Source organism: Callithrix jacchus, chromosome 13 (assembly GCF_049354715.1).
Source record: "Callithrix jacchus isolate 240 chromosome 13, calJac240_pri, whole genome shotgun sequence".
NCBI classification, from domain to species: Eukaryota; Metazoa; Chordata; class Mammalia; order Primates; family Cebidae; genus Callithrix; species Callithrix jacchus.
In genome coordinates this window covers 74,429,380-74,717,737 of record NC_133514.1, presented here as the reverse complement: position 1 = coordinate 74,717,737, position 288,358 = coordinate 74,429,380, and the positions used below count along the sequence as shown (strand labels likewise).

Sequence of the window (288,358 nt, the reverse complement as noted above, 5' to 3'; positions counted from 1 at the left end):
TTAAACTCCTGGGTTCAAATGGTCCTTCTGCCTCAGCCTTTCAAAGTGCTGAGATTGCAGGCATGAACCACTGTGCGCCCACGTGAAAAAATATTGTGACTTTAGAAAAATTCCCAGGAAGCTTTTTTATACACAGTCTTATGGACTAACCCTACATCTTCTTCATGCCCATAGGAGGAGTGGGGTGGGACAGGTTTGGCGGGCATGAGGTAGACCCAGACTGGCAGTATCAAGGCTGGGGCATGAGGTTACCTGGTGTACTAGGATGCATGGGGCAGGAAATGGAATTCTTATTCTGAAGGAGAACAAGGGGCAAAGTTGTAGTAATACATCCAAAGCCTGATGATTAAGAGTCAGCAGAAGCCAAGGTTCAGAGCAAATCCCTGGTAAGAGAAAGTAGCAAGGCCAGGAGGTGGCAGAGTCTGGCAGGGAATATGAGAGGCAGGCTGAGCAAAGCATGGAGATGGCGTGAAGAACATGTGGGTTTCTCCGGGGCCCTAAGCAGGCTTGCTCGGGCACCCTCGTTAAGTCAAGTGGGCTGCAAAAAGCAGTGAATCCCTTGCAAAACTGGAAATGTTAAAAATGCATCAGGCTTAAGTGTCGGTGTGCATCTACCCAAGAACGCCTACCCAAGAGTGGCTTGATCCTCTGGCATAAGAGGAGTCAAGCGGTAGTTGGTTGCAGGTTGTCTCACAATGCCAGCCATGTCATGGGTCTGGGTTTTTCTTCTCTGTGATTCTCTTGACTTCTCTCACAGCTCTCAAGACGGCCCACCAGAGCTATCTTCTGCAGAAGTCTGAGGTGGGAAAATGATATTTCTTTTTATCAGGGAGAAAGCAATACCTTTTCACAACTTTCCTTCCGATCCTTTGAGCCAGAATTGGGACACAGGCAGGTCCTGGCTATGTGTGATGGTAGGACAGCCAGTGCCTGGCATTTTGGGCTTTTATCATCCAGAAGGAAGACAGTCCCAGGAAATGGCTATTGTTAAGAGTGAATGACAGTGCCTGCCACAGCATTTTAATGTTCTAGAGCCTTTAAGGTCTTGCTTAGAATATATAAGGAAATTGTAACCACACTGCAGTTTCACGTCACAACCAACCTTTTCAATTGCTCTCCATCCTTGTTGAAAGAACAGTTATTGACTCACCAGAACGATTCTTGAAACCCTGAATGTGAGGCAAACAGGAAACTGGTATTTCCTCTTCCGCTGCTGCTTGTGAATAACTGGAGGTGGCAGGTCCTGGCTGAGAACTCTCTGCTAAGAAAGAAGGAAGGTTTGGGGGAAATGTTGGTGTCAGTAGCAGAACATGCATAAGTCATGAATTATATCACTCATCAGAGAATCTGATACATGTCAGCTACTGTGTGATGAACGTTCAGTGCATGAAAAAAAATTAGACAAAATATATCGGGTCCACTTCAGATCAACTTTCCCATGGCTTTCTCTGAATTCAGCCAGTGCTGTTTGGCACTGCCATGTGTTCATGTGTCTAATAACTTCAAAGCTATAAATCCTGGAGCAGGACTGAAATGTACACAGGGTGCTGGATTGTTCCACAGTCAGCTCTGGCTGTGTTAGAACTATGTTTTGCAGAATTCCTTCCCTCTATGGATCCTAAATAGAGTTGGTCAAAAGAGACGCTTGCATGAGATTTGAGAGGCAGAAGAGATATAGTGGTCGTTTTCCTCTGGAACCCTTCGCAGGCTGATATCGTCATGGCCAGCAGACGGGCAATGCCCTGTGAGTCCCAGCCCGTCTTTGCTCTGTTCCTCTCCATGTCCAGCTCTTCTTTCTCTTGGCCCAGCACCAGGCACTTGGCCGTAGACCTGCAGTGGACAATGCTCCCTACCCATACATCCCAGCTCCTGTACTGTCATCCTATTTCAGCAGCCAGACAGCACTTGGCCTTCCTTTCCTGATCCCTAGCAAGCTCTAGTCTGTCCACTTGGCCAGGACTTCAGGAGGACTGGACAGTGAGTTTTCTCTGATACCCTCACTTCACTTTCCAGATTTCTGCTGTCCCAGCTTCTCCCACAGTTGTGTCAGGTCTAATCCCTATCCTAAGTCTCTTCTTCCATGATATCCATGGTGACTCTACTTTCCTGAATGCATGCTGATAGATATATGCTGGTATTCAAATCTGCATAGAGTTGGCCTTCATTTATTTTCTGTAACTGATGTTTAGCGCCCCATTTCTACCAATTCTGGAGGCTGGGATGGGATACTACTTAAGATTGCCAAAGCAAGAAAATTCTGTGTCTTAGGATTTTTAACCCAGTCATTTCTGGGTTAACTTAAGCTGTCTTGCCTCTCCCTCCTGTTTTCGTAAAATGCTCCTGGAAGCAGGGAGAGACCTACCCATACTCCTGGTGGGATGGGCCTCTCCCAGCATGCTGGTCTCTGCTGTGGAATAGCTAGCCTGTCCCCGAATGTTCTGCACCATTCTTTCTTGAGATGTGTCCAATTCCATATGTCCTTTGGACCAATATGCTGACACTTGCCACTGAATTTCAAGGCCTCTGATGTTTACCTCTGTTGATGAGGGGGCCACCTCTCTGCCCTCATCTCTTGACCTGGGCCACCTGTTCTCTCTGCATGTCCATGTTGCCTTCTGGGACACTCTAGGCTTCCTGAATTTCATGCCAAGGCTGTGAAGGAATCAGGGTGCTATCTCAGGACCACTTAGAGGGTGTCTGCAAATTAGGGGGGCATCTATAAGCAGGGAGGAGTTTCTAGAAGTCACTAGAGAAGAGGTGATGAGAATAGAGCCATACCCTGAGGCTTGACAAAGAGGTTTCTGAGGTGAAACAGTTTCAGGAGCTGATAGCCTCATGGATCTGGCCCAGGAGTGGGGAGTGAACTGGAGTATGTGGGAAAGTCCAATAATTAGAGTCATCAGACCTTGTCTATGTGCCTGGGAGAGTTCAAGGAAAGAAGTGGGAAAGTTTGCAGAGAAAGCAGAAGGGAGCTTAGGAGAGTAGAACAACTGTGAACTCTGCAAGCCAGCCTCCTGAGTTTCAATGCTGGCTCTATGGTCAAGAGTGGATCCTTTCTTGAGCCTCTCATTCCCCAGGTGTTAAATGGCAAAAATGATATTCCTTCTGTGGACAATTATGAAATATTCAGCATATAGCAGGGAGCAGGTGCATGGTCATCTCTACCATTAGCTGCAGTCACCACTCATCATCAGCTGCCAAGTGTTAGAGAGAAAGTAATGAGAAATGAGCATATTTCCTTCAGATGCCCCTCACTTCTCCTAGGATTTCTCAATCCAGATGATGTATATGTTTGTTGTATTTGCTTCCATTTTTGGTCTTTTTGTTCTCATGCTAAACCAAAAAAACTGCATCTTACAATTTTTGATACCTTGAATCCAGGAAATATATTTCTGTTCCTCCTCCATGTAGATACAAGATTCTGGTATAGTTTGGTGTTCTTTTTATCTTGTTTTGCCACTAGACAAGCCCATTCTGTTATTCCTGCACCCCCGCCCTGCCCCAATCCCACCAGTGGAAATGACTAATTAAATTTGGTAATAGAATTATAGCTAAAATTTTGAAATGGAAAAATAAGGTTATCTCAAATGTACAGATATCAAAATGCAAAGTTTCAAAAACAAAGACTATCATATCAGAAATGTACACTATAACATTCTGCTGCCATCATTTCTTTAAACATCTGCTTTATGCCATGAGAACATAAGCTCCTTGCAGGCAAGGACCATGTTATAAATCTTTCTTTGTTCTGGACTTAGAAAGTCCAGTCCTGCTGCCAGGCCCAGTGGATTTAAAAATTGAACCTGGAGAAGAGAAAGGTCTTTATGAATTTGTTACACACATTAAGCAAGACTAAGATAATTTCTAAGAAAGATTGATGCCTCAGCTTGAAACAATAGTGAAAGGGACTGCAGTGACACATAAGAAAGAACTGCCTGATGCATGTACTGTGAACCCTGGGAGTGGATAACCAAGAATGATAAGATATTGGCCCCATTCCCTCCTTTCACGGGTTGACAGTTATCTCCCAATGGGAGGATTGGACTAGTTGACCTCTCTCAAGCTTCTTTTAATTCTCTTTGTGATCATAAATGTGTTTTCCTCTTTTATTGCAAATTATTGCTGTTATTTTCCCCACTGGCGAAAAGCTATTGTACAGTCAGTTTTTTTGTAGAGACTTCAAAGCATTTCATGGCCTATCTTCATTAACCTGGGCTGGTGTGGATTTTCATAGAGGCAGGGACCCTCCCCACAGTCCAGGATCTGTTTTCTTACAAAGATCATATGAGTTTTATAAACCAAATAAACAAAGAAAATTTGTTTCGCTCTGAAGGGGAAAAAAAACCCATGAAACAAACAAAACCAAACCAAAACCAACAGCAACTTTGTCTGACCTTTTCCATCTCCTGTAAGCCTCAGAGATAGTGACTGTGACTTGGAGTAACTGATCTTTTGACTAAAAAAGCATGCTAATCAGCCTGGCTTCGCCAACCTTTGTTTGTTACCCAGTTGCTAAGTGATAGCTAAAGATTAGCCAGTCTTAGGTGAATGGAAATTTCTACCCTGTGCTTTTTTTTTAGAGATGAAAAATAGTTTAGGGCATTTAAAGAAATAAAACACACTTCTACATCTTTGGGTCTTGAATAGTTTTTAAACAGCCTTTCTCTGTCCCAACAAATCCAAAAATTGGAAGAGGTAACAGATGGTTTTCTGAAGCTCTGAAGTGCCCCATCCTTGACGTTTTTCTTGTTCCCATCATCCTTTCTTTAGCTCAGGTGAACTGTCCGATGACGCAAAAAACCGTGAGACAAACTACCGGCTTTATATATTGTACATCTTTTCCAACTCTTACTCACCCGTCAAATGGGGGCAAAATAATAGTACTGATCACTAGGACTGGTATGAGGACAAAATCAGACAACAGTATGAGAAATGCTCAGCATAGGGCCTGTCAGAGAAGGTACCGAGTGCAGCCTGGATTCTTTATTAGTGGTGTGATCACCGTCACCAGTGTCATGTACCAGGTTCTCTCTGTGCTCCGGAGTATTATCATTCCAAAGGGAAATGCACATTGAATTTTCTCTCTTAGACTGCTTGTAGTACAATACCTTTGACCTGGGTAAGAATCCTTGAGTAACAGAGGCCATTGTGTCTGAAAGCTTTACCTGTGTACAGGTGTGCTACAGTTGCATGAACTTCACCTTTGGCTTGCTCATCTAAAAAGTGAAGCAATAGACCTAGTAAGTGACACACAAGTTTAGAAAGTTCAGATAGTGTGGTAGGTAGATCTATTCCAGGTTCTCTTGCAATTACCAAAAGGAGTTTGGGAGGATCTCCGTCTTGTAACTTTCAAACGCCTCATTAATCCACATGTAGCACAGCACAGAGCTGATTTTGTTGTTGTTGTTGTTGAGATGGAGTCTCAGTCTGTCACCCAGGCTGGAGTGTAGTGGCGTGATCTCAGTTCACTGCAACCTCTGCCTCCCAGATCCAAGCAATTCTCCTGCCTCAGCCACGCCAGTAGCTGGAAAAAACCACAACGCCCAGATAACTTTGTATTTTTTAGTAGAGACGGAGTTTCACCATGTTGGCTAGGCTGGTCTTGAACTCCTGACCTCAGGTAATCCTACCACCTCAGTCTCTCAAAGTGCTGGGATTATGGTGTGAGTCGTTGCACTCAACCCAAAGAGCTGACTTTGATGCTCGACCCACAGAGCTGACTTTTAATAAACTCTACCAATAACCTGCTGTTTACAATTTTTATGACAAACAACATGGTAACAAACATCCTTATACATATATCTTTTCATAATTGTAAGATGATCTCATGAGGTAAGATCCTAGAGGCTGGGCTGAAGAATTTGGTTCTCTTCCCATGGATCAGGTCATTAGATGATCAGAGGATACATCTGGTAGCAGATGTTCTTCATCCCTAGTTATCAGAGCTATCTCAGGAGTAAGGGGAAAGGAACATGAAGAATTTTTTTCCTCTATCTTCCTTTTAGTTCCTTTATGGTTTGTCTTGGTTTACCCTATTTCTTTTTCTAACCCTCTGGTTTTTACATGGCCAAATATTGTCAGAGTATGTACAAGAGTAGAGGGAGATGCAGATGGGGCAGGTGCAGGGAGCATAAATATTGAGTGAATATTCCTTTTAATCATTATCGATTTTTGTTTTATTCCAGCTTCTCAATATGGATCACTTAGGTAGATTTTTCTAACTTTTAGGACTATAAATCCCTAACAAATTTCTCTAATTTTCAAGACTATACGTCTTTAGTTTTAAGATTAAACTAATCCACATTGCAACAACGTGGATTTTTCTACGCTTCCTTAGAGTGCTCTAGATTATGTGGGAATTTTATTTGTCCTTGTTTGCAAAAAAAAACTCCTGCATGATAGAGCTCATTCCTTAGAAAAGTACAAATTTCCACATGTCAATTTAACCAGCCATTTAGCTGCTCTTAAAGAAATCTGAAGAATGTGGCTTTTTCCTTCTGTGTCCACTCTTAACTAAATGTCTCTTCCCAGTGTCTCCATTTCTAATTCTCAGAGAAGTGAGTTAACTGGACTGATTATTCATCATCATCCCATTGTGGGTAGAGCTTTGAACAGTCTGTCTCTTGGGTTTCTAGACAACTTGTAGATGGCTACTTTTAGGCTCAGTACCTCTCTCTCATCCAGTCAGCTGCTGGTTGAGCATGTGGTTGGATGTGTATCATATGGAATGGAAAGATCCTCTGATGCTCTAGAATTCCGAGTGAGGTGAAGGCCATTCAGTGGACCTTGGGTACTCTTACTCAGAGATTTCTTTTAAATTGGCAAGCTATTCCCGGTGCAATGCCTCATGCCTGTAATCCCAGCACTTTGGGAGCCCAAGGTGGGAGGATCACTGGAGCCCAGGAGTTTGAGACCAGACTTGGCAACAGCAAATCCCCATCTTTACAGAAAAAAAAGAAATTAGCAGGATGTGCTGATGTGTGCCTCTGGTCTCAGCTACTCAGGAGGTGGAGGCAGGAGGATCACTTGAGCCTGGGGGATTGAGGCTGCAGTGAACTATGATTGTGCCACTGCCCTCCAGCCTGGGCAACAGAGTGAGACCTTGTCTCAAGAAAATAAACAAATAAATTGGTTAACTAGGAGAGAAACAGCGTGACAAGTATGGCCTGGCATTTGTTTAAAAAAAAAAAAAGCTTATAGAAAATGTCTACACATACATTTACCCTATGAGCCAGCAATTTCGATATTTGCCCCAGAGAAATGAAAACATATGGCCACCAAGTCCTGAACATGAATGTTCATAGTAGCTTCATTTTTGATAACACAAAACCGGAGACAGCCTGGGTGTCCACCAAAATGAGAATGGAAAAGCAACTTTGGCATAATTATACCAAAGAATGCTACTGCATTCTATTGCAAAATAATTTCTTTTCCACAAAAAGAAATGTATTACTGGTACATACAACCTAGACGAATCTCAAAAAATTATGCTGAGTGATAGAAGTCTATTCTAGAGTACACACTATATGACTCCATTTATATAAAGTTCTAGGAGAGGCAAAACTAAAAAAAATTAAATAAAAAGTCATTGCCTCTGGGGGATAGAGATGAGGGCTGAGCAGGAAGAGGCATTGGCATTTTCTGGGGTCGTGGTCTTTTTCACATCTTGGAAGGGGTTTGGGTTACATGAGTGTATGCATTCTCCAAAACTTGGTAAATGTACACTTAAAATTGGTGCACTTCAGGCTATATAATTTTGCCTCAGAAGAAAAAATGTAAATAAATCTTGAACTCTAGTTAATGATAAATATATATATATGTATATGTGTGTGTATATATATATATATATATACACACACACACACATATATATATATATACTGATGTGTTCAGTATACTGATGTATACTTATGGCTATAATTTAATTTGAAATTCACCAAGATAAATAAGATGGATTGATGAATGGACAGAGACATGGATAGATATATAATAAACTGAGAACAGTAAAATGGTAATGGTGAAATCTTGGTGGTGGAAATCCAAGTGTACAATGAAAATTCTTTCAGTTTGCTATGTGTGTGAAAAGTTTCCCAACAGAATGTTGGGGAAAATGTCTATTGATGTATGGTATGCTATTCAATTAACAACAAATAGTCATGCACCTGTCATATAGAAGGCATTATGATATGTACTAAAGACACAAGAATGCAGAAAGACAAAGCTTTTGGCTCAGAGGTTTCACAGTTTCATAAAGGAGACCAAAGTACCAAATTGTGAGGGAAACAAACATGTCAACAATTTTCCGGAATGGTCTAATTTCAAGTACTTTGTTTTATTTATTTTATATTTAAAAGAAATGCATTTTATTATTATTTAAGTTTCTGTTTTTGTTTTTGTATATTTCAGGGGTACAAGTGCAGGATTTTTAAATTTTAATTTTTTTAAAAACAGAGTCTCCAGTCATCCAGGCTGGACTCCAGTGGCACAGTCATGGCTCACAGCTGCCTTGAAATTCCTGGGCTCTAGTGATCTTCCTTCCCACATCAGCCTCCCAAGTAGCTGAGAACACAGGTGTACACCACCATAGCCAGTTAATTTCTAATTTTATTTTTTTTGTAAAGATGAGGTCTCACTATGTTGCTCAGGCTGGCCTAGAACTCCTAGGCTCAAGCAATCATCCTGCCTTGATCTTCCAAAGTGCTGGGATTACAGGCATGAACCACCAGGCCTGGCCACGGATTTTTTTACACGTGTAGATTGCATAGCAGTTACATCTATGCTTTTTAGTGTATCCATCACCAGAATACTAAACATTGTACCCAGTAGGAAGTTTTCAATCCTTACTTTCTCCCACCTTCCCACCTTTTGGAGTCCCCAGTGTCTACTATTCCACTCTGTATGCCCACGTGTACCCCCTGTTTAGCTTGCACTTATAAGTAAGAACATATGGTATTCTACTTTCTGTTTTTGAGTTATTTCATGTAGGTTAATGGCCCCCAGTTCCATCCATGTGGCTGCAGAAGACGTGATTTCATTCTTTTTTATGGCTGAATAGTATCCCATGGTATATATGGACCTCATTTTTAAAATCCAATCCTCCGCTGATGGACACTTAGGCTGATTCTATATTCAAGTACTTTACTTTTCAACATAAGAAATTCCTTAAGTAAATTACTCCATATTATTTTGATTGACTATTTTTTTTGAAAAAAAGAAAGAGAAAGAGAAAGGGGGAGAGAGAACAGGAGTCTTGCTCTATTGCCCAGGTTGGAATGCAATCTAAAAATAGGTATTAAAAACCTCTTTTATGCCAATAATTGTGCTTAACAGCAGAGACAGGAAGGAATAAGGGAAGAAAATAACAAACAAACAGTCAATCAATATTTCATTTAAGTCTGTGAAATGCTATGTAAATGCTGAAGAGTAATTTACTTCCAATTATGTGGTCACTTTCAAAATAGGTGTAATGTGATACTGAGAAAAATGTATGTTCTGTGGACCTGGGGTGAAGAATTCTATAAATATTCACTGAGTTTACTTGTTCCAAGTCGGAGTTCAAATCACTGATGTCTCTGTTAATTTTCTATCTTGTTGATCTGTCAAATATTAACAATGTGGTGTCAAAGTCTCCCGCTATTATTGTGCGGGAGTCCAAGTCTCTTTATAAGTCATTAAGAACTTGTCTTATGTATCTGGGTGCTCCTATATTGGGTGCATATATATTTATGATCATTGACTCGTGTTGTTGCATTGATCCTTTTACCATTGTGTAATGTCCTTCTTTGTTTCTTTTAGTCTTTGTTACTATTAAAGTTTATTTTGTCAGAGACAAAAGTTACAACTCCTGTTTTTTTTTTTTCTCTCCATTTGATTGGTAAGTCTTCCACCAAAGCTTTGTTTTGAGTCTTTGTGTGTCCTTGCTTATGAGATGGATCTGGATACAGCGTACCGATAGGTTTTGACTTTTTATTCCAGTTGCTTGTCTGTGTCTTTGATTGGGGCATTTAATCCATTTAAATTTAGAATTAATATTGATATTTGTGAGTTTAATATTGTCATTTAATGCTAGCTGGCTAATTTGCCCATTAGTTGATATAGATTCTTCATTATGGAGATACTCTTTACCTTTTGGTAAGTTTTTGGGATGACTGATACTGGTTGTTCCTTTCTGTGTGTAGTGCTTCTTTCAGAAGCTCTGTAAAGCAGGCCTGGTGGTGATGAAATCTGAGTGCTTGCTTGTTCACAAAAGATTTTATTTTTCCTTCATTTATGAAGCTTAATTTGGCTGGATATGAGATTCTGGGTTGAAAATTCTTTTCTTTGAGGATATTGAATATTGACCCTCACTCTCTTCTAGTTTGTAGGGTTTCAGCTGAGAGATTTGCTGTGAGTCTGATAGGCTTCCCTTTATGAGTAACCTGACCTTTCCCTCTGGCTGCCCTTAAAATTTTCTCCTTTATTTCATCCCTGGCGAATCTAACGATTACGTGTCTTGGGGTTGCTCTATTTAAAGAATATCTTTGTGGTGTTCTCTGTATTACCTGGAGTTGAGTATTGTCCTGCCTTACTAGGTTAGGAAAGTTTTCCTGAATAATATTCTGAAGAATATTTTCCAACATGGATTCACTCTCTTCATGACATTCAGGTACACCTGTCAAACATAAATTAGGTCTTTTCACATAGTGCCATATTTCTTGGAGACTTTGCTCATTCCTTTTTATTCTTTCTTCTCTAGTCTTGTCTTCTCGTTTCATTTCATTAAGTTGGTCTTCGATCTCTGATATCTTTTCTTCTGCTTGATCAATTCGACTGTTAAAACCTGTGCATACTTCACAGAGTTCTCATATTGTATTCTTCAGTTCCATTAATTCACTTATATTCCTCTCTAGATTGTCTATTCTCGTTAGGATTTCGTCAAACCTTTTTTCAAGGTTCTTAGTTTCTTTACATTGGGCTAGAACATGTTCTTTTAACTCACAGAAGTTTCTTATTATCCACCTTCTGAAGCCTAATTCTGTTGTTGTCTGTTATTGGAACTCACTCGTTCTCCATCAGGCCTTGTTCCCCTGTTGATAAGGAACTGTGATCCCCTGTAGAGGGAGAGGCATTCTGATCTTGGGTATTCTCAGCCTTTTTACGCTGGTTTCTTCCCATCATTGTAAATTTATCCACCTGTCATCTTTGTAATTACCAACTTTCAAATTAGGTCTCTGAGTGGATGTCCAATTTGTTGATTCCCAGTGCCGGAATCTGAGCAACCCACTACTGCCAGCTAAAACAGCGGCGTTAAGATTCGTGGTGCTTTTCTGCCTGGGAATCTCCGGTCTGGTTTCCTTCTTGAGTCCCTTTTTCAATCAGCTGAATGGGTGACTCTGCATTCCCGGAGCTCCAAACTTTGACCAAAAGGGGACCCAGTTCCATTTACTCTGCACCAAGAACTGCCACGCCGGGGCACCGGCAGAACCACTGCGCCGGCCACAAGAGTCATGCTGGTGACCTGTGGGGCTTCTCCACTGGGAATCTCCTGGTTCGTGAGCAACAAAAATTTGTCTGAAAGTGTGGGTTCCTCTCGTTCTCTGTGCTTTCACTGGGAGCTGCAATTCTGAGCTGCTAGTAATCAGCCATCTTGAATCTCTCCAACTGACTATTTTCGAAAGCATTTTTATGTCAACAAACTCACAGGTTAAGAAAAAAATCTTTCATCAAATGCTGTCTTCTAATTTTGTTTAGGGAAATGTTTTTGTCATCACCATATCTTGCCTGTCTGTTGCTTCTGTGACCTATTGACATAATATTTAAAATGCACTTTACAGCAAGGAAAAGGGCACTGAAAATGCATGGAAAAGTCACTGAAAGAAGAAAAAAAGGTTAATATTTAAGGTTCACATTGGTTGGAGTTATCTTCAACTTCTCCCCACCCTCTTCCTGCAGAATCTCCTTCTTCCAAATGAGGATTCTTTCTAAAACCTGGTTATAAAGTGTCCTGCTCATAACTGTCTGTGACTCTCTACTGCATGAAGAGTCTGATCCCACAGCCTTAGTTGCTGTTCCAAGTCCTTCACAGGTGCCCTGTACCTGCCTCTTCACCCACACCTTCTGCTGCCGCTAATCCCTTACCCGCTAGCCACCCTCACCTGTGTGAGGTGAGCTTCTGATCTAGGTCTTCCCTTTGCTTGTTTACTTGCTCTGGATTAGTTCGCTTCTGCATTACTATAAAGAAATACCTGAGGCTGGTAATTTATAAAGAAAAGAGGTTTAATTGGCTCATGGTTCTGCAGGTGAACCAGAGGTGTGGTGCTGGCATCTGCTTCTGGTGAGGGTGTCAGGAAGCTTCCAATTGTTGGCAGAAGGTGAAGGGGGAGCCAATGTATCACATGATCAGAGCGGGATCAAGAGAGAGGGGAGAGGTGCTACACTCTTTTAAACAACCAGATCTCACGTGAACTGCTTGAGCGAGAACTGGCTCATCAACAGGGGGATGGCACAAATCCATTCATCAGGGATCCATTCCCATCAGCCAATACCTACCACTAGGCTCCACTACCATCATTGGAGGTCACATTTCAACTGAGACTTGGAGGGGACCCATATCCAAACTATATAGACTTCCAATTTTCATCAAAAGCCCACCTCTCTAACAAGAGCTCCTAGACATTCCCTTTCCCCTTAAACTTGAAGGAATTGGAAATAACAAAGAGAATTTAATCAAAAGAAGAATTAATCTCTCCAATCAGCCTTGGTATTTTCTATCTTCGATGTGTTGTTTTATACAGAGTGTCTTGGTCTTCAGAATAAGCTATTGGTAACTACTTTCTCCACTATAATGTGAGCCTCTGGAGGGCAAGGGCTGGGTCTTACTCATATTTGAACAATTTTAAAGCCACTAAACAGGGCTCTGCACGTAGTGAGAATTCAACATATGCTTAGTTGAATCTAATTTTTTTCAGAAAAAGTCAACATCTGTTCTTAAGATAGCCCACGCCAGGCTGAGTGTGTTATCTGCAAATCAATTGGCCAGCGTCATTTACTCCAAAGTGCCCATTTTTGATAGAACCAAAGGCTCATGACTGACCTTCAGAAAGACATTTTGTATTTCACCATCAAAGAGTGGTACGGGTTTTATTAGACTTCTGTAATCCAGGTCTCGTTTCTCAGGCAGCTCTGAAGCATATCACACTTTATCCAAGAGGGTCACAGTTAGTGAAGGGAGGTACTGGCCTTTGCAAGTTTGCGTTGCTGACGAACTTAGAAAATGGTTTAATGTTTTTCCCTTCTACCTTTGATAGTGACTTTGCCCCTTTTACTGCATGCATAGTGCCATCTTGTGGCCATAAAGCATATAACACTCATAGTTATGCGACAGCTCTTCTGCTGTGCCATTTTATTTCTGTAGTCCAGAGGATCTCCAAGTATAGACACTTGCGGATCATTACTACGTGAGCGCACACGTAATTTACTGCTAAGCCAACTCAGACTGGTTCCATCTAGGTGAGTTATATCTAGAAGCATTTAAGATGCTTGTATTTTGTGTGTTTTCCTACTTCTTTCATTGAAGTACCCCAACCCAGTGTTTTTCTTTGAAAAAGAACCCATGTAAACTAGGAAAATAATAGATGGGGTCCTTGGAGAGGCTGAGAATGACAAACTTGAGGTTACTTTAGAAGGGTACAACCCAAGAGGGCTTTGCAAAACCAAACTTCCTGCTAGAAGAAGCTGAAAGCAGTTGATGAGGGGCAGGGGAACATCCAGGGTATGTCTTAAGGTATAGCCTCGGGTAAAAAGAAAGAAGAATAAAACAGATCTTTAATACAGTGAGTAGAATCTCCAACAATCTGAGTAACCAGAATATACGAACTGAAAGAAAGAGATTTTGAACCATTGCAAATGGATCATGTCCTGCACTAAAACCTCTGTAGTTTTCCTCAGAATCCCTCAAACCCACCGAGAATCCATTGATTCAGACTTAACAATGAGAACTCACTTGGGCTTGGGATGCAGCAGATTAAATATTGCCCGTTAAATGAATCATGCACAGGTTTAGAAAACCAGTCTGAAATTTTTGTTTGGATTTTTGCAATTGTCCTGCTTGAAGGTACCAAAAACCCTTCTTCTCTGAGGCAGGTAAATTCCTCCCACCTCGGTTCACCATTCTTCCTATGACTGGCCATCTATATGTTAAATCACCAACTATTTCTTTTATTGATTGATACTGGAATTAAGTATGAAATGACAAACATCAAAAAGGCACATTCCTGCCTTCTATTATCTCAATATCTACTGTCAGTATGAACTATGGGGGATGCAAATGAATTCTTCAACTGTCTCAGGACCCTAATTTCAGAGATCCGATCTATAGGAACAATAGGAATGCAAATGGTCAGTACCTGGTGCTACCTGACTTTTAGCAACAAGGAAGTGGGCCAAAGTGTAGCCTGATTAATGCTTAATTACAAATATATTTCTGTCCAGAACTCAGCATGCAATCCTTGTTAATCCTGGGGACAGTTTCAAGTCTGGTAATAATTGAGGAGGAGGCAACCACTACTAATAGGCCTAAAGGAACAAGGAGAGAGAGTGGGTCCGGGAACTCAGAGAGGGAGCTGCTCTAATAGTGAGACACATGACAGAGGGAGGCAGGGGAAGAGATGCCCTGACCTTTTTCTCTTTCTCACCTATCTCTAGCCAAGGCTGGCCAAGCCCATCTAGAAGCCAGAGGCAGCAAGCAGTGCCCATTGAAACATCCATAAAAGGTAAGCTCCTGGGTCTCAGAGCAGAGTGAAGAAGGGCAGAGAGTGAGGATGAAGAGGCAAATGGAAAATATCCGGCCCAGGGCACATCTGGATTTTTAGCAGAGACACACATTCCTCATCACATTTTTTCAATCTGGTTGGGGGTTTTTGTGATCTGTGAAGCAATGTGAGTCCATTCCCATCCAAGGATGGACTTGACACTGTATGTATCATATCATGCCAATAATGCATTATAGCCAGTGGGGCGGGGGTATGATGGAAGGTGTGGGGGACAGAGACAATGCTGATAGCTTCTTGATTAGCAGGTGGGTAGAAAGTCAGAGATTGAATGGCATAGCCAGATCCACCAAGTGAAAGCTCAAGGTTCATGTATATCATTTGTGAAGTAGTAGAACATTTGAAGGTTGACCGTGATAAATTAAAGATGCATGTTGTAATTTCCAGAATTATTGTGATCACCCAGTGGGTTTTTCCTGCCACTACACAGACAGAGCCAATTTACTGAGACCATGACATTACAATAAAGAAAGAGTTTAATTGACATGGACCAGCCATACCACATGGGAGATTGTTATCAAATCAATATCCCTGAAAATTTGTAGGCTAGAGTTTTTCAAGGAGAGTTGGGAATGGGTGCTGCTGATTGGTTGGAGACACGAACATAGGGGTGTGGAAAATGGTCCTAGTGCACCAAGTCTGGTACAGGATTGGGGCCACAGAAGCAGTTGAGCCAAGAGTCATGGGTATCCAGTTATCAAAAATGCAAAAGCCTGAAAGGACAACTCAAAAGGCCAATCTTATGTTTTATAATAATAATGTTATCTGTTGGAGTAATTGGGGAAGTTGCCAATCTTGTGACTTTTGGAATCATGGATGGGAATTGTTTATACCTATACTGTTGCATTGAACTTAGCACAGAAAGTCAACACCAGAACAAAAGTATGCCAAATTGCAGGGTTTATTGCCGGCGACCACGGAGGACTCACGTCTCTCCAACCCGTGGCCCCGTAAAAGAGGGTGACAAGACCTTTTATACCCGTAAAATCGCCTCGGGGGTGAGGGGAGAGGATGGGGTGAGGGGCTTCAGACATTCCGAGGGCCAGTGGATTCAAATCAGCTTCTGGGCGGAGATGAGGGTGAGGGGGTTCTGGACATTTCGAGGGCCAGAGGACTATTCTGATTGTCATTTAAGGAGTTCACAGATGCTAAGATTAGCATTCGTTTACACATCGTCTGGGTAGGGGTGGGATCCATAGATTTTCAGTTGCTTGGCGCCAGGATGGAATGATCTTGGGGTGCCTACTCTGGGAAACAAAGGCCAGCAATTCTGATAGATAAAAGGAGGTATGCAGCTTTACCTCTCTTTGCATCCTGCAAATGATCTAGCAATTTACAAAAGCCAAGGTTAGCAGTCATTGTGAGAATGGAAACAGCACTGTTCTTTTAAAAAAATGGCATTATACAGGTTCTAATTCTAGGCCAGCTATATCACATTCCCCCCTGTTCTTATAATCATGTATTAAATCTTTAATAGGTGTCTTCTTCTTGACACAGGGGCCCATAGTTAGATCTTAGAACCATTAATTTTACCGAATCTATTCTTTCTTGGATAAACTTGCGGAGCATGTTTAAAAGGCATGGTCCAAATGTCAACCCTAGGATCACTAACATTAAAGGACCTGCTAAGCCAGTGAGCAAGGATGTCAGCCAGGGGGACCAAGAGAACAGTTTTTGGTACCAATTTCCTGAGGCCTCTCTGAGGTGTTTTCTTGTTTCTAAGTTTTTCCTAACCATAGCAAGGCTGTCTCGGATAACTCCAGAGTTATTTGCATAGAAGCAACATTGCTCACCGAGAGCCGCACACAGTCCCCCTTCCTTCAAGAACAATAAGTCTAACCCCCTTCTATTTTGTAATACCATTTCAGCCAAGGAATCCACTTGTTCAGCTAATTTGGTGATGGAATTTTCCAGATGGGTAATATCTGCATCTATTTGGTGTGAAAGAGCTTTGAAATTTTGGTCCCCAGTGACTAAGGCAGAGATTCCTATAGCGGTGGATCCTGCTATTCCAAGTCCCACTAATAGGGGTACAATTATGGGGGCCCGTTTCCAACGTCTGTCTGTATCAGGTGCTATGAGAATTTCACCTTGGGGCCCACTGTAAACATTTACCCGGGGTAATATATACACGGGGGTACAAAGAATGGGTTTTGAGGAGTTGTTGAACTGGTAGGTGGAAATACAGCTCGTGAGGCCAAAAGTACAGGCAAACCAGACCGAGTCTGGGGCAGCGTAGTAAAAACTTGTTTGACTATAACTTAAAATGAGGGTATTTTTGCAAAAACGTCGGTAGGGGGAGCTGGTGAGATTATAATTAGGGGAGTGGTAACATCTGCCTTCTCCCTCTAGATCACCTAGTGTTATGTGGAACTGCCTTTCAGTACAAGAGGTGTTTGAGGGGGCTATGTCGGGTTGGGCTGCTAGACCTATGTAAAACGGTGGCTGTGGATTTAAGCATAGCCAGCAATCTTTTCCTAGATCTGGGTTTGTCTGGTTGAGCAGGTGGTGTGTGGAGGACAACATGTTTAGAAGGTTCAAGCCTTCTATGTCTGGGGGGGCTTCTGTGAACAGGTTTGGAATGGATATAGCAGAGCTAGGAGTGGGGGATAGATTGGGAGTAACAGGGCTAGGACTGGGGGCTATCTGGACCTTGGAGATGATTTCCGGGGGCCTTAGGACCTCGGCAATGGGTCCCACTGGGCGGTCAGTTCTGGGCAATGGTATACGCTGGATGGTAAAGATGTTTCCCTTATCCCATCCACTCATATATACCCTAAGACCCCAGGTTCGCCCTGTTGCCCATCTCCCATCTGGATACAGGACCGTTATTTTGAGTGGGTTACAAGAACCGGTGTGGCAAGGGCTCGGGGGAGAGTCTCGGGTGAACGAGATGAAAGTGTCTCTGTTTGTAGTATATCCTGTTATAGTGGAGATAGACTCACAGCCCCAATAGGGGCAGAAGAACTCATCTAAGTTTCCACAATTCCATCTCTTATCTGGTGTGGACCCTGGGCATAGATATAGCCCTATTGTCTGAAGCTGCTTTTCGGCCCCCACATTTCCACACCCGGGTTTTGTTACATCTAGGGCTGTTACTCTGCCTCCCCAAGCGAAGCCTGCCCTTTTTCTCCTGACACCTGTTTCCCCCTGGTTGAGAGTAGCTCCCAAGAGGGCACAAAGGTCCAAGGAAAAGGTTATGGGGTTTCTGGGAATGTATTCCAGGGTTACATTTATAAGGGTGGATCCCCTTTCAGTTTTAGAACTAACATATCCACCAGTGGCCCCTTCAGTAAGGATCCATCGGTAATAGGTGGGTGTCAAGGGGGGTCCTCTCCGAAGGGCTACACCATGAATCAGGGGGGCAAGGAAGGTTACTGTGAGGAGCGCGAAAGTCTTAGCTTTAGGTGGTCTGCTGAAGCTGAGGTCACTTTCCATTGTGCATCCGGCGGGGCCGTCTTGACATGTGAGTGGTGAATCCAGGCAGTTAGTCCGTTCACCTTGACAGCCGTGGGGGTGACCAGAATCACGGTGTAGGGTCCCTTCCATCGAGGAGTCAGGCCGGAGGTGGTGAATCTCTTTATCAGGACTTCGTCGCCCGGCTGGAAGGGGTGTACCGGCTGGTCAGTGAGGTCCCCTGAGGTAGGTTGAGCTCCCCTGATGAGTGTGTGCACCTGGGACTGGACAGACTGGAGTGCCTGCAAGGACTTAAGGAGTGTATGGTTATGGATTTCCGCCTGTATGGTGTCTGCAAGTTTGGGGAGTAAGGGAGGGGGCCTACCAAACATGATTTCAAAAGGAGTAAAGCCTTTCTTATAGGGAGTACATCGGGTACGGAGGAGAACAAAAGGAAGCAGGTTGACCCAGTTTTCACCGGTCTCTAGGATAAATTTTGTTAAAGTCTCTTTGATGGTCCGGTTCATCCTTTCAACCTGCCCAGAACTCTGGGGGCGATAGGCACAGTGTAGCTTCCAGGATATGCCCAGGGCCTTCGCCAGGCCCTGGGAAACTTGTGCCGTAAAGGCGGGGCCATTATCTGATCCCAGTGTCAGGGGCAAGCCGAACCGAGGAACCAGGTCCTGTAGCAATCTCTTTGTTACTACCAGTGCGGTTTCTGACCTACTAGGAAAAGCCTCGACCCATCCAGAGAAAGTGTCTACAAACACAAGGAGGTATTTATAGCCACAAGCTGGGGGCTTTATTTCTGTAAAATCTACTTCCCAGTGTTCCCCTGGGCTAGTACCCCTAAGTCTTATCCCTGTCTGACTAGACCTACTGGCCCCTGGATTTACTCTGGCACAGACGTCACAACGAGTAGAAGTTTCCTTAACAATCTCATATAAGTGTGGAATGTAGTATCTGGCCCTCAGCAGCTCAGTTAGTTTTGTTTGCCCTAAGTGGGTAGCCTGATGTATGTCCTTAGCTAGTACCCTTCCTAGGGCCTCGGGGAGCACAATCCTTGTGTCTGGTAGAATCCACCATCCTGTGGAATCTTGCCGTCCCCCCTGTTCTTTAGCAAAGTTTTCTTCCTCAGGCGAGTATATCGGGGTAGGAGGCAGGTTTGGGGCCGGCAGAGTCACAAGAAGAGTCAGAGGTTTTACCGGCCCCAAGGCAGCCTGTCTGGCTTGCAGGTCCGCTGCCCTATTTCCCCTTGCATCTGGTGAATCTCCTTTCTGGTGTCCCTTGCAGTGTATTAATGCCACTGCCTTAGGTTTCCATATAGCTTCTAGTAAGGCTAGGATTTCCTCTTTGTTTTTTATGATTTTTCCCTCTGAGGTAAGCAGCCCTCTTTCTTTATAAATGGCTCCATGTACATGGGCTGTAGCAAAGGCATATCGACTATCCGTGTAGATATTGACAGTTTTTCCCTCTGCCCAGTTCAAGGCCTTTATTAGAGCTATGAGTTCTGCCTTCTGGGCTGAGGTCCCGTGTGGGAGAGCCTGGGCCCAGATAACCCGCTCTAGGGTAACCACAGCTGCCCCGGCGTACCTGACTCCATTGACCATGAAGCTGCTTCCATCTGTATACAGTACCTCTTCCGGGTTCTGCAGGGGGACGTCAGTGAGATCCGGTCTCGCAGCGTGGAGGACGTCTATTGTCTGTTGGCAGTCATGTAAGGGCTCCTCTGGCTTGCTGTCAGGTAGCAATGTAGCAGGGTTTAAAACTGTGGTTTTTAAGAACTTTATGCGGGGCTGATCCAAGAGTAAGGCCTGATATTGAACTATGCGGGCGTTTGACATCCATTTTCCCGGGGCTCCACGGAGTAGCGACTCCACTGCATGGGGAGCTACTAAGTTTAACTCCTGCCCCAAAGTCAGCTTGTCCGCCTCCTTGACTAATAAGGCTGTGGCCGCTACTGCTCTTAGGCAAGCTGGCCATCCGGAGGCTACGGGGTCAAGTTTTTTTGAGAGGTAGGCGACTGGCCGGGACCAGGGTCCCAGAGTTTGGGTGAGCACCCCCTTAGCGACTCCCTGTTTTTCATGCACAAACAACTGGAAAGGTTTAGAGATGTCTGGCAAGGCCAGGGCAGGGGCCGCAGTCAGGGCAGTCTTGAGCTTGTCAAAAGCCCGTTGCTCTACCTCTGTCCATGTCAAGGGCTGATTTCCTCCAGTGCAGGCATACAGGGGCTTGGCTATCTCAGCAAATCCCAAAATCCATAGTCTGCAGTATCCTACTGCCCCAAGGAATTCTCGAACTTGACGTTTCGTAGTGGGGGTGGGTATTTGCAGCACTGCTTGGATTCGGCTGGGTGCCAATGCCCGGTTGCCATTCTCTATAATATAGCCCAGGTAAGTAACTCTCGGCTGGCAGAGTTGGGCCTTTTTAGCTGAGACCTGGTACCCTAAAGTCTGCAGGGTTTTTAATAATGACTGAGTGGTCTCTTTACAAGCCTCCTGGGTTTTTGTAGCCAAGAGTAAGTCATCCACGTATTGGAGCAGGGTACATTCTGGGAACTCAGCTCGGAAAGCTGCAAGGTCTTGGCTCAATGCCTCATCAAACAGCGTAGGGGAATTTTTGAAACCTTGCGGCAGTCTCGTCCAAGTGAGTTGCCCAGAAACCCCCGTGTCTGGGTCAGTCCATTCAAAAGCAAATAAGGGCTGGCTGACTGGAGCCAGCGGTATACAGAAGAATGCGTCTTTTAGGTCCAGGACCGTGTAGTGGAGGTGGTCCGGGGGCAAAAGACTCAGGAGGGTGTATGGGTTCGGAACTGTAGGATGAACAGTTTCCACTCGTTTGTTTACTTCCCTCAAGTCCTGAACAGGTCGATAATCCTTTGTGCCTGGTTTTAAGACGGGGAGTAAGGGAGTATTCCAGGGGGACTTACAGGTAGTAAGGATTCCTCCTTGTAGAAGTCTGGTTATATGTGGAGCAATTCCCCGTCTAGCTTCCTGGCTCATGGGATATTGTCGTACCTGGACTGGAGTTGCCGTTGCCAATAGCTGGACCATGACCGGGGTACGGTGACTTGCCAAGCCAGGGGGATTTGTCTCAGCCCATACTCCAGGTACCTTTTCTTGAAACTGGCGGAGGAGGTCCGATGTTGGCGGTTGGTCTGCTTCTGAGGATAAAGCTTCCTGCAAGAGATACTCGTCTGATAGAGCACAGGTGATGAGGATTTGCTGAGGTGGCCCTGATGTCAAGGGGGGAGGAATTGAGAGGCAAGCCTGACTCTCGCAAAAAGAAATACTTGCTTGAAGTTTGTGGAGTAAATCCCGTCCTAGGAGTGGATATGGACACTCTGGGATAACTAAAAAGGAGTGGGTGACAGTACCATTGCCCAGATCAACGAGTCGGTTGGTGGTCCAAGGGCTTGATGTGGTTTTTCCTGTAGCTCCCTGAATAATTGTTTTTCTGTTGGACAGAGGTCCCAACGGCTGAGTAAGGACCGAGTGGGCCGCGCCAGTATCGACCAAGAAACTGACAGGTGTGCCCCCAACTTTCAAAGTGACCCTGGGCTCCTGGGGGCTTAGTTGATAAGAGCCCGGGGTCTGTCAGTCCTGGGTTTCCAAGCTGAAAATGGCCCTTGGCTGTCTCTCCTGTATTACCCCTCGACTCCTTCTTTCTGGACATTCCTTCCTCCAGTGTCCCTCTCTTTGGCAGAATGCGCATTGGTTAGGACCCAACTGGGGCCTCTGTCTCCTAGGGCCTCTTTGCTGAATTTCTGGTCCCCTTGATATAACTCGGTTTTCCTGACCTCCAGTGGAGGTGTAGGTTTCCTGGAGAGCTGCTATTACTGCCCTAGTAACTCTCTTTTCTTGTTTGGCTTCTAAGGTGTCTCTATTGTTAAAAACTTTTTGGGCGATCTCTAACAACTGAGTTAGATTCATTCCCTGGAACCCCTCTAATTTTTGTAACTTTCTTTTGATGTCTGGGGCTGACTGGGAAACAAAAGCCAGATTGATGGCCCTTTGATTCTCCGGGGCCTCAGGGTCAATAGGGGTGTAGGTGCGGTAGGCATCCTGTAGGCGCTCAAGGAAAGCGGCAGGAGGCTCCTGTGGACCCTGGGTCACGGTCCCTACCTTGGAGAGGTTGGTGGGTTTTCGGGCTGCCCCCTTAATTCCCTCTAATAAGTACCGGTGAAAATTGTTCAAAGCCTGCATGCCCCCTGGGGTGTTTGGGTCCCACTGGGGCCTGGTGGAAGGAAAAAGTTCATTAATTTGTTCCTGGCGGTCTTGTACTGACCCTCCCCCTGTCCCAAGTATTGCTTTATGGGCTTCTTGTCTAATTCTACTTCTTTCCTCCGTGGTAAACAACACCAGGAGCAGCTGCTGACAATCATCCCAGGTTGGACGGTGGGTTTGTAAAACTGACTCCAGGAGCCCTGTGAGTGCCTGGGGTTTTTCAGAAAATGGAGGGTGTTGAGCCTTCCAGTTATACAAGTCACTAGAGGAAAAGGGGATATGAACAAAGAAAGGGCGGCCCCGGCTGCTGCCATCTGCGGGAGGTGCCTCCCGGAGGGGCAACAGCTCTGGCGGGTGTGGGGCCCCGCTTCGAGTGTGGAGAGGAGACAAGGGCTGGTCATTAGTACTGTCCGGGGAGGGGTGTCGGGACCCCACCCCTGAAGGCCGAGAATATGGTGGAGGCAACTCTTGGTCCTCTGCAGGGCCTGGAAGCACAGCCGGCGCTGAGGGGCCCTTCTTTGGGCCTGCTAGCATAACCTGAAGTCCAGCACGCTTTATACATTTTTCAAGCCAAGGAGGGGGGTGCTGGTTCAGCCTCAACCATTGATCAATGTATGGAAATTGATCAGGGTGGCCTGGGGACCCTGACACGATGTTCCAGACAGCCTGAGTTATCTTGGGGTCATATGTCCCCGTATCTGGCCAGCCTACTCCAAAGGCTGGCCACTCTAACTCACAGAGGGTTTGAAGCCTCTGTGGGGTTAGTTTAACACCATACTGGCCAGAGAATCCTAATTTAAAGTTTTCCATCATGCATCGGAGCGGGGTGCATGGTCGGGACTGAGATGAGCCCATTTCGTCCCTCTTTTTTCTCTCAGTTTTAAATTTTTTTTCTTGGGAAATTTTACTAATTAAGACTGGCTTTATTTAGGACTTAAACTAACAATTTTGTAGCTTGTGGCCCCCCCCTAATTTTAATTGCTGTGCTAACAAATAATTTGCACTGCTAAGAGTTAGAAAAAGCTTTTCTTAAAGCCGGTTCTTTAGATGCAAATGCTACACTCTGAGGCAGTGTGTCCTGCCTGAAAGCCGGGTGTGGCTGGCAGCTGGCAGAGGAGAAAAAGAAAAAAATGCTTTTTGTGTCAGTTTAAACTGAGCTCCAAGCCGCTGCTGGGCTGACTGTGAGTTCCCCGCCCGCAACCTTTTTTTTTTTTTTTTTTCTCACCTTTACGCAGGGACCCTGAAAAGCATTTAATTCCTGTCTCCCTCTCTCTCCCTATTTCCTCTCACTTGTTTTCTTTTCCTTTCCTTTGCAACTCTTGCTTACTACTCGTGTCTTTCTTTTTCTGTGGTATAGCCAATTTTGGAAAACCTCCAACTCAAATTTTGCTCTCTCTAAAGCAGGTTTTAGTAAGGCCTCCGCAGCCAGGTCCTGCAAGGACCAGACAATTGAATTGGTGGGTCTGTCTCTAGTCCTATCCAAAGGAACAGGGGATAAGGGCCAGGGTACGGTGGCGGTCTCTTTCTCCCCAAACCACAGCTGGCGAGAATAAGCTCTATGGAGGTTTACTGCTGCTTGGGCATAATTCTCCCGATTATAGGCTCTCCTATCCAAAGCCCGTGGAAAAGTGGGGATATGGCAAAAGAGATGAACTAACAGGTCAACTGGGTGTGTATTTTGTACCCACCACAATTCATACAGTGAGCAAAAGAGTTGCCAATCTGTCTTTAGTGGTTTATGGCACCCAAATTCCCAACAATTGGGATGATGCCAGTATGCCTCCCTGTGATACACCACCGGGCACTGCCCATAACAACATTGGACACTTTTCTGGCAGAATAGGCAGTTACCAGTTTTCCATCCCAATCTGACAAAGAGCTCTCGTAGACCCTGGTCTAGGACTTTGTTTCCTACAACTCCAAAGAAACTGCTTCCGAGGTGCCGAGGGCACAACTGCCTTCCTGACATGGACTCAGACCCAGCAGGGGCAAAAGTACTCCTTTCCCGGTGGAGGTGGCTGGGAGAATTTACAGGCCACAATGATCATAACAAGGAAGAGAATAAAAACAACTAAAGTTAAGACTATCTGCCACATGGCGGAGAAAGAAAGAATGAGGCCTCAGTGATAGAAGAAGAAGATGAGAAAGAAGGAGAAGAGAGTAATCTCTGCAGGGGTATAATCAATGAAAGTTCCCTGCATCCAGTGGTTCGTCAACCACTGTAATATATCTCCTACCTCAAGGGAAGATGGTCTGAACCAGTGTATGTCCGCTAGCAAAAGTCTAATAAAACTAACAAATTTACAAGCGAGACAGAACCACATGAAGGAGTGACGAACAAGGGATGGGAGCCTCCCAGAGGAGACCACTCAGTTGCCTGCCCGGCCACGCCCCCGGAGGGGTATTTCAGGAACGTCTTGACTAAGGTGTACTCGTATAATCCCCGAGCCTGGTCACCTCAGGATGGAAGTCCGAGTAGGACAGCTCTGAGGTGAATCACCGTTATGCCTTATGACGTTCCCGTGGAACCGCGGGTGGAGGCCCACTCAAATCCCGTAGCTTTTCAGCCGTGGGACTACATAGATACTCACACACTCTCTCACTCACACAGAGGCTACGGAAAACAATCTAATGTTGACACCCACTATGCCAACTACCAGAAGCTGATATCTACTATACCAGCTGCTCGACGCTGGTACCCACTGTACCAGCTACCAGAAGGCTGCCACCCACTATGACAGCCACCAAAAGGCTGGCACCCACTATGCCAGCCACCAGAAGCCTCAAGCGACGTCTCGGTGAGGCTTGCCAGGTCAGAGTTGCAGTGACTCGTCAGTCCCCCGACACAGGCCCTTTCCCTTGAACCGCTTCCCAGATTCCAAACCAACCTACCTCCGGAGGCTTTTAGGACCCTGGAGAATTTTGGGCGAATGTCGGCCGGGTGGGCGCTCCTCCGCAGTGGCCCTCCGGGGCCCTGAGACAGCTCAGGGGGCGCCTCCCCTAGAGGCTTCCGAGGTGGGAGCAGCCACCCAGGCGAGACTCTGAAATGGCTTTTGTCTGGTGATGAAAAATAATATCTCGGTGGGACCTCCAAAATGTTGCATTGAACTTAGCACAGAAAGTCAACACCAGAACAAAAGTATGCCAAATTGCAGGGTTTATTGCCGGCGACCACGGAGGACTCACGTCTCTCCAACCCGTGGCCCCGTAAAAGAGGGTGACAAGACCTTTTATACCCGTAAAATCGCCTCGGGGGTGAGGGGAGAGGATGGGGTGAGGGGCTTCAGACATTCCGAGGGCCAGTGGATTCAAATCAGCTTCTGGGCGGAGATGAGGGTGAGGGGGTTCTGGACATTTCGAGGGCCAGAGGACTATTCTGATTGTCATTTAAGGAGTTCACAGATGCTAAGATTAGCATTCGTTTACACATCGTCTGGGTAGGGGTGGGATCCATAGATTTTCAGTTGCTTGGCGCCAGGATGGAATGATCTTGGGGTGCCTACTCTGGGAAACAAAGGCCAGCAATTCTGATAGATAAAAGGAGGTATGCAGCTTTACCTCTCTTTGCATCCTGCAAATGATCTAGCAATTTACAAAAGCCAAGGTTAGCAGTCATTGTGAGAATGGAAACAGCACTGTTCTTTTAAAAAAATGGCATTATACAGGTTCTAATTCTAGGCCAGCTATATCACAATACCTTAGCAGACTACAAACCCCTTTCGTCCCTCTAACCTGGTGGCCTTTCATTAGTTTTATAAGGTGGTTTAGTTTTAGGGAAAGGCTCTTAACCTAATTTTCTCCCAGAGTTAGCTTAGCCCAAGCCCGGGAATGACCAGATGCAGTTTGGAGGCTAAAGGCAAGGTAGGGGTTCGTTAGATCAGATCTGTTTCATTCTTGTAATTTTCTAATTGTTATCATTTTTGTAAAGCTGGTTTCACTCTAAAGTCCCCCCCAAATCTTTACACAATGATAGAAATGTTCTACATTTGTGCTATCCAGTTGGCAGCTGCTTGCCACATAAAGCATAGCCCTAGAATGTAAGTACAAATCTAAACGGAAAAAATGAAATTTTCCCTGGTGCAAACAAAGGAAAACCTTCCCTCCCTGTCTCTCATCTCTTTTCTTAGAGCATCTAGTTTAAAAAACTTGTGGTTGCTAATTATTTCTCTTTCTCCTTTGCCAGCTTTATAAGCAGGGATGTCTTTCTGAAGGACCTGGGGCTATCTCTTTGAAATGTTAACATCAAAGAAGCTAGCACCCCATCTTCCCATCTCCATGGGTGCTGGCTCCAAATCCTAACTAGCTACCTGTCAGAGAGATCTAAGAATTTTTATTATTTCTTTAAATAAAGGCAATTAGCAAACACAATAGCCCCCTCAATTACCAGGTGAATTTAAGACGAGCTATGTATGACAAACCTCTCACTTGAGGGCAGGGTATAGTTTATCTTGTGAACAGGTATGTTCTAAATAGCTATATAAAAAGCAAGAACTTTTTGTCTTTGCAATTTCTTTAGGAGCTACCTATGATGTGCCTCGCCTTCCAGGTTTAATGCTTAGTCAATAATAAAACTGCTTTCTTTCTCTTTTACTTTGTGGATAGGTTCCTTAGGTTGGCAGGAAATCTTGTTATATTTCCTCAACAAGAGCAACCAATTAAAAAGTAAACACATGGGGGTGTAGGGGAAAGGTCAGTAGAGGCGCTACAGTGGAATCCTAAAACATGCGGTACACAAAAGAAGTCAGGAAACAAGAGTGGAGAAAAAAAAAAAAACCAACGAAAACCCAGATGGACAAGGAGAAAACAAATACCGAGATGGAAGCTTAAACTTATCCACATAAATAATTGCTGCAAAACCTTCCATTAAAAGTCAGAAATGTCAAAATGGGAAAAGGCAAAACCTACCTGTATATTGTTTACAAAATATACTATAAAGGCACAGACAGGTGGCCAGCAAAAGGATCAAAAAGATATACCACAGAAGCAATAACCATAGAAGACTGTATTAATGCTAGATAAAGTGGATTTCAGGACAAAGAATATGGTAAAAGAGACACTTCAGACAAATTAAATTTTACAAAGTTGGCTGGGTGTGGTGGCTCATACCTGTAATCCCAGGAGTTTGGGAGGCTGAGGCAGGTGGATCACTTGAGGCCAGGAGTTCGCGACCAGCCTGGGCAACATAAGGAAACCTTATCTCTACTAAAAAAAATAATAATAATAATACAAAAATTAGTCTGGTGTGGTGGCATGTGCCTGTAATCCTAGCTACTTGGGGGGCTGGGGCAGGAGAATCACTTGAGCCCGGGAGGCAGAGGTTGCAGTGAGCCAAGATCCCAACACTGCACTCCAGTCTGGGTGACAGAGTGAGACTTCATCTCCAAAATAAAAATAAATAAATAGATAAATAAATAAATATATTTTACAAACTTTAATCAAGCAAAAAACAATTCACAGATTGGGCAGCCCCTAAACCAGAGTGGATGCAGAACCATGCTGGTGCTGCCACGTGGCCACAGAGGATTTATGGATAGAAAAAGGAAGTGAGGTATAGAAATAGCGGGACTGGTTACAGCTCAGGGTTTGCTTTATCTGAATGCAGTTTGCACAGTTGGCCACCTGTGAGTGGTTGAAGTATTGTGGCTGTGATTGCCTGAGACAAGAGTAGGTTATAATATGTTTACACATCCCATTAGGTTACAGTTCACTAAGTACGGAGAAACCTTCAGGTCAAACAAAATTGGTAAGGAGGGCCGGGTGTGGTGGCACATGCCTGTAATTCCAGCGCTTTGGGAGGCTGAGGTGGACGATCACCTGAGGTAGCAAGTTTGAGACCAGTTTGGCCAACATAGAGAAACCCCCATCTCGACTAAGAATACAAAATTAGCCGGGCATAGTGGCACATGCCTGTAATCTCAGCTACTCGGGAGGCTGAGGCAGGAAACTTGCTTGAACCCAGGAGGTAAAGGTTGCAGCGAGCCGAGATTGTGCCATTGCACTCCAGCCTGGGCAACAAGAGCAAAATTCCGTCTCAAAAAAAAAAAAAAAAAAAAAGACTATAAGCAGGCAGCTTTAGGCTATAAGTAATTAGCAGTTATAAACAGAGATGAAGAGGCATTTCATAATGATAAAAAGATCAGTTCTTCAGGAACACAGTAATCTTAAATGTGTTTGTACCTAATAATACAGGCAAAAAGTTTCAAAACACAGGAAGCAAAAACAAAAAAAATTAAAGGGGGAAATAGGCAAAGCCACACTTGGGAATAGGCAAAGCCACACTTGGGAGACTTCAACACCGTTCTCTCAGTCATTAATAGAAAAAGTAGACAAAGTAATTGGGAACGATATAGAAGATTAAAATGAAACATATAATGAAACTAAGAAATTTTTGTCCATTAAGTAAGCCAGATTTAATGACCTGAAATGTCTCATTTTTAGGTGATGTTTGGTTAGCAACGTACTATTGTAGACTTTTTGATGTGGTGGTGATTAGAATATGGTCTGTGGAGATCAGCCGGAATTAGCTGATTGGAGCGGTAACTGAAGTCACAGGAATAAAACAGTCTTCATGCTTTAGGGTGTCCTGATGCGCCAGTGTTGTGAAATCTTCATTCATGAGACATTCCAGTTTACCAGCAGTGTAGACTAGAATATGCTACACCCCACAAAATATTTTTTTAGTGTAAGGATTATTTTGAGAAACAACAGACGTAGGAAAAGCTCTGAAGACAGAAGGTAAGTTTATTGTTTGTAAAGGAATTTACATTTATAAAGGAAATATCCATTTGTAAGGTTGTCTCCCTCTGTACCAGACACAGGGAAGACTATAAATGACAAGGATGTTGACTTAAATCTGTACAACAAATCTTACCCAAGCTTACCAGACTTTTCCTGGTCACCTTCCATTCATTTGTTTCCCCTGCCCAGAAGCCCCCAATCCCCTTTCCTTTGTTTTAGCCCAAGTTGGTATATTGTTGAATTAAACTAAATTTTGGCCTGAGGCTGCCTCCATACCTTGAGTCCCCACATGACGAACTGCAACCTAGCCTGGTACGTAAATGAACTGACAGCCTAACTTAGAAGTGCCCTTTTGTAACACATAGCTGTCAATCAATTACAGCAACTGAGTTCACCCAGTTACTGGCTGCCAACTGATCAGCCCACCTCCAAATAAGGTGAAGGCTCAGCTGTAACCAATTAAGTGGTTTCCCGACCTCACTTCCATTTTCTGTCTATAAATACTGCCTGCCCACATTGCAGAACAGAGTTCTCTGAACTGTTTCTACTTCCAGGGCAGCCCAATTTTGTGAATCATCCTTTGCCTGATTAAACTGTTAGATTTAATTTGTTTAAAGCTCTTCTTTTAACATTTTACACCCAAGTTCTAACCACCCCTTTGAGCTACTCATCCCAGTTACTCGAGATACACATGTTAATAGACTAATGTCTGTTTTTCTTTTGTTAATCTGTGTTTGTTACAGAGCCCAGCTGGGAACCTAGAAGAAAAAGATTTCTTTTCTACTCTGACAGCAGCAACTCTGATCTTTTCCCTTGTAAACTATGACAAGCAATTAAGCCTCTCAAATATTGGTAGATTGATTCTCCTTGGGTTAGATATACTAGCCTCCGGCCGAACCCAACAGATTTCTCCAGTGTTACTCTGGGCAGAATGCAATCTTTAATTCCTTAGGAACAAGGTTGCCAGAGTTGGAAAATGAAAATGCTGAGTACCCAGATAAATTTGAATTTTAGATAACCAATAACTTTATTTATTTCAAGCAGATCTAATTAAATAACAAAGTCCAAGAATACCTGCCTTTAGGGCACTCTCCCTAACAACTGAGCTTTATTCCTTGTAAAATACAATAGAGAAATAAAAACACATAGGGAAGGGTCACTCTAAAGGTAGTCTTTTTATTTAAATATTTTACGATGACACACATACAAATATAATCTCTCCCCAAAAAGCAAATGTAAAACTAATACAAATCACTTTTTCAGGAGCAAAGAAAATCATTTAGAAAATGTGATTATGCTACAAAGGGCAGGTTAGGTTTCCGAGGCTGTTCAAGGAGGAAGCTTAAGACCAACTTTTGTTTGCTTTGAGTACATAGGTGATATTTACATTGTCACATACTAGTCATATTCCTGTTGCATACTTGGCAAAATCAAACTGTTAGTAAGTCTACAATAATACTAATAAAAGAAACAACAATTATAGGTAGAGAGTAAACAATTCTAGATCATGAAAGAGTAACCTCCATTTAAGCTATAGACGCAGATCTCTAAAAATACGTGCCCTGATCTATACACAGTTAGTGGGAGCACACTGTACAAATCCTTTGCATAACACCATTCAACAATTTTATTAAAGTCTGAAAAATTTTAAAGGCACTTCCCTAGCAAAATATCTTCAGCCAAGAAATTAGACTTTGAAAATTATTGCGTTGTGGGAAATATTTATATAAATTATTACTGATAATGCACATATATCTTGAAATATTATTTCTAGGAGCAATAAAATATAACCTATTTAGGAGCTAAGTAACCCAAATAATTTGTAAAAAAATTAACTTATAGAAAAGAAAGGCAAGCATGTTGTGCAAAATCAAGTCAGTTAATTGAGGTTTTTATAATATAATATTGAGTAAGTCACACCCGGCCAGTCAACAACTGAGAGATCAAAATAAAATCATAATTTCAACGACAGAATTACAGAAATATAGGACCTTTTTGAGATTTTTGGCAATTGTAAACAAAAAACAATGGTCTGTACAATTCAGTGTACTTCCACAATTATTTGGCACCCACGTTAGGCACTGAGGATACACAGCAGTGAATGGCTCCTACACAACTAGAAAACAAGGCTGGTTAATGCAGCTGCACTGAATTGCAGCTGTTTAGAAGATAATCTATCCTGAGGTTGTTTTTTTAAAAGTATACGACTACTATAAAAAGTAAAATTATTTTATATTTCAAAATTTTGCTTTGGATTATTCAACTGAATTTGGAGTGTTCAACATTTTCATGGCAGTTGAGACAAGAGGTATAATGCTATTTTTAAGACTATACAGTATGTACGTGCACACACATAACACAGAGTCATGTGTACAGAAACATAACAGTGTGTATTCTTATCATCAGTGTTCTAAAATTTAATGAATCGCACACAGATGAAAAGGGTTCAAGTCTTAAGGAAAACCAAAACTGGTGCCCAGACTATGCTTATATCTTTGGATTAATGAGGTGTGGAAAATCTGCTACATGCAATAAAGTACAGAATACAGAATATCAACGTTAAATGTTAATGTGGTAGGCAAAGAGACCCAATCAGTTTCCTGGGTTGCTTTACTGGACGGAGGATGAACTGGATACTCTGTTAATTTGGTAAGTTCTCAGAAGCCAAATTGACTGTATCTTGCTTTGTCAGGATTGTGTGCATAGCTCACTAAAGGCACCTAAGAAGCAGCATCATCTCTATGTCCTCAGTAAATCATGGAGCATTTCTAAAATACACTCCTGGAAGCAGAGGCAGTGTGGTCCTTTGTATCTCAGTGGCTGAGAAAAATCTAAAGCTCAATGTGTGTGTGTCTCTGTGTCTGTAAAGCTCATGAAAAATCAGGTACACTGGAAACATGAAATTCGTGACTGCTAATTAAATTCTGGGTCAGTTTGTGGCTGAATGCTGTTTAGGAGTAAGAATGCTGTACAGTGCTATGTTTGGTGACTCTGGTGGAAGATGTGGTTATGGTAGAATTAGAATGACCAGATTCCTCTAAACCAAAATCTGGCAGGGGGCCAGGGACTCCAGCTCCAGACACCATGGTGTTCCTAGCCTTCACTGAGTTTTCAGTGGGAATCAGATAACTGGATTGCAGAGTGGAAGCAGGTGCTAGAACTCTTTCTGTCACTGTCACATTCTGTCCCACTGCTAAATTAGGCACGGCCAGAGTGGGCTGCACACCTGAGCTGGGGGCAAGGAAACTCTCTCTTTCCCTCACCATGACATAATGTGCATCTTGCAGATGCTGGGTGCCTTCCAGAGGATTTGATCCACCCCCATGAGGCTGTATTACTCTTTCAGTGACCACAACTGTACCTTCATTAGCATAAGGCTGATCTACCAAGGTAGAAGCTGGAGCATACACCCTCTCTGTCACAATAAGGCTCTGTGGCTGTCTAGAACCCAGGATCACAGTGCTTGGTGGCATAGTGGAACCTGTGGCATAGGAAGCTTCTGTGGCCATCATATTACCAGAAGTCACTGGGTCAGGAAGAGGTGTAGATACCGTTTGAGCCTGCCTAGAAGACACGGATCTTTCAGTGACTATTTCCTGAGATACTTTCTCTGCATTTGCTTCTTGCAAAGATTTTGGAACCGGGAAGCTACTGCCAGAGGAGGCATTCTCTGAATTAACCATAGTTTGCTCATAGAGTGAACGTGAAGCTGTGTTCATACTTGTTTCTGTGGCAGGTTTTTGCCTCTGCTCAATTTCCATATCTATATCTATTTTTTGATCCAGGCAAACTTCAGCTAGTGTCTTGAATTTAAGTCCCAAGTCATCTAAGAAGCGGTCATCTAGCTCTCCTTCAATAAAACTGCAACAGCCAATAGAAGCATTCAGAGATTCGGTTTCTTCCTGAGAATAAACCAGAAGGCAATCTTTGGCTATGTGATTTTCATCTTCCTCAGTGTAAGAGGCCGCTTTCTAAAATGAAAACAAAATGAAACAAACACAAAACAAATAATTAGCAATACAAATTCATTGAAAAAAAGAGATGATATTCCTGTTGAAAATGCAGTAATGTGAAGTGGATTACAAAGAGCTCTCAGGGAAACACAAATTGAGAGAGATCCTGTGACACAACTGGCCTGTATTCTTAAAAAATATTAATATCAGGGAAAACACAGAAAGGCAGAGAAGAGGACTGTTTCAGATTAAAGAAGACTAAAGTGTCAGGACAACTTAATGGAATGCAAGATCCTGAAAAAACAAAATTGCTATTAAAGTGTGATAGTTGGCCATACTGAAATGTAGCATAGGAAGCTTCTGTGTCAATGGTAAAGTTCTACATTTGTTGACTGTACTAGAGTGATGTAAGAGAAAGAGTGTGAATGTGTGTCAGTGAGAGAGAGAGAGAATGGAAAAGCAAATAGCAAATGTGGCAAAATGTTAATAATTGGGTTCAGAATTTCTACTATTCTTGCAAATTTTTGGATAACTTTGAAATTACTTGTAAATCAAAAGTTAGTACATACATCCATAACCAAAAATGACTAGAGCAGGATTCGAGTGGAGAGGGAAAACCTATCAAAATAAAACAAATAGGACCCTAGAACTGAGCTTGGCAGTGAGACAGCAAAGGCCAAGATGTGGTTTTCCTTGACACCAACCACATCCCTGTTAAGCTATGCTTGGAGGTGGGTGAAAGACGGTATGAAAGAAGGGAGGGTGGAAAGGAGCAGAAAGTGGGAAAGCACACTAATAATTTGCAAATTTAGAAGACAGGGGACAGAAGCAACTTGGTTTCCTCAGTGGAAGCCCCTCCCCTTACTACTCCCTAGGGCCCTTCAGATGCCCTTATATTCCGACTCTGCCCATTCTCATGGGAGCACAAGGTTCTCAAGAAAACCACCCAGTCCCACTTTTTAAAAAAAAATTATTATGACTATGTCTGTAGGATCTGTAGTAATGTTTTTTATTTCATTTCTGATATCCATAGTTTGTGTTTATTCTTTTAATATCCTAGTCTGGTAAAAGGTTTATCAATTTTATTGACCTCTTTAAATAATGAGATTGGTTTCAGTGTTTTTTTTCCTATTACTTTTTGCTAAGTATTTCATTGATTTCTGCTCTAAAATTCATTATTACCTTATTTCTGCTTGTTTTGAGTTTAATTTGCTCTTCTAACTTTTGAAGGTATAAGCTTAGGTCACTGATGTGAGACCCATCTTCTAATATAACCATTTTTGCTACAATTTCCCTTCAAACACCACTTTAGTAGTACCCCACAAATTTTCATAAAGTGTAATTTCATTTGCAGTCATGTGTATTTATAAATATTTGAGTATATTTTATATATTACTTTGTTACTGATCTCTGGTTTTATTTTTTTTTGTCATTGAAGTACATTGTATGACTGCAGTTCTTTCAAAGTTATTTACATTTATTTTATGTTCTAGAATATAGTCTATATCAAAAAGCATGTGTATTCTGCTTCTGTTGCATAGAGTGCTCTGTCAGTATCAACGAGATCCATTTGCTTGATAATACTAAGTTTTCTATATGCTTACTGATTCCTGTCTACTCGTTCTTTCATTTACTGATAGAACAGGTTGAACTCTCCAACTATAATTATGAATTTGTCTATTTCCCTATCAGTTCTGTTTTTGCTTTAAGTTTTAATAATTTGTTATTAGGTTCTGACATACTTAGGAGTTTCAGACGTCCTGATGAATTGGCCCATTTTTCATTTTGAACTATCCCTCATTATTCCTGGTAATAATCCTTGTTCTGAAGTATACTTATCTCTGTTATTATCATTATTTTTAGACAGAGTTTCTGTTGCCCAGGCTGGAGTGCAGTGGTATGATCACAGCTCACTGGATCCTTGGCTTCCCAGGCTCAAGTGATCCTCCTGCCTCAGCGCCTGAGTAGCTGTGACTATAGGTGTGTGCCAGGATGCCTGGCTAATATTTTGTATTTTTGGAGAGTGAGGATTTCACCATGTTGCCCAAACTGGTCTTGAACTTCTGGGCTCAAGTGATCAGCCTGCCTTGGCCTCCCATAGTGCTGGGATCAAAGGCATGAGCCACTGTGCCTGACCTCTACATCATACTTTTATTTTCAGTCCTGCTTCTAATTCCTAATTCTAGCACAAGCTTCCTTACTGCATCTGATCATCTTCCTGCAACTTTTCTCATCACTTCTTGGTAGACCCTCAGAATAGCAAAGCCAAGTACTCTCATAAATAAGGTAAAATTTAAATGGACTTAACAGATTGTATTTTTTAGGTTATATATTCTCTGTCTCTCCTGCAGGGCTCATCCCTACCAAGTCTGCTACTGCGGGGATAGAACTTTCTGACCCACTGACATCTGTCTTGGTCACGTAACTTGCTTTGGTCAATGAAATGTGAGTGGATAAAGCTGGAGGCTTTAAGAGCCATTGCCTGGTTCTGCCTTGCTCTTTTCTCTGGGCCACAAGGATGGCAGCTTCCCAGGTCTGATTTGCTCTCTCAGAGCATCTTGGAATGAAGACATCATGAAGCAGGACAGAGCTGAGCTGACTGGCAAAAACATAACTGTAAGTAAGAAATATGCCTATGTGAGAACTAAGATCGTGGGTTCACTTGTTATCGCAGCATAATTTAGCTAACACCAACTGATTTAGTGGGTCCCATTTCTCTTTCCTTATTGCCTATAAGTATTCCCTGAAAAAAGAAAAAAAACCTCAAAGTCTCATTTGGATCCAAGGCAATGATTACCCTAATAATATTACATTTACATATAAATGTCCCCCACCCCCCAATACATAAAACCAATCCTTACATCAGTGAAATAATTTCTTAAGAATTCTTCATTCAGTGCAACAGCAGCTGTCTGAGCTCCGGCCACGTCTCTGGAAGCCCCTGTGGCTCTTGTGTTCTTCATGGTTTCCTTGCTTATGATAGCCCCTGTGGCCCCTGTAACCTGGGTAGCTCTAACAGAAAGCAGGCTTCTGTGTTCTTCCCACCTTCCATCCAGCTCAGACATCTCACGCTGACCTTTGGCAAAGGAACCAGAGCTACTTTCTTTCATGGTGGCTTCCTTGGCCATACCTCCTACTCCATTTCTTCCTGCTAGACTGTCCTTTTGATCCACTGGCAGAAATGATGGTACCACCTGTGAGAGGAAACACTGAGAACTGAGTCAGGAAGATGGAGGGGACTCCTTCATCCTTGGTAGAAGGATCTAAGCCAAGTAGGCATAGGAAGGTATAAGCTATTTCCACTGAGGCCAATTAGAAAAAATCTTTTGGGTTGAATAACTTATGTAAGTCTTATGAAGATCTTCTTTCTTCTAGCTTCTTGTTTTATAGCTGGATATAACCCGCAGAGGAAACAAGGCCCAAACAGTTACATAGGGTCTCAGCTTCTTCACTCTATGTGTACCAATGGCATTCCAACCTTCCTCTGCAGTTTGATACCTTCTATAGTTATAGAATTTTCAATTTTGTTTTTACCTGGATCCATGGCCACCCAAAATAAAGACTATTTCCAAGCCTCTGATTAAGCCACCTGACTAAGGTAGTGTGGCCAATGTGAATTAAGCAGAAATGGTGTAGGCAAGTTCTGGGAAGTGTGCTTAAAGAGCATTCTTTACTTTTCTCCCATTTGCTGGTTAGAATGTAGGGATGGCAGCTACGTAGCTAGCACTGACACATGAGGACAGCATGGGAATAGAACTCAACCATGGAGGAAAAACAAGGAAGAGGGAGCCAGGGACCACACTGTGGAGGAATCATCAATATGTTGACCTTGGACTGCCCACTTTATGTTTAAGCCACTGAATTCTGAGTTCTCTGCCACTTGATGCTAAATTCTATCCTATTAGAAATGGTGCTCATAACAGACGGTGATGAGAGGTACAGGGTGAAGATGCAATAGACAAAGGGATATGGCTATGAAGTTGTTGGGAAAGTGGGCTTTGCAACATTTTACAACCGTCATGGGGGTTGTGGGTTACCTCTGCAAACCCTGTGTATTGAGGGGAATGTAAATGAAGCAGTTCCTGGTTGTGAAAACTGCCCATTTAATGCTGGGACAAAAGACTTAGATCTCTAGCACATTTGCTCTTTCTGAACCTTGCTCTGCATTCTCTATAGCATGGGAAGTGTCACAACAGAGTAAAACCATCTCAGTTCTGCCCCAGCAACAAACACAAAATACACTGTCATTTGAACCCTTTGCTTAACAAAGGCATATAAGTGAAATCCATAGTGATCACTTTACTCACTCTACCAAAAATGTAAGAAACACTTCCCTAGGCCCCTTTAAAACCCAAAAAGAAGACAAGTCTTATTGACATCTGATCCACTGACCTTGTCTTCAGGTGGCGCTCCTTCATTATTCCAAGGATGCAGCATCTCTATGGTGCCAGGTATGGGGGTAAAGCCTTTGACGCCCTTTCCACAATGGCATATCAGCAGTAAAAGTGGTACCACTGTTCAGACACAAAATTGAACACAGATAAGGTTAATCCTGACAATTTCTAAATGTATATTATGTAATTTTGGAATTTGCATGTCCCTTCCTGGAGTTGTCATCACTTATTTGCAGTCCTATTTTTCTTTTGTTAACCCTGATCCAACTGTACCAAGCTGTTTTGGGTGAGTTACTCCAAAGCCTGATGGCAGAATAAGGGAGTCGTACAGATTCAAGGCCTTGTTCATCAAAAAGAGGCTGTCTGTGGTTGTTGAGTGGAACACCAAAACTGGGTCAGATGGAATCCAAATCATCAAAACCAGCTTAAAGATTAAATTTTTTAAAACTATGGTCCAATTAAAAAGAAAATCACTGTCCCCAAAATCTATGTGCTAATAATAATAGTGATTAGAGATAATAAAGTGAAATGTGTAACAATTTCAGAGCCCTCTCCTTAGATTTTATTTTACCCCTAGGAGAAAGCAAAGACCAAGGCTGACCCCTTGATCAATGCAGCAAAGAATTAAACACATATGCACACCCATCTGCCACTCCAATTTGGCTTCCAAGGATGAACTGACTAGTGCCTAGATTTCGTTTTTATGTAAAACAGTCAACAGCACATTAACTATAGCTGCTATGATTAAGAAGAAGATTGAAACCAGCCAGTGGCAATTCAACAATTTTAACAAACATTCATCAAGTGGCTATTATGTGCCAAGTACATTAGGCTCCAGGGAATCGAAGATGAGAAAGCAGTTCAAGGAATCCATGAGCGAAAGATACAGTGCCTGCTTCAGTACCTACCTACACACTTGGTAAGCTGAGACAAGTCATTTATCATTATGTATCTGTATATGCAGCCATAACATGGAGATAATTGTATAAAAGTACACTGCAAACTGTTGAGTGCTGTGCATTCAACTGAACATCTACTAATGGCTCTAACACAGCAGTCCCAACCTTTTTTGCACCGGGGACTGGTTTCATGAAAGTTTTTCCACAGGGAGGTTGGGGGTATGGTGGGATGGTTTCGGGATGATTCAAGTGCATTACATTTATGGTACACTTTATTTCTATTATTATTACATTGTAATATATAATGAAATAATTATACAAATCATCATAAGGTAGAATTGGTGGGAGACTTGACCTTATTTTCCTACAACTAGATGGTCCCATCTTTGGGTAATGGGAGACAGTGACAGAATCAGGCATTAGATTCTCATAAGGAACACGCAACCTAGATCCCTTGCATGTGTAGTTCCCAGTAGAGTCTGGGCTCCTGTAAGAATTGAATGCTGCCAGTGATCTGACGGGGGCAGAGCTCAAGTGGTAACACAAGCAATGGGAGCGGCTGTAAATACAGACGAAGCTTCACTCACTCATCCACCGCTCACCTCCTGCTGTGTGTCCTGTTCCTAACAGGATATGATCTGGTGCTGGTCTGTGGCCTGGGGGTTGGGGACCCCTTGTCTAACAGGCCCCTCCTCTGTCACTGCACCAGCCTCAGCCGCCTTGGAGGTGGCCCTCTGCCCATGCTCAGTGGTCAGGTAGAGTGGTATTTCATGTGACCCCAGGATGCAGTCCCTTGTTCTTTTATAAAAGGAACCTTGAGGTCTTTGGAGGATGGGTAGGGCAGGCAGGACTGGCTGAGAACATCTTAGGGTCAGGAAGCACAGGATGTGCTCAGCAGGTCTGCCTACTTTTGGTGCTGGTGAAGAAACAAGTCAAGTGGGGGATTTCAGGGAGGCAGAGCTCTGAAATACAAAGCAGGATCGATTGGAATAAGCTGGGTTTGCAAAAAACGTCATATCCATAACCCCAAGTCATGCAACAAATCTTTTCTGAGCGCTTACTACATGCAAGGCTCTGTTCCAGGCACTGGGAATACAGCAGTGAAGAGAACAGACAGCATGCTGCCCTCACAGAGCACTGAAATGGGAATTCCTGCGAAGTTTATGCCAAAAAGTAGTGTCTAAGCTACTGAAATCAGAAAATGATATACATTTATAAAACAAAATTCTGAAGAGTCCTATATTGTGCTTTGGTGATCTGTCAATCATCAGTTGTTTCCCTGTTCATCCTCAAAGCATTCTAGTGTGGTTGAAGAATAACTGTGAAGAAATCAATGACTACCATAGTAACACATATCTAGTAGTGCACTCTAATTCCTAAAAGCACTATAGAGTGGCTTGTAAAGACTTACACAGCAGAAGCAGAAAGGCCAAAATCATGAGCGCAATTGCTGCGGGTCCCAGGCCCACGTAGGAGTCACGGCGCGCTCCCACGCAGCCGCTGCCATGCAGACACTCACAAACCGTGAGTGTAAGGATCTGCTTTTCAGGGCAACTGAAACCCTGATTGTCTGAAATCAGGAACTGAATTTCACTTCTCCCAAGCTTTTTCTCGCTTTGTTGCAGCAACACACTGGTACCTATAAGGTTGGGAGGCAGAAGGAAATAAAAAGGAATGATTACCAAGGATGAGACAACATTAAATTCCAGAAATGTTCTTTCATTGCTGATTATATTTAGCTCCAATTAGATACTTTCCTCTTCCTTCACTTCTCATTGAAGTGCGCTCCTTAAAATCTGTCTGAACATGCAGTTTAAATAGCAAAGGGTCAGACTTGGACACCTTACTTTCGTGATGATTAATTGTAACCAATGTATGTGGGTCTAGGAAATGCTAGGAACTGTTCTATATACTGGGAACACAGTGACAAAAAAGTGGTGAGTTAAATAACATTTTTACTAAATGATCTTTATTTTACCATTTCTTTTTGTTTGTTTGTTTGTTGGTCTTAGGCAAAGTTTCACTCTTGTTGCCCAGGCTGGAGTGCAATTGGCGTGATCTCGGATCACCGCAAACTCCGCTTCCCAGGTTCAAGTGATTCTCCTGCCTCAGCCTCCTGAGTAGCTGAGATTACAGGCATGTGCCACCACACTGGGCTAATTTTTGTATTTTTAGTAGAGGTGGGTTGTCTCCATGTTGGTCAAGCTGCTCTCGAACTCCTGACCTCAGGTGATCTGCCCACCTCGGCCTCCCAAAGCATTGGGATTACAGGTGTGAGTCACCATGCCTGGCCTATTTTACCATTTCTTAAAAAAAAATTTATTAAGGCAATTTTTCAAACATAGTAATAGAAGAGCATAACCCCCACTATCCATCCTCAGCTTTAATCATTTTCAACAATGGGCTGATTTTGTTTTCTCTAGTCCCTTCTTTTTTTGTTCTCAACACTGTATATATCCAAAATAGAAAAAATTCAAACCTACGGAAAAGTTGAAAGAATATTTTAGTGAAAATTAACAAACCCTTCACTAATTGTTCACATTTTTGCAACAATACTTTCTTACCCTCTATATACTCACTTTTTCTTTCTTTCTTTTTTTTTTTAAAGTTTTTAAACTATTTCAAGGTAAGTTAGAGATAGCATGACATTCTTCAGCATACAGCATCTAAGATCAAGGAACATTAACACTCTTAAACTTATTATTACTTTCTGAGCTGGAGTCTCATTCTGTTGCCCAGGCTGGAATGTAGTGGTGCCATCTTGGCTCACTGCAACCTCTGCCTCCTAGGTTCAAGTGATTACAGGCACCCTTCACCATGCTAGCTAATTTTAAACTTCTGTATTTTTAGTAGAGATGGGGTTTAATCATGTTGGCCAGGCTGGTCTTGAACTCCTGACCTCAAGTGATCCTCCTGCCTCGGCCTCCCAAAGTGCTAGGATTATAGACGTGGACCACCACACCTGACTTCAACTTATTATTGATAATACTCTCTAATACACAATTCAGTATATTTATAAGTTAAATTTATTAGAATTTTAGAGTATCAGGATCATAGGGATTTTGTTAATTCAGATGACTGAAATGCATAAGAAAGAAAACTAAATGTATTAAATCTGTAAATACAGTTTAAAATATTGATGGTGTTTAATTTGTTAATTGGACTAAACATTATTCAAAGCCTCTTAAAACGATTTCAAACATTTGCTAGACTTAACACAATAAAGCTGTAAATAAAAAAAAAAAACTTGATCATTGTCTTTGAAATTTTTCTGAAATGAACCCTAATTGTTTAAAACAAAATAGTTTTCTGGATAGACTTTTCTGCATTCAAAACCACCCTGAAGGACATCTGAAAACACATATCAACACATCATATGGTCCAAGTGTCTAGATGTCCCAGATATGGACATATGGACATGTCCACTGGCACGGAGAAGTCGGGGGAATCAGAAAACCCCGTTGTCATGTTGTTTCTTTCTATCCCGTTGTTTCTTTCTATCATGTTCTGGCTTTGAGCTTTACTTACCTCCAGTGAAATCAAGGTATCCTCAGCTTTAATCAGGGAATAATGTTAGAAGTAAGGATTAAATATGGTAATATATAGGATGAGCTAGCAGATTTGCCTGGCACACAGCAAGTATTCGATAAATGCTGCTTTAAATGGAATTATTGTTACTACACTTCAAGAGTTTTAGAAGACACCTACCACGACTGTGGTACTGAGAAAGGCTTGGTACTCCTCACCTCCCCAGACAAAACTACTTCAAGAGCTATTTAGAGAATACTAGTTACCTTTAAGATATTTTACATGATTTTTCTTCTCTCCATAAGCATATAAAAGATACTATATGCCTGTAGGTTCAGGACCTTATTTCAAAACTCCTTTAAAAAACTATACTGGAAACATAATTTATGAGAAGAAATACAACTTACAAATATTTTCGATATCTAGCATGCTTAATATTTGGTCAGGGTAGTCCAGTGATTTAGCTTACTTTCTTGGCGTACTATGTTCCATTTTTCTGCCATTCCAGGTGGTTTGTCAATGACAGAGAACCTGAAAGGGCCACTGTTTGGGTATCCATCCAGGTCCTCTGCAGTGACGTTCACATACTGTGCATCGTGACAGACTGTCTGCATGGGTTCTGTCAGTGTGGGACAGTTGTCGTTGGTGTCTTCAACGGCGATACGGATGGTGCCAGTGATGGTTTTTCTAAGATCATCTTAAAAATAAGAGAGAAAAATATGTACATTCTGTTCCTATTGCTGACAACAGACGTGGTTTGAATTCCCTTGCCAATTTCGAGTGGAGAAGGTACTAACCACTTAGGACATTTTCTTCCTAGATACATTTCAAACTTGGACCAAGTCCTATCTTCCAATCCACTTACCAAGTAGAAATGTCAGGTTTATCTCCTGGAGAAATTAGGTGCTTTTTTCATCTTATTAAATTTTTTTTTAAACATCTATTTTTAAATTTTACCTACCCCTCCTTTTTTTAATCAAAGATGATGTCTTGCTATGTTGCCCAGGCTGGTCTCAAACTCCTGGGCTCAAGACATCCTACCACCTCAGATGCCTGAGTAGCTGGGATTACAGACACAAGCCACTGTGCTTGCTTGGCTGAGACTAGATTTTTTCGATCCAAACACGGTCCAAACAAAGGTTTCTGATGTTGGAGAATAAAAATCTAAATATATATAACCAAGAAAAACATCTATTTAATAACTTACCTTCTGATATAGCCAAAATCTTTATAGTGTATGTGCCATTTTGGACATATCTAGATTCAAAATCAGGAATTTTTGCAAGTTTAATTTCAGATGTTACAGAATCCAGAGAAATCCAATTATCTCTATCTTCCAATTTTACATATCTGTCATAAAACAAATATAAAATTAATTTTGAATTCTGCATGAATTGGCAATCTCTAACATCTACAGCTCTTTCAGGCTTACTTTTCTTCTCATTAAATATGTTCTTATTACAGGCATTTGTTTTGAATATTTTTAATTTCATAAAACCATCCTAAAATCCCCTCTCTTTCCTGCATGCCACACTTAAATTGGACCTTCCTTATTCTTGTAATATATGCAAGACATAAAACTAAGGGTGATTCTCTTGGGCCCACTAACCCAAGTTTTTAAGTTGCTCTGCAGTCTGTCCTATGGCATTTGATTTAGTCTCCCTTATATTTGGGTTAAACTTTCGGGGAATTACTTAGTCAAACAGTAAGGACTGGTGGAGAAGAGCAGTCTTATATTCTATTGTTTATTGGGGGTGTCAGCAACATTTACAAACATCAACTTTAAAAATAAATGATCGCAGGGGCTGGGCATGGTGGCTCACACCTGTAATCCCAGCACTTTGGGAGGCTAAGGCAGGTGGATCACCTGAGGTCAGGAGTTCAAGACCAGCCTGACCAACATGGTGAAACCCCATCTCTACTAAAAATACAAAAATTACCTGGGCATGGTGGTAGGCACCTGTAATCACAGCTACTTGGGAGGCTGAAGCAGGAGAATCGCATGAACCTGGGAGGCGGAGGTTGCAGTGAGCTGAGATTGCGCCATTGCATTCCAGCCTGGGTGACAGAGCAAGACTCCGTCTCAAAAAAGCAAAGAAAACCCCCCCAAAAACGAAACTAGACATCATTCAAGTAGCATAGCTGCTTACATGCTATGTCAAATATCAAAAAACAGGTGATACACATGAATAATCAATAAAACAGTAAATTATGACAAAGAGTCTGGAGTGCAGTGGTGTGATTGCAACTCACCAGAACCTTAAACTCCTTGGCATAAGCAATTCCCCTGCCTCAGCCTCCCCAGTAGCAGGAACTACAAGCATGTGCCACCACTCCTGGTTAATTTATATATATATATATATTGTAGAGACACAAGGTCTTGTATTGTCCAGGTTGGTCTCAAACTCCTGGCCTCAAGTGATCCTTCTGCCTTGGATTCTTGAGTGCTAAGATTCCTGGCATGAGCCTACCATGCCAGCTGCTTATTAATCTTTCAAAATAACAGCCATTAATTAGTTAGGTGAACATTTGGAAAATCATTTAACTTGACTGTGCGTCTATTCCATATCTGTAAAATAATAGGTTTGAACTGGTCTTTAAGATCTTTTCTTTCTAAAATTCTGCAATTGTGTGCTAAAGAATGCAATAAAACACTAAGAAATAAAAGAGGCGTGGTTCATTATTCTAGGCAGAACACATAACCTTTTGATATATTCACGGCTCCTGGAAAAAAAACAGCAGCCAAAAGTAAATAATTTGGTGGGAAACAGAAGCTTCAATAGGTGGCCACATATTATTGGTATATAATTAGTTTGAACACATAAGCTTCTCTGTAGACAGCAGTGAGAAATGATCATATAGAAGATGCATCCTCAATTTTGGGAATTCTGTTAGGGCATATAGTCTTGTGAGATATATGGCTGAGAAAATTAAAACTAGACCACATAACTCAAGAGAAGCAGGGTGGGCCAAAGAATGTCACCAAGGCACTGCAGAAAACACAGTGGAAGCTGTTTGTTAACAGTTTTGGGGGAAAAAACATTATTTAAGGAATTGAATTAAAAGGAGATTCACTAAAAGTAAAAGGGTTGTTGAAGAGTTTCTTCCACATTTTCATTCTTGCTATACTTGGCAATGCACTTAAATACAATGTTTCATGAAGCACTGGCACACAGGGACTACTATGGTTTTAATGTTTGTAACCCTCTGAAAGTCTTATGTTGGAGCCTAATACCCAATATGATAATATTAAGAGGGATCTTTGGTAAGCGATTAAGTCATGAGGGTGTAACCCTCATGAATGGAATTAGTGCTCTTAAAAAAGACACTCCATCAAAAAGTGGGTGAAGGATATGAACAGACACTTCTCAAAAGAAGACATCTATGCAGCCAACAAACATATGAAAAAAAGCTCTTTATTACTGGTCATTAGAGAAATGCAAATCAAAACCACATTGAGATACCATCTCATGCCAGTTAGAATGGTGATCATTAAAAAGTCAGGAGACAGCAGATGCTGGAGAGGATGTGGAGAAATAGGAACCCTTTTACATTGCTGGTGGTAGTGTGAATTAGTTCAACCATTGTGGGAGATAGTGTGGCGATTCCTCAAGGATCTAGAACTAGAAATACCATTTGACCCAGGAATCCCATTACTAGGTATATACCCAAAGGATTATAAATCATTCTACTATAAAGACACATGCACACGTATGTTTATTGCAGCACTGTTTGCAATAGCGAAGACTGGGAACCAACCCAAATGCCCATCAATGATAGACTGGATAAAGAAGATGTGGTGCATATACACTGTGGAATACTATGCAGCTGTAAAAAAGGATAGTTCATGTCTTTTGCAGGGACACGGATGAAGCTGGAAACCATCATTCTCAGCAAACTAACACAGGAACAGAAAACCAAACACCACATGTTCTCACTCACAAGTGGGAACTGAACAATGAGAACACACGGATACAGGGAGGGGAACATCACACACTGGGGCCTGTAGGGGGCTGGAGGGCTAGGGAAGAGATAGCATTGGGAGAAATACCTAATGCAGATGATGGGCTGATCGGTTCAGCAAACCACTATGGCATGTATATACCTATGTAAGAAATCTGCATGTTCTTCACATGTACCCCAGAACTTAAAGTATAATTTAAAAAACCAAAAAAACAAAAAGAGACTCCAATGAGTTTTCTTGCTCCTTTGGCCATGTGAGGATGCAGCAAGATGGTACCATCTTGGAAGCAGACAGAGAGACTCAGCAGACACCAAATCTGTTGGCTGGTGCCTTAATGGACTTCCCAGCCTTCAGAACTGTATGTAACAAATCTGTTGTTTATAAATGACTCGGTCTAATGTATTTTTGCTACGGCAGCTCAAATGGACTAAGACAGGGACACAGGTGTGTAAGGACACTCAAGCAACCAGGCAGCTCTGGCACTGAGCAGGAGGTCACCAAAGTTGTGTCTGGGATATCAGGTGGGGATTCTTTAAATTCAACTGCAGTAACAGTAACTAGAGTTCCATAAATGACAGCTCTGTAGAGAACGGTTTTCCACAGCACGGCATGAAATCTAAGATATAAATTTACTTTGAAAATTTAAAAGTATCACACAATAAGGTGCCACTACAGAATGGACACAAGCAGTCTCTTCCAATACAGTGAGCATCTCATAGGTTCTCAGTAAATGTATTCTGAGTAAAGGTCACTATGATGAAGACAAATATAACCAGTGTAAAATGCTCATTAATCTCTGAAATATGTAGGTTTAAATGAAGATTCATCCTCAAGATTTATGCATAAGTAAAGCTGGCCTCCCTATATTAAAATACATTACGTAACTTGTGTAAAGTAAATCTTGTGGATGTTAGTTGCTATGTTCTTACCCTCCACTAATCATCTTTTAGGAAATAAGACAGATTTTGAAAAGTTTTTTCTTGAACTTTTCCTTTGTTGCCTTTCAGTTGTCTCTAGCCAGAACTGTTTCAGAGGTGAGTAAAACAGCTTCCTCCTCACACACAGGTAGTTGAGGAAAGTGGATTCTGGTGAAAATTCCTCCTCATCTCTCAGGTATAGACCCATCTTTGGAAAATTTAATTTATAGACCTTTGGGGGAACTATAATGCTGGATTTGAAGGAATGAATTATTCATATTTCATTATGATTTTTAAAAATAGGCACTGAAAATAATTTAAAAGAAATACACGTGTCTCTCTCTTACCTTGCACGGGCTAGTAGTCCAGTGTCCTCATCAAAAGCTTGAAATTTTCCAATTATTTGGCCTTTGCTTGACCTTTCCATGCTCTCGCTAACATAAACTGTGATGACGTTGCTTTTAAAATGAATGCCTTCTTTCACATTTTTCACTTTGACCTTGATGGGAATGGACGTAGGCTTGTATTTACTCCTAATTGACTTGTGAAAAGCTGCTTTATTAGTGACAATAATACTGAAGTCAAGGTTCTTCATTTCTTCATAATCTACTTCCTAAAAGGGAAAACCAAAGGGAATTCTCTTCAAAGAGAAAACAGAAGACACACACACACACACACACACACGTGTAGTTTTAATGTTAGATAGAATGATTTAACACATAAGAAATAGAGCAGCACTGAACAGTCCAACTCTTATCCTGACACCAAGCAAATAAAAATTCTCTGTCAATCTGGATATTCACATATGTTAAGGATGTTTAGGAAGTATTACCAATTTATTTTTCTAAATGTTGAAATCATTGTAAAAATAGATATATTTTGTTCAGGTGTGGTGATTCATGCCTGTAATCGCAGCGCTTTGGGAAGCCAAGGCAGGTGGATCATTTAAGCCCAGAAGTTTGAGACCAGCCTGGGCAACATAGGGAGTTCCCATCTCTACAAAAAATATAATCATCACTATGGTCCAGTTTTAGAACACTCCCATCACCTCCAAAAGTTCCTTTACGTGTTTGTAGTCAGTCCCCACTCCCACTCCCCACTCCAAACAATCTCAATCTGCTTTCTATCCCCGTTGTTTTGCCTTTTCTAAAAATTTCGAGTAAATGGAATCATACAATATGTAGTATTTTGTGTCTGGCTCCTTATACATAACATAATGAACAAATTTTTTTTTTTTTTTTGATGGAGTCTTGCTCTGTCTCCCAGGCTGGGACTCAGTGATGTGACTGATGTTGGCTCACAGCAACCTCTGCCTCCCAGGTTCAAGCAACTCTCCTGCTTCAGCCTCCCAAGCAGCTAGAATTACAGGCAAGTACCACCCCACCTGGCTAATTTTTATATTTTAATAGAGACAGGGTTTCACCATGTTGCCCACACTGGTCTTAAACTCCTTAGGTCAGCTGATCCACCCATGTTGGCCTCCCAAAGTGCTGGGATTACAGGTGTGAACCACCATGCCCTGCTCATAGCATAATGTTTTTGAGGTTCATCCCTTGTTGTAACTTGTATCAGTACTTCATTCATTTTTATTGCTCATTAGTATTCCATCAGGTGAATATACCACATTCTATTTATCTACTCAACCAGCTGATGGACATTTGGACTGCTATTAGTTTATTATTATTATTATTATGAATAATGCCGCTATGAACATTTGCAGACATGTCTTTTTTTTTATTTAGACATGTTTTTATTTCTCTTGGGGGGAAACCTAGGAATGAAATCACTGGATCATAGGGTAACTACTCCTGTGGAACTTTTAAAAGAAAGTGCCAAACTGTCTGTATCATTTTACAATTCCACCAGCAATCCAGTTTCTCTGTATTTTTGTCAATATATAGAAAAACAGTGGTGTTGTCAATCTTTTTGATTGCTATTGTCTGAATGTTTGTGTCCCCCTAAAATTCATATGCTGAAATCCTGACTCTCAAAGCGATGATATTAAGAGTGGGGATTTCTGGGAGACCTTGAGATCAATGCTCTTTCAAAGATGCCTGGTGGAGCTTGTTGGATGTTTCACTACATGACAATAAAAGAAGACGCTGTGCGTGTGAGCCAGAAACTGGGACCTGCCCAGATACTCAATCTGCTTTGATCTTGAGCTTTCCAGCCTCCAGAACTGTGAGAAATAAATTTCTGTTGCTAATAAGTTACCCGCATTATGGCATTTTGTTATAGCAGCCCAAACGGACTAAGACATCGATTTCTGCCGTTCTAGAAGGTATAGTGGTATCTCTTATAGTTTTAATTTGATTTTCCCTTATGACTAATGATGCTGGGCACCTTTTCATGTGGGTGTTTGCTACTTGTATATCTTTTTTGTCTAAATTCCTTTCAGTGGAATCTGATTACTGCCCTTATAATTTGGAAGCAATTCATTATGTAATTGAGACAGTGATTTTGTAATTTTTTCACTCGGTTGCTTTCATTGTAATACTCATTTTACTATTTTTTTAATCCATATCCCTCTTGATAGAAGCAACTATATCATCTTTTTTTATGCTATCATGGTACACTAAATATACAGTCATGCAGCGCTCAGCGATTTGAGAAATGAGAAATGCATTGTCAGGCAATTTTGTTGGGGTGCAAACATCACAGAGTGAACTTACACATACCTCGATGGTAGAGCCTACTACACACCTACACTATATGGTAGAGTCTGTTGCTCCTATGCTACAAACCTGTATCACATCTTACTGTACTGAAGATTGCAGGTAATTATAACACAATAGAAAGTATTTGTATATTTAAACATGCTTAAACTTAGAACAGGTATAGTAAAAATGTGAGAGTAAAGATTTAAAAAATGGTACAGCTGTATAGGCACTCACCACAAGTGGTGCTTGCAAGACTAAAGGTTACTCTGAGTGAGTGGTGAACGGATACGAAGGCCCAGCCCATTACCGTATACTACTGTAGACTTTGTAATACTGCACCTAGGCTACGCTAAATTTAAAAAAAAAATTTCTTTCCCTAATAATAAATTTGCCTTAGCTTACTGTAATTTCTTTATATTACTTTTTAATATTTTAAAACTTTTTGACTCTTTTGTAATGATTCTTAGCTTAAAACACAAACACACTGCACAGCTATACAAAAATATTTTCTTTCTTTACAACCTTACTCTCTGTATTTTTCAGCTCCATTATAATTTTACGGGGCCATCATTGTGTATGCATTCTGTCACTGACTGTTCTTATGTGGCACACGACAAGTCTATGCTAGCACCTCTGTCATTCATCAATATCTGACTGATTCTCCTTACGCGTGCAATTAACTGGCTTTCCTATCTCGGGGGTCTGGCATGGCTGTGCCTGTAACTGATGACTAAAAATTATATTTCTATACAAGCAGATAAACTGATTTTGTCTCAAATGACAAGATCCATTTCTTCAATAATCACAAGACGCCTTCCCTTTAAACATGAAGTGATGTTATTCGATTTTCCTCTGCTTTGAAAAAGGTAGCTGAAATGCATATGCTAGCTCTCAATAAATGGTGCTCATAATTATTATCATGAAACTTCAAGTTAATTCTTCTGTATTCTGTTTTACATTTATATGTACATTATTCCTCTTTCCACTGTTAGAGCTTTACCCAGTCTGCTATATATCATGTTTTTTAGGAATTTTGAAACTCCTGGAATCAATTTTTGCCTGTGTGTAATTTAATGAAATAGTATTTTGGAAGCTATAGCTTTGTATTTTATTTTAAAACCTCCTAAGGCAATTCTAACATAAGACACTTAAAATACATTGATATTATTCCTTACCAATTTTGTTACATACAAATCCATCCTGTAATTTTTGTTTAAAAAGTTCCGTGAGGGTTACGAGCTCCACATGTGTATGATATAACTGCTTAATATCCCTATTTAGTTCAATTTTTCCTTCACTGATTCAATTAAGCAAAAGAACTTAGTACATTTCTAAATGTGAACCTCATACTACTTATATTAGAATCACCAGTGGATTTTTGTTAAAAAGACAAGTTCCTGAGAACTGCCCAGTGAAACTTTCTGCTAGGAACCTGCATTTTTGGCATACAGGTTTATGAGGTGATTCTTAGGCACACTTAACTATCAAGTTATCATAGCTTTTACTTTTAGATGTTATTAGTGAGGTCTGGATTTACTGGTTTTGTTTCAGTCTTTGTTTTTTTTTTTGTTTGTTTGTTTTGAGACAGGGTCTCATTCTGTTGCCCAGGCTGGAGTGCAGGGATGTGATCATGGCTCACTGCAGCCTCCGCCTCCTGGGGTCAAGCTATCCTCCCACTTAATAAGCCTCCTGAGTAGCTGGGACTACCAGCATGTGCCACCACACTCAGCTAATTTTCGTATTTTTTTTTTGGTAGAAGTGGGGATTTTCCATGTTGCCCAGGCTGGTCTTGAACTCCTGGACTCAAGTGATCTGCCTGCCTTGGCTTCTCAAAGTATGGGCCTTTCTTTACTGTTAAGTATATAAAATAAGAGGTAGTAATTGAGGGGACACTCAACAGAGGCAAGAGGTCGTAATATGAGAGTGTGATTGCCAGGCATGAGCTCCAAGAAAGTCTGGAAATGTGCTGAGCATTAATGATGCTAGTACCATGCTGTCTGGCTAGGATTAGAGTCCCCTGATCTGAATTTGAATCATAGTGTGACCACTTCCTAACTGCAGAACTTGGGCAGATAGGGATGGCCCCTTTCTCAAACAACTGTAGTGCTAGTTAATCGAGCATATAAAGCACTTGAAAGCATTCAGGGCTCAAAATATATTTTGAGAGATTCCTCTCCAGCACCAACTTGGCCCATGCCAGTTTTGAATACTTAGTACTTACCTTAATAAGGGTCACAATTCCTTCATTAGTTTGAGCATCTGTTTCTATGTGGAAATAACCTCCTTCATTTCCTGATGCAAATGTAAAATTTGCTAACCAATTATCAGAACCTATTTCATCTGCATCAAACACTTTTATGCGTATAACTTCTACATTGGCTTGATTTTCTTCAACCATCCCTTCAAGCTGCAAAACATGAACACATGATTTTTATTTCAATGAGAAACAAATATAAGCGACATATTTTTAGTTAGGGCTAAAATATGAATAGGTTTAGTTACTGTAAGAATAATAGTTACCATTTCATTTTCCACTACAGGTATATTATCATTGACATCCAAAATACGAATCTGAACTTGAGCTTGTTTCACAGGTTTGTCTGTGACTTCTCCATTGCCATCTCTTGCTTCTACCGTCAAGGTGTAGCTGCTGTGTTCCTGCAGAGCAATGAAAACTGTCCAGCTGGGATAAAAAGAATCACTCTCAAATCTGGCTTTCTGGTTTTAGTCCAGTTTATCATGGACCACAGTATATTTTATTTACGAATCGGGTTTGCGATCTGTTATTATTTGTGTGAAGATACTATTTACTTGCAGTCAGAGCTTTTGTAGAAGAACAGAAAAGTCTCAGGAGTTGTAGATAGTCAAATTCTTAAATATGTCACTGGTGGTATTACGAGGGGATAGTCTGCACAAAGGAGCCACTGTTCAAAATGTAGTTTATTCTCTGCTGAAAGTGAGGTGGAACTGTCGGAATTGGGTCTTTCTGTCCTGCACTTCATCCTCAGCTAGGAAAACCTGCTCCTAAATAAACTTAGCTAGTGAAGGCAAAATTGAATGAACTTTGTCCAGAATTCCCCAGAGATTTGATTCTATTTATTTATTTATTGAGACAGAGTCTGGCTCTGTTGCCCAGGCTGGAGTGCAGTGGCTCAGTCTCAACTCACTGCAACCTCTGCCTACTGGATTCAAGCAATTCTCATGCCTCTGCCTCCTGAGTAGCTGGGATTACAGGTGTGCACCATCAAGCCCAGCTAATTTTTGTATTTTTTGTAGAGATGGGGTTTCCCACGTTGGTCAGGCTAGACTCAAACTCCTGACCTCGTGATCCTCCTGCCTTGGTCTCCCAAAGTGCTGGGATCACAGGTGTTAGCCACTGTGCCTGGCCAAGACTTGGTTCTTATAGTATGTGTCCTAGAGAACACCTTCTCAGATGTCGCTTCTTCTGTTTCATGAGGTCCCCTTACTATGGTTCTGTTCAGCATGGCTGGAGCTTGAGGAGGGCAGGTAATGTCAGTGCTTGGGGTATTGTGTAGGGCAGAACCACTCAGTGCACAGGACACCAGGACCCTGGAGCCAGCTGCCTGGGTTCCAATTCTGGCCTCGTCACTTACTGGCTGTGTTGGGCATGCACTTAATTCCTTTGACCTTCAGGTTCTTTCTGAGTAGGACAGGGTAACAAGTGAATCTGCCTCATAGGGTTTCTATGTGGATTAAATGGGTTAATACATAAAAGGGCTCAGAACAGCACCTGGCAGAGGGTAAATGACCAGTAAGTTAACAGCCATTATTAATGGCGAAAGTTTGCCTCCTCTAGAAACAGCAGTTTGTTAAATATCACACTACTGATGCAAAGTAGCACCTTTCCATTCTAATTCTACGTGAAAAGGCGTAGAGTAGAATTTTAGGTGTAATCATATTCTTTAATTTTATAAACATCCCATTAAGCATGTTGGGCACAATCCTTCCAATTTGGGCAGAATTAAATCATTTTTCTAAGAAATACTGAACATAGTGCACCTGGATGACTTCTATTTGATGACAGAGTATACTTTAGGATCAATACCATTTTACTCTTGTATGCTGTTGAAACCTTTATGTATATAGCACTGAAAACATCTTCTATTACCCCTTTTTATTTAAAAATTTCCCTTTGAGGCTGGGCACAGTGGCTCACGCCTGTAATCCCAGCACTTTGGGAGGCTGAGGAGGGTGGATCATGAAGTCAGGAGTTCAAGAACGGCCTGGCCATGATGGTGAAACCCCGTCTCTATGAAAAACACAAAAATTAGCTAGGCGTGGTGACATGTGTCTTGTAATCCCAGATACTTAGGAGGCTGAGGTAGAGAATCTTTTGAACCCAGGAGGTGGAGGTTGCAGTGAGCCAAGATCATGCCCCTGCATTCCAGCCTGGGCGACAGAGTGAGACTCTGTCTCAAAAAAAAAAAAAAAAAAAAATTCCCTTTGAGTTAGAAATAATAAAGTGAAATGTTCAAGAAATGCCTTCCTAGAAAACCACTCAAATTTTCCTTCAATTTGGGATTTAGAGTAATTCTCTCCATTACAAATACTTTTATTCTCTAATTAGGATTCCTGTTTTCACCCCTTCCCTCACCGCCTCTTATGTACTAGCAGTGGAGGAGGCTCCTAATGTTTCACTAGAGAACGGCAAACTGAGAAATGTTGTTTTAGGAATCTTTAGTAAACAGTATCCTGATAGGATAGGTCCTAGAATGGTGCTGTCTTTATGTAATTTTAAATCTTCTAGTGGCCACGTTTTAAAAAGAAACATGTGATAACAATTTTAAACAAGTATATTTTATTTAATCCATGATATCTAAACATTATTTTAACATGCAATGATCACAAAAAAATTAAGGTCATATTTTGCATTTTTTTTAATACTAAGTTTTTCAAATCTGGTGCATATATTCCAAACTCAATATGCATGTGGCACATTACAATTTGGGCCAGTCACATTTTAAGCGTGCAATAGTCACATAAGGCTAATGGCCCATATTGGACAGCAGATCTCTAAAAGAGAGTAATTCCAAGAGTTACTCTATGGATAAGGCATATAGAACAAAATAAGAAAATTAGAAAAGAAAAAGAGAGGAAAAACTGGAAAGGAAAGGGTGTTTAAAGATGGGTAACATAAAATATTAATTTACCTCTCTGTCCAAGGTAACACTGGTTGTATAAATCTCTCCTGTATCTTTATTTAGGTAGAACACTGGGGGATAAGCAGGCTCCAAAGAGACAATTCTATAGGAAATTTTAGAATTCAGGGTATTGGGCTCATCTGCATCTGTTGCGTTGATTTTCATCACAAGTGTGTCTGGCATTAGAAATAAAGATGTCCAAGATGAAACTCAACTTTAAGCACACTTACCTGTTGTTATTTTATTTATAATTTTATCTTGTTCCAAAAAAGATTTCAGGTGCTTATTAAAAATCATATACAGATGACCACAATATAACATTCAACTGGATAAGGACATAAGCAATATAACAGTAGGAAAAACAGGACGAAGGCAAGGCTGAGAGTGGAGTCCTGAAAAAATGCTATGTAAGATGACAGATTCATTTATAATAGTATTAGTAGCCAATACAAAGAAAGTAACATGAGCAGGTACATGATCCTGGTATTTATTAAGACACAAACAAATCAGAAGCATAACTATTCCTTTTTTTTCTTTTTTTGAGGCAGAGTCTTGCTCTGTCACCCAGGCTGGAGTGCAATGGTGCGATCTCAGCTTACGGCAACCTCTGCCTCCTGGGTCCTAGAGATTCTCCTGCCTCAGCCTCCTGAGTAGCTGGGATTACAGGCACCTGCCACCCCATCCGGCTAATTTCTGTATTTTTAGTAGAGATGGGGTTTCACCATGTTGGTCAAGATGGTCTTGAACTCACAAAGTGCTGGGATTACAGATGTGAGCCACTGCACTGGCCAACTAGTCTTGATATCATAATCAAAAAGAAATCTCTCATTCAAGTGCTCATGAAGAGCACTGTATGAACAATGTTGTGAATAAAGCTTAGAGTAAAAATAACATAAGTTACAGGTCAGCAAACTATAGCCAAAACTGTAGGGCCAAAGCTCACCAGCCACCTGCTTTTGTAAATAAAGTTTTATTGGAACACAGGTTGGCTCTTTTGTTTACATATTGTCTATGGTGCTTTCCTGCAGAGAGCAGAGTTGAGTAGTTGCTACAGAGACCGTATCTGTCACATTAATATACCATATCTGTACTGAGGGTAAAAACAATGGCATGTAAAGTCCTTTAAACTTATAAGGAAAGCAGTTCCGAACCTAGAGTGAAAGATTTCTTACAATTTGTTCCGTAGGTAATACTCAACTTTCATTAAGATATGAAATTTAGTGTTTATTTACAGTGGGAATAAAGTAATATTAGGTATTTATTCGTTTTAAAAAAAAAGCCACTTACTTGCCACACTTAACTCTTCAACAGACCCAAAGAAGACATCCTGTGTGAACACTGGTTCGTTGTCATTGATATCAAGAACCTTAATGCGCAGCTCTAAAGGTTTCTCTATACTGACTCCTCTTTCATTTAAAGCGTAACCTGTTAGCTGAAATCATGACATAAATAATAAATAAGATTAGATTCAAGCTAAGAAAACGGAATTACCATACTATGAAAAAATAAAACATATGCTACTTATTAGAAAGAAAAGCTACAAACTAATAAATGTAAAATTATTCTTCTTACCAGAAAAAATGGTGTTTCTTCTCGATCAAGAATGCTGGTAACATTCAGTTCTCCAGTGTTTTTATTAAAGACAAATATACCAAACGGTGGCTCTGTAATCCCTTTTCCGGTGTATTTGTAAGTAATTTTTAGTCCTTTTTCTTCTTCAAAATCAGAGTGTATCTAACAGAAAAATAACAGGAATGTTTCAGGTTGAACTCTCTGTAATTTACTAGATTTGATCTTAGCCAAAAGCTGGATAACTGATTCTCTATAATTTACAGGTAAATATTTTTATGGACAATTTCCTTCTGAAGTTCTTTGGTAATACGGCCAGAGATGCCATGATTTGGACTATGGGAATGGCAGTGAAGTTGAAGAGAAGTTGATGAGAAGATTTGACATACATTTCTGGAATCGCACCAATAGAATGTGCTACATTTTTGGCTTGAAAAATTGGATAGAATTATAGCATCACTCACCAAAATGGGTAGAATTTATAAAGGAAAGCTTTAGGGGTAAAAAAACCCGAAGGGTTCACATTCGTGCATGTCATTGAAATGCAGAGTAGCAACATTATCACATAATCTATCAAAAAATTGGATCCCTTGAGAGTGAAAACATAGATATTATAAGCCAGGACAACAGGCATAAAGCATGACTGTCTCAGGCAAATGAAGATGGTCACCCTACCTTGTAGAGACACCAGTTCATCTTGAAAATGACATTTTATGACATCTTTTGAGCACTGAACACTCCATGTTACCAGTGCCAGATTCCTTTACTTTTGGTTAAATCAAAACTCAAAGTTATCTATATTTTTGCCAATGCAAGATTTTGCATCTTCCGGAATGGGCAAGATAATCTTAAGTTGATTCTTTATGCTGAAAAGTAAGCTCTGCTAATTTTCGGATGTATCCTGAATATTTAAAAATTCAGTAAGCACATTATGTAATTTTCCTTAAAGCAGACATAAAAGTCCTCTCATACAGCATTTTAGTCATATGTATGTATTTTATGTTCCTCTTTAGGACGTACCTTGGCAACTGGATTCCTTTTGGACAGGTCCTCTCCCTCCCGAAGAGCCACGGGGGCAGTGATCCAGGCGCGCTTTTGTCGCACTAAATGAGGATGTTTAGGAAGCAAATTACTTCCATTTCTTGTGTTTAAGACCTACAACAATAGAATATTGCCAACAATGTATTATATGTGTCGTAAACTGAGAACAGCAGTATGGTGTCTTTTAACATATTAAACTTTTAAATAGTACAAATTTTAAGGTATGCTTCATATTTCCTATGAGGGTTCATTTTCTAAAAGGGAATATATATATATTCCAGCAAACTGCATAGGCCCCCAAGAGATTTTTCTCCAAGCGGGTAAAGTAGTAGGGTTTTTTTTATTTTTATTTTTTATTTTGAGACAGGGTCTCGCTTTGTTACCTAGGCTAGAGTCCAGTGGCACGATCTTGGCTTATGATAGCCTTGACTTCCACAGCTTAAGTTATCCTCCTGCCTCAGCCTCCCAAGTAGCTGGTATTACAGGTGTGTACCACCAGACCTGGCTAATTTTTGTATTTTTAGTAGAGACGGGGTTTCAGAATGTTGCCTAGGCTGGTCTCAAACTTAGACTCAAGCCTCAACCGATCTACCTGCCTCAGTCTCCCAAAGTGTTGGGATTACAAGTCTGAGCCACTGTTCCTAGCCAGTAGAATTTTGTTTTTAACTGTAAGAAATGATTTCCCAGAGTAAGAGTTTGAACAGTTTAAAGAATCATTTGGTAGCCTTACAAATTGGCAAAGTAAGAAATAACAGATCATGTCAAAAACGTTTTTTCTTATTAACTAAAAATAAAGTCTCAATTTTCTGTGGTGGTTTGTGGTTTAAAAATAAATTACTAAATTTTTTAAAGACTAAATCTTAGTAATCTATTGATATAAATTTGACTAAAACTAGGGAAACTGCCATTTAATAAATTGATTGTTTTCAGGATTGAGTGAAGAATTAAATTTCCCATTTCATTTTCAGAACCTTAGGCAGAAAACTGTTTTGTAAATTTTCAGTTGGGTTTTATAGGTAAATATATATTTTATTCAGGAAAAATTTCAATATAGCTGACCTGAAATCTTAAGATCATAAATAATCCTTATATTAGGTTTGTTTTGTCATTTTACTCACTTTGTTGTCTCTGTAATAGGTATTTCACTTCAAAATATTTACACTGCTTATCATGAGGTCATTGATTTTTTTTTCTTGAACAAAATTTTCTATGACAAAAAATTGAAATGACTTTTTCACTTATACTTCAAAAGGTATTCATTGTTAACAGCTTGATTCATATCTTTTATGATTTTCATAACTATACAGTTATGCATATATACATAGATGTATAAAGGTCTTTTTGCTATAAAATGGACTTATACTATATATCTTATTTTGCCCACTGATTTTCATTCAGCACCTCATCGTGAACATTCTTCCATGTGCCATAAATGGTTTTAATATTCACCTATTGGTGGATATTTACATCGTCAAAAGCTGCTGCACTAATCACCCCTGGATAAGCTCCTCTGCACTTGTTTGAGTGGAAATGGCTGGGTCTAATACAATGTGTGTTTTTAATCTAGTAAAGGCTAGCCAACCTGTTCGCCATGGAATTGAGTCTCCTGAGTCAAAAGGCAGAAAACAATCCCCTTGTTTCCTCACCTGTAAGTGAAGTCCACTTCCAACGTTAAAGCAGATCTGTAAAATAAAATTATTTAATTGATATTTAGCCAATTTACTGCTCAATTCAGTGTGAAAACATTGTTCATGAATAACCTACCACACTGAATATTATAGACATAAAAAAAAATTTAACCACTACTACTACCCTTTGTCAAGAGGAAACAAATTTAATTTTTCCCTTTGCCTTCCCTAATGACCAACGCCAGAAGATAAATGTATATTCTCCTTGATCCATACTGACTCCTCCAGAAAACAGTATCCTAAAAAACAAACAAAATAATCTGCTTTATGAAATCTTAGCCATTCTCTCACCTTTTCTCCTCATCCTATTTTTTTTTTTTTGAGATGGCGTCTTGCTCTGTTGCCCAAGCTGGAGTGCAGTGGCATGATCTTGGCTCACTGCAACCTCTGCCTCCTGGGTTCAAGCATTTCTCCTGCCTCAGCTTCGTAAGCATCTGAATTACAGGTGGCTGCCACCATGCCCTGCTCATTTTTTGTATTTTGAGTAGAGATGGGGTTTCACTACATTGGCCAGGCTGGTCTTGAACTCCTGACCTGTGATCCACCTGCTTCAGCCTCCCAAAGTGCTGCGATTACAGGCCTGAGCCACTATGCCTGGCCCATCCTATGGTTTTTATCTTGCGTTCTCCAGGACATGCTTACCTTTCCTCAAAGCCACCAGTATGTAATGTACCCCACCCCCAGCTAACTCCCTGTGGGTGTGTGAGCGTACACACACACACACACACACACACACACACACACACACGGACAGGCCACCTTCTGACTTCTTGGTTCCTCAGTATTCTCAGTCCCATCAACTCTTTTCTTTGCTTCCCCCCTGCACTGTCATACTTGGGACTTCATCATGACTTAGTACTGTTCTAAATGCAGTTATGCTTACTCTTAAATTTTCCCAATAGGGCCGGGTGCGGTGGCTCAAGCCTGTAATCCCAGCACTTTGGGAGGCCGAGGCGGGTGGATCACGAGGTCAGGAGATCGAGACCATCCCGGTCAACATGGTGAAACCCCGTCTCTACTAAAAATACAAAAAATTAGCTGGGCGTGGTGGCGCGTACCTGTAATCCCAGCTACTCGGGAGGCTGAGGCAGGAGAATTGCCTGAACCCAGGAGGCGGAGGTTGCAGTGAGCCGAGATCGCGCCATTGCACTCCAGCCTGGGTAACAAGAGTGAAACTCCGTATCAAAAAAAAAAAAAAAAAAATCTGCCCAATAAACTCCTGTCTAGCTTTTTCAATATTTTGCACTTAAAAATTATTTTAAAAACTTATGCATTAAAGAAGTGCATAATTTTGGAATACATGTGATAATACACTCATGTAATTTGTAAAGATCAAATTAGTGTACTTGGGATGTCAATCAGCTTAAATACTTGTCTTTTCATCATGCTAGAAATATTCAAATAATTCTCTTCTAGCTGCTTGGAAATGTCTAATAGGTTATTATAAACTATAGTCACCCTGCTGATGTATCAAACACTAGGTCTTATTTCTTCTATCAAACCATATATTTGTACCCATCAATCAATTTCTTTTCTTCCCCCACCTCCCCACTACCTTTCCCAGTTTCTGGCTTCTATCATTCTATTCTCTATGCCCATAAGATCAAAATTTTTAGCTCCTAGATATGACTGAGAACATGTTGTATTTGCCTTTCTGTGTCTGGCTTATTTCAGTTAACATAATGACCTCCAGTTCCAGTCATGTTGTGCTTACAGTCCGTTAATCTCCCCGCTGGCTTCACTCTGCTTGGCGCAGTCTGAACCAGCACTTTCTAATATGGTAGCTACCTGCGGCTATTCGAATTTTAACTGAAATTATTTGAAATGAGGAATTCAGTTGCTCAACAGCCACGCGTGCTAAGGGCTACCATTTGGACAGAGCAGACAGAAAACATTTCCATCCCTGCACACAATTCTATTGGAGAGTGCTAGCAGACTGCTGCCTGCCACTCCAAAGATGTCAGTGATCACCAGGGAGCCTTCATTTTCATGATTTTTATGACTCTGCTATTTCTGCCTCACTTTTCCTCTCAACTCTAGAAACCAGCATTCTCTTTAATTCTGACCATGTACTGAGAACATAGCTAGAGGAGGCCACAGTGGCTAAATGGATCCCTTACACATTGATGCTCTCAAATAGCTGCTCCTTCCCTGGGGTGGTAGTTCCTTTCTAGTGTGACCATATGTTTGCATTTGCCCAGACGTGTCCAGGTTGACACCTGCTGCGAGGCATTCCATCTGTTAGCCACCCTTTCATCCTTCAAAAGTGTGCTCACACTATAAATTATATCGCCGCCTTGCCTTACCCTTATTGCATTTCTACAATAGGCATTCCAAACTTCAGGAGATGACTAGTCACACTTCTGTACCTACTCAGTCTTATGAGATGACCCCACATATTTGACTGAGGCTGTCTTCCGTCATCCTCTCCTTCCCTTCTTTCCCCAGGGAAGAGGTGTCCTGACTCCTTTCCAAGGCGAACCACCATTTGTGTTTTTTATTTGCAATTCTATTGTTCTTTCACACTTATCGTCAAAGAACCTGATCCTTCCACTAATCTTTTATCTTCCTTCTCTATTGGCTAATCAACACATTAATTTTCTTCTGATCGGCAAACCAAATATATGTAGGTTTTCCTTATCCTGAAAAAACCAGGCCCCTCTCTTGTTTCTGTTAATAATCTATTGCTCTATATCCTTCTCTTACTTATATTTCCAAACTGAAATTATTGTCTATATGCATTGCCCCCAGGACTCCACCTTCCACTGATGCATTAGTTCACTGGACTCTGTCTTTGGTGTAGACTGTCTCAGTTGTTTGCCTTTTCCTATCTGCATGGCCACATAGATCCATGAAGCCCTAGTTGGTACATGATGGGAAACAGAGAGTTCCCTAAAATTTCAGTCTCTTTCATATCCTTTGCATTTATTTGAAAGCTTCCTGTAGGGTCCATTCTACATGTGAATCCTTCCGCCTCTTTCTTTCTTTTCCATTGTCATTTCAGGTTCTTCGCTCTCCATTCCAAAGAGAAACTCAAGGAGAGCAGATGTTCAGCTTCTAGTGTGCACTTCTCTGAGGCAGATGAACAATTACGGCCAATTCTCTATTTTATGATCAGATATCTGATCTCTTCTTTGTTCTGTTTACTATTAACTTGCCCAGCTAGCAATGACCAGAGATGTCTCTAACGAAAGTGATGCTCCCCAAATTTACATATTTTCAAAAGTGGCATGGTATGAAAAGAAAGGGAAAACCATGCTGAGATAGATCACTTTTCTCTGCATGTTGCCTGGGTGGGAATTTTTGAAGGGAAAAATCAGTGCCTGGATCGGAGAGGTCTCAATGTCCACATCATCAGGGAACAGTCTTAAAATTTAATGTAAGAATCTTGCCCATCCTTTTAACCATGAGACTCTTCTCTTTGATACAGGCCATATTAAGGAGTTGGCTGGACTGAATATTTGCTACTTTTATTCTTCCCTGTAATCTTACTGGCCTTAGCAAGAGGGTATAATGTTACATGTTATTTTAAGTCAATATTATTGTTCTGACCAAATGTCATGTGTTTTATTAGGATATGAGAAAATGGAAGTAATTTATGATCCTCTAGTCAAAAGTAAAATTATCATATGAGCATCTTACTTTATTTTTATTGGAATTTACTTTCTAGATGTGATCTGCTCAGAAATGCAGAAAATCACATGGTAACAAACAGTGCTTCTTAAACTTTAACATGTATTTTGTTCACTGGGGACCTTGTTAAAATGAAAATTCCAATTCAGTAGGTCTAGAGGTCAGCCTTACACTTTGCATTTTTAACAAGGTCTCAGATGATAGCAGTGTGGTTTCTTGCACCAAATTTTGAGTAGCAAGATTGTAGAATGAAATATCATATGTGTTTAGGTACAAACAAGTCAACAAATTCTGCCTTATTCATTATTGTTTCAGTAGTCAGCACAAGAATTTCTGTCACTCTTGACTGCTAATATCTTGAAGGCAGAAATTCATAAAATATATTTCATTAATGTATGCATTTTTAATATTAAAATAATTTTAAATTACAAACATGTATAAAAGCAGAGTAAATAATACAATGAACACCCATAGAGCTAACATCCAGTTTCAACAATTACCTAGCACACATTTTTTTAAAAACATGTTTTTACTTAGGAATAATTTTAGATTTACACAAATGTTGTAAAGATAGTACTAGGAGTTTCTGTTTCCGCTTTCCCCATATGTTAACATCTTAAATATCTACTGTATAAAATTTAGAGATTAACATTGGTGCATTGCACTGTTAACTAAATTCCACACTTTATTCTGATTTTACCATTTCCTCTACTCATGTTATTTTTCTGTCCCAGGATGCAATCTAGATTCCACATTTGGTTATCACATCTCCTTTGTATCCTCTGGTTTTTGACAGTTTCCCAGTCTTTGTTTCTCATGACCTTGATGGTTTTGAGGAATACTGGCTGAGTATCCTGCACAGTGTCCTCCAATTTGGGTTTAGGTTTATCTGTTGTTTTTCTCCTGATTAGATCAGTATTGTGCGGAAAGAACATCATAGAGCTGAAGTGCCTATTTTTTTTTTTTTTTTTTTGAGACGGAGTTTCGCTCTTTACCCAGGCTGGAGTGCAATGACGCAATCTTGGCTCACCGCAACCTCTGCCTCCTGGGTTCAGGCAATTCTCCTGCCTCAGCCTCCTGAGTAGCTGGGATTACAGGCACACGCCACCATGCCCAGCTAATTTTTTGTATCTTTAGTAGAGACGGGGTTTCACCATTTTGACAAGGATGGTCTCGATCTCTTGACCTTGTGATCCACCTGCCTTGGCCTCCCAAAGTGCTGGGATTACAGGTTTGAGCCACTGCGCCCGGTGATAAAAAAGTATGTGACCATACTGGCTGGTATGCAATATCCACATGACACCATGGACTAAGGTAGGGATTGCAGTTTCTCCACTGTAAGGTTACTATTTTTCCCTACACCATTCTTTGGAAGTGAGTCATTAAGTCTAGCCCATCCTCAGGTTAGAGGGAATTGGGGAGGAGATTCTGCCAGACAAGTTGCTTTAGTCTGAATTTCCTTATCTGTAACAGGGCGGTGGCTCATGCCTATAATCCCAGCACTTTGGGAGGCCAAGGTGGGTGGATCACGAGGTCAAGAGATCAAGACCATCCTGGTCAACAAGGTGAAACCCCGTCTCTACTAAAAATACAAAAATTAGCTGGGCATGGTGGTGCGTGCCTGTAACCCCAGCTACTCGGGAGGCTGAGGCAGGAGAATTGCTTGAACCCAGGAGGCAGAGGTTGCGGTGAGCCGAGATCATGCCATTGCACTGCAGTCTGGGTAACAACAGCGAAACTCCGTCTCAAAAAAAAAAAAACAGGAGAGTAATACATACTGTGACACGCATTTTCAATTGTCTGACTTCTTGCCATTTTCTGTCATCTTCAATGCCCGTAAGACTCTATTTTACACTCTCGGGTAGACCCTGCCCAGCTCATGGAGCTGAATGAGTGGTATGACAAAGCATGGTACATATGCCTGTTTACTTTGATAGTGGCTGGTTTAGGCATACATATGTAAGAGAATTTTGGCCAATGGGATATCAGGAGACCCTACAAAAGATTGTCCTCACTGATTAGAAGAGAAGCACATACATAACCTTCCTTTTTAAGTGCCTCCGGGGATTGCTGAGTGAGGACGTGACATTTGGAATAGTTACAGCCATGTTGTGAGCATGAGCAGAAAGCTAACAAAATGCTAGCGAAGCCAAACTGAAAGCATCAAGTCTTGAAGTTACAGAATTGTTCAAACATGGAGCCGCGCTCTGTAGCATGAGATATTAAATATTCTTTACTTTAACCTAGCTTTAGTTAGATTTTGTTACTTGCACCTGAAAGCCACCTCACTAGGATACATCCATTTTCCAGGGCTGATGGGCAAATTAGAGAAATACATAAAATGGAACTATTGCAATGACCGGCATTCAATAAATAGAATTTATGATGACATTTCCTCAGTTCTAAGTCTTGCGTGGTCCTCGTCTTAACATTTCTGCAAGTTTGAATTAATTCATCCCCTCAATTTTCTGAGCTTGTAGGATATGATAAATAACAAAGTGTTCTTACCCTGTTGGATTCTTACATATGGGGAGACAAAGACAGATCAGCTTTTGATAAGAGCTATAAAAAAAAAATTAAAGCAGGGTCAGGATAGTAAAGAGCTATTTAGAAGCATGGGAAAACTCTCAGGGGCTGCATCAGAACAGAGACCTGAATGGTATGAGGAAGCCAGTCAGGCAGAGCCCTGCAGAAAGAACACCAGGCCATGCAGTGGTGAATCATGGTGATGATGTCAGAGGGATAGGCCAGTACCCAGGCAGGGAGAGGACTTGAGTTTTATCCTGAGTGTGAGAGGAAGCCACTGGAATCTTCTATGTTTGGAAATGATACAAACCAGTTTATGTTTGAAAAAGCTCATTGATGCTACTGTATGGAGAATGGGCCATAAAGGGGCAAGAAAAAACGTACAGAGACCAGATGGTAGGCACTGCATCATTGCAGAAGTGCACACAGTAGATAACACTAGCTTGCACCCTGGGGGTTGTAGCAAAGATGAAAGAAAGTAGATACCTTTAGTATCTATTTTGAAGGCAGAGGCAACAGAGACCTGTGAATGGAATGAATGAGGGTGAGAGTAGTCAAGATGACCCTTAGAATTTTGACCTGAACACATGGGTGAGTGAAGGCACCATTTCCAGAGATGAGACAGAATGGGGAGACAGAGGGGATAAGTTGAAGGTGGGGCAGGAGAGGGGGTGGTGTTGAGGGTGGGGTGAAATGGGAGGTAAGAGCTGTTTTTATGTGTTCTGTGTGAATGGCTGGTTGGATATAAGAGTTAGTAGCTCAGAAAAGAAGTTACACTTGTAGATAAAAATTTGGGAAGTATCAGTTGGTTTTAGTTAAGGAACTGGGATGCATTATTAGGGGTTTTGTACATCTTTAATGTAATGTTTCTTTTCTTCTCTCAAAAGGTTATTATTAAATTGATGTGCATCTAAGGAGCCAGTGTAACACAGGCAAGGCTAATCTGTGCTGTGAATCGGGACAATGGCTATCTAGGGGGCCTGTATGGACAGAAGGGAGCCCAAGGGGCCTTCTGGGATGCTGGCAATCTGTTTCTTCATCTGGTTACTGGTGACATGGTGTTTTCAGTTTGTGAAGATTCAGTGAACTTGTGATGTGTGCACTTTTCTGTATGTTACACTAAACAGTTAAAAAACGTGCATCCTAAAGTCAAGGTTGTCTTGGAATTTAGGTAATAGGGTTCCACTATTTGCATTTTTATAGCACCTATTGCAGTAGGCTGTTTTTAGTAAGGTGTGATGGACTGAAATATTTGCCTCATCCGTTGCACAAAAAAAGAAAAAAGAACTGCACCAACATTTTGTCAATTGTGGAACTGTTTATTTGACTGAGCAAACAGTTAAGATCTCAGCCACTGCTTTCTAAATAATTTGGATCTGGTTCCTTCAGACCCTGTATCTCACGGAACACATCCTTAATTTAGACCAGTGGTTCTCCACTAGGGGCGGTTTTGCCCTGCCCTGCCCCTCCAGCCGCTGGGTATATTTGGTAATGCCTGGAGACATTTCTGGTTGTCAAACCAGGATTGGGGTCGAGGTGAAGGAGATGAGTGCCAGTGGCATCTAGTGGGTAGAAACCAGAGATGCTGTCCAATATCCTACGATGCACAGGATAGCCCTTTACAACTAAGCGCACTCTGGCTCCAAATGGCAAAGTGCCCAGGTTAAGAAACCATGACCATGATTCTCTGATTGGAAGCTACTGTAATAACTAGGGTCAGGACAATCATATAAGTTGCAGAGGACTGTGGAGATTCTGTACATCTCCAGTTGGTAATATAAGGCAAAGTAACATGAATGGAATAAGCAGACACTCTCTGCCTTAGTCCTCCATTCCCACTCCCTGGCACTTTTAAAAAAACCTGTCCACTTTGTAAGTTTGAGTGACCTCCTGTGGGGATGCTGTAAAGGGGTTTCGAGCATTAGATGGGTGACTGGACATGGTGGCCGACATGGCTTCCTACGAACACTAAATTTGTGACTTTTTTTCTCACCAGGAACTTGGTGACAGAAAAATGTCACCTGCAACATGCCTTTAAGACTGACGAGGAAAAGTAAGCTGCTAGTTCCTGTATCCAAAGCAATGTTTTCAGATGAAAAAAATATCCTACAAAAGCTTTTCTAATTTGCTAAACTCTAAAAAAAATTATTTTAACTAGTTTTGCTGCATTGAAAAACATTAAAATTTTTTTCTACCATTGGATCCTGCACATCTTATAAAGACTGAACTTCCTGGTAACTGGCAAAATATTATTATTATTTTTTTTTTGTAGAGGCATGAGGGAATGCCAAACATGATCAATCAATGTACTCTTTGTTTTCAAGGTCAGCACTTTTAGAAAAGACTTCCTGTTCTGAAGTCACCTGGATGAGTCTAAATAAGAATCCAGGAGGACTCATGAGTCACTGGATGACAGCTCCTCCTGGCCGATAGGTTCTCTATCAGAAGTCTTGCCTTTCAAGCAGAGGATCTTGAAGTATTCAGTGGTTTTATGGTGAGGTGATCCCTTAAGCTTTAACAGCTCAGACTAAGAGCCATCTTATTAAAAATGGATGTAGATATCCAAAGGATTATAAATCGTTCTACTGTAAGCACACACGCACACGAATGTTCATTGCAGCACTGTTTACAATAGCAAAGACCTGGAACCAACCCAAATGCCCATCGATGATAGATTGGACAGGTAAAATGTGGCATATATACACCATGGAATACTATGCAGCCATAAAAAATGATGAGTTCATGTCCTTTGCAGGGACATGGATGAATCTGGAAACCATCATTCTCAGCAAACTGAACAGAAAATCAAACACCACATGTTCTCACTCATAGGTGAATGTTGAACAATGAGAACACATGGACACAGGAAGGGGAGCATCACACACTGGGGTCTGTCGGGGGGAAATAAGGGAGGGACAGCGGAGGGTGGGGAGTTGGGGAGAGATAGCATGGGGAGAAATGCTAGATATAGGTGATGGGGTGGAAGGCAGCAAATCACATTGCCATGTGTGTACCTATGCAACAGTCTTGCATGTTCTTCACATGTACCCCAAAACCTAAAATGCAATAAAAATAATTAAAAGATACACCTATTATTTGACTCAATCATTATCCTCACACATATGTCAGAGAATAAAATCAAACGTTGATACAAAGAAAAATGGATGTAGTGAAATGCAAAGTAGTTTAAAATATTATTCCAACTTTGAGTCATTATAATGGCTTCTTATGTCCATTCAGCGAGAAATTACTACAAAGTAAGCAGTGTGCTCAATGGACCATCTTTACAACTCAAACACAGAGGACATAGCACTTGCCAGTGGTTCTTTAAACTCATGCCCATCTGAGGCCCATCATCTAACACCTGTGTTATTTTCTTCCCTTGTGTTACTCAACCTTCTAATCAGGCAGAATGTTTTATTTATTTATTTATTTATTTATTTGCATTTTAGGTTTGGGGTACATTTGAAGAACATGCATGTTCATTGTGTAACTGACGGCTATAAAAATAGTTCTGGGGAACTCAGAAAAGGCAAGATTACTTCCTTCTGAAGACAAGATTACTTCTGGGAAAACCAGGAGATGTTTAGCAGGGAGATAGCAATGGGAGTGGCCTTGGAAACGGAAGATAATCTGCTTCTTTGCCCTTAGGAGGAAGGGAAAACGCACAGATGAGCGACTGCATGTGCCAGAACATGGAGATGTGAGTACAAAAATTGAGAAGTAGTGCAGCTTGGCACCTAGAACTATGCGATGGTGGCAAGTAGAAAATAAGGACAAGGCGTTGAGTTGAGGCTCTTCACTGATCTTATAAGGAGTGGAGAGTCGTTGCCAGCTAATGATTAGGGAGACTATGTCGCTAATGCTTCCAAAAGATGTTCTGGTAGCACTGAGCAAGATGAAAGGCAGGAGACAGTGCAGTGATTAAAGTACTAAGCCAGGGAGATGGAATGAGGAACAGCATCAGGGGAATGGCAATGAGATAGACAGGTAGAGGTAGGAGTCTTTATGGCGACAAAAATCCTTAGCAAATGCCCTATGTGGGGATAATAGGGAAGGAGTCAGAGGGTGCCAACGTTTTCAGGCTGAGCAGCTAGAAAGATGCAATTCCCAGAGGACAGATTGTAGGCATGTTAAGCTTAGGTCCTGGGGAAAGTATCTGATGAGGGAGGAGAGAGGCTGGACAACAGGAAGCAGGGCAGTGCGGCTCAATGACGGGCAGGGATTGCCTGACCACTGGAGACGTTCTCAACATCCACATGCACACTGTCCTAAAGGCAGCACCCTCTTAGCCCCTGCTGTGTCTCCCACCCCTCTTTGATGTCTCTTAGTGATGTATGTACTGTATATCCTCCTCTGCCCCACTGTGCTTGGCCAAAATTAAAGGGATGAGAAGCACTGCAGGTTCCTCTAAGTGAAATGAACCCCAGAATACTGAGGAAGCAAAGGAAGGAGATATCTGAAAGGAGACATGATATGATTAATGGTGCTAAAAGAAGATGATGACTGAGCTAGGACCCTTGCCCGTTTCTCAATTAGCACTTTTAGGGTCTAAGGAGACCATGAAAACGAGGCAGTGGGTATCACACACTTAGTTGAATGTTTTTGTTTGCATTGTAGAGGTCTTGAAAGAGTGGTGGGATGGCGGTGTGTCAGAACAAGGGAAATCTGAACAGTCTCATCTCTTCTCATCTCCATCCAAAACATTCCCCAGTCAGCCAGCTGGCAACTCCTTGACTGATGAAAATAATTCCATCAGGTGATTTCGAGGTGAGACCTGGAACAGTGTTTGGCACAGAGAGTAGGTGCCCAGTATTTGTTGAGTGGACGAATGTATCAAGGCATAGTCAATCTAAGAGATATTTGCCTTTTAAAAAGAGGATCCAGACAAGTAAAATAAATCCCTACTTAGAACCTCTTACTATTTGCCTATCACTGTTTCTCAGTGTGGATGCTATAAGCATTTTGGATAGGAAAATTCCTCACACATGGCCAATTCTTGAGGGTTATGCAGAATGCAGGAATCTTAGTATCCCTGGACTTTGGGAACTAAATACCAGGGGCATCCTCAGGTACCGTGACAACAAAAATGCTTTCCCATCCCTTTGGCTCCCAAACCAGTCTCCCTATGGCAGCCAGGCTGCTTCTCCCTCCCAGGTACCCCATGGCCTGTGGGCTTCTCTGCCTGGCTTTGATCTCAGCTTACCAAGTTCTCAATACCTCTTGCCTCTCTTTTTAACTGGGCAAAACTGTACTCAATCACTCAAATCCTATTTCTTCTTTCTTGATGCTTTCCTGACCATCTCAACCAAAGCCCATGTTTTCATTTACTTAGCGATGTGAATACCTCCCTAAAAACACTTCCTTGGCAAGTAGCTTTCTTGGGCTTGAAGGCCCATCTTCCTAGACATTTTTCTGCCTCACGTTCTATGTTCAAGCAACAATGAACTTTAAAGATCCTCCGCAGAACCATGAACTGTTGTTTTCAGGCCTTTGTAGATGCTCTTCTCTCTACCTAGAATCTATTTCTTTTCATATCCTCTCACTAATGTATAATTATTCTCAGATACCAGCTGGGATACCCAGTGCTGAGACAGTTGCTCCTTCTGGAGGCTCCACGGTACTATGCTTCTTTATTATTACTCTGCTTATCATTACCCATTTGGAAGTTAGCCATTTACGTGTTGCACCATCCATTAGACTGTAAGCATCATGAAGGCAGAACATGTCTGGCTTTTTCTTAGTTCCCCATTGTTCAGCACACTGCCTAGCATCGAGCAGGGATTCACTAAATAGGGGTCATGTGTGTTTGGTTTCTTTTCTTATGGACATTTCTCATCTCACTACAGACCATGGTATGAATTCTGTTGTTCCAGCCTAATCACCAAACTTTGCATATGATGAAAACTTAATAAAAAACAAAACCGAGAAGACAGCTTTTCATCATATACAGACTACATGTTTATAAACTGTTATCAAAGCTATTGAAATCTGTGGCATAGTGAAAGACAGGGGAAAAAAGGCTGTGATTAAAAACTGCTCAACCAGGCTGACCCACATGGAGAAGCCTTGTCTCTACTAAAAATACAAAGTTAGCCAGGTGTGATGGTGCATGCCTGTAACCCCAGCTACTCGGGAGGTTGAGGCAGGAGAATCACTTGAACCCAGGAGGCAGAGGCTGCAGTGGGCCAAGATTGAGCCATTGCACTCCAGCCTGGGCAACAGAGCAAAACTCCATGTCAAAAACAAAACACACACACAAAAACAAAACAAATAAAAACTGCTCAAATAGATCTAAAAGTCCTTTATGCTTTCAATTAACCTACCCACCTTCCTTCCTTTCCCTCTTCCTCTTCCCTCTTACTTTTTTTTTTTTTTTGACAGTTTCCCTCTGTCACCCAGGCTGGAGTGCAGTAGCATGATCTCAGCTCACTCCAACCTCCGCCTCCCAGCTTCATGCAATTCTCGTGCCTCAGCCTTCTGAGTACCTGGGACTACAGGCATGAACAGGCATGCACCACGGCTAACTAATTTTTGTATTTTTAGTAGAGACTTCTAGTAGAGACCAGCCTGGCCAACTTTACCATGTTGGCCAGGCTGGTCTCAAACTCCTGACCTCAGGTGATCTGCCCACCTTGGCCTCCCAAAGTGCTGGGATTACAGGCATGAGCCACCGCACCCAGCCTAAAGTTTCTAATTTTTATTACAATTTGGCAGTTTCTAAAAATACCAATCCCTATTCAACATGTAATTTTTCCCATGTAAATTTTTCTATGTCATAAAGAAACTATTCTGCAAAATTTAGATCAGTAATTCTCATGCTTACACATCTGACAATTAGATCAACTGGGAAGTTTCTATAAATACAGATTTATATTGTAGTGAGCCCGACCCAGGGCTTACTATACCCACACACCATACAATATTAGCCTTGGAAATTCTAATTTAGCTCATCAGGGATTTCCTTTTTTTTTTTTTTGAGACGGAGTTTCGCTCTTGTTACCCAGGCTGGAGTGCAATGGCACGATCTCGGCTCACCGCAACCTCCACCTCCTGGGTTCAGGCAATTCTCCTAACTCCGCCTCCCGAGTAGCTGGGATTACAGGCACGTGCCACCGTGCCCAGTTAATTTTTTATATTTTTAGTAGAGACCGGGTTTCACCATGTTGACCAGGTTGGTCTCGATCTCTTGACCTCGTGATCCACCCACCTCGGCCTCCCAAAGTGCTGGGATTACAGGCTTGAGCAACCGCGCCCGGCCACCTCATCAGGGATTTCTAATAATCAGAGAGAGTTTAGACCAATGAATGCTCCTGTCTTTTTGTAACGTACTTGCCTTAAGTTATAATTAAAGTAACTTTCTGTTAAGAGCTGCCATTTTCCCATTACCTACTAACTTTTAGAAACAAAAACCAGTAAGAAATCCCTATGTTTCTACAATCCTTGAATAGAATTGATTATTCTTGTGGCTTCAACATTCACCTTCTAATTTATACTTAAATGTATTCTTTCATATATGTTATTCAGTTGTATATTAGAACATTAAGCATAACTCTGATATTGGTAATTTATAGATAGTTGAATCCACTTGTTATAGATCAAATTACATCCTCTACAAGATAATATATTGAAGTGCTAACCACCAGTACTTCAGAATGTGACCTTATTTGGAAATAGGGTCTTTGCAGATTTGACCAAGTTGAGGTCATTATTTTGGGCCATAATCCATACAACTGATATTCTTATAAAATGGGGAAATTTGGACAAGGGCACAGACACGCACAGAAGGAAGAGGATATGAAGAGACAAAAGAGAGAATGCCATGTGCAGATGGAGGACTGGAGTAATGAATGCACCTGCAAGAGAAGGAATGACAAAGATTGCTGACAAACCACCAAGCACTTGGGAGAGGAAAGGAGGGAAACTGGTTTCAGAGGAAGCATGGCCTGGCCCACACCTTGATTTTGGACTTCTAGCCTCCAGAACTGTGAGATCATACATTTTTGTTGTTTTAAGCCATCCAGTTTTTAGCACTTTTTTACAGCAGCCCTAGCAAACTAACACCTACTAAATATATCCACCCACAGTATGATTTGCTGTCACTGAATCCTTAAAATGTAGTTTGATTTTAAAGCACAAGCTTCATTAGTCGAACCCAAAATTGAAGCAACCATCAGGAAATCTCTCATTCATGAGTCCTCCTTGGCATTGTGGTGAGGACTATGAACTCCTTCTCAGATTAATGATTTCAAATTTATAAAATAAAATACAGGGGATTATCAAGGAACCCAATTATATTGAAATAGTTACTAGCATTTTAAAAATACCAATTTGTGATGCAGCAATATCATGTATTTTGTTATTAACATATTAAGCAAAAGATCTAGTAGAAAGTCTATTAGTGATGTTCAGAATAAATGGTATTTTGAGATCACTATAATATGATGTAAAGGGATTTACAAATTCTATTGTGATAGTCACAGGTACTGTTCACACTACTGTGGCAGTGTCTTCCCTACACTCATAATTTAAAAAAATACTAAATTTCAGTCAGAAGTCAGTTAAAATATGTATGTAATTAATTCCTTGCCATCTCTAGGAACCCCCTGAATTCTATCTGTGAACCATTTGGGAGTTGATGGATTGCAGATGAAGAACCCTTGAAGAGGAAACATTCTCTAAATTTGTTCTGAAAATTATTTCTTTTCCCCATTTTGACACAGTTGCCCTAAATGTGTGATAGCTGTGTGGGTGACCCAGGTATCTTCTGGTGTGTCTCCCTGTACTGTTGAGGAAAGCGAAAGGCCATGCGTCATAGATGCCATTGCAGGCTTCGTTCTGAATGTGGTCTGGCTTCAATCAGTATTTACCTGAAATTTGAAAGAAGGAAGTGAAGCAGAAGCTCTGTGCCTGCTGCGTTTGCTGGCGAGCAGATGTGGATGTATGGAAAGCAGCTAGCTGGTAGTGAAAGTGGTGCCCTGATCACAGCAGTTTCTAGACTGTGGGAGTGGCAGTGCAGTTCCTGGTCACAGGTGAGGCAGCAGCTCCCGAAGTGGTGTGGTTCTGCTGTGTGGCTTTGAAGTCATTATTGAGACCTCAAATGGGAGTCTTCTCAATCCTTCTTACACATAGGTAGTCAGTTTAGTGCCCTGAAATAAACCCATTCTTGCTTTAAACAGCTAGAATAAATTCTGTTATCTGCAACTGAACTCTGATCCAACAGACTACAATTAATATTCCAGTAAAAAACTTGTTTCCTTGGCAATTACTTCTGACAGATGAGTTGCTTTCCATTTTTTTTTTTTTTTAATCAAAAGACTACAACTGCAAACACACTGGGGGCAAAAGGCTTAATTGCCCACTATTCTCTGAATAAAAAATAGACATACTCAAATTTATACTGCAGAAAGTTTTATAGAAAATACATAGAACAGTCCAAGAATTTTGCTCCTGTTCCATTGGCTATAGTTGCTTTCTAAAGGAGCTGTTTATTACTGCCCAATAAGGTAAAAGTATCAAATTGCTAAAGTGAAAGATCTACCTAATGTGTTTACCTGCTACTGTGTGAGTGTACAAATTGGTCTGATTGCTATATTCTTTGAAGAGTAAAGGTCATTGCTTTTCATACATGGAAGGAATATGTAACTCTCAAGTGAGCTAGGTGCTATATTAGTAAGCTTGGAATTCTCCTTAACCAAGAAAACACCAAGGTGAGGGGATTAGTTGCTTTGCCTAAAAACGAAGCTCCAAATCATGTCTTAGAAAAGTTTTATTAACAAAATGAACTTGCACTGAAAGTTACTTCAAAGATATGGGCAAAATGAAACGGATAAGCAGAGCATAAACATGAACTGTGTGGTAGGCCTGGAGGTCCTAATTATCATGTCCTTCCACCTGAGAGTCCATGGAAATCTCTACACTGGATTTAGTCAGCCTTTTTCTGTTTTGAGACACACACACACACCACACACGCACGCGCGCGCGCGCACACACACACACACACACACACACACACGATTTTCTTCCACACCCCACAACAATTCTGGGATAGAAGGGCTCATATTTTGGAAGTTAGAACTGTGACGACAGTGAATGTATTTGCATTTCAATTTCATTTTCATCATTACATAAGAAAACTGAGTATGATTTTGCATCTAATCTCTGTGAACACATATTTGTGGACTCTCTGGAAGGTGACCCCACACTTCTATTTGCAGCACAACTGTCACTTTATTAAAACCCATTTAACAAACCCCTATAACTGAGATACGTACCTGCAACCCCTTAAACAAACAGACAACCAACAGTTTAAAATCCAGTTTGAGCATAAGAACGCTAGATGGAAGGAATGAACGTCGCCTGGGGCGGGGGGGGGGGGTTGGGGAGGGGGCTCTACACTTCGATTTTCTATAACCTTTTAAAGGAATAAGCCTTCAAACTATTACATATGTTTATGATCTTTAATACAGGAAGACTTTTCAAACATCGACTCTATAAACTTTAAGTTAAAACTATCTTTATGTGGGTGATCCACTTAAAAGTTAAGCTTTGTAAATTACAGCTTTTTTTAAAAAAGAAACTATTTTCAGCCTACTTTTTGCACTCTAAGAATACAGGTATGTTCCTGGTTTCTCCAGTTTCACTGGCATGTGTCGGCGGCTAGAGGAGCTGGGGAATCCTAGGGAAACTTAAGGAACCTGGAAGAGGCGCGAGGTGGCTCCCTACTGCCCCTATATTTCCCGTCCCAGAGACGTCAAACAAAGCCCCCGACCCCCAGCTGGTGTTCTCCGCCCCAGGGCTCACTACACCCACACACCACAGAAAAGGGCGCTGGGGCCTGGGTGTCGCGGGAAGAAAAACACAACTTCGACAGGTCCCAACCTACCCTCTTGGCCCCAGCTGGGAGGTTTTTCCGAAGCCCCAGGTCGGGTCTCGCAGCAGCCTGCCCGGCCCTTTCCCACCTCGGGGCAGCAGGAGGGAGCGCCCGGCGGGCGGGTGGGTACACAGGGACGGGCAGGTCTGGGCGCGAGCTCTAGACCTCGCCTGCCGACGCCCTCCCCGGCGGTGGCTCCCTTGCCCCGCTCGCGGCACTTACCAGGAAAAGCAGCAGGACACACCGGCCTCCCGGGCTCTGCGCCATCTCGCCCTCGCCCCCGCCTCCTGCAGCCGCCGGCCCAGAGAACGCGCTCGGCTCCTCTGGGCCTCGGCCCAGCCCGCCCCGGCGGCCCGGCTTCCACCTCTTTCCCTCCCCGCCCCGAGGGCTGTTTCTCCGCGGCGGCCGCTCGGCCCGGCCCTGCCCAACCCAAAGGCAAGGCTCCAGGTGTGGCCGCCGCGAGAAAATGGAGCCGGGGGCGGCCCGCGCCGCTTTTACAGAGGTGGGGAGCTCCGCAGAGGAAGAAGGCGCGGGGTGGACTCCCGCCCCCTCGCACTCGCACCTGGGACCGTGACGTCCTCGGGTTGGGGACTGTGGGTGGCAGGCCCCGCCCCCCGTTCTCTCCTTCCCGATCCCCTCCTCCCTGGAGAATGACCTGGAGGAGGGAGCCCCCCCGGCGGGGCTCGGCCTGGGCCGCGCGGGCAGCAGAGCCCCTGCCCAAGGACAAAAGCTCCACGGAGCAGAGTCCCTGCGGGGTCCCGCGATCGGGCCCGGTGGCTGCGGGAAGCCAGGTCGCCCCGCGCCGCCCAAAGGTCCCACGCTTTGTGATTGTGCTTTGGGCCCGGAGCTCAGGTGGCGCTGGTGACTCAGGGACCCGCGTCCTCAGGGAAGCAGCGATCGGTGTGCATTGGGCCGGCTCTCCAGGAGCCGAAGTTGTGGAGCAGGATTTCAGGTGGCTGTCTCCGCAAAGGCTGCTCTTCCCTATGACCCTTCACTGCTTCCAACAGGGTTGCGGCTTATCTGGCTCAGGGACAAACAATCACCAGAGGTCAAGGACAATTCTTGGGCTAGGAGAAAACTCTAGAGTGTTACGGAAGATATATATACTCTTTGATATGATTTACAGTTTCTATTAACACGAGTAGCGATCAGAGGCTCCACCCTAAGAGTAACTAGCTGGTGGCCTGGACTAGCCTCTCTGGGCCTCAGTTTCCAGATTAGTCAAATGGGATTAATAGCGACCAACACACAGGGATGTTTTGAGTACGAAATGGGAAAATCTTATGTAAAGCGTTCTGCAGTTTCTAGAGCTTAAAGGTTCAATAAATGATAATTGTTAAAATTAGAACAATGTGATTGCGAGATAAGATGTTAAACTGAAATCGTCTTGAAAAGCAGAAACGAAGTAGGGCATCCAAACACTAGAATCAGCACCGGATTATGAAATTTCCAAGAGATGTAACTACTAGAGGTAGTGGAGGAGCCTACTCTATGCGGGAAACCCGCCAGGGGAGAAAAAAAGACACACACCCAATACCTTTAAGGGGTAAACAACGTTTATCTCAATTGAATGGCAATGCAGATATAATAAGCAGATGATATAATAAGCAAATTACTATAATAAGCACATTGCAATGGGAAGGGGAGAAGGGAAAAGATACCTTTATATTTACACTCACCAGATGACGGAGGATTCTCATGAAGCTTCTGTCTGGGACCCTAGCTGTTTTTCTAACAAGTTGTTTGGTATGAGGCCCAGTTGTGAAGGTCCTTTGTGACTGGGCTCAAGGAACACAAAAAGGTCAACTTGTTTTTGCGATTGTCTGTTGTTTTTCAATACCTAAGGGATAGGAATAGAGTAAATAGAGATTTCTTCAAAACAGTGCTGGATGAATTCTTCAAGGGGCTCACATGACCTGTTTTGGAACTTGGTTACCATTGTTTGTGTTCATGTTCAATTGAGTTCAAATTTATCATTTAACTTTTCCTCCACATTGGGCTTGAATTTGATACTCAATTGCAGGAAAATACCCTTACAGATATATGGGGAAGGCATAGTTGATACAGATTACAGATACAGGGTAAGCACAGGAGAATTAAAAGCACAACGAATAAAAACAACACCCATCATGGCTTTGCAAGGAGAGTAATACTGTGAGAATTGTCGGGGATATATACATAACATTCAGTATGAGGCAAGGTGGGAACCCCTCCTTGAGCTGTGATAAGCATATCTAATGCCATTCCATTTGCAACACAACAGTGCGAAGCTGAGCAAATTCCTTTGATACCAACATAACTCCGGGGCTACTATCATTAAGAACTTTTCTACCTGCAAGCTTAATATTTTAATTTGTTGCTGAAGCAGGAACCTACCAGCCGCAGGGAAGAATACTGCGATAGGGTACCACCCCCCAGGGGGTCGGGTGCATTTGTAACCAGCGATGTTTGCAAGCATCTAGATTACTGAGGAGGGGAATATTATCCGGATGGTGAATGGAATTAATGGCCACCCCCAAGTGTATCTCCCTGTCCAGTGTGGAAACAGGTATCACCACCCATAGGATCCACATACCCAGAGGGCCCCATAGGGGACAGCAACAGAGTTACTGTAATCGTAGTGTACCAGTGCGTTATTGAAGTAGGAAAGAGATTGTGTTTCACTGGGGCTAATGTTGATTTGGAGTACATGTCGACAATTGTCTAGCAGGAGAAACCCCAGAGTACCAAGACTTGGTTTGGTCAAAGGAAGTCTAGGTGGGATTGCAAGTGTTGTTGCGGTCCCATTGGTGCGACATAGCCATGCAGAAATGTTGGCAGGGATGATTCTCCAAGGTAGCCCATTCCCGGCCGCCTCTGGCAATTCAATGCACAGCCAACATTGACTACGGTTGGTTTCTTCTGCAGCGGTGGCTACCCAGTTGATGAATTTAATATTGGCCTCAGAAACAAAGACACAAGTTCTGACCATTAGTCGATAGGTTATTCCCTGTGATATCATTTTCTGTTCCATAGCTACAAGGTCACCAGCCTTAGGGGCAGGATCGGGATCTGATGGATGCCGTATCCATGTTTTGCCTGCAGGATTTAAGCTATCTGTACCAGCGTATCTGAATCCCCAGTTTTGTGTGTAGCCTCTGTTGGGATGGAGAGTTCCTCAGGGGTTAATTGTTGACAAGGTACCACTAACAATTGAGCTACCAGCATCTGCGGTTTTATAGCAAAAGAGTCTAGAGTGGTATTGTATAACATGACCTTTAGCTCCCCTTGGTAATTAATCACTGTTAATTAGACCACCATACATTATAATGCCTCTCATTGCAAGGCTTGAACATGTTGTAATCCATTCATCCACATTCAAGCTTGCAGTTACAGTGGAAATTTTGGTCTGTTGATCTGCCTACTGCCTTCTGTCAAGAGAAAGCAGAGACGCATGAGCATCAACATGGAAAAGAGTGATAACAGTGGTGTGTGCCAGGATTCAGATATCTTCCCAGTATTGTTTTCCCCAAACCTCTTTATTCCCAATTAACTACTTGTTTTGCTGCCAGTGGGGCATTTAGGTATTTGCTACTGACCAAGAGTTGGTATACAAGTGACAAATCCCTCCTCCTGAACAGCTCAGAGGACCACTACTAGTTCAGCCAGGTGGCTGCTCCCACCCCTGCCTTCATCAGAAATGCTTTTTAATAGGGTTATAAGTCACAGCCTCTAGCATTGGGTCCCACCAACGTATTTGGTGGATCCACCAGTAAACCAAGCATGTTTCTGATCCTCTGGGCTTAGTTCTTTAAAGGATTTGCCCCAATGGGTGGAGGAGGTTTCCTTCCTTATCTGCAGAACTTGCTTGGTGGTTTCCTGAGCAGGCAGGTTTTGTACATCCTCATGTAAAAGTGATACCTCCTTTGATTTTGGCTTAACCTGGTCTTGTATGTACCATTTCCATTCAATGATGCTACTTTCTTGGTCATGCCCTATCCAGTGAGCTTTGGGGTAACTCATGACCCAAGTCATAATAGGAATTTCAGGCCTTACAAAGACATCATGGTTTAAGCAGAGGTGGTCCAAAAAGCCCAAAAGCAAGCTCACAATTGCTTCTTGAAAGATGTATAAGCTTTGTCAGCCTCTGGCAGTTTCTGGGTTGAAAACCCCAAAGGTACCCTATTTCCATCTTGTTCCTGGCTAAGGCTCCAATTAGCATGTTGATCTAGGACAGTTACTTGCAGTTCTGTGTGCCCATCCCACATGGGCCATAGACCCAGGACCAGTTGCACCGCTTCTGAGCTTGTTCAAAAGCCATGCTCTTCCTCACCGCAGTGAAAGCCTTAGCATTTTTCTAGTGACTGCATGCAGACGTTGTAAAATGTTGCCCAAGTGGGGAATATGATGTCTCCAGAATTCAAATAAAGCCAATACATTTGTGGGCCCCCTTTTTAGTGTAGGGGTTATAAATTCTAGTATTTTAGCCTTAGCCTTTGGTAAAATGGACTATTTCCCTGCATTCCATAGGATGCCAAGGAATGTTACAGCTTGTGCAGGTCCTTGAATTTTGCTGGGGTTAATTTCTCATCCTTGAGATAGGAGCTGGGTTTTTATCTGCTTCAAACCCTGGCTGATTAGTTCTTCAATTTTACCCTCAGTGGGCCACTTGGTCAGCTGCTTTTTTTAGCAATAGGCTGATAGCTTTGAGCCTGATCAGTCAAGACATAGACCTGGGGTTGGGCCCAGGCGAGTCTGGAAGTCACACTAACATTTTCTTTTTCCAGCTTACATCTCCCTTGTAGCAAGCAGCCCTATCTTGCTTGATACATTAACTTATAAGCAGTAAGCAAGCACCAACCATACCAGGAAATCTTCTCAGTGTCTCCTTTACCAACTGGGATTCCCTTCAGTGCCTCACACACAGCCAATGGTTCAAAATGCACTAATTTAGATTCCGAATTTTCAGAAAGGCCAGTTCCCTTGGACCACTCAGTGACCAAGGGTAGAACTGGGGAAGTTTCCATCCTGGGATATAGGAAGTCCTGGAGCTCCCAGCGAGGTCCTCGCGGCCAAAAAATGGTGTGCTTTCGCTTTCGGATCCTGTTTGTGACGCCAAAAATGTTCTGTATGGGAGACCCGCGAGGGGAGAAGGCATGCACAATACTTTTAAGAGTAAACAACTTTTATCCCACATAAATGGCAATGCAGATATAATAAGCAAATAATATAATAAGCAAATTGCAATGGGAAGGGGAGAAGGGAAAAGATAAACATATGTATATATATATTTACAGTCACCAGACTACAGAGGATTCGCCACCAGACTGAGAAGCCACAGCCTGGGCTCCACAGCCAGCCACTCATTCATGCACAGACAAGGAGAGGTCTCAGGAAGCTTTGGTGCGGTCTGGGACCCTAGCTCTTTTTGTAAAAAGTTGTTAGGTATGAGGCCCAGTCACAAGGGCCCTTCATGACTGGGCTCAAGTAACACAAAAGGTCAATTTGTTTTGGGGATTGTCTGTTGTTTTTCAATAACTAATATATAGGAACAGATTGAAATAGAGGTTTCTTCGAAACAGTGCTGGATGAATTCCTCTAGGGGCTCACATGACCTGTTTGGGACTTGGTGACCATTGTTTGTATCCATGTTCAGTTGAGTCCAAATTTAATAATTAACTTTTTTTCCCACACCTATATAAGTATAAAGGGTTGGCTTAAATAGTAGAGTTCCTTCTGTGGTCCAAAGTGCCTCCTCTCCCTCTGGCAGGATCTCCCACCTTTCTCTCCCAAGTGCCAATCTTCAAGATCCAGTATAGTCACCACCTCCTTCCTCATTATACTTGTTCTTCCCAGGTCCCCAAGGAACACCATCTATTTGAGCTGAAAGAAGCAGATTCTCCATATGTTTGGGGCTTAGCTGCTGAGTGGATTTTCTCATGCAGTTACTTAAGCGATGGTGGTTGAGTTAGTTGAGGACTTAGCTCATCATTCTGCTCAGAAGTGTCCCAAACTGTGCTCTGTACTATGGAAGACTCTCAACAAACTTTTTTACATAATTGAATCTGGAGGAAATATGTCTTAATTTCTACTGCTTTCTCTTGAGCTAGAGGTGGGTAGCACACCTTGGTGATACTTCTCATTTGCCATCATGCTGGGAGCACTCCTGATTTAAGAAGTGAGGCTTTACCAAATCACTTGCACAGATCATTGCAGGAAACTATATGTCAGTCCTGCTTTAAATTTGTGCCCTTGCAATTGGGTCCTATAGAGAAATGTCTATACCTCATTAAGACTTTGGTTTCTATTCAGTAATGAAGATCGTCATAGCTTCCAGAATGAGAAATAGCCAATGTAAACTTTATTTCTGTCTCTTATTTAACCTCCCCTGCAGGCTGTCAAAGTTAGTTTCAAGGTAGTGTTCCTGCTGTAAGGCATTTTTCCCAGGATGTCACTCCCGAATCAGTTCTACTTTAACAGTTCTAAAAGTTATGACTCAGGGAGGTGAAGAGAATTCTTGAAAAGCATAGAATTCACAGCTAACTCTTTGGCTCCTAACTTCTTTATGCTGGGATTAGAGTAAATCTGTTTCATACATTTCTGTGCACAAAAATAATTGTAGCCATTACCAACAAAGGACTGAAGATTTGTTTAAAATAAATTGAAGTGTTAAAGGAAGTGAAAATTTTAACTTTCAGGTTTTCCTTCTGCAAATTAGTTGAACATTATGGTAAATGTACTTTTCTTAAGACATTTAGAATGGATTAGTTTAAAACATTTTGTGCAAATAATAATTACCTTCAACATCTAGATACGTTCAAAATATCTACCTGAATTTATGTTTTCCAGAATACTTTGCTTCACACACAAACACAGGTGAGAGTAATCTTCAAGTAATCAGCTCATTAAAATCACCTCTTTAACATTATCTAAAACAAAAAAAAAAACCTTAAACGTTTTCAGAAAGACCAATGAAAATAAATATATCTCTTTTCTCCTAACACTGCCTCCTTACTCCCAACACATCCTAGCATTAAATATTACTTCTTAAAATGAACAGTTCTTGGCTAAAGGTATGATAAGTGGCTGACCACTTAATTCCAGTGAAAATCCCAGTGAGTATGTGTATTAGAATTAATGTTTCAGTGGTGAGAGTTAATCTGGTTGCTATCCTTTTAAAATGCCTTGTAAACAAATCATAGAGTTGTGTAGCTGTTATAAAAAGAGGTTATCATGGTCAGGAGGATTACTCATAGAATGTTGATTAGCAAAGGGCGTAAGAACACAGGACAAAATATGAGATACTCCTAGATAATCTGAGAAGGGAAATACAAGGAGGACTCTGTTTTTTGGTTTAGTTCTACTAGTTTGCTCAATAGTTAGTCCCTGTTCAACAAACATTTGATTTGCGTTTTACTGGATATGCCAAATTAATGTTTTTTTCCTGTAATCAAAGAAACAAGAATAGGTGCTTATAAAATAATTAATTACATGTAAAATAATATAAGCCCTGTGGTAGAACTACACATGCAGTATAATATGAACAATGAAGAAGTTTCCAGACTCACACTTTGGACTATGTGATTAGAGAAGGCTTCTTGGAGGAAGTTTGGTGAAGTGATTCTTTAGTGATGAGTAATTGTGAACCAGATATTGAACCTGCCAGGGTAGAGTAACTCAAAGCGCGGATGCTGTTGATGAAGAGTCAGAAGGTTTTGCTTTAGCTGTGAAAAAAGCTTTCCTTTCATTGTGTTGACACAAACAGGGAAATCAGAAGTAAAAACTTTTCTTTTGGTAAAAACATGTTGAATTGGAGACATTAGAACAAAATCCAATTAGAAAAACCTAGCACGTCATTTGAAATTAGAAAGGACAACTGCATTTCAAATAGATTTAGATAGCAGAAATAGCCACCTTATTTTGTTCCCATCTTACTGGCTATTCTTTTTTAATCCATTTCTTACCCTCTTCTACTTGTAAAATGTGTGTGTCTTCTGAGTTCTGTACTTTGTTCTTACTTAGTAGCTGATATGATTCTGTGGTCACTTCCCTTATGTAAACTTGGCTTTCTTTCCCAAGCTTGAATCACGGGACATCACTATTTGGATATTTCATGGGAACCTCACATTTCCATAATAATTTTGTAGGGATATCAAACTCAGCATATTGATATGCTTTGACTGTGTTGCCACCCAAATCTCACCTTGAATTTTAGCTACCATAATTCCCACTGTTTGTGGGAGGAACCCGGTGGGAGATCACTGAATCATGGGGGCGGTTTCCCCCATACTGTTCTCATGGTAGTGAAAAAAGTCTTACCATATCTGATGGTTTTATAAGCGGTTTCTTCGTTTGCTTGGCTCTCATTCTCTCTTGTCTCCCTCCTTGTAAGATGTACCTTTGCTTCTCTTTTGCCTTCTGCCATGATTGTGAGGCCCCCCCAGCCATGTAGAACTGTGAGTCCATTAAACCTCTTTTCTTTATAAATGATCCAGTCTCAGTTATGTCTTTATTAGCAGCACAAGAACAGACTAATACACCCTCTCTTTACCATCTCTTCAGTGCAAGCTTGCTACTTCCTCTTATGCCCAACTCAGTCAATGGCAGCCTTGCGAACTTGGCCACTTGCGCCAGGACCTGAGTGCCATCCTCAATTCCTCTTTTTCCATACTCTCCATATCCAGTTACTTACTGCTCCTTCAGTACTCTGTGGCTCTATCCCAGATGACTCACACAACCTGCATAGCAGCAATCACATTGTAGTTTATGGTTATTTCATCCATGTCTACTACTTCACCCATTTCTTTTTCTCAAAACTGTTGCTTCCTTGAGAGCAGAGGCCATAAGATAGTCACAGTGGGCCCAACCCTCAGCATTCCAGCACGTATCAGATGGTCAGTTAAAATTGGTTGAAATAAGCCCACACACTGGAAGGGATTAATTTTAAGTGAAAAGTATTAGAAGAAAAAGTGTTTGGAATATCTACTGTGGGTGAATTGGCAGACATTCTGGTAAGAAGATGTTGGTCTGTGATATGTGTGTGTACATGCGTTTGCACACACACACATGCACCTGTTAGTTTGTGTACGTGTGTTTTTGCTAACAATACTGCAACCCAGAGCAGAACAAGGACGGCAGCTGGTAGGTGTAAGTCAGGGTGGTAGAGTGACCTGGCTGACAGTTAAGAGGTGTAAGTATCCAGGAAAGATCAACTATTATTTTGATGTTTTTCTGGGTCCAGATTGAAGACATCTTATGGAAATATCTATGTAAAACATCTATAAAAAGAACAGAACTAGGCACTCAGGACAATATCACACATACGAAGATGTTAAACAAGATCTACAACAAAAGGCTGAAGGTGCTGGGAATATTTAACCTAGCAAAGAATAAAGTGGTCAGGCATGGTGGCTCAAGCCTGCAATCCCAGCACTTTGGGAGGCCGAGGTAGGTGGATCATCTGAGGTTGGGAGTTCAAGACCAGCCCAACCAACAGGGTGAAACCCTGTCTCTACTAAGTATAAAAAATTAGCTGGGTGTGGTGGCACATGCCTGTAATCCCAGCTACTTGGGAGGCTGAGGCAGGAGGCTCACTTGAACCCCAGAGGTGGAGGTTGCAGTGAGCCGAGATTGCACCACTGCATTCCAGCCTGGGCAACAAGAGCACTCTGTCTAAAAAAAAAAGAATAAAGTGACAGTATCAGAAAAAGAATGTAAAAGTCCTAAAAATCGTTTCTGTAAGGAATATGTTCCTATATCCAGGATACTCCTGGAATCAAGTGTGGTCAGGAGGAGGATGGACAGGGTGAAGCTGGAGGAGTTCAGGGGCCAGCTGAGAATAGACAGTTCGTTATGTTGGCCGTGGAGAAATGGAGAGGATCGCCTTTCCCCTCAATCCTGGAGAAAGGACCCATGGTCCTCTTTCATGGAAGTCAAAGCATGGATGACAGCACCAACATTTGGAGTCAGGATCTTGAAATTATGGACTCTCCAGTTAGATGGACAGAGAGCCGCTTCTGCCTTAGGTGGTGAGAGAGGAGCCTTGGCCAACTTGGAGGTGGAGGCAGCCTCTAATAAGAGAGTGGGAAAAGTTATGTTTCCTCTCCCAGTTAGAACTTACAGGATAATAAAGTCCAGCAGACTCCAAGCCCTATTGTCTAGCACAAAGAAGCCAGCACATCTTAATGAACAGGCCCCATATTCTGGGGGAGCAAAAATAGGCAACCCTGAGATCATAGCTGCAGACGTCAACATTCCAAAAGAGTGAGAAAGTCCCAGAGCTGTGAGTCACAGTGTCTCACTGAGCTTTCCCCACATGCTCCTCCTTGTGAATACATGGACTGACTGCTTTGGATGCAAAGTCTCTGAGCCAAGCTGTTTTAAGGAAATTGTTAACATTGTTTATGAGGTGGAGGAGAATTAGGGAAAGACAATGACAGTTGCAAAATAGGATTCCATGTAGTAGAGGAAACAACATGGTCTTTTCTTAGGAATCAGTAGGGTGTTGAACATATCTCATGTAATCTTTTTAAACTAAGTCACACTAGTTTAAAAATATGGTCAGAATATAGTAATGCCGGGTTGAGACAATTATGAAACAGGGAAACCCCAGCAAGGCCTGGATGCCCTAACAGAAGGCTTCTCCCTCTCACTGATCAATGCCGGCATTCCTTCAGTGGAAGGCTTCCATGGAGTGCATATTACCATGACCAAGTTGATCCATTATCAGTTATTTACATCTTAGCTAATGCCACAGGTTCACCAGGCATGCCTCACCTCAGAGCCTTACATTCGCAGTTCCTTTTCCCTGGAAGTTTCTTCTCCAGAAATGTACAAGGTCTTTTCTATCACTCTTCACTTTTCTCCCCTCAAGTGTTACCTTCTCAGTAAGGACATTCCCTGACCAATGATTTTAAAATTGTAATTACTGCGCCCCCTTGCCCTCACCCATGCCCAGAGCTCTCCATCCTCTTTTTCTCTTCTTTATTTTTCTTCTTGGTACCTAAAAGACTGTGTTTTTTACTTATTTCTTAACTGTTGCCATTCTCTAGGATGTAAACTTTATGAGGGTTGGGATTTTTTCCTGTGAACAACCATGTATCCTGCAAATAAATCAGTGCCTGGCCCAATGTAGGCCTACAGTAAATCCCAGCAGAATGTGTAAATGAAGGAATAAATAAGGACATTTTTAAGGTTATTTTGGAAGTGTGTGTGTGTGTTTGTGTAAAAGGAGGGTAAAGGGGAAAAGGGGAAGAAAACATTGGATTTCTGGAAGGACATGAGTGACTGTCACCAAACCGGGGTGGGGATGTGGTAAGAGGACTGGCTTACTGTGGACAAAATTGCTCTACCTTACAATTTTGTCAAGGGTGGGCATTGTTCAGACTGCCTGGACAGGGTAAAGTGGAGACGTTCAGAGGCCAGTGGAGAAGATTGCTGTGTTCTTCTTCTTTTTTATGGCTCCCTTCCTTGCAGGGGGAATCAAAAAAGAAAGCATCAACAACGTGAAAAATCCTCTTTCCCCCTGGAAATGAACGAAGTGTGCCTTCACTACAGGAGTGCAAACACTGAGGAAAGTTGATTTTATCTACTCAGGATGAATATCTACCATTTTGGTTTCACCCTAGGTTTTGTTTATGGGAGTTCTGGGAAAGATAAGGGAAATAGCAAGGGAAAAGAGCAGAGGAGTCCTTGATTGCTAATAGCAGTTAGCAACCGTGGAATCTATCACCAGCATGACAAGGGCTTGCAGGGTTTTAGGGCAGGCACAGCAGTATTTACTGAGTGTCAGACAGAAACCATCACACTGACCCATTGTGGCTAATGAGCTTAGCGAGATACACACAAAAAAACAAAAAGCCCTCAGAAGACAGAAAAAACAAACAAAACTGGTTTTTGGCAATTATCCCACTCATTCATAGACAGACAATGACATTTTTATGTGCAACAAAAATGTGAAATAGAAGCCATGCAGTAGCTTTGGAGAGCAAACCTGGAAGTAAAATAGTGGGTTTAAAAATATTTCCAAATGACGTAGAATGATGACTGTCAGTATTTTGTTTGAGAGATACAGAATTTCAAAAGGACATAATTTTCATTCTAAAGAAAAAAACAAGAATTTAAAGAAACTAAATTATTTATTTTAACTTACTTTACAAATTAGTCTTTTTGGTGGTTGCTTGGAAATTTCAGTCAATGTACTAATTTGTTAATAATAACATTCTGAAATTTGTAAATGGTTCACTTAGTTAAAATGATTGGAACACATTTAAGGCTATTCAATGAGGAAATTGCCCACTTGTATTCTGTTATTCTCCTCAGGTTGAGAAAGAACATGGCTGGGTTCCATCAGGGAAGGAGATGGGAGCCTTAGTCTTGAGCTCAGGGCTTCTCCATCTGAGGGCGTGAGCTTGTGAATGTCATCTACTTTGGAAGGCACACTTCATGAGCTGTGCTGACTACAATTGTAATATTGTTATGCTTGAATTCGAGGTTAGACACTGTGAATGGAAAATTATTTCTAGTTGGTAACTTTACCTCCGTAGCCAAAGTAATTGAAAACCCCATAACATGATAAATAATAATTTAATTAGCTTAGTCATCTATACACACCCAGGGAACTGGAGAGTCAAAGCAGTCTTTTAGATATTATAAAAGAAGGGAACCAAAACATTGTCTCTGGTATCTAGCATTTCAGAATTTTTTTTTTTTTTTTTTTGAGACAGAGTCTTGCTCTGTAGCCCAGGCTGAAGAGCAATGGTGAAATCTCAGCTCACTGCAAACTCTGCTTCTCGGGTTCAAGTGATTCTCCTACCTCAACCTCCTGAGTAGCTAGAATTATAGGTGCACGCCACCATGGCCAGCTAATTTTTGTATTTTTAGTAGAGTCGGGTTTCACCATGTGGTCAGGCTGGTCTCAAACTCCTGACCTTGTGATATCCCTCTCAAAGTGCTGAGATTACAGGCATGAGCCACCGTACCCAGTCAAAAATGTTTGTTTTTAAACCTATTTTGTTCACATTTTATAGTTTTTTTCTTCTATTAGCCTAGATTGAATTATACTACCTCTTCTAATTCTCACTCCAAGTGGAGGTGTTTTGAAACAGATATGTTTAAACATTAAGCAAACTGATTAAACAAAAAGCTTCATACAAAGAAGGCAATGGGAAAAAATTACTCTGGATAGTTTAGGTGTAATGCTCACAATGACCCTTTTCAGTTTGTCTGAGGAAAATTGCAGTTGAAAATATTTTTAAAAATCACTGTATTCTTTATGAACATTACTGTATATCTTGAAAGCTGACCTCTTACTTAGCTAGGCAATTGTCCACACATTTACTGTAACATCTTCCTCCTCCCAGTGCCCTTCTCTTCAGCTGCAACAATATGTGAATGACGTTATAGTTTGGAGAGAGTCACACCCATTTTATACAGAAACAACTACAATAAAGTTAAGTCAGTCAACAAAGACTGCTTGTGATTAATTCTCTTATGGGTATGAGAGAGGAAGAAAGTGTACTTCTTAACTGTGGGATTAGAACATTAATCTGAAGTAAATAGTAAAGTTGATGACAACAAGTTAAGCAGAGCAGTATTGCAGGAAAGATTCGGAGCTGGATAAAGTCAAATCCATGTAAGAGCTCATGTGAAGAATTGCTCTATGGTTCATAAAATTGCCATGGCAAGTTTTCATTGTTTGACACTATGGGAAATTAGTCTACTCTATGACTCAGAATTTTCAATCATTTAAATCTTAAGTCTACAGTGTATGCTTGATGGGTCAGAATGTGAGGCCTGAGTCCGAGGTGTGTTCATGTGCACAGAGGTGGTCTCCATGGACAGATGTGAAATGTGTGATTGGAGGGATGCTGGACGGTGTGTGTTCTCAAGTTGCTTTACCTCCTAGCTCAATGATAATGAAAATTCCCTTTGTTTATGCAGTTAACAAATATTGTAAGCACTAAAGGCACACACACTTCAGGGAGGAGTAACAAAGTGCTTTTTGTGATTTATGCCTTACTGTGAATTAATTCCTTAAACAATTAAAAAAACGCATCAACTAGTTAGAGCCAGTTTTTAGAGGAAGCAGGTAGCAGTGAATATGAAGACATTAGTCATGTTATATGCTAGAAATAAAGAAAAACACATGCAAAGGTAAAGACAAATTTTGCTTCCTTCCATTTTATGATGGGGTCAGCTGGCATTTGGAAATAAGCTCATTTTAACTTGCCCAGCAACATGGCACCATAAATTATATGGAAACTGAACATAAAAGTGTGGCCTTTTTTCATGTAGTTTGTCACTATTCTAGTAACACTAAAATATATCTCCAATGAAAGCAGGGTCAATTAGCATCATTCTTTTCATGTTAATTTTCAAGTAACTTTTTTTTCCCCAAAGGCATCTGGCTGTCCCATCTAGCTGGTGGAAATGACATAGTATTCTTTGGGGAAGAAAGAAGCCATCCATCCTGCCCGTGACCCTTTTGCAACATGATAGAAACGAACTACACGACCCTGTCATGCTTGATATACACCTGAGTGAGGGAATTCAAGTCTTTATTTAGAAGCCTAAATTTACTTTTCCAAGGAAGCTCAACTGAAAAATGACAATCATGAGGTGATTCTGATCAGTTTGGGAATAAAAGATAGCAATTTGATATTAACTAGCACATCTCCATTGGACTGTGTATTCATTGGAATTCCCAGTGCTAAGAAGACTAGCTAGGTCAATCCTTGTGGCTAAGGCAAAAGATTAGTACAAATGACATATTATGGTGGCAGGGTAGACTAACAGAAAAAGAAGCAGACTAGCTGATTCTTAACTCTGCCATTGATCCATGAATTACTTCTCAGCCTCAGTCTAAGCATCTGTGGAAAAGGAGGGCTTTGGATTATAAAATAGGGATATTTTGAGATTCTGTGGTTTCAGTGGTTTGTACATTAGTACTCTTAATTTTGATATGTTTGAATTCATTTTGAAGATTTAAAATACAGTAAAAAAATGAAAACAAATCTTTATGAGCATTTACTATGTTCAAAGTGCATTCTTGTAATTTTACAGAAACTCTGTGAAGTAGAAGCTATTATTATCTTCATAATAATAGTCCAGAGAGGTTCAGAGAGATTAAGTAACTTGCCCCAAACCATAAAGCTAGTAAGTCAGGAAGCGGGGATTTGAACTCAAGTATGTAGTTTATCTCCAAAGCCTGAACTCTTAACCATTAACTTAAATGCACAAAAAAGACAAAACAGAAACATTTTAAAGTTTAACTTTTGTTAATCATTAAAATATAGCATAGTTATTTTTGATTGATTAATTGATGGAATGAGATTTTTAAAATTTCTCTTAGCTCCTTCAGTAGTGGTGTTTTATTTTTTATTTTTTGGAATCTTTAATAGGTTTTCTTACCTTGACAACTCACTCTCTATATTCATGAACATCTCCTGACTTGTTCCTGTGGAGATACCCTTTTCTAGCCAGAGTTGGCAAAACAAGGCAATAGCATGCATTGGCTTGTTTGAGAGGCCCTGGTTGAGCCTTTGTTGCATAAAGTAGAAGGTCTGCTATTGTCTAGGTAGCATATGCCTTCATTCTAAGTTTGCCTCTTTGAAAGGATATTCAAAGACCAGCTCAAAGAGTACATTTCCAGGATCCAAGAGAATGTATGTAGAAAGAATGGCAAGTTAGAAAATCAACTTAGATATCAGATAGCTAGCAGCCACAAAATATGTTCTGAGGAAAAGTTCATAGCAATTTATAACAGCTGAGAAAAAGATTAAGGTTGATGTTGTCAGAAGTTACTAGACTAAGCATTTATTTATTGCATGCTTTTTATTAATTAAATGCTGGGGATGTCAGGCCTGGTTGAAGATAATTAAAGTCAGGTCAAATAAGGTTTTTTCACTATACCTTACCTAAAGAAATTTGGGTGAAAAATCTAGATGATTATTATTATTTTTTAAAATAATAAAGTGAGATAGCAGAATTCTTAAGTGCAGAAAGTTTGTGTCTGCAATGAGCCTATGCATTAGTGTCTGGTCCATAGATTTGATAATGGGAAGACTCTGCTTTAGCTATGCCACACCATGAGCTTACCTGAGGTAAGAGTGTGGGGGTGTGTGTGTTTTCTTTTGAGTTAGAACCATATAAATCTTATTGCCAATAGAAGTCAGTTGAACATGAGAAGACATGACTGAAGTTAATCTCATATGTTGTGTTTAAATACTCATTTTTGACTTAGTAACAGTGTCTCCTTGCAGGTTTGAAAATCATGTCATTATGCCATTTAAATAAATACAGGATTATCTGATTCTTTACTGCCTTATAATCAAGAAAGTTCTTTGCAATCCTTCTTTTGATTAAGAAAGAACATAAATACTTCTGCCTTCTGGGAAAATGAGGACATACACATTATTTCAATATCAACGTTTTGCTTATATTATCACCATTTGATTCTTGTGTTGTCACATAAAATTCACTGTTTGCTAACTTAATGATGAATTCAGCACACAGAAAACATCGGAGATGTTCTGAGGCATAAACGTGAACATATAGTGGTGCCATGTTCTTCAAGAGAATAAAAGTAGAAATGGAGCTGATTTCAAGGGGTAAACAATTTGTAGTTGTTAAAATATGTTCTTTTCCACAGGTCATGGAAACACTGAGCTGGAAGGACATGTTTAAGGTAATCATTTTAGCTCTAGATACATTTCATACAACCTCTTCAAATTGTGTTTTATCAAAGTAACTCTTAGGGAGTTTACTGAAAAAGAGTTTCCAAGTAGTTTTTTTTAGCACTTACGACATCAGTTGTAATTGTACAAAACTGCATTTTAATTTTGTGTTAAAATACAAAAATTGTAATTTAAATTCAGCTAAATATTTGTTTCAGCAGTTTAGGCTTTTGGCTCATTCTTATGGTTACTGATTGTGGAAGAGACCTGGTCACTGACCCCTGAAAGAAGAACCTCCACATGTACTTCAGAATAGCAGCAAATCATGTATTAGCATTCTCTCTTACTATGTCACTCTCTCTTCTCCCACACACACACATGCACACACACATATGCCGCCTACATTATATTACTTCTTTAATCTTTAAAATTACTTCTAGGCTTCTAATTCTTTTTATATTTTTCATTTTCTTTGTATTCTTTCTAATTTTTAATGTTCTATTCAAATCTTAGAGCTGCAAGTGAACAGATTTTTCTGAGAGTAATAGTTATTATTTCCGGGTAACTAACGATAAACTTTTACATTTGTGTCATGTACTGTGCAACCTTGAGAAAATTACTTTGCTTCTCTGAGTCTTTGTTTCCACGCCTGTAATCTAAGGATTACTCTAGAATTGAATTAGAGTATGTAGCTCTCTTGGCCACCTGGTAGCCCTCACCAACGTCTCTTTTCTTCTTCTGATAACTGCATCCATTTGTACTTGTTCTTCAGACATCATCCTCGAGTTTTAACTATATCTCTATTGGGTCTATTTTTTTTGTATTTACAAAAATGAATCAAACTGTGGAAGAAAAAGAAAGTAAAGACACCACCAGAGAATGGCTGATGTATTTGGCCATGGAGGGAATCTCAGTACACTCTGGACAGCAAAGCAGGAGTCTCAACGTTCATCATGGAAAACATGTGTGGCTTCTGGCCCCTGGGATTTAAATGATTGTTTGTCTTCTTGTCTTATCAATTATCCCTTTTACATAAAACCTTCTCAGACTATGTTATTGAAGGCTGTTAAACCATCTAATCTCTAATCCAGTATTCCTCTTTGTATACCCAGAAAAAGATATGAGACAACGTGAAAATGCAAGAATAAGGATTCTTAACTTTTACTCATTTCTGAATTGTTAGTTGCATTGAAACTAGTCAGTTGAATGTGTTCCCTTCACACTCTTACCTCATGTATGAAGGTCCTCAAGTTAAACTAAACCAATTTTGTCATTTGTGTTCCTTGAACTTTGGGGTTTTATCTACATGACTTTCATTTTCCTGGAATTGATTTGAAACATTTGAGTTAAGCCAACTACCAGTCTTCACTCAGTATTTGCTTTAATCCAGTTTTTTTCTCCCCATACTCCATCTCTAAGCCTCATTGTCCAGATTTAAGAAGGAGGAAGGTCAGCCAGAGGATAGTTCTGAAGGGCTGGAGGGACTTATTTTGTAGCATCTTTTAAAAGAAGGTATAAGGACTTTAGCATTTACAGAGAAGCAGTTCCACGTCTGGGGCCGATGGCTTCCACCAGTGACATGATACATATTTTTCATCAGGCTAGATCATAAACATTACCTTCTCTTTACTCCAATGTTTCTCTCCAAGTTATCTTAGAATGTCACAACTTTGGAATGTCACAATTATCTCTCAGTTACCTGAGAGACAGCTGCAACTTATAAAATAACAGTACATGACTTAAAGCATCCAGTTAGTAAAGTATTTCTGCCCTGACCTCATCCAGCACTCTCGCCTGCAATCTGTGCACCTGAAGTCACTCCAAATCTTGAGATATTTCCTTCCTGCCTGGAAGAGGCAGAAAAGCAATCAGCTAGAAAAAATAGCTAAAATACTAATAAAAATACATATGTAAGTCATTTTATATCAGGGGGTCTCCAACCCCACCCCACCCCCACGCCCAGCGGTACCAGTCCATCACCTCTTAGGAACCAGGCTATAGCAGGAGGTGAGCTGCAGCCAAGTGAGCAATGAGCTTGAGCTCTGCCTCCTGTCAGATCAGCAGTGGCATTAGATTCTCATAGGAGCACAAATCCTGCTGTGAACTGCGCATGTGGGGGATGTAGGTTGCCTGCTCCTTGTGAGAATCTAATGCCTGATAATCTGAGGTGGAACAGTTTCATCCTGAAACCATCCCTACCACCATCTCTGAAAAAATTGTCTTCCATCAAGCTGGTCCCTAGAGCCAGAAAGATTTGGGACTGCTGTTTTATAATCATATTTCTTAATAACTATTAATATAGAGAGTAGTTCAGCTTTTACTTATAAATGTATTGCCGGTTTTATTATAACAATGTTATACGGTTTATGGTTTAATACATATGGTTCAAAATTTATAATACATCAAGTAGTACAGTTTTAAAATTTTCTGCTTAAAACAAGTTTTGTGTACAAAATACAGTTACATTTTAAATGGCAAATCAATGTTTAAGTCATCCTAGACTATTATAGTTTTTGAAATTTAAAAACACATGTAATTTCAATTTCTCTCTTATATAACCTTTATTACTATAGAAGGATTTCCTCTGCAGTTTAACAATACAGCAAAATTCCCATTTCATGGTAGGTTGGGTTTTAAGATACAAGGTTAAAATGCTTTGAGGATCCTGAATATACCTTTGCACTTTATGGTTATTAATTTGACCCTCATGCATACACAGAGGCACAAGTCAACTGCATGTGTAATAGACCCCAGAGCGAGCCACTGTTGAGAAACAAGGGGAGCAGCAGGAAGAGCAGTGTGACCTCCTCAGGACTTACCCAGCAGCTGAACAGGCACATTGTTCTAGCTCCTCCCACCTAAGACAGGCACATTGGAAGCCTTGTTGCAGCAGCTCTCCTGTCTGTGGAAGTGCAGGCTGCCTGCACTTCTACAGCTGCTCTAGCACCTGTGTTCTGGTAGTCAGGGTCCAGGGAGAGGGAGAAGCAGCAGGGTGGGGGGTATTTAGGGGACCTCTTTCCTTTAGGACCACACCCTTGTAGGTGAAAACACAAACACTTGATTACTTTACATACCATTTGAAAAAACAAATTTAGGTTTTGAATATGGCACAAAAAATAAGAAAGGAAAATATAAAACTCTGTATTTTATATACACTAAGGAAAAATGGAAGTTGATAATGATCTTGTGCCCAGCTAAGACAATGTCAGTAAGCAGGTGAGGTAGGGTGCTTTCTATGGGCTAAAGGGTGAATATCTGGAATGACCAGAAATGACTCGAAGAGCTGGATTACTATCATGGTAGCATGCATGAAGTAATATATCTAAACCTTTGCTAACCTAACATTATTACCCTCAAGCCTTATTACCCTTAAGGCTTAAATGGCTGTAGCTATTCAATTTAAAAACAAGGTTTAAAAAAACAGAGGTTACTCATAATCCCCTTTCTGTATCCCTTTTTGGCTTGGAAATTATTTCGTCAACTACTTTTCTGAAATGCTGCTTATAATACATATTCACAGATTGCTCCATGTGTTATTCTAGTCATCGGCCCTTTTTGCATATAAAAAAGCCATGTTTTGTATTCCTACAAAATCTGCAGACATTGTTAACATAATATGTGTCACTATACGTCATATGTATGCTGCATCTACTCAGTGACATTTTAAAAATAAGGAGCTATTCTGAAGAATAACGCAGGATCTGTTATTGCGATGTGTGTAGGAAGGAGCTCAGTGTAAAATATTTTCTTTGGATAGATCCTTTCAAAGTGATTAAAACACACAAAATATTATTTATACTATACTAAACTTTCTTAAATGTTCTATGATATTTCTATTTCAAAGTTATCTTACTGTGGAATACGTGAAATATAGATGCAGCAAATTTAACGCATAAGCTTATACCCCTTAGCTTGAGCAAAAGACACACATATGGTCTCCCAGCACCAAGAAGATGGAAGAAATTCAACTACAACAATTTCCCTTGTTCCAAGCGGCTCCAAATGCTTTAGCAAATACCTTGTGAGATTCTTACATCATTATCAATGATATAAGAAAAGGCAACGGAGACAAGAATCAGCACTCCTGACTCCAGGCGCTTAATCCACTAAACCACACTGCATTTAAAAATGATAAACACCTTCTTTTGGCAGTGGAAAAATAGAAGCTTAAGAATGTTTAGGAAAATTTCCTGGCGAATATGATCTTAAGGATTTTGAAAAACTTTAGGATTTACTACAATTTGAATAGTGCTTGAGAATTAGCGTGACAACATACCACTTTTGGGGTATGAGTTGATGAGAGAAGCTGATAATTGCCAAATTATTAGCCCAATACAGTGAGCTTTGCTATGCTCTTTTGAGTAATTTAGTCCAAAGATCTAGATTTGGTCAGTGTGCTATTCCAGTTCATTCTGGTCATATTAGACTGGAGCAAGGATCTTCTGTACACAGCATAGTGCGTGACCCTCGTAGCTGTGTCGGTAGCTGTGTTGGGCCAGCTAGGTTGCCAGGAACACTGGAAATGGGACAGATCACTCTTTCTGTCACTATCACATTTTGCGTGAGAAGCGGATCAAAGCCTGCAGTGGAAGGTTGCACGAGGGAACCAGAAGCCGAGTAAGTCTCCGTTACCAAATAGTTACCATGCTGCAGAGGGTCAGGGATGGAAACAGCTGGTAGGACAGACCCAGAGGCAGACAAAGCAGAAGCTCCTTGACTTCCTGACAAAGTCTGGCACTTAACAAATCCTAGCTGCTGAACTTCTTTGGAATGGCCACAGGATTCAGTTCCATAACACCTGTCTTTAGAGGGTGGCTGAACTTGTTTGCCTTCATCATCAATACCAAGGCTTATCTCTGCAAGTTTTTTAAATTTGGGGCCAAGTGAGTCCAAGAAGCTGTCATCCAGGTCATCAGCAATAAAACTGCAACAACCCACGGAGCCCACGGGAGAACCAGTGGCATCTGCGCCTTCATTATCATAGATCAACAAGCAGTCATTTGCTTCCTGGCCATCGTCTTCCTCCGCACAGGCAAACACTTTCTAAGATGGAGAAAAAGTGGGAAAAAAAATAAATTTTAAGAAAGCTTCAATTGAGAAATACAATACTGTTTGTAGAACTTGTTTAGATTTTAAGTGTCCAAATTAGGTAATCCACAGAAGTAAAGGACACTGTCTATTAACAATCTTGTTCAAAAAATTATCTGGTGTTCAGATAATAGGATGGCTGACATTCCCTCAAAATTGGGCTAGAATGTTTGCTAGATTCTATAAACCTTGTAGGAGCCTGATCTGTGACTGATACACACATCCCAACTAGAAATATCCAAAGAATCGTATAGCAGACAGCTCCTCCCTTTCTCCCCTGGCCCCGTAATCTTTCTTCAAACACAGCGTCATCTTTTGTCTGCTTGGATACTAGGTCAGACCCCGGCACTTACCCGTATCGATACCAAACTCAATGTGAGATTCACTCTAACCATGCCTCTCTGCCCACTGATCTTTGGTTATCAAATGAGAGGCAAGCATCCTACCTTTCAAAGTCTTCTTCGTTTTCGTACTCATGTTCCTTTTCTGTTCTATGCTTCCTGACACGTCATTCCTCCCATCACTGACCTTCCCTCCTATTTCTTTTTCCTCCTTTTTGCGGGGGTCATTAATTCAGTGGTTCTTCAACTTTTTTAGACCCAGACTCTTTTGATAATGTGAATACTGTAACCCTCTCTCAGGAAAATATACACACAGGTATTTGATGATATAGGAAATACAAAATGAACTGCTTTGTATTTTTTTTTTTTGAGACAGAGTCTCGATTTTGTCACCCAGATTGGAGTGCAGTGGCTTGATCTTGGCTCACTGTAGCTTCTGCCTCCTGGGTTCAAGTGAGCCTCCTGCCTCAGCCTCCTGAGTAACTGGGACTATAGGCACCTGCCACCATACCCACTAATTTTTGTATTTTTAGTAAAGATGGGGTTTCACCATATTGGCCAGGCTGGTCTCGAACTCCTAACCTCGTGATCTGCCCACCTTGGACTCCCAAAGTGTTGGGATTGCAGATATATAATATTTTTTTTTTTGGAGATGGAGTCTCTCTCTGTCACCCAGGCTGGAGCGCAGTGGTGTGATCTCGGCTCACTGCAACCTCCACCTCCCAGGTTCAAGTGATTCTCCTGCCTCAGCCTCCCAAGTAACAGGGACTACAGGCATGTGCCACCACGCCTGGCTAATTTTCTGTGTTTTTAGTAGAGATGGGGTTTCACTGTGTTAGCTAGGATGGTCTCCATCTCTTGACCTTGTAAAGTGCTGGGATTACAGGTGTGAGCCACTGCCCCCAACTGAGCAGCTTTGTGTTTTTAAAGAAGATGCTGGAAAGTCTCACATAAAAGAGATTTGCTCTCAGTTGTTTGTCCAGTTGGAGGAATGAGATGCTGCTTGCTATATGCTCTCATGTTAAGGTTATCTACTCATTCTTCTTTTATTTTTAATTTGTTTATTTTACAGACAGGGTCTCACTCTGTCACCCAGGCTGGAGTGCAATGGCACCATCATAGCTCACTGCAGCCTCCACCTTCTGGGTGCAAGCAATCCTCCTGCCTCAGCTTCCTGAGTAGCTGCAGGTATGCACCACTATGCCTGGCTCCCATTCTTCTTTGACTCAGTTACCCAATTTTGACAGCCGCTTTAGGTTATCTGAGAACGGCAAAAGTGAAGTATTTAAACAAATAAAAAGATCTCTAATGTAAATAAGACAACAAAACCACACAATTTTTTACCAAATTACCTGGGAAAAGTAGGAGTCCAGAAAATTCATGTTTATTGCCCCTTCAGCATACTCCTTATAGGTTCCACCAGTGGAATGCCTCGTTCTCATGGTTCCAGACTGCCCCGAGGAACAGATGCCCAGTCCTGTGGCTGCTCCGAATCCTGCAGCAGCTGCTGACACTGTCCCTGCTGCAAAGCCTGTGGCACTTCCGGATCCGTTAGCTGCTCCAAGCTTAGTGGTCATTTCCATTCCTGAAGCGCCTTCCGCCACTGTCCCTCTGGCATATGTATTTGTACAAACTTCTAAAAACAAGGGCAAATATTCTGTAATATCTTACGTTGTTATTTGTTGCATTTTTATAAAACAGGTCTTGGGTGTCTATAAGGAAGTCACCATGTAAGCAAGTAAGTGGGAGAAAATACAATGATCTGACTAGAGGTGATAACATCCCACAGTGTGTCATGTAAGAGTCATAGAGGAGGGTGTACAAACAGGTGAAAAAGCTCTAAAAGTATACTAATTTTAAAAGTGTACAAAGAAACAAGACTTTCAATGACAACACCTAGAAATAGAAAAGATAGGATATTCAGTACACAGCTATGGGAAGCTTCTAATGCAATGCTTGTTTGTTTTCGTGAAAAAACAGTATAATTAAGCAGTCATATGGGCTCAATATGGAAAATATGTTTCCAAAGAGGAAACATACATAATGCAATCATGAAAATTATCATGTCTTGGTACCTAAAGAAAATTTAACAAATCACAACTATTTGTTACCTCTACATTATGCTTTAATGGAAAGCTATTTTTTCTAGATAATTCTTTATTTAGTTCTTGCCATGTAATTCAAATGGGAAAAACAGGTGAGGATTGAAGCATCTGGTAAAGGAAGACACCTATATATTTGGGGAAATCTCTTGCAGACTGTGCAGGATGGACACTTGAAAACAATCTAAGATGGAATTAAGCAAAATTTTAATATTAGGTGTTAAGTGCTATTGTTCTTTTAGTTCACTGAGTAGTTGTGGCACTCAGATAACATTAATGAAATCACCACTTGGTAAAATCAAAGAAATAAACAAATTCACCTGTATGACAACATAATTGATCATGTCCTATTATGACTGCATGCAGGAATTAGTAATTGAACTGAAATCAGGATGTTGTTAGTTCTGGGGAAGGATGAAGGGAAGAGGATCAAGGATGTGCACATGAGACTTTAACTGAGAATATGACCCATGTTTGGAATAGACAAAATTGGGTGGTGGATACATAGATGTTTGTCGTGTTTTCCTTTACATTTTTCATATGTGTGAAATCTTTCCTAAAGATGTTTCAATTAAAAAATTAGTAATTGATTGCCTGAGAACTATAATTCACTAAAGTTTGGAAAAAGTATAACAAATCTTTAGATATTGAGAATGGTGGCATCCATGGATAAATTAACTTGTTGAAGCCAGACATGTCAGGGAACTGACTAATATACAAATATTAAAACAGCTTTTTGCCATTTCAGTGGTAACAGCTCCTGACATGTGCACACAGATGCAAATTATGAAGAAGATAATTTTAAACACTTCTTATTTTTGAATATTTCTCACTTAACTCACCATTGCTTTCAAAAATTTGATGTCCACTTACCAGAACTTTCCATGAAATCAGCTCCATTGCCTGTTATAGGAGGCACACAAATATTTGTTATTTCCTGCAAAACATGAAAAATAAATGCATTTAAAAGTGACCCAAATTTCAGAGCAGTATCGTGAAATGTGACCATTTGCAAATGATAACGTTACAGGAACTACAGATTCGTGCAGGAATAACCATTTTTATGATTTGACATCTGAAGAATTTGAAGAGCTAAAATCCTAAAAACCTCCATCTATTCAGTACTGACTCTCAAACTGAAGGTCAAGAAATCTCTTATTTGTATATCCCTTTGCCTCTTTTCCTATCTCAGTATAAATCCAACATTTTCTCTATGCATTGAAATAAATAATTCATGAACTGGATGCTTACCTTGTCTTCAGGATGGGCTCCTTCGATTCCCCACTGATGAATTGTTCCTTCTGAGCCATCAGGAACTGGGATAAAACCACCTGTCACTCCCCCAGTAGAACCTCCCCCATAGTCACAGGTCAACAGCAGAAGAGGGGCCACTAGTAAAAAACAAAACAAAACATCAGAACACTTGACTCATTTAGGAACTATTTAACATGACAATTGTCAGAAATGTTACAAAGAAAATACAATATCTTAAACACTTGTAGAAAATTCCTAATGAAAACCAAAATTAGTTTCTACAAATAAAACTTGGTAAAGTAAACATACTAAAATTTCATGTGATTATGAAACTGAAGGAGACAGATCAGATCATTTCTCTTTTTTTGTATATTGTCTTAAAATAGGCACTGATGTATGAGGAAAGTGGCTGTTTGGCTCCTCAATCCTTCTCCTTAATACATTTTTATAATTATTGCCTTTATTTGCACCTGTCTGGGCTATGTATATTGCGTCAGGTGAATACACAGATGAATATATGACCCGAATGGTCCTGATTTTAGGTGGGAATGATAATGTTTTGGTAATCTAGTCTCTAATTATCTCTTAGTAAACAGTAATTAACCAGAAAACTCCCTTAGAACTAGGGCAAGAGCCTATAAATGGCTATCAATGCATTCTTAATTATCATTTAAGAATTTGAGATTGGAGGGGCTCTTCTGCCAGTGTAAATATCCTTCAGTGTACATCCTTGGCAATAAAGACTAATGTCATTCTCATGTTAGCTGACCAACAGAGAAACACTCATTCTTGAAAGCAGATGTTTCCCACACTGTTGTCAGTGGCCCCACTGCCACCTCTGGCCAGCCAAGGCCACCTGAATCCTAACGTTTCAACTCTCTTCACTTAGAGACAGCTCAGTGAGGGATTTAAGCACACAACCTCTGGAGTCAGATTCCAGGGTTTAAATTTTGTCTGTACCACTTAACAGCTGTGTAATGTTGGGCACGTGATATAATCTTTCTTTGCTCAGTAAACTCATTTATAAAATGGGGGAATAAATAGTATCTGCATCATAGGTTGTTTGAGGATTGAATTAATGTAGGTAAAGGCTCCACTCCTTATTACTATTGCATTAGGGTTTAAGTTTCAACATATGAATTTTTTTGGGGACACACACATTCAGATTATAGCAGTTAATCTCCCAATCCTGTCCAGGGGCCACTGTAACGCACCGCACACTTGTCCTTTCTTTTCCAGTCACAGCTCTAAATCTGACCTTCGTTATCTCTCTTGAACTCTTACAACACCTATTAATTGTCTTTCCTTTCTAATTTACAGTACCCACTGTTGCCAGGGTTGTCTTTCTAAAATACAAATATGATCAAATTAGTCCTTTATTTAAATACTTTTAGCAGCTTCTCTTTCTCATAGCATCAAGTACAAACACCACAGCATGTGTATGTAGCCCTTTCACATTACTTCCCATGCATTCTCTGCTCCTTCACTTTCCACAATTTCCCCATGCTCCTAAAACAGAAAATACTAAGTGTTTTCTGGCCTTGGCTGATGCTGTCGATTTTTGGAAACACTTTTCCAATTTTATACTGATTATATTCTAATCATTCTCCAAAAGGCTCAATTGAATGATTTCTCTATTCTGTGAAATCTTCTGTAATCACCCCTTTGTAGTAATTTCTATTATAGCTTTACCATGGTATGTTTTTCCCCCTATAGTTAGACATGCAAGAAAACCAAAATCAAGTTTCCTTTTCAGCTAGAGGTACTTAAAAATTTTGGGTTGTTAAACTTGATTAATATGATATTGAAAAACCGAACCTCTGAGGGTTAATTTCAGCTCTTAAACTAAATGATATATGGTAACTTTAGAACAGTAAATGCTTTTGGAGAATAAGGAAGGGAAAAATACAGCATATGTGGCAATTAGCTGTATCTATAGCAATTTATTTCTTTTTTAAAAAAAGAGACCTGAACAAATATGGCCAAACATTAAAACCTATTCAGTCCAAGTGATGGTTACACGCATAGTTGTCTACACATTTTCTCTACCTTTTGTGGTTTTAAAATATTTTATTAAAACAATTAATGAAGAGGTTAAAGTAGGATTGATAATCATACAAATTAATTTTTAACTCTAAAAGTCTGTGATTTTGCTTTTGTTATTGTTGTTTTAAGGAGCAGAGAGTTTAGTAGTCAATGAAGAAGGCAGAAGGATGAGGCTCCCCTGTACAGACAGAGGGAGGGGGGCTCCACAGCCGAAAGAGGGAGCTCCCAAGTCTGCGATTTTTATAATAAAGAAAGTAATCTGTGAATTTAGCAAGGATTTCTCTTGTTTACACAAGAATTTGTCAGGAAGTTCTTTTAAACAGAGATTTCTTATCAAAATACTATTTGATTCACAAGATTTTGATTCAAATACAACTTTTCAAATGGCCATCTATTGAATACATTTTACCTTTACTGAAAAAGGATACTTACGCATATTAGTCATATTAAATGTGAAGGTCTTAAAGTGGGTGCATATTCAGATGGTAATCTGTTTTGAGGAAATGCTAGATGAAGCAATAACTTCTCAGAACGTATACTATTTTAATGTGTATTATCAAGGTCAAAGCCTATGATACCCAATTATATTTCCCTAAGTTTATTTGACTCGTGTTCTCTTTTTATCTTAGAATCTCATGAGACGAAATGAATCCATATTTCTGAATTCTGAAGGCTGGAAAGTCCAATATCAAGGTGTCAGAATCTGACAAAGGCCTTTGAGCTTCATCATCCCGTGGTGGAAGGTGGAAGGACAAGAGCGCACGAGAGCAAGTCGGGGCTGAACTCACCCTTGTTACAACTCACTCTCATGGTGACAAACCCACTCCCATGGTAACGCTATTAATCCAGGCATGAGGACAGAGCCCTCGTGACTTCATTACCTCTTACAGGTCTCACCTGTAAGAGAACATCTTAGAAAGTGCCACAGTCATGGATAAAGCCATAATTTTGACCACAAACATTGCTAGCAGTGTGTAGAAAGTCTTCAGGATTTGCTGTTCTCTCAATTATCTTGTGCTGTGTTCTAAATGTCTGATATATATATATATATCTTGGGTTGTTATATGAATATAGATTGTTAGCAAGCATCATGTTACACATTTCAGATTCTTTCTGAAAATGCCATTTCCCCTTAGCTTTACCTATAAAACATCAGAGAATGTTCTTTCTCCATTGCACAGCTGAGCAGAGCAGCATGGAAGCCTTCACAAATGAGGGCACCCAGTCCAACAGAGAAGGAAACATTGGTTACTCACACAGCAGCAGCAGGAGACCGAGGAGCAGCAGGCCAATGGCAGCAGGCCCTAGCCTCCCTGGGAATGACCTGCCAACCCTGGTCCCAGGGTCTATGGTTGGGCTAAAAGTTCCACAGGTGCCTCTGTTGTCACACTGACAGACTTCCAGTGTCAAGCTGTCTGGCATGTCACAATGATTGTTCTGACTGTCTGTAAGTACCAGGGAGATGTGGTACACTCCAGGAGCTATCTGTTCCTGGGCTTTGAGGAGGGCCGAGGTACCTGTGGAGAAAGAATCATGCAAATCAACATTTAGGATGAGATGTCTGTTTCAATCTGTTTTGTGTTGCTATAACAGAATATCACAGTCTGAAATTCATAAAGAAAACATTTATTGCTCACAGTTATGAAGGCTGGGAAGTCCTTTGTCAGAATCTGACAAAGCCCTTTGAGTTCCATCATCCCATGGTGGAAGGTGGAAGGACAAGACAGCAAGAGAGCAAGTGGGGCTGAACTCACCCTTATTACAACTTACTGTAACAAACCTACGCCTGTAGCAATGCTGTTAATCCATGCATGAGGACAGAGCCCTCATAACTTCCTTACCTCTTACAGGTCTCACCTCTCAACACTGTTGCATTGAGGATTAAGTTTTCAACACATGAACTTTGGAGGACATATTCCAACCACAGCAGTATTATGCTTTTCCTACTTATTTTCGTTAGCAGCGTTGGATTTGCCAAAAATAGCAGGGTTAGTAATAGAGTGAGGCTGGAGCAGTGATGAGGGCTATAAGGGGTTCAAGTGGGTAAATCTGTGTACACCTGCCTCCTTGTCCTCTCTGTCCCAGGTAGGCCCATTGTTCTCCCCCAGGAAACTCAGTTCTATTCTGCTTTTCCCACTAAAGAAGATGGGTGACGTCCCATAAATGTCAGACTCACATAAATGTTAAGCCTCTTCTGGGGCTTAACCACTCTCTCTTGGTCTGCACCAGTTCTAGGACTTGTGTGGCCCGCTGAGTACATTCCTAACTCTGTGTTCTTATGTTTTACTCATCAAGACCTTCAACTTTGGCTGCTACTACCTCAACTGCTCTTCCCGGTTCTTAGCCCATGAGCTGCAGGTCTATGATACGGGATTTCCTTGTGGTGATGGCCTATTGCCTATCTGAGTCCTGAGCAGAGACTATTCTTTATCTCCTACTGCTAGGTTGCCCTTTTCTAAGTGGACCCCGCAACAGTTCTTGTAAGGTGCAGCATTGCATTCCTTGAATCCTTTTTGATCCCACCATACTCTTTGACATTGTGCCTTGCCCACCTCTCCAACCACTGCTGCCTTACCCAGCCACGCCTGGACAAGTGTGGCTTGTGCTACATACTGGCCCTCTCTGATCTTTCTTTGGCAGCCTCTTTATTGGCTGTGTATCTGGTAAACTCATTTGGAGCAAAATGCTACATGCAGAGTTTGGAGATAGATTTTTATGCCAGAATTGTGAGGCCCCAAAGGAAGATGACCACAGAGAACAAGATCTTTCTTGTAACTGTGGCAGTTGCTGCTACTTAGGACTAAGGGTCACCATCATGCACATTCATGAAAGTAAGCAAGGCTGGTTCAAGAAAAGAGCTAGGGGAAATTGAGTTTACAAAGGATTTGGTCTCACTGTCACTATAAAATCCAGAAAGGATGGAGGTTTTTATAAGTCTAATGTCTATTTCTGTGACACTTCTGGAAAGCACAGACAATGGACAATGAGTATGATAAAGGTTAGGAATGAGAAAGGATGAATTAGCTCCTCCCTGTTGGCTAATGGCTTTATAAATTTCAGTCCACTATGCTCTCAGGGTTCCTGACTAGTGACAGTGTAAGCGGTATTCCCTGTGAGCCTTGAGCAGGCTGACTTCTTCATGCTACGTGTCTGCTCATAGACTGCTCCATTAGAACAAGTTTGTATATTTAGTGTTTAGAAATCTAAACAGCTCTGTGATAAATAGATACCTGACTTTTTTTTTTTTTTTTGAGATGGAGTTTTCACTCTTGTTGCTCAGGCTGGAATGCAGTGGCACGATCTCGGCTAATTGCAACCTCCATCTTCTGGGTTCAAGTCAGACTTCTGCCTCAGGAGACTGACTGGGATTATAGGCTCATGCCACCACACCTAGCTAATTTTGGTATTTTTAATAGAGATGGGGTTTCACCATATTGGCCAGGCTGGTCTAGAACTCCTGACCTCAGGTGATCCTCCTGCTGTGGCCTCCCAAAGTACTGAGATTACAGGTGTGAGCCACCATGCCCCACCTAGCTGCTTGACTCTAATCTTTTTTTGGGTGCACTATGGAAGTAGAAATAAACAGATTTAAAATGTTAAAATATCAAATATAGAAATAAACAATTTAAAATGTTAAAATATCAAATGCACACTAAAAAGGATCCAAAATAAAATTTTAAATGGTGTTAACATCGTATCATTTCTTTTCTTTTCTGAAAAGAGAAATAATTCACAAGGCTACAACCACATCTTCATTGCAGAGAACTTCTCCAGTTACTTTTGGAAGGACCTGCTCTTAAATGATCTACTTTATCCTTCTGAAAATGTAAAGGAGCAGTTTGCATTTATAGAAGCAACTTTACTGTTTCTCACCATTGAGGGTTGTGATACTCCATACGGCAGGCAACTTTACAGGTTGATCTTCCAGTGAAAATGTATAGGGGCCAGTGTATCTATTATCTGGTATACTAGCAGAGACAACCACGGAAGGTGAGGAACTGCAAAGTTCATCTTTCTCGAGGATAGCTGTTGGACAATTGTCACTGAAACTGGGTACTTTAACATACACGGTGCCTGTAGAAGTTTTACCTGTGTATTCTGTAAGAATAACATTTTAGAGTTAAAGAAAGGTATAGGACACAGTTTTACAAAGGAGAATCTTTTACATTTCTCTTTTCTTCAGCCAACTGAGTGTGTCTTCTCAAGAAATACTATATTATTCTCAGAAGTAAAAAAAGTCATCCTATTTTGCATCTTGTAAAAAGCAAATGGAAATTTACAAAATAAGCTGATATCTCTAATTATAATTAATTGAAAATTAATTTAACATGCTTGAACCCAAGACCATGGTCAGATGATGAATTGATCAATTTCAAATGAAATCAGCATGAAAATAATAACTTTCTTAAATGGGTTGATTTCACTTGTAATCAATGTGCAAATGCTTGTTGCTTCTAAAGCACGCATTTTTTATTTGGAATAAAAAATTATATATTTTTATTACTCAAGATGTAAATGTTTGTTAAATAAAAATTTTAAATGCTGAAAATAAAAAAATAATGAAATAAAAATCTTTCTGTGGTGGCATTGTGAGTCATTTCTGTTGTTACCCTTACTTTTTTTCCTGTTTTCCCAAATGGCAATCTTTTTAGTATTTTTTTTTGGGGAGCGGTATATTGTTTATTACCTCGAACATAAATTAATTTTATACTTGGGGAAACACATACCACTCAATGAATATTATTTTAAAACATTTCAGAAGAGGAAATTGCATTGCTCAATGATATAAGTACATGAGGTCTCTATAGGTACCTCACAAAAGCACCTCACATTCAAGTTGAGTTGCCCCGATGGGCTTTGTCTATGAATCCTTATCCATTCCCTCAAACCCAGGAATTTCTGTTGATCAAAAAATTTCTGCCTCAACCACAGCAAACCATAGGGACCGAACACAGAATTTGCTGATTCAAACTCCACTGAGAAGTTGGAACTCTTAGTTTTCTCTCTGGGATTCAGCTGCCTCAGACTTGAAGCCCAATACTCCTAAGATAATTCTCTCTCTCTACTGGTAAAGATAATATGTTGAATAATCATAATCACCTATGCATAAAGAAGCATCAATTGCAGAAACATTTCTCTAAAATGATTTAAATATTTTTCTTACCATCTATGGCCAGAACCTCGGCTGTGATTGTTTTGTTAACTATGAAAGTAGAATCTCGATCCATATTTCTGACAAATTTGATTTGAGCAGTTTTTGAATCAATCATTAGGTAACCACCATCATTTCGTCCCATGACGTATCTGTTTTATAATACAAAAAAATACTTTTCTTTCAAATGTGGAATGTTACATATTTAATGAAAATGACTCATTTTATATTTAGTAGATTCATGTTTAATATACGTTGACATTGAAATATGTTTTTATAAAAAGCAACAGAAAATTAACAGAGCATGGGTGACTCATATTTCATAATTCTTAGGCATATATTATCTGAGTTTTCCAATTCTGCTGTGCCTAATAAAATAAAATTCCCGTGTCCTCACTCTGTATAACATAGCAATTATTTTGCATGTTGATGTTATATTTTAGGCATATATGTCTTTGTATGTGCTGATTTATATGATTAAAACATGTTCTCGTGGTGCACTTCTATCCCTTTGAAAGACTCAACTGTAAGTTTCCCTGAGACATGTTCCCAATTTCTGCTGGGAACTAAGGCATTCTTAGCTTGGTTCCCACTGTAATTTATGCTTATGTTATCTTTGCTTCTAGTACAGTTAGATGATCATCTAATGATTTAGCTAAATGTCACTTCTTGTGTTACCCAGTTTCTGGTTTTTATCAATGTTATATCTCTATTCTTGACACATAATAGTTTATGCATTACGTTGCGATAGCTTACAGATTAAAACCTCATCAAGAAATAAGATATTATAAATAAAAATAGACTTACTTGACATTTGACGCAGCTTTGCCAGTGTCCTCATCGATGGCTTGATATGTTCCCAGGATATAATCCACCAATCTTTTGCTACTTATGCCCTTTTGCACAGTAAATGTCTTGGAAGCAGGACGGAATGCAATTCCTTCTCTTACATTTATTACCTGAATTGTGACTGGGGTTGACTGAACTCGGTAGCGAGAGATTACTGACTGGTGAAATTCAGCTTTGTTTTTGACAGCAATACTAAGTTTCACGTTTTGTAATTGTTCATAATCTAGAGCCTGGAGAAAAAATAAAATTGGAAGGCAGTTTCACAAAAATAGACTCCTGCAACCCAGAAGATGACGACAACACACTATACAAGATGCTGTGAATGAATCCTTTTGTTTCTAGATAGCAAAACAGTTTGAGAAATTATTGTAATATTGAGATAGAGAAAGCTTTAGGATTCTTAACTCATGAGACCTCAATTTGGTAATATTTACAAAGCAGGGTACCTCTTTCAGACTAGCAAGACATCATCATAGTCTCTTTAGGCTATGAGGTGCAGTAGAAAGAACCCCAAAATTGCTATGGTAACATGGTTTGAATCCTGGTTCTGCTGCTTAATAGTTGTATGACTCAGGGTACAATATTCAGTTTCTCCGATCCTCAATTCTCCACTTCTAAACACAAAAAGCCTTACCTCATCAGGCCGTAATGAGGACTAAACAAATCAAGCCCCTAATACATTCTTATAACTGGCAGTTATGGTCATTCACAGAATCTTCACTGGATTTATGTGCAATGGTGTCTTTCCTGACTTTAAAAATTCCTAGGTGGGAAAGGCAAACTGTCTTCATGATCTTGGTTTGTAAATAGGCCCCTGCAAAGCAGTGAGTGGGTGGCCTAGCAACTTTTTGTAGACCCATTTTCAGAAGGTCTTGCATGAGAGCTATTTGTTTGACCCCCTTAGTGAGGTGGCCCAAATCAAGACCCGAGGAATCTCAGGATGGCTCTCCTTCATTCACAAGTAAATTTTTTTGAGAGTGATGAGATAAGAAAATGCTTATATTAGTTACATCTGTATATCACTAAAAATGATTCAGGTAAGAGATCTGGATTTACGTTTTAACATTGCAATGACTGGCTTTGTGTGCTCAAGCATTTTCCAGTGAAGTGGTAGCGAAAGATCTCTAATCAGGGAACTGTAATACAAGGAGTAAGAGGCAAAAGAGATGATAGGGGCTGGGTGCGGTGGCTCAAGCCTGTAATCCCAGCACTTTGGGAGGCCGAGGTGGATGGATCACTTGAAGTCAGGAGTTTGAGACCAGCCTGGCCAATATGGCAAAACCCCATTTCTACTAAAAATATAAAAATTAGCCAGGTGTGGTGTCACACACCTGTCATCCCAGCTACTCAGGAGGCTGAGGCAGGAGGATCACTGGAACCTGGGAGATGAAGGCTGCAGTGAGCCAAGATCACACTACTGCACTCCTGCCTGGGTGACAGAGTGAGACCCTGTCTCAAAAAAAAAAAAAAAAAAAAAAAAAATCAACAACAAAAAACCAAAACCAAACCAAACCAAAACAAAAACAAAGTGCTTACCAAGGAACGGGCCCAGGTCCCCCTCCCGGTTAAGGAGTCCGTCATAGCCAAGCATATTAAAAGTAAGCTTTACTCAATTATTTATCTTTTATTTTCCAGACTTTGCTTATACATTCCCATTTTCGAGGAAGAGTTGCAATTTTTTTTATTGACTATAGCTAATGCATGTAAAACACACTGACAAATTGGCAAGCCAAAATTCCATCTATTCTTATCTTATCCTAACTTCAGTCTGATTGTTGTGAATGAGAGTAAGTCAAGAAATGTGTTTTGCTTTCTTGTGCTTAAAGTATGCAGACCCATAATATTTTTCTATGTGCTTAAAGTATACATAGCACAATAGTGTGTTTGTGTTTACTATCGGAAGTTCAACAGCTTAGGAGGAGTTCAAGATATTAACAAAGGTTGTCCTCAGCTAATGCGGCCGTGTGGGATTGAAATAAAATTCAATCTACTTTTATGTATTTTCTATAATGAAGTGATATTATTAATAAATAAATGCAGTTTATCTGTAGAAATTATAGTTTTGGTTAATACATAATTTTTTTTTTTTACCAGTGAAATCAGACCTTACCTTCACCACTTTCAGGATGCCTTCATTAGTTCTGGGGTCAGTTTCTATTTCAAACCAATTTCCTTCATTGCCAGAGGTAAAGAAATACACAGCAAGCCAATTATCTGTGTATTCTTCATCCCAATCTGTTACTTGAAATCGAAGTAATTCAGAACTTAGAGTATTTTCTTCAATACGTGCTGAATACTGAAAAGGCGAGAAGCAGAATTAAAGTTCAATGCCAGGTTTTACATGAAGGGATTATGTTTCTTCTAAATGGTAATCCTTGTTTCTCAAATTATTTATTTCCTCCTTCCGATTACTGACTTCTTATGTTTTAAAAGGAGGCATATATTTTTAAAGATAAGTGCAGAGAACTTAAATAAAAGCCAACAGGCAAGTACTAAATTAGGATTTCAAAGTATCAAATATATATATAAATGATTCTTTAAAGTGCAGTGGGCGTACCTGAGACTCCTTAAGTATTGGGAAGTTATCATTGACATCTTTCACTTTAATATTACATTCACACTGAGTTGATAGTCCTTCTCCATCTTTGTCTGCACCACTCACAACCAGACGGTAGCTGCTAGTTTGCTAAAGTTGGATAAAAAAGTAAAGAAAAATAATTAACCTCTAAGAATTATAAATGGAAACTCTTTGATTCCTATGGGTAAGGAGGTAGAAATGTTTTTGTAGAAGACATTCATGGGGCTCTGAATGGTTGGGTGGAGGTCTTTAAGAGGCTAGGGCAGGTTTTCTGTTTTGTGAACTTCTTATGGAATACTTAGAGCAAAAACAGCAATGAGTAGGGTGGGAATAATAAGCTCACTTATGGAGCTTCCCTGTTAGTCTATGGGGAAAGGCATTTGTACAAAAATAATATGGAGTCTGACAGGGTAGCCTGTGGTAATGGAGAGAAGGTGGAGATGGTAGGTAATAAGGGGGAGTGGAGAGGAAGGGGATTCTTTAGTGCTCTGGGGGCAGGGATCAAATGAAAAGAAGTCAGGAGAAAAGGTGTGGTACAAAAGAAGCCTTTATTCCAGACACGAATTTCTCCCTTCACTGAAGACACTTGCTTTTCCTCCGTCGCATGAGGAGTTAGTCCACGTGTGTCAATGCCTTCTTCCACTGCACCTGTTTAACTCCCATTGGCATGTTCAGGGTACAACTGATTCAGCTGATGCTGGCTACACACCTCACCTCACCAGTCACACTCAAAAATGCAAACAATTTCCCTGGATTAGCGCAGTTAAGTCCTGACAACCTCTTTTCTTTTTTTATTTTTGGGTAAAATGGAGTCACCTCTCTTGGTTTTCTTACAATCAAACCCTTCGTGATCAAATGTTCCCCCAAGCGCTTTGCTATACCTCTCGGTCAAGTGAATTGGTCAAAGTACGGACTTCCCCAGTGTTTCTGCTTAGGAGGAACATGGGTGTGCCTGCTGGTTCCTGAGACACAATTTTGAAGGCAATTTTGGAATTCAAGTGGTTTGGTTCATCTGCATCTGTGGCATTTAGTATCATCACCAGTGAGTCTAGGAATACAGGAAAATGTTTGTTAAAGAATATGTAAGTATTGACATTATGTTTATTTTAAATATTCAACATAAGTTCACATTGATGCCTATTTTTTAATATCTTAAAATCATTTATATGTTCAAAAAAATGCATATCACTCGTGATACCTCTTTCTGTCTCTCCCAACCAGGTGGAATTGTGCTTCCTTCCATAAAAATCCTTCGGTTCTCTCTAAGCCTTAACTTTGTTAAGATTGAGGCTATATTCTGTCTGAATTTTCTCCCTTGATAGATTGTCATAATTCTCCCCTTTCCACAAATTATCCAAGTAATGTGAGTTTGTCTCTGTCCCTTATAACCTAAAAGAGCCCAGCTGATGCATTCAGACTACCTGGCTGCCTGTTTAGCTCTGTGACTGCCAAACACTCATGTAAATTGTATACATAGAAAAAGATACTATTGACCTGATAATAAGACTATAACCTAGAAATACAACGGTAGTAAATAACTAGCTCAAATATGCATTTCAGAAAACAAGGTCCAGATTTATCTTAATGTATTTTATTTTTCAAAACAACTGATTAAACTAAGAGAATTAGTTTATAAGAATAACATACTATAGTGATACTCATATTTGAAAACATATAAATTGAAAGTGGTAGGTACTGTAAAAGACTTACTTGAGGCACTATTTTCTTCAATTTCACCCATGAAAATGCTCTGTGAAAATACTGGAGGATTATCATTAATATCCAAAATTTTAACCGTCAATATAAGTGGTCTCTCTACATCTAGTCCTTGCGCATTTAGAGCCCGACATGTGATCTAGTAACAGAGGGAAAATGTGGATTATTATTCTGCAATCTTGGTTTTCATACTATTAAAACTTGTAGAATAGGCCGGGTACATTGGCTCATGGCTGTAATCCCAACACTTTCAGAGGCCGAGGCAGGCGGATCAGGAGTTCAGAAGTTCAAGAACAGCCTGGCCAACATGGTGAAACCCCATCTCTACTAAAAATCCAAAAATTAGCTGGTGTGGTGGCAGGTGCCTGTAATCTCAACTACTCAGGAGGTTGAGGTGGGAAAATCGTTTAAACCCGGGAGGCGGAGGTTACAGTGAGCCAGAATCGTGCCACTGCACTGCAGCCTGATGACAGAGTGAGACTCCATCTCGAAACAAAAACAAAACAAAACAAAAAAACCCTCAACAACTTGTAGAAATAAGGTCTCTGTTGGCATATACATAGCTTTTGTACAAAGAAGAAATGTTTCCCCAAAGCGTAGACAAAATGGAAAAAGGTGTCTGCTCTGGGCAGACCAGTTGGGCAAGTTGCCCCTTCCTCCAGTCTGATGCTGTCTAATGGCAAGCTGAAGCACTTGGCCTGCAAGATTTCAGGGTGCCCTCACTCGTGCACCCTCTGCTGTGTTCCCTCAGGTGAGGCTCTGTGGAGGGAATAATACTGTTATTTGCTGATGGAATGATTCATGTGTCTAACTCTCCTCTGAATTTACCAGTAGATAAGTGTCACTTTTTAAAGTGATGATATGCAAGGAGAAGGTAGCCCAATGTTGAGGACCCAAACTTACCAGGAAGCTTGGAGTTTCCTCTCGATCAACTATAGCTGTTATGTTAATATCTCCAGTGTTTTTGTCAACAACAAAGATTCCAAAAGGTGGCTGATCAATTCCCACTCCAGAGATGCGGTAGGTAATTTTCTGGGTTGCTTGGTAATCTGAAGTAATCTACAGAGCCAAATACCCAAAATGTTGAGGTGACCATCACGCAACCCTTTCCCTCTCCACCCCCACTTCCATAGTAGAAACTCATCTGTTCATTCGATCCACTCTTTGTGACATTGTGCCATTTGCTTTTTGCCTTGGTAGATACTGGAAATATGAAATAAATCAAATTGTTGATTTTGCCGACCAGCCTGAACCAATGTGTGCTAATAATTTTCGTGTTAGAATATTTGCTCAGATATGGCTACATGATAATGTTAAAATGGTAAAAGAGAGTCAAGGACATTTAATATTGACAAAGCTACTCCTGAAGACTCCCTCTTTACCTGACAACATTAAAAAACAAAACGATGTTTATTTAGTTTAAATAGGGGGAAGTGGAGAGAAAAAGAAGAGAGATTATATAGTAGGGTTAAAATATGTATCAAAATAATTTACTTTTTATTATTGTAATTTTAAAGCTTTCTAACATGAAAAATGTGAAATACATATAAAGTTACAATAGTATAATCACCCAGGCATGGTGGCTCACTCCTGTAATCCCAGCACTTTGGGAGGCCAAGGCAGGCAGATCATGAGGTCAGAGGTTTGAGACCAGACTGGCCAACATGGTGAAATCCCATCTCTACTAAAAATACAAAAAAAATTAGCCAGGCGTGGTGGCATACACCTGTAATCCCAGCTTCTCAGGAGGCCGAGGCAGGAGAATTGCTTGAACCTAGGAGGCTTAAACCTGGGAGGTGGAGATCACGCCACTGCATTCCAGCCTTGGCAACAGAGTGAGACTCTATCTCGGAAAAAAAAAAAAAAAAAAAAAAAAAAATAGCATAATAAACCTGATACATCTTATCACTGAACATCACCGATGATCAATACATGGCCAATCACTCACAACCATTTCTCTAGTTGTCTTATACATGCATTTTTTTTCGGTTTGTTTGCTAGAATCTGTATCCAAATAAGCCTTCTGTATTAAAATTGGTCAATATGTCTCAATTCTTTTTTATAACCTAGAAGCTACCTTCCTCTCTCTTTCTCTCATTATTATTATTATTGTGCTATTTTGTTGAGGATATCAGTTCATTTGTCCTGTGGACTCCCCAGTCTTCATTTTGTTATTTGGAATTGCCATATTACTTTAATTTACACCTTATACATTTATTCTAAAAACTCACACTGCCCCGGTCGATGTAACTTACCTTGGCAATTGGGTTTCTTTTTGAGTTATCTTCTCCTTCTCTGCAGGGTTTGGCAAATTTCACCCATTCACGTTTATGCCTTGTTTTAGCTTGTTGTACAACCATCCCTTCTTCATCATATTGCCCTTTAGTCTTATGTAAAAAGGGAGTCCATTTGTTATGCAAATTAATGGCAATTTAACTTAGAATATTGATTACAGACATCTAGATTGAGGAACCCCCTATGTTTCAAGGTCTCTAAGACTGTCAAATATCTAATTAGCTCTACCTGATACTTTGTCAAGAAGTAATAAATGTTAAGTAACTAAAATAAGTACAAAGCTATATGATTTTTAATATTAGCATTTAGTCATATTGTATATTTTCTTTTTATACTCCACAGTATCTTACTGGGCACATAGGGTTTGACCAGATGATTTGTTTAAGATAATAAGAAAAAAATGCATGAAATAAATTATAATAATGACTTTATAGATGACTAGTTTTAAAATATTGTTTAGTTGCTAGAATTTTAATTTTATGTTTTTACAATTGCATTATTGAATAATTTCAGAAATTAAATATTTATTTCTCCTAAACACAATTTTACTTTTTAAACTAAACCATTAAGTATAAAAATCTTTTTCATACTTTACCTCTATTCGCAGTTCTCCATGAACCAACATGACCACCTGCAGACATTTAAATAAAGTGAAATTAAATGTGAATTCTTCAAATAAGGAATTACACAATAAATAATCCTGTTGTTCATATTGTAATTTGTTTCTACTTCAAAAAAAGTAAGCTTTTGAGAAGCAATAATCAAAGGGTGAGTTCCTACCAGGAAAAGGAATATTACTGTCACTATAAACATGTTCCACCAGTTTTTTAATTGACTACAGAATTTTGGTGACATGAAGAAGAACTTATTGGACTTTGCATAAACCATGCCTAATAGTCAGTTGCAGCAGCCAGACAATTCTTACCTGGCTGCTTTATATGCCATTCCCAGAAAGCTATGGAAGTCATCGCTTTGGGAAACAGTGGTAAGCAACATTGTGATAAGCTTCAGAAAGGGGCCATAGGGAGTTATTAAAAACCATCAGCCACTCAACTGATTTGTAGGAAGGTGATCCCGTATTAGTCCTCTGAAATTACAGAACATTTCCATTAATTGTACACACGAAACGGATGGAATAGAGCTAGTCTGGTTTAGAGAAGAAAACTTAAAAGATGAGGATATGCTATTCCAATCACAAATGCTGTTTGCAGTGAGACATGGATCTGTTCATCTCTGCTCTGTTACCTCAGTTTAAATATTAAACTTAATTTTCAGACTGGTCCAAGAAAATTAAATGAGAGTAAAATGAAGCCATGTAGGCTAGGGTCTTCATCTTCTTAAGTGTATGAGACCTTCATCTGTACCGTTTTTCAGCTCATATTCTTCCAGGCATGCATTACCTCTTTCTACTCCACCCACTTAAATATTGCTCATCCTTTCAGAGCCATTCAAGTTCCCACAACCTCCATGAAACTGTCTTTACTGATGTCTCTTTTTCTGAGTTTGTATAACACATATTTTGTACCATGAAATGGAACAGCCCATGATGGTTTACCACAGTTTATTATTTCTTGTTTCATTCTTTTTGCCCTGGCTGGAGTGGAAGGGTGCCATCTCGGCTCACTGCATCCTCTGTCTTCCAGGTTCAAGGGATTCTCCTGCCTCAGCCTCCTGAGTAACTGGAATTACAGGGGTGGGCACACCACCATGCCCAGCTAATTTTGTATTTTTAGTAGAGACAAGTTTTCATCATGTTGGCCAGGCTGGTCTCAAACTCCTGACCTCAGGAGAATCACCCCTCTCAGTCTCCCAAAGTGCTGGGATTACAGGTGTGAGCTGACTACTAAATTCTAAAAAAAAAGTATCATCAATTGAAAAAATACCTAACGATACAAAGAAATTTATATGATAGTCAATTTAGATTTCTATTTAGCCGAAGGCTGTGGTTGCTCCTGAAACAATGTAGATTTATTGCATTGTTACTTTTCTAGGGTAATAATAAATAGACTAGTCTAAGTCTGAACCAAAGGAGTAACTATTTCAGACATAAGTAACTATTTCAACTTTTCCATTCTAGACATTCCTGCTGAAACCTTGATTCCGAAGAGTGTGTTCAAATTTGTCATGGAAAAGAACCATGAGTTTTGGTTATAGCATGTTTCAAAATGATTTTCCAACATTGCTGCTCTTTTTTTTTTTTGAGATGGAGTTTCGCTCTTGTTACCCAGGCTGGAGTGCAATGGCGTAATCTCGGCTCACCGCAACCTCCGCCTCCTGGGTTCAGGCAATTCTCCTGCCTCAGTTTCCTGAGTAGCTGGGATTACAGGCACAAGCCACCAGGCCCAGCTAATTTTTTTTCTATTTTGAGTAGAGACGGGGTTTCACCCTGTTGACCAGGATGGTCTCGATCTCTTGACCTCGTGATCCACCCGCCTCGGCCTCCCAAAGGGCTGGGATTACAGGCTTGAGCCACCGCGCCCGGCCCACTGCTGCTCTTTTTAAAGCATTACCTTGAGTTACTTGGTAGAAAAGCCCAGAGCAATGTAGTAACTGCACAACTCCTTTCTCAGTGCATAAGAACAACTCAGCTACACGTGAGGGGAGGGGCGGGCCAGGCAGGCTCTCTTTTACAGGAAAACTGGAGCGTCATCCCGCAAATATGAATCATGCTTGGACTAGCCCCACAGAGAATGATTCTTCTAATAGACAGTAAGGCACAATTTCTGTTTTCCCGGAAAGTCGTTGGTAGAAAACATTTCTGAATATTGCAATGCTCTTTAGATTTTTAGAGGACATCACAGACTTACATTGTTTAGAATAGTATTTTGAAAAAAAAAAAAAGTTATTTTAGTTAATTAATATTTATATAATGGCTATTTGTTTTAATTAATTCGCTAATATAGTCATTTTGGATATTTTAAACACAATTTATGTGTTTTTATTTGTAAATCTATTTATTTTTGTTGACAAAATTATATATATTTAACACATACAACATGCTGTTTTCAGATATATGTACACTGTGGAATGACTAAATCAAGCTAATAAATATGTACTTAGTTTTCTGATGATTTGGATCAACTAAGTTGTCCCTTTTGATGGCTTGGAATGGGAATAACAATGTGGAGAAAACCTCCCTTATCTTGAGAATTACTGTACTTTTCTTTCTTCTTGTTTTCTGGTTATTTTGCAAATTTTAATTATATAATTTTTAAAGCATTGATATAGCCTTAATGCCTTGGTATACATATGATTTGCAAATATTATCAAAAGCAAACCTCATTATTAAATTAAAAAATATATGAAATAAAACAATTTGATATCCATATGCTCTACTTGTTAAGAAAAATGTATATGGTTGTATCATTAAGGTTCCTATTGAATACGGTATGTATGCAATAAATATAATCCGAGGATATGGGTAGCTGGATTAAGCAAAAAGCACTTATGGTAGCACCTGATCTTTACTTTAGTTTGGCCAAGATCTTGTTTAGGGATACCTCATGCTTTAGTGTGGTAGGGGACAGAATATTAGACTACGGAGTAATAATATGCAGGGTGCTCATCCCAGCTGGACCTAGGGTGTGATTTATTAATTCAAAGAAATCAGTCCAAGTTTTAAACATGATTTTGTATTTATTAATTTTTTTGGGGGAAAAGTCATGAAACCTACACAGGTGAGGAATCTCATTCATATTATCATCTTTCGTAATATTTCATAGCTTTCTATATGTATTGAAATTTAAAATTTAAAAACTCCAAAACATTGTGGTAAACTTTGTATTTATCAAGGCAAATTCCTTAAATGAACACAATTGATATATGTCAAATTACTTGGAAATTATTTAATTGTGAAGAATTCAATTTTCAATAACTGATTTCTAGAGTAAACTCAATTAATTTAGACAGTTAAGCCTTGTATCATGACAGAATGCTAAGAAAAAGAAATATTCTTGGATATTCTTAAATGTTCATTTGAAATGCTGTGTAGGCTGCTGTCAAGTATGATAATATAAAATTGGATACTGGATTCTGAATCACTGAATTTAAATCCAGCTCCCAACCATGTACCAGCATATAACTTGGGAACATTCCTTAACCTTTCAGTTTCTTCATCTGTACAATAGGAATAGTAATTTTACTTACCTTATGGGTTTGTTGTGAGGATTGCATAAATTAATAGGTGTAAAATACATAGGTGAGCCCTAGCCCATAGTAAGTTAGTTTTATTCAATTGACATTTAATAAAATGTTAACCAATTCTGTCACCAAACTTCAAAAGAGGTATGAAAGAGCCATTTTTATATGAAGTGACCTGTTATTATTCACTGTCAAGGTGCATAAGAACGTTCTCTTTCTCAATCATGAGAAAGAGTAAAGAAATAGTACTCCATTGTACAGTTGTATAGGTTGCTCCTTGAATAACTTCAGGGTGCAGCTCACACTGTAGTTTATGTGAATGCAGCTCCTGTAGTCGTGCAGTGTAGCCAGCTGCACAGCGGCTCTCCAAGAAAAAGGTGTGAATTAGGCATATTCAATTATTCATCTTACGATTATGGATAGTAATCAATTGTCTATGTAATTTTCTTATGATGAACTGCCCAAAGCAAGCCCTCGCCTTAGGCTACCAGATTGACTCTTAACTAGACAGGAAGAGCCGAAGGCTAAAAGGTTTGTGAGAAACTTCATGAGGACTGAGTGTTCTAGCTTCAGATGAAAACCAGTTTCAGGTATGAAGCAAGTGGGAGTGCTAATTGGTAGAAGTAATTACATCTTTCCTGACTTCTGCCCAAGTAGGCAGGCCTGGAAGAACCACTTGGCAAGGTTATTCTGATTTTAGAATATTAACTTTTCTTAGTGGTTCAGTAGGACATTTATTTTTCTATATTTTAGTAGTGCTGGAAACTGGACTAATCTCAATCAGGAGAAGAGATATCTTAGGGATGTTCATTTTGTTAAACATTAGGGCCATTTAGCCTAAAATTCTTTTTCTAAAAATTTTCTTTTTAGATGTTTTATAGAAAACAAAGTGGTTGAAGACAGTCGTGCTGTATTTAGAAGACTTGCTAACTCAGACTTGGTATTTAAACTCCTTTTCTCTTTTTTTTCCTACCACCAACTTCTTTAAAAAAAAATTGTACTCTAAAAGTCTTTAAATTTCAAACATCTCTATTAATTTTTAATGAGGAAAGCTTTACCTAATACAGTAACATAAAGTTATATAGCAAATAGTCCAAATGCTCAGAGCAGTGTTGGATGACAAACTGTTTTGGATTTGGTGGACTATAAAACTCAATGGTTTCCTTTGAAGATACATTATTTTCAAAAGATTAAATCTCTGAAGATAAGCATTTTCAACCACAATTCCTTTCCTCAAAAATGTTTATTTTCTATTGCATAATATGGATGAAACGAGCACAAGAAAATGATAAATATGTTTTTTTCAATAGTAGACAGTTATTTCCCATGCCTTCTCCCAAATACAGCTTTTACTTTTTCCTGTTAATTTAAAAATTAATATGACAACTGTTTTGATAAATTCTTTAGCTCAAGACAAATGTAGGCCTTTCTTGATTTGTCAACACTGGTATCCCTGGTTATTTAAGCTAGAAAGACGCAATATTAAGAAGTTATCAAGAATTATCCCTGTTACTAAAAATAGTACAAATGATAAAAATTAGAGGGATTACAAATCACTTTGTCTTTCTCATAACCCTTTTAAATTTTTTTGCACACATTGCTGCTTTATTCTTACCGTGTCCATTTTCACTAGGCAGGGGGTGGGGTATGATTCTTATTTGACAGTTGAGGAACAATGCCTGTAGTGAGTCAGTGGCATAACCAGAGATTTAAGTCTATGACTTTGCTATTATTTCTCACTGTTTTAGGCAACCCTTGTATGGTCACTGGATGGTGGATTATTACAAAACCTTCAAGCACATATGCCAACTTTCAGACCCCACCCTTCAACCACAAAGGATCAGCATTCCCACTTGAGAATGCTTTAGAAAATGTTGCTTCTCTTCCTCCATAACCACATTATTTCAAAACTGGGTGGCTCCCCGTTTGTAAAAGGTTTCCATGAGCCTTCACAGAATACACTTTTCAATCTGACCCTCAGCTGCCTTTCCAATTCATGTCCAGATTCTCCAAAGCAAACTGTCATTCTAATCAAACCGGCGCGTCTGTTTCCCCTAGGCAATGTCCTAACTGTGCCTGCCTTTGCTTATACTATGCTGACAACCCAAGAGATCTCTTTTTGGCCTGCCCATCTATAGTCATCCCAAATCTGCTCAAATTTCTCAGAATCCATAACGACTTGATTGTCTGACTCCTGACTGACACTGCCTTCTACCGGTAGCATTAACAGTTAGACCAGTATTATCCAATAGAAAGATAAGAACCACAAATGCAAACCACATATAATTTTAAAATTTAGTCGCATTTAAAAGAATTTTAAAAGATAAAATGCATTTTAACAATATATTTTATTTAATCTAATACATCCAAAATACTATTATTTCAAAATGTAATCTACATAAAAATTGTTAATGACATATTTTGCATTCTTTTGTTCATGCAAAGTTTTCTTCAAATTATAATGTGTATTTTATACTGAATGGCACACCTCAATTCAGACCAACCACATTTCAAGTGTTTTAAAACCACATGTGGCTAGTGGCTACCATATTGGACAGAGTAGGTTTAGAGCACTCGGTTGAAAAATTATGCATGAAATTATATTGCTGTTTAAATTGTGTGTGTGTGTGTGTGTGTGTGTGTGGTTCCTGAGTGGAACCAAATGTATGCCATTATATAGTTTCCTTTATGACTAGAATTGTAGGGACATTGTGGGGGGTTTTATAGTTTAGAGAGGGCTCATTAAATCATTCATTTATTCATTCCTCAAACAACTTCATGTCCACTCTAAGATAGATATAAGCAGCATTGGAAATACAAAAATAAAAATTAACCTCAATATAAGGATGTTATAGTCACTCTAGAATCAGAGAAATAATTGATAGTGGCCTATATGTCAAAGCAGAAAAAAAAAAAAACGCTCCTCTTAGCTTGTGGTGGCCCAATCCTATGTCCTCATGGCAATACTATTCCGACATCCCCTGCTGCCTGGCCTCAAACTTCCTGAGCTTTGCCATTGGCTTGAACATACGGGTTATCAGACTACCTGGAGTTCAGCCCAGACATTTCCCGTCTGGAAAGGTGGGAAAGTCATACAAGGCCACATTTCTCTTTAACAACACCCTCCTTTCAAAGAAACTCATTAGGTACTGAAAACAGTTACATTGTCATAATAGAAATAGAATCTGAGAGGCTGGGCGCAGGGGCTCACACCTGTAATCCCAGCATTTTTGGGAGGCCGAGGCAGGTGGATCCCTTGGAGACAGGAGTTTGAAACCAGCCTGGTCAACATGGCAAAACCCATTCTCTACTAAAAATACAAAAAAATTAGCTGGGTGTGATGGTGCACGCCTGTAATCTCAGTTACTCAGGAGACTGAGGCATGAGAATCACTTGAACCCAGGAGGTGGAAGTTGCAGTGAGCTGAGATTCCATCACTGCACTCCAGCCTGAGCGACCTCGTCTAAGAAGAAAAGCATCTTAGGGAGAGCTAAGAAAGTCCTTTTTTTTTTTTTCTTTTGCTATAAGAACACAGTTAAGGAATATGCTAGTCTGTACCATCCAGTTTTTTTTTTTTTTTTTTTTTTTTTTTGAGACGGAGTCTAACTGCGTCGCCCAGGTTGGAGTGCAGTGGTGCAATCTTGGCTCACTGCAACCTCTGCCTCCTGGTTCAAAAGATTCCTCTGCCTCAGCCTCCCGAGTAGCTGGGACTACAGGCGCGTGCCACCACGCCCAGCTAATTTTTTGTATTGTTAGTAGAGATGGGCTTCTCCATGTTGGCCAGGCTAGTCTCCATCTCCCGACCTCGTGATCCTCTCCCATTGGCCTCCCAAAGTGCTGGGATTACAGGCGTGAGCCACTGCGCCCGGCCAACATCCAGGTTTTAAACAGTCTGTAACATCCCGTTTCTCTCTTAGATAATACTAGTACAACTTTCTCAATCCACAGAGGTATTACTCTTCTGAAAAAACGTCTTTAAAATGTATGTGTTTTCCCCAACCCCCAAAGGCTGAACTTTTCTTTTGGCACACAAGCTAAACATAAATACTCACTTAATAATCCTCCCAACTTCTCTGGAGTCAAACACTGCTTTAATTTTAATTCTGCAATTTTTTACTTTTAAAAACATGTCAGGTTATCAAGCCCAGGCGTGTAGAGTTCTTAGCTATAGGCTTAAGAGACATATAATCTTGGAAAACAGAGGTGGCTCCTGTGTTCTCATTTGTGGGTTAGAAAACTGAACAGAAGCCTAACTTTAAAGAAAGTGAAAATGGTGTAGAAAATATAACCTGTGATTCATATAAGTTAATTCATTAACTAAAAAAAAATTCTAAATGGTTTTAAAAACTCATTTCTTTCTGGTTTATTTTTCTATGTAAAATACAACATAAACAAAAACAACAAAAGAGGAAAATTGGTAATCTTGGCAATTTCATTTTAATTGATTTCGCCTGCACTCCTTTTAGAATTCATAATAAAGACTGAGCAATCGAATATGATAAAGGGAGGAAGCAAGGAAGTTTGTGATTATTAGGAAAATGCAGGACTTACCATGAAGACGGCCAGAGCCCCTGTGGGTCTGGGGAAGAGCCCCATCATTTTCTCTGATTGCCCTGGTGAACAAGTCCAAGAGAGCTGCTGCTTCTTTCCAGCCAGCCTTCTGCAGATGATGTCTAAGCAAAGCCTTCGCAGCTGCCTTCCGAAGGAGTCTACAGACGGTCTGTTATGCGGTCCCTCCCTACCCTAAACCCAGGATCGGTCTCACCAGAAATGCTTGCATCATCTTTGCTCCCAGGTAAAAACTTAGCCACACCTCAGTTCCTAAAGCAATGAAATCCTTTGTTGGAAGCTGAAAGAGAAGTTCACAGGCTAAAGACAAAATTTAATAGGAAGGTAGCGATGAATAATAAATTAATCATGATGTGGAAGTGAAAGAGCTAGTCCGGACCACGATTTTTCAGTGTTGATGTCTTGTGGCTGAATCTAGTTGACGATGGTTACAATGAAAACCGAAAAAGCAAGGCAAAACATACAAAATGCCCCCAAATCTAACTTGTAAAAGAGCTTTTATTTTCAGTCTGAGTATGTGTGGGAAGATCTAAAGTTAAGCGAAATGTAGATGTTAAGCAGTGATATATTTTATTGAAAGGCACTAAAAATATGAAGAAGAAAAAGATCCCATTAAGGACTATGAATGTGGGCTTTGAATTTAAAAAAATTAGAAATAAAATTGAACGGTTATATGCTGCCTTGGATATTTAAAATATATAAATAATGCACTGAAAAATCATTCTGATAATACTCAGATGACATCTTTTATACCGTATTTATTTTCATATATAACTTTCAAAAAAAAAAAACCTAGATTGCCTAATAAGGCAATTGATTATCTTTGTGTTCATTTCATTACTCAAGACATTTTCCCCAGTGTGGAGAACCTGCTTACTGTTACATACTTGGAGGTGCTTAAATGTTTAGATTCTAACCCATGATAAAGCAGAGGAAAAAAATTACCAGCCCCATTTTAGCTACTTTGCTTATAACATTAGAATTGAAAGTACTTTTTATAGTTTCAGAAATATTCAGACAGTTTTGGTAGAAGAGCAATTTTATCTTTGCAAGTGTTTATACATCAGGTTTAGAAACCAATTCATCTCAGAGTATTTTTTTTTTTTTTTTTTTTTTTTGAGATGGAGTCTCCCTCTGTCACCCAGACTATAGAGCAGTGCAACCTCTTGGCTCACTGCAACCTCCATCTCCCAGATCCAAGCGATTCTCCTGCCTCAGTCTCTTGAGTAGCTGAGATTACAGGTGTGTGCCACCATGACCAGCTAATTTTTGTATTTTTAGTAGAGACGTGGTTTCACCATGATGGCCAGGCTGGTCTTGAACTCCTGACCTCAAGTAACCCACCGGACTCAGCCTCCCAAAGTGCAGGGATTACAGGTGTGAGACACTGTACCTGGCCAATCACAGAGTATTTTAAGCAGAATGGATTGTGTAGCCTAGGAGTTAGAAAAAACATCTTGTGAGCAAAATTTTGTTTTCTTTTTAAATTGTAAAATGTACATAACGAAATTTATCATTTTAACTATTTTTAAGTGTACAAAGCAGTGGCATTAAATATATTCACATTATTGTGCAACCATGACCATTACCACCCTCCATTTTCAGAAAAGTCTTGTTTTTGAAATAAAGACTTTGTAAATAAAGTTTTATTGGAACACAGCCATGCCCAGTTGTTCACACATTGTGAATGGCTGCTTTTGTGTTGAGTTGATATGGACAGAGACTGTATGGCCACAGAGTCAAAGTTATTTTCTTGTTCTTTACAGAAAAAACAAATTGCAGATCCCTGAGTGATAGCATAAATCTTAAACGGTATTTGTGACAAATCTGATGAGTGTTGATGCTAACAAAGAAATAATTAGGGAACCTTTAAAATCTGCTTCCACTTGGAAAGAAAATTTTAAAAGATCAGATCGGGTGTTCTTTGTAGAGTTCCCTCTAAATTCTATAAATTATACTTTATGCTGCTGTGTCCTTTCCAACATGGGAAAACTGAGACACAGGACAAGGTCTTTTCTGAGTTAGAAGGTGATTTCTCTGTGACTAGACCAGTTGACAAGAAAGTGTGATAAAAGCTGAGCTGAGTATTATCGAATTTGTTAGTGATTTATATAATGCGGAATTTAGTGACCAAAATATTTGTTATTCTTCTGAATTTAGTGTTTGAATTTGTTTAACAGTGGTGAGAATTTGGGTTTATGTGGATGTATACTGGTGCTTTTTTCTCATAATATAATGTGAAAAAATATACAAGCATGGACAAAGACTAGGAGGGTGACCCCCATAATGTACTACAACTTATTTTTTGAATGAGGGAATTATAGATGTATTTTTATTTTTCTCCATTATGTCTTTATATATTATATTTTCTGATTTTGTTTTTTTAATGAGCATGCATTGTTTTTATAATTTAAAAACAAAGTTATTTAAAAAATAATGTGAAGAAAGGTAGCCTTTACTAATAATAGCATTCTAAACTTCAAGGCAGAGAAGAAGAAACAAGCACACTTTTAATTTTTTCTTTCCCATCATTTAATATATTGCAATTCTTTAGAGGGTTATTATGATGAAGGCAAAGTAGATGTTTAAAAATGATGGCCAGTGGGTTATATTTGTAAGCATACCTATTAAGTTGCATTGTGGACTAAATTCTAGATATGACTCACCTTGTTATGATGTGCATTTTCTTTCTTTTTTTTTAATTGTACTTTAGGTTCTGGGTACATGTGCAGATCATGCAGGATTGTTGCATAGGTACATACATGGCAATGTGGTTTGCTGTCTCCTACATCTGGCATTTCTCCCCATGTTATCCCTCTCCGACCTCCCCACCCCCCCCACTCTCCCTCCCTTGGCCCCCCGACAACAGACCCCAGTGTGTGATGCTCCCCTCCCCGCTCCCTGTGTCCAAGTCTCATTGTTCAACACCCACCTATGAGTGAGAACATGTGGTGTTTATTTTTCTACTCTTGTGTCAGTTTGCTGAGAATGATGGTTTCCAGGTTAATCCATGTCCCTACAAAGGACACAAACTCATCATTTTTTATGGCTGCATAGTATTCCATGGTGTGTATGTGCCACATTTTCCTTTTCCAGTCTGTCGTCGATGGGCATTTGGGTTGGTTCCAGGTCTTTGCTATTGTAAACAGTGCTGCTATGAACATACATGTGCATGTTTCTTTATAATAGAACGATTTATAATTCTTTGGCTATATACCCAACAATGGGATTGCTGGGTCAAATGGAATTTCTATTTCTAGGTCCTTGAGGAAGCGCCACATTGTCTTACATATTGGTTGAATTAGTTTACACTCCCATTAACAGTGTAAAAGTGTTCCTATTTATCCACATCCTCTCCAGCATCTGTTGTCTCAAGATTTTTTAACGATCATGGTTCTAACTGGTGTGAGGTGGTATCTCAATGTGGTTTTGATTACAAATGGAGAAAGCACCCTTGTATTGAGGCCACATTTACGTGGTGTTCGGAAGGTAATCTGTAGGTTCGTCCTGCTGGGGTATGCATTTGCGTAGAGCCTCTGGACTTGGAAGTTCTTTCTCTTTGCTGCTCATTTATGTTTGGAAAAGGAAAGAAAGAATAATTTTCCTGTGTTTTCTAGTGAGTGGTTATGCTATTACTCTCTGGATAATGTCTTTGGAAACCTAAGCCCAACCTGAAACAGGATCTTACTCAAGAGGTTGAAATAAAGATAAGAATTATAACGCTATCATAATCACTAAAAGGGATCTTCATCGTGTGTGTATATTGTGCTTCAATTAATGTGCTGTGTAGAAAATATAGGAGTTGGAAAGTGGGTGCAACACATCACAACTAAAGAAACCATTTCTTTCTTTGATGGAAATTGTACCATGTCATATTGTCACTTAAGGAGCGAAGCAATAAGAATGAATGCTTATTCAAATGGGCAGTGTCTTCAGGGGTTTCCATGATGTTTCTAGAGCTCCTTATCTACAGAACTTTTATAATCTATTAAGTAGAGAATGTTAGTTAACCTTGCTTTCACTGGCAAGCCTTCATGGGCAAGCCTTCATGGGCAAGCCTTCATGGGCAAGCCTTCACCGGCTTTTGTTTGTTGACAAGAAACATGTAATATATCTTATATCTGAGACGTTATTATGTTTTGGTATTTAATTATTCTTTGAATATCCAAAAATTCACGAATTGAAATCATAATTCCACAAATCATGCACTAAAAAAATTATATATACATCTTGGGCTGGGCGTGGTGGTTCATGCCTATAATCCCAGGAGGGTATTCTTGGGAAGCTGAGGCAGGAGAATCTCTTGAACCCCAGAGGTGGAGGTTGCAGTGAGCTGAGAATGTGCCAGTGCACTCTAGCCTGGGTGTCAGAATGAGACTGTCTCAAAAAAACAAAACAAAACAAAAAACCAGGCCGGGCGCGGTGGCTCAAGCCTGTAATCCCAGCACTTTGGGAGGCCGAGGCGGGTGGATCATGAGGTCAACAGATCGAGACCATCCTGGTCAACATGGTGAAACCCCGTCTCTACTAAAAATTACAAAAAATTAGCTGGGCACGGTGGCGCGTGCCTCTAATCCCAGCTACTCAGGAGGCTGAGGCAGGAGAATTGCCTGAACCCAGGGGGCGGAGGTTGCGGCCATTGCACTCCAGTCTGGGTAACAAGAGCGAAACTCCGTCTCAAAAAAAAAAAAAAAAAAAACGAAAAACCAACAAAAACCCATAGTTATACATACATCTTGAAATGACTTGTAAAAATAATGATCTATCACTTTTTGTTATTCAAGGTAATGGAAATCATACAATCTTCCATTAGGATCATCATCTGAAGATATCCAGAAGTGTAACAAAATGCAATAATTGTGCATCTGTAGAGAATAGTCTGTATTTGAATAATCAGTAAATGGAGGTGTTGACCCAATTTCCTTTTAGATGCTATGCAGCATGGTTCACCATGGTTCTGTGATCCCTGGAATTATTTCTTTAAAAACAGTTGCAAAGTTTTTATCATATGCTGATTCAAACCCAGACTTCACAGGGGTAAATGTAGATGAACATAACTTTTTAAAAAGTTTTACTTACACTGTGGACCAGGGTTAACCTCTTTTTGCTCTGGATTAGTCTGATCAGCTAATTGCTTATTTGTGGGGGTATTTTTGTAAGGTCATAAAAAGTGTGATGAAGGAATTTTCTGAATTAACCTAATGCTCACTTTAACAAAATGTTTCTTTTAGGAAAATCTTTTCCTCAGTTCTTTTTTGTCAGAGGTACAACTGACAAGGTTTAATTTACTTGCAATGTATGTTTTGAATCCACTTTAGTTCTCTTCTCTGAGCTCCCTCATTAGCTAAAGCATCTGTCATGCAGCCTGGGCAGTGGGCTTATAACTGAGCTTTTGCTTTTTTCTTGTCTCTTGTCCAGTTTGTCCCTCACTCAGCACACTGAGTGTTATTTCTAAAAAGATCATGACTTCCAGTGTGCTTGGAAGCAGAATAGAAACTGCTTTGCATTTCTTATAGGGAACTGCCTGAACCATTCCCCATTTTCCTCTCCAGGCACATCACTCACTCCCTTTCTCTCACAGGAACATTTTTTTAAATTCTTCCAAAGCCCTAAGCTCTTTCTGCCCAAGTCTTCACTCAGAACCTCCCCATTATTAAGTGGTAGCTAATGAGACCTTCTCAGAGAAGTCTTTATTCCCAACACTTGGGCATCCTCATCCCCATTTAAAAGAATCATTCATTCCAATTTGTTTCCTATATAGTGCTTAGTATACATGGCATAATTTATTTCTTAGTTGGATTGTTTGTATTGCCTTTCTCTACCTCTTGACTGTGAGTTCCACTGGGGAGGAATCATGTCTATTTCATTGACTAGAATATTCTCAGGAGTTTGCAGAGTGAATAAATGAAATTGCCTTTTAAAAATCTGTGCAAATATATCTGTTGGATCAAAAGGCCCATATAGTTCAAATTTTTAATGGATTGTCATCCAAAAGACCATACCAATTTATGTTCCTACTGATAATGCAAGAGAATGCCTGTCCCTCCTCCTTGTCTGTCTCCCTCCCAGAAAGTTTGTTATTGGTAAATTTTTTCTGCTTCTTTTATCAGAAAAAATAGCACTCTTACGAAAAAAACATACTTTAGCTCTATTTAGAAATTTAAATGTTATTTAAATATTCTAACAATTTATTAGAACATAAGAAATTAAAATAAGGTAAAGCTTCTGAGTATATCAATCTAAGACACTGGACACTAGGCAAGTTGTGAATCTTGGTTAGACACAGGGGATCTGGCATCCCTCCTGGACCTAACGTTGACCTGACTCTTTCATCATCTCAGGTGATAGGATGATATTATATGAAAAGATGAGAACCAACTATGCAAAGTCAAATATTAATTTACTGCCCTCTTCGGTTCTGCCATGTCCCCTTCATTGTTGCGTACATTTTCCTTTTAGTGATAAAGAGCACAATTCGCAGAAGTCCTCAAGTATTTTTAAGTATCATGGAAGAGTTGACTTCTGTTTTTCTAGTAATCAAATAGTATCTGTCTTATTGTTACTAATTTCTCAGGAGGGAGATTTTCTTTTTTATGATGGTTTTAATTTAGATCTCCACCCATGGGAAGAAATAACATGTGGACAGCTCTACCAGCTTCTGAAACCACATGCCTTGAGTCCTGGTTGCCAATGAAAACATACGAAGCAGCATCTGTTTCTTGCCATGCCACAGACGCCAGTCTAGAAGAATGGAGTCTGAAAACAACATAGTACATTAAGGAAAAATGACCTCCAAGGATGTCAGGAGTGACTGCAGTTGAGAATCACTAGCTCTAGCATGATGAGGAAGAGAAATGTTTCTAAAAGGGGATCCTGTCATTCTTTATTCTTCAGAGTCAGTGCATTTTTCTATCAAAGACTCATGTATTACTGGCTTTATACCTAGTGAGGCATTGTAGACTGATACTTTTATGATGAGTAAGTTCCAGGTACCTTTGTCAAACCTGTAAAACTTGCACAACTTATTGTACTCTGTGTTTTAGTATTGGTGTTTTAATACAGAACTATGAAACCTCTTGAAAAGATTAATTTTAGAGAGAACAGACATTTCAAGTGTCTTTTTTTTTTGCTGTGTTTTTTGGATGACAGAATAACACTTTTATCTCATGTGGATCTGTAGTGCTTAGGAAAGCACCAAACTTTTAGTTTAAACACATGAATGATTTCTCTGCAGTTTTGGACATGTTTAACTGGCCTTCTTTTGAATAAACACAATTTTCTATTCACTGACATTAAGAAGATGATCAGAATCTATTACCCAAATTATTAATAAATCTGCCTTATGCATTAAAATGAGACTGTACTACTCATGCCCTACTCTCCCCCACTGAGCTATGTATTCATCTCCTGAAACTGCTTGCTATTGCCACAAGCAGCTGTAAATTAACTTAGTAATACCGCACTGGATACCGTAACCTGTATCCTATAGCGGGGCTGTTTAATTTGGCTTCCCTAGGTCACACTGGAAGAAATATTGTCTTGGGCTACATATGAAATACACTAATACTAATGATAGCTGATAAGCTAAAAAAATTTTCAAAAAAAAAATCTCATAATGTGTGGAGAAAGTTTGCCAATTTGTGTTGGCCTCTTTCAAAGCTGTCTTGGGCCACATGTGGCCCGGGGGCTGCAAGTTGGACAAGCTTATCCTATAGCTTAACAGTGTATAGCCAATCACGAATCAATATTATGTCCTTAAACCAATGAGAATTTCTGACAAACAGCTTTGTATCAGCCCATTCCTGGTCCCCATTTTTTTGCCTTTAAAAATCCACTTGTTGCTAAGTGACGTATACACTCAGGGCAACTTGAATCTATGCTCTTGGGTTGCAATTCTGTAGCTTAACTCAAATAAACTACTTAGATTTTTAAAAAATTTGTCTTATAGAAAAATGCATTTTTATCTTATAGTTTTTTTATTGTTTCATATTAACATTTAATGTCATTTCAATTCCTTTATTAAAACTTAAGATTCCTATGAATTCATTTCGTCTGAATTCTAGGTGTGTTTCTCAAAGCACAATCTTTGCAGCATGAATTGATGTTCTTGATCTGAGGCTGGCACAGCTGCAACATATCAGGCCTTTCTTCTGGAAGGTATGCCTAAAAGAGATTAAAGGTAGAGAAAACTCCACCTATGCTCTCCTTCATTAGCACTGCATGTCCATGAGTCAGTTTAGGCTTCCTTTTTGATGCATTAGACACTAGGCCAATTTTACGGATGTTCGTGCATGTTGCTCAACTTGTGCAACATGGTCTTAATGTCAGTCTTCAGTGTGAAGGCAGGATGGATAGATTCTCAAAACACATCTTTGTTTCTTTAGACTCTGAAGTGATGCAATTTCTGCTAGATTGGCTTGGTCAGCTTTCATCTGAAGGAAGTGCTTTGAGCTTATGAAATTTTATCTCCAATTATTAAGTTTTGCTATACTGATGCTCCTCAATATTCTTTATTTATTATTATTATGTTTTGAGACAGATCTCACTCCTGTTGCCCAGGCTGGAGTGCGGTGGCATGATCACGGCTCACTGCAGTCTAGACTTTCTGGGCTCAGGTGATTCACCCACCTTAGCCTCTCAAGTAGTTTAAAGTACAAGTGTGTACCACCACATCTGGCTAATTTTTTTTTTTTTAGTAAAGATGAGGTTTTACCATGTTGCCCAAGCTGGTTTCAAGCTCCTGGGTTCAAGCTATCCACCCATCTTGACCTCACAAAGTGCTGGGATTACAGGTGTGAGCTGCTGTGCTCAATATTCAATTGATCTATTAAGGTTTTCCTTTTTGGGGGCTACATTTTGATAAGAAACTATTTATATATCTCCCAATGTTTTCAAGTTTATTATTACACGTGTACCAGCACTTTGCCTAGAAATTTTAAAGTAAATTTTTATAGAATAAATATATAAATGAGTAACTTTTCTTTATCCTAGTAATAAGGATCTAGAGAATGAGCTGAATGCAGGAGGAAGCATGCAGCCCAAAGAGTAGGTCTCCTTTGGAAGGACTAGACTGCAAGCTCGCAGAGGGCAGGGGTCCTGTCTCCCATTTGACACTTCTTACCTGGTCCACTGCTTGACTCTCAACAGCTACTTGTTGAGTAAATAAGTGGAAGGATTAATCACTGAATGTGGGAGTAGAGATGAAGGGAACTGAATTGTGATCCTTCGCTGGGTACCAGATAGAGTTAAAAGGTCAAATAAAAGCTAGAAGCCAAGGGTGAAGCAGAGGGCCTCTTAGGGGTCCCCATAATCCCCTTGAAGCTGTAGTCTAAAGATAACTGAACACCTAAACACACTTTTATTTCAAGTAGACAAGAGAGCTTTTGTTTACTGAGTACACTTTATATATTTAATTGTGGTGCTAAGTATTTTTAAAAGTAGAATTTATTTATTCAGTTTCCCAAATACCCTGTAAGGAATAGATTATTAACTCGTTTTACAGACAACAAACACTCAGAAATGGTGAACCCAGTAATTTATTCAAAATCACCATACTGACCAGGTGTGGTGGCTCACACCTGTAATCCCAGCACTTTGGGAGGCCAAGGTGGGCGGATCATCTGAGGTTGGGAGATTGAGACCAGCCTGACCAGCATGGTGAAACCCCATCCCTACTGAAAATACAAAAATTAGCTGGGTCTAATGGTAGATGCCTGTAATCCCAGCTACTCAGGGGGCTGAGGCAGGAGAATCACCTGAACCTAGGAGGTATAGGTTGCAGTAAGCTGAGATCATCATGTCATTGGACTCCAGCTACACACACACACACACACACACACACACACACACACACACACACACGTATATATATGTATATCTATCTCACCATACTGGTAAGTGGTGTAGCAGAATATTTGAACCAAATCTGTCTGACTTCAAAGTTCGTGCTCTTCCTACAATGCCAATGACTCTGAAAGGAGGGACCTAACTACCTAAGAGAACATTTCATAACTGGGCAGGGAGTGGGTTTTTAGTCTTCATGTCCCCTTATTTACAGACTGAAAACAGAGCAGTCTTATGTGCCATGACTTTGGTTTTTAAAAATCATGGTGTTTATTGGAATTTCAAATAACTACAGATTTGTATGTTTATCAAAAGGGAATGTGGGTTCACAAAAGTTGAAAAATACTGTACTTGTGTATGTTGTGTTCATTCTCTTCTTAAACTGTTTTAATCCTTACTTTTGAAGTTGTATTTTAAAAATCAAGGAATTACAATATCTTAATGAGTTACTTTTTTTTTAAAAAAAAATTAAAGACAAATTTTTAAGAGAAGTTTTTAGATTCACAGTGAAATGAGAGGAAGGCACAAAAGATTTCCCCTATCCTCCCTACCCCAACACATACATAGCCTCTCCCGTAATTGTCCTTTTTTCCGAAATAAGGTTGGATGGGGTCTTGCTATGTTGCCCAGGCTAGTCTCAAACTCCTTGGCTCAAGCTTTCCTCCTGCCTTGGCTTCTTAACGTGCTGGGATTTTAGGCATGAGCTACCCCACCTGGCGTTTTCTTTTTTTAATCTAAATGCTGCTAATTATTCATATTAAAATGGGAATGAAGACCCCCAAGGGAGATTCTAGTAAGCTGAAGTGATGACTTATTTAACCCATGAAACAAGTTCCAAAATATTTCAACAGTTGCTTAAAGTTGCAAAAATACACTAAGTATTAAAGATATTAAACTAGCTCATTGGTAATACCCTTCAAGGCCCAAAGACAAAGCAGCTTATTTATGTACAGCTGCCTTCAGCGGTGCCCAGTAGGTTCAGACTGTTACAGGTCTAGACGGGCTGAGAAATAAAGAACTGAAAGCTGGACAAGCCCAATTTCCTCCTTTCATTTAAACTTACTTATGTTTAATTAAGGGAAATTTATATAAGGAAAACACATATTCAGGTTTGCATTTCAGAGGTGTCTTTTTGGGACCAGCACCAAACAGGCATTACAAACACACATCTGAAATGCAAACCTGAACCTGTGTTTCCCTTACTTAAATGTTTTCAATGTCTCCCCAAATATTGCAAGATAAACTTCCAGCTATTTTGAGTGACACATGGTTTTCCAATGCTTGGTCAATGACATTTTCAGTCTAATTTCTTGTCCTTCCCTGGCATGACTTTATATTCTTTATATGTGTGACACACTAGTCTGCTGGTGGTTGTCCCCCTACCACCGCAAGAACAGCACTTCCCCACCTCTTTCCTAGCTGCTTCCCTAGCACTAAACTCAGGATCCATCTTCTCCAGGTACCCATCTGTGAGGTCCCATACGAGCTTGTGCTCTGACATGCCCGCAGCACCTGGGTAGAGGTTTCTTAAAGGTTATACTGAAACGTTTTCTTAAAATTTGATCTCTCTTTTTAGCCTATGGTTCCCCCAAGGGTGGGATTCTCTTTGTACCCCCAGTGCCTCACCTGTTTATAGCAGATACTGCGTAAATACTGAGTTGAAGTGAACTCAGTGGATTAAAAACTTAAGCAAAATATGAGCCAGAAATCATTCAGCTGAGGTTTACATCAAAGAACACAGACTTTCCTGGGAGGAAATCTAAGATCGAGTCAGTGATATCAATTCAGATAGTGGCATACAGACAAGTTTCAGTGTCTGAAACTTAAGGAATCAGAAGAGGCAGCTATTTAGTGCACTCAACTCCAAACCAGGAAACGACTCTGTCCTCTTCCTCTGCTCTGCCTAGGGCTGGTGGGAGGGGCTGGCTTCTAATCACCTTTCAGGGTGTGCCCTTCTTCCTGTCTTTCCCGCCCCAGCCTACTCTCTTCTGGCTTTCTACACTCTCTTCCTCCCTCATTTTTCCTTCCTGCTGTTTCAGTTTTTTTCCTCTCTACCTATCTATTCTTCTCTTTCTGTGTTTTTTTTTTTCTATTACTTTCCCACTTATTCTTTTCACTTTTCCTCATTACCTCTGGGCAGAGTGAGGATCTGAAGCTCGATTAATCTTTTTATCAGATGGAAATTTTGTGTTTTGTATTTTCACTTAAAAACATAAATGTCCCCAAATAACTTTTTTGTACTTAAAAAAAAATCAACGAATTAAATCGCTTGATGTTTATTTAGATTTAACTCAAATCTGCTGTGCAAGAGCTTGAAGAAAAGCAAACTACTGTGTGTTGGGGGTAACCTGACCCCCACCTTTACTGGGGTCAGGTTCAGGGCATCCATCCCCCTAATCCATCTATCAGGGTGATGCGTGCCCTGACAAAAGTGTGAGCGTCCCCTTCTCTTTCAGTCCATCAAGAAGGGCAGCACAGGGAAAGAGGCGAGGTTAACACAAAATCACAAAGAATTCTGGAGCTCCTTTTAGGAAACTTGTCCCTCAGGGGACAGTTGTTCATTGCTCTCCAAGAGGCTTCATCCAGTTTCCTCAATTGACTGTAAAACATTCTGGGGATTGCATACCTGTGGCTTTACTCACAAACAGGATCCTTTGGGACTGATTTCTTCTTGAGCAAAATGCCTGGAATCCTTAAGTCACTCTCACTTAGGAAAGATATTTTATTCAATACAGATTATCTTGCTAAATAGGAATAGGTGAAAACTGGACAATTTAACACCAGAGATTATGTTGGCCAAGAAACTCCCTTTTGTGAAGGTGACGGCCTTGAAGCCCAGAGGAGTATGGAACTGGTCTAGCCTTGCATGGCCTGCAGTATTGAGGACAAAGTGCCAGTAGGTAAGGGGCACATGTGCCAATGTCTACAAGATGTGATCTAATTTTATATTTCAAAAGTTGAAGATCAAAGCAAGGATTGTCAAGAGTGGGGTTTTCTAGGCTTCACTTAAATGAATGAAGAAATATAATGCACCTACAACCACAGCCTTCTTTCTATGTACATAAACTGCCTCTCCTTAGTAATGATTACAATGGGCCTAGAGTAGGTGAGGATCACTAAGTGCTCATTTTTACAAATTCTTCTCTTGCTTTCCAGGGAGGTAATCACTTTCTTGCTTTCCCAGTGCTTTTCTGGAAGAGGTGTTCTGTAGAAAGTACCTACCCCGTACTTATCTTCATGTGAGGTGAATAAAATCGAGTATACTGATGGTATCTCTCACATGCACAGCATTTGTTCTTCTCCAGGGGATACTGCCGTGTGTCTCTTGCTCTAGCTTCCATGTTCCTAGCACTAAAACCCTTCCTATTTCTCTCTCAACTTATTGAGAGCCTGAAGAAACTTAAGAAGAGCTAGTCTGGTGGTTTTCAAATTCCTTTTAACCACAACTCATGGTCAAAAACATAGTTATGCCACCAACCAGTATACCCACACACACATATACAGAAATGAAACAAAAGTTTTTTTAAGGCAGTACTTATTCTTACTTTGTGTGATGTATTCTGATTTTTAAAAATATTTTATTTAGGCCGGGCGCGGTGGCTCAAGCCTGTAATCCCAGCACTTTGGGAGGCCGAGGCGGGTGGATCACGAGAGGTGGAGACCATTCTGGTCAACATGGTGAAACCCCATCTCTACTAAAAAATACAAAAAATTAGCTGGGCATGGTGGCGTGTGCCTGTAATCCCAGCTACTCAGGAGGCTGAGGCAGGAGAATTGCCTGAACCCAGGAGGCGGAGGTTGCTGTGAGCCGAGATCGCGCCATTGCACCCCAGCCTGGGAAACGAGAGAAACTCCGTCTCGGGAAAAAAAAAAAAAAATTTATTTAATTTCATTAAAAATGTGTGTCTAAGGCTGGTTGCAGTGGCTTATGCCTGTAATCCCAGCACTTTGGGAGGCCTAGGCGGGTGGATCATGAGGTCAGGAGATTGAGACCATCCTGGCCAACTCGATGAAACCCCGTCTCTACTGAAAATACAAAAACTAGCTGAGTGTGGTGTATGCGCCTGCAGTCCCAACTACTCAGGAGGCTGAGGCAGGAGAATCTCTTGAACTCTGGAGGTGGAGGTTGCAGTGAGCCGAGATTGCAAACTTCACTCCAGCCTAGGTGACAGAGCAAGACTCCATCTCAAAAAAAAAAAAAAAAAAAGTTTGTCTAGATAGGCATACTAAATTGACTTTATATCCCCTTATTGGGGTGTGGCTAATTTGAAAAACACAGATTAGGTCAAATTCTTTAATTTTATAAATAAGCAAATAAATGAGAACAGATTTTATGTGACTTATGCAAGCATTGGACCAAAGTATGAACAGAATTCTCAACTCAGTCTTGCCAAGCTGCAAGCTTTGGTTGCAAGAAGCTGAAGCATCTAATATTTAACCTGTCAGGGAAGAGGTTAATAACACATCTCTTTATAGTTTAGTGTTTAAAAGGTAGATTTTCCCCATAATCTACAGCTGATAGAAGAGATGATTTTGATAAAAGTGTTAAGAAGTGACTGAAGAAAAACACAATCAACAAATACTCATTTTACAGGCATGTATTAAGTGCCTAACAGGTACTGAGCACATTCTAACCTAGAGACATAAAGATACATGAGATAATAGTATAATTTTCAATCAGGGCATGCCAACAGGCATGGAAAGAAAGGAACTAATTCAATTCATGCTGTGAAGGATTATACATGACCGATTGGTTAAGCAAAATTGACAAATATTTAATGAATGCTCACTATGGTGACTGTGTTTTCTAAAACTCAATTTAATATAACATGAATGTATACATAAAAGGACAACAGGTAGACAATTTGAAGTTAAGCCTGAGAGGGTTGGTGATAATAATTAGGAACCTGCCCTGAAAATTCAGGAGGTATGGTTGCTATTAATCACGCACCCAACCCTTAGAGTCACCAATTGTTCAAATTTCAGAATTCATGACAAAGCATTTCCTTATTTTGACCAGATTTTCTTGTTGGCAAATTGATGGATGTTTTCTCTTTCAAGTAGTCACTGCTAATCTGTCTGCCTGTCACGGAGCTTAGTGGTTGGTTTCAACTTCAGATTTCATTTCTCAGCCTTTTTTTCTTGTTAAGCTACATGCTTTTCTGTCTTAGCTTGGGATGTTTGACGAGTACTTTGTCAAAACATGCAGTGAAATGAACACACCCTCATCTTCAGAGAAAGAACACTTCTTTTTATTCCATGAAAACCATAACTCCTAAACCAAGGAGATTATCTGTGGTCTTTTCTCTCTGTCCCCTCCCTTTGCCCTTTAGGGGAGAGAAGAGTGTGGAGGGAGGAATCCGGGAAGCCCAGTGCCCTGTTGATGCTCTTGACTTTGTTTTTGGAGGGAGCCTGTGATGCAGGGCAGAAAAGAGCTGATGCCTTGGAGAGAGACTGGGAGAGGCTGGAGTTAATAGAGGGTAGGTGTCCTGTTCCGTTTTATTCTGCTAGCAAATTGCTCCCTTTTTCAGACGTTCTGGCTTGCTTTCTTCCTGAAGAAAACAAGCCTCTTGAGCTTCCCCTCAGAAAATCTGAAAATTGGGGTAGAAAGACACTAACTTCCTAAATTAAAATAGATCAATTACCTAGCTGATACCAAGTTACCTGTGTGATAAAGAAAGCATTTTCCTTTGTTTTTCATTTCTTTAGATAATTGGTTGTTTTTTTACTGATACATTTGGTAAAATTGGGGTGAGTGAAAAAGTTGTAAGGTTCTAGTTAACTTTTTATAGTGCTTGCTCTGTGGCTTGGAACTCAAGTACTACTAGATTTCAGTAGTTGGTGGAGACATTCTGAGTCTTTGATAAAGGATTCTAATCATGCTGTGAAGATTATGCTGCTGTATGAATAGATAACAGTCATCAGAAAAAGTTAGAAAATCTTATTAGCTTGTGATATTTGTTTGGGGGAGTTTACACTCAGCCTGTAACTGTTGTGAAATCGAATGAATGTTCCCTCACATGTCCAGGTCTTCCATCCTGTCCAAGGGGTAAAACAAAACATTTTATTCAAGTTAAAGTGTCATTTGTCACAGTACCTTCTTTCTTGCCAACATCACAGTGCAGAGCATGTACATTCCCCAAATTAAGGGAGACAAAGAGAGTGGTGGAAATAGAAACGGTGGAAATAGAAAATAACAAGTACAAGAAATCCACAAGTTGTGAAAGATTAGTCATAGTGTAATGTATTCTGGACAGTGTCAAAATCTTCAATTGTTTGAAATTAGGAATGAAGATAAGTAGTAAGTGTCATCTCAGGATGAGATCCACCATTATGTCAGATCATGTTCTCTTTGCAGGGAATGCATATTTTTCTTTTTTTCTTGTTCTCATTTGCACTGAAGGAATAAGCTGGGAATATTTTTTTCCCTCTAAAACATGAATTTAAATCTAAGAATACTTATTGATAGCTGTCTACTGGGTCCTATCAATCAGCCTGCAGGTACTACCTGGGAGATTCTGTTGTGGTTCAGGTCTTCTCATGCCTTTTTCTTGGAGGAGGGAGTTCTTCAGGCTTCAAATAGTTAGATATAATTTGGTACTTTCTTAGAAAATTATGTCCTATAACTTTGGTTCTAGTACTATTCTATATTCTATATGTAGACAAGGGCTCGACATATTGTAGATAGCAAAGCCTATATTGTCATCAGTCCAAAAATCAAGTACATTATATAGCCATCAGAAACAACTGGGACAACCTAACTCTTGATAGCAGGGGTTAGCTATTTAAATATGCCTTTATAATGCTGGCATCCTTATAAACAATTATAAGCTTCATAATGATATCTATTGGATTATCAGACTCAGAACTGGAGGGAAAACCTGAACTCCAGAGATTAAAACATTTATAGCTATGATCATTGCACCATGGTATATAAGGCGTCTTTACTAACATCAAGGACTATTTTGCTAACAATGTGTTGTAATATTCAGATTTTAAAATATGTGCATAGTTGTTGACCCCAAAACTTCAATTCTAATGGAGATAATGTAAAGTGCATGTTAAGCTCTATGCACAAAGATATTAATCACACAATCATTTGTAATATCAAAGGAGTGGAGGAAACCTTAGTGTCCTTTCATGGGATGAAACATCTCTTTAAGTATTTTACAAAGGATATTAAGCATAAAACGCAGGGGCATGCTTTTATATAGGATAATCTCAATTTAAAAAATAATGTACGCAATGAATATGGGTAGTAGAGAAAGACTGAATAACAGTCACAAATTTGGGTTTCTTAGGCATTACCTGTCAGTTGAAGGGTAGAGCTGTGTTCATATTAGTTGGGAATTATCATAGTGTTAGCAGTTGTTGTCTCTGGGTAATGGGAAATGATTTTCATTTTCTTTGTATTTTTACAGTTTCTAAATTTTCTACAATGAGCACATGTTAATTTTAGAGTAGGAAAATAATCCTGCACTAATAGCAAAATAAAAAACCTTAACATCTTAACATTGAGTTTTCTTTTCCTTTCATTTATGTTCCTTATAAATGTTGAAGGCATATTTTTCTGGGGGTGGGGGATAGGTCTGTGTCAGCTCCTTCAGCACATAGTCCTACAGAGAGACCCTTACTAGTTTTCAGGGCTCTGCGTTTTTAGGTTACAGCGCCACCTTTGGGATATAGCCGGCATCACTTGTTACCACCATTTGCTGATGATGTAAAACGCACAATTATATAGTACGATTTTGTGATATGGGCAGTTAATTATTCAGTTATCCCAAGGGTTAAGATGTGTAGATGGAGCTCATATTATTTCACTGCCTTGGTTCATTGAAACAACTCCTCTCTGGTCTCCTCATCAACAGTTACATTCTTTTCCTATGCATGCCAAGGCAAACCTCACAAGCGATTTCAAATTGAGTGTTGCCTTTAGGTATTTGAATGGTTCTCGTTCCGATTTAACTTTCAGATTAAAATGGAAATTCCTTAGCATGCCATTCATTTCCAGGCTTCTGGCTCCTTCCTGTCCATGTGATGATCTGCCTTTATTCTTCAGTCTTACAAGCTGCTTCTAGTTGTCAGAGCAGCTAATCTTTCTTCATCTTCCCTGTTTCTCTCCTTCGCTCCCATTCTGTTCTCTTGGGTCATTTCTACGGGAAGCCTTTCCCAGCTCATTGAGGCTAGGTGCCCCTTCTCTCCTCTCTTAGCACTCTCACTCATACCCCTTGTATAGCTGTATCTCCTACCGTATTTCTACCCTTTAATTCTTCCTGAATCTGACTGAAGTCCTCGATGGTAAGGACCGTGATTCACCTTTCTATCCCTAGCCCTTAACTCAAAGGCAGGTAATGAAAATGCTCAGAAAACATTTAATCAATGAACGAGCATTGGAATTGGGTTACGGTGATTTCCTTATAGTTTTTCTTTTCAATTTCCTTCAACTATAAAAGAAAGATCATAAGAAAAATTTTGAGAAGTCATTAGCCTAGTGCTAGACATATATTAATAAATACTTGCTTTTCACTCTTTTCTTTTTTTTAATTCCTATCTAGTTTCATGTTCCCTACATATGGTGGCTCATGCCACACTGATATCAAAGTCTTCACCCAGTTGGTGCCTCCTTGTTAAATACCAAACGTGTATTTAACAAGACTTCCTAGTTAATCAATATTTATTCTGATCATATGCATGCATGGTGATTTTTGTGCAAACACTGACCATACTCACCACACATATTTGCTGCCTCCCTATCTCTCTTACCTTTAACTCGGTAATCTTATTAAACTCAGAAAAACTTAGCTCTGTGAATTTCTAACCAAAGTATGGTCCTCTTGTTTCTCTCACTCTCTTTTTTTTTCATTTTTAAAAACTTGTATTTTAGAATCAGGGAGTACATGTGCAGGTTTGTTACAAAGAAAATGATGCAGGAACGGCTGCGAGAAACAGACCTCTGGGACACCGATCTTGGAAGGAAGAGGTGTTTTGTTATTACGGCCGGGAGCGAGGCGACAATTTGTTTAAGAGACGCTCTGCCTTTATATAGGCTTACACTCCAGATATTACACATGAAAGGATCTTAGGTTTACAGCCTTAGAAATTACACGTGAAAGGGTCTCGGGTTTACAGTTTTAGAATTACATGTGAAAGGGTCTTGGTCTATGGAGGAGGAGTGAGGTGGGGGTTTGATCTTGTTTAAATAAACACAATGCCTTCCGGGCTGGGCGAGGTGGCTCACGCCTGTAATCCCAGCACTTTGGGTGGCCGAGGCGGGTGGATCACGAGGTCAAGGGATCGAGATCATCCTGGTCAACATGGTGAAACCCCATCTCTACTAAAAATACAAAAAATTAGCTGGGCATGGTGGCGCGTGCCTGTAATCCCAGCTACTCAGGAGGCTGAGGCAGGAGAACTGCCTGAACCCAGGAGGCGGAGGTTGCCGTGAGCCGAGATCGCGCCATTGCACTCCAGACTGGGTAACAAGCAAAACTCCGTCTCAAAACAAAAAACAAAAAACAACAAACAAACAAACAAAAAACAATGCCTTCCGGAGAGATTCCCCCATACTATGCCTGCCATCTATAGAGAGGCGATTTAGGAGGAGCCAGTCGACCAGCCTTTTCTTTCCTGGAAATGCAGTGTGAAAGTCAAGGGAGAGGTGATCTTAGATGATTGGGTCTCCTTCCTCAGTATATTACATCATATTGAGGTTTGGGGTATGACTATCACTTGTGAGCACAGTATGGGATAGGTAGTTTTTCAGTCCTTGTCCCACATCCTGCCTTCAATCTAGTCTATTATTCCCATCTTTAGGTCCATGGGTACCCACTGTTTAGCTCCCACATGATTTTCTTCTTTTTTATGGCTGCATAGTATTCCATGGTGTATACATATCACATTTCCTTTATCCAATCAATCACTGATGTGTACCTGGGTTGATTCCATGTTTTTGCTATTGTGAATAGCACTGTGATAAATATATGGGTGCATGTGTCCTTGGTAGAGCAATTTATGTTTCTTTGGGTGTATACTCAGTAATGGGATTGCAGGGTGAAATGGTAGTTCAACTCTAAGTTCTTTGAGAAATCTTCTAACTGAACTCCACAGTAGCTGGACGAATTTACATTCCCACAAAGAGTGTATTAGTGCCCACTTTTCTCTGCAGCTTCGCCAACATGTTATTTTTTGACTTTTTAACAAAAGCCATTCTGACTGGAGTGAGATGCTATCTTATTGTGATTTAATTTACATTTTGTGGACTGCTTCTTAAGAAAAGTTTTCATAACATTTAGGGTCAATCCTTTATGCCAACAACAATAAATACAGGGAGTCTTCAATTTTCATCTGTTCCCCTTTCATTCAACTCACCTTATCTACTTTATATATTGGCAGCCTGACACTACCTTTCTTATGCACAATTTAGCCAGTGAACAAACACTTTGTGTTAGCACATGCTACCTGCCTGCCAATACTTCAGTAATCAGACAATAACCATTGTTACCTGTAGAATGGAATTTACTTATACAATTGTTTAAATAGTTTTATTATCTTTTACCTTATTATTTTCAAAAATGATAAGACATCTCACAATCTTTTATTTATTTGATTTCTTAATCCACTAAAGCATTGGCAAAATTTCTGCCAATAATTCCTTCCCAATATCAACTGGGTTTCTTCAGCCTGGTGTTATTTCAAGTAAGCTAAACTAGAATTTAAAGACGTTGTCTTAGCAAATTAATTTTCATTGTCTGTATTTGATATTTAGTCTATGTTTAAAATATAGCAATCATTTACACATTTCAACATTTATGATAAAAGTTGAAAATTATCTCATATTTACTGATATTAAGTTGACTTTCTGGAAATGGGATTTTTCTATGTGATATGTAAGTTTAAAGTTTAGGGTTTATTTATTTGGCTTTCATATTGCTTTGGAAAATATGATTAAAAATAAACAACTTTTATCTGGTTCTTAATATTGAGAGCTCTATTTTCCTCCCTGCCATATGATTTTTTTGTTACTAAATTTATACATAAGAAATAACTTTGAAAGAAAATAAAAAGTATTAATCAACTAATGGCTATAAGAAAGCAATATTATTATCAATGGCCTCTGTCAACGATCAGCAAATTTCCAGAACTTTACCATTCTTCCAAAGTATTTATCCTGTGTAAATGCCATCATGGAAAAGGCAAAGATACAAATTAATGCTGTAGTTTTGAAGGTTCCAAAGTTATTAATGTATAAATTCAATATAATTTTAATTAATTCTAAACATATCCTTCTATCAAATATTTTTTCTATAAAATATTTTTTAACTTAAAAAATATTAGAAGTGCCAAGATAATAATAATAATAAAAAAGAGGCAATGGGTGGGATTGTACCTGCTAGATAGTAAAACACACAGTATAGTACAGCTGTAACAATAGCCAGAATTATCAGTCTAGTAAAAGAGAGACTAGAAATGTCTTTAATTATATATGGTAATGTATAATATTTATGTATTCCTTTATTGTCAACTAATATTTACTAAATGCCAAATTCTGTATGATGATGAGAATATTAAGTAATTATAATCTTTATTTGATGATCAAACACTAAAAATCAATAACATCAATTATTATTAAGTCTATGGCTAAGCGAGCCCTATCAAAAACGACTGGCAGAAGTGTAAATGGACGTTCTTGCTGACAGAAAAATTTGGGAAAATTCTATAAAAATCATTTGTCCATATGCTTTGATATGGCAACCTTCTTTAAAGAGTCTATTCTGTAGAAATATTTTGACTTCCATGTGTGTGTTCGTATACATACATCTGTATTAGATATGTAAATGTTCATTGTAGCATTGCTTATAGTAGCAAAAACTGAAATCAACCTAATTTTCTGGTAATAAGATAATGGTTAAAAATGTGTGGTGCAAATTTATGAATATTATGCAGGTTTTTCAATGAATGAGATTGATAAACATGTGCTGACACAGCACGATCTTCTTGATGATATAATAAATAAATATTATAAATTACCATATTATGATTACCAAGTTTCAGAAAAGTATACTAGAAAAAATGCAGTGACAAAATCTTGGCACTAAATTCACATTCTAATACCTTTGTTTGGCTAATTGTAGGCAAAGCAAAACTGCTGTCACTGCTTTAAAACCGGGCTGTGTTGGGTATCTGTGCTGGATTGCCAATTGCCAATTGCCAATTTTGCTCTGCCATCACCCACTTTGAAGATCTCTGTGCAGCTACATTTCCTAGAATCACCTTTTCTGTAGCATTTTTAGAATTTCATTTCTCCATCTATACCACAATTTCTTTCAAAAAGCATGTGAAGTTATTTTCCATTACTTTATGTATACTTTCTGCAAAAGATCAATTACTCCTGAAATGTATTTGTCTAATTAGTTAACATGCTTTCATCTTCTTAAGTTTCTTGGAGATCATTCTGAAGGCTGCTATCTAGAGGCGACAGTGTTGAACTGCGGACACTTACTTTTAGGTGCTTGAGAGAACTTGACTATGTTTTTCACTTCTAAAATTAAATGAATACATGCTATATACTGGACATTCTAGGACCACAGATACAGGAAAGAGAAATGCATTGTCCTTATTCTCAAGGGGCTCACAGGCTAGCAGGCACAGGGAAGTAGTTTGGTAATTTCTGAAGGAAATAAAGGAGAGCTAGCTATAACAATAGACAGAATTATCAGCATACCTAATAATATATCAACCTAATAGGAGAGAGACTGTTAGCAGCAGCCCAGCAGACTGGAGTGCTGGAAGAGATAACAAGAAATGCTTCTGAGAAGTGGCAATGCTTGAGGTGAGTAAGGAAAAGCTAAACAGATGAGGGGCTTGGAGAGCGCTCCAGATTAAGAAACTAGGGTGGAGCAGAGTGACAGGGGTATGAGAAAGCAGGTCCTGTTCTAGGGACTACAATTAGTTCAAACACCTCACTTAACGTGATAAAAACGGGAAGGGCATTCAATGTGCAAATACTTTGACTAACAAGTAGGATGATTAATTGGAGTCACTTTGGAAACGTCACGGACCTGCTCACTTCAGGGGTGAGCTAAAGGATTTCCTAGGCGTGGAATATTGACTTATCAGATGATCCTGACTTCCACAGCAACAAATGCTAGCCTCTCTGCCTCAGTAAATGAGCCACGTGGGTGCCTCAGCAGGACACAGACAGCCTATCATTAGGATTCCTGAGGGCCGTCTTGGTGCCACCTCATAAAATTGGGCCTGCCCATTGGTTGGCACAAAAATTTCACTGGTTCTCCATTTCCTACCAAGTTACATCCAGCCTCCTAATAGGATATAAGATCTTTCTACAGGCTGCCTCTCACATATCCTTCCAGAATTAAATCAAAGGAATTTGGTGAGTAGGAGTAAGATTTTTGGAGTTAGTCCTGGGTTTGAATTTTAATTTTGCTACCCACTTAAGCGCTAACAAAAATGATTTCTGGCTGTGCGTTGGTGACTTACGCCTGTAATCCCAGCACTTTGAGAGACCGAGGTGGGTGGATCATTCGAGGTCAGGAGTTCAAGACCAGCCTGGTTTAGTAGAAACCCTGTCTCTTCTAAAATTAGAAAAAATTAGCTGTGTGTGGTGGCACACACCTATAATCCCAACTAGTCATGAGGCTGAGACAGGAGAATCGTTTGAACCCTGGAAGTTGCAGTGAGCCGATATTATGCCACTGCACTCCAGTCTGGGCCACAGAGTGAGACTGTCTCCAAAAAAAAAAAGTAATCTATTAGTTAAATGTTCAGTATTATTCTTCATTTCTTAATCTCATAGTGTTTTGACTAATTATTTCATAATTCTTAGAATTATTGGCCTAATAAAATGCAAACTCTATTTTTGCAGTTTAATTTCCATTTTTTTGGTCAGTTTAAAATATAAAAAAATTGAGCCAAATTTAAAATAATCACTATGTTCTAGAAGAGAAAACTTATTATGTTCATTTTTATAATTTTTAATGTATTTTAAATGTTAAATAACAGCAATTTAAAATACACTCACAAAATTTCTCTAACAACAACATGTATTTCTATAAACCAAGAGTATGATCCTACTTATCCATTTATAATTTAAAAAATTCATACTGTATGGAGATTTTGTGAAGAACTAAAAATAGAACTATGATTCAACCCTGCCATCATACTACTGGGCATCTACCCAAAAGAATAGAAAACATTGTATTAAAAAGACACCTGTTTTTTAAATTTTTTATTTTGTTATTTTTCTTTTTCAACTTTTATTTTAGAATCAAGAAATACATGCGCAAGTTTGTTACAAAGGTATATAGCTCATGTGATGCTGAGATTTAAGGTAGGTCCAAACTCATCACTCAGGTAGTGAGCATAGTACCCAATAGACAGCTTTTCAGCCCTGCTCCTCTCCCTCTTTCCTTCCTCTAATAGCCCCCAGTGTCTATTGTTTCCATCTTTATGTTCACATGAACCCAATGTTTGTTCCCACTTGCAAGTGAGAATATGTAGTGAGTGCTTGGTTTTCTGTTCTTTCATTAACTTGCTTAGCATAATGGCCTTCAGCTGCATCCATGCCACTCAAAGGACATGATTTCATTCTTCATTCTTTTTTATGGCTGCATAGTATTCCATGGTGTATCTGTACCACATTTTCTTGGTCTAGTTCACTATTGATGGGCACCTGGGTTGATTCCATGTTTTTGCTATTGTGAATACCACTGCAATGGACATATGGGTACACGTGTCCTATTGGTAGAACAGTTTATTTTTCTTTGGGTTTATTATACCCAGTAATGGGATTGTTGGATCAAATGGCTATTCAACTCCCAGTTCCTTGAGAATTCTTTGAATTGTTTTCCACAGTGGCTGGACTAATTTGCATTCCCACTAACATTGTATTAGTGTCCCCTTTTCTCTGCAGTCTCACCAACATGTTAGTTTTGGACTTTTTAACAAAAGCCATCCAATACAAACTTTTAAAAGAAAAATGTCTACATCAGGATTTGCCACAGAATGGAATGTGTACCAGATGCTATGTGGCTCATTGTTTCTTGAGTGTTAAATCACCATGAGACAAATGCTCCTTAGCGACCCCATGGAGTTCATGAATTTTAGAGTAGTAAAATTTTCTAAAGTAAGAAATAGATGTAGCCTCTGGCAGTACACATAATTTGGAAAATGTTAGGAAATATGTAAATAACCTTCTAGCATTACAATGTTTGAGCTGCTCTGTGCTTGCACATCATAAAACTTAATTTTTTGAGAGATAATTTTTCTTCCAATTAGGGAATAGCAAAGACCATGCAGCAGGCAATTTGGATACTCTTTATATCTGATGAAGTTACAGCATAAAAAAGCATAAGGCCTAGGGTGTCTGAACAACAGGTTTGAGGCTTTGTACCACACAATTAGCTGGTTGTGATCATTTAAACTTTTATTTCTAGACTCCTTGTCTAGAAACTTAGAGAACTGGGTGAGAGGTTATCTGAGATGCCTCAAATTCTATAATAGTTTTATTCATAAAGAAACAAAAGATAGGCAAGAAGCACTACAATGATCTCCTTTCAAAAGGATTAAGCCTTGAAAATAAGTTTATTTCATTTACATTATTTCTCAGTCACATTATAACTGCTGCTGTATACATATTTTACAGAATTAAGTAAAATTACCTTCCTAGAATGTCCTTTTCTCAAGTCAGCTTTATTTCTCCTAAAAGTAAGCAAACTATGTGTGTGTTTCCATTTTATTTATTCAACATAAACAGTAGTGTTGTAAAGAGGAACACAAGTTGGTAATGGACTTAAATAGTTTGTTAATTATTCTTGTTAGGAACTTAAAGACATATCCCAGAGTTTTATTTTAAGTCTAGAAATGAACAGAAGCTCTCTGAAGGCAGAAACCAGGTCTGTCTTCTTCACCTGTATATTCACAGAGCCAAGACTAGCACTCAACAGCTAGCTGCTTTTAAGTAAATACTGTTGAATATATGAATAACAGAGTGCTTTTGGAGAATATCTGGTTGCCAATTGAAAGCTTTATGATTCAGATCAATGAAATTGATTAAGCCATATTTCATGTATTTTTCTGACATAATTGACAACAGTAGAAAAAAAATTCCCCATTAAGTGGAAAAAACTCTAATTTTTCCCCTAATAACTCTTTCTACTTTAGGATTGTCATAATTTTTTTTTGCTATTCTACGTTAATTTACAGCTAATTATATAAGTCAATAAAGTTCAATAAAAATATATTTTTTCTTTGAAGAATCATTTCCAGTGATGCTTTCAGTTTGCAAATTCTTTTTTTAATTAATTTAAGCATGCCCTATTGCTTAATAGAGCATTATCTTGAAAAATCTTTTGAAGAGACAAATGACTTCAGACATCTGAAGATATTGACAGATGCTCTATATTCCTTTTAAATTTCCTTTCAGAAATGTACATTTCATTCAATGTTTCAACTAAACATTTTAATATAAATATTTCTCTAAAAAATATGGCTGGTGGATATAGACAAGGCTTCTTTTGCAACTTCCAAGAACAAGGCATTTTGGTTTGCAAGATTGGTGCTACAGGCCTCAGGACCCGCAGGATTTACAGTATGAGTTATGTGCAATTCATTAGACAGTATCAAGGGATGCAATACATTTTCTGCACAATTTCTGACACATTATTTAAAATCAGAAAGAATTAAAAAATGGCTTATCTAAAGTGCTTAGCCATATTCACCCTCAGAATGTTATAATCAGATAATGGCATTGACCTTAGAATATGTGAATATTTGTTGACTCTTAATATATATGGCACCTTATATTATCTTTGGTGGATGTATTGGTGATTGCAAGGTACAAGGTCCCCATACAGAGTTCTGACCATAAAGGCACTTACTGTTGGGTGTAATGTATGTTACTGTATCGTGTAACTCTGTGTCGAGGTGTCATTGGGGATGCGGAACCAACGGTTTGGCTTATGGGAATGTCTGGACTCATCATTTGCATCACTTGAATTTCTGGCCCTACTAAAACACTGCCACTCATCACAGGTCCCATACAACCATCAGTCGTGCTACTATTGCTCATATCAGGCACACCAGGACTAGCCAGTACTCTCTCAGCATAGATTACGTTGTTGTAATCTGCTAACTCAGCAGGTACACAAATATTCCCTTGAATATCGTAGACAGGTGCCATTAATGTTTCTGTTACTACAACATTGGGTACAAGCTGAGGATCAAAAATAATTGTAGTGGGTTGCACACATTGATCAGCAGCACCATAAGTCTCAGTCACAATAATATCCCCATGAATCACGGGTTCAGATGCTGCCATTTCTTCTTGGAATTCAGCCTCTGAGGGAGTCAATCCTGAAGATTCACTAACAAAGTAATTAGGTCCGAGCAAAGGGAGGTCAGTACTGATCGGTATACAGGCCTGGTGTGAAGGAAATGGTTCAATTTCTGTGTCTAAGCAGATTTCAGCAAGAGTCCTAAATTTTGGATCTAAAGTTTCCATGCAGCTTTCATCTAAGTCATCCACAATCCAACTGCAACAGCCAATAGAGCCCACGGGAGACCCTACTCCCTCATGGTCATAAATGAGCAAGCAGTCATTGGCTGGTCGACCTTCATCTTCATCTGCATAAGCATATGCTTTCTAAAATTAAAAGAAAATGCAGAATTAGACATTTCTTTTTCCCTAAAATAATCAAGGGAGAATAACAGCAATCCCTCAGCGAGACTTCTGAGGGAAGTCATGGAATAAACTGAATAATGGTATCAATCACTTATTAAAATAATTGATACTATTCATGCACATTCTGTGATAGTATTTGTAGTTACCAATTTTGAAATATAGTTTACAATTACAACATCTTCAGCATTTTTTTTGAAAGAATAATGGTGAAATAAATGTATCATCAGATGGGGAATAAAGCAGGTTAACTGAAATATGAGATAAAATGGATTGTTATTTAAGCCAAGTAAACTTACCAAATAGGAATTCAAAAGAGGATTTATTTATTCTTTATGCTACTCTATTAGGCTAACTCAATGTCTATGGGGCTTTTTTTTGAATGCTGCTATACCTATAATCTTTTTTTTTATAGATACATAATAGTTGCATATATTTATGGAGCATGGGATGTGTTGATACAGGTATACAATGTGTAATGATGAAATCAGCATCATTGGGGTATCTATCACTTCAAGCATTTATTATATCTTTGTTTTAGGAACATTACAGTTCTACTATTTTTGTTCTTTTAAAATGTATAACAAATTATTATTAACTATAGTCTTCCTGTTGTGCTACCAAATACTAGAACTTATTCATCCTATCTAACGGTATTTTTGTACCTATTAACCATCCCCACTCTGTTTTCCCTCCCTACTGCTCTTGTCAGCCTCAAGTAACCATCATTCTACTCTCTATCTCCAAGAGTTCGGTTTTTCTCTTTTAGCTTCCACAAATGAGTGAGAACATGTCAAGTTAGTCTTTCTGTGCCTGGCTTATTTCACTTAACATAATGTCCTCCAGTTCCATCTATGCTGTTGCAAATGACAAAATTTCATTTTTATGGCTGAATAATATTCCATTGTGTATATGCATCACATTTTAAAAGTCCATCCATTGATGGACACAGGCTGATTCTATGTATTGGCTACGTGACTAGTGCTGCAATAAACATGGGGTTGCATGTATTTCTTTGATACACTGATTTTCTTTCTTTTGGACATACGCTCAGCAGTGCTATTGCTGGACCCCTTTTCTTAGTGTAGGGAAGTTAGTGGGTAAGTCACGGGACTGAGAATGGTCTAGGTCTTAATCTTCTAGGTCTTAATCTAGCACATGTTGTGGTGATGCTGTGTTCCTGAGTCTTAACTCCTTTTGTTCCCAATTCTGTCTTTTTATTTTCTTTTCTCTGTTGGAGGCTCCAGGAGAACATGAAGGACATCAAAAAACAAGGTCATGAATGCACATTTTTTTCCCCCTTGATGAGCATTTTCCTGCTTTGCTTGTGGTATGAGAAATAAGGTGAAGAATCAAGGAAACAGAAGACAGAAATATGGAAAAGGGAAGTGGAGAATGGCGAGAGGCGTGGCCTTGTTCACAGTACTAAGATGCGCTATGGCAGTTGAATATGAAATCCTGCTGCAAATTAGCATTTTGTGTTTTACGGAGTAGTGAAATATTTTTTATTCAGGTTTGGTATAGGGTTGAGGATAATGTTATATTTCAGAAGAGGCCTACTGCCATTGTGAGTATTTTACTATTATTATTATTCAGTCTCAAGACGATTTCGTGTGTAGCTGTGAGAGCATTACCTCCGAGAAGTAGCTGTCCAAGAAAGCCATGTTGACGTCGGAGTCAGCGTAGTCCCTCAGGGTTCCCATGGTAAAACTCCTCTTCCTCGTGGCCCCTGTGGCCCCTCCGGCAACGAGGCCAGCAGCTGTCCCCAGCCCTGTGTTGAGTTCCACTCCTGATACACCCCCTTCCACCGTACCCCCGGCTGCATAAGTGTTTGTGTAGATTTCTGAAAAGGAAGGGCGTTGTTGTAACAGCACTCAAGTTGCCTGCAGCGCGCATCCGCCTAAAATGCTGCGGTTGCTAACTGAGGTGCCACCATCACCACCCAGCAAGTTGTAGGCGCTGGAAAGCTGACAACGAGTGATACGAGTTACACCCATAATCTCCAGGCTTGTTGACCAAAAAAAAAAAAAAAAAAAAGTAAATTAGTGACACAGAGAGAGTCGGCGGTGGGACGTGGCTTTCTCACGTTTGCACAGACTTCGCCCTAGACTTAAAGTGTAGAACTTGCCAAGAGGAACTGCAAGTAGGCCCCTGTTCCCGCCGTGGCTGCTGCAGGCTTGACCCACCCAGGAGCCCTCCAAAGCAAGGCCAGTGGCGTGATTGCAGAAACTGAGCTCAGTCCTCCTTCACCCTGGAACAGGATGGAGCTGGGCTCACGGGAATGTTCAGTCATCGAGCTTCTTTGCATGCAAAGGGTCAAGCTTGGGATACTAAGGAACCATCGGAGAAAGCTCACGTCCACTGCAGAATTAAGCACCCTCTCCATTTGGTGCAATCATTCATTGCCAGGCAGTGTTCAGTATTCTTAGATGAGCATGGGGCTGGTAAGATAGGAGAGTTTAAGACACTCTCCTGGGGCAAAAGCTTGTCTGAATTTAAGAAAAGTTATTCAGTGTATTATTAGAGTACATTTACTGCCTTTTCTTTAGCTCTTTTTAAAAAAAACTTATAAATAATTAATACAGTAGCATGTACTCTGTGCTAGGTACTATGCCGATGTATATTTTGTGATATATGCACTTACGCACACTAATACATATGTGTGTATACATATATGTATGAGTGTGCATAAGTACATAATACACACATATATTATATAGATTATTTTATTATATATAACATATACATGTATGTTATATATAATAAAAGTACATTTACTGCCTTTTCTTTAGCTCTTTTTTTTAAAAAGGCCTGTAAATAATTACTACAGTAGCATGTACTCTGCGCTAGGTACTATTCTAATGTATATTTTGTGAGATATGTACATGCACACACTCATACATATGTGTATAGACACATGTATGTATATATAATATACATATATAGACACATGTGTATATATTATAACATATACATGTATATAAAATGTGTGTATATATAACGCATATACATGTATGTTATATATAATAAATATCTATACAATATATGTGTGTATTATGTATTACATATAATATGTATATATTTACACACATACATGACTACTCATTTACTCCTCACAGCAACACTTTAAAGTAGGTACTATCATAAGCTCAATTTCAAAGACAGGGAAACTGAGGCCCAGTGCAGTTAAATATCTTGACTAAGGACTTATCACTACAGGTTGAGTGTCCCAAATCCGATAATCAAGAATCCAAAATGCTCCTAAGTCTGCAATTTTTGATCACCATGACACAAAAAGTTTCATGGTCCTATGCATTTTGGATAAAAGACATGCAGCCCTTAAGCAAGTGGCAGAGCTGGGAATCAAACCCAAGCATTCTGCTTCCAGAGTTTGCTGTTTCAGCTGCTGGGTCATACTTCACTGCCTGTAGTTTCAGATAGAAAAATAAAGTGACTACTTCAAACAGATCACATGCCTTCTGATTATACTGTCACCCAAAGAGATTGACAGACTTTTCCACAAGGTACTTTTACATGAAGTTTGTCTGGTTGAATAGTTTTGAAAAAATTAAAAAGACAAACAGATTTTGGTGTCTACTGACCAGAGGAATCCATACGATCCTGGGTATTTGAGGCTGTCATGGGTGCACATATATTTGACACATCCTAAAAAGACAAAGATTTTAAAAACAAATACTTTATGTTAAACATTTAAAAATTGACGTCAGTTTGTTTTTTGTGCAGCATGTAATTGTTAAGACATGCTCAATTTCCATTGAAACTCTGTACTTCTCCGGAAAGTGACAGTCTACTCACCCTGTCCTCGGGATGGGCCCCTTCAATTCTCCAAGACTGCATCACTCCTTCTCCGCCCTCAGGCACAGGAGCAAACCTTGTCCCCAGGCCTTCTGGCTGTCTCCGTTTGCAGCAACACAGGAGCAGCAAGAGTGGAGCCACTGCCCAAGAAAGTGATAATGAGTAGTTAACAGAAATCGCTCAGTTTAGGAAGTCACTGAACGAATCATTTTGGGGGGCATTTGGTGAAATTATATTTAGAACAAAAAGATACAAATGTATGTAAGAAAGTATTTTTTTTTCCTTTGGAGGATTGAGTAAAACATATCCAAGTTTATAAATACGATACCACCAAATCACATAGAACTTTAGAGCTAGATGACAAGGAGTTTGAGATCAGGTAATTGAAATTCTTTACTGACAGATTAGGAAATTAAGGTTCAATCTTCAGTCTAAGACTCCTGAGCTGGTTGGGGCATAGCCAGGCTTCAAATAATTTCCTGTTTTCCCATGTCCCATGTACATGCAGCATATTGATATATGTATATGTGCACGTATACAACTGTCTGTATATATGTATTTGTAAGCCTCTGTATACATATGTATACACGTGCATAAGTGCGTATCGCTTCATGTGCCCACATTTATGTGTGGGTACATGCATTTGTATATGTGTACACATAGAACATTTCTGTGGATATGTATTTGCATATTCATATAGAAACTCATATAAACACTAGACAGACACAATACACACACATGTAAGTTAAACACATCATCAATATATGTTATTAAGAGGACTGAATACAGGATTCAGCTATAGGACCTGGAGATATGACCTATCTTCAATCTTTATTACAGTCACACTTAAAATGGAAGTCAAATAATACTCACTAAATTTAATGGAGATATTTATAATTATTTTAAGACCTTGTCTAAAAAATATAATGAAAAATTAAAGCTATCAAAAATTTTTAGCTATCCACGTGTTTCTTCTAAGAGGAAATTTCCTAATTTTTACCCTAATAATCACCTCAATTCTATATCTTAATCTGTAAATATTGATACTGCTTAAGTTTTCTAAGATTCTAGAACACTCTGTTTAGTTCTTTTGGCCCACTCTAGTTGCTTTTCATACTTTCCTAATTCTCTAGCACAGCATGTGTTTTGTTGAGAGGGTTAATAAAAGAAAAAGAACAGAAGGATAAAAGTTTGAGGGGATGGATGCCCCATTCTCCAGGATGTGATTATTTCACATTGCATGCCTATATCAATCATGTACCCCATAAATACACACACCTATTATGTGCCCACAAAAATGAAAAATTAGAAAAATATAAAAAAGAAGAGAATATAAAAGCTGCAAAATCAGCTTTAATCTTATTACAACAATTAAACTGGCAATTTTGCCATTTGCGCTATGAACAGTGAAAGGTCAAGTTACACATTTCCAGAGAGTTTTCCAGAAAAGGACTAAAACTAGAGTTGGTAGTCCTAGTCCCTAGGCCATGGTTCCACCTATTCTATATTTCTGTGAATTTAAATGTGAGCTGGGTCATGTACCATTGCAGGCATGAACTCTAATAAAGGCACTAATAAGTGAAATGAAGTATTTTTAGCACATATCCAGTATGATTACTGTATATATAATCGCATTAGAAGTTAACATCAAAAATGTCAATCTGAGGGCCTTTGGGAACATAGGTTTGGGCTCAGATCCCTCCCACTACCATCACCGTACCCCCCTCTCCTAAAATAGACCATGGGCTTCTTCATAGAAAACAAGTGTCCATAAGGGTATTCCTCTCCTGTTCCACAATCAATCAGCTGAACAGCTCTCATGCTTTTTTTGACTGGGTCAGGGAAAGTCTTGAAATTCTTAGTGCTAACCTTCTGGAAATGCAGCTGGCACTGGGTTTTTAACCTTGAACTGCACATTAGCCTCACCAAAGGGCATGAACATGCTGATGTTTGGTCTCATCTTCAGTATGACCCAAGCATGAATAGTTTTAAAGATCTTTAACTGATTCTTACCTGCAGCTAGGGTTGAGAACCACTAACTCAAAGCTCACCTGACACCGCTATTCAATTGCTGTAGACTTATATTCTGGGAAAATATGTTTAATATCATTGTGAGAATCACTCATGATCTTTGCATAGCTTTGAAAGTTCACAGATTATTTCAAGAAAGAAATCCTGCCCAAAAGTCAGCTGTTATTTTTTTATGCCTTGAAATGATTACATGTTAATTAGTGCTCATCCCTGAAAACATAATAACAATACAGTTTGACAAGTTTAACTCTCTTTAATTTTACAACCCAGCTTTTGATCCCCATGAAACCTAAGTATTGCAAGGGCAACCTCAAATATATAAAGTATCTTTCCTCTGAGGATCTATATGTTTAAAAAAATACTATGGGCAAAGGAGGGCCCTTTCTTGGAAATTTTTGTTTTGGGATCTTGCCATTTCTGTGACCATTGTCTTAGTTCAGGCACTCACCCAGAGCCCAGAGACTAATTCTCTGTTCTAGCCTGTTTTGCCTCCTTTCACCTGTGCTCACAAGCCCTTATCGACTCTTCTGTGCCACAGGACTGAAGTCCAGAACTCTTGGTGCATCATAAACATGCCTCCCTTTTAGCATCTCTGCTTCCTGGGTGTGCTATGCCCTTCCATATCTTGCTGCCTTTTGTTATGTGTTGCTCCTTTGCCTTTGATTATCTTTCAAAAGTCCCCAGACACCATCCTCCTTTAAAAAAAATCCTCAGCTTTCAGGGCCCACCTCAAAATCTACTTTTCCAAAACGATTGCCCTAACTTTCCAACTTCAACTTAATTGCTTGCACCTCTCTACTTTTAAAGTATTTTAAGGAAATTTCCATCATGGGAATTATTTTGTGCTTTTATGTAATATACTTTGTGATTTGCATGTGTTTATCATTTTTAGGACTCACACTCACCCTAGGCTTTCTTAGTTATCATGTGGATTAAGCACATATCCTTGTCAGTCCCATTGTTTATTTCTAAGACACTCAAAAATTGCTAGAGATACCAAAAAGGAATGGCTACAAGAACCTAATTATCCTAGCAAGCCTCTTTACAGTCCTATTTTGAAGAACTATTGAAAAGAAGGATTTAACTGAGTGCTTACAAAGCAGTAGCAGGACGCCCAGAACCATCATGCCAATCCCTGCTGGTCCGAGACCAACATTTGAAACTCCAGCTTGGTCTTCAGTGACAGGCCCATACGTGTCACCAGTTATGTCCTCTGTGTAGATGCCCGCAGTACCAGAGTCCAGGCACATGTGGTTGTCGTCGCAATCGCAGGCATGTAACTGCACGATCTGTGCTGATTCACATGCTCTGTTATAGCTGTCCTTCACTAGGATTGGGATTTGGTAAGATCCTGGAGATAAAAACTGCTTAGCCGTAAGGATTGCTGAGGTAGCTGAAATGGAAGAGAGGAAACAGAAAATAAATGGAAATTCCTTAGGGGAGGGGTGGTTAACTCTCCCTAATACCCAACCCTTACTTAAAATACTTGATTTTTCATGCTTTCTTGAAATGTCTTGGTTCAGTGGCATGAATATGACTCACTGTAACTTTGACTTCCCTGGTTTAGGAGATTCTTCCACCTCAGCCTCCTGAGAAGCTGGGACTACAGGCATATCCCATCATGCCTGGCTAATTTTTTTTTTTTTTTTTAATAGAGACAGGGTTTTGCCATATTGCCCAGGCTGGACTTAAACTCCTGGGATCTAGTGATCCCCTGCCATGACCTCTTAAAGTTCTGGGATTACAGGCTTGAGCCACCGTGCCTGGCCTTAATAAGCATTGCTTACTGTTCGATTGCTACTTCTACAATACGGGCAAGGATCTTGTTGAATCTTTCCAGAGCAACAGTAATTGGCATATAATATACATGTATAATATACAAATAAATATTTGTCCAGTGAATAAATAATATTGAGCTGAAAGAAAATACTGAGAACACATGGACACAGGGAAGGGAGTACTACACACTGGGGTCTATTGGGGGGAATAGGGGAGGGACAGCGGGGGTGGGGAGCTGGGGAGGGATAGCATGGGGAGAAATGCCAAATGTGGGTGAAGGGGCGGAAGGCAGCAAAACACACTGCCATGTGTGTACCTATGCAATTATCTTTCATGATCTGCACATGTACCCCAAAACCTAAAACACAATAAAAAAAAATTAAAAAAAAAAAAGAATATACTGCCTTCTATTTAGGATTACAGTTTACACAATACCCTTTTTAAGACTGTGATACATATCTTATTCAAAATTGTTGCTCTTTCATTTAATATTATTCAATTCAAATTCAAATTCTCCTATTTCTCTATGCTATCATTGCCTATAAATTTTTATAAAAATATTGCATAAAATATTGGTTGGAATTTGTTTATTAATCCAAGGAGGGTTAAGAGATTATTAAATTTACAGCTAAACCACGAATGATAACTGAATGATCCATAGCACACAATATTTTTTATTACGATGGCTTATTACCCTCAGTTAGCTAGATGACAAGCCAGCTATATCATCTACCAAAATCTAGCCTGTGCACAAGGTAAAAATGAGATAAGGCAGTGTCACAGCACATTGAGTGAAGTTCATTCTGGTCTGAAACACCACATTGAAACAGGTCTCTAGGAATATTACCTCTAGTGCAGTTATCTTTTTTACTGGCAAATCTGTAATATCTATAATATTATACCTCCATGCAGAACTGTTTTTCTTATGGGTATAAGCATAATATCTAGGATCTTTCCTCATAAGAATGAGGAAAAAAGTGGTTAGCAATTATTATTTATGAGTGGGATATTGAGCTTTATAGGAGAAGGTGAATTCAGAGTTGTCTTGATTTTAATGGAATTGCTTTAATGTGACTAACTTTAAAAAATACTAAAGTGGTTTTGTTGAAAAGAGCTAAAGATTTGATGGTAAAAACAAAGGGCCTAATTTCTTACTTTGACCCAGTCTTTTCCCATCTTATTTTAGGGTTTCTCCATTCTGTAAATGGAGGGTCTTGGTGGTCTCAAAGACGTGGGAAGTATTTCCTCTCACCCTGGGCTCTGTAGTCTGATGGCCACCAACTAGCCTCATGGAAAACCATGAGGTTTTTCCTGTGGCCCCCAATGAATATGAGATTAGGGAGCTTTCTTAACCCAAAGGGGATCCTCTCATAGCATTTTCTTGTTATTATTCACTTACTATTTTAGGAAAAAGAACCCAACGTAGATAAAATGTGTTATCTGAAACTTATTCTTAATTTTTATTGATGTCCACCATTCAATTGCATGCAGCTAAAGTCAAGATACATACATACAGACTTTGTGATCTGTTTTTCACTTTACTTACTTTGGTTTATGCATTCTTTTGTATCTATATACTTTGTATAGTTCTAATTTTAATGGCTGTATATTAGCACATCTTAATATGTACTATAGTTTAACTATTTTTTTAATATTGAACAATTTGGATTTAAATTTTTACCCTTAGAAATAATTCTGAACTCATAGTTCTTGTTAAAAGCAATTTAATTGATCTTATGTGCTCCTAAGAGAGTAGTAAGTGTTTAAATGTATAAAAGGAATATATGAGTTTCAGAGACATTTATGTGATTTGCCTGAATTTATTCAGAATAGGGTATTGTGACATTTTAAATTTATGAGTTTGTCAAAGATTCTGTGTATTTTAAACTGAATAAATATGGGTTTAGTGCCCTACTTACTCAAAAATGATGGTTAAACTGTATTTGTTTACTACTATTTATAATCGCAATATTGATGAAACATTTTGACTCTTATTTCAGCTCAAAAGTTTATCAAATATCTTGTGTGTACATAAAGACTTTTTTTTCATTTAATGTTAATATGGCAAGAATTGTGGAAACAGAGGTAGAATGTATTATTAAGTGACTTGACAAATTTTTCAGTAATTGTTTCGCTTTTGGACTTAAAGTCCAAAAAGCAAGCTTACATTTCACTTACCATTTGTTGATCTGACATCCCACATGTCAGCTGTTCCTGGTGGCTGATCAACAACACAGAAGGTAAAAGGAGACCCATAAGAATGTTCATTAACAGAGATAAGGACCGATGGAGAGTCAATGCAGATGGTTCTTCTTTCAGGGATAATGTCTGGACAGTAATCGTTGACATCAGGAACCTCAATACATATGGTTCCTGTAGCTGTTTTTCCAGAGCCATCTGAAAGAGTAAGAGTCACAGGTGTTGAGGTAAATGGTCTTAGGGAGAAAACTCTTTCTCATATTCCCTGATGCCATGGGGCTTGTAGGAAACATATAAGTGACTTGGGAGGCTTGACGTGTTCCTGCCTGCTTCAACCACCTGAAGTCACCCTTGCCTTTGTGCGCTACCTTCCAGCCACACTACTGCTTTTGAGTTCTTAAATGAGTTTCTTTTTTACTCTGGACTCTGGCACATTCTTTTCACTCTTCCTAAAATCTTTTCCATCCTCATTTTTCTAAGTCCTACACATCCTAAGGCACAAAATTAAATGTTCTTCCTCAGAGAAGGTTTACTGCTTTCTACCCTGTTCCCATAAATTAGACCCACAGATCAGTTATGGATGTCTGTTCAGGATGCTCACTGAATCCGGTGTTTGTGGAAATAGCCACAGTTGAAATTAAATACTTGTCTGTGTTTTTCTTCTGTTTTCACTGTTCATTTTAATTGCATCTGTTACAGGCTATTTCTTTCTGAAATGGCATTTTCGAAGTCTATTAAATTTTTCCCTAATCCACTCGAAACAAGTTTCTGAATAGTATAATTTATTAGAAATGGCCGAAGACTGAAGATTAGGAATCCAGGGGCTTTTTAGTTCACTGTTCTACTCTATGTCCTGTTACAGTAAATAACGAATGTTTTTGCTTGTTTTTAACTTGCAAAGAATCTTAGCTTTCTCACTTTTAAAGTAGAACATTATCGTCCCTGGGGTACCTTACTAGGTTCTTTTCTGAGAAAGCAATAAATTCCTTTTACAGATGTTTTCTTTGTGCCTAAGTAGTAGTCACTGAGTTAACTGAATGATATAAACTGAGAACCTATCCATCGTCTATGGAATTCTGTATAATATGTTTATATACCCTATTCAGCACTGGACTTCCTAGATGAAAGAGTTGATTTCACTTAGTTTCTCATTAGAGAGGCATCAGATTACTCCACAGATCATTTTATTTGTTATCCTTTGATCTTTGGTAGCTCTTCTATTACCTTGTGATTGGCAACCAAAGCTCAAGCTATTGCTTATAGTGTTCACTCTCCAAGAAAGTTAGCTATTTATAGAGGTCTGTCTCTTCACCTGGTGATGGTGGGTGCTGAAGCAAACATTCCAAGCATCCAGATAGCTCTGTGCCACTGCAGACACTCTGCTTAGGTGATTGAACAATCAACTTTGTTTTTGGGTTTCTCTTGGTACATTCTGATAGCACTTTCTCTCTTTTTGTTTGCTTGGAACAACTAATTCTTTATTCTAGTATTTGAAAATTTTCACATATGACCAGTATGCAAACACAGGGTACAATTAACATGGTTAGAATCCATTTTCAAAATAGATCTTCCAGAATACTGATAATAAATAAGACAATGTTATTTATGAAACTGACCCAGGCATTAAAAGTTACCCGCCACAGGGTGAAGACCAGGTTGTATGGACGATAGTTGGTTTGATTTTCTCACTGTTTCTTTTTTGAATTTTATGCTGCTTCTTTCTTTTTGTTTTGCTACTGGAAAGATCATATATAAACTCAGTGCAAACCTACAGTATCTATCATACATTAGGCATGTGTCTTGGACATGTATCTTTCCCCTTCTTTCAGATTTCTGACCTTTCTCTCTTGCTTTGTTCTATAGCAGCTGGTGTCCTAGGCACTGCTTCACAGAATTATTAACTATTGACAAATAAACAAATCCTGTTGCTACTCGGCAAGAGGATTGCTTAATAGATTTTCCCGGGGGGAGGACTCAAGATGGCGCTGTGAGAACAACCCAGGATTGGAGCTCTCGCTGTGTCCACGGAGAGGTGAGTCTGAGCTGCATTTCCAGACTGATCTTTGTTGCCCACGGAACGGGGAAATTCCCAAGTGAAGAGGAGACGCGGTACGCCAGGCAGAAACTCCGCCTGGCGAAGCCGGCAGCCGGGGTGGTGGTGGCTGGCCCTACCCAGCGCTCCCCACAGGGCGTGCTCGTCCGGATGCCCCGTTGAACCAGCAACCGGAGACGTGAGAGGGCTGGACTTGAGACTGAGCTAGACTTGGACAGTGGGCCAGCCCAGGGGATTGCAGGGACAGAGCGTTAGGGGTGGCCCAGTGGGACGGAAAAAACCGCGATTTCAAACAAGCCCCGTGCAGACGGCCCGAGATGCTCTGAGGAGGAGGGGCGTCCACCATTACCGAGGCAACCCGCCCCAACTGAGATACACACCCACTGCTGACGCAGCCTGCCGTTGCCGAGGCAACCCGCTACAATAGAGAGACTCCGCCAAGGGCATGGCAGAGAACAGCAGAACAGCAGAGCCAGGGCGAGCATCACAACAGCAGGGCAGAGCCTCGGCAGGCAAACAGTGGCTAGTCTGCGTCCTAGCTGGGCAGGACCTCAACGGACATCCAAAAATAAAGCCCAAACCCCTCAACACAGAGCATTTGAGAAAAAAAAAAGGGTTTTTTTAATGAGCTCTGTTGCAGCAGAATCAAACATAGCAGCCTAACAGCCCTGAATGAACAACAGAGCTCACAGCTCAGCAATCAAGCTCCTATAAAGTACAAACTGTCTCCTCAAGGAGCTCCCTGACCCCTCTATATCCAAAAGACTGACATTAGGCAGGCATCATCCTGGGACAAAGATAGCAGAAAAAGAAACTGGTAGCATCCCTCGCTGTGCCACAACTGCTAGAGGTGCACCCCAGACAAGCAGGGTCTGGAGCAGACCTCAGCAGTCGTACAGCAAAGGGGCTAGACTGGTAGAAGGAAAACCAAGCAACAGAAATACTTCATCATCAACATTCTGGGTGTCCACTCAGAGACCCAAACGAAAAGTCAGCAACTACGCAGACGACCAGCGGACAAATCCACAAAGATGGGAAGAAACCAGCGCAAAAAGGAGGAAAACACCCGAAACCAGAACACCTCACCTCCTAGAAAGGACCAAAACTCCTCACCAGCAAGGGAACAAAGCTGGACAGAGAATGACTGTGACGAAATGACAGAATTAGACTTCAGAAGATGGATAATGAGAAACTTTTGTGAGCTAAAAGATCATGTATTAAATCAATGCAAAGAAACTAAGAACCTTGAAAAAAGATTTGAAAAAAGACTCGAGGAAATGATAACAAGAATGGATAACTTAGAGAGGAATATGAATGAATTAAAGGAGCTGAAAAACACAATACGAGAACTTCACGAAGCATGCACAAGTTTCAATAGCCAAATTGACCAAGCAGAAGAAAGAATATCTGAAGTCGAAGACCAACTCAATGAAATAAAACGAGAAACGGTGATTAGAGAAAAAAGTGCAAAAAGGAATGAACAAAGTCTCCAAGAAATGTGGGACTATGTGAAAAGACCTAACCTACGTTTGATAGGTGTACCAGAAGGAGACGAAGAGAATGAATCCAAGCTGGAAAATACTCTTCAGGACATCATCCAGGAAAATTTCCCCCACCTAGCAAGACAGGCCAACACTCAATTGCAGGAAATACAGAGAACACCACAAAGATATTCCGCAAGAAGAGCAACCCCAAGGCACATAATCGTCAGATTCAACAGGGTTGAAATAAAGGAGAGAATACTAAGGGCAGCCAGAGAGAAAGGTCGGGTCACCCACAACGGGAAGCCCATCAGACTCACAGCAGATCTCTCGGCAGAAACACTACAAGCCAGAAGAGAGTGGGGGCCAATATTCAACATTCTTAAAGAAAAGAACTTTCAACCCAGAATTTCATATCCAGCCAAACTGAGCTTCAGAAGTGAAGGAAAAATAAAATCCTTTGCGAACAAGCAAGTACTCAGAGATTTTGTCACCACCAGACCTGCTTTACAAGAGCTCCTAAAAGAGGCACTACACAAAGAAAGGATCAACCAGTACCAGCCATTCCAAAATCACACTGAATGCTAAAGAGCATCAACATAATGAAGAATCTACAACAACTAACAGGCAAAACAGCCACTTAGCATCAAAATGGCAGTATGAAATTCACACATAACAATATTAACCCTAAATGTAAATGGACTAAATGCACCAATCAAAAGACACAGACTGGCAAATTGGATAAAAAGCCAAAACCCATCAGTGTGCTGTATACAGAAAACCCATCTCACATGCAAGGATACACAAAGGCTCAAAATAAAGGGATGGAGGAAGATTTACCAAGCAAATGGAGAGCAAAAAAAAGCAGGAGTTGCAATTCTCATCTCTGATAAAATAGACTTTAAAGCAACAAAGATCAAAAGAGACAAAGAAGGCCATTACATAATGGTAAAAGGATCGATACAACAAGAAGAGCTAACGATCCTAAACATATATGGACCCAATGCAGGAGCACCCAGATACATAAGGCAAGTTCTTAATGACTTACAAAAGGACTTAGACTCCCACACAATAATAGTGGGAGACTTTAACACTCCACTGTCAATACTAGACAGATCAACCAGACAGAAAATCAACAAGGATATCCAGGGCTTGAACTCAGACCTGGAGCAAGCAAACCTGATAGACATTTACAGAACTCTCCACCCCAAATCCACAGAATACACATTCTTCTCAGCACCACATCACACCTACTCTAAAATTGACCACATAATTGGAAGTAAAGCACTGCTCAACAAATGCAAAAAAACTGAAATCATAACAAACAGCCTCTCAGACCATAGTGCAATCAAGTTAGAACTCAGAATTCAGAAACTGACCCAGAACCGCACAGCTTCATGGAAACTGAACAACTGGCTCTTGAATGTTGACTGGGTAAATAATGAAATGAAGGCAGAAATAAAGAAGTTCTTTGAAACCAATGAGAACGAAGACACAACGTGCCAGAACTTCTGGGACACATTTAAAGCAGTCTCTAGAGGAAAGTATATAGCAATAAGTGCCCATATGAGGAGAATGGAGAGATCCAAAATTGACACCCTATCGTCAAAATTGAAAGCGCTAGAGGAGCAAGATCAAAATAACTCAAAACCCAGCAGAAGACAAGAAATAACTAAGATCAGAGCTGAACTGAAGGAGATTGAGACACGAAAAACCCTTCAAAAAATCAATAAATCCAAGAGCTGGTTTTTTGAAAAGATCAACAAAATAGACAGACCACTATAGCCAGATTGATTAAAAAGAAAAGAGAGAACAACCAAATAGATGCAATAAAAAATGATAAAGGGGAAATCACCACAGATTCCACAGAAATTCAGACCATCATCAGAGAATATTACAAACAACTCTATGCGCATAAACTGTAAACCTGGAAGAAATGGATAAATTCCTGCACTCCTGTGTCCTCCCAAGCCTAAACCAGGAGGAAGCTGAAACTATGAATAGACCAATAACAAGGTCTGAAGTTGAGGCAGCAATTAAGAGCCTACCACACAAAAAAAGCCCAGATCCAGACGGGTTCACACCCGAATTCTACCAGACACACAAGGAGGAGCTGGTACCATTCCTTCTAAAACTATTTCAAACAATCCAAAAAGAGGGAATCCTTCCCAAATCATTTTATGAGACCAACATCATTCTGATACCAAAACCCGGCAGAGACCCAACGAGAAAAGACAACTTCAAGCCAATATCCATGATGAACATAGGTGCAAAAATCTTCAATAAAATATTGGCAAGCCGATTGCAACAGCAAATCAAAAAACTTATTCATCATGATCAAGTAGGATTCATCCCGGGGATGCAAGGCTGGTTCAACATACGCAAGTCTATCAACGTAATTCACCACATAAACAGAACCAAAAACAAAAACCACATGATTATCTCAATTGACTCAGAGAAGGCATTTGACAAAATTCAACAGCCCTTTATGCTAAAAACCCTCAATAAACTCGGTATCAATGGCACATATCTCAAAGTAATAAAAGCTATTTATGACAAACCAACAGCCAATATCATACTGAATGGGCAAAAACTGGAAGCATTCCCTTTGAAATCTGGCACTAGACAAGGATGCCCTCTTTCACCACTCCTATTCAATATAGTACTGGAAGTTCTAGCCAGAGCAATCAGGCAAAAAAAAGAAATAAAGGGTATTCAAATAGGAAAGGTGGAAGCCAAATTGTCTCTATTTGCAGACGACATGATAGTATACCTAGAAGACCCCATCGCCTCAGCCCAAAAACTCCTGAAACTGATAAGCAACTTCAGCAAAGTCTCAGGATATAAAATCAATGTGCAAAAATCACAAGCATTCGTCTACACCAATAACAGACTTAAAGAAAGCCAAATCAAGAACGAACTGCCATTCGCAATTGCTACAAAAAGAATAAAATACCTTGGAATACAACTCACAAGGAACGTAAGAGACCTCTTCAAGGAGAACTACAAACCACTGCTCAATGAAATCAGAGAGGACACAAACAGATGGAGAAACATTCCATGTTCATGGTTAGGAAGAATTAATATTGTGAAAATGGCTATACTGCCCAAAGTAATTTACAGAATCAACGCTATCCCCATCAAGCTACCATTGACTTTCTTCACAGAACTGGAAAAAACCACCATAAACTTCATATGGAACCAAAAGAGAGCCCGCGTAGCCAAGTCAATTCTAAGCAAAAAGAACACAGCAGGGGGCATCACACTACTGGATTTCAAACTATACTACAAGGCTACAGTAATCAAAACAGTATGGTACTGGTACCAAAACAGAGATATAGACCAATGGAACAAAACAGAGGCACCGGAGGCAACACAACATACATACAACTATACAATCTTTGATAAACCTGACAAAAACAAGCAATGGGGAAAGGACTCCATGTTTAACAAATGGTGTTGGGAAAACTGGCTAACCATGTGCAGAAAGCAGAAACTGGACCCCTTCCTGACACCTTACACTAAAATTAACTCCAGATGGATTAAAGACTTAAACATAAGACCTGGCACGATAAAAACCCTAGAAGGAAATCTAGGCAAAACTATCCAGGACATAGGAGTAGGCAAGGACTTCATGAACAAAACACCAAAAGCATTGGCAACAAAAGCCAAAATAGACAAATGGGACCTAATGAAACTCCACAGCTTCTGCACAGCAAAAGAAACAGTCACTAGAGTGAATCGGCAACCAACAGAATGGGAAAAAATTTTCGCAGTCTACCCATCTGACAAAGGGCTGATATCCAGAATTTACAAAGAACTCAAACAGATTTACAGGAAAAAAACAAACAAGCCCATTCAAAAGTGGGCAAAGGATATGAACAGATACTTTACGAAAGAAGACATATATGAGGCCAACAATCATATGAAAAAATGCTCATCGTCACTGGTCATCAGAGAGATGCAAATCAAAACCACATTGAGATACCATCTCACGCCAGTTAGAATGGCGATGATTAAAAAATCTGGAGACAACAGATGCTGGAGAGGATGTGGAGAAAAAGGAACACTTTTACACTGTTGGTGGGAGTGTAAATTAGTTCAACCATTGTGGAAGACAGTGTGGCGATTCCTCAAGGCCTTAGAAGTAGAAATTCCATTTGACCCAGCAATCCCATTACTGGGTATATATCCAAAAGACTATAAATCGTTCTACTATTAGGACACATGTACACGAATGTTCATTGCAGCACTGTTTACAATAGCAAAGACCTGGAATCAACCCAAATGCCCATTGATAATAGACTGGATTGGAAAAATGTGGCACATATACACCATGGAATATTATGCAGCAATCAGAAATGATGAGTTTGTGTCGTTTGTAGGGACATGGATGAATCTGGAGAACATCATCCTCAGCAAACTGACACAAGAACAGAAAATGAAACACCGCATATTCTCACTCATAGGTGGGTGATGAAAAATGAGAACACATGGACACAGAAAGGGGAGTACTAAACACTGGGGTCTATTGGGGGGAAAAGGGGAGGGCCAGTGGGAGGGGGAGTTGGGGAGGGATAGCCTGGGGAGAAATGCCAAATGTGGGTGAAGGGGAGAAGGAAAGAAAAGCACACTGCCATGTGTGTACCTACGCAACTGTCTTGCATGCTCTGCTCATGTACCCCAAAACCTAAAATCCAATAAAAAATTAAAAAAAAAAATAGATTTTCCCATGTGAGAAGTGGCTCACTTACAAGTTAAGTCAGTGCATCTGCATTTATGACTTTTAACATGAATCTTATATTTGGAATAACTTGTGCTTTCTTGGTCCACAGCATCTTACTGTGGAAATGTGTCTAATCAAGTAACACTCACACAAGCTTCTCAGTGTGGTTCAGTTTTAATGGCTCTAAAATAATTAAATTCCTGGAGACACTGTCTCCCCAGAAAGTGATCCCCAAATGAACTTGGTATAGCATGTAGCCCTTACTTTAAGTAAACATTCCCAACATACTCTACAAGTGAGATTAGCCATACTCAAGAGACAAAGTCATAAACAGAAACTAAATTATATTAACTTTTATGCTGTAAGCCGTATACAGCTCATTTTTGGAAGTAGGTAAAATAAACTGTGGCTTAAGTTTAAATTATGATTTTAATTGACTTCAATTCTTGATTTAAAGTGTTTAGAACTTTCTGTAAGTCTTGCATACACCATTAAAAATGTTTGAGTCGCTCAAATATCAGCATTAGAATAACATAATATTTAATATAATAGTACTAATTTTCTTAAAATATTAAAAATAAATTTTCTTACCATCTATAGCCAGGATCTCTGCTGTGTATATCCCATTGATAATATATTTTGACTTCTTATCAAATTCTCTAGAAAATTGTATCTCACCAGTTCTTGAATCAACTTTTAACCAGCTGCCTGCATCATGTCCTATGATATATCTGTTTTTAAATTAAAAAAATCATTATTGTGCTTTTGTGAAAGTTAGCACCTCAAATCACATAAGAGCTACAATGTGGTACACTTAAGTATTGTATTTGTATGTTTTATAGTGATGATTGTCTTTTATAAAATGTATATATATATATATATATATACATATATCAATACAAATTCAAGATAAATACATTAATATATGGGTCTGTAAGTTTTAAAATTTCATCATTCTTACTCCTCTAGCTCTTAGTACAATTGTTAATAAAATGTATGAGTTTATTTCAGTTCTATTTACTAAATCATAGCAACATAAAACATCCTTTATTCATTTTCAGGAACAAATATTGCTTATTTATTTTCACATGTGGTATACTTAGGATTTTTCTGTGGCTTTTCAGCCATGTTGATTTCAGAGCTCCTCACTGATGGCCTATTAGGGGCTTGTGGTATCCTCTCTTCAGTGTGTCTATCTGGATCTTGTTACAGATAATAGACTTAAAGTTCTTGACGTCACTGGAAGAAGATGGGGTCTCTACCAGGCACAATTTCAAGTCTCCAGTTCCTTTATCTTAACTGCTTTTACCTATATCCTATTCTGGTTGACTTCATGGTTTTTTTTTTTTGAGTCTGTCAATTTATTAACTGATTTAATAATGAAAACTGTGAACATCAAAGTAATTTATTAGTCAGTAGACTTTGTTTACTCCAAGAATATTGGGAGGAAGAAAAGGAGATAGAGAAGGACAGGATATAGAGAAGACCTGTGTACTTCATTGTAGTTATTTCTAGAATATTTTACACAGTTCTAATTCACATATAATTTATGTACCTAGTGCCCTTAATACTACCGTTTTATTTCTCCTCTCCTGACTTCTTTCTATGCCTGTCAAATTTTCAAAACACTGTTTTTAGCTCCTACCATTATGTTTTTTCTCTTATATTAAGAAGAGGATTGAAATTAGCCTCAAAGCCACAGATAACACAGGTTTAAGAAAACAAGCGGTGACTCAACTTTTATGGTGTCTTATTGTCTACAATATGGCTTAATCGGCCCAGGTCCAGGGTAGTATAAACTGGCCATAAAAGATCAAAGAAACTCATGGAGTAATTTGGGTGGCTTTGATCTTACAATTGCTTGCTGGACACAATTACCTCTATAGCCAGTTGGAGCCCTTACATTATTGAAGCCGCTACAACACTGTTAAAATTCTAAGATTTCAAATGCTCTAATAGTCTTCTAAATCACAGGAATAATAAAAGCAAAAAACCCTCCAAAAGTATTGCAACCCACATATTCTAGCACATACTACATGAATTAACACTGGATTGAAGCACAGAGCATGAAGAAAATACTTGCCGCACCTGACATTTTTTGCAGGGTTTCCTGTGTCCAAATCTATGGCTGTATATGTGCCAAGCACGTAATTCAATAAGGAACTTCCTTTTATTCCTTCCCGCACACTAAAAGCCATAGAACTTGGATGAAATGTGGGTCCTTCTCTCACATTAATAACCTGAATTCTCACAGGGGTTGAGTGCATTCGGAATTGAGAAGCAACGGAGTAGTGAAAATCAGCTTGGTTTTTAACTCCGATACCAAGCTGAATAGTAGGTGCTTGTTCATAATCCAGCATCTGAAATAAAAGAAAATAAAAAACTCTGAAACAGCAAAGAACTCTCTTTTGATAATGTAAGAAGCCATGGCAAGGTGAACCACAAACTAGAATAAAGTCCAGGAGATATGCTGTTTAGATTTTATGTTGAAAAAAATTTTACTTATCTCTACCTTAGGTGTCTTAGATACGTTATTCTGTTTATCTTTCAGCATAATCAGCTAGCTATGTAGACCATTTAAGACTGTGATTTTAAATTGGAATCAAATTTTGGGTTTTGGACTTGTTATACAAAAATGCTGAAATGAAAAACAATATTTTCCAAATGAGGTGTTTATGAAAAAAAACTTTAGAATAATATAAAAATGTTTACACTATTGAATGAATAAATAGTACCCACATTTCTTATATAGAACATCTGAGAATCTTTTGAAAGTATAATCAGCAGAATAAAGGCGCTAATATATATGATGTCACTGAACCTGTAACTTTTTAATGATATAAACAACTTCTAAAGAATTTATGATGATTATAGTCGCTGGGCCTGGTAGACAGGAAGACTCCTTTATGGGGCATATTCAAATAAGTAAATGCCATGCCCAGAGAAAAGTCACCTTTGAAATGGGTATCCTGGATACAAAATAGAATCTTTTGATCCAGAATGATTGATGTGGTGACATGAAAAGTCACAAGTGAAAAAGTAGTTGCACAAAAATAATTGCTGAGCAATGGCTACTTAGAAGTGTTCCGGAAGCTGAGGTAAGCATCACTAACAATGCCTTTCCAACAGCAGAAGTCAAGATATCTGCAAGACTTGCCATCAACAGGACTCTGAGATAAATCTCTGCTTCTCAGGGAAACTCCCTGACATTGTGAAATGTCATTAAGAAAACATCTTAGGTTTTAGAGTTACATTTTTTCAAAGAGTTGATAAGAAAAACATTCTCAGTAATTTACTTGTGTTCTTCTTTGGAGATGGCTCAGCATGCCACACTTGAATTTCAGCGAAAACTCTTGAGGTCTGGGATTTTGATTTCTTTTGCACATCTGTTCACAGATCCAAATAATACCTAGTCCACTAGTCCACATGATACTTAGCACAGAACGGAATATAAATTATGTACTCAAAAATCAATTTTCAACTAGAGGAGATGTCTCTTCTACAAATCATTTTTATTTAATAGAATTCCATGCTATCTTCAAATATGAAAAACTGAGAACCTCTATTCTTTATTTTTTTTTTTAGAGACAGGTCTCACTCTGTCGCCCAGGCTGGAGTGCAGTGGTGCCATCTCAGCTCACTGCAACCTCTACCTCCCAGGTTCAAGTGATTCTCCTGCCTCAGCCTCTCAAGTAGCTGGGACTATAGGCATGTGCCATCACACCCAGTTCACTTTTGTAGTTTTAGTAGAGATGAAGGTTTTACCTGTTGGCTATGCTGGTCTCAAACTCCTGACCTCAGGTGATCCACCTGCCTTGGCCTCCCAAAGTGCTGGGATTACAGGCATGAGAACCTCTGAGAAGTGCCTGGCCTGAGAACCTCTACTCTGGTGGAGAAATCTCTTGTGCTTTTCTTATGTATATACACAAATGCACTTTTGTTTGTAAGAGTATTAATAGTTCTCTTCTCATTGAACAGAGTGTCATGAAAATATACTAATGTGTGTCTAAAGTTGTATAAATTAAAGATCTCCACATAATCTAGGAACAGGAATTGGTCTGGGGTCAATCTTTCCTCTAGGAGGGAAAGCCAAATAGATTAAAGGCAGAAAGTGATTCCTTCATTCTTTGCAAGTGGGACCATTTAGTCAGGATTTTCAGATTGTGTCCAGAGGTCAGGGATTGTAAAGAGCAGTGGAAATGATAGTTTACCTTGGAGTCTCTTCATAGAGTAAAGGACAAGTCCGGGGAAACTCAGTCTCTGCAGTTTAAGAAACCAATGAGGAATAACCACCTAACAAGGTACACAGGCATGTGTTACAGTGGGTGGGGGAGTGACCTGCAGTGATCTAGGGTGAGGCTCTGGAAGGGCTCAGGATGAAGATAACACATCCAGAAATGGATTTGGCTTCTGGCAGGCTTTTGGCATCTGTAAATGGTAGTATAGAAGCTAAGCTTAGATTTTCACATTCAAGTTTTTGTTCTAATTTAATATAACACTGCTAATTCTAGTGGGGACACCGATTCATTTTAGTACTAAGTATGAAAGAGGGAGAAGTTAAAAGTCTCCATTGAAAAGGAGGATGTGATAGCAGTTTTTTTTTTACAGCAGGGGAGTGAAGAAATGGTCAAATATCTGCCCAAGTATGTGTGTTCTGCTCTCCAAGAAGGCTCATTTTCTGGTACAAATGTGTCTGGAAGAGAGAAGCAGGGCACACGTAGTTGGGAAGGAGTGTGTAGTGGTGAACGGACTTGGAGGGAAAATCTCAGGGTGCTAGTTGTTTCCTAAAATCGGTTTTACTGGTTCCCAATTACACAGTGAGACATGAAGGTGGCAGTTAAATATGACTTTGAGACCAGAGAGTTCTGGCTGGATCTTGTCTCTGACATTTGCTATCTGGGTAAACTGAGACTAGCTATTTGTCCTCTTTGATTTTGTTTTTCTTTCTCTAAAAATGGAATTACTGGCTGGGTTCGGTGGTTCATGCTCATAATCCCAGCACTTTGGGAGGCTGAGGTGGGCAGATCACTTGGGGTCAGGAGTTTGAGACCAGCCTGGCCAACAATGGTGCAACCCTGTCTCTGCTAAAAATACAAACATCAGCTGGGTGTGGTGGCGCACAACAGTAATCACAGCTACTCAGGAGGCTGAGGCGTGGAAATCTCTTGAACCTGGGAGGAGGAGGTTGCAATGATCACACAACTCCACTCCAGCCTGGGTAACAAAGCGAGACTATCTCAAAAAAAAAAAAAAAAAAAAAAAAAAAAAAAAAGACTATATTTAAATCCCAGAGTTGTAGGGATTAAATGAGGTAATAAATGTGAACCCTCTGGATATACTTTAAAACAGAATAATTGGTGTTTAGTAATTGCTCAATAAATGTTAGAATTATTATAAAAATAGAGAATCCATTTTTTTTTGGTTAGAATTACAATTAGGTAGCATTTTTCTTCAGTGTTGAAATAATCAATGCATATATACACACATACATATTTATATTGCTTGTATTTTCATATATACTTATCAATAAATACCAAAAAGAAGTCGTTATTGACAAAGATATTTTCATTTTTCTGAGATCATTCTCTTGTTAAACTGTAAGTTCCTTGAGAACAGGGACTGTATCTTATTCACCTTCATGTCCTTAACACATAGTAATTCTCAATAAATCTTTTTTTTTTTTTTTTTTTCGAGACAGTCTCACTCTGTTGCCTCAGCTCACTGCAACCTCTGCCTCCTAGATTCTGGTTCAAGTGATTTTCATGCCTCAGCCCTCCTGAGTAACTGGGATTACAGGTGCCTGTCCCACACCCATCTTCCAGTAGAGATGTGGTTTCACCCTGTTGTCCAAGCTGGTCTTGAACTCCTGGCCTCAAGTGATCTGCCGCCTTGGCCTCCCAAAGTGCTAGGATTACAGGCATGAGCCACTGCTTACTGTACCACCTGCAAAATGGTGGTTCAACTGATCCTCTTTTCTTTATAAATTATTCAGTCTCAGTTATTCCTTTATAGCAACACAGAAACATCCTTATGCACTTGGATAGAGAAAAGTAGTAACAGAACTGAACAATCACACTGTAAATTCCATAATCATACTGTATAGCAAACTAAAAATATGTGTGTATGTATATGTCATTATATATATTTCCTAGCTATAAGTGTTGTTTATGTTAACAAAAGCAATTTCCTTTGATAAAAATAACAATTTCCCCATTACATTAATGTTAATCTGAATCTTACTGGTTTGTGGTTTGTCTCTAATTATAAATTTTTCAGTTTTATCATTGTATGTGAATTAAAAGTAATTTAAGAAAAATTAATCTCTAGAAAAAAAATCATACCTTGTGTTTCAGTATTTAAGGTTTTCCATGGATTGATTCCAGCTTGACTTCTCTGATCTCACTTCTCATTACTTCCCTACTTGAATGCTCCGCTGCAGCCCCACAGGGTTTCTCTCCATGCCCTGACCATGCTTCATGTTTTCTCACTGTGTGTGTTTGTCTATTTTATTACCCACATTAGCAACCTTAGCTATAACATCTTGCTTAAACTTTATTCCCTGCATGAAATCTTTTCAGACAAATCTAGCTCAGAAGGATCTCACCATTTTTTATCTCATTCATTATTTCAAATTTCACTCCCTTGGCAATTAATTATGTTGTATATCATGACATTTGTTCTGTTTATTATACTGTGAACTCCCATGCGTCATCTAAGTTGGGGATGCTTGCCTTATCTTCACAACTAAATATTGGGCACTGTCAGAACAAAATAGCTTTCTTATTTTTCTTGGTAATAAATTTTGTTTTGCTAGCTGAGCAATTCAGACTGACACAGCAGTTACTTAGGGCCCTTGATATAAGCAATATTCAAAGTTATGAAGTACTTTGTTTGAAGGCAGATTCTGTCTCTAAGGTCATTTAAAACTTCTTTGGAAGAAAATATTGCAGATCCTTATACTGTACCTTGACAACCTTCAAAATGCCTTCATTGGTTTCTGGGTCTGTTTGAATATCAAACCAATTCCCATCATTTCCAGAGAGAATTAAATATTTTGCCAACCAATTATCGGTGCCTTCTTCATCAAGATCAATTGCTTGTAATCTTATCAGTTCTGGACTTAAGCAATTCTCTTCAATACTTGCTGAGTACTAAAATGTAGAGATCAATTTCGTAGTCAACAAATTTTCAAAAGGACAAATGTACTTAAGAAGACGTAATTATTATTTAAAATACTAATTACAAACTATGTCAATGATTTTTGCCTTATTAAATGCCATTGTCCAATCAGAAAAATAAGAAATAAAATATAAGATAATAAAACTGACATTCTTGCTATATGTAAAATCAAGGTCAAACTGCGATTTAGTTTCTTTCTTTTTTTGCTTATTGCTAATTTTCTTTACTCATTTCCTTTAAATAGGGGATCAGACTATTTTTTTTTTCTGTAAATAGTAAATATATTAGATATTTGGGCCAGAGAATTGGTGTTGCAACCCCTCATCTCTGCTGTTGCAGCACAAAGCACAAAGCCCCCACAAACAACAAGTAAAGGCAAGAGGACAGCTAGGCCCAAATAATACGTTTTCTTTTTTTAAACCAAAACAGACATGAAGCCGGATTTGGCCCTGCTAGTTTGGATTTTATGTTTCTTTACACTTAGAGATAAAAATGGAAGTTGAGAATGCTTGGGACTCTAACAGAATTTATTCAGCAAATCATGAGGCCTATACAAAAACATTAATGTTGCTATGTTATTTCCGGAGTTAGAGCAATAGACTTCTGTGTTTCCGTGGTGAATAGAGAATACAAAGTAGATAGTTTGTTGCTTTCATAAAGAAGGCTTGTTTGGAGTAGTGAGTCAAAGACAAACATACAAATTGAAGGTATATTAGTATACATAAGAAATTCCAAAGTTTCTACAACAAAGTTGAGTATGTCCATACGTAGGACAGAACCAGGATCATGAACCAGCATGAAAGCAAATTGATTATTGACACTTATGGAAAAGGATTATAAGAATACAAACTTACTAAAGTTTTCTCTAAGGTGGGGAAATTATCGTTGACATCTAAAACCTTGATTCTACAGTCACACTCAGAAGACAGTCCATCTGCAGCTCCATCCCGATCTGAGCCTCTCACAACTAGGTGGTAGGTACTGTGTTGCTTAATCAAGATGAAAAAGAATGTAAGACTTAGGTCTTGTCTTGAATAGAATCCAATGTCTTCATGCTATTATTTTTCTTCTCTTTTATTTACATATCAAATGAAATTTATATAATTGAGCTTTAAATTTTTATTAAAAATGGATTATTTTCCTTCCCTCCTTTATATTGGAGTACAGGTACACATGGATTATTTTATCTTTGTCTTTTCAAAATTGACTTTTTTATTTCTTAATCATTCACACAAGGCTTTACCTCTCTGTCCAAGAAACTGGACATCGTGCGGACTTCTCCAGTGTACCTGTTCAGAATGAACATGGGTGCACCTGCAGGCTCCTGAGAGACAATCTTGTAGGCAATTTTGGAATTCAGATGATTTTCTTCGTCTGCATCTGTGGCACTTAACTTTACTACCAGTGCATCTAGAAATAGAAATGGATGTGGAGAATGGTTGGGACTCTAGAATAAATTCAACAAATCATTAAGCAGAAGAAGAAAGAGGGGTTGGCCTTTCCTGAATTCTCTCTGTTTGAGTTTTCTGTGGGAATATAGTACCATAACTTTCAGCTCTACCAGTTATAACAAAAATAATTGTGGTTTGCTTTATAAAACCCTTTACCGTTTTAAAAGTACGTGCACTCTTTAAATGATTAAATGCTAAATTAGTAGCAAAACATAGTTCTGTTTAAAGTATGAAAAAGAAGTTCAACAGATTCTTCATCAGAAAGTGAATAAACAGATATTTATCTGTTTTATTTATTTGCCGTGGTCTTGTGAAATTATTTAAAAATGCTTAAGGAAGACTGTAGTTTAATTAAATGTAGCATTGTAATTATTTATTGAACACCTATATTCTTAACTGCCACTTATCCAGAAAGCAGATAATTACTCTTGGTTGCATTGGTAGAAAGCATTTTACCAAACAGTCACAAATATATAATTATTGAAAAGAGGACTTGTCCATAGCAGTATAAGAAGTTCTATACTCATAGGTAGAAAGAACGGTATCCTAGGTCAATCCCCAAGGACATCAGTCTACAGGCCAGATTGTTCAGAATTGTCAGTCCCTGAGTTCTTTTGCTTCCTAGGCAGGAGGACTTGGCTGTGGGTTTCACCATCTTCACCAGTGTTGTCCTGAGGTGTGCTGATGAGGAAGCAAAGATGGACTTTGAAGTCTCTCTCTCTTTGTGTTGCCTCTCTTAGGCAAAACCTCTTTGCCTCTCTACTGGAGGATTATCCTAGTTCAAAAAACACATTTTGTGTTTATCTGCCTTTTCTCCTGAAATTTATTTTTCCCATTATTTCCCCCAAATTTGTTTAGAGGTATATGGGTGACACAGATTTGAAAGACAGAGGGACATTAGGGAATTGGGGAACAAACTGATATTCATGTGCTGTATGTAAAATCAAGGTCAGAAGGCAAAGGGAGAGGAGAGATAGGAAAGTACATGTATGGGAAAAGCATAAGAGGAGCAATGAAGGAAGTTCAGGAGAATAAATATAAAGGAAAGACAAAAGGGTACTAGAACTGGAAATGGAATTAAGTGGAATGGAAAGAAATGAAAGAAAATGAGAGAATAGCCTGTAGTTTGCTATGCAGTCTGTGAAGATCAATGGTAACCCTTAGTGATTGATCTGATGCGTACAATTGCGTGCTTCCACCATCACTCTCTACCTGGTGTGGGTCAGTGAAACATTTTGAGTAATAGACCACAACAGAGCTTTCTTAAACATCCCTGGTTTCTTCCTCGGTTTGCTCACTTGGATTCAGTTGTTCATGAGCCCAGTAACAATCTCTAAGGAAGATGCTAAGCGCCTGCTAAATCCCCATAGGGACCTTCCTCAAGTAAGAAGGTATTTTATTTTATCATTTTAGACATGATTTCTTTTTCTTGCTCAGTTAAAAGTTAAAATATGTGGGGTTTATTCAAAATACAAGTGTGACTTTCTCTGTCCTTTACATTTCCTGTATGTCAGTCTACTAATGCTTTTGACCAAGAGAAGTAGTTATGGTGTGACGTAGAAAAGGAATGTCATTTTACTTACTGGCATCACAATTTTCTTCAATACTGGCTGTGTACACACTTTGTGAAAAGACTGGAGCATTATCATTTATGTCCATAACTTTGACTCTAAGCTCAAGAGGCCTTTCTAAGTCTTCGCCCCGTGAATTCAGAGCCTGGCAATAGATCTGTGGAAAGTTGGAAAAAAACTGTCTTTTTCCACCAAAAAAAAAAAAAAATCAGAAAATAGGCAAAGAAGCAATTTTTTTTCCAGTGAATTCAGACTATAGTACAGTCAAATAATTTAAATATGATCAAGACACTTGACCACATGTACATGCAATATACCAGAGAATCCTGAACTAGAAACTTTTATTTTCTCATTCTTTCCATTCCTTCCATTTGGGTTCAGTCTACTGTGTTTTATCAAAAGTAACCCATTGTTTTAAGATAATATTTTTTTTAAAAGGGAAGAAAGCTAATATGAACAAATCAAAACATATGGCTATGACTCACCAAGAAAAGTGGAGTTATCTCTCTGTCTACCACTGAAGTGATGTTAATTTCCCCAGTGCGAGGATTAATGGTGAATATCCCATATGGTGGTCGATCAATCCCTACCCCAGAAATTCGGTATGTAATCTTCTGGTTCAATTCACAGTCTGATCGAATCTATGAGAAAAATAGCTAGAATTGTGATCCAATTTAGAGCAGATAATAAACTTCAGAGTGTAGTCGAATGAGAAGGGAATGGGTTTCATAAGCAAATCGACTTTGGATTGAAGCCTGGCACCATGACTTAGTCCTGTGTGACCTTGGAAAATTTACTTAACTTTGTCCAGATCAGTTTACAGTGAGGATAATACCACCTATCGCACAAATTTGTTGTGGGAATTACATGAGGTAATTGTACAACATACACCTTGGATGCTAGCTTTGTTATTAATAATACATTGTTTAATTCTCTGAGTTTTTGGCATATGCAGAAAGAGTTTCAAAAAAGAAATCACAATTTACTATTTTTTTTTAAAACTTGTGTCATATTAATAAGTATTCTACCTAGGCTGGAGTCTGATATTTAGTCAAAATGGTAGATAAATTGAAAATATCAGAGAAATATAATGGTTAGAGATATTGGTAATAATTTTATACATGTAAACATACTGCATCACTTTTCTGCCAAATAGATTTATAGCAAATATTCTGCCATATAGATTTTGCTTTAGTAGTTTTATCTATTGCTGATCAATTTAAACTGAAACAGTTTTGAAATCTCACCTATAAAGAGAAGAGCATTCCATAAAATATTAAGATTTGTTGCCCACCCATTCACAGTGAAATAAAGACAGCTGGAAACAGAAGTTTGGTTGGCTCTACTCTAATCCAAAGGTCTTTTTTACGTAGCAGAAAACTCAGGAGCCTCCCAAAATGCCAAAAAAAAAAAAAAAAAAAAAAAAAGAATGTGCAATGTAAGTGGGATAACATAAAGCTATCACTATGAGTTGAACGGAAATAATAAATTTAAAGCATCCCTTCAATTTGAAAACATCTGAGAGAGGATACATTTGTTTTCTTGAGCTGAGCTTGTATCTGTAACATCATTGCTGATGATTACTATATTTTTAATGTAAAGCTGGAAGGAGAAATTTCTGCAGATCACTTTACTGTTCAAGATCAAGAGGCCCAGAAAGAGCGAATGAAGCCATTGATGTGGATCCCATTCTTCTTAGATGAATTTATTACACATTCTTTAACTCTCCTTTTTATCTTTTTTTCAATAGGCATTATTTGTGAAGATCTTTTAAGACTCTCTTATTTTCTGGAATTAGAGATCTGGTGAGAACTTTTGATATTGTCATTACTTTCTTGAAATGAATTCATCAATATGAATATATTTCCTATGATGTAGACAGGCAATAATGAGCAGAACACAAATGGATGAACAAAACCAGCTGTGCTGGAGATCCAACCCTTTCTTCTAGGATCACTCTCCATTGACTGCCTGCCCCATGTCAGCCTCCCTGCATGTGATATTCAAATCAGTGGCTTAGCAACTGGAGCAAATGACTACATGCTGTCTTCTTAAAGAACTATGGAGCAGTGAAGGCTGCAAATCTGGGAAATATTTGAAAGCTTCCCTGCTCTGCAAAAGCATTTGTCATCAGCTTGCATTATCACTTACTTTGGCAATGGGATTCCTCTTCGAGTTGTCCTCTCCCTCTCGACAGGCTGCAGCAAACTTGATCCACTCCCGCTTTTGTCTTCTGACTGTTTGCCATTTTGTAGTGCCATTTTCAATGTCTAATTCCTTCACCTTAAGCAAAGATGGTTCGTGTTTCTTACAGAGTTAGAACAATTTTACTTAGAAAGGACATTTATTTAACATTGCAAGGTGCATTCAGAAGAAACAGTGATACTGAATTTGAAAAACAGAAAGTTTTCATGAATTCACAACTGGTTAAGTAGAGCTTAATTACTTCTGCCTGCTACATTTTTTTGAATTATCTTTCCAACTATTGGATTCTAGCGAAACAAATTTAATTAGCTAGTTGAGGAGTTTATGATGTACTATACTGTATAAATTGTACAGTTTTTCTTTTTTCAATCTATCTTCACCATATGGGAGCCTTGCCCACCTCACCCTTCACTGAGCTTTCAAACCAGACTTTACGGTCTGCAGAGTTTAAATGTCAGCATTGATCCATGCATGCACATCCCATATAACCTAAAAGTTGAGCTGTTGAGTCGTGCTCACCTAAAAGAGAGAAGAGATTTTTTTCTCTTCTGTTGATAAGGACACCACTGTGGCTAAGCACTCAAATATATTTTTGAGGAATTAGAAAAATATTATTAATATTGGAGGAATTGATGATTTCTCCAATATTCCCATGGACATCTATATGGCTTTGCAATGTTGTCATCTGTATCTCTGCTTGCTATATGGTTTTTCTTTTGTAGTCTTAAGTTGCTATTGTTGAAGTATACTTAAGAATTAAATATTAATGAGTTTAGAAATGTCACTACATGTGCAAGCATATTTGTATACATGCATAAACTATAAATATGAATGCATTTATTTTTGTAAGTCCAAATGTACTTTCTGAAACACAGGTGATTATAAGTTTATTTAGGCTAAGCTTCATTTAATTACCACTCTGGAGAAAGGAGGTGTTCCACTGAATGAAGTGTATATTAGATCCACAGTATTTACATTATTTCCTCGTTTTGATACAACTTCCTGAAATGTCCACCTATTCCCTATTTCACCAAAAAGATGAGAAAAGTAATTTTATTTTTCCCAATGATTTGAGGGAATCACAAGGAAAATCTAACTACTAAAATAAAATAAAACTGCCAGGGAGAGGACAGCAGCTCTTATTTCCTGAGTTCCACTCTAAATGGCACCAGATTATATGTTTTCCATTTAGTTGTGATATACAGTTTGAATGTTTGTACTTTCTCTCATTGATGAACTATCAATTGTCTTTCTGTCTAATGCGTCTAAACAATCTCTTCCCACTCTAAAGTCTTACTTTGCTTCTTTTGCTTTGCTATAGGTTGGAAAACATAAATAAACTACCATATAGTTTGGTAAACAGGAGTTACTAAAACATTAAGCTGTTGGAAACACATGCCCTAAAAGCACAGAGATTTGGGAGTATGGGTTTCACGATTTGGGAGTATGCTATTTCAGTTCACCAGAGATTCTGTCTCTTAACTTTTATGTGGATAATTACAATTTCAAATATTCTGATTTTTTTATATATAATACATTATAAAATTCAGTTTTTATTTTGATTTTAAATTGAGAAAATAATTTTATTATACATTACCTCAACAATAAATTCACTGTTTACTTCCATCACCACCTGTTTTAATAGAAGGTACAACATTAGCATAAATTTGCATAATTTAGGGGAAGCCAAGTCATAAAAACAGACAATATTCTTTTATTAATTCATTTTTAAAATATACATTTTGTTGATGATATGGAATAAACATGGCTAAATCAAATGAATAATAGACTTTTTGCCCTCCAAAAGATTTAAATTTTAGAGAAGACAAACACACAAGTCTACAGCAGGTTAGGATACCTCAGTGGGCTTGAAGGAGGATAGGGCAGGCAACTCAAATTATCCCAGTGAATTTCAGGAAGGCTTCCTAAGAGAGTAGGGATTTGAAAGGGCTCTGCAGAATGAAGCTATGTTGATAAGAGGAATTGATGGGGAAGAGCATTTCAGCCAGGGTGAAACAAGAGCACAGTTGTGAAGGCTCTAAGTCAGTGGGTATCCCAGAAATGGTCAATAATATTTTTGGTGGAAGGAAAGGGAGCGTATGAAGAGCTGTGGGAAACGCAAGAATCTATATGCTGTTGCCTTCTGATGCCCAGTGCCATCAATTAGAAAAATAGATGAATAAGTTCTTTGTCAGTTGGAATTTATTCTACTCCTATTTCTCCTTGAACTCTGATATTGTATTTCTATTGATGAATTATCCCCTCCATTGTTCATCCTACTAGAATATATTTTCAAGCTTCAAATATACTTTAATATATTTTAAAGTTTTTACTGAGCAGCCTAGCATACTTGTCTGTAATGAAATATGCATATGAATAGAAATTTTGTTTTATTGGAATTTCTGTCATTATCAGGCTCTAAGTGTTAAGAAACTTTTTTTCCCCCAGAACTGGATTAATATTACAATTATACTTAGCATCATAATTGAGCAAACAACATGCAAATATTGAAATTTCAATGCAATATAATTAAATATGAAAGTAAAACTTTATCAGAAATGCATTGCAAATATGGGAATGAGGTTTTAAAAAGTTAGCTCATAAATTATAAATATTACTTGTTATTAGAATTAAACAAATTTCAGAACCAATTCTAGTTTCTTTGGTTTTGTCTTTCAGTTGTAAATACTGAGAAAACTTGTTCATGTTAATAGATGACATTGGAATTTTTTTTTCTGGTAGCAGAGTCATTAAATTCTTTAAATTTCTTCTGAATGACATGAAAAAAATCTCTAAGGCTTAAAATAATGTTTTAATGACGTATCAGTTGGCAACTCCTTTAGGTTCTCTTTTAATTTTGTTGAAAACAAATAATTGAAAAGCATAATTTGCAAAAGGATTTGTTAAGTGCTCTGAAATTAAATCTCTTAGTTGGGCGCGGTGGCTCACCCCAGTAATCCCAGAACTTTGGGAGGCTGAGGCTGGTGGATCACGAGGTCAGGAGATCGAGACCATCCTGGCCAACATGGTGAAGCCTCGTCTCTACTAAAATACAAAAACAAACAAACAAACGAACTAGCCCAGAGAGGTGGCACATGCCTGTAGTCCTGGCTACTTGGGAGGCTGAGGCAGGGGAATCGCTTGAACCCGGGAGGCGGAGGTTGCAGTGAGCTGAGATTGCGCCACTGCACTCCAGCCTGGTGACAGAGTGAGACTCCATCTCAAAAGAAATGAACCCACTTTCTCAATACTAACATCAATGTTTTCAATTATTCTTAGTTTAGTGCCCCTGATAGTTTCACAATCTATTGCAGTGCAACAAAATAATGTTTGCCATGGCTGAGAGGTGTGACTTTTTAAGCAGGTTTGGGAGAGGAGAACCAGCTTGATATCTCAGGTTCAGGTGCATGTTGAGGTAGATTGGCTTGAGGAAAGACTAGAAACTAAGGATCTAGAAAATGAATGCGTTCAGCAAAATACGTGTCTTGATTTGAAGACTATTAGAGTAACAATTAAGCTGATGTCAAGTGTACATTTCAAAGTCCAGTGATTCATATTCCATAGTGGATATGTAGCTTTAAATCATACTTTGGCTTTATAAAAAATGTGGTTTATCAAAAATTTCTTGAGACGTGCAGGCCCAAGAACTGAGTAGTGTAGCTTTGGACAAATCCCTTCACTTCTCCTTGTTTCAGACTCTGATCTAAATAGAATGGCCAAGGTGAAAGTGACAGGCACAGCAAGTGCTCAGTACGTTTGTAAAGAGGAAGGAAGAATGCCAGAAGAGTTTTCTTCTGTGCTTTCAAGGGCGCATTCATAGTGCCTCGTGACATCTTAAAAGTACTAGTGAATCATTTTTAAGGACTTGAAAGTAGCCACATCAAGCAGATTTGTCTGTAGTTTAAAGGGATGAGAAATTTTGAGCTCATTTTACCTTGCTCTTGTCCTTTCTAAAGAGCCCAGCTCAACTGAAGTAACTCCAAGAATTTTTGAGTATAAGCCCCTTTTCATCCTTTTGCTGTCCCTGAGTTTTTTATTTTTAATTATTTTCAGGCCAGGGAAGTGGAATAAGACTAGAGCCCAGGGTTCTCATTTAGCAGGACCTATGCTGTGCTGAGGGAGGCTTCCACAGTACACTTTTGGTATTTCTGCTCCCTGCTCAGCTGGCTCTAAGGATGAGGGTAACAGAAGCCAAACTCTCCAAATTCTGTCACTTTATGTATGAGTCTCCTGGAAGGAACTTGCCAGGTATTACTCCCAGGCACTATGAAATCATGAGCCCCATCAGGAGCCTTGACTTTCTAGGAAACACCTGTTAATGAGTGTTTTGAACGAAGCACGGAATGACATCAGCCTCCTGAACTGAACAATGTAGCATAACTGTATGAACCTCAGTTAAATGGCGAAAAGTAGTGATGGACTCCTAGTAATTGTGGAAATTCCTTGCCTACAAAAGTCTTTAAAAAACTTTTCTTTTTAGAGACTAGTCAAGTGCAGTGATGAGACAGGGGAAAGAATAGAACAAGGAGTTTGATCTGCAAGCGACTGTGAACAATCAATTGAGAGAACTCACTACCTTAGGACCAGCACGAAAGTCATGTTTTCAGAGCAATGTGTGGGCCAGGCATCATCCGCTGATGTGGCTTGACCTGAGGCCCTGAGTAAAAGACACACACAGAGAATGGAAATGGCTGAGCCAGTCATCACAGTGGTAGAGTACTAGAAAAGGGAGTTGGAAGCACGTGCTGCTGAGGGAGCAGCATAACCCGGAGAGATGCATGATATCAGAAAGGTATTACGGTCTCTGTGGGCCTGGTTGATTAGGGTTTTCTGTTTCCCTTTATTTTTGGATGTCCTATTGATAGGTTGCCTTAATGGAAAAAACTTGAACAGGACTTTCAGTATAAAAGTGCTTAAGAAACTATAATTTATGTCTGTGCTGATTTCGAGAAAGAAATGACGAGTAAAACATAGACCTAGAGAGAGTGACATGTTCAAACAGGAGGCAAGCAGGAAAATGAAAAAAGATATTGGGATGAATTATTCAATATAAAGGAAGAGTGGCTAGGATTGGGCATTGGCCCAGAGGGGGAAGGGAGTCAATGCTGGCAGAGTTGAAAGAGCTTTGGGTTCACATCCTGACTGTCCCAATTGTGAGCTGTCCTACTAGTTTATCCCATGAAACTAAAAAAAATTTGTAACATTTACCTTTCAGGACTTTTGTAATCTATTCAAATGGTTTTGTTAACTGTGAAATGTTTTGTCAGTGTCACCTATTGGGATGGCAAGGCAATGGCTGGCAGCTTCAGAGAACCACCAACTCCTCATCTCAAATTGAAACACTTGCGCTCTCTTTAAAGCCAACTAACCACATTAAACGTGTTTGCTCGTCAACGTGAGGGTGGGGAATATATGATGAATTGACTTGGTCAGAAAGATAAGTTAGAGACTAAACCCATTAATTCTTTGAAACATTTTCATTGATAACGCATGTGACAGACACTGTTCTCTGTGTGCAAGACAAGTTTTGACCTGTAATAATGTGTATATTCCAGAGAGGAACAATAGGATAGGCCATATTCTATTGTCATGTAACTTTTAGAAAATTGCAGAAATTTTTCTGGGTCTTGTTTTTTCTTTTAATACTGACTTCTAGAGAGAACATAATGATTTTATATAAGATATGGAGAATCTAAGTCATTACATAGTATGTGCTTCTTGCAATATTGGCATAGATATTATTCGCTTACATTTGGAATGTATTTAGAGTCGTACCTACAGAACAGGGCTATTTTTTCATCTCTATGACTTACCTTTTTGAGTAAGTAGTCAGTTAGAAGTCATCTGCATACGAAGGTCCAACTTATTAATAATCAGTTCTTGCCTGAATAATACTTATAATAATAATTAAGAAAAGCAGTTACCATCCTACCAGGCCTATGGTAGAGTTGCCAAGTTCAAGCCTAATTATACCACTTTTGTTTATAATTGAAGGTGTATCAAAAATGGCATTTTAGTTTGTAAGCCATGTAATTTTCTGTGTAGAAAAGAAGGGCAAACATTTCTCATGCAAGTTACACCTGCAGGTTTCCCTCCAGGCACTCTCGTCACACACCCTGTAAACAGAGCTGCTTTCCATAAGTGAGGAATTCCAGCTGCGCTCCCACTTGCGGAAGGGAAGGAAACATGACCGCAGCTTAAACAACAGTTTCATGACTGTAAGGAACTCCTCTGTGGATACTTAAGAGCTAGAAAAGAGTCATCAGATTAAGTACTCAAGATCCAGAAGCTCTCCTCTGGAAAAACGTACCTTTAAAAAAAGGAAAAGGGTCATAGAGTCCCAAGAACCATGAAATATTCTTAGGGCAGGACTTTTATCCTGTAAGTCAATAGATAGATATTATTGAGAAGGCCATAGTAAGTTATAGGTCATGGTAATACTAGATATCTCTTGAGATATAAAATTTTTTTTATATGATGCTCTCACCATGGACTCTGCAGGAATTTGAAGGCAAAAATAAAAATTTTTCCACTTATTTAAAATACACTTAGTAATTCCTTAGACACTTATATCAACAAAACAATAATAGAGGTGAGATTTGCTTCAATGTAACCTTTGGGGTGACCAGTACATCCTTTCTGTAATAAGCAGTACTGAAACCAATCATTTAAAGCAATCTAGGGTATTCTGTTTAGTACAAATATAAAACCAAATCAGATAAGGTGTTTTTCTCTCCATTATTGTATTTCTGGAAATGTGCCTGACAGGCAAATAAAAACAAACTTCTGTTCCACACTTCAGAATAACGTATTTGAGTGTGTGTGAGAACTGAATAGATAAGTGGCCAAGTAAGTTTTAAGTATGTTTTCAAATTTTGATGCCTGCTTTCAACTTGCAATGAGATAATAGCTACCTTTATAGCCACCTACCTTCTTTACTTTTAAGAATCAGACTATTTAATGGAAGTGTTTACATCTTATATGTAGCATGAATGGCCACATATTGTCTGATAGATGGTTGTCTTTCATGATCTTATCAACTTGGTATAATATAGGCCTCTTCCAGCTAATAACTGTCCTGCCTTCAGTAACTCCTTCCTAATAAAATCTATACAATCCATAGCATTACCGAAATCTTCGGATTCTCTAGCCAAAGTTATGAAAACTATTTATGAGCCAGAAATGAACTTCTACCATGTAAGTATTCAGTGGGGATAATTTTAGAATTACAGAGTTCCCATAGTGGAAGCAACTTAATATCATCATGTCTAACTGAGTATTCTCATCTGGGGCAAAAGGAAGCTCTGAGAAGCTACGTGCTTTTGCCAAAGTTACACAGCCACTTTGGAGAGGAGCTGTGTTTGTGCTTTCCCCTGGTTTCTCGTGTTTTTAATGTCAGACTTCGAGAAGTTAAATTTTTTTAAAATAAGAAAAAAAAAAAAGAGGAGCTGTGATTGAAACCTGGGACTTCTTAGTCTTGATTCACTGTTGATTGTACCTCCCCACCTATCTGTTTTATAGGAGAAGAACACGGTAAGCATTGTGTTAGGACAAAAATGCCAAATGACTCGTGATAAAATCGGTGCCCTATTGTAACCCAGAGTTTTGAGTACCTTTTACTGGTTAGCCAGTTGGAACTTTGTTTAAAGCACTCTTTGTGGTTGAGATGTAGCTGACACAAAGTACCTGTGAGTCTCTGAGAAGCTGCCACACCCTCATTAGTGCAAGCTACAGTGATGCCCCAGAAAGTCTTTGATTTAGTTAATGAAGAAGGGACAGAGTTTATGTTCAGGAAATTAAAGACAAGAAGGCATGCCTACTTTCTTATAATATCCATAACATCATATAGATTTTTCTTAAACAATCCTTGCATTTGTTTCAATTTTGAAATATGCTAGAAGTCTCTGACTCTCAACTTCAGACATTATTGATATGGTAAGTGATCTGTTAGACATGCATAAAGAAAAAATACGTAGATAACTTTCTCACAATTACCATGAAATGTCAAACACAAAGACTTCAATATTAATGAGGAATAGGAGGAATTAAGTATCAAAAACACTAGTATTACCAAGGAAAATAAATGAATACTACCAAAAAAAGATCATGAGAGTCTGAAATATAATACTCTTTCAAGATCAAGGAGAAGATCAACTCTTTAATTAAATAATTAATATTATCACAAAACACACCTCTGCAGAAGGCAATGGGAGTCAAGATTTAGTGCTCAGAAGTTGCCTCTAAAATCCTGACACATATAGTTTTCCTTACAGAAAAGCGTTTGTCTGAATCAAAGCATGAATATACTCCTAGAAGTATAACAAGAGGCATATCCTAGCAACTTATTATTTCTATTGAAGACCAAGTCCGATTCTTGCCCCTTCTTTTAGTGACATTTACTTTATTTAGTAAATAAGTAATGATCATTGTAACAGAATATTGCCCTTCTGTCTGGTGTTTTTAAGTTTAAAAATATTTTCCAAAAATAGTCTTGTTTAATAATCTGTCTCCTAAACTCAGAGGATGAAGTATTCTACCACCGTCCTCAGGTTCTCTTCTGAGCTTGGGGTTGTGTGCCCTTTGGCAGTGTTTGGCTCCTGCACTGCTGTTGAAGTTTAGAAATGTGAATTCCAGAAGAGCAGCTCCTCTTATTGTGCCTACCGGGCAACGATGTGCTCCCATCTCTCCCAGATCTAGCTGTCTTCTGTCTCTTAAACTAATGTCTAGAGCAGTCTGGTATAATTGCCACTTGCCTAAGAATAGGATGGGAATCATTTTACAAGCTTATGTTGTAGCACCAACATGGATACTCCTGGGAGATTGAAGTGTGGCCAACTATAGTGCATTTGTCTTAATTTACTTTGAAAAATTTGTACAATTTCCTAATAATCCTGTCCTCTTATCTTTCCACTTACTTTTCTCAGCTGTTTGGACTAAATTGTTCTATCATTTAATCATCAGTAGACTTAAGTCTAATCTAATCTAGTTTAATTGATTCCTTAAATAAACTTTTCTAATTGAATTGGCAATAGTTTGGTGATTGACTAACCGGAACTTTGTTCTTCTTTGGACTTGGAATTCTCTCTTGCTAGGGTAGGATATTTGCTATGCATTCTGCCTGTCTGGAAGTCATGTCACACCTTGGGCACCCAAAGCTTAGAGGAAAGCAATATAATATCCAAAATGCCATGTTTACTGTGAAGAAATAGATCATTTAAATATTTCTTTGCTGGTCTGTAGGAATGCATTAATAATTTCAGAAAAGGTTTGTCTTGATGGCTGAGCTTCGATTTTATTTAGCAATATATGACTGGAAAAAATTCTCATGACTTAAATATTTTATTATTAATTGCAATGTAATTTCAATGTGTCATTCATCCACTTTGAAAGAAACTCAAAGGGAAATGACTATTGAAAGGAAATGGGCTCGATTCACTTCCCTTCAAATTTAGAACTCATTTGCACTGAAAGTTTTCACAGCAATCTATCTGATTTATTTATATAATTATATAATATAAATTTTATTTCCAAGTTAAAATTTTAGAATTGTCCTAGCACTTAAAGTGAGGTAGATTATGTCTCTGAGGACATATAAATTTAATTTAGCCAGATTCTCACTCTACTTCTCTAAGGCATTTGGTCCCTCAAGGCACAGAGAGTTGTTGGAAATTAACAGAGGCTGGATTCCTAGAACCCTCTTTGCAGGAAGGGAATTAAAAATGGAATAAATCGCATGTAGAAAGTCCAACAACTAGCAGAGACAAGACCTTGAGGCTGCATTTCCTTACCACATCTTTAAATTCTACTTACCATTAGAATGATCAAAAGGCAAATGTTTCTGAAGAAGAGCCAATCCATTCCTTTGGGTTTCTCTTGTACACAAATCCTGTGAGATTCAATTTGAGCCCTTGTCTTCTGGGTCCTGAATTCCGCTCTGCAGCAAGATGTGCTTTGAGACGTTCTTTTAGGAGGGCATGGGTGATAACTCTGGTGCTCTCTGGGCAGAGAGATGAAGATATTCTATAATAACTCTGTTTCCCCACCCCAAACTCTCAGGTTGGTCTGGAAGACTGGTATTGTTTGGGCTCTGGGTAAGAATTTAGACACACCTTGATTCTTATTGCAATGAAACCCTTTGTTGGGCACCAAAGGAAAACCTTATAGAGTGAGGACAAGATTTACAAGGAAGATAGCCAATGAATAATAAATTACTCACAACATAAAAAATAATTAAAATGCTAGGGCCTATCATCATGCTGAATAAAATTAGAAGGCTTCTTCTTACTGCCAACATTGTAAAAGCAAAATTACATATACTGACAACACATACACACATGTGTCCACTACAGAACCAACTTCAAGGAATGATACTTTTAGCAGAAGCCATTGTTGAAAGTCATCAGGCCTTAAGCATGGTATAGGAAGAAAGATAGAATAATGAAGCTCATCTCAATTTAGTTGATTCCTGCTTCTCTCTTTAAAATGTCTTGTGGTTGAACTGCACTCTCAATTCGAAAGACGTTCTGAAATAACAAAGTTAAGATGAAGAAACTCTAATTTAACTAGTACCAGCATGTTTGTTTCCACACAGCATTTTCTTTCTTGATTATTCAGTCAAACCTCTATAATACGACATCTACAAAATCATTTTAAAGTAACTACTATACAACATTCTCATATCTTATGGTATTATCATCGATTAAAAAGTACATAATGTTGGTGAGGAATAGCTTTTAAACCATCACAAATATTTATTAAGGAGAAACTGAAGTTGGAAACATGAGAATTTAAAGGAAAAAAGCCCAGAATGGGATCTGGATATTTTTGAATATTATTTCCTCCACATATTTTTTATGTCTCCCTTTTCCTTTGTTAGTAAGGGTTTGAAATAAAGTATAAAGTCTCCTGATACAAAAATTGCAGGCTGGCAGCAACATCAATAAACTTAAAAGAAAATACAGTTAACTGTCTCTGATTGATAGATAATACATGTTGGTTGGAGAATTTCAAAGGGAGACTGCCTCTTGTCTTCATTACCCCATTGCTGTAATTCAGAAACAAGGTCGGCCCTGGTAATAGAATATATTCTAAGTAGTGCTTAGTCTCTTGAGAAAAGTAGTTTCAGCATTTTTGGAAGCCAGAGAAAGAAATTTATTTTTAAATTATTTCATGTCATGTTGAGTTAGATAATTTGATTTGCCTAAGAGAATTAATGAAACAAGTCTAGATCCTTATGTGACATTGCTTTTCACAAGAGAAAAACAACATTCTTATCTATTGTTTGTGTCTGAAGGAGATATTTCACAAAGGTTTCTCCATTTTGTTTAGACTATAGATGATTTATTCTGAAATATGAGATTTTCTATCAGCTGGGTGCAGTAGCTCATGACTGTAATCCTAGCACTTTGGGAGGCCGAAGTGGGTGGATCACCTGAGGTCAGGAGTCCGAGACCAAGCCTGGCCAACATGGTGAAACCCCATCTCTATTAAAAACACACACAAATTAGCCCGGTGTTGTGACGGGTGGCTGTAATCCTGGCTACTCAGGAGGCTGCAGCAAGAGAATCACTTGAATCTGGGAGGTGGAGGTTGCAGTGAGCCGAGATCGTGCCATTGCACTCCAGCCTGGGCAACAAGAGTGAAACTCCATCACACACACACACACACACACACACACACACACACACAGATTTTCTATCTACTTAACTGCTATTTGTAGGATGAATTTTAAAGAAAAGAAACAGGAAGCAATAAAAATCGGTACTAGATCATATGTGTGGATACCTCTAGCTTTCTCCATTTGAAACTCCTAAATTCAGTGGTATCCAGAATTTGAATCCAGATTATAATCATGAGCATATTGAAAAAATTACTCAATAACTAAGGGGTAACTACCTGAAGCCCCATCATTTCATTTCTATTTACTCCTTGGATAGTTGCAGGAATCCTTTTTTTTTTTTTTTTTTTTTTTAGAGACAGAGTCTTTCTCTGTTTCTCAAGCTGGAGTGCAATAGTGGTCTGATCACAGCTCATGGCAACCTCTGCCTCCTGGGTTCACATGATCCTCCCACCTCAGCCTCTCAAGTATCTGAGTTTACTTGAGAGTTTACATCGCGACAGAAACTTTTAAAAATTAGCCAAGTGTACCACAGATGTGAGCTACTGTGTGTGGCAGGGGATGATTTTACAGTGGAATTCCCAAAGACAAAACTTGGTTATGGTTCTGCACTTGTGTAGATAAAGAGTAGCTACTTCTGTTTCTCTTGAAGAGTATCAGTCATTATAGAAACAGAGCACAAAATATTAATGTTTAAAGATACCACAGAGCTCATATAATCCAATCTCTCCTCTCTTCTTTTTCTTACCCATGTTATAGTAATAATCCAGAGAGGCTGTTCAGTTTATTAGGGCCAAAGATAGGCAAGAATTCCATCTCCTCCTTCAGAGTCAGTTTATATAAATACCAAGTCACTTTTCGGTAGTAGCTACATATGTGATGGCAAAATAATTGATGGTTAAACACTATTAGCTTTAAAAAAACCTTCCCGTACTTTAGAGTTTACTGAACTGTCTGTTCTTTGAGCTGAATATTTTTTAGCAAATTATTTATAGTATTTTTTTTGATGCTAAAACCAATGACATTTCATTTGCTCAGATGAAATTGTGCATTGATTTTTAGGGATGCTTTTGATATTTAATTTTTGTTCTTATGCTTCTGTAATATTGTACAAAGTGGGAAGGCATTTTTATCCTTCACATCACATCTGTATAGAACACAGTGAGAGCTTTAACACCTGTACTTTTCAAATCAATGCTACAGAAAGCAGGAAATTCAATATGTGCAATACAAGTTCTCTTTGAAAAAAAGTAATGTAATTTATATAGAGATATTACAAAGTGACATTAGGGCAAACTTTTCTATTAAATTATTTTAGTCTAGCATTACTACTGGATATCATTTAAATAGCCAAGGGCAATTCTATTTTTTGAAAGCAGGAGTTAGGGGAAAGGAAATTTAAAAAATATTTATGGTCCTAAAACATGTTTGTCAAATGCAGCACAAGTTGGTTCCAGAGCGGATGCAAGCCAAGGGTTTTCATTAACCTGGGCCTAGGGAGGGGCAGACAAAAGGTAAACAAGGTTTGTCAAGGTTTTGACCTAGAGTCATTGCTGTGAATACATGTCTGTTCACCTGCCACACTGAAGATAAACATCCAGTCCCCTCATTAAAGGCAACTTCTGTATGGCAACAAGGGGCTGGCCAACCAGGTTGTTTAGTGGGTGTTAGAAATTATAGAGATTAAATGTCAATTTCCTAAAGAGTTATGTTAATTCCATAAAGATGATGTTAGTTTACACCCTAAAATCATACCTACATCCTGACAGAGATGCTTTGTTGATTATCTCTGTGACCTCACAGATAGGTTTTTATAAACAATTCTGCTTTCTGTATTAGTTTGTTGTTGTTGTATTCCAAATAAGTGAAGACAGAACAGTGTGGCTTCTAGCTCTATATTTAAAAAAGCATATTACTTACATACTTATTGCATACTTGCTCTATACTTATCTTGGAAATATCATCTTAGTTTGCCTCCTGCCTCCTGATGACTACAGTGGCAGCCATTCTACAGTGTGATAATTGCTTATATGCCACTCTGGCTTCTTCAGAGATGCTAGCAGTGCCCCTCTTATGGCCAAGTTGTAGTGTGTACATGGTTAACCTTTGATGCTGTTAGTTATATATCTGCAGCCTTGACTATGGAATCTGGTCAGTTCCAGGAATAGGAAGGTCAAAAGGTAGGCAGTGCTTTTTGAAATATATTTCTTTGGCCATCATGTAGAAAATGCAGATTTCCTGGCCCCAAATTTAGTGAATCAGAATCCCTGGGGATGAGATCTAGAATTATTCATTCTTAATGGAGTCTTTAGGTAATTCTGGGTAGGCAGGCTGAGGCTGAAGAATTATCGAGTCAGGGTAATCACCTGGCCCTCTGGGTGACCCAGGAAGAAATGGTGCCACGTAAAAAGGAACATTTTTCTTTTTTTGAGACAGAGTTTCCCTCTGTCATCCAGGCTGGAGTGCAGTGGGGCAATCTTGGCATAATGCAACCTCTGCCTCCCAGGTTCAAGTGATTCTCCTGCCTCAGCCTCTTGAGTAGCTGGGATTACAGTCATGTGCCACCACATCCAGCTAATTTTTTGTATTTTTAATAGAGATGGGGTTTCAACCATATTGGTCAGGCTGGTCTTGAACTCCTGACTTCAAGTGATCTGCTTGCCTCTGCTTCCCAAAGTGCTGGGATTATAGGCATGAACCACCGCACCCAGTCAAGAACATTTTTCTAATGTGAATAAAATTATCACCTCTTCATGGGGTGGGCTGGGGACTGGGGAGAGATACTAGGCATTTGTATTTCTTTTTATTTGAAATTTTTATTTTCTTTTTTCTGGTTTTCCATTGGGCAGCTGATGTCTTTAATACTGGTTTATAAACACTCAGTATATAAGAGAAACGAGCCTCTGTCATCTGTGTCACAATTATGCTCCACTAATTTGATTTCTTCTTTTGAATTTATTTTGATTTTTTTTTGCAATTTATAATGATAGTTTTTGCATAGGATAGGTTTTATAAACAAGTCTGCTTTCTGTATTAGTTTGTTGTTGTAATAAGTTATCACAAACTTAGTGACTTAAAACAACACAAATTTATTATCTTACTGTTCTGGAGGTCTGAATTCCAAAATGAATCTTTTCCTGCTAGAGGTTCTTAGGAAAAAAGTTTGTTCCTGCTAGAGGTTCTTAGGAAAGGATGTATTTCCCTGCTATTTCCGGCTTGTAGAGGCTGTTTTCATTCTTTGGCTTATGTCCTCCATCTAGCAATCACATTATCTCCACTTCCTTCCTCATGTCTCCTTTATGTTAGCAAATGCACGTGAATTCCCTAGGTTGTATCAAGGTGTGGAATTTCTGGGTCATAAGTTAAACTTTTTTTAGCCTGCTAGAGAATACCAACTGAGCTCCCATCAGCAGTTTGAAGAGAGTTTTCTTTGCTCAACAACACCAATATCAAAAGCACTATTAGATTTTAAATTTTAGCCAATTTGTAGGATGAGTATTATATCTAATTTGCATTTCTTTGATTATTGCCGTGTTTAGCATCTTTGCACATGTCTACTGGCCATTTGAATTTTTCATTTGTTATTGGTGTTAATTTTTAATATTAATATTAAATTTAGTGTTATTAATATTAAATATTAACATAAACATTTAATATTTGGGTATTAAAGTATTTCCCCCATTTTAAATTGAATTATTCTCTTTGCTAAAAATAATTTTTAGTGCTCTACATTATATATATTGATGTGTTATTTGTTGGTTATACACATTACAAACATTTTTGAACTCATTCTATAGTTCATCTTTAAAATTTTTTAATGAGCTCTTATCTGACTAGAAATTCTTATTTTCAATCCTCCTTTGTCAATTCTCTTTTATAGTTAATGCTTTTATGTCTTGTATAAAAAGCTTTTTATGTGCCTGTAATATATTGCCTTACACGTTTACATCTCTAAATTACCTGGAGATGATTTTTGTAAATGGTATAGGGTCAATTTCATCTCTGTTTTTTTATGGATACCTTAATATCCTAGCACATTCGTTGAAAACAGTGTGTTTTTTGCACTGCTTACAATACCAGCTATAATGAGTCAAAATGTGTGAATAAAATAAATAATATACAAATAAAGATATTAAAATATTAAAAATTTAAATAAAAATAAGTGTTCATAAAAGCGTGTATCTTTTTTAGTTGCATATTCTCCCTTTTTTTCTTTTTTACTTGTCTATTCTTATGCCATTGCTAATTCATTTTAATTGCATAGTTTTGTAGTAAATCTTGGTGTCTGATAGAGAAAGTTCTGCTTTGCTCCATTCAAGTGTTTTGGCTTATTCTTGGCCAATTGTATTTCCTGTACATTTTAAAATCTGCTATCTGTTTCACAAGTGAACTTGGATTTTGATTAGGATTGCAAAATATGTTTAAGTAAATTGGAAAGAATTACAAAATTTTAATTTTGGCTCAAGTATTAGAATATATAAACAGAGAACGTATCTCTTCTTTTAACGTTTGTTTAATACAGTTTAATTATTTTTCACTATCAAAGCCTTACAGGGCTATTTAAAATACTTATTGTTTGGTACTTGAGATTTCTTTGATCCTAGTACAAATGTTATATTTTTTGAATTACATTTTCTTGCAGATAGAAATACAATTGATTTCAGCCTTTTAATTTTTGTGTCCAGTAATTTTGTTAAATCTGTATTTTAAATTTGAATGATAGATCCGAAGATACTTTTGGGGTTTTGACTACGCAATCATTTAATCTGACAATAATGATAGTTTTCTTTTTCTTCCAGTCCCTATAACCTTTCCATCCTATTTTTATTTTATTTTTTTAGATGGAGTCTTGCTCTGTCACCTAGGCTGGAGTGCAGTGGCACCATCTCAACTCACTGCAACCTCCACCTCTCAGGTTCAAGTGATTCTCCTGCCTCAATCTCCTGAGTAGCTGGGACTACAGGCACGCGTTAGCATGCCCAGCTGATTTTTTGTATTTTTAGTAGAGACAGGGTTTCACTGTGTTAGCCAAGGATGGTCTCCATGTCCTGACCTTGTGATTTGCCTGCCTAGACCTCCCACAGTGCTGGGATTATAGGAGTGAGCCACTGCACGCAGCCTCCTCCCTACTTTTTGAACCATTAATACCGTGTTAAATTAAGCTGTGATAGTGAACACCATTGTTCTTTTATTTCAAAGAGAAAACTTTTAATATTGCACTATCAGGTATGATATTTGTTTTATTGATTTATAGAAATTTTGTATAAGGTTAAGAAAATCTCCTCATAATTTGCTACGAATGTTTATCATAAGAACATGCTGGATTTTAGCAAACATCATGTAGATTGAGAAGATCATATGGTTTTTCTCAATTTATTACTGTATATTACATAAATTGATTTTCTAATGTTCACCTAATCTTGCATTGCTGGTAATAATTCAAATTTGGTCACTAATATTTTTGATATATTCCTGGATTCAGTTTGTGACTATTTTGTTTAGGAATTTTCCATCCATGTTGATCACAGCCAAGATAATGAACATATCCATCATCCCTAAAAGTTTCTCCATGCAACCGTATAATCCTTCCTTCCCACCCTACTCAGCTACCCTATTCCCAGGCAACACTAATGTGTTTTCTATCACTAGAGATTAATTTATACTTAACGGAATTATGTATAATGTTATAGATTTATCATAGTACAGTTTATTTTTTTCTATGTGGGGTTACACAGTGTGCTCACTTTTTGTTTGACATTTGTCACTCAGCACAATTACTTTGAGATTCATACTCAGAGTTTTGTGCATCAGTAGTTCATTCTTTTTATTGCTGAGTAATATTTCATTGTATAAGTATAGTACATTTTTTGAAATTTGTTCATCTGTTAATGAATATTTGCATTTTTATCAGTTTGGGGCTATCTAAAACAGAGTTGCTATAAAAATTTATGGCTGGGCATGGTGGCTCACACCTGTAATACCAGCACTTTGGGAGGCTGAGGTGGACGGATCACGAGGTCAGGAGATTGAGACCATCCTGGCCAACATGGTGAAACCCCATCTCTACTAAAATACAAAATATTAGCTGGGTGTGGTGGTGTGCTCCTGTAGTCCCAGCTACTTGGGAGGCTGAGGCAGCAGAATCTCTTGAACCTGGGAGGCAGAGGTTGCAGAGAACCGAGATTGTGCCACTGCACTCTAGCCCAGGTGACAGAGCTAGACTCCATCTCAAAAGAAAAAAAAATTGTTTACACATCTTTGTACAGATTGACATACATTAATTTCTTTTATTCATCTCGTTTGGGTAAATTATCTGGGAGTAGAATGGCTGGGTCATGGTGTAGATCCATGTTTAACATTTTAACAAACTGCCAAACTGTTTCCCAAACTTGAGGTATCATTTTACTTTCCCACTAGCACTTGGTATGGCAGACTTTTAAATTTTAGCCATTCTAGTAAGTACATAGTGGTATCTTATTGTGACTGTAATTTGTATTTTCTTTTTTAAAAGTAATTTCAACTTTAATTTTAATTTTAGGGGGTACATCTTGCTACATGGGTATATTGTGTGATGCTAAGGTTTGCAATATGGGATATGATTGATTCCATCATCCGGGTCTGAGGATATAAATTAATAGTTTTCCAACCCTTGTCCCTTTGCCTCCCTTCTCACTCTAGTAGTCTCCAGTGTTTATTGTTTCCATCTTTATGAGTTCAATGTTTAGCTTCCACTTATAAGTGAGAACATGTTGTATTTGGTTTTCTGTTCCTGAATTAATTCATTTAGCATAATCGTCTCCAGCTGCATCCATGTTGCTGCAAATAACAATTCCATTCTTTTTTAGGGCTGTGTAGTATTTCATGGGTATATATACCACATTTTGCTTATCCAGTCCGCCATTAATGGGCACCTAGGCTGATTCTATGTTTTGCTATTGTGAATTGTGGTGTGATGAACATACAAGTGCATGTGTCTTTTTGGTAGAATGAGTTATTTTCTTTTGGATATATATCCAGTAATGGGACTGCTGGGTTGAATGGTAGTTCTGTTTTAAATTGCTTTCCACAGTGGCTGAACTAATTCACATTCCCACCAACTCTGTATAAGCTTTCCCTTTTCTCTGGAGCCTCATCAGCATCTGTTTATTTGTTTTTGTTTTTTTTCCCTAAACATTTAATGATAGCCATTCTGACTGGTTTGGGATGGTATCTCATTGTGATTTGCATTTCTCTGATGATTAGTGATGTGGAGCATTTATTCATGTGTTTGCTGGCCACTTGTATGTCTTCTTTTTAATAAGTGTCCATTCATATATTTTGCCAATTTTTAATGGTTATTTGTTTTTTGCTTGTTCAATTGTTTAAGTTCCTTCTAGATTCTGAATATTAGACATTGTTGGATGCATAGTTTTCCAGTATTTCTCCCATTCTGTAGGTTGTTTGTTTACTCTGTTGATAGTTTCTTTTGCTGTGCAGAAGCTCTTTAGTTTAATTAAGTCCAACTTGTCAATTTTTGTTTTTGTTGTAATTGCTTTTGAAGACCTAACCACATATTTTTGCCAAGGTCAATGTCCAGATTGGTATTTCCTAGATTTTCTTTTAGTATTTCTATAGTTTGAGGTCTTACATTTCAATCATCTTGAGTTGATTTTTGTAAATGATGAAAGGTTATTTATCTGCGTATGGCTAGCCAGCTATCCCAGCATCATTTATTGAATAGAAAATCCTCTTCCCATTGCTATTTTTGTCAACTTTGTCAAATAGCAGATGGCTGTAGGTGTGTGGCTTTCTTTCCAAGTTCTCTATTCTGTTGCACTGGTCTACATATCTATTTCTGTACCAGTATCATGCTGTTTTGGTTGCTGTAGTCTTACATTATAGTCTGAAGTCAGGTAATGTGATGTAGCAAGCCTACTTCATATGGGCATTAATAATATTCATGAGTGCTCCACCTTCATGAGCTAATTACCTCTCAAAGGTCCTACCTACTAATACATCACCTTGGGGATTAGGAATCCAACATATTAATTTTGAGAGGACATGAACATTCAAGCAATAGCAACTCTGAAAGGGATCTGAAGGAAAACTAGTTCTAAATGTTACTAATTTGGATACAAATTTTACTGTATTTAGTAGACGTTCTTTGTGTTATGTGTTTGTTTGGGGTAGAGGGGTTAATAACCATTTTTAGATTCTTTTTGAAAATGGGTTGTTTTCTATTCTTGTTTTACTTATTATTTATTGGTTTCATAGAGCTAAGTGAAGTAAGAATATTTTGGCTCTGATATCATTTACTGCACATTCTCAATGCTTTCATTTTTATCATCTTTGTTAGTTTTTATTTTGTAGAAGTTAAAATGTATATTTGTTAACTTATTTATTCCTAATTATTCCTAGTTTGTCAAGAGTTTTATAATTATATCCCTATTTACAGTTAAAGTAAATGTACTATGTCACTGAGGCATATTAAAACATATACAAATTTACATCTGTTTCAAATTGCAAAACTTCTATTAACTTAGTTTGTTTCTATAAGCGAGTTAATTTAGCTCTCTAAATTATAATTTCCTTATCTATTTCCCTCTCTAGTAAATTTGGGGAGATTAAATTTGATACTTTTATGTAAAGAAAATAGCACATAATTTATCCACTTTGAGTGTGTTCTGCCTTTCAGAATTTCTAGTGTTTATATCTTTAACTTGTTTATTAAAACTAATAGTATGACATATACTGATGGATTTTTTCTATATGTTAATATCTAATTTTTAATGATAATCACTAAATATAATTTTTTTTGTTTGCTACTCTGGTCCATAACACATAATTTGTGATAATTTTTCCTCTGTATTTGATGTGTTATATTATATTAATTTCTAATTTTTACTTTGGCTTTTAATGACTACTAAATATGTTATTCATCTTAAAAATGAAATTCATTATCCTTACTTCACAAATCATAATGTTGTCACAGGAAGTCTTTTAGTCTTGTAAAAGAGTTGTTAAAGGAAGGCCAGCCAGAAGGTTTCCAGGACTTTTCTAAGGAGGACTGAGCTCCATTAATAATGAAACCTATTAATTATGTCACTTGTCTTGAGTTTCCCCACTGCAAGGCTTATATTCCAGTTTTCCAGTCTCATGTTTATTTCTGTCTTAATACTGAAATTAGATTAGTTTCCTTAGTAATGAATTCTCAATAGTTAAGTTTATAGAATATGATGTATAAAGCAAAATATTAGTTTATTTACAGTAAGTAATAGCTCTTTTCATGGGCAATAACTGTGAAGTTCATATCATCTCTGCAAAGGATGCCCTCTGCTTGCCCCAGCAATAAAGGTAGCAGTCCAAAAATTATTCACTGGTCATGAACAGAGAGCAAAGATGAATATATATTTTGACATACTCTTAACCTAAGTTGCAGGAATATTTGATAAAACATTCTTGCTCCATGAGAGAGAAAAATTATATTTATCTTCCAGAGAAGAACACCTGTTCTTCAGTTCAGCAGGTTCAGAATCTTTCCATAGGTTTGAGTTCCTCTATCAGGTGATCTTTTATAAGTTGTTTTTATTTATCAATCTCACAGAGTTCTGGGAATCATTTCTGCTGCTATTACGATTTTTTTTTAATGTGAAGAAATACCCATTCTTGTTCCAATTTTAGAATCTTTTTTTTTGGACTCTATTTTTCAAATATTTGAAAAATGTTTATGTAAAAAAAAACCTATTTTTTCTTTACCCTACAGCTCTATCTAAGAACTAGTTACATCTAAATTTTTACATAACTCATCTTTTCCTAAAATGCACATAAGACAATTGGCCAAGACACGTTTTACAATCTCACAAAATGTAGACATATTGTCATTCAGTTTGAAAAGGTGCCATCACATGAATGAGCAGTTTGGAAAAACCAGTTCTGTCTGGAATGGTGAGAATTTGATAAGCAATATGATATAATTGAGGATCTCAGTTCTCTTATAGACTGTCAATGCAAGGATGGGTTTTAGAACCATCTGAGTATAAAGGGACTGCATTTATTCGTGTGTTCAACAAGTTTCTATTGTTGCTATGCCGACCTTTGCACATCACACATTAATTCGACATTTTTTAACTATTTGCATACCCAACTAATGGCAATATAATTTTTTGTTGTGTGTGTGTGTGTGGTTTTTTTTTTTTTTTTGAGACAGGGTTTCACTCTTGTTGCCCAGGCTGGAGTGCAATGGAGCAATCTTGGCTCCCTGCAACCTCTGCCTGCCGGGTTCAAGAGATTCTCCTGCCTCAGCCTCATGAGTAGCTGGGACCACAGGCACCTGGGACCACACCCAGCCAATTTTTGTAGTTTTAGTAGAGACAGGGTTTCACCACATTGGCCAGACTGTCCTAACCTCAAGTGATCTGCCTTCCTCAGCCTCCTGAAATGCTGGGATTATAAGAGTGAGCTACCGCACCTAGCCTGTTGTGCTTTTTAATGTATGTTAAGTGCAAGAACATGTCTCAGAGACTGGGTATATTGATATGATGTTATTAGGAACAACGTATTAAAATATTGGGGTTATGTTTACAAAAAATTGTAACTTTGATGAATTCATAGCGTTTCCTTCTCGCAGTAGATACCAAAACCAATTATTCAGGACATTGCTAAGTGTGTAATGGTAAAGCCAAGTCACGTATTGTAGAAAAATGATGATATGTCTAAGCACTGTATGGGGGGCAAGCATCTAATTAACATAAATGATGTAAAACCGTGAAGGCACAAGTTAATGACATGAGGGACCTAAAAACTTTTCTATTTCACACCATCAGATTTTGTTACCTCATCTATCAATATAGCAGCATTTGACCCATTCTTATTTACTGGGAAATGTTCAAGAAAGGCTTGTCATGTCAACAAATTCTGAGGTTTCTTATGGCATCTATTACCAGAGTGATGCAATATCCCAATAGCTGTAACAGACCTTGACGAGACTTTTTTCATATTTTTCTCCTGTAATTTTAGTGCCCACTCACCCAAAGAGCCAGTTCCTGCATTTTTTCACTTCACTGATACCAAAGCCACTTTGCCCACCTGTGCAGCAGGGACAGGGAATTAACTATCTCCAGAAGTGGACCTTACTTATTAACTGATGGTAGCTGGTATACATAAATATACTATCCCCCTTATTTCTCTGATGGCTTAACCACAGAGCATGTACTACACTGGCTCCCCGTGTTTTCCCCAGGAAGACTAAGCTTCGATTGCCCATGGCTGTAACTGGCTTGATAGATACAATTTATTGGTAGCTTTCCCTTGCATGTTTCATCTCCCTGTTTCCTACCAGTGGTTCCTTTACCTCTTTCCAAAATTGCTCTCTAATCCTGTCTCAGAGTTTACGTTTGGGTGAGCCCAATATGAGGCAGTTATCAAAACAATCTGATAATTACATGTCTATAATTTATTAAGTTGAAACTGGCATATACTTTGAGACAGACAGTTAATGAATTGAATGGATCAAAACATTTTTCTTTGAAAAAATGTGACAAGTTATATTCTGGGTCAAATCAGATGCAAATTTTGGTAAGAATCAGAGCTTGACATTCTGAGTAGTTTTGAGAAAGTTCTGGAGGTAGAAATTCTTTTTCCTAGGTTTTATATATAAGAGCTGAAGAGAGAAGATATATGACTGAGAAACAGGCACAGACTGGGATATACCAAGCCGCTAGGCTTTCTTTGTAAAACTAGTAAAAGTAAGTCTCTCAGGGTCAGCTGGAATTTGTCTTATTTGAACTCAGTAACCAAATAGATGACAAGAAACTGGCATCATTTCTAAACTTTTTGACCAACCTAACATTCTCCATTTGTATTTATTTATTTAGTTATCTACTTTTTTTTGAGACAGTGTCTTGCTCTGTTGCCCAGGCTGGAGTGCAGTGGCGTGATCTCAGATCACCACAACCTTTGCCTCTCACGTTCAACTGATTCTCCTGCCTCAGCCTCCCGAGTAGCTGGATCTGTAGGCACCCACCACCACCCCTGGCTAATTTTTGTAGTTTTAATAGAGACGAGGTTTCACTATGTTTGCCAGGCTAGTCGGAAACTCCTGACCTTGCGATCTGCCTGCCTTGGGCACTCAAAGTGCTGGAATTATAGGAGTGAGCCACTGCACCTGGCCTTTCATTTGTCCTTATTATGTTTGAGTATTTTCAAGGCAATACTTAGTGAGATTTAAATTTAATCTGTTGCTCACTGCCTTTTTTTCCTATTTTTTTTCTATGTGTTATTTTATTGATCTGTCCAGGGCATTTGTTCTGTTTTTGTTTACTCATTCACTTGGATTATTTCAGTAGCTTTTAGATATGTCTTCTTGATTTTGTGACTTCCTTCCCATAGTGCCAACACTGTAGGTAGACTGTTCCTTTAAAAATACAAATCTGGCCTGGGCACAGTGACTCATGCCTATAATCTCAGCACTTTGGGAGGCCAAGGCGGGAGGATTGCTCGATCCCAGGAGTTCAAGACTAAACTTGACAACATTACAAAACTCTGTCTCTACCAAAACCACATAAATTAGGAAGCCATGGTGGCTTGTGCCTGTAGTCCCAGTTACTCTGGAGGCTGAGGTGGAAGGATTTCTTGAGCTTGGGGTGTTGAGGCTGCAGTGAGTTGTGATTGTGCTATGGCACTCCAGCCTGGATGACAGACCAAGACCCTGTCTCAAAACAAACAAACAGATAAACAACTCAAAACCTGAACAAAGCACTCTTCAGCCCCAGCTCTCCAGTAACTCTCCATTACATTCAGAATAAGTCTGTTATAATGGCCTGCAAGGCCAAACTCAATCCCCTTTCCTCTGAGATTCTACCTCCTGCTGCTTTCCTTCTTTTAATCTCTCCACACACAGAGATCTTCCTCTTCCATGAATAGCCATCTGTCTGAAATGTCCTGTACCCAGGTAGACACATGGCTTGCTCCTTAATGTTCTTTAAATCTCTGTTCAAATATTATCTTCTAATAGAACCCTGACTCCTTTACCCTACATCAAAGTGCATCCTCCTGCCCTGCAATCCCTCTCCTAAATTATTCTACCTTGCTTTTTCCTTGTTCATTTACAGTCATCTAAGCTACCACACATACTTACTGTTCAGTTCTTTATTATCAGACTTCCTTCATCTCCATTCTATCCTCATCATAAACTCCATGAGGAGGACTTTATCTTTCACTGTCATGTCACTTACCACTGCTTGGTATAACTATTTGGAATTCAGTAAATATCCACAGAATAAATGAATGAGTATGTGAAAACATTGATCAAGGAAAGAATATATAAAGAAATAATATTTTAATTGCTACCTGAAGGATGAAAGGATAATGCCATATAAAAGTGAGGAGGCAAATGGTTCATGCAGAGTGAATATCATTTGCAAAACCCAAAACATTCTTAATTCATTTCTTTTCAACTTTTCCATGACAACAACCATAGTGCAAGTTACTGTCATCCACTGTGGATCAATGATACATCAGGCAGCTCCCTGCAGGCTTTTCTGGAACATTTACTGGAAATCCATTGAAAAATTTAAAATGGGGGGTTGACTCAACTTGATTAATATTTTAGAAGGTCACATAGGTTCATCTATGGAAAATTGTTTGAAGAAGGCTGATGTGGAAGCAGTTGCCATTAGGGTAGTGACAGATAAGGATTAAAACTATTAAATGATTTGGCTCTGTGTCCCCACCCAAATCGCATCTTGTATTATAATCCCCATGTGTCAAGGGAAAGAAGTGATTGGATTATGGGGGCAGTTTCCCCCATGCTGCTCTCATGATAGTGAATGAGTTCTCATGACAACTGATGGTTTTATTAGCATCTGGCCTTTCCCCTGCTTGCACTTCTCTCTCCTGCTGTCATGTGAAGAAGGTCCCTGCTTCCCCTTTGCCTTCCACCATGATTGTAAGTTTCCTGAGGCCTTCCTCACCATGCAAAACTGTGAGTCAGTTAAACCTCTTTCTTTTCTAAATAAACCAGTCTTAGATAGTATCTTCATAGCAGTTTCATAATGGAATAACACAAACTACTAAATGGGTCAATATATATTTTGGTTATAAAATAAACAGAACTTTCTAATGAATAAAATGTGGGTAGTGAGAGGAGAAAAAGTAGTTTCTGGCTTGAGTAATGGGTACATGGGGTAATAATTATTGGAATGGGGAAACTCTGGAGGTAAAATTATAAGTTTAATTTTGAACATATAAAAATGGATCTTGATGAGGTCTCATAGAGTTGGTGTAAAGTGTTAAGAGAAGAGGGCTGGGGACCAAACTTTGGATTGAATAAATGAGTAAAAAGGGAAAAAGAATGAGTGAGACTGGCTGATGAAATACAGGAGATATCAGGAGAGAATGGTGTTACACAAGCCAAGACACAAGAGTTTTTCAAGGAAGAGAGAGTGTTCCTTTTTAAAGACTTTTTCCCAGAGATTAAGAAAGAGGGAGAGCAGAAAAGTAGGCCTTGTGCTTGCAATGCATAGATCTTAGGCACGCTTGGTAAGGACCATTATGACAAACAGATAGGAGGACTTTGAAGTCTGATGGGACATGAAAAAGACAAGGCAGCATCTGTACATAAACCTCAAGAAGACTAACAAAACAAGCAAACAAATGAGGCATTAGCCACAAGGAGGGGTGCAGATGGAAATGTTCTGGGGAGAGAGAGGGAAGGGAAGGAAGAGAGAAGAGAGAGAGAGTAGATAGAGGACATAGAAAGAGACTGAGAGATAGAGGAGATAAAAAGAGAGAGTGGAGAGACAGGAAAGATGGGAGAAAGACACAGAAAAGAGAAAGAAAGAGAGAGAAGAGAGAAGGAGAGGAAACAGAAAGAGAGAGAGAGAGAGGAAAAAGAATAGGAAAGAGACTATTAGGGAAGAAGCAAAGTCCTTGATTTGAGCAGAACTGGAGGACTGTGTTTTCATATGAGTAGGCCACAAACTCTATGGAATAAGCCCATGGGAAGGAGGAGAAGATGGGTGTGAGTGCAGGTAGATATGGAGGTTTGGCAGAGGAAGATGAATGCATTCAAAATGGATGACTTTTGTTTTGCTCAATGAACAATAGGATTAGACCATCCACAAAGAATGAGAAAGGAAGAGGGCTTGTGGGAGGTTTGAGGACAGAGAAGATGCACAGTAGCAATCTAGTATGATGAGATGGGACATCTATAAGAGAAGCAGATAGGATTCCTGAGAAGTATCTAATATTATGGTGAGCTTTGAGATTGAGTGCTTAATATTTAAAAGTCAGTTCACTTGGATAATTTGTTTAGCTGTTTGTGTGCAGATAGGGATGGAAGGCAAAAGTTCTGGGGTGAGAGAGAGAGAGGGGGCAGGACAAGGAGGTTGAATGCATTGACAAAGAGGTGACTCTAGTTGGACTCCTGAAGCTAGATTAGACAGACAGGTGAAGCTGACAGGGAACACATTGAAGCTTTGATGGTGTGGGGAATGACAATAATGTGAACCAATTAAGGATGAGACGGAAATGGTCAAAGCCTGCAGGGACAGAAACAGAGGCATTCAAGGTAGCAGAATGCCAGGTTATGACAAGAAAATGGCAGCTGAGTGGAGGGGAGAAATGGAGGTATAGAAATGAGAATCTGGGTCTTGGTTAGTTCATCGATTTGGATGTTTAAGTTACTATGAACACTCTCAGAAGTTGGGAAAGTCACAAAAGAGTTTAGGCCAGGATATTGGAGTCTTCATTAAAAGTAGAGACATTATGAAAAAGAGAAGAGAGGGAAGGGATCATATGAGTCTGAAAGAGGTAAGATTTTGTGCAAGATGAAGTTGATAATAGTCTGGAAGTGGCATTGGAGAACAGAAGGAGATGCATCCCAGTGAAGATGAAAGGGTATGATTTTAAAGGCAAAAAAGAAGAAAATACATTTTAAAATAAATAAAATGAGGGTATAGGGAAAAATAAAAAATGCAGAGTATGAAAGAAAGAAAGGTAAAAGTATAAAGAGGCTACAAGTATCAAATAAAAACTAAAAATGCAAACTTTTTATCATCTGTTCATTCGTGTGGGGCTAACCACCTGGTCAAGCCTGGGCTCTAGCATCTGTAAGTAGTGGTCCAGAGAGTAGCTTCCTCAGTACACATTAAAAAAGATATCTAAGAAATGGAGAATGAAAACATATTTTAACATTGTGAAAATAAAAGAATGATATCTCCTCCAATACAGGATGATAATAATAACTAGATTTGATAACTTGAAATTATTTCTTACAGTCTAAAACCTCCCCCTTGCTCACAATTCAGAAAAGGGAGGCATATTAATCATTTTATTGCTGTATGCATAACTCTTTGGGAATTACAAATCAACTTAAAAAAACCAACAGATGACCAAGCAAGAAACTAGAACCCAAATGATCCAAAAACTTATATTGAAACTTGAAGAAGAGTACCTTGTTTTAAACACCACCAGAGATCAATATTTAAAAAGCTTGTAAAACAGACAGCAAAAGAAAAATAAGTTAGACTAGGTTCAGTTTGATGATCAAGTGTCTACTAAGTCAAATACAGCTAAATTGGGGAGAGAATGTAGAAAATTAAAGAAGATTATACATTGTTTTAAAGTTATCTGATGGATAGCTAATAGGTTGATCTGTTCAAGTTTTGTCCTAACTTAGTGGAATAATCTGGAAGTGAAAGACAGATTTGATTTCATGGAGAGTTGCAGTCTACTGTGGACTGCAGTGTTCTAGTGCAATGTGCAATGGATCTTAAAAATACCAAAAATCATCAAAAAAGTTGGAATTTATGAAATAGGCATGGGAAAATGTGGCAAATACTTTCAAAAGTTTGTTTTGGGTTTTAAATGTCTTTCCAAAACAGTCATAAGCATTTATGCTAAAGATTATAAAACCTTTAAACTCCAGCAAAAGTCAAAGGGTATCATATATTTTGTACCATGACAATCAAATATTGGTATGAATTCAGAAATAAATTGCATAGATAACTAAAAACATCTATTTACTAGAGTAAAAATGTAAAATTTGAGGACATATAATTAAAATTTCATCAGAACATTTTCTTGAATAAAAATTATGATGCTAAAAACTTTATACACGAATATAGAACAGATGTCTAGATGAAGATATATAAATAACTCATAATATATATGTTTTCTTTTAATTTTTCAGTGCAAATGCAATCACATCAGGCAACATGCTTAGAAATAAATAATACCTAGCAGGTATGTCTGGAATTCAGTGTCTGAATTAGCTTGAGATGGTATTTTGGTTGATATTAAATGATAAAGTATTTATAATGCACTAATTTTTGCCCCTAAAGACTACCTCCCTAGAAAGTCAGATAGATATTTTATAAACATGATTTGTTTTCAAACCATATATACATAACATTAAATTACTATCTCTTTCGTCTTCTTTTTGTTAAGAACAAGTTGATCTGAAACTCAGCTTGAATCCTAATCATAGCAATCACTTATAAAATGATTTGCATATCTCTCCTTGGTCTATGACATGATATATATGATTTAGAGTAAACATCTAAAAAGAAGAATGAAGTTCTGCCCAAAGCTTGAGACATGCCTTTAAATAATTACTAAAATGGCTGATGGCTTAAAAAGGTAATTTTCAAATTTAGGACTAAAAACATCAATGTTCAATCCTGGAAGGAAAAAAATGGTTGGAAAGTATCTTCCCAGAAAGATAGATGATTAATACTTCTATTTTTCTTGTTTTCCCATCAATGTGCAATTCTGGAAGAAAAATTCAGTTAGAAAGTATCTTCCTAGAAAGATAGATGACTAATACTGCCATTTTTTTTCTTGTTTTTTGCATTGTTTAACAGTGTTTAGGAGTTCAAATGTAACTAAATTGGGGGAATCTTAACTACCTGCACATCTTAACAGCAATAGTTATTAAAGACAGTTATTTTGTTGTTTGCGAGACAACCTAAAAAATATCTCTGGAAGCTATCAGGTGTTTTAAGAAAAGGCCTGTGGTGAGGATATTTCATATCAAAACAACAAACAAGTTTCCTGTGGTCAGATATCATTTCCTTTAATAAAGTACTCAATTAATTCATTAATAATTTTTTCTATTCTTTACAACTGGACCCAGGCATACTCAACTATATTTTAATAACTACCTTTTGACTTTATTTCTGGAAAGATTACCCATCCTTAATGTAGCCCCCTAAGTGGTAGAAAAAGAAAGGACTCCCTTTGAATGATTTTATTTATATTTCTGCATTTTGGCATACTACAGACTATCAAAATCTTACATATTCTACAGAGTTAAAAGAAGATGTATACTGTAGCTTTAAAAATATTAGCCTTACCTGCTATTATTCAGAGCAAAATAGCTCTATGTTAATTCACTCCTGTCCCCTTCGTACCAGTGTAGGAAGTCAAATAACTATTCTTTGGCCTTGTAATTTCCTGGGAATTTTGAGTAATTGGGGTAAATTCTTTAAAAGTTGTATATAATTCACAACTCCAGGGCAAATTTTTTTTTCTAATTTTATTTTGTCATATAGAGTTTCAGTTTAGTGAGCTTATAGTAACATTGTATTTAAGAAAGAAAAAATTTCTCTACCATGCAATAGTAAATTTACCTTTTTCTTAGAATGCTTGGATTCTTTTTAGAGATTTTTAATCAGATAACACTATATAGCAAACATACAGACATGGTATTTCATCAATAGGGCATTACTAAATTTTGAAGCTAGAAAAATAGGTTATACTATATAATTTGGATGCTACCTATAAATCAGAGCATATGTAAGCCAAGATCTTATTGACAAATCAAATCAGGAATTTAAAATTTATGCCAGTGAGAAAAATTAGGGGGTGAGATAAACTAGTGGAATAGGTTATCTTCATTTCATTCTGGTCAACACAATGTTGTCAACTCTGTGCAAGGTTCCTGGTTGACTCCCGCAAAATGGTAGCAGAGGTTTGCTAAAGCAACCATGGCTTTACGTACTAAAAGCCAATAATTAGCATGGTATTACTTTACAAAAGAATTCTTTTCTAACTTTCCCCATTAAACATTTTACATGTTCTAAAAACGTTTTTTTAGATCCCCTTAAAAAATTTCCCCAAAGCTTAGGCCTACTGCAAGCTTCTTCTTCAATTTTGTCCACAGCTCAGCCTATGTAAATCATTTTAACATTGGAGCTATGTAATAAAGAGCTGGATATGAATGAATATCACATACTAAAAACAAAACCTGAAAACACAATTCAGTTCCCATCTGCTTACTTGTAAGGTCATTTACCACTAGTGATGACAACCATGTTGGGCCTCATTTGCTTCAATTTGAGAAGTTAACTTAGCAAATTTTGCTTTCTTACATCAAAACCACAGTGGTAAAAGAAAAGCCGAGTGTGATATTCCTCAACTTCACCAGTAAGCAATATTCATCAAGATTACATCTATCACTAAACACAAACTGGAATCAGAAGAGTCCTTGACTCTGCAGGAGATTTAACTGAGGCCCCAAATTAAGATTCAGAGTCAGGCATTGTTAGTTTACCCTGCACAAACCTCATTCTATTGCCACTCTCTAATGGACTTTTCCTCCTAGAAAATATTTCCTAATTTAAAATTTATTTTATCTAGTGCAGTAATTAAGGTAGGAGTGGTTGATGGCCTGTGGACTTGGCTATGTTGCCAAACTTAAATAAAAATTGGTTAACCCTTGTATAAATCTGTGGTTGAATTTTTATTTATGCTATCTGTGAAACCGACAGGGTGCCTGGCACACATTTTAGATTTTCCCACAGACATGAACACATTTGCATGTTTAGTTCTTTTCGAATTTTGCCCAAGCTATGTGGCAAAGCAAAACAGAGCAAGGAGAATTATGCCAACTGCTGTAATAAGGCCAGTTACAGGCTGGAGATACACTACAGGCCACAAAAGCCCAAAGAAGACTCTGCCTCAAGTTTTAGTTCCTTAGTCCTAACATAACAAAAAAGTTTATAAACGCTAAGGAGAGCTCTCCCTAGTAGCAATGTTTCCATTTATTTTTCTCATTGTGGTTTCTCACCTTGGTCCTCAATGATCTGAGCACCAAGTGGTGCATCACAAATCACATTGCTAGTTTTTGGGTGGTGGGAATTGGATCTGAATCACAATGACTACGAAAAAGTGAGCTGGGATCCTGACTACTTGCTATATTGCACGGTACTGTACTTTGTGATTCGACTTCGAGCTGTGCTAGGGGAAGCAGACCCAATGGTTTGGTTAAAGTGATGGTCAGAGGAGCTCCTCATGTGGCCAATGGTGGCTGTCCCTCCCAAGCTGCTCAGGCCCATGCCACTACCACTTATGCCAGCTCCACTCAGGGCCCCGCCCCCAGCACCCATGCTGGTGCCAACCAGGCCACTGCTCCCTATGCCACCACTTATCCCACTGGTGCCACTGATTCCAGTTACACCAGTGCCAGAAACAACCCTCTCTGTGACAATCACATTGTGGGCATTGGCTAACTCAGGGTGCATACTCAGACTACCTATCATGCCGGAAGTTGGTTGGATTACTCTTTCTGTCACTACCACATTTGAAGACTCTCTAGGATGATGGAGAGTCAGAGAGGTGGGTAGACTAGAACTTGGTGCTATTACCCTTTCTGTCACTATAACATTTGACGCATCTCGCAGGTCAGGCATCTCTAACATTCCATGCAAATCAACACCAGAGATCGGGCCGACCACTCTCTCTGTTACCACCACGTTTGATGCTTGTCGGTTATCGTGAACATGCACAGAGGGCTTCAGAGTGTCAGAGGTGGCGTAAGACTCAGTCACAGTGACATTACCATAGCCCAGAGGATCGGGAATAGGCTTAGGATGCTGTACACCAGGTCCCGAGGGATAGGTGCTCTCAGAAATTACTGTGGTAGCGCCAAAATGTGGGGAGATGGGTGGGTGTCCACTAACAATGGGCTCTGTTTCCTGAAGAGGGCAAACTGGTTCAGTGCTTTGGGGTGGCCAAGAAGGATCAGGGTCTGGATATGACTCAATTTCTTTTCCCAGGCTGATGTCTGCCAACTTCTTAAATTTAGGCCCCAGTGTATCCAAGAAGCTGTCGTCCAGGTCTTCTCCAATGAAGCTACAACAACCCACAGAACCAGCAGGGGAACCTACACCTTCGATGTCATATATGAGCAAACAGTCATTGGATGGGCGTCCTTCATCTTCATCTGCATAAGCATATGCTTTCTGAATTTATAGGAGAAAGAGGAAATGAAATTATGAATACATATTCAACAACAACAGAACAGCCTTAACATTAGTTTTTCTTCCAGAGCATTTCCAGAGAGAAATGAAATAAAACAAGATTCCAACATCTGCTAGAGATGCTTTAAAAATCATTTTATAATTACTTGAAATAATTTGGTTAGAAATTATTTTAAGTATAATTCTAATAATATATTATGATATTAAAAGTTAGATGGACCTATTTATAATTATGTACTTTGGACATAAAACTATGCACAAAAAATCACATGAATTATTTTATAACAAAGTTAAAGGGAGGCAGATAAAAATGCTGAACTTGAAGGACACAAAAATGTGTTGTTTCATTTTTTGTCTAGAAAGGGTAGTTCACAGTTGATTTGGGTTCACTCAGGATTCTGTTTCTTTCCTTCAGATGGAATTAATATGCTGATTCTGTGAAGGTTTATTGCAACATTGCTTTTCAGCACAGAAACATGAAAATTTGACTCTGGGTCTGTTCTACAAAATTGAAGGTGACCAAAGACAGTTAAAAATATATATATAATATCTCTAAATTCAAAGTAAAAGCCCAAAGGCATGTATACTTTCGTTTCATCTTTGCTGTTCATAATAGTGGATTGTAAACTTTCAGGTTAACAGAAATACCTTGTAGGAAACCAACTCATTGTGCCATTCATGTAAACAAAAAGTTATTGAGCCTTTGCTATTTGCCAGACACTGTGTTTGGAACTTAGCTATGCATAATGAACAGTACCAGATACACAGAGTTTATATTTTGGTTGAGTGAGACAGACAATACAGAAGCATATGGTCAGGAGGTGGCAGATGCAGGGTAAAGAAAAGGAAAGTGATAGACATTGTTTTAGATAGGGTGATTAAGGAAGGGATCTTTGATAAAGTGATATGTGATCAGAGATTTGAAGGAAGATGTTTTTATGCTACATTTTAATAACAGATAACATAAAAATATTATGTTCTATATATGGATAAGCATTCCTGTGGTTTTGAACAAGGCTCATTACTATCTCTTGCTATTTGAAGGCTTTTACTAATATTTTATTTTAAAATATCAGCTTATTTAACCTAGTGATGTCAATATCACTAGGTTAGTTAATGAAAGCCTTTTAGGCCAGAATGTAGAAGGACAGAAACGTTTTTCCAGTCAGTATCAGGGACAAGAACTTCCTGAAGGTTGGGTATCACATAGTGTGTAACCATGGACAATTACGTTTCTTCCTGGGTATGGCAAAGTTAAGTCTCCTGCAGTTGTTTCTCCAGGCTTCATGTCTTTCCCACCAACTGCAGTGTGTTCTTACAATGTTTCGGAAGTAGACTATAGCTCTTGACCTCACGCTTATTAACTGTTGATTATGTGTCTAGAATTGAGCTAGGTACTGGCAATATAATGTAGAGAAAATATGGATGAGACTCTAAAAATGGTGGTAGACATATAAACTGACAGATCTTAACAATTACAGGTTCTATAAATGTATAAACCAAATACTGCAGAAATACAGATGAGAAAACATTAAACCTATTTTGGATGAGAGGGTTAAGTGTGAAAACTTCAGAGGGATAGTGATATTTGGACTGGGTCTTGATGGGTAGGGGTTTGTGAAAGACCTAGTGGGATGCAAGCATTCCAGGAGGGGCACAGGATGAGCAAAGACATGGCGGTGAAATGTCTGTGGCAAAGGTGCTCAGTAAGCGGAATTGATGTCAAGGAGTAATTGGAGAGGAGAGGGAGGGTTCATTTTATGAACAATCTTAATTAACATGCTAAGGACTTTGGATTGCAAGCCATGAGCAAAAGAAAGCTGGGAGCCATTGGCTCTTCTTACGTGGGGAAGTAAAGTGTGGAGGTCAGAGCTTTTGATATGCAATTCATTAGCAGCATGGATTGTTGGACACAAAGATTAAAGGCTGAGAACCCAGTTAGGAGACTTCTGCCAAAGCCCCTTTGGGAATTAGGGAAAACTTGGAGAAGAACAGTGGGCACATGGATGGCGAGAAAAGCATGTGGCTAGGGACCTTACCTGACAGAAGTAGCTTTCCATGAAATTCATATTCAGACCTCCTTCTCTACATTCCCTCATAGAATTTCTTCTTAATGTTCCACAGTATTCTTGACATGTCTCAGGCATTCCTGATGTGTTAACTTCCTCTCTTTGTTCAACTCTCCCTCCTCCTCCCATATCGTGCATTTCTCTGCCACCATACTCATTTGTATAAACTCCTAAAAGTGTTGAACGAATTACATTTATTTTCTTTAGTCTATCATAAACTAAAAATTAACAACTTGCTGCAAATATATGATTTCTTCATTTAGATATGCATTTGTGCATAAAGAAATAAAAATATAATACATAAAGAAAGGAGATATTAATACAATATTGAGCTCAAAATAATATTATTAATCAATTTGTCAATTTGGTAATTATCTGTTGAGAGAGTAGTATATTCTCTGCTGGAAGTGAAGGCTGCAGACATATTAGAAAAATCTTTGCCCTAAAGAGTTTGATTTCAACATGAGGGAAGTTGGAGGGAAAATACTCAAATTCTGAAAGTTAAAACAATAGTGTAAGAATACCCCAATGTATTACTAGAAGCACAGGACATCCAGAAAAATACGAGAACTACTGGCTTTCAGAGAGAAGGTTATGGCCATGTGAGGAGAAAGATTTTCATGAATCTTGGGTTTGCACTTGGATGTGAGGGGTAAGTTGAACCCTGTTACTGTATTTGAGGTAGGTGCTCGCTTTGGTAGCGCATATACTAAAATTAATACTCTACAGAGAAGAGTAGCATTGCGCCTGCACAGGATGATATGCAAATTAGTCAAGTGTGTCGCCTTTTTTAAATTAAAAAAAAAAAGAAATATTTGAAATAGGTGAGAAAAAATGATGGGCTGGACTGTGGAACTGCTATGGAATGAAGAATGTTGTCAGTGGGATAGGTACCCATTGGCTTTAGTATGTGAAGGATCTTGAGTTTAGGAAAAATGCATTTTTCATGTTTCAGTTGTCCTTGGTGTCTCTTATGGTGCTTTGCTCAAAATGTGTGCAAAAGTTTGTAGACTTAATGGGAACAAATGCATAAATAAATACTGATGGATTTGATGATCTGACAAGTCTCGAGAACTGATTGGGTGACAATGAATATGAGTCAACAACGAGATTCTGCTTTTGAGGTGAGAAGACATTGGGGTTATTAATGAAAATGGACAATCCGGTGGAGAAATAGATTTAAAGACTAGTGTGTTCAGTTCTTTGAATAAGGTCCAGTTCTACAAGTTACAGATTCCTATGCCTGTTATATATTAGAGTTTAAAGTAGAAAATAATGGTTACTGTTTAAAAAGACTATGAGAAAAATAAGCCAACTAATAGTATTTATTTACCTTGAGAAAAATAATATGATACAACTATTTTTACAGATATGTTATTTTAATTGTTCTTTTATTGTAGTGGTAGTTATCCACCTACTGTGAAATTCTAATTCTTCCATGGTTTTTGCCTGTGAATTGGTCTAGACACCCATTTTAAGGCAAATGGTATTCCTATAGTCTTACCCGTGTGCGAGAAGAAACTCCACCATGTGCACACAATCTTGGTTGAGAGCTTTGAAAGATTTTGATAGTGTTTTATCTACTTACTTTCAATTAAAGAAATTGGACAAAATTTTTTGGGGTAATATTTATGATGATAATGAAAATGAATGTAGTTTTTTCTTTGTTATAATAAGCAGCTAAAGTCAAAGCAATTTTGAATCCTTAAATTAATTGTGTATAAAGATTTTAGCCTCAATAAATGAGCACAGGTTTATTTCAGTTGGGTTTAATTCTAATTATTATATATATGTGTATGAAATATGTGTGTGTTTATAATGAAATTTGATCTATAAAATTAAAAGTCTTGACAAAAACTTACTCATGGTTACAACTCAGTACTTCTATATATAGAGAGATCCTAATTAGGTCACCTTCTAAATACTCTTTGATGGTTGAGGAAAATCTTTAAAATGCAGCATCTAAGAATAATAATTTCAGTAGGTTTTTCCTTGCCATTTACTTTACAAAATAGTCATTTAAAAAAAGAATGATATAAACACTTTAAAGAAAAGTAAGATAATCAAAAACAATATGCAAAGAGAGAAAACAGACTTACTACTTAGTCATTTGAGTTGTTAAACAAAATATTTTTTCTTACCTGAGTTGTCAACGAATTCAATCAGATTTGCACCACCAGATATTGTTGGTACGCAGACAGTGTTTGAAGGCTAGAAGACAGGAAACAACATTTCCATTTGTAATGACAAATGATTATAATCTTTCTATAGTTATACATTTGGTTTATTCTCAAATTACCTCAGATTTCCTAACAGGATACTATTTAAGAAACTCTGAAATATATTGAAATTCGGACTCCATTTAGAAAGCCTTTTCTGGTTACTTCCATCTGATTTTGTTGTACTTTTGATTTCATTTTCTCCATTAGCTTTCTCAGCACAAAAAAGCAGCATAGACTGTGAGTGATTCATGTGTAGAGACTGAATTTCAGTGACTACCAAAGGCTGTTTCTTAGAATGTGGCACTTACATCGAACTGTGGTCCTTCTTCTGACCATACATGCATTGCGCCATCTGAACATTCGGGAACAGGCTCAAAGCCGCCTACACTACGAGCAGCAGCACCATCACAATCACAACAGATCATCAAAAATGGGACCACTGGTGGTGGAAGGATAGTAATACTGGAGTTAGCATTGGATGCAAATGAAAAACAAAACAATCTGATTTTTTTTATGGTTAAATTTGAATTCCTAATATAACTGGTTGGTTCTAAAATTATGAAAGTTTCAGAATACAAGCTGAATAATGGTCAGACACCAAAGTAAATGGGAGCTTCTGTATACTAGACTGCAGTCAATTTTAGTTTGTTTTATAGTATTAAAAATTACAAATAGTGGGCCTGGCATGGTGGCTCCCACCTGTAATCCAAGCACTTTGGGAGGTAGAAGCGGGTGGATCCCTAGAGCCCAGGAGTTTGAGACAAGCCTGAGCAAAATGGTGAAACCCCATCTCTACAAAAAATACAAAAATTAGGCAGGCATGGGGGCTTTTGCCTGTAGTCCCACTAACTCTGGAGGCTGAGGTGGGAGGATGGCTTGAACCAGGGAGGCTGAGGCTGCTCAATCAGGGAGGTGAGGGGTGGCTGTGCCACTGTACTGCAGCCTGAGGGACAGAGTGAGAACCTGTCTCAAAAAAAAAATTACAGATAGTATTACATTATTAAAACTGATGAATTTTTCCATGTCATTACTTAGAAAAATATCAGAGGAGAGAAAAAGGAAAGATGAAAAGGTCAGGCAATATATTCGATCCTTTGTGTTCTCTCGTTCCTGTCTTTATTTTCTTCCTTTCACATATGCTTGTCTTTATTTCAACATTAAGATCTTATTTATGCTTCCAACAATTCTCTCTGAGGCTATTTCCCCCCCACAGATGTCTTTTCTTTCAGTAACTCTTATACAAATCGAAAACAGCACACTGATTAACAATGTCTTTTGCTGTTAATCAATTGGAGTTTTCTTATTTATCTATTTATTATCAGTCTCTTATATAGTATAATCCTGGTAAATGGTTTTGAATAAATGGATGAAAGAAAGAATGTATAAATTAAAATTGTGGAGAAGAAGGGAAGGAAAAAAGCAGGAAGTAAATTAGGGAGGTAGGAAGATAGTAAGGATAGAAATAAGAAAGAGGAGAAGAGAAGAAAAAAGAAAAAAAGAGGAAAAGAAGTTCATGGGTTGGTTTTCTGAAAATCTACCAGAGAGAAAACTTTGGGTCTACAGGTAATGATGACTCTAAGGCCCATATATAATTTGTAAATCTTTTATTAACTACAGTACCTAGAGGTGGTTGGCACTGTGAAAAACCAACTCAGGCTGGGCACAGTGGCTCACGCCTGTAATCCCAGCACTTTAGGAGGCCAAGGTGGGTGGATCACAAGGTCATGAGATGGAGGCCATCCTGGCCAACATGGCAAAACCCCGTGTCTACTAAAAACCACAAAAATGAGCCGGGTGTGGTGGCAGGCGCCTGAATTCCTAGGCCAGATTGTATCATTGCACTCCAGTTTGGGCGACAGAGTGGGGAAAAAACCCAACTCAACATGACAGGTATTATTTATGATTATAGTAGTGATAATCAGCACGTGGGTAATTAAGTTACTCCTATGAAGTATTAAATTAAAAAATTTTACAATGTTAATTGGTAATCAATATGAATAACAAAGAATGAACTCTTCATATATATTTTATGTTATATTTTTCAACTTCACTAGCATGTTTGTCTTTTTCTTGTCATGGTTCATTTTGACGAGAATGCTTTTTTTTCTCTCTCTCTTTTCCTATTCCCTGTTTCACAGAACTTTTCCTAGTTATTACCTTAATTAATTATGAACCAATAAGATTAAACTCTTATTTGTTAGTGTAGAAATTTCATTTTTTGGAAATACATTTTAAATTTTGGAAACAGAACTCTAGCTCTAAGCTGTGTTATCTGCATGCCTAGATTTATTGAGGTGTAGACGAGCCACAATGTTGATTACAATGTTCAAAAAGGTGAGTTGTTTAAAATCAGAGGAAACCCAGTTTGCAAATAAATGTAGCAAAAAATGTCTATCGCTGTTCATGTACTAAGAGAAAGGAGAGTATATATATATACGTATATATATATACGTATATATATATACTCTTTCTCTCTCTCTCTATATATATATAGACTCTCTCTCTCTCTCTCTCTCTATATATATATATATATACACTTTCCTTTCTCTTAGTACATGAACAGCGATAGACATTTTTTGCTACATTTATATATATATATATATATATATATATATATATATATATATATATAGAGAGAGAGAGAGAGAGAGAGAGAGAGAGAGAGAGAGAGAGAGAGAGTCTTGCTCTGGCGCCAGGCACCAGGCTGAAGTGCAGTGGTGCAATCTTGGCTCACTGCAACCTCCACCTCCTGGGTTCAAGCAATTCTCCTGCCTCAGCCTCCTGAGTAGCTGGGACTATAGGCGTGCCACCACGCCCATCTAATTTTTATATTTTTCAGTAGAGGTGGGGTTTCACCATGTTGGCCAAGATAGTCTCGATCTCTTGACCTGGTGATCCTCCTGCCTCAGCTTCCCAAAGTGCTGGGATTACAGGCTTGAGCCACTGCTGCGGGCCGAAAAAATATTTTATATGTAAGTGCTCTGTGACTTCACAATTTGTGTATGCGTTTGAATTAAATATCTGAGGTACCTTCTGACATTAAGATTTTATGATTCTACATTTGGAAATGACAATGCTTACATTAATTTAATTGTAATGCGCAAATTACAACCAACTTACTTTAGAGTTCCTGTTCTCATTTCTCAAAGACCGTGCCATGAGGCTTATCTCGCTTTAATTTCTATCATCATTCAAGGTAATGTTAAAACTCATCTGAAGAATCCACCAGATTCTACCTTTATGGCCAGACCCTTGACTAGTACTACCCTAGTGGCCATGGAACACGCTAAATGCTTCATGTGTGGTACTTCTTTTTCATCATCAAAGCAATGTTTTAAGGTAAGTATTATTTCATACATGACAAAAGCAAGGCTCAGAAAGGTTAGGTAACCTTTGGAAGACTCAGAAAATTAAGCTTAGAAACCAGGGTTTAACCCTAGGTCTATTTGACTCTCCTTTTGTTTATTCTATGCAGTGATAGTATGAATAAAATCTCTTCAAGACCTGTCCCCTGCCTATCTTTTTAGTCTAAACTTTCACCAGCTGTCATGCACATCTTTAATTTCTTGCACGTTGGAGATCTTCATCGCAGTACCTTGCACTCTCATTTTTTGGGTTTTTGCACATAGATTTTTTTTTCTTTGTATTGTGTTCCCTTTCTCTTGTTCATCAGGCTAACTCCTATTCATCTTCTAAAATGCAACTAAGAGTTTACTTTTTCTCTGTAGCCTTTCCTTTTTTCTTTTTTTTTGAGATTGAGTTTGGCTCTGTCCCCCAAGCTGGAGTGCAGTTATGTGATCTTGGCTCACTGCAACCTTCCCTGCCTCCTGCGTTCAAGCCATTCTGCTTCAGCCTTACAAGTAGCTGGGGTTAGAGGTGCCTACCACGACGCTCTGCTGGTTTTTGTATTTTTAGTAAAGATGGAGGTTTCACCATGTTGGCCAGACTGGTCTTGAACTTCTGACCTCAAGTGATCTGCCCACCTTGGCCTGCCAAAGTTTTGGGATTACAGCCATGAATCACTGCCTCCGGCCCTCTGTAGCCTTTTTGATTATCTTCTTCACTGAAATAGCAATTTGAGCCTACTTGTTATGGCACTTTCCTGTCACACTGAGACTTCATGCAAATAAATTTTTATCCTCCACAGTCCTGTAAGGGGTCAAGAAGTTTTTTCATCTTATAAACCCAGTGCCAAGCATGGAAATTTCTTCATAATTGCACAAATTGAGAATTTGTAAAATATGTTTTATCAAAGAATCAGAAAACTTACCTTCTCCCTCACCGTTTTTTTGGGGGGACACATATACATCGGATTGCTAAGGTACTTACATCCTAAGACCAAGAATCCCATGATGAGTAGTCCAATGCCAGCAGGACCAAAATGTACATTGTCTGCGAAAACTGATGAAGAAGATTCACTGTTAGAGTTTCCTTCCACATTTGTGCTGGTACCTTGCTGAGTGGAAGTTTCTTCTCTGCTATTATTGGTACTACTCCCAGTGTTCGTATCTGTATTGTCATTTGTATTACTCTCCGTATCTGTAGTAGTATCACCACCGTTGAAATCAAAATCTTGCATGTTAATATTTATTGTACCAGTGCAAGTTCTTTGAAGATCATCTGTAATAAGGTTCAAAATGGAAGAAATATTTTAGACATTTAGAATCATAATGGTTGGACAACACAGAATTATTTTTTACATCAATATTTACTTTAATATCTTTATTCTCATAATTTCTCCTAACTTGCCAAATCATCCCTTGTTTTTGACTCAGTTTTAAAAATCAACTAAATTATTATATTATTATAAATAACATTATTAGTCATAGTAATACTATTTATTGGATTATTTCCTTGCATTACTAGTATTTGGATATTATATATAATTTGAAAAGTATAGAATTATAGAAAGAAGCAAAACAAAACCAGAAACCAGCACCCAAGGACAACCCCTGCTGGTATTTTTTCAAATGACCTTTTGTCCTTAACTATAATGCTGAATGCTTGCTTATTATTTATGTTACATTGATGTGATCATATGGTTCATTCCATTTTTTTACTTTAAACTATAAGTATTATTTTATATTTTAATAAACTTTTTATTAACAGAGTTCCTGATGGTTATATAATTTTATATCAAATGTACCATGGTTTACTTACCCAGTTGCCTATTATTTATATGGGTTTCAATATCTAATTATTAGTGCTGTAATTAACATCTTGTGCATTCAAACTATTATATTTTAACTTTTCCTAAGGTTATTAAAAGTAGAATTATTCAGCAAAAATACAGGAATAATTTGTTTGAGGTTATTATTGTAATCTTTATTACATAGATGTGAGCTCAGTTGTCTGACTTTATTAATTGATGTAACCCTAGAATCTGGCACAATGGCTGACATGTAGTTAGGACTCAATATACACTTTCTAAATAAGTGAATAAAAACATTTCTGGAAGTATATAACAGAAATATGTTTAAATCCGGTCGATACGATATCGAAACTCCTGCCCTTTCTGCTCAACTATGCTAATCCTGTTGTTTTGTTTTTGTTGTTATTTCTATCATTATCGTCACATCCTTCTAAACCTATATTGTATTGTTCCATTTTAAAGAAGCGATAACAGGTATAGATTATTAAATAGCTTCTCTAAGATTCTATAGCTAGTAAGTGATGGTAGAAGACCCTAATCTTGTCTCATTTCAGGACTCATGGTCTTAACAACTAAATTATACTGCCTCAAGTAGTTAAAGATAGGAGTCTATAATGCCCAATGTGACAACTTTTGTCAGAAAGGGGTTACTTTAAAATATGATAATTAAAATTTTAATATCTTAAAGTATACGCAGCTTTCTCTAGAAAAGATAAAAATTAAATTCATTTATTACCATCTATAGCGAGAATTGTTCCTTGGTATTTTCCCCCAAGCATATTATATTGTTCCTTGGTAATTTTATTTTTCAAAGTGATTATGCCTGTTCTTGAGTCAACAGCTAGCAGGTCAGCTGGATTATTTCCCATTACATATCTGTGTTTGAAAGAAAATGATACAAATTAATGTCAGCTATCTAAAAAAATAAGAAGAAATTTTAATTTAAAATGTATTTTTTTCAGTGAGTAGTTATAACCCCTGGATATAGTTTTCAGTTACTAGAGACCTTATTTTATTTCAGGTCTGTCTTAGCTATATGGGGTCATTCAGGGGTACATCAAGATTTACACTTAAGAAAAGTAATTACTGAGCACCCATTTCTTATGGAATGTCCTTTTATGCCCAGTTGGATGTCAGAATAATACTTTGATTCTTGCATCTCATTTTCATTTGATTTAGGTTACAGCAGAACTATTACAGAACACTCAGATCCTGGGATTTCCTGGGCTGCTCCTAATTCTATTCTTTTGCAAAGAAGTTACTTCATCAGCTTGGCCTGCACTTTCCCCATTTCCACTCCTACTCCCCCTCATGCACTAGAACTTGACAAGACCTCTTTTGAGTTCCAAACTATGGCCTTGCCTTGATCCTCTATTGTATTCTTCTTTTCATCTTTGACTTCCCTGTTTTCCTTCTCATCTACTATTTGTGAAACAATGTCAGATAATATTCTCTCTCTCTTTCTTTCTCTCTCTCTGGCATTCTGCTAAGTTCTGGGTTGGGGCTGCCCTCTGTGAATTCACTCCTACAAGGTACAAGAAAGCTCATCAGCAATGTGGTACAGTGTGACAGGACTTCTAACAGAACTACTCACCCTATGTGAGAAGAACACCAATAAATAACTTTCAAAACACATGGGTGGGCTGGGCGCAGTGGCTCACGCCTGTAATCCAAGCACATTGGGAGGCCAAGGAGGGCTGATCACATGAGCTCAGGAGTTTGAGACTGACCTGGCCAAAGTGGTGAAACCTCTTCTCTACGAAAGCAAAAATTAGCCAGGCATGGTAACTGGTTCCTGTAATCCCAGCTACTTGGGAGGCTGAGGGAGGGGAACCCTTGAACCTGGGAGGCAGAGGTAGCAGTGAGCTGACGTCATGCCACTGCACTCCAGCCTGGGTGACAGAGTGAAACTCCATCTCAAAAAACAAACAAACAAAAAACCCAAACAACAAAAAAACACATCGGCGTAGTGCTTCTCTCATTCTTGTCACAGTCACATATGCAAATACAGGTACATGTGCACATGCAGATTTTTTTTTGTGATTAGGTGGAAATATTTCCATATATAGAGTTTAAAAAAATGACGTAACATAGTTTTCCTTAATATAACTAATTTTTCACACCAGTGTTACTGACCAATATTAAATGCTGAATAAAGTGAAGAATATAATTGAAATGAGCTAACAAAATCTAATTGATTTTAAGCTGGCAGATTTGCAATGGGGAAATCATTCCTTAAACTCTTCTGAGAAATTAATCACAGCCTGTGGTAATCAACTAATTGATCAAGATATCAAAACAGGTGTGTCGATATTTTTGAAAGATATTCTTTTTACATATCACATCTTTACAGTTTAATATCTTACATCTTAATGCATTTTTATGTTTTCTTAAGTTAAACATTTTAAATTGAGTAACAGTTTATAGTACTTTTTACAATTAAATGATAGTTTGAAAAATACTGAAAAATATTTTTAACTCAGATATTTATAATCTCTGAAGAGAATATATGTACTTAAGTTCAATATGTGAGGAAAATTAGTTGAAAATGTCATTCTTACCTAGCAGTTGTTGAACGTTCACCTGTGTCCTGGTCCGTAGCTATAAAGTCTCCCACGTTAGAGTTTGCTCCCATGTTACCAGTTACTATATATGTCTTTGAACCAGGACGAAACACTGAGCCTTCACGTTGATTTCTCACAGTCACAGAAACTGCAGTTGCTGTCAGTTTATATTGAGACATAATTGAATGATGAAATTCAGCTTTGTTTCTGACGCCAATACTGAGTTGCAGATTCTTCACAGCTTCATAATCTAAGGGCTAGAAAATAGAGTGAAATCGTTTTATTTTAAGGAGAGAAAACGTTCCAGATGAAAGAGAAATCCTTTGATAATAGTAAAAAAAATCTTATTCTCTTTGTTTATGAAACATAAACACACCCAAATGCATAATCTATTCTTAAATTTTTAATCTTTAATTGATGTAAATTTGTGCAAATAAAGAAACAATTCAGTTGCCTAGATTCAGTGTTGAAAAGTTAAAAACTTTTCTGACATGAGCTTTAATTGTTCCCCCAACAAAAACTTAATGTAATACATATAGTCAAATTTTATATATTTTTTAGTGCAAAGACAATTTATCCTACCTTTAATCATTTTATGTTTCTCAGAAAGTAGCTATTTATTACACAGTATGAGTCAAATATATTAGAAGGGCAATCATTTGAATGGTTCTATCCATAAGAACTATTTAGAAGAAATTTCACATCTGTAAATGTGACTCTGAATAAGACAGATAATAGAATGTAATATGCATATAATATATATATTTTCTTCAACATGCTTCAGAAAAACTTATTTCATAAAATAGTCAAGTGGTGATTTTCTTTATGAAAAATGATATTAATATCCACAACACATAAATTGTACAAACAACTATGCCTTTAGAGCCATACATACCAAATAAATTTTTTTAAATTTTCACAAAAGTAATTTAGATAAAAATAGAGATTCACACATTGAGCTCTCCTATGTAGCTAAAATGTTGAATCTTTGTTCTAATGTTGGCTTTATTTGCAATTCAAAGAGTGACTGTAAAGTCAAATGTATATATACATTACACACACATAAAATATATATGTATATAGTTATAACAAAGGACTTAATATATGATATGTCTGAGCAAACAGTTATCATTCTCATTTTACAGATGGAGATATTAAGGACAGATAGGTTGAATAATTTTCTGAAGTAATATAATAGTTTGGGGCAAAATAGATTAGACTCCAATTTCCCCAGCATTGAATCCTAAATAGTGTCATGGAAAGAATGTGAACTTCATGTCTAGAGAAAATAGGTTTAAGTGTTGGCTGCACTACTTACTAGCTATGAGAACTTATGCAGGTTCTTTGCTCTCTTGGAGCTTCAATGTCTTTATCTGCAATATGGAAATAATATAACCTAATTCGCAGGGATGCTGTGAGGGATAAACTAAAGCATCTGCATGCTGGCTCAAGTTAAATATAAGCTGCAGGCATGGTGACACTTTAAGAAGACACAGAAGGCAAAAAGCCATACATTCCTATGGGGACAGAGTAGTTTGAGAGTCTGTTTTCCAGGCCTATTCTGAAAAAAAAAAAAATAGTTAAATAGGGATTGCATTTTACCATGAAAATACGTATTGCTTGCAACATATACAGTCCATGCACAGCTGTTGTAGATTTAAAAAATTGACTCTGCAAGTTGTGTAGCACAGGAGAAACTTTGACTATCAGCTCCCTAGGGGGCGGATTTTTTTTTTTTCTCACATCTCAGATGAAATTTTGCTGCAGGTAAATGTGGACCATTAATACGTGGAGGACATAAGAGAACAGCGCTGGACCAGTTGACTTAGGTCAAATTTCCAGCATATCTGTGTTCCTAAAAAGCCTTGGTCAGCAGCCACGGTGAGATGGGGTTGATAATTCTACGGTTATAGAAATTTAACTTAAATTTTATAAAAACACACTGGAGGAATAAACACATTTTCATTTATATGATGAATATTTTACATGTGTAGCAATTGACTTACAATGTTGACATGAACACATTTTTAAAGCCCCTATTAAATCTGCTTAAAACAATTCTTAAAACATTAACCTTAAGGATTAATTATACTTTGTTTTAAGCATAAAATACTATTTTTAAGGTGCTTTCAATTTATATGATCTATTTGGGAGTACTGTATTGATAAAATGTTCAAGTTAAAATTCAATCCCTGTTTTTCTGAAATGACTATAAGCAGAAAGACTATATTGAAAAGCCTGGCAACAGAGCAAGACTCCGTTTCAAAAAAAAAAAAAAAAAAACCCTCCATGTTATATGTAAATTTAAAACACAGTAATTTTATTCGTTTAGTGAGTCAAGTTTGTGAAATGTTGGCATCATTTTATTTTAAGCTTAACATTTTGAAAACGGATTAAGAAAACAAAATATTTAGGATAATTACACCATACCTTAACAACCTTTAAAATTCCCACATTTGTTCTTTCATTCATTTCTATGTCAAACCAATTTCCTTCATTTCCAGAGATAAAGAAAATTACTGCCATCCAGTTAGCTGAGAACTCTTCATCCAAATCAATTACTGTAAGCTGCATCAAATTTGTATATAGAGTATTTTCTTCAATTTCTATGGAATTCTGAAATGAGAAGTGAAAACTCTTAGCATCAACTGTGTGAAAGAGAGAAGAACTATAGTAGGCTTATACTGGAATGTTAATAACTTCATTATTTAGAAAAGCTACCCATGCTTTTCATCTCATTTTTCATTGCTTAAATCCATTTATTCTTGCATAAACACAAGAAAAAGGTATGTGTCTACATTTGGGCTGTATGTCAATAAATATAACATGTGCCTCTGTGAAGAGAATTGCTAGTATATGTTTTAGAATGTAGTGAATTTAGAGTTATTAATTTCAAGAACAAATACTTACTTGAGGCAGATCCATGTAAGGGATGTTGTCATTGACATCGAGGATTTTAATGTTGCACTCACACTCTGCTGACATGCCATCTGCCCCACCATCTCTGTCAGAGCCTCTTACAGCAAGAGAATACTGGCCGTATTGCTAAAAATACATATTGCAAGCAATATCACACTTGACATAGAAAGCCTTTACTTTATCTTATGTAAAGTTCTTTTAAATATTAGCTCAACATTTATATAAATCTATTATAGGGGTAGGGTTAACACAGAATATGGAAAATCCACAAATTTCACATGATTATCCCCAATAATGCTTATCATGCATTATTTAAAAGATGAAACACTTTTTAAAAGGCTTCATTTGTTATTAATAATAGTATGTCCAGAGGTTGAAAAAGTTAATGAAGGGTTAAAAAAAACCAGAATGATCTCAAAGAAAGAGATTAAGTTTACCAAAAGTTTATGGCACGAAAATTCCATACCCTAAATAATCAACCCCCGAGTGCGCAAAAAGCATATAAAGAGATAACAAAGATTTGTGTTTGGGAGCAAGAGGGTGTAAATTTAAGCTGTTTACCAAGCAATCAGTTTAAATAAGGCAGTAGGTGTGGTGGTTAATGGTCCCACTGCAGGGATTAAGTTTATATCTTCACTTCTAATTACTTGTGCCAATATTTTTTAGGAAAATAGAAAAAAAAAAAAAAAAGACTAACTCTATAAAACCTCAAGAAGAAAACATAGGGGGAAAATTACATGACATTGGTCCAAGCAGTGATTTTCTAGTTTTGACACTAAAAGTACAGGTACAACAAAGGAAGCACAGGGTGAAGCAACAAGCTATGAATTGGTAGAAAATATTTGTAAGCCCAACATCTGAGAAGAAGTTAATATCCAAATATACATAGAACTAAAGCAACTCAATAGAAATAAAACAAATAATCCATTTAAAAATGAGCAGAAGACCTGAATAGACATTTCTCAAAAGAAGATATAAAATGGCCAACAAATACACAAAATAATGCTCAACATCATTAATTATTAAGACAATGCAAATTAAAGCCACAATGAGATAGCACCTCACACCTGTCAGAATTGCTATTAAAAAAAAGAGGAAAGCTAAGTGTTGGTGAGGAAGTGGAGAGAAGGGAACCTTTTAAAATAAATAAATAAAGAGTATTAAAATAATATGATTTATCCTAAACCTAAACGTCGTTGGCAAGGAGATTGTCATTTTAATAACTAAAACAAAATTAACTGAATACCATCAGAACATCAAGTTTCCTCACTTATGTCCCTAATGTACGTATAGGTCAGCAACGTTTTATCAAAAGTTAGTATTTTTAAAAATAATGAAAAAGTGGATATCTTAAAACTAAATCATGAAATCGCATATCATGCTGGAAACCTCATAATGCTGATTTTACTCTGTTAACAATCAATAGTTATTTTCTTATTTGTAAATAAAAAGATTGGTCAGGCTGTTATTTAATTCCTATCCATCATTCTTATTCTGCGGTTCATTTCCCAAAGTAAATGAACAGGTGGGCAATCAGTAGATGTTACATAGGAAAAACAAGAGTTTTGCTGTCAATGGAGCTGAGATCTGCTGGGTTGAAGAAAGAGAGCTTAGTGTGTAAATATTCTTGGAGCCTCCAGCATACTCACATGCACTGTAGCTCACCAAGATGTGGACATATAGCAAGTGTTTCCTAAATTCATTTCATTTTGGAACACATTCTTTAGAGAAATGCAGCTTTGACTACCTTAGGCATATTTTCATGTACTTTCACAATCTAGTTTTTTTAATTGAAGCAAATTTTAATTAATATTATATGAAAAATGCCAGTACAAATTGTAGTTAAAAAAATCCCCGTTTTCATTTTAAAAATGTTTCTTACATGAAAGAATCATGTGAAAAAGTTGTACAATTAAAAATTTAAAACATCGTTTTCTTCATCTTTTTTCTCTTCAGTACCCTTGCTTTTAGAATCAATTTCTTTGTGACTAAAAATCCCCTTATAGAAAAAGAATTACCTCTCTGTCTAGAAAATTATTCATTGTTCGAATTTCTCCAGTATATCTGTTGATAATAAACATTGGTGCATCTGAGGGTTCTTGTCTTATAATCTTGAAGGCTATTTTTGAGTTCAAATTGTTTGGTTCATCTGCATCAGTAGCATTGAGTATCATCACCAGCGTATCTGGAAATCAAGGAAAATTGATTGTAAATGGGCAATTTACATTTTTGTTACAGTATAGCACATCACCTTTCCAAAAAGTATTAGAGTTACTTGATCCGTATAATGTGGGCCTCATTGTTTTCCCTTTCTACTCCTTCGACATATGAATAGCTTAGCTCCTTTATATATCTTTGCCTAATAAAAGGATCACATTTTACCAGGAATCTAGGCATTGCTGATAACTAGGAAGCAACGGAAATGTGTTATTCTGGCTTTCTATTTCTTCCTCTAGTACATTTTCTTATTTTTTAAAAGGATGCTATGGTGAAACCAAATGATAAAAAGACCAGACCAACATTTTCCCAACTTTCTCAACACTTTCTAGCTATATAATCTTGGCCTTAGTTTCCATATCTATAAATGGGGATAATATTACTGCCATCCTCATTGAATTCACGTGAGAATTAAATAATTAACAAGAGAAAACTATATAAAGTTTCTAATCAATAAGGCACACTTGATAAATATACATTATTACTGTTTTGTTTTGAGTGATCCTTCATTAAGTGCAAGGTAATTAGTAGATCTAAAGAAATGCTTGTTGAAGTACATACATTATCCAGTCTCTTATCATTTTCATTAATTTTACAAGTAGTTTTGATGAAGATTATTGGATTATTGGAGAATGTGAAAAACTGCCTGTTCTCATTCATAAGTTTGGAATTCTTCTCTACTGTTCAACTCCATTTCAAATACAATTTTCCTATGGATGCTCCAGGATATCTCTCATCCCCCACCTGGATTCATTGTAGCATAATTTTTTAAATGTTTTCCTTAGATAATTAACATTTATATACACATATAATTTATATAATTAAATTCCATTGCAACTATTGAAAGCAGTAAAAAACTCTACATGTTCTGATATGAAAATAGGTTCAAAATATATTCATATAAAAATTCATGTTGTGGATTAGTATGTAACAGATGATACCATTTATGTTAAAAAACATGTTATTTATGTTTACATAATTATGGAAAGCATGTACACAGTGCATACCTTTGAAGAATTATACTAGAAAATGCAAACAGATTTTTTTTCCTTTTTACTTTCATATTACATAAATTTAATGAGCATTTTTATAATGACATTTTTAAAAGTTCAAAGTATAGGAATGAAGTTTTGTGTGGAAGTGATTTCTATAAGTGATTTTAAAGTAGCTAACTTTAAAAAGGAAAAAAATAAAACAATGCAGTGTGAGCAGAAAGGGGCGGGATTGTCCTTCCACAGAGTTAGATTGGGAGGCTAAATTCACATCCCAATGCCCCTGCCACCACCGTGCAAAATGCCTTTAAAATTTCTTGTTAGGACTCTCCTGCGGGACTGGTCTGAGAGTTACATGAGAAAATCCTCCTCATTGCTTTGGAATTGCTCCTTGTGTCTGTCAGATTGGAGCTGTTTCCACAGTTGGAGGGAAAGACTTTCTTTCTATTCTGCATCTTTTCTCTAGCTCATCTCTTACATTCATGATGTGTACTTTGACATAATTTAGTCTCCGCTTATGTGCCTGGCTGTTAGGAGTGGTTTGGAAGCCACTATATTACTTACTTGCATTAGAATTTTCTTCTATTTGTCCTACAAATGTAGACATTGAAAATACTGGAGGGTTGTCATTTATATCCAAAACCCGGACTCTGAGCTCTAGAGGCCTCTCTAAATCTTGGCCCATTGAGTTCAGAGCTCGGCAGTAGATCTGGGAGAGAGAAAAGAAATAATTATGTGGTGAAACACAGATTTATTAAGTTCTTACTTTGAGCATTATGCTAGCACTGTGGGGAATTAAAAAAAAAGATATTGTTGTTACTTCTAACTAGAACATAGGCGCAAGCGCCACTTATAGTCACTAAGGGAAAGCAAATGTAGCATTCTTAAGGTAGGTAGTAGCTACATGGAGGTTTGTATTATTATTATTTGTATTTGAAGTGCACCTAAGTGTAATGTGTACTATTTTACAAAATGACATATTTCATATAAAAGCACATTGTGAGACCAGCCTGGGAAATATAGTGAGACCCTTTCTCTATAAAAAAATGATAAAAATTTAAAAAATGCATTGTGTCCCAAGAAAAGCTAACAGGGTAGCATGCCTTTTTAAAGTTTGTGGAGGATCATTGTGGGACAGAGGGAAGAAATATAGATTTGGAATTGAAGGCTAACAGATTAAAGTCATGTGAGGAATACAGGCAGGCAGTATGAGTGAACACTGCAAATATAGATTATTATTTGAAAGTGTTTTGAGATACGGATTGATGAGATTTTAATAGAAGAGGTAAGAGGAGCAACGTAAGGTTTCTTTGTGTCTATTTTTTATATTAAGAAGTGTGTTGAGCATGATCATAGAAGGAAATTGGAGTAGTCAAGGAGCCAGCAGAAGGGAGACAGAAAAGCAGAGGTGATGGAATAAGATTCCCCAATAAACTGGTAATTATAGGAAGATGGAAATGTCTTGGAATCCACTTCAGGAAAAAGCAAACAGCTGATCCTGCTTTTGGATTTAATGAAGAACATTTCTGAGCTGGGAGAGAGGGAAATAATTGTGGGAGTTTGTGATGGATGGCTTCAGCATTTTTGGTGAAGTTGGTCACCAGGGCAACTGCTTAAAGTGGAAACAAGGTTGGGAATTTGAAAAGATAGGATACTTAAGCTATATGACAGCTCCTGTAAAGAATGGAGTGAGATTCACTTAAGAATCAATGAATTTTCAAGGTGCATTAGGAGCTCAGGTGAGCTTTAGGAACATAAATTTATAATAAAGTATCTTTGCTCAGAAAATACTCCTGCAGGAGCTCCAGAATCATTGCTTCACATTAGACTTAAAAGAAGCTAACATTCTCTATTGAATTAAAGGAAAAGGGAAAATTAAAGTTAGATATTTATCCTTCCAAACAAATACTCTAGTTTGTCAATGAGGACAGACTAAAGGTTAGCATTTTTGCTGACACTTAAGTAAAACATTCTTCTCTCTTAATCTTTGCATTTCTTTTTGGTTATGGGATGCTTGTGAATTAAGAAACAACCAAAAATGCCAAATATTGAGACTCTTGAAATCAAATCAAGTATTATCTGAGGTTAAGAGTTTCTGAGAAGAATTTAAGCCTGAACATATATATTCACATGAAGTCCACTTACAATGAAGAAAGGAGTGACCTCTCGATCAACTATGGATGTTATATTAATTTCACCAGTTTTTTGATTAATGACAAAGATTCCATATGGTGGTTGATCAATTCCTACTCCAGAGATGCGGTAGGTAACTTGCTGGTTTGCAGCACAATCTGAGTGAATCTGCAGAAGGAATACAAGTAAAAATATTACAAAGAGCAAATAGAGTTCTATGTCTGATATATGACAGCTTTCTTGAGAGTTGTTGCATGTGATGACCTTGTTATCATTTAGGAAATGTTGACAATGGAGAATTATTTTCCTAGATAAGAGTAACAATTACAGCTCTAATATTTTCAATGGTAACTGACAATGTAATTAAAGAAATTCAGTTTCTACTTAAACAAGAGAAAAGCAAAGTACCACTCTACAATATCTAAGTCTATGCAATCATCAGGCATATCTTCCTTCATTCAACAGTTAAAATTTGATCTTGTATTATTTGCATGGTCTGTGCTTGCACTGGAACTACAGTTGGAAACTCCTTGCCCTCTTAAGGAGTTTACCAATGTTGTCATTATACAACTTTAATCTTCAATATTTTAAAATGTGAAGTTTTGAAGAAAGTTTTGAGTAGATTGATGTAGGTGACTAGAGTTATCTGAGTTTGAGTGGAAGCTCTTAATTCTCAAAATGGGAAGGATGTATTAGTAGCAAAGCCATGCAAATAAATGTTTATAGAAACAAGAATTCTTTCTTTGAAATAAAATACTGTTTGGCTGTAAACGAATCTTAGTGGGGAGTCTTTGTGAGTGTCTGTGTGAATGTATGTGTATATTTGTCTCTGTATCCGTGTCTCTGTATCCGTATATTCATGAATCTGTAGGGGGTTGTTTCTAAGTGTGTGTGTATATGGAAAGAAAGTTACAGAAAAATGAATAGAAAAGGAGTATGAGAGAGGGCACTTTGTAAATGTTAATAAACAAAAAAGTAGGAATTCAATTCTAACACATCATGAGGGAAAAAGAGCATGCATTGAAGTAATTCCTTTGAATGCACTGAAAGCCAAATTCTTTATTTAAATAATAATGTTTTTACATCTAGAGTTTGGGATATCACATGATCACGTATATGCATTTCACAGTGAGGCGAGTCAGTGTTTTGCTGTTTCTCTGAGTGCCTGCATTTCTTAATTTGTCCTTAGGAGTTTCAGTTTTCACCACGTAGATGACAACAGTTCTGTTCTGTATGGTAGCTTCTCAGTGAGACATGTTCATCAAACATTAAAAAGGCTGTTTGAAACTGTATCCATTCTGATTTTCACTGTTATGCTTTGGAGTTGATACTTACTTTGGCGATTGGGTTTCTCTTTGAGTTGTCTTCACCTTCACGACAGGCCGCCGCGAACTTGATCCATTCACGTTTCTGCCTTCGGATTGAATGCCACTTGATGGTGCCATTTTTAGTGTTATAATCTCTTACCTTGAATGAGAGCAATAAAGAGATGGTATATATTAATTTAAATTTGTATTCCAAATTCCACTGAGATTTTTGGAAGAGGATATAATGTCTGAAGTAGAGGATGTTTAATTAGGAACGGTGGTAATTTTGGTCATCTATTAATTTTAGCATGATGTGAACTTTATAAGAATAAATTTTCTTCAGAAAATATGTTGTTATTCTCAAATTATATTCCTGTTTAAAAATTTGGAAAAAATGGATTTGTTATATTTACCTGGACTCGGAATTCACTGTTAACTTCTACCACCACCTATAAGAAATAAGATAATCACACTAGTTATTTTTTAATTAAATGCTTTAAAATGCATATTATTCAGTTACTTCAATAAAGATATAAAACCATAGGTTTGTGAATAATTATATTTTATCAGTCTATATAGCAGGTAGATTTGGTTTGTGTCTTGGGTCTGATGATGATGCTAAGAATTTTTGTTTTTACCGTTCGATTTACTCTTCTTTTTATTACTTCTATTTAAAATTTTTTTATTTTAGCTATGCAGATACTTGTTATTACATGGTAGAATATTTGAAGCTAGAACTCAAATAAAATGTGGTCAGAAGCTCAGGCTGTCTTAGTAAATCTTGTGCCCAAAGAGCTGAGATCTCTAAGGCTGTTCAGTAATATTACAAAATAAGTCAAAATCTGAAAACATTCGAGTATAGTTTCAGGATTTGACTAGCCACAGTTGTAAACAGAAAAAAAAAGTGTGTGTAGGGAAGAAAAGATATGAAGCAGAACAATATAAAGGCTTCAGAATATGTAATCCCTCACTCTAATTGTAGATCAAAGATTTCCTTGTATACTTGCAAATTTTAAGATGAAGTTTTTCACCTGCTTTGAAATATGAAAATAAAAAGTTCTAAAAGAAAAACATTTTCCTTTATGTAAAAATGAACTAGTTGATGTTTTATCTTTAGCTCTGAATGAAACAGATATTATAAATGCATCCTTCCACAGCAAGGAGAGGCAAATGCAGGAGTATAGGGACAAGTTGCTGGGAATGTAACTTCCTTAGTCTCTTCTCTTGTATTAAACAATTTCCCTAGATAAACAAGTATGTTAGTCAAGCTGCCTAGTTACAGCTCTCACTGTAATCTTTATGCATGATTTGCAGGAAAAAATTGAGATAATTTGAATTATTTTCCCTAAAAGTCATAGGCTTTTCTGAGACCATAGACATTTACATATGGAGTTTAATACATTCATGTACTTGTTTAAGACATTGTAAAATATGCCTAAAAATTAAGTGTGGACTGGGGGCTAGTTTGTATTTATTAAGTTTTAAGTTTTATTTATAATTCATTAAAGATAGTATAAATCCTTAATTTGTATTTCTCCCTAAATAAGAAATTTTCAACTTCTAATTGAATTTATTCAGAATTTCAAAGTATGAAAAATTTTATTTGTATCATTGATATAAAAAAATTATAGTTTGCATTTAAGAATACTAACAACAGTAATTTAAAAATACAAAAAAAGGTTTTTTTATAGTTGATTTTAATCGCATCATCAAATAAAATATAAAATTAATGTCTCTAAGTACCTACTTAAAAAAAATTACCACAATAGTTAATTCAGAAAATCAATACTTATGATCAATATGAAAGTGTAAAAAAGTCATGTTTTAATATAGTAATTACATGTCCATTGTATATTTAATATTAATAATTATGATTGTTATTACTATTTTAATTTATTTAATAATAACTAAGTACTAGGTAATGTATAAATCTATGCATTTAATCTTCACAGCAAATACATATGGTCAGCACTAATACTATCACATTTTTCAGATGAGGAAATTGAGTTTTGGATATTAATCTATGGCTAAATGCAATTCAATACAATTCAGAATAATTTGAACTTGAGTTGTGAGTTTTACAATAAAATATGAGATAGCCTATTCCCTTAAGTAAATTACTACTAAGTAAAACATGCTACAAAGAGTTGATATTGCAACTTTAAGAACACAAAAAATTCTGATTTTAATCTATTATCTTTGTGATTGGTAATATTTATATACAGCAGCAGTAATACAGCACAAAGAAAAAAAGAAAACTACATGGCCCAGAGTTTAGGTCATGTTATCCGTAGAGTTCACCTTGGGTGCAGAACTGAAATGATGTTAATATGCATGCATGCTCCTTGCTACCTGTGCATTTATGAACATTTTTTCCCTCTCTCTTGCTTGTGAGTGTGGGATGAGAGACGGGCATACCTTACTTGTCTGTTCGAAAGCCACTTCTTCATAGCTACAGAATTGTGTGTGCATCTGCTCTCTGTTGTTGCACTTCCCTTACTGCACTGGCGCATCAGTGCTTGCTGTTTGTTTTGGAAAACAGTGCAGATGACTAAGAAATCTTTCCAGCTTTATGAAGCTGGGTCATTCTTTTTCCCATGAGAGACAACCTTAGGCAGAAGACCAAGTGAGTTTCACCATACTGTCAGACTCTCAACTGGATTTGTAATTTAAAAACTGCCAAGTCTGCTTAAAAATGTGGTGGGTTGGTGTAAGCTTATTTTCTGTTGCTCAGAGTCTAGAAGGAATTCTGATACAAAGTCACTCTTGGATTTGCAAGGGCAAAATAGTGAAATCTGACTCTTGACAGAGTTGGAAAACCTTCAATGTATTTCCTTAATTCTCTGAACTTTCATTTTCTCACTTGTAAAATGACAATAGTAGACTGAATTTTATACAGGTAACTTTTCAGCTCTAATATTAAATACCTGTGTGCAGTAGGAAAATATTGAAGTATTTAGATTGTGGGAAGGGCATGATATAATTGCAGTTTTAAATCTTACTCTGACAACAGTTAGTAGGACTAGCAGGAAGAGGCAGTGATTATAGACGGTGAGCAGTTGAGGGTCTCTTTATCAAAGCAGACTAAAGTTGAGGAAGAGGTAAGCTGGAGCAGAGGCAGAGGGAATGAATGGTGAAAAATCAAAGAATACTGCAGGATAGCATTTAGCAGGGCTTGAGAACAAATGGGATGGGGTTGTTCAAGAAAGGGAGGAAGCTCAGGAGATGGAGGTTTTAAACTGTGGGACTGGAAACAAGACAGTAACAGAATTCAGCAGATTAGAACACATTGAGTTTGAGATGCCAGATAATGTCCAGGTAAAGATGATCAGCAATTGGAAACATGGATCAAAAGTTGAGCAAAAGTTCAAGCTGGATCTATATTTTTGAGGTATATCTTCTCAGGCAGGATAGTTGAAATCATGTGAGATTTTGAAATTCCTAAAGTAGACGATACAGTCAAGAAACAGCCTGCAGCTGAGGATAAATCTTACATTTATAGAATGAGAAACAAGGACAACAAACAAACAAAAAAAGAAAGGAGAGAAGGAGTGGTGAAAGAAACAGTAGGAAAATATAATGCATTATAATTGAGGCCACAGGAAAGGAAAATAGAAAGACATATGGGGTTGAAAGAGGTGATAAAGAAGAGTTAGGCAGAGTGAATTCTGATGAAATCCTGAGGTTCTGAGTGACATTCAAGAGAATATTTTTAGCTGGATGGAGCATGCAGCTGTTTGACAGCAAGGGATTAGGGAGCAAGAGGTGGAGAGGAGGACATAAAGATGGTCACTTTTTCAAGATACTGGTGATAAAAGGGAACAGGGGGACAAGATGGTAGACTCAGATATAGCATTCAAGGACATTTTTTGAGAAAGAGGAACCTAAGGATTTTTAGAGGCTAGGAGGAGATCTTGATTTAAAAGAAGAAATGTTCAGAAAGAAGATTCTTATAGAGGTGTCGTGATAAAAAGAGAAGGAGAGAATGGGCAGAAAAAGAAAGGACTTCAAAGACAAACGCAAGGAAGAGAGGAAAGCTAGAGATTAAAATCAATCAATTAGGAAAGGGCAATTGGAGGACACTATTTTAAATGACCTAGACCTTCTCCCTGTAGTAAGGGTGAGGTGGATGGAGATTAAAATCAATCAATTAGGAAAGGGAAATTGGAGGACATTCTCCTAAATGACCCAGACCTTGTCCCTGCAGTAAGGGTGAGGTTATTTTCTGGCAGTTAGGGGAGAAGTTTGGATTCAGAAATGAGTTTGGAGTGTGTGCTATGGAGGCTGTGATGGAGATTTACCTAGAGATGAACACAGGGATTGTCAGTATATCTGAGTGAGTATATCTCAGCTATCTTGCCCAGTGGGTATGGATGTTGAGGTAAGTCATTAAATCAATCTGTGCCTCAGTTTCCTCAGTTGTATATGGGACTACAAGTCCCCTCTAGTCCTAAAATTCTATGAAAACAGTAAATAATTCACCGGAAATGCATCCTCAATGGGTTTTCTCTTCATTTCTGTTTTAGGAACCAATCAATTTATGTACTTTTTAAAAGCTACAGGAGAAAGAAACTACAGGCTAATTTTAATAAATCCCCAATTATAGTAATTTTTAATGTTTTTCTTTTTAATATTGAAGTTCATGCTTCTTTGCACATAATAAAAATGGGTTTGAGGAACAGGCCACTTTTATTTAAAAAAATCTCTTGCATTTAATAATTGTAAGATGGTCTTCCAAGCCACTTTTTGCTAAGCATTCAATTCTAATGTGTTTACTTTTTGCTAAGCATTCGACTCTAATGTAATTGTTAATTTTTATATACATCATAAAGATGCACTTAAAGCAAAGCTAAAATATGACAATTTTCTTTATTTAAAAACCTCTTATGTTTTCCTTTGTATTGCTCTGACAAAGGGTGTCAGTCTGGGGTTGACAACACCTCAATGGGTTGATTTCTCTAATTTATTCTTTTCATTTGTTTATTTTACAAGTACTCACTGAATGTGTATTATGTGGATCCAATGCTAGATTAAGACTTTTAAAGGCCTAAAAATATTATAGCAAGCCTCAGATGAAATGCAAAGTGAATTTATTACTATACCATTAAAATGTTGAAGAAATCTAGTATTGTGATTTCTGTGTTTAATAGCGTGCTAATTTTTTGGAGTGTGTGGGGGAAGAGTAGTATAAACTATCCAAAATTTCCTGTGGTACCTCTGCTGTGTGTGGTGAGACATGTACTGAGCAATCTTGCACTAGTGCAAGGCACTATAAGGGATACAAAGGCAAATCAGACCCAGAACCTGCCTTCAAATAATGTACAGTCATGTAGTTTTATGAGCAATAGGCAACTATTAATTTGTAGAGATATGGTTTCTCATTAGACAAGTATGAAAAACTGTGCCCTATTCTCATAGACCAATTAAGAGTATGGATCAGTAGCCAATGGCATTCAAAAAAATTTGACCTGCCTAAGTCTATTGAAGGAATTTGCATATCAAGCATAATCAGCAAGGGTGGCCCGACCCAGCACTGTGCAAGGGTGTTCCCTGAGTTAAGGGAGCACTATAAATCTAATTGCAATGCCTGGCAGAGCAGACTTCCTGCTGATATATTAGGCAATTCCTATTAGGACACAGGGATACTCAGAAACCATGTCTTTGATGAATGTGTAGTGGAGAAAGAGTTATCAGAAATTAAGTGCTCTGAATATAGATGAGAGTGTCCTTTTTCTAGATTGTTAAGATTTGTTAAACAAGTAAATCTTACTCCTTGGGTCAGCTTTTCAGATTTAAGGCAGTATTCTTCAGTGTTTTAGGTTCTACTGTTTCCTAAAACAGGGATGACAAAATGTTTTTGCTCTGTGACAACTCAAACCAATTGAGCGATGATAAATTTGTACTCCCTGTTTCTGTAAAGGTCATTGAAGATGCTAATCCTAAATCTGCAGCGGAATAATAAAGGTTTTATGAACACCATATGAATGTTAATAATACTTGAATGCAATTTGTAAGTTTCACTGAATACATGAACAAAAATATTGCCCTTCCATTTTCTATAAAATGTTTTACTGAAAAACTAATGTCTATGATATGTGTCACTACAATACATGCTCAAGAAAGCACAAAGAGCCCCCTCTCTTTTGCTTGTCTTCTGTTTGGTCTGTTCTAGTTTGATAGTCTTTCTCTTGCTTTAGGCACCTGTGAACACAATTATGGGGACTTAAGATGTCTTCAATTAAGTTTAGGAACTATGTAATAAAATGTATATTATTTTCTGTGTATTTTAGCCTGAATGCTGAAAGTACTCTTAAAAACTCCTGGCCATATTTTACAGAATTTCAGTTCAGTTCAAACTGTGGAGTTAGTTTATCAGGTGGTCAGAAGGTTGGTGTTTTGCTTGTTTGCTCTGGAAATGTTAATCCATAGAAAGAGGGGGAATAGGTTGATGAACTGAAGTAATCAGATCATTTATGGTCATAGAGAAAAGTCATTTTCTCTATCCTTTGAGCTTGAGCTATAGAAATTTGCCTTTTTAGAAAAACACATCTTCAGATTTGTGTTGACTTGAATGAACTAATTGGATCTGGCAAAGTTGCAAGTAATTTTCAGAAATCATTAAAGCCATGGAAACCCTGCTGGCTCTATTTTGCTTTCTCACAGTGACCATGCTGTACTTTTTACCATTGTCACATGCATCCACACAGATTTCTTTTATTTGGTGCATAGGAAGCATCATTCTCCGGCCTAGAGAAAATACATTCTAACTCCTTCCTCTACTCCATACACTGAATGTGTGGAAATAAAAAGAAGAAAGCAAAATAGATGCAGAATTAACAAAATATGTTTGACTTGCAGTGTTATAGCAGGTGTAACCTCTTGTCTGTCCAGGAGACTTGTCAGAACAATAGAATAGCCACAGAGCAATCTTGGCTATAAGAGCAGCTCCTCCAGCTTTGTTCTTTCTGATTCAACCCACTCATTTCAACAAGGTTCACAACCTTCGGATGCATTGAGCTGAATATACAGTATGCTTGCAAACAGATAGATACTCAGTTCTCTTTGCTTTAAAGATACTACCAATTTAAATGTCTTAAAGGCCTTAACAATTGTACAAACATTCATCCTAATGCAGATTCTCACTTATTGACTTTGAGTAGAGATAAATATAAAGACTTTACATATTTTTTTAAAATTTTTTTTGCGTATAAGAAGCATTTATAATGAGACTAGAAGAAAGGTAATTAGAAGAATATGCTATAGTGGTGGTTGTTTTATAAAGAAAGAAGTATTTTAAAGAAAAATAGAGATTAGGAAACTCCAAAGGACAATTATCAAAATTGTTCTATGTGATAAAAACAGTAGTTAAAATAAATTTTGATCTTCCAAAACTTAAAAAGTGAAATGCTTTACAAAAAAAGCTATGATGTCAATGTAAAAATAAAACATTGTAATTCATTATAGTGTAAGTTATTTGAGAAATAGTTTTCATAAGCCATGTGAGAGAGTTGTGATTGATTTCAATATAAAATATGGTAACCTCCTCTTCACCTATTCCTGAAAACCTCCCGTAAAGCAACAACAAAAAATCTAGGCAGAGCCAGAGAAAGTTCAATAAAGATATATGATATTGATGATGATACATTTTATTGAAGAATGAGTAAGTAGAAAGTGACTGTTTAAAGAAATTTTATATGCTGTAATTAATTAAAAATAAGTAAATCAAGAATGAGGCACATCTTAGAGACTCTATGGAAGTTATTAGGCCGGGCGCGGTGGCTCAAGCCTGCAATCCCAGCACTTTGGGAGGCTGAGGCGGGTGGATCACGTGGTCAAGAGATCGAGACCATCCTAGTCAACATGGTGAAACCCCGTCTCTACTAAAAATACAAAAAATTAGCTGGGCATGGTGGCGCGTGCCTGTAATTCCAGCTACTCAGGAGGCTGAGGCAGGAGAATTGCCTGAACCCAGGAGGCGGAGGTTGCGATGAGCCGAGATTGCGCCATTGCACTCCAGCCTGGGTAACAAGAGCGAAACTCCGTCTCAAAAAAAAAAAAAAAAAAAAAAAAAGAAAGTAATTGTGTTTCTGTCTGAACAAGCTGCTCAACTAAAACTATAATAGCTCTTAATGGATCAAATTTATCTGAAACTTTAAGTGAAAGTATTTGATTATTGACAATATGAAAGTCTTGTATTTCAAATGACATACTGTGTAATGCTCAGTGATCCTACTGAATCCTAAGTAATGAAATCACCTGATCCTAAATATCGACTGAAAAGTCCATGGGATAGTACTAATGTTTGAAGGGAAGCTTGGAACTAAAGCCACCAGCTTATTTATGGTTATTTATAACCAAGTATTATGTCCTGCCTTAATTAAAAAACTGAATTCAAACTAACCAGTATACTTTGAATCAAAGATCTAACTTATTATACCAACTCAACATTCCAGTTGAAAAATTAAGCAAGTAGAAACAAATGTGAACAACAACACTGTACATCCTGCCAAGCTGGAGGGCAATTTACTTGGCACCTGCCTTTTTGAATTACGTTAACCTTACTGTGAAGGAGATTACAATTTTCAAATTTTCACTGAAGTGAAATTGACACAATACATTAGTGGTGCACTTAATATTATCTCTACAAAGAGAAAACTAATTACATGTAAGGGGGCAATGATAAAGTCTTTCATTACATTTGTCTGACCATCAAGTACACAACTTTTGTACCACAGCTATCATCACTGACATTCCAGTTGTAAGATCGAGTATAATAATAATTATACTTACTCTTTAATTATAGCCACTTCTTCACTTAATATGTCATTTATAAACCTCCTATACTGCCATTTTTTGAAATTTAAAATGTTTTAAATAAAGTTGTAAACAGTGCAGGGCTTTTGATAATAGTGGTATAGATTCTAACCAAGTATGCAACTGACAAGATTATTTGGATAGTGAGGTCAGCCACAAACTGCTATGATTTTAAATTATGTGGATGCTATTTTTATGTATTAAAAATTCGAGTAATTACAACACCAAAGATACTGAACCAATGAAAAAATATTTAGGTTAAAAATCCAGACACACTTGATTAGTTTAAAAACCCTCTTGCAAAAGAGATTTTGGACCACAAAGTGCTACTAACTAGTGATAGGAATTTCCTAAATTCAGTATTTTCCCAGCATGGCTTAGCAACAACTTCAATGTCAGAGATGTAATATAATGAATTGACACTGATGCATTAACGTGGTCTTGAATCTTCAAATAAAGAGTGAAATGCTGATTGAAAAATCTAGTTCATAAAATCACTTTGTCATTAACACACATTTTTAATGGGTTTACGTTAGAAATAATGCCTACTAACATTTTCTAAAACATTTCCACTTGTTTACAATGAGCATGATTTTGAAAAATTTTTACCAGAATCCACTCACCAGAAAAATGAACAGCACTGCAGCTATTCTGAAGAAACTCCAGTCCATCTCTGCTGGATTCTCTTACATCCAAGACCAAGGGAGTTTTGTTTGTTCTCTGTTCTTTTTCTTTCTCCCACTCAGCTGGTGTCTGATTAAAATAATTTCTCAGTAGATGTTCTTACATGCAGGCTTTGAGGTGTTTCTGCCTTCCTCTGGGAGAAGTACCGAAGGTACGTATAACCAGTCTGGATCCCCACCCTAAAAACTTGGGCTGGTCTCGCTGAAATGCTTGACAAGATCATCATTGCTCCCAGGTAAAAACTTGGGGCCACACCCTTCTTCCACCTGAGAAGCAACTCTTGATGGGGCAAAGAAGATTCACTCCTTTACTGAAGGTTTTCGGTGGCAGGCACTTAAAGTGAACAGAAATATGGAGGATTATACAGATGATAGGGGCTTCTCATCCCAGGCTGTCTTTACAAGTGGTTTAATTTCTCCCCATATTAAATAGGCAGGTATAACTTGAACCCTCATCTTATTATTCGATTATCTGTTTGTAGCCAAACCCTCAGGTCATAGTAGAAAATTACAAACTTTCCATTTTTGTAGATGTTGTGAAAGTTTCAGTTATTTTCACTTGTTACAAGACTGAAAATTTGCTAATGTGAGAGTGAGGGGTTTTTTAAAGTTATTAATTCAAACAAGTAAAACAATGATACTTACAATTATTAGATCCTCTGCATAACTCCTAATTCCCATTAACTGACCAGACTTAGGAATCCTCCATTTTCCCTCTGAAGGAATCCTCCATTTTCCCTCTGAAGGAATTATTTTCTCTCCTTAATTATTTTTCTCTCTTTATGATTCTTTTTAAAATGCTACAAAACAAACATTAAATATTACTAAACTTAATTAAGGGTGAATAATGAGAACCACCAATTAAAATCCTGACGATAATTTTTAAAATGAGATTTGGTGCCTGAAATACTAATGGAAACACAGAAAGCTGCTCTGCAGGTGAGATGGGTTAAAAGTCAATGACGATTCCCAAGCACAGAGCCAAGAATCTGTACAGTGAGCCAATTAGATCATAGGGAATACACTGAAGAAATGGCTGCCTACACATGTAGATGGGAAACTGAATGCAGCCCTGAGGTTTGTGAAAATAAATAGCAACCTTCACAAGGCAACAGTTGGACATATTTTTTGTCTCTCTTCTCTTTCCCTGGCAATGTCTAGTGTAAATATTGTGAGTGGCAGGAAGCTCATAAACACTGGATGCCCTCCTAGTTTGCAATGGCTACTTGGAACAAGAGACCTATCTGATAAGATGCTGATTATCGTTAAAAAGTTACTCAAAATGTCTCCAAAAGGAAGAAAATCTTTGCAGGTCAGAGCGTCTATAGAGTGCTGCTGTCATTTCACTACAGATTTGTAGCAAAGGAGATGTGTGGCTTGAATTTTCATATTATTCATCATAGAGTGTAGAGGGAAGGAGACAAGCTGCCCATGTTTATTTGCAGTGAATAAGAATACTTATGATTGGAAATGGCAGATGTCAATAAATGAAATTTAGAAAGATAAGCTGGCCAATTTTCTCTAATGAGAAATGTCAAGTAAAATAGACTGTCTCAACCTGTGACTTAGTCTGAGCAATGTATTAGTATCAGGTTTTCTGACCATGAATAGCAGAAGAATTACTGTGCACCAGAGACAACAGGACCTACTCTTGCAGCTTTCCAATGGCAAGTCAATGTTTTATGCACTTTAGATTCTGGGCATGATGGCTGGGCATGTACGGGGGCCTTCTTTACTATTAAATTACCTTTCCCTAAACCCAACCCTGGCTCCACCCCTAACTCAATGCCTTGCTCCACCAATCCTGTCTGACTAGAGGATTCATAAGGCAGCAGCAACCTCTCAAGCGTCTTTCTGGAGAGGAGGTGTGATAGAACTCCAACACTGCAGAGCAACGACTGTCTCGCCAGTCACATGAGAGCCAATGCAATGTTAAACACAGCAGGAGAGGGAATGTACGAATCACTTTCTCTCCTTTGCCTCCTTCCCTGCCTTTTTCTCTTTCTTACTCACTTTAATGTCCGTAGAACAGTGCTATCCAGTAGAACTTTCTACAATGCAAAAATATTCTCTATCTATGCTGTCTGATGTGGTAGCCACATATAATATGTAACTACTGAGTATTAAAAATATGGCTATTATGACTGAAGAAGGAATATTTAACTTTCCTTAATTTAAATGTAAATAACCACATGTGGCTAGTGGCTACCATATTAAACAATACAGACATCATTGCTTTCGTGGTCTATCTTGTGTCTTATGCCAAGCCTTAGGACCTTCTCATTTTGACAACCTCATCTCCTTCAATCTACTCTATGCCTTTACTTAACTGAGAACTCGATCTTTGCTCCAGCTTTCAATTAGCAAATTTAATTAGCTTTCCTTCACGTACTCCTATCTCAGCTGGTCCTGTCCCTCTTCCTGACTTGGTGGTCCTCTTTCCTAATGCCAGTGAGTTAAGATACTTTACAGCACAGGCAACAGAAACTGTTCCATTTCCGTATTCACATTGTTTTCACTTCTTTCTTCCAAGAACCTCATCTGTAACCTCTCATCACACTGTTGCTTCTTTCCCATCTCAGTGAACTCCTTTCTTCACTCTGAACATTGTTTTGTATGTGTGCCTCCACGTACATAGAACAGTTCTCATTTCATGGAAATTTTATGAGATATGGGGTGATTTTTTGTCTGGAATTTCCCTGGTGAGCTGACAAAGTTTTCCATAGGGGCCAGAATTCTCTAGAGAAGAGGATATTCCTCTTTTTTATAAGTCACTGCAAACTCCAGAATGTACCTTAAATGTTTGTGTTTCTATATTTGTTGTTAACTTGAAATATTTCAATACCTTTTAAGAAAACATAATAATCATCTCCTATAAAAATAATTTTGCAAAACAAAATCATCAGCATGTTTAACTAAAGATAACATATTTTATTGGTCTAGAAGTTCTCAAGCCTAATGACAGTAACTGTTTTATCCACCTTCACTTACATAGCATCCATAGCATGAACTCATACTTCAGAGAAATTCTTCAGAATGGGCTTTTTATTCCTTTTGGCAATAAAGTATTTTTAAATTGGTAGGGAATAGCTGTACATGTCTTTGGGGTGCATGTGATGTTTTCATATCTGTATGCAGTGTTACAATGATTAAATCAGGGCAACTGCGACATCCATCACTTCAAACCTTTATCATTTCTTTGTGTTGGGAAGCTTACAGTTCTCTTGTAGCTATTTTGAAATATAGAATAAATTATTGTTAACTATATTTTGATGTTATGTGTGAACCTCTAGTTTTATATATGTCTCTAAATTAACCTGATGAACTCTACAAATTGTTTAAAAAAATAGGTGAAAGGTAAAAACCTTAAACATGGTGAAGAAATTGAAGTAAATAAGCTGGGCATTAAATAAAATTTTGTGTTTGCCTCTATACTGTATTAATATTCCTATGAGATATATTGATTGTAGATCTTGTTCACATTGTTTAAAATTCCTCAAATGGTTTAAAATTCTTCAAAGAGTCAATGTCACACACATAGACGTCTGGGAGCTGGGGGCTGCATTTTATGCATGCAATGTCTGGTTGGTCATGATTTCTGGTTTGGACAAAAGAGCCGAGATTTCAGTGGCTCGATCTTGGCTCACTGCAACCTCTGTCTCCCAGAACAAGCAATTCTCGTGTCTCAGCCTCCTAAGTAGCTGGGACTACAGGAGCGAGCCACACGCATGGCTAATTTTTTTTAGTTTTAGTAGTGATGGGCTTTCACCATGTTGCCAGGCTGATCTCGAACTCCTGACCTCAAGTGGTCTACCCCTCTCAACCTCCCTAAGTGTTTGGATTACGGCCGTGAGCCTCTGTGCCCAGCCATATTATGTTTATTTTTACAGATATGTGAATTATGTTGGTGTGAAATGTCATGATGTTGGAAATTTTCTTCATAATAATTCAGCAATGAAATAGATAAAAAATGGCAAATATTGACAACTGTTAAATCTAATAGTATATGGTTTGTGTATATTTGAAAATTTTCATAATAAAAGTAAAAATAAAAACTTAAGTAGATGTTGGCAAATTCTTGCCATGGTTTAAATGGGGTCCACTGTGTGTGTGTGTGTGTGTGTGTGTGTGTGTGTGTGTGTGTTTTTAGTTGAACACAGCCATAGTCATTTGAGTATAAATTGTGGCTCCTTTTACTCTACAACAGCAGAACTAAGAAGTTATGATGCAGACCATGTTGGCATAGAAAGCCTAAAATAATTACTTATCTTGCCCTTTACAGAAAATGTATGACGATCCCTGAACTAGATGAATAGATTATACCTTGCAGTATGAAATATGACTCATGAGTAGATTAGTTGATTTTAGGTAAAGTCACAAAATTGATCTCAAGGATATGAACAGAACTCATGATGACTGGAAATAACCATTAAAATTAAACTACAGCAGCAAAAACAACAACAAAAACTAGGCTGGACGTGGTGGCTCACACTTGTAATCTCAGCTCTTTGGGAAGCCGAGGTGGGTGGATCACTTTAGGTCAGAAGTTCGAGACCAGTCTGGCCAACATGGTGAAACCCCATCTCTACTAAAAAATGCAGAAACATTAGCTGGGCATGGTGGCAGACACCTGTAATCCCAGCTACTCTGGAGGCTGGGACAGGAGAATTGCTTGAACCTGGGAGTGGGAGGTTGCAGCGAGTTGGGATCTCACCACCGTACTCCAGCCTGGGAGACAGAGTCTTGCTCTCAAATTAAAAAAACTAACCAGTGAGAAAAAAGATATTTATAATAAAATTGTGTTTTTAGTTTTACATTTTTAGAGAGATCTTGTTTATAGTTGACCAAAGTAATCTATAGCTTAACTCGTCTTCCTTTCTTTTAAAGCAGATCTAAGGAAAATCTTAATTTTATTTTTGTCTAGTCAATTCTAGAATGAGAATTGAACAGCATTACATCTTTATATGCTTTTCTCTACATAGAAACAATGTAAGTGAACAAGGGAAAATCTCAAATGATTTTGAGAACCGTGAACTCTATCTAATACATAAATATTTTATGATAAAATAAGAATGGTGAAAGAGAGTAAGCTGCTCTTGCTGTGTTTTGTAAACATCAAAAATATATGATAATTCTGAGTATCTGCCACATGTTCAACACTGTATTAGGCACTGTGTTCAAAACAGTTTTGAACTCTGCTCTTAAGGAGGTTACCTTGTAGCTGCAAACACTCTGACACAGAAGTATTACTACTCCCTTCTAGAAGACTGTTCTACTCACACACCTGTGTGGGTTAGCCACAGTCGCACTGTAATGTTTGGATTTCATGTGCAACTTCAGGCTACTTTTTTATCTTGTAATAAGTTATCACCAGGACAGTTCTGCAACATTTATTTCTTCGGCTTACTATGTTCCTTGCACTATAGTAGGGACCTAGGTTACAAAGATGGATAGAATAGGTCCTTGCCCTGATGTGGCTCCAGGCTGGGTAAGATGGGGAAAACAACAGATTTTTTTTTCCACTTGCTGAATAGAAGCATGCATAAGATGCTTTGGGAACACACAGCCCAGTTTTGCTGGAGGTGACTTGAGAGAAATCTTACAATGTTAATGGCCACACATTTGGGGCATCATAGAACCGATTGCTAAAATACTTAATTTCTTCCTTTCTTTGCAGCTTACCTCAGTCTCTCATTTTATACTTTAAATTTTATGGTGTTTAATTGAATACAGCCTTAGTCAATTGCTTCTGTTGTCTCTACTTTGCCTTCCGGTCTTCATTTCTGTTCTCATGATTTCTCTCCAGACCCCTTCACCTGGCATTGCTGTGCATGCTTCTAATTATACATTTTGTATAATTAGAAACTCTCCATTTTAGTCCATGTTATATTCATTTTCCAGAACAGTGTTTTTAAAACATTGCTTTCTTTATGTCATGTCTCTTCTCAAGAAAGTGCTGTAGGCTGGGCACGGTAGCTAATGCCTATAATCACAGGACTTTGGGAAACTGAGGCAGGAGGATCTCTTGAGCCTGGGAGTTCAGGACAAGCTTGGGCAACATGGCGAAATCCTGTCTCTACAAACGAATGCAAAATATTAGCTGGGTATGGTGATGCACACCTGTAGTACCAGCTACTCAGGAGGCTTAGGTGGGAGGATTGCTTGAGTCTGGGAGGCAGAGGATGTACAGAGCCAAGATCATGCCACTCCACTGCAGCTTGAGTGACACTGAGACCCTGTCCAAAAAAAAAAAGTAAAGAAAATGCAGTAACTCCATATTTCCTCCAAGATGAAAATGACTTTGTATTGTAAAAACTTTATGGTATATTTATGTCTCCAGGTTATTTATTGTATATGGCGGAAAAAAAGTGCCATCACCCTGATGGTCTTAAGATTTTTCCACCATTGCTTTTTATTTTTGAAGACCCTGCCATTGATTGTGATGATACCAGTATGAAAGGTAACAGTTGTGATTGATGTTTGTCCAGGGTATTTTCCATTTAGGAGTATGTGCATAGTACATGGACATGTAAGCAGCTTACTCCATAATTTTCAGAAGCCGTTTCTTGACTGCAGTTTTGAAAATTCCATTTCATCAGTGTTTCTTGAGTCCTGCTAGGCACTGTGCTAGTTGCCAGCAGAAATTTTAAAAAAATAGATAATACAAGTTCCCAAGTTTAAGAAGGCTATAATCTTGACTGGATCTCAAAGGTGTGATGAGGCTTGTTTTTTACTGGGCACACTGACATATGTGGCATAGGAAAGACCTATACTGTTTTATTAGCCCCTGCAAGAGGGAAATAAGTATCCCACTAAGGGAATTTGAAAGCACTTTACGGAAGAGGTAGATTTTCAAATTTTTAGGACGCTACATTCATGACAAATAAAGATGTGGATGGGAAAAAAGGCAGTAGGAAATACATATTTTTCCAGCGCAAAAGGAATTGTATTGGACTAAGTATCTCAATTGTGAGAGTTAGCAGGGACGCTGATAGAACAGAATGAAAGCAAATGTGATGGACATGGAATGCTCTGCTGAGAAATTTGGACTACATTCAATGGCAGAGAGAGAACCAACATGGGCTTTTGAGCAAGGCATTGACCTTCAAGTTGTGTTTTTAGAGTTTGTCTTGGAAGCTCTGCAGTGAGTGAGTAGACACTCCAGGGAGAAAGATGAATTTGGAGGCTACCATAATAGTTTAGGTAAAGAACCTGAAATAGTGTGGTTTCAGTGGGAAGGGAAAGAGAGATGGGAGCATGGTGAAGTTAAAATAGACATTACCAGGTGGCAGATTCAAAGTGGGTAGAGGAATAGGGCAATGGAGGCTCAGGGGAAACACTTTCCTTCTTTTGAAATTAGGTGCAAAGGAAAGATACTTATCCTATTAACAAAGAAAAAAGAATCTGTCAGAGGTTTTTATGGAATAACTGAATGGAAGAACTGATCAATTTTCAACATTTAGTTTGTCTTTTGTTTTTCTCTATTTTTACTTAAAAATTCAAACTTTCACCCAGACTTACAATATGTTAACATTTTGTCCCATTAGCTCTTTCTGTGTATAAACACATCTTTTGCTGAATAGTTTAAAAGTGAGTTGTAGATGTGCCACTTAATTGCCATAGCATATACCTTATAATAATAAAGACTTTTGCTACATAATTGTAGTTTAAGTGTCTTTGATGCAAAAAGTACTAAAAGTTGATGTTAATGAGCTATATGGTACACTGAATGAAATAGAATACATGAGTCCATAGTTTTTCTCAAAAGGGTGGTGGTGGTGATAAAGAGTAAGTTTTCTTTAGGGAAGATCGCCAGCTAGTAAATAGAGAAGAAAATGATGGAAGTAGGAAATTAAGATATTGAACCCAGCAACATAAATAAAGGATTCAGACCAAGACCATCAATGGGTACTCATACTATTGAGTAAAAGTTGGTTAGAAAACTAGGGGTTTACATGGTCTCAAAGTATCTCATCATCTTACAGATTGATGAAACCTATTATTGTTGGTAATGAGACAAACTGCCAATATGTACCTAATTTCATGGTGTAATGAAAGCTATACATTGTCACACACAGTATTCTTGCCCAAAATATTTAACCCAAATTATCAAAAGATAAAACAATCAGAAAAAAACATCAATTTTAGAATTCCTAGTAAAAAATACCCTGGACAACAAAAATGTCATTGTTATGACATACAAAATATTGTAGGGGATTGTACTAGACTAAAACAGACTAAAGAGACAACTATGCATGTGGGACTTAAAACTTGGATGACAGGTTGATAGGTGCAGCAAACCATCATGGCACATGTATATCTATGTAACAAATCTGCATGTTCTGCAATGTGTCCCATAACTCAAAGAACAAAAAAACTAAACATGATGTTCTATCTTTAATTGGATCATAGAACATCTACCAACAATAAAGAATAGCAATAAAGGACATTTTATGGGACAAGGGCCAATTTAAAATTTTGATTTTGGGCATTTTTGACTAGAAAAAAGTCATGTTTTTAATGTTCACTTCTCTAAATACTTTTAGTTTCATTGGTCTATGTGTCTGTTTTTATACCAGTACCATGCTGTTTTTGTTTTTGTATCAGTACCATGCCGTTTTGGTTACTGTAGCTTTGTAGCATAGTTTGAAGTTGGGTAATGTGACATTTCCAACCTTGTTCTTTTTGCTTAGGATTGCTTGGGCTATTTGGGCTCTTTTTTGGTTTCACATGAATTATAGAATAGTTTTTTTTTTCTAGTTCTGTGAAAAATGACATTGGTAGCTCGATAGTAATAGTATCGAATCTATAGATTGCTTTGGGCAGCATGCCTATTTTAATAATATCGGTTCTTCCAATACATGAACACGAAATGGTGTTTTGTTTGTTTAAATCATCTATTACTTCTTACAGTAGTGTTTTGTAGCTCTCTTTGTAGATAATTTCCACCTCCTTGGTTAGATGTATTCCTAGGTATTTTATATTCTGGTATGGCTATTATGAACCAGATTGCATTCTTGACTTGGCTCTCAGCTTGCATGTTAATGGGGTATAAAAAATGCTACTGACTTTTGTATATTGGTTTTGCATCCTGAAACTACTAAAATCATTTATCAGTTCTGGGAGACTTCCAGTGTGGAGTCTTTTGGGTTTTCTATATATACAATCATATTATCAGTGAAGAGAGTTTGACTTCTTTTCCTGTTTGGATGAGGCAAATTAAAAAACCCCGAGACAACTAAATATGTAGTTGCAATACATGGTGAAGAAGTAATTGTTATAAATATTTTTGCATCAAGTAAAATAGTATAACGCACTAAAAAAAATCCACAGGCAAACTAGATAGGACAAAGAGGTTTTAATTTATATCTTTAGTCATTGACAGATTATAAAAAATGATTCTGAAAACAAATTAGACAAAGACAACAAACACAAAATACAACACAAGGCAAATGGAATAATTAATTCACTAATATAATTGCTAATGTTTGAAATAATATACTGACATATAAATTTGGGTAGCACAGTAAAAGAATAAGTCATGACCAATTGAAATTCTTTCTAGGAATGCGAGGTGGTTTAATGTTTAAAATGATCTATTACAGTAATTAATCATTATAACAACTCAAATTATAAAATAAGTTCTATTGGTGTTTTGAAAAGCTTGATATAATTTATCATCCGTTTTTAAATGAAAAAATATAAAAAATGGAATGGTCTCTCACTTAACAGAAATAAAATACTATACAAAAATCTACTATTATTCCCAGTGTCAAAATGGTAAACACAGTCTTACTAAAATCAGGGGAAAAAACTCACCATTACATTCTTAATATTTTCTTTTTTTTTTTTTTTTCTTATTTTTTTTATTGCATTTTAGGTTTTGGGGTAAATGTGCAGAGCATGCAATACAGTTGGATAGGTACACACATGGCAGTGTGTTCTGTTTGCTTTCACCCCTTCACCCACATTTGGCGTTTCTCCCCAGGCTATCCCTCCCCACCTCCCCCTCCCACTGGCCCTTCCCTTTTCCCCCCAATAGACCCCAGAGTTTAGTACTCCCCTTTCTGTGCCCATGTGTTCTCATTTTTCATCACCCGCCTATGAGTGAGAATATGCGGTGTTTCATTTTCTGTTCTTGTGTCAGTTTGCTGAGAATGATGTTCTCCAGATTCATCCATGTCCCTACAAACGACACGAACTCATCATTTCTGATTGCTGCATAATATTCCATGGTGTATATGTGCCACATTTTTCCAATCCAGTCTATCATCAATGGGCATTTGGGTTGATTCCAGGTCTTTGCTATTGTAAACAGTGCTGCAATGAACATTCGTGTGCATGTGTCCTTATAGTAGAATGATTTATAGTCCTTTGGGTATATACCCAGTAATGGGATTGCTGGGTCAAATGGAATTTCTATTTCTAAGGCCTTGAGGAATCACCACACTGTCTTTCACAATGGTTGAACTAATTTACACTCCCACCAACAGTGTAAAAGTGTTCCTTTTTCTCCACATCCTCTCCAGCATCTGTTGTCTCCAGATTTTTTAATGATCGCCATTCTAACTGGCGTGAGATGGTATCTCAATGTGGTTTTGATTTGCATCTCTCTGATGACCAGTGACGATGAGCATTTTTTCATATGATTGTTGGCCTCATATATGTCTTCTTTTGTAAAGTGTCGGTTCATATCCTTTGCCCACTTTTGAATGGGCTTGTTTGTTTTTTTCTTGTAAATCTGTTTGAGTTCTTTGTAAATTCTGGATATCAGCCCTTTGTCAGATGGGTAAACTGCAAAAATTTTTTCCCATTCTGTTGGTTGCCGATTCACTCTAGTGACTGTTTCTTTTGCCGTGCAGAAGCTGTGGAGTTTCATTAGGTCCCATTTGTCTATTTTGGCTTTTGTTGCCAATGCTTTTGGTGTTTTGTTCATGAAGTCCTTGCCTACTCCTATGTCCTGGATGGTTTTGCCTAGATTTTCTTCTAGGGTTTTTATGGTGCCAGGTCTTATGTTTAAGTCTCTAATCCATCTGGAGTTAATTTTAGTGTAAGGTGTCAGGAAGGGGTCCAGTTTCTGCTTTCTGCACATGGCTAGCCAGTTTTCCCAACACCATTTGTTAAATAGGGAATCCTTTCACCCATTGCTTGTTTTTGTCAGGTTTATCAAAGATTGTATAGTTGTAGATATGTTGTGTTGCCTTCGGTGCCTCTGTTTTGTTCCATTGGTCTATATCTCTGTTTTGGTACCAGTACCATGCTGTTTTGATTACTGTAGCCTTGTAGTATAGTTTGAAATCCGGTAGTGTGATGCCCCCCACTGTGTTCTTTTTGCTTAGAATTGATTTGGCTATGCGGGCTCTCTTTTGGTTCCATATGAAGTTCATGGTGGCTTTTTCCAGTTCTGTGAAGAAAGTCAATGGTAGCTTGATGGGGATAGCATTGATTCTGTAAATTACTTTGGGCGGTATAGCCATTTTCACGATATTAATTCTTCCTAACCATGAACATGGAATGTTTCTCCATCTGTTTGTGTCCTCTCTGATTTCATTGAGCAGTGGTTTGTAGTTTTCCTTGAAGAGGTCTCTTACGTTCCTTGTGAGATGTATTCCAAGGTATTTTATTCTTTTTGTAGCAATTGTGAATGGCAGTTCGTTCTTGATTTGGCTTTCTTTAAGTCTGTTATTGGTGTAGACGAATGCTTGTGATTTTTGCACATTGATTTTATATCCTGAGACTTTGCTGAAGTTGCTTATCAGTTTCAGGAGTTTTTGGCCTGAGGCGATGGGGTCTTCTAGGTATACTATCATGTCGTCTGCAAATAGAGACAATTTGGCTTCCACCTTTCCTATTTGACTACCCTTTATTTCTTTTTCTTGCCTGATTGCTCTGGCTAGGACTTCCAGTACTATATTGAATAGGAGTGGTGAAAGAGGGCATCCTTGTCTAGTGCCAGATTTCAAAGGGAATGCTTCCAGTTTTTGCCCATTCAGTATGATATTGGCTGTTGGTTTGTCATAAATAGCTTTTATTACTTTGAGATATGTTCCATCGATACCGAGTTTATTGAGGGTTTTTAGCATAAAGGGCTGTTGAATTTTGTCAAATGCCTTCTCTGCGTCAATTGAGATAATCATGTGGTTTTTGTTTTTGGTTCTGTTTATGTGGTGAATTACGTTGATAGACTTGCGTATGTTGAACCAGCCTTGCATCCCCGGGATGAATCCTACTTGATCATGATGAATAAGTTTTTTGATTTGCTGTTGCAATCGGCTTGCCAATATTTTATTGAAGATTTTTGCATCTATGTTCATCATGGATATTGGCCTGAAGTTTTCTTTTCTCGTTGGATCTCTGCCGGGTTTTGGTATCAGAATGATGTTGGTCTTGTAAAATGATTTGGGAAGGATTCCCTCTTTTTGGATTGTTTGAAACAGTTTTAGAAGGAATGGTACCAGCTCCTCTTTGTGTGTCTGGTAGAATTCGGCTGTGAACCCGTCTGGACCTGGGCTTTATTTGTGTGGTAGGCTCTTAATTGCTGCCTCAACTTCTGACCTTGTTATTGGTCTATTCATAGTTTCAGCTTCCTCCTGGTTTAGGCTTGGGAGGACACAGGAGTCCAGGAATTTATCCATTTCTTCCAGGTTTACTAGTTTATGCGCATAGAGTTGTTTGTAATATTCTCTGATGATGGTTTGAATTTCTGTGGAGTCTGTGGTGATTTCCCCTTTATCATTTTTTATTGCATCTATTTGGTTAGTCTCTCTTTTATTTTTAATCAATCTGGCTAGTGGTCTGTCTATTTTGTTGATCTTTTCAAAAAACCAGCTCTTGGATTTATTGATTTTTTGAAGGTTTTTTCGTGTCTCAATCTCCTTCAGTTCAGCTCTGATCTTAGTTATTTCTTGTCTTCTGCTGGGTTTTGAGTTTTTTTGATCTTGCTCCTCTAGCCCTTTCAATTTTGACGATAGGGTGTCAATTTTGGATCTCTCCATTCTCCTCATATGGGCACTTATTGCTATATACTTTCCTCTAGAGACTGCTTTAAATGTGTCCCAGAGGTTCTGGCACGTTGTGTCTTCATTCTCATTGGTTTCGAAGAACTTCTTTATTTCTGTCTTCATTTCATTGTTTACCCAGTCAACATTCAAGAGCCAGTTGTTCAGTTTCCATGAAGCTGTGCGTTTCTGGGTTGGTTTCTGTATTCTGAGTTCTAACTTGATTGCACTATGGTCTGAGAGGCTGTTTGTTATGATTTCAGTTGTTTTGCATTTGTTGAGCAGTGCTTTACTTCCAATTATGTGGTCAATTTTAGAGTAGGTGTGATGTGGTGCTGAGAAGAATGTGTATTCTGTGGATTTGGGGTGGAGAGTTCTGTAAATGTCTATCAGGTTTGCTTGCTCCATGTCTGAGTTCAAGCCCTAGATACCCTAGTTGATTTTCTGTCTGGTTGATCTGTCTAATATTGACAGTGGAGTGTTAAAGTCTCCCACTATTATTGTGTGGGAGTCTAAGTCTCTTTGTAAGTCATTAAGAACTTGCCTTATGTATCTGGGTGCTCCTGCATTGGGTCCATATATGTTCAGGATCATTAGCTCTTCTTGTTGTATCGATCCTTTTACCATTATGTAATGGCCTTCTTTGTTTCTTTTGATCTTTGTTGCTTTAAAGTCTATTTTATCAGAGACGAGAATTGGAACTCCTGCTTTCTTTTTTTTTTTTTTGAGACGGAGTTTCGCTCTTGTTACCCAGGCTGGAGTGCAATGGCGCGATCTCGGCTCACCGCGACCTCCGCCTCCTGGGTTCAGGCAATTCTCCTGCCTCAACCTCCCGAGTAGCTGGGATTACAGGCACGCGCCACTGTGCCCAGCTAATTTTTTATATTTTTAGTAGAGACGGGGTTTCACCATGTTGACCAGGATGGTCTCGATCTGTTGACCTCGTGATCCACCCGCCTCAGCCTCCCAAAGTGCTGGGATTACAGGCTTGAGCCACTGCACCCGGCCGGAACTCCTGCTTTCTTTTGCTCTCCATTTGCTTGGTAAATCTTCCTCCATCCCTTTATTTTGAGCGTTTGTGTATCCTTGCATGTGAGATGGGTTTCCTGTATACAGCACACTGATGGGTTTTGGATTTTTATCCAATTTGCCAGTCTGTGTCTTTTGATTGGTGCATTTAGTCCATTTACATTTAGGGTTAATATTGTTATGTGTGAATTTGATACTGCCATTTTGATGCTAAGTGGCTATTTTGCCTGTTAGTTGTTGTAGATTCTTCATTATGTTGATGCTCTTTAGCATTTAGTGTGATTTTGGAATGGCTGGTACTGGTTGTTCCTTTCTATGTGTAGTGCCTCTTTTAGGAGCTCTTGTAAAGCAGGCCTGGTGGTGACAAAATCTCTGAGTACTTGCTTGTTCGCAAAGGATTTTATTTTTCCTTCACTTCTGAAGCTCTGTTTGGCTGGATATGAAATTCTGGGTTGAAAGTTCTTTTCTTTAAGATTGTTGAATATTGGCCCCCACTCTTTTCTGGCTTGCAGTGTTTCTGCCAAGAAATCTGCTGTGAGTCTGATGGGCTTCCCTTTGTGGGTGACCCGACCTTTCTCTCTGGCTGCCCTTAGTATTTTTTTCTTTATTTCAACCTTGTTGAATCTGACGATTATGTGCCTTGGGGTTGCTCTTCTTGCAGAATATCTTTGTGGTGTTCTCTGTATTTCCTGCATTTGAGTGTTGGCCTGTCTTGCTAGGTGGGGGAAATTTTCCTGGATGATGTCCTGAAGAGTATTTTCCAGCTTGGATTCATTCTCTTCGTCCCCTTCTGGTACACCTATCAAACGTGGGTTAGGTCTTTTTACGTAGTCCCACATTTCTTGGAGACTTTGTTCATTCCTTTTTGCACTTTTTTCTCTAATCTTGGTTTCTCATTTTATTTCATGGAGTTGGTCTTCGACTTCAGATATTCTATTTTCTGCTTGGTCAGTTCGGCTACTGAAGCTTGTGCATGCTTCGCGCAGTTCTCGTATTGTGTTTTTCAGCTCCTTTAATTCATTCATATTCCTCTCTAAATTATCCATTCTTGTTATCATTTCCTGATATCTTTTTTAAAGTTCCTTAGTTTCTTTGCATTGATTTAATACATGTTCTTTTAGCTCACAAAAGTTTCTCATTATCCACCTTCTGAAGTCTAATTCCGTCATTTCATCACAGTCATTCTCCGTCCAGCTTTGTTCCCTTGCTGGTGAGGAGTTTTGGTCCTTTCTAGGAGGCGAGGTGTTCTGGTTTTTGGTGTTTTCCTCCTTTTTTCACTGGTTTCTTCCCATCTTTGTGGATTTATCCGCTTGTCGTCTGTGTAGTTGCTGACTTTTCGATTGGGTCTCTGAGTGGACACCCAGATTGTTGATGATGAAGTATTTCTGTTGCTTGGTTTTCCTTCTACCAGTCTAGCCCCTTCGCTGTACAACTGCTGAGGTCCACTCCAGGCCCTGCTTGTCTGGGGTGCACCTCTAGCAGCTGTGGCACCACGAGGGATGCTATCAGTTTCTTTTTCTGCTATCTTTGTCCCAGGATGATGCCTGCCAAATGTCAGTCTTTTGGATATAGAGGGGTCAGGGAGCTGCTTGAGGAGACAGTCTGTACTTTATAGGAGCTCAATTGCTGAGCTGTGAGCTCTGTTGTTCATTCAGGGCTGTTAGGCTGCTATGTTTGATTCTGCTGCAGCAGAGCTCATTATAAAAACCCTTGTTTTCTCAAATGCTCTGTGTTGGGGGGTTCGGGCTTTATTTTTGGATGTTGGTTGAGGTGTCCTGCCCAGCTAGGAGGCAGACTAGCCACTGTTTGGCTGCCAAGGCTCCGCCCTGCTGTTGTGCTACAGGCTCTGCTGTTCTGCTGTGGTTTCTGCCACGCCCTGCAGCGGAGTCTCTCTGTTGTAGCGGTTGCCTTGGCAATGGCAGGCTGTGTCAGCAGTGGGCATGTATCTCAGTAGGGATGGGTTGCCTCGGTAATGGTTGACGCCCCTCCCCCACAGAGCGTCTCGGACCGCCTGCATGGGGATCGTTTGAAATCGCGGTTTTGTTCGTCCCACTGGGCTACCCCAGACGCTCTGTCCCTGCATTCCCCTGGGCTGGCCCACTGTCCAAGTCTCGTTCAGTCTCAAGTCCAGCCCTCTCAAGTCTCAGGTTGCCGGTTCAACTGGGCACCTAGACAAGCGCGCCCTGTGGGAAGTGCTGGGTAGGGCCGGCCGCCGGCACCCTGGCTGCTGGCTTCGCCAGGCAGACATACTGCCTGGCGTCCCATGTCTCCTTTATTCTTGGGAATTTCCCCGTTCTGTGGGCAACAAAGATCAGTCTGGAAATGCAGCTCCGACTCACCTCTCCGCGGATTCAAGGAGAGCTCCAATCCTGGGTTGTTCTCACAGCGCCATCTTGAGTCCTCCCCCCTACATTCTTAATATTTTCTAGATGAAATAGCCAAAGCAAAATGTTGGAAAGGAATTAATATTATTATTATTAATAGACCATAAATCTGTCTACATGGGAATTTCAAGAGAATCAACTATAACTTGTAAGACACATGAAAATTTAATTAAAAATATTGAGTACATAATTAATAAGCAAAATTGAATAATCTAAATAATTATCAGTTATGGAACATAATAAATATGTCCCACTTAAAGTGGCAACTATAAGTGTGAACTATCTTATAAAGAAGCTGAGAAGTAATGTGTACCACCTGTCTGACAAAAACTTCAAGATTTCCCAGGAAATATAAAGAAGTCATGAACCAATAGAAAGGTGCTCTTGTTTCTGTACAGAAAGAGGAAATATTCTAAAAAGACTTCCAAGTCTTTTGTTTGTGTAAAATTTATCAAAATAATTTCGTTGTTTCATATGGAACAACAAATAAGAATAGAAATGAACATTCTAGAAAAAATAGTAATTAGTAAACTCAGGTCTGACAAGTTACTAAGCATTGTAATACTATAGTTATTAACTCAATTTGGAACATGGAAATGAATAAAATATTAATGAAATTAGGGATCCAAAAATAAATTTAATATATGAATTAAGAAAAGATCTCTAGTCTGAAATAAAGATGGCTTTTCAAATCACTGAGCAAAATGTATGTAATTCAAAAGATGGTGTTGAGGCACATGGTTAGCCACTTAGAACAAAATTAACCTAATTTTTTTTATTGTACTTTAGGGTCTGGGGTACCTGTGCAGATCATGCAGGATTGTTGCATAGGTAAATACATGGCAAGGTGGTTTGCTGCCTCCATCCCCCCATCATCTATATCTGGCATTTCTCCCCATGTTATTCCTCCCCACCCTCCCCATCCCCCACTGTCCCTCCCCTACCCCACTACAACAGACCCCAGTGTGTGAGGCTCCCCTCCCTGTGTCCATGTGTTCTCATTATTCAACACCTGCCTATGAGTGAGAACATGTGGTGTTTGATTTTCTGTTTTTGTGTCAGTTTGCTGAGAATAATGGTTTCCAGATTCATCCATGTCCCTATGAAGGACACGAACTCATTGTTTTTTATGGCTGCATAGTGTTCCATGGTGTATATAAGCCACATTTTCCTTGTCCAGTCTATCACTGATAGGCATTTAAGTTGGTTCCAGGTCTTTGCTATTGTGAACAGTGCCACAATGAACATACATGCGCATGTATCTTTATAATAGAATGATCGATAATCCTTTGGGTATATACCAGTAATGGGATTGCTGGGTCAAATGGGACTTCTGTTTCTAGCTCCTTGAGGAATCGCCACACTGTCTTCCACAATGGTTGAACTAATTTACACTCCCACCAACAATGTAAAAGTGTTCCTATTTCTCCACATCCTCTCCAGCATCTGTTGTCTCCAGATTTTTTAATGATCAGCATTTTAACTGAAGTGAGGTGGTATCTCAATGTGGTTTTGATTTGCATTTCTTTAATGACCAGTGATAATGAACAGTTTTTCATTTGTTTGTTGGCCTCATAAATGTCTTCTTTTGAAAAGTGTCTGTTCATATCCTTTTCCCACTTTTGAATGAGTCTGTTTTTTTTCTTGTAAATCTGTGTTACTTCTTTGTAGATTCTGGATATTAGTCCTTTGTCAGATGGGTAGATTGCAAAAATTTTTTCTCATTCTCTTGGCTGCTGGTTTGCTCTAATGAGTGTTTCTTTTGCTGTACAGAGTTCTGAAGTTTAATTAGATCCCATTTGTCTATTTTGGCTTTTGTTGCCATTGCTTTTGGTGTTTTAGTCATGAAGTCCTTGCCTATGCCTATGTCCTGAATGGTTTCGCCTAGGTTTTCTTCTAGGGTTTTTATGGTGTTAGATCTTATGTTTAAATCTTTAATCCATCTGGAATTAATTTCAGTGTAAGATGTCAGGAAGGGGTCCAGTTTCTGCTTTCTGCACATGGCTAGCAAGTTTTCCCAACACCATCTATTAAACAGGGAATCCTTTCCCCATTGCTTGTTTTTGTCAGGTTTGTCAAAGATCAGATGGTTGTAGATGTGTGGTGTTGCTTTTGAGGCATCTGTTCTGTTCCATTGGTCTATGTCTCTGTTTTGGTACCAGTATCATGTTTTGATTACCAGAGCCTTGTAGTATAGTTTGAAGTTAGGCAGCGTGATGCCTCCAGCTTTGTTCTTGGACTGTCTTGATTATGCAGGCTCTCTTTTGGTTCCAATATGAAGTTTAAAGTTAACTTACTTCTTATACCAGAAAAAATTCCGTATGGAAAACATATTTAAATGTAAAGGAAACTAACGTGAGGAAAAAAAATGAGTAAAAATTAAAGTATCTTGAATTAGAGAATGTCTATCTAAATCCAGACCAATAAAGAATTGACAAATTTGGTGACATAAAAATTAAAATATCTATATGGTAAGTAGGCATAAGCAAAAAAAAAAAAAAAAGATTTTTTACATTGTATAACAAAAGTCCTTTTCCAAAATATATACTTTTGTAAAACTAAGAAAAAATTGGTGATTCAAAAGAAATATAGGCAAAAGAAATAAAGAGCTCTTTCACTTATATAAGCACAAATAGATCTTGAATTAAAAAAATATATGAATGGTTAATATGCAGAAGTAAAGATGTTCACCCTTAGTCAAAATCAGATGTAAAATAGCAAAAAACAATAATTAAACAAGTAAAAAAAATTCACCCATGAGATTAGCAGTTTATAATAAAAGTACTAGCTTTTTTTATAAATACTAGATACGTATTGCTGAGGCAGATGTAGAAAATTATTTACTTGACTGAAGTGAAAGTGTAAGTTGATATAATGTTTTGGGACAGCAATTTGACAACAGCTAACAAAAGTTAAAATATATATACACTTTTATGCAACAATCTCTATTCCCTGAATGTAGCTCCAGGTATACTGGTTCGATGGATTAAAAATTACGTACAAGGATATTCATTTCATTATTGTTGTAATAACGAAAAATTCTCAGCAACCCAATGTCTATTAGAATAGAATTTGGTCAGAAAATTTGGGTACATTTGTACTGTGTAACAAAAAAAAAAGAGACACATTTTTATGTATTGACAAGGAATGATGTAGAAGTAACAATAAGTTTAAAATCAAGTATGTGGAATAATGTGCCCCATGTGAACACTTGAATATAAAAATAAAAATATGCTGTGTACATATATTTTGTATATGCATAGAAATTTTCTGGAATTATTCACCAAAATCTATTAACTGAAGAAATAATTGTATGTTTAATTATCTATTCTTCTGATACATTTCTACAGTTTAGCAATAACAAGCCTTTGTTTTATAACAAAAAGTAAAAATATTTTAAGCTTCATAATTGACTTTTCGGAGAAGCGTACATACATAGTACTGGTGCAGCAACTCGATAAGATGATGTTTTGTCCATCTGAAGATAGAGATAAGGACTATGTAAAAGTTTTCAGTTTACAGGTGTTAATGAAATCACGTTAAGTGGAGGAAATCATTTAGGGAGAGCTGAAGAGAAAAACAAAATATCTGAAGAGCAAACTGGCTTGTCCACATTTGCTTAGTAAAGAAGAAGAGTAAGCAAGGAGACAGAAAAAGTTCTTCACGGAGATTGTAGAACTAGCTCAGTCCAATGTAATTTAAATCAAAGGCAACCCTTCACGATAAAAAGTTTCCATATGACTCCTGAAGATAGGAGAATAGGAAGAGCAATGAAATTCCCCTGATGTTCTTTCTAACTCTGTTACTTTTCTGTTTCTTTGCCAGTATATTCTTCTCTAACAACCCATTCATGAAGCTGGGGTCTGTGTCCCTCTCTCCTGTTTGTAGTCTCTCCCAAAAGTGATCTCATGCAAATAGCAACTTATAGATCTATTCAGTCCAGGTCTTTTCTCCTGAACTCCAAATCTATACATCCAATTGCCTACTTGACATTTCTCTTGGAAGTTTCAAATACAATTCAAACTCAATGTGTTGGAAACTGATTCTCGCCTTCACCAGTGACCTCTTCCCAGAAAATAATACCTCCATCTATCTAGTTGTGCAAGACAGAAGCCCAAGAGATATTATCAACATTCTTTTTTTCTTATCCTTCTATTTCAATCCACTACCAAGGTCTATTGATTTTACATCCAAAATATCTCTTCAGTTCATTCACTTTGTTCCATCTTGACTACCACTATGTTAGCCAAGTGATTATTGTCCTTCACTAGGATTGCTGTTGGAACTTTCTGGCAGGTCTAGCATCTACGATGGCCAGCCTCCAATCTGCTTACTACAGTAATGGTGGAAAAAGAATTTCAAAGAGCAAACCTGAGCACATCAATCCCTTAAACAAACAAACAAACAAACAAACAAACAATAACAAAAAACCCTCTCAGTAACTTTTAGAATAAAGGGGAACAAAAGTCTTTCATCTGCCCTGCAAGGTCCTAAATTGTCTAACACTTGCTCACTCTCCAGTCTCACCTTACACCACATTCTGTCCAGAAGAAGCTCTTTGGGACCTTGTCCATCTCCTCCTTCACATCTGTCATAGTTGCCAAGTTTACTGGCATTTGTGTGATTGTTACTCTCTGTCCTCACCACTAGACTGTTATGTCCAAGAGAACAAGAAAAACGTTTTGATCAAAACTGTGTTCTTGGAACCTAGCACGTAATATTAATCAATGAATATTTTTGAATTAATGGATAAATGAATGAAAGCAAACTGGAGTTTCAAGAAGAAAGGATTTATGTTTCAATCTTTATGCAGAGATCTAAGAAGATGGAAATAAATCCTAAAGAAGCCAACAAATGTGAAAACATGATTTCTGGAGAATTTCAGAAGCACTTAGAATTATGTGGAGGTGAGTATTCGCAAGAATATTCAAACAGACTATGGGGTATGTTCTGGGAAGGGAAGGAAGCAAAGAATAAATTCCTTGTGTGATTAATTCTGAAGAAATACAGAGTATGAGCTTGAAGTTACAGTGAGGTCAAAAGACATATATATTTTTAATACAAGCAAAGGAATGAGATTTCCAGAAGGATAGTAGATTGTTGTCCTAAAACTTTCATATTAGAGTTTAAGTGCATAGAAGTAAAATGATTTCATAAGGCTTAGGGTATGTCCATGAGAACTGATGCTTATGATGGTAGGAACTGTGCTCCATGAGAAGTACAAAGGGGCTTAAAGTGGGGGAACATGTATCCCTCCCTCTGCTCCCTTAGCATTGCCTGGGACCCAGTATAAACATAATAAATATTTTGAGTTAAATTCAATTAAAGCCATATGTTTCAGAAATTCTGCCACCTTAATTATTAGAGCATCTGTCTAGACTCTATTTCATAGTTACTGCCATACAAACTCTACTTCATTACAACTTCTTGAATGAATAAGTAGTATTTTCAAAGGCATTTTTCTCATCCTTTTATCTCAAGCAGATATATATAAATATGATTCCCTTTATCCCAAGCAGTGATATATATATAGTGATATACATATATAGATATACTATATAAATACATATATATATATTTATGTATGTATATATAGTATTTTTTTCTACCACTAGGAATTTCAATAATTATGTTGCAATTGCAGCCAGTGAGCAGCAAATAGTTTTTGGCAATTATGACAAGAGTTACAACAATAAACAAGTTTTAGAAACACGTTTCTGGTTCTTGGGAGGGTTTTTCAACTAGAGCAACTGCAAACATCATCAAAATTCCATGATATAATCAGCTAGGTACTAGGAAATGCTGATGACTAACCTCTGGAAATGCACATACAAGCAGTCAAACTTGTATATTGTGAGTCACAGAACTTTAGACTTAGAGTTAATGAGAAGAACACCCAGGAAAAGCTGCACATGTTCAGATATATTGATTGAGAGGTAGGTATAATAGTAACACCTAATTTTATCAGGAATCTTGTGTCAGTGTTAGATCATCAACTCTAACTCATATTAATCATATTGAGCAGAAACTCCAGAATCTTTTACCATTATAAAAATATTTTACCATTGAAAATATTTGCTTCCATCCAGACATATTAAATTTGATGGTAATAAATGTCTTACATAATAAGCAGAGTGTAGAAAACCGTTTCCAAAATACGCTTAAAATGTCTTGCATAATACAGTATATTGAAAACTGTTTCCAAAAGTATGCTTAAACTGTGAATTCTTAGGCATTATTTTATATTTTATTAAATCCACATTTCTAGAGAGTGGGGCCCAGAAAATTATAGTTTTTTAAGGAAGCACCCAAAGTGGATTGGATATACTTGAAAATCTGAGAACTTTTTACATAGTTATGTGATTGATAACATTTTATTTCTAAAGTTGTTCTTGTGCATTTATCAAAACTGTTACAAATAAGTACAGTCTTCAGTGATTATGAGAATATTCTATTGTTTAAGCTCTTATTGCCAGTTTATGACATTTCAGCAATAGGTAACAATTTGAATGTTGCTATTTTTAATCAGAGGAATTGCTTGGCATAGGGGTCAGAAAACAAGCTTTGGAGTCAGACAAAGCCAAGATCAAATCCTGGCCACTTGATTTGATCTCATGTGACCTTGGCCAAATCAATTAATGTTCATAAGTCTGAAGTATTCCCATTTGAAAGATGTTGAAAAGGCAAGCAAACATTTATAGACACTAAATGAGGGGAAGGAGAAATCTTGGTGAGTTTGTGTAACTTCAGGTAGTGCAAATGAGATGAAATGAAGGATATGAAGGGAAGTGGTGAGAGATAAAACCAGACATATGGTTATGAATGGTCTTATAGCCACTGGAAGTCATTTGAGCCTGATGATATTAACTTTTCTAATCCCAGATTGTTGCCTGATGGTCTTTTTTTAGTTGAGATGTCTAACGATATCTCTAATATCCTTAGAGGCTTTTTCTGGTCTCTCCTTAAATAATCTCAGCCTCTCACTGTCTAAAAAACCCGAAGCAGATGACAGGGACATTGCTTTTGGAACACGAAAATTGAAAAACGTAGTGCTAATCTCTTTGCCAGGAAAAAGGGTTGAGCACTTTCAGTGGAAGGTGTCCAGTAGCCAGAAACACACATGAATATGGGAGCAGAATGCATTGTTCATTGAGCACTCACCAAGCTAGGATCTGAGAATATGAATACAAGTGAGGCACGTGGATAACTAACAAAGTCTACTGGAGGAATATATGTATGTAAAAAATGAATTAAAATGTTATGTGATGATTTGTGTAATAGAGGGTCATATAAAATTCTGTAGGAGAAAGCATTTATTTGCTCTAAAGAGTGAGAGAAGTCTTCAGAGAGGAGCTAACATTTGAAATGGGCCTTAATGAAATGTGGAGGATGTTGTAGATGAGGGATGTGGAGAATGCATAATCCTAGAGGAAACAGTTTTCCAAATCCTCATTAAGCCAAAGCCTGGAGAGCTGAAAGAGACAGGACTTGGCAAGTGATTGTTCTTGGGTCTAGCTTTGTTATAATTATCCCAGACTTATTTTATTCCAATGGGAGACACAGGTGAACCTCTTTCTCCAGCTGTGGAGTGGGCTGCAAAGGGCCTCACAGGACGGTATGTCATGTGGGTTATCATTCTCTTCCCTCCAGCATTTCCTCACCAGGACACACCTTAGCAGGTGGCTTTGCTTGCTCACATCAGCTCACAACAGAATTGTTTTCTGAAGTCCAAGTGCTGCTTTCCCGGTACTCCTTCAACAGTTGGTTTATGTTACTCACCTGTAAGGCATCTTTGGATGCCCTATGATAAGTTTTTCCTTCTCAGCACAAGTTGAGAATGAGGGCCCTGGTGGGAAAGTTTCCTAGCCATCTTATTTATACAACCAGAATCTAAAATAATGCTCTTAAATGCTAGGTATCCCTCTCTAAATATTTGCTTAACAACCTATTATTGTTGCTTATCTATTATGTATCTTTTTTTTTAGAGGATGTTCTCAGCCTGTGTGTGTGTGTGTGTGTGTGTGTGTTGCTGTGTATGTGTGAGTTGGTTCATATGTGCTTCTTGTTTTGTGTGTGTTGCTGCAAACTCCTCACAATGTACCAGAGATTCTCCTTTTCTGATTGCCCTTTTTATTGTTAAGATTTTTGGATCTGGAAATGTTCCATGGGACTAGATATCCCACTGTAAAATCTCCACGCCTTTCTCCGTAGTTCTAAACACAGGGACTTTTTGGCATTGAATGGGGACTTACCCAATAAAGCTGTGCCTGAGCCAGGGTTCCGTCACACTGGGATCCTTGGAAAGATGCACGTTAGCCTTCCAGAGTTAATTCCTCTTTAAAGATGGCATTTCCCTTTGTAGTGAGGGAGGTGGTACAAATAAGGTCACACCCCTGTGCTACCGTATGGTCTGAGTGCCCCCAGGAATTCCACCTGCTCCTCAGAACACCCTTGCCTCCACCATACGCTCACTTGGCAAAAGAATACCCATCAATTATTATAACAGAGAAAGGATCCTGGTAGTAAAATAATTTGAGAAAGTGATGGATAATACATTTATAGAGACCTGCCAATTAGTGAAATTCGATAATTTATTTATTCATGTGATAAACATGGGTTGAGTTCTTACTATGTTTCAGATGCTGTGCTGGGTGTTGCGGAGTGAAGACATTCATAAGGAGGTCACAGTCCAGAGAGCGTGATGCCCTCCTGGAGAAAATGCAAGCACTGTTTTGTATTTATATGTATATTATTTATTTTCCTCAGGTCAGAGGAGCACAGCCTTTAAGCCAGAAGCTTAGAGGGCTGAAATAATTGCAATAAAACTCTGAAATCTTACATTTACTCATCAAATTTTATAGTCATCAATTGATAGATACAAATTATATTTTCCATTCATTATTTCAAGTAAATGAATAGTAAATATGTCAAAATAGCTATTGAAATTTTTCAAATATTTATAAAAATCATGTTATTTATAAAAATCTAATAAAATTTATAAAATGTAAATTAAATTGGTTGTAACTTTGGTCATTTTTTATGGATATTAATAGTAACATTACAATCTAGTGAAAAGGTTTTATATAAATACAAGCTATATCAATATTTAAAAGGAGACTCTCATATTCTAAAAATACAAACCACCAGAGAACCACTGACCATTTAAACTGCTAACATAAGTGAGCCTAAGACATAGTTTTTTACACAAATCATGAGTAATTTACTCTATTGTTTTTTCATCCACCTATAATTTTTAGTTTTTAATATTTAATACTATAGTATTTGATTTATTCCACTAGTGTTTATTGAGTACCTATAACTATATGCTGCATCTGGCACAGAATATTCTAGAAAAACTTGATAGATATTTTTGAGTTAACGATTTAACAAGATACATGAATAAGTTAGTTTCTCTGTAATGAATCTATTTTTCTCATTGATTTGTATATAAAATGTTTCAAATAAAATGTTATTGACCTTGCTAAGTAATATTGTCATCAAGTAAAACTGCAGGAAAATAAATGAATATGGCCCAATGTCTTTATAATTACAAAAACTGGAAAAAAACTTAGATATCCTCTAATGTGCTCCATGACCTGATATCTATCTATCTATTTATTTATTTATTCACAAATACAAGCTTTATTGCTAGCAGGGTCCCTACTAAGGGAATAGCAGAGATTACAAATATGAAAAAATAACCCTGTCCAAAAAGAAAAATGATGTAAAATGATCAGATACACAGATTCTGGAACTTTACCTTCATGTCTGTTTTGGCCTAGACTCCTCATTATGAGTTTACTTATCTTATTTATTTATTTATTTTGAGACAGAGTCTCTCTCTGTCGCCAGGCTGGAGTGCAGTGGTGCTATCTCTGTTCACTGCAACCTCCGCCTCTGAGTTCAAGCAATTCTCCTGCCTCAGCCTCCCGAGTAGCTGGGACTACAGGCATGCACCATTTGTATTTTTAGCAGAGACTGGGTTTCACCATGTTGGCCAGGATGGTCTTGATGTCTTAATCGTAGGCAGACCTTGCGATCGCCTCCCTCAGCCTCCCAAAGTTCTGGGATTACAGGCATAAGCCACTGGGCCTAGCCTTATTTTTTTAATTTTTTATTCTACTTTAATTTCTGGAATACAAGTGCAGTATGCATTTGTTACATAGGTATGCAAGTGCCATGGTGGTTTGCTGCACTTATCAACCTGTCATCTAGGTTTTAAGCCCCACATCAATTAGCTATTTATTCTAATGCTATCTGTCCCCTCAACCCCCACCCTGTGACTGGCCCCAGTGTGTGACGTTCCCCTCCCTGTGTCCATGGCATGGGTTCACATTGCTCAACTCCCACTTATGAGTGAGAACATATGATGTTTGGTTTTCTGTTCCTGTGTTAGTTTGCTGAGAATGATGGCTTCCAGCTTCATCCATGTCCCTGCAAAGGACATAATCTCATTATTTTTATGGCTGCATAGTATTTTATGGTGTATATGTGCCACATTTTCTTTATCCAGTCTATCATTGATGAGCATTTGTGTTGCTTCCATATCTTTGCTATTGTAAATAGTGCTGCAACTAACATATGTGTACACATGTTTTTATAGTAGAATAATTTATATTCCTTTGGTTCTATACCCAATAATGGGATTGCTGGGTCAAATGGTGTTTCTGGTTCTAGATCCTTGAGGAATTTCCACACTGTCTTCCACAATGATTGAACTAATTTACATTCCCACCAACAGTGTAAAAGTGTTCCTATTTCTTCATAGCCTTGCCAGCATCTATTGTTTCTTGACTTATTAATAATTGCCATTCTGACTGGCATGAGATGCTATCTCACTGTGGCTTTGAATTGCATTTCTCTAATGGCCAGTGATGATGAGCTTTTTTTCATGTGCTTGTTGGCCACAGAAATGCTATCACCTGATATTTAAATTATCCTCTTATATCACATGTTGGATGGGAAGTAGTGGAAAAGTTGTTAAACTTTTCAAAGTTCAAAAATGAATAAATGTATTGTAGTAACCCTAAATAGAATTGTTTATATTTGAATAAGTAAAGGAATATCAGCATTGAAAGTGAAAATGTAATATAAAATCAGAAATTCTGTTAGTGTGATTATCTACCACATGCATTTTACTGCAATAGAGATAGCAGACAAAAAGATTTTCAAATTTAATGAATGTAGTTGAACATCTCCTGAACTCCTAACTTTCAGGTATATTTTATTTGAAATGTTCACTTCTTTTGCATTCTTATGAAATGAATCAATCACCATCTTTTGAAACATCCTTATTTTTAAGAACAGAGGATATAGTTTATTTATTGTCTTTGAATTTAATAAAGTTGTGACACTTAAAACTGAAGATTATCTAAACTCGCTAAAACGTAAGTGGATGACCTACTATTTTGGATCATATGTAGGACCAGCCAATACTTGATAGCATTGAACAAATTAGTAGATTGTGACAGTCTAATCCATCTTCTCAATCTAACTGGTAACATATCTAAAGGCCTATAGCTTACTAGGGGCTATTACACATCAGGATGGTATTTGCAGAATCTAGCCAGGTAATGACTTTGCTGAACATTGGAGAGCTGATGAATTTGTGAGAGTGATGCATACAAAAGTTTACTAGACCCCTACCTGAAAGCAGTATCAGGTTTAAGTGATGATGTATTTGCATTTACATGTATATTATTCATGAAATTCCCTAACTTGGGGATTAATATTTGATTTAAACAGTTAAGCCCTTAATCTCAGAATGAGTTTGGAAACTCTTGCATGCATTGTCTTCACAAATTCATCGACAGTTCAATGTTCGGGAAAGTCATTACCTGGCTAGATTCTGCAAAATGATTTTGAAATTCAAGACATTACAAAAATCTAAATGGACTTTCTTTTACTGCCTAACTAAATATTTGTTCCTTTAGACATACCTCCCAGATAACGCCATAACCAAAAATGCTACCTCACACTCAGCTTATGCTGCATGTCCAAGTTGAATTGGAATAAACCTTGTGAAACTCGGGAAGCATTTGACCATTGTTCTATGTAAGATGACCACTGCCATCTTATTATCCTGTGAGCTAGGTTGAGTTGCTTTATGTCAATATTACTATTATTTTGCTAAATTATTAGGTCTACTAAATGTATATTCTCAGTGAGAACTTGTTAAACTTGTTTGCTTCTGAGTAGGTGTGCCCAATTAGCATAAATTCATACTCAAACTTGTTATTTCTTTGGACAAACTTAAGTTATTCACATAGAACTTAGTTTTGAAGACAAAGCATTCTCAATATTTCAACAACAGAAACTTTAAGAAAAGAACTAATTTTTAGAAGTCTTACATTACTTGTGGCATTATAAATGAACTTTTTTTGGTAGTATTCAAGAAAGTTGCGGTTAATTTTTACAAAATATTTCATTCATTTTTAATTAAATTGTTTCTTGAGCAGAATTGCTGTGTCTCTTGGCCTCAGGGTTCTTTTTCACAAAGTAAAAATGGTATGTTGCTTGAAATGTGGCTGTTTTTAGTTCTAACAGGTTGTGATTCTAGGAAGTAAATATTTTTGTAATATGTAAATTTTCTTACGAGGAAAGAAACTTTGAAATTGCATTAAGAAAAGCAGCTTCACAGTTGGTTCTTTTTTTCTTTTTCTTTTTTTTTTATTTGGGAGATGGAGTCTCTCTCTGTTGCCCAGGCTGGAGTGTGGTGGCGTAATCTCTGTTCACTGCAACCTCCACCTCCTGGGCTCAAGCAATTCTCCTGCCTCAACCTCCTGAGAAGTTGGGATTGCAGGCAACCATCATCATTCCTGGCTAATTTTTTTGTATTTTTACTTGAGATGGGGTTTCGCTGTATTGGCCAGCTTGGTCTCGAACTCCTAACCTCAAATGATTTGCCCATCTCGGCCTCCCTAAATGCTGAGATTACAGGCATAAACCACTGCACCTGGCCACAATTGGTTCTTATTGTAATGTATCATTCCAATATTTTATATTTAAGTAGAAAGAATATGCTAATTATTAACATCAATTTATTGCATGAAGAAAGCTCATGCCATCTTCAAAATTTTTAAAAGCCCATCAAAATGAATGTTTCCTGTGAATTTCATCTTGCAGAGAGTAAGATTATAAGGTAGTGGATGAAACCAGAATCATTTTGATCACAAAAACCTAGAAAAATCTCTAAATTATTGATAAACAGCAATATGCTTTGTGAATATACACTTACGTAGTGGTATAAAGTTGCACATGTCTGATTGAGGGGGTAGGGTAGTAGTTATGGAGTGTGTCAGCCTGAGTGTAAACCCTGGTCCAATTATTTCCTACCGATGTGACCTTGGGAAAGTTATTTAAGCTTTCTGTGCCTCAGCTTCCCTATTGGTAAAATAGGACTAATACCAGCACCTCCCACATAGTATTAGGAGAATTATATGATTTAATATATGTGCCAGGCACAGAGCAAGTGCTGAATAAGTGTTGGCTGTTCTAATTACAACACAGAAATGTACATAATATATTAAAGTACATGCATCCTATCTAAATTTCCATTATTTTTTAAATGTGTGGTTGAATTCATAGGAATTAATTCTACCCATGATATAGTTGGTGTATTTGGTTCCTTCCTCTGGTGTGTTGTATTAACTTATATTTTCTTCAGTGTATAAGTATATGCACTGGGTCAGTGTGTAAAAGGTATTTCTTGTAATGGGTTATGGAAAAAAAAAAAAAAAACAAGCGAAAGGGGTTGAACGTGACTGTCCTATAGCATCCGAATTCCTGCCTAGTTAAGTGCCTTCGGAAAGTTAAAGCCTTAGGTTTTTTCCCTTTCCCTAGTGAACAATGAGCAGTAAAACTGGTTCCAGGGATGGAGAGTGAAGATAATGGCATAACTAGCTTGGGAGAGCAGGCGATCGCCTCAGGGTGTCCACTGGGCGAGGGGCAGAGGCGGGAGGTGGGGAGGTAGAACTGGGTGAAGTCCCAGAGCAAGCAGTAACCTGTGCTCAGACTCTGGGCTGGGCTGGACTGATGGGTGGGGAGGCTTCTCTGAGATTAGGCATGTTTGGTCCTTGAAAGGATTGAGTGCCGGTTGAGAGAAAGGAGAGAAAGTGTGAAAGTGTTTCAGGGCATGTGATGCAGTTCTGAGGAGGATAGCACTGTTGAAACTTGGGAAGGAAAAGAGAGGAATGGATGGGGCAGGTGCAAATGGTCAGAGATGTTGGAGGGAGTGATAAAAATGAGACTTGGAGTCAATTGAATAAGATTTGGGACAGGTGTAGTGGCTTATGCCTGTAATACCAGGATTTTGAGAGGTCAAGGAGGGAGGATCACTTGAGACCAGGAGTTTGAGACCAGCCTGGGTGATGTAGTGAGACCCTGTCTCTACAAAAAAAAAAAAGAAAAAAATAGCAAGGTACCAGGCAAAGTGACATGTACCTGTAATTCCAGCTCCTCAGGAAGCTGAAGTGGGAGAATTCCTTGAACCCAGGACTTGGAAGCTGCAGTGAGCTATGATTGTTCCATTGCACTCCAGACTGTGCAGAATGAGATCCTATCTCAAAAACATAAAAAAAAAAGAGAGAGAAGGATTTGTACACACTAGACTCCTTATGACTCAAGTGATGTGCTAGTGTTCCTTAAGCTATAAGAGCTAAATTGGACAATGGCCGATTAATGCAATGGTGCGGTTCACAGCTTGTGCTGTTTGCAGTGCATATGAACAAAAAGTTGTTGCTGCCTGAGTAAAGTCCAAAGTTTTATTTCTGGAGTTAATGATGAGCTTTCATCTAATTTTAATCTTCATAATGAATTGAAAAAGCACAAATGGTATTGATGCGATTTTCAGTGTGATCTGCTTAGAGACCTTTCTAAGGAGATATTGAATCATCCAGAAAACTAGCCAGTTTATAGTTATCCATTAAAACTAATAAATTGTAGAGAAGCAACAAAAGGCAGTTTGTGGGAAAAAGGATGGATAAGTACTTCTGGTCCTTTCAATTGTAATTGATTTTAACAGATACAGCTCCTATCTGCTAAAACCCACCCCTGGATCACTAAAAAGACCATCCTTTCAACCCCCAAGCATTTCTGTGATTTCTGTGGAATTCATTCAAGTGTTTATGAGCTGATCTGTTCAGATGCCTGAGCGCCACGGTTCTTCCCCCGACAACACCCGCTGTCCCACTGGGGAGAACTAGATCCCACGATGCCGCCATCAGGGGTAAAGAAAAGAAAATGTTGCCCTCTTTTGGGGATGTCAAATTAATGATGCATTACAACATCTTTCAAAGCTAAAGACTACTGTATTCCTAAATCTCAGACATGGCCAGGCCAGGAAGAGCTCGGAGTGGCCTGCACTATATGGTTTTCCCAGACCAAGTCTTTGTTTCTGGGAAAAGCTCAGACTTTGTTGAGCTTTGCCTGCTTATCTCTTTCCTTAGGATGAAGTCTCTGCCTTTCCTTGCAACCACATATCAATTATCAACGTAACCTTTTAAAAATGACTTCACATCTGGGCGTGCTGGTTCATGCCTGTATTCCCAGCATTTTGGGGGGTCAAGGCAGGTGGATCACCAGAGGTCAGGAGTTTGAGACCAGCCTGGTCAACATGGCAAAAGCCCATTTCTACGAAAAATACAAAAATTATCTGGGCGTGGTCGGGGAGGGTGGGGTGGGGGGTGCCTGTAATCCCAGCTACTCAGGAAGCTGAGGCAGGGGATTGCTTGAACGTGGGAGGTAGAAGTTGCAGTGAGCCGAGATCATGTCACTGCACTCCAGCCTGGGCAACAGAGTAAGACCTCATCTCAAAAAAAAAAAAAAAAAAAAAAGACTTCACATGATTGTAAAAACGAAATGTTTCAAAGGTTACTAGAGGGAAATAACTAAAATGATATCAGTTCTTTCACTTTAAAGCTAGAGCTTCTAAAGCACTTCTTTTTCGTAGAGAGCCCTTTTAGCATTTAGTAATTTCAATGAATAAATACATAACTACACAAACTGTATTTTTTTTGTGTGTGTGGCTTCTCCTAAAATGCAAGATCTCATGACTCACAAGAAGTTTGAATCTAAATGTAGGGAAAGCTCCCTTTCTTTGACCCAGTTGTATGCCTCTGGGTTCAGTACGAATGGGATGAGCCACAAGCAATTCAGGTATGCATGAGGAACTGATAAACTACCCAGAAGAAACTCTCCTACATCTCATAGGGGAAAAGAGTCAGGAAGACAAGCTTGGTCCAGGAAACAAAAGATTGGTTGTCCTAGAGGAAATAACAATCATGAATATACCATATTGTCTATCATATACATTCATCTCTTGACCTCCATGTATGCTGAGGTGCTGAAGGTAAAACTGAAATGACATTTTCAATAAAATCTATAAACATTCATAACTGGCAATACTGATATGTGCTTCCCAATTAGAAAAAAACCGCAACAACACTTTGCAGAACCCAAGGTGCCTTCTTTATTTTGAGAATTTCAAGCATCTCTAGGATTCCAGGAAGCTATGGTGGTATATGGCTAAAGATAGCAATAATCCTTCAAAAGTGACCTACCCCTCAGTACAATATCCCACAGAAACAAATATTACCAGAGAGGACCAGAGATTAAAGGAAGAAAATGGTAGGTATTTGAGTTGACAAGTTCATGAGCATGCATGAGACATCGTGGGGATTCTCAGATACAGCTGGGGTATAGGATGGTTTACGCAGGCAGGTGATTCTCTCAGAACAGCTCAGAAACAATTGCCAACTAAACAAGTATACCAAAGGTTCATGCTCAGACCATTTATTCTATTAGGTCAGTTATTTAGAGTTATAAATTGGGTGAATGAGGTTTAAATGTGTTCTGCATGTCAAAAATACCATATATGTCTCTCCTATAAGAAGCAATACATAGGATGGCTGAGAAAGACAACTGTATGCAAAAAGCCATAAGGTCCCTATGGAACTCAGAGCCAATACTGAAAGCTACACCAAAACATTTCTGTATTGTCCTGCTGTTTCATCTTGAGCAAAATAAATTAAGAGTGTATCTTGTCATTAGTATGGTATCCAATGAGATGCCTATACAAGGCCCATATACACATTTACACAAGGTTGCATTTTATAAAGTACTGAAGAGGGGAAGATTACTAGCTGGAAGGGTAACTTTCTTTACATGATATTTGTCTTCAGAATCTGACCACAACCTTCCCTCTTGACCTCATCCCTTTCAGTTGCCAGCATGTACTCCTGCATGAACATATTCTTATCTTCAAAGGCTAAGCCATTTCACTCCTCTGTGACTTTGCTCATGTGGTTTCATCTTGAAATGTCCTTCCCTCAGACATCATCTCTTTTCTTAGCCTAACAAATAATTTATTATTCTTTCAGATGCATCTCAAATGGCTTTCTGACTCCCTGGGAAGAGCTAGTCTTCCAATACCCATTCTGTTGTGTAATTATTGATTAATTTGTCTGTGCCCATACTAGTCTGTATTCCATTTATACATTTCCCCAGTGCCTAGCAAAGGGACAAGCTACAGTTCACAGTAGGGCTCATGAATATTCAATGCCTGATTGACTGATTGAAATTGATTGAAATAAGAAGTATAAGAAGTAACTCAAAGATCTCTATTCTGTAATTCCTGCTTACATTTTTCTGTTGTTTTTTGTTTTTATAACAACCAATCTTGGGATTTAGATTACTTGACAGGGATGTTTGATTAGGCATTTTTATTTCAAATGGAGATTTTTTTAAAAGTAAGATTTATTTTCTGCCTTAGAATTTCAAGCCCTTGAAAAATGACCTGTTGAAAATAGGTTATTGGTCAAGTGTCTAAATGAAAATTTTGTATTCTTTTCTAAAATAATATATTTATCACTTTGGGAAGTGAAGCATGACTGTCTTCACTTAACATTTTACTTTGATTCTTATCCAGTACATCTTAAAAAAATATTATGATTGACTAGTGTAGGGAATTAAACTAATGAATAATTTTGTTTTCTTTCCAGAATGTTCTAGGAGACCCACTAGTCCTGCATTCATTGTTCAGGTGGTTTGGGTGGGACTGCCTCTCTTCCTGGAGCAGTGTTGGAACAACATGGGAAGTTCCTGCCTGAAAATGATGCTAGTAGCAAAAAAAGCACCAAAAAGAGTCAGAGGTCAGATGGAAGGAAGGGAAGGAAAGGGAAAGAGGAGAAAAGAAAAAAGAGAAGAGAAGAAAACAAAGAAATTGACCAAGTACTGATGATAACTGTGCATTCCTTAGATCCAAGTCAAATCACCACCTTTTTTGTATTATCAGCCAATAAATTTGGCATCGGCTAATTTGAGTTGCATTTAAACTAATTTAAGTTGTATCATAACCCAAATTTCCTATCTGTTAAGTTTAGGAATTCAATATGGGGATTAGAGTCAAGAATCCATATAGACTGATAGCCAATACAGGAGGAAATGGAATTTTTCTTTTTCTTTTCTTTCTTTTTTTTTGAGATGCAGTCTGGCTCTGTTGCCTAGGCTGGAATGCAATGGTCCAGTCTCTGCTCACTGCAACCTCCACCTCCCAGGTTCAAGCGATTCTCCTGCCTCTGCCTCCTGAATAGCAGGGATTCAGGCATCCACCACCACCATGCCCAGCTAATTTTTGCATTTTTAGTAGAGATGGGGTTTCATCATATTGGCCAGGCTGGTATTGAAGTGCTGATTTTGTGATCAGCCTGCCTTGACTTCCCAAAGTGCTGGGATTACAGGAGTGAGCCACGGAGCCCAGCCTGAGATGGAATGTTTCTTTGGGATTACAGCTTAAATAGGAAAAAAGAAAATGAACAACAAAAATTTGCTTTCACCACTTTTGCCTTTCCCACACAAATTTCCCTTAAAAAACTTCAATTGCCAGGTACTTAGGAGGCTGAGTTGGGAGAATCGCTTGAATCCAGGAGGTGGAGATTGCAGTGAACTGAGATTGTGTCACTGCACTACAGCCTGGGCAACAGAGTGGGACTCCATCTCAAAAACAAATAAACAACAAAAAACTTCAATTGAACTTACACTTACTGCCGCACACATGTCCACACACTCACACATATGTGCATGAATATATGGAATGGACGAAATTAAGACAAGAGGAAACAAGAGCAAAGGGCCCTTCCAATACTTATTTATTTAAAAGTGGTAGAAGGGTCCAAGATAGATGATTAGAAGAAACTCTGGTCCATGGCTCTCACAGAGAGGAATGAAAGGCACCAGTGAATACAGCACTTTCAACTGAAATATCAAGATTATTGCCTTAAGACTGATTAGGCAAACAACTCGACCCACAGAGAAAAGCAGAGTGGGGCAACAGCCCACCTGGGAGTGGCATGGAACCAAAGGATCCCCACTCCCAGCCAAGGGAAGTGGTGATTGTATACCCCTGCCCAGCAAACCATGCTTCCCCCACGGATCTTTATGACATGTGGATCAGGAGATCCCTTTGTGAGCTCACGCCACCAGGGCATCAGGTCTGATACACAAATCTGTGTGGAGTCTCAGCAGAGCAGCCACTCCTGCACACACAGAGACCCAGGAGTTTTTATACTCCAGTCCCAGGATTCACAGCAAGGTGGGAGGTCTGTCCATACATATCCTCAGGAAGGGTGCTGAATCCAGGGAGACAAGCAGCATCCTTCTGCGAGCCCCATTTCCATAGCACCTCACAAGATAAGACCCACTGACTTGGGATTCCAGCCAGACCATGACAAAAAGCTGAAGTCTACCTGAAATAGAAAGGAGTTCCTGGGAGGAGGTACAGTCCCTATCTCTGAGGTTTGGTCGACTCACCCATTCCAGCCTGCCAGCTCTAGAGAGTCCTAATGGTCTGGATAAGGAAGGGTACCCCTCAGTGCAGCATAGCTGCTTTGCCAGATCGTGGCCAGTCTGCTTCTTTCAGCAGAACCCTGATGCATTCCTCCTGATGCAGCAGATCTCCCTGTGGGGGAGTGGAGGAGGAGTATCTTACCTGGTTCTAATCTCCCCATCTTTTTTTTTTTTTGAGATGGAGTATCACTCTCTCGCCCAGACTGGAGTACAGTGACCTCAGCTCACTGCAGCCTCTATCTCCTGGGTTCAAGCAATTCTTGTCCTTTGGCCTTCTGAGTAGCTGACATTACAGGCACCTACCATCGTGCCTGGCTAATTTTTGTATTTTTAGTAGAGACAGTGTTTTGCCATGTTAGCCAGGCTGGTCTCAAACTTCTAACCTCAGGTGATCCACCCATGTCAGCCTTCCAAAGTGCTGGAATTACAGGCATGAGCTACCATGCCTGGCTTTTCTCCACATCTTTTTTTAGGTACCCCAGTCAGTTGTAGCCACTCCAGCCAAGGTTATACAAACAGAGCTCTGATCTCTCTCTGGGACAGAACTCCTGGTGATTGGGGCAGCCATCATATATGCAGTTTGGTGGACTCAGCTGTTTCAGCCTGCTGGATTTGGAAAGTCCAAACATTCTACATGAGAAAGGGTCCCTGCAAAGGCAGCCCAACTGCTCTATCAAAAGGCAACGAAACTGATTGTTTAAGCGAATCTCTAGTCCTGTTCCTGCTGACTGAGTGAGACCTCCCAATATGGGTCTCCAGCCACCTCCTATAGGCACATTTGGGCCAGCATCAAGACAGTATCCCCCAGGACAGAGTCTCCAGAGGAAGGAACAGGCCATCTTTGCTGTTTTGCAGACTTCCCTGGCAATACCTCCAGGTACAGGAAAAACAGATAACTAGGGTCTGGCGCTCCCAGCTCCACAGCAGGCCTACAGAAGAGTGGTCTGACTGTAAAAAGAAAAAACAAAAACAAAAACAGAAAACCCTATAGAAACTCCATTCAAAGGTTAGCAAGCTCAAAAACCAAAGGTAGATAATCCCACAAAATGAGAAAGAATCAATGAAAAATACTGAAAACCCAAAAAGCCAGAGTGTCTCTTTTCCACTAAATGACCACAACACTTCTTCACCAAGGGTGCAGAACTGGGCTAAGGCTAAGATGGCTGAATTGAAAAAGAAGGCTTCAGAAGATGGGTAATAATGAACTTTGCTGAGCTAAAGGTGCATGTGTAACCCAATGCAAGGAAGCAAAAAATCATGATGAAACAATACAGGAGCTGACAGCCAAATGGACAGTTTAGAGAGGAACGTAACCAAACTGATGGAGCTGAAAAGCACTCTAAAGGAATGTCACAATCACAACTATCAATAGCAGAAAAGACCAAGCAGAGGAAACAATCTCAAAGCTTGAAGACTATCTTTCTGAAAGAAGACAGACAGACAAGAATAAAAAAAAAGAATGAAAAGGAATGAATAAAGCCTCCAAGAACTATAGGATTATATAAAGAGACTGAATCTATGACTGACAGAGTTATCTGAAGAAGATGGGGAGAATGAAACCAAGTTAGAAAACATACTTCAGGATATCATCCAGGCGAACTTCTCTAACCTAGAAAGATAGGCTAACATTCAAATTTGGGAAATGCAGAGAACCCCAGTAACCTACTGTATGAGAAGATCTACCCCAAGACATATAATCATCAGATTATCCAAGGCTGAAGTGAAAGAAAAAAATGTTAAGGGCAGCCAAAGAGAAAGGCCAGATCACCTACAAAGGGAAGCCTATCAGACTAACAGTGGACCTATTAGGGAAACTCTATAAGCCAGAAAAGATTAGGCCTCTCAGTGGAAACTCTATATGCCAGAAAAGACTGGTGGCCAATATTCAACATTCTTAAAGGAAAACATTTCCAACCCAGAATTTCCAATCTGGCCAAACTATGGTTCATAAGCAAAGGAGAAATAAGATCCTTTTCAGACAGCAAATACTGAGGGAATTTGTCACCATTGACCTGCCTTTTAAGAGCTCCTGATGGAAGCACTAAATTAGGAAAGGATAAACCATTACTGCCCACTACAACAACACACTGAAATACACAGACCAGTGACACTGTGAAGCAACTACATAAAAAAGTCTAGAAAATAACCAACCAGCATCATGATGACAGGATCAAATTCACATATAACAGTACTAACCTGAAATGTAAATGGGTGAAATGCCTCAATTAAAGGACACAGAATGGCAAGTTGGATAAAGAGCCAAGACCCATCAGTATGCTGTCTTCAAGAGACCAATTTCATATGTGAAGACACACATAGTCCTAAAATAAAGAAATGAAGGAAAATTTACTAAGAAAATGGAAAACAGAAAAGGTAGGGGTAGGATTTTGACTTTTTCTGACAAAATAGATTTTAAACTAACAAAGGGCAAAGGTTCAATTCAGCAAGATCTAACTATTCTAAATATATATGCATCCAATACAGGAGCAACCAGATTCATAAAACAAGTTCTTAGAGACCTTAAAAGAGACTTATATTCTCACACAATAATAGAAGGAGACTTTAACACCCCACTGACAACATTCAACAGATCATTGAGACAGAAAATTAACAAAGATATTCAGGACTTGAACTCAGTTCTGGATATGGTAAAACTTGGTGGGTTTTGAATAGGCATGATGTTATTTGACTTCAATTTTCAAAGGATGCCTCTCACTGTAATGTGGAAAGTAGAAAAGACATGTGGAAGAGTGGCAGTCATGTAGCTCAGAGGCTTTCACAGTAATCCAGGTGAATAATCATGGGTGCCAACATTAACATTGTATTCATGGAGGAGGGAGGAAGTAGTCCTGAAGAAAGTTTGGAAGTAGGCTTTACAGACAGTTTGGATACAGGGTATGAAAAAAAGAGAGGAGGAAAGGATGTTATCATGATTTTTGGTCTGAATGATGGAAAGGATGGAGTTACAATTTATTGTGATGGGAGAAAACCATGGAGATCATGATTTGTGGACAGAATGAGGGTGCTGAAGATGAATTCAGCTGGAACATGTTAAGTTTGAGATGTCTATCAGACATCTAAGAGCAGATAATGAATAAGCAATTGGATAAATACATACGGAGTTCAGGAAAGTGGTCTGGGCTGGACATCCAAGTTTGATAGTCATTGGTGTCTACATGGTTTTTCAGGCCTTGAAACCAGAGGATACAATCTATGGAGTGTGGCAAGAAAGGAGAACCAAAGGATAAATCTGTGGAATTTCAAGCATGGATGCTCAGGAAAAAGGAGACACAGGAAACCAATCTATGAAGTGGTAAAGAATAGGAAAAAAAGAAACGTGTGGTACACTGTGGCTCAAATGAGAAAACCATTTTAAAGAAAGAAGATCAATTCATTGAATAATGCAAATAGGTCACACAGTAGGACTGACAGGAAAATGACAACTAGTTGTGTCCAGTTTCTGAGAAATAGTGGGGATGAAAGCCTGACTGGAGTAGGTTTAAGAGAGGATGAGTGGAGCCGAAATGTGAAAGTGGGTATGTGCAACTCTTGCTGAGAGTTTGGCTCTAATGGGTAAGAAAAATGGGGAGGTAGCAGGGAAGAAAAGTGGAAATAACAGACTCTTTGGTACTTTTTAACCAAACTTTTAATGGGAGAAACAGAAGTACATTTGTATGTTGAGGGGGAGGATCCAGTAGAGAGGGAAGGCTTTTTCTAAAACTGAAAACAGAATTGTATTTTAAATTGAATACAGAAGAGTTTTTTGGGTGTCCATTGATGATTGAACCAGAGAGGATACATTTTGACAATACTAAGGAAGATTAAAGATAAATATTATAAAGAGCTCCCTGACCATACAGCAGTGAGACCAGAACATATTATCACAGGAAATTATTAAAAATTACCATCTGACTTTTAAAAGTCTTAACATAAATGATAATGTTAAGATAACCAATGGTTATGGAGTATTTCCAGCCCTAGAGCTAGTGGGGATACAAGGGTGAATGAAACCCAGTCTTAGTTTTCAGAAATTCTTTATAGGGGAGTTCACCATAGGAGTCTGGACACCAGAGCCAGGCTGGCTGTGTTGAACTCTGGCTTTCTCATTTATTAGCTGTGTGGTCTTGGGAAGATTACTTTAATTCTCTGTGCCTCAGTTTGCATATTTGTAAAATAAGGTAATAGTATGCTCCTCATATATCAGTTATGAATGTTAAGTGAGCTAGTACAGTTAAAGAAATACCTTACACGGCCGGGCGCGGTGGCTCAAGCCTGTAATCCCAGCACTTTGGGAGGCCGAGGCGGGTGGATCACGAGGTCAACAGATCGAGACCATCCTGGTCAACATGGTGAAACCCCGTCTCTACTAAAAATTACAAAAAATTAGCTGGGCATAGTAGCGCGTGCCTGTAATCCCAGCCACTCAGGAGGCTGAAGCAGGAGAATTGCCTGAACCCAGGGGGCGGAGGTTGCGGTGAGCCGAGATCGCGCCATTGCACTCCAGCCTGGGTAACAGGAACGAAACTCCGTCTCAAAAAAAAAAAAAAAAAAAAAGAAAGAAATACCTTACACAGAACACATACTAGTCACAGCTACTTACTAGCTATTCTGAGTCCAATGTTGTAAGTGCTTATTTAATGGAGGAAGATTTGTGAATGTATCATGGCAGTGTACAGGATACAGTGGTTCATTTTGATTTAGGGTTTATAAGGAGTCCTAGAGTGCTTTACTTAGAAGGTACATTTAAATGGATCTTGCAGAATGAGTCAGACTTGACCAGGTAGCATAAAGCTCAGCTAAGCCTAGATAAGCAAAGGCTCGGAGTTGGAGCTTGCACCGTGTGCTTGAGAGCAGGAAGATCAGGAGTGTGAAAGGTCAGTCTGGGAAGTTGTCACTGGAGACAGGGTAGCAGGGTGTTGAATGCCTTCTGTGGAATTTGCACTTGGTCCTCGTATAGTCAGCTCTGACAGTATTCAAACGAGGGAGTCCAGGGAGTAAAACAAGAGTAAACAAGGGTGGCCTCAGGAAGCTCAAACTCAGCCTACTTTCCTCTAATTTACCGTCTTTCCCAAAGTTCAGTGGCATCAGCAGCCACTCCCACTGCATTTTTTTTTTTTTTTACTGTTTTTTGGTTGGCCCGTTCTATCCTCCTCAGTTTCCCACCACTTTTAATATTCCCTCTTGCCTTTATATAATTTTACATTCTGTGCCCTGTGCTTGACCACTTCTTATCTCCAAAGGGTCAGCTTGGGCTGAGCTCTGAGTTCTTTCTGACCTCTCAGGACAGCAAGTAAAGATTCTTCCTCCAGGCTCCTGGGGTGCTCTGGGCTTCTCCTGGCAGAGCATTTAACTCATTTTATATATTTATTTAGTTTAGCCTAAAAAC

At 38.5% G+C, this 288,358-nt stretch overlaps 4 protein-coding genes, 2 long non-coding RNA genes and 1 other non-coding gene across 8 annotated transcripts; 3 read left to right on the top strand and 4 right to left on the bottom strand.

The window, feature by feature from the left end:
- The first annotated feature begins 13,389 nt into the window (after nt 1–13,389).
- Nucleotides 13,390–36,702, top strand: LOC144579037 (uncharacterized). The gene is made up of 6 exons (XR_013525826.1): nt 13,390–13,436; nt 14,683–14,750; nt 28,868–29,164; nt 32,953–33,123; nt 35,445–35,736; nt 36,511–36,702. It is a non-coding gene; the product is annotated as an uncharacterized LOC144579037 (long non-coding RNA).
- Nucleotides 30,324–76,538, bottom strand: DSG2 (desmoglein 2). 2 transcript variants are annotated; one of them, XM_078347931.1, is made up of 16 exons: nt 76,197–76,538; nt 73,972–74,250; nt 58,901–58,936; nt 57,234–57,368; nt 56,217–56,378; nt 55,932–56,076; nt 54,654–54,820; nt 52,003–52,140; nt 51,704–51,889; nt 47,170–47,435; nt 43,149–43,291; nt 42,411–42,638; nt 39,825–40,052; nt 37,513–37,634; nt 35,982–36,314; nt 30,324–33,138 (listed from the first exon to the last, which is right to left on the bottom strand). In XM_078347931.1, the coding sequence occupies exons 7-16, from the start codon at nt 54,807–54,809 to the stop codon at nt 32,119–32,121; spliced, it is 2,820 nt and encodes a 939-aa protein (XP_078204057.1). In that variant the 5' UTR covers nt 54,810–54,820; nt 55,932–56,076; nt 56,217–56,378; nt 57,234–57,368; nt 58,901–58,936; nt 73,972–74,250; nt 76,197–76,538; the 3' UTR covers nt 30,324–32,118. The 2 variants fall into 2 exon arrangements, with proteins under 2 accessions (XP_078204057.1, XP_008977900.1); XM_008979652.5 differs by lacking the exon at nt 73,972–74,250.
- Nucleotides 76,539–94,944: 18,406 nt separating this feature from the next.
- Nucleotides 94,945–124,912, bottom strand: DSG3 (desmoglein 3). The gene is made up of 16 exons (XM_002757148.6): nt 124,742–124,912; nt 116,646–116,681; nt 116,011–116,142; nt 114,659–114,814; nt 113,750–113,894; nt 112,921–113,087; nt 112,019–112,147; nt 111,572–111,757; nt 109,420–109,691; nt 108,625–108,764; nt 107,334–107,558; nt 104,717–104,977; nt 101,412–101,551; nt 101,034–101,097; nt 99,411–99,694; nt 94,945–97,672 (listed from the first exon to the last, which is right to left on the bottom strand). Exons 1-16 carry the CDS (start codon nt 124,787–124,789, stop codon nt 97,046–97,048), a joined length of 3,012 nt encoding a protein of 1,003 aa, XP_002757194.4. The 5' UTR covers nt 124,790–124,912; the 3' UTR covers nt 94,945–97,045.
- A 15,081-nt stretch (nt 124,913–139,993) lies between these two features.
- LOC144578869 (uncharacterized) lies at nt 139,994–272,030 on the top strand. Its single transcript, XR_013525326.1, has 3 exons — nt 139,994–140,082; nt 267,944–268,037; nt 271,770–272,030. It is a non-coding gene; the product is annotated as an uncharacterized LOC144578869 (long non-coding RNA).
- DSG4 (desmoglein 4) lies at nt 150,168–192,787 on the bottom strand. Its single transcript, XM_002757147.6, has 16 exons — nt 192,599–192,787; nt 184,386–184,421; nt 182,735–182,866; nt 181,069–181,224; nt 180,596–180,740; nt 178,805–178,971; nt 178,416–178,550; nt 177,348–177,533; nt 172,471–172,742; nt 170,974–171,113; nt 162,102–162,320; nt 159,241–159,537; nt 156,114–156,253; nt 155,900–155,963; nt 153,932–154,140; nt 150,168–152,261 (listed from the first exon to the last, which is right to left on the bottom strand). The coding sequence occupies exons 1-16, from the start codon at nt 192,644–192,646 to the stop codon at nt 151,494–151,496; spliced, it is 3,114 nt and encodes a 1,037-aa protein (XP_002757193.3). The 5' UTR covers nt 192,647–192,787; the 3' UTR covers nt 150,168–151,493.
- Nucleotides 207,706–246,845, bottom strand: DSG1 (desmoglein 1). The gene is made up of 15 exons (XM_002757146.7): nt 246,660–246,845; nt 237,636–237,671; nt 237,251–237,382; nt 235,928–236,083; nt 234,347–234,491; nt 232,592–232,758; nt 230,565–230,699; nt 230,085–230,270; nt 227,652–227,911; nt 225,827–225,966; nt 224,268–224,558; nt 220,247–220,377; nt 219,858–219,927; nt 217,687–217,886; nt 207,706–215,629 (listed from the first exon to the last, which is right to left on the bottom strand). Exons 1-15 carry the CDS (start codon nt 246,705–246,707, stop codon nt 214,574–214,576), a joined length of 3,153 nt encoding a protein of 1,050 aa, XP_002757192.1. The 5' UTR covers nt 246,708–246,845; the 3' UTR covers nt 207,706–214,573.
- LOC118147026 (U6 spliceosomal RNA) lies at nt 218,402–218,507 on the top strand. Its single transcript, XR_004733208.1, has one exon. It is a non-coding gene; the product is annotated as a U6 spliceosomal RNA (small nuclear RNA).
- Nucleotides 272,031–288,358: the final 16,328 nt, after the last annotated feature.

Excerpts from the sequence above, each read along its gene's own strand:
- DSG2 (XM_008979652.5), bottom strand. The coding sequence starts at position 76,241 with ATGGCGCAGAGCCCGGGAGGCCGGTGTGTCCTGCTGCTTTTCCTG. Across the intron at positions 57,369-58,900 it reads GAAGTGGACTTCACTTACAG|GTCTTAAACACAAGAAATGG; the intron begins GTGAGGAAACAA and ends CTATTGTTGTAG. Across the intron at positions 33,139-35,981 it reads TAAGAAATTATTTCACTGAT|AAAGCGGCCTCTTACACTGA; the intron begins GTAAGGATTGGT and ends TTTTCATTTTAG.
- DSG3 (XM_002757148.6), bottom strand. The coding sequence starts at position 124,789 with ATGATGGGGCTCTTCCCCAGACCCACAGGGGCTCTGGCCGTCTTCATG. Across the intron at positions 116,682-124,741 it reads GGGCTCTGGCCGTCTTCATG|GTGGTCATGTTGGTTCATGG; the intron begins GTAAGTCCTGCA and ends AAATGTCTGCAG. Across the intron at positions 113,895-114,658 it reads AGGAAACTCCAAGCTTCCTG|ATCACATGTCGGGCTCTAAA; the intron begins GTAAGTTTGGGT and ends CTCTGTTACTAG.
- DSG4 (XM_002757147.6), bottom strand. The coding sequence starts at position 192,646 with ATGGATTGGCTCTTCTTCAGAAACATTTGCCTTTTGATCATTCTAATG. Across the intron at positions 155,964-156,113 it reads GGGCCCATCCCGAGGACAGG|GATGTGTCAAATATATGTGC; the intron begins GTGAGTAGACTG and ends TTGTCTTTTTAG. Across the intron at positions 152,262-153,931 it reads TGGACAGCTACTTCTCGGAG|AAAGCATATGCTTATGCAGA; the intron begins GTAATGCTCTCA and ends TTTTAATTTTAG.
- DSG1 (XM_002757146.7), bottom strand. The coding sequence starts at position 246,707 with ATGGACTGGAGTTTCTTCAGAATAGCTGCAGTGCTGTTCATTTTTCTG. Across the intron at positions 232,759-234,346 it reads AGAAGAAAATTCTAATGCAA|ATACGCTGGTGATGATACTC; the intron begins GTAAGTAATATA and ends CTTGATTTCCAG. Across the intron at positions 224,559-225,826 it reads AACAATTCTCGCTATAGATG|ATGATCTTCAAAGAACTTGC; the intron begins GTAATAAATGAA and ends ACCTTATTACAG.